Below are 288,358 nucleotides of genomic sequence, written 5' to 3'. Positions count from 1 at the left end.
TGTTTTGTGCAACAGAAAAGAGTGTTCTTATAACTCTATTGTGTCTGTGTGAACTGAAAATGGGCCTGTGGGAGATTTAACACTGACACTGGATTTACGATGGATTGGTGATAAAGACAGCATTCCATAGCATGATTAGTGTCTGTGTGCCGGACTGGAAGGTACCAGGGAGAGATGGCTCGGGACCAGACCCTGGTTTCTACACAATGAGAAGTCTTTACAGCAGATGCTGTTTGCTGTAAATTATTAGTATCTTTCAAACGAATCTTAACCTTGTGACCCATTCCATACATCTGTTGTTTGTCATGAACATCCAAGAGGATGGGCTTTGATATAAAATGCTGTGGCTCAAATCCGCTCGTTGGGCTCCTCAACGAATCACCTATGGGTGGGTCATCGACAAGCTTCATTATTGCAATAATTAATCAATGTTATTAATAAGATCTGAATAGAGTAATATCCTGATTGGTGATTGACCTTGTCTCTCCTCATTATTAATTTGAATTTCCACGACAATTTTGGCGACGAGGATGGAATTTGCAACTTCACCTGTTGAACGCTCCTGAAGATCTGGGTAAACTGTGCACAGAGGATAAGAAATTGGGATCTCAGGGTAAGCCACGCTTATTATTGAGCAGCTGGACCCACCTATGATCTGAGAGGTAGAGGGCACGGGTGGATACCGGATCTCGGACATAGTACTGAGAGAGGTAGGCTTGGACAATCTATCAATAAGTGATGAAATTATAAAGAAAAAATAAAGAAATAAAGAAAAGCCCCTGTTGAGGGTACGATCAGAGTGAGGTCTTCCTTAAGAGGGCCACAGCTGAGGTGACTACCAGGACTGAGTTGAGTTGATTAGAGTGTTCCTTGGGCATAATTGTTAATTAGCCAGTTACGGGCAACCAAAAGTCAAAATCCGTGGTACTGAGTTGATCACAGTAGGATTGGTGAAGTTAATGTAGAGTGAAGGATTAGAGTGTGGGTAATCTTGCGAGAAAACTTGGCTTGGTGTAGCTCATTGAATGAGGGACTATAGTGCAGGTGACGCCTTGCGAGGGCATCTGACTTGAAGTTAAAATTTTTACGTGTATGTAATTGATCAAATGTTTTGATAAATGAGGTGAACAGGTATGCCCTGGGTTACTATTGTTAGGTGTTATTGTGCGTGTTTTGATATTCCTGGTACTTAGAAAATATGAAGTAAGATTGGATTTTTGGGACCGTGTTACAAAGTTAGATAGGAGACATGGGTACCCTGTAGGTAGTTTTGCACATTTGGATAGATATAAGATAATCTATACCACAGTAATCGCAGTAGGCAATATCCCAGTGTGGATACAGCACCCAGTTTTGGGACCACTAATTGGGCAATGTTTTGATACTGGTATGGGTTTCCCTGTTCATATAGACAGACAAAATTGCGATAACCGGTTTTCCTCCTTTGTCTCATTCCCCTGTGTGTCTTTTGTTTATGTTTTCTGTGAATGTGATATGAGAGTTGTGTGAGTGTGTAAATAACATATAGACATTTGCATAATTATATTATTGAAATGTGGTTAATAAGTGTTGATATGATGTTATTTTGAGGTTCCGTCTATCACTGCCCATCATAGAATATCTCTGGATGGTATTGAGAGCGGGATGTTAGCAGCAAGTCTATAGTTTCTGGGATGCTAGACTTTTCCGTGGTTTCCGGGAGGTTAGAGAACCATTGAGGATCCCATGACTGGGCAGGGCAGTGTCCGGGAAACTCCAGTTTTTTTCCGTTGGGAGAATGTTTGATGAGCCAAAAATGTGAGTACCTAAGAATTTCTAACGTTCTACATGTATTCTGTGAATATATGAAAATGTGACATTGTATGTGTGTATAATCGATTACTAGAGATTTGATGATACTAACTTGCGCAGCAAGACCTAGATGTGCGTCAGGGTTGGACAAATAATAGATCGTTTTCTGTGTTGGTCCCTTTGATGGATAATTTGATAAAGATGAGATTTAAGCATTATTCAACTGTACAAAGTCTGGGCAATTGTCTCAGAAACTGATTGGAGTGTGTCCACTTTTGGTTAACTTACCCTAACGATGTAACTATAAAACACTTATTGAATTTTCTCCATCCGGGTACTACATTTGAAATAAAACTGCCGTTAACTTCTACTTCCTCTCAATCCCGGGTCCGGGAGCACCCCCATCAGTAAAAAAGCTGACTAGCATAGCCTAGCATAGCGTCACAAGTAAATAGTAGCATCTAAATATCATTAAATCACAAGTCCAAGACACCAGATGAAAGATACACATCTTGTGAATCCAGCCATCATTTCGGATTTTTTAAATGTTTTACAGGGAAGACACAATATGTAAATCTATTAGCTAACCACGATAGCAAAAGACACAACTTTTTTTTCCCACCATTTTTTTCCTGCATAGGTAGCTATCACAATTTCGACCAAATAAAGATATAAATAGCCACTAACCAAGAAACAACTTCATCAGATGACAGTCTGATAACATATTTATTGTATAGCATATGTTTTGTTAGAAAAATGTGCATATTTCAGGTATAAATCATAGTTTACCATTGCAGCCACCATCACAACTCTCACTAAAGCAACTAGAATAACTACAGAGACCATCGTGTATTACCTAATTACTCATCATAAAACATTTCTCAAAAATACACAGCGTACAGCAAATGAAAGACACAGATCTTGTGAATCCAGCCAATATTTCAGATTTTCTAAGTGTTTTACAGCGAAAACACAATATAGCGTTATATTAGCTTACCACAATAGCAAACATCACAACAGCATTGATTCAAGCCAAAAATAGCGATAACGTATAAACAACCAAAATATATAAAAAAATTTACTGACCTGCTCAGAATTCTTCAGATGACAGTCCTATAACATCATATTACACAATGCATATAGAGTTTGTTCGAAAATGTGCATATTTAGCGGCACAAATCGTGGTTATACAATGAGAAAAGTAGCCAAGCTGCCCAGAAAATGTCGGGAGACATCTTTGGAGAGGCACCTATTCTAATCAATAAATAATCATAAACTTGACTAAAAAATACAGGTTGGACAGCAAATGAAAGACAAATTAGTTCTTAATGCAATCTCTGTGTTACATTTTTAAAATTAACGTTACTACGCATACAGCGTGCGCTAAAGCGAGACCGCACGGAAATGAATGGCGGAATTATTATTTGACATTTGTCAACATAAATACGAATTAACAACATAAAGACTGCTTACTATTTGCTGAGCTTTCTCCAGAACAAGCTGCTTTCTCCAGAACAATCGTCTTTTGGTTGAAAGATGTCCTCTTCTCCTGTCGAAATAGCAGCTAATGCTAGCCATCCACCTGAGAGTTGTCCAACTCGTGATAGCGTGTGACAAAGAAACCCCAGAAAATCGCAATAAACTGCTATAAGTCGGTTTAAATTAACTACCTTATGAAGTTTTTAAGACAAAAATCCAATTAAATCAGAGCAGGAGATACAGAACTGCTAAAACGAAAGCTTTTCAGGACGCCATTGTGATGTCCCTCTTGCGCCAGGCGCCCCGTTGAAAAGAACGGTACTTCCGTTCCATGAGCCTTTATAGTATCCCAGATGGTGCAATCCAGTCCATTCAAATTCTCACCGCTTACTGACATCTAGAGGAAGGCGTATGCAGTGCAGGTAGCCCCATAGCTTGCATGGGGACTTATAAACTGACCCTAGAACAGGGACCTCGATTTCAGAAATCTCACTTCCTGACAGGAAATGTGCTGCAGAATGAGTTCTGTTTCACTCAGAGAAATAATTCAAACGGTTTTAGAAACTAGAGAGTGTTTTCTATCCAATAGTAATAATAATATACATATTGTACGAGCAAGAATTGAGTACGAGGCAGTTTAATTTGGGAACGAAATTATTACAAAGTGCCTTTTCTTCCCAGTATGAGAGAAGTTGCTATATTTATCGAATACATCTTTTTTCCATACAGTTAGAGCGAATTAAGGTGCAATCTCGACGTAACGTATAACGTCGTACAAAGCCTAGGGTTTCCATCAAACTAAGTATCATTGCGGAGCTAATGTGATGTAGTAAAATAATGTTTAATATGTCGCTTGAGAAAAGATCATCTGCTTTTATTACAAGGCGCAAGATCTGGTTTTAAGTCAATGAATGTCAATGTAACTTGTTAATCTTTGCTAATCTGCTAATCTTTCCTTTTGCGCATGTGAGAATCTCTGCGGAGAAACGCTTGGACCTTTAAGGCTATTTTCGGGGAATTGTGTCGTTATTATGTGGCAGATGTTAAGACTACAAACCACTGTAATTGGGTTATTTGCGGGATTTCTTTGTCATTGCAATAGCACTGGGTCTATGATATTGACTAAAATATGGGTTTCTGATTGTAATTCAACTATTGGTATGTTTTGCCTAGAAAGACACCTACAGTGTTTGTTTAAGATAGAAACTGAACATTTTAGCAGCTTGCTTAGTTCAAATTAAAAAGCTAATTTATTCAACATGAATGGCAGGGCGATTTCGAGGTAATTGCGTTAGAGCTGTGACCATGATCATAATTGATAACTAAACCTGGGTATTAATTATTGCATGATAAAATTAGGCTATAATCGAAGTTGCGGGTAGTAAATGGCCGTAGTGTTGTGCCCAATCTTATGGATTGACTGATGAATTTTATACATTTGCCACATTACATGTTACTTTTAAAGTCTTGGACATTTCATAAGTAGGAAGCCAAAAGAGAAGAGATAGTTGTCAAGTTTGTATTTAACCTTAAGATAGAGATAAGCGCAGAACGTTGTTTGAGAATGGGTTATATATTTTTCCTACTAATAAGAATAGAAGAGTTAGTCGTGCTTGCTGGGCAATATCGGGCTGTATGGGACGCAGTGGAACATTGGCAGTAGAGGTCTGAATAGTTGGGTCGGAAATGTTCTTTGATCATTTCTGATTACTATTGCTGGGTTTTATAGTTTAGGTAATACCAGTGAATTTGAGCAGGAAGTTAATGTATTCTAACATTATAATCTGTTTCCGTTACATGGAACAGTGTCCAGTCATTAAAATGGATTACAGGTCGGTTGACTATTACGCTGATGAGAAAGTACCAACTTTTTGAAGGTTCTAGATTTGTTAAACAACAGGTTTATATTTTTACTAAATTAATGCAACATGTTGAAATAATTAGATTACCGGAAAGGATCACTGATTCCTTACACTGAGACATTGACTATATTTGCGACAGAAAAAAGTATTACATTTAGAGAGGTAACAGGAAACATCTAAGGCGAAACAGCTATTACATATGTTGTTGGACATTGGTCTGGTAATGATACCAGGATAATTTTACATGGCTATGGAAAAGAGAGACCAGTCATATAATTATAATATGGGAGTGAATTGTTGGACTCTGTGGCGAGATACATGTTGCCGTGTCTAAGGGTAGCACATGCTAAATTAAGTGCACATAAACGTTGGGGTACATTAAAACAAACGATTAATTATTTGAGGGAGTATAGTGGACTTATTATCAAGTTTTGTTTGTAGTTAAAACTTTTTGGTTGCTCAATCGGTGTAGTATAGTGAATGCTAACGAAATGTTGTTTTTTTTCCCCCGGGAGAATGGGAGTTTCATTGTCTCTCTTTGGAATGTTTCCCGAGACTATGGTCTTGGGGAGAGCAGTGAGTGAGATTGAGGCCGTAAACTACCAAATTAAATAAGGCCTGGCCATTTTTGTTTGTTTTTACCTTAAGGTTTGCAAATACCCACAAACAGCACTCTTGTTATAACCATTTGTTGGTGTTTTTAAATTACTATGTTTGATTTAATCAATCAATGAAATGTATTTATAAATCCCTTTTTACATCAGCCGATGTAACAAAGTGCTGTTCAGAAACCAAGCCTAAAACCCCAAACAGCAAGCAATGCAATTGTAGAAGCACTGTGGCCCTGTCCGAAGATACCCCCAGACAGGGCCAAACAGGCAGGATATAACCGCACCCACTTTGCCAAGGCACAGCCCCCGCACCGCTAGAGGGATATCTTCATCCACCAACCTACTACTCTGAGACAAGGCCGAGTATAGCCCACAAAGACCTCCCCCACGGCACGAACCCGAGGGGGGCGCCAACCCGGACAGGAAGATCACGTCAGTGACTCAACCCACTCAAGTGACGGACCCCTCTTAGGGACAGCATGGAAGACAACCAGTAAGCCAGTGACTCAGCCCCCGTAAATAGGGTTAGAGGCAGAAAATCCCAGTGGAGAGAGGGGAGCCGGCCAGGCAGAGACAGCAAGGGCGGTTCGTCGCTCCAGTGCCTTTCCGTTCACCTTCACAGCCCTGGGCCAGACTACACTCAATCATAGGACCTACTTATTGCCAGTGTTCTATTTCCTTTGAGTTTAGTGAGTTTTCCATTTGTCTTAGTGCCAAGGTATCTTAAAGGGACGCACACACACATGGAATTTTCAGAAGTTTTTCTTTTCTGAGTTTTAATTGAACATGTCAATTATTTTGATAAAAATGTACAGTAGAAACTTACTGCAATCCTGGGATATGACATGTATGAAATGTTTGACAGTTTTTCATGAATTAGTCTAATATAGTAAGAAACACTTCTTTGAAGGGTTTGTATGACCTCTGATCTCTGTCTTGACTTTCCTGTGTGGTTTGATCACCCTCACTGGAAAGCCATTTGGATAATGAATTTAAGGTCATTTGCAATATTGATAATTATGATGAAGTGTAAAGTTATTAGCCATATTTTTGATTTGGACCAACAGGAAGAAGGAGAGGGCGTTGCCTTTGACTAAGGGTAGGATGTCTTTAGTCTATTTTCCTATGACCGTATGGGTACAATTATATTTTTTATGGAGTTATTAAGGGTAGGGATTCTAATTCAATTTTGTTATTTGAAATAATTTGTTTTATTTTTAACCAGTAGTAGTGTTTCTTTTACACATTACTCACATTCAGAGTCATGTGTCAAAATGGGGGAGGTACTAGTCCTCTGAGGTTTTGGATTGAAGTTTACACACCTTGAGTGATACAGTGCCTTGCAAAAGTATTCATCCCCCTTGGTGTTTTTCATATATTGTTGCATTACAACCTGTAATCTAAATATATATTTTTTGGGATTCATGTAACGGACATTCACAAAATAGTCAAAATTGGTGAAGTGAAATGACACAAATTACTTGTTAAAACCTGTTTGGGCTGCAAGGGGCAGTATTGAGTAGCCAGATAAAAGGTGTCCATTTCAAACGGCCTCGTACTCAATTCTTGCTCGTACAATATGCATATTATTATTACTATTGGATAGAAAACACTATCTAGTTTCTAAAACCGTTTGAATTATTTCTCTGAGTGAAACAGAACTCATTCTGCAGCACATTTCCTGACCAGGAAGTGAAAAGTCTGAAATCGATGCTCTGTTCTTCTTCCTGCCTATAAATGGGCACAAGACCTATTAGTATACATGCACGTCATACACCTTCCTCTGGGTGTCAAGAGGCTGTGAGAGAAGAAATGAGGTGATTATCTTGGTCTGAGATGGAACACATCATCTTGGAATGACGTGTCCCCCATTTTCGGTACTCTGAAGAGCGCGAGCTGGACAGTGGGGTTGCCTTTTGTTTAGCTGCCGTTATAGGCGACTACAATCTCCGGCTTTGATTTTATTTGATACATGTCACCATATCATCGTAAAGTATGTTTTTTCAATATAGTTTCATCAGATTATTGACATTTTTTCGGGAGTTTTGCCGTGTTCCGTTCTCTTCCGTTTGTTGACATGGAGAGTGTCGTGCCACCCGGCTAGCGCGCTTGCTAAATGAAGAGGGAAAGTTGCCGTTCTGAATCCAAACAACGACTGTTCTGGACAAAGGACACCTTGTCCAACATTCTGATGAAAGATCAGCAAAAGTAAGACCCATTTTATGATGTTATTTCATATATCTGTCGTAGTCGCCGGCGCCCAAGTGTTTCTGGCTATTGTGCTAAGCTAATATAACGCTACATTTTTTTTTCGCTGTAAAACACTTAATAAATCGGAAATATTGGCTGGAATCACAAGATGCCTGTCTTTCATTTGCTGTACACTATGTATTTTTCAGAAATGTTTTATGATGAGTAATTAGGTATTTGACGTTGGTGCCTGTAATTATTATGGCTGCTTTCGGTGCAATTTCTGACTGTAGCTGCAATGTAAACTATGATTTATACCTGAAATATGCACATTTTTCTAACAAAACATATGCTATACAATAAATATGTTATCAGACTGTCATCTGATGAAGTTGTTTCTTGGTTAGTGGCTATTTATATCTTTATTTGGTCGAATTTGTGATAGCTACTGATGGAGTAAAAAACTGATGGAGTAAAAAAAGTGGTGTCTTTTGCTAACGTGGTTAGCTAATAGATTTACATATTGTGTCTTCCCTGTAAAACATTTTAAAAATCGGACATGTTGGCTGGATTCACAAGATGTGTACCTTTCATATGCTGTATTGGACTTGTTAATGTGTGAAAGTTAAATATTTAAAAAAAATATCTTTTGAATTTCGCGCCCTGCACTTTGAGCTGGCTGTTGTCATAAGTGTACCGACGTCGGGCTGCAGCCATAAGAAGTTTAAAAAAAACGGAAAAGTGGTGCATGCATATGTTTTCACCCTCTTTGCTATGAAGCCCTTAAATAAGATCTGGTGCAACCAATTACATTCAGACGTCACATAATTAGTTAAATAAAGTCCACCTGTATGCAATCTAAGTGTCACATGATCTGTCACATAATCTCAGTATATATACACTTGTTCTGAAAAGCCCCAGAGTCTGCAACACCACTAAGCAAGGGGCACCACCAAGCAAGTGGCACCATGAAGACCAAGGAGCTCTCCAAACAGGTCAAGGACAAAGTTGTGGAGAAGTTGTCACGCCCTGATCTGTTTCACCTGTTCTTGTGATGGTCTACACCTCCTCCAGGTGTCGCTTATTTTCCCCAGTGTTTTTATCCGTGGTTCCTATCTCTCTGTGCAAGTTCGTCTTGTATGTTTTCAAGTCAACCAACGTGTTTTCCGTGCTCCTGTTTTCTATTCTCATTTTCTAGTCTTCCCAGTTTTGACCCTTGCCTGTATTTTTTCTGGACTCCGTACCTGCCTGACCCTTCTGCCTGCCCTGACAACGAGCCTGTCTGCCACTCTTACCTCTTGGACTCAGAGTCTGGTTTTTACCTTTTGCCTGTCCACGACCATTCTCTTGCCTACTCCTTTTGGATTATAAATAAACTACAAATACTCTAGCCATCTGCCTCCTGTGTCTGCATCTGGGTCTCGCCTTATGCACTTATAGAAGTACAGATCAGGGTTGGGTTAAAAAAAAATATCCTAAACTTTAACCTCTAACACCTCCCAAACCCGGATCCGGGAGCACCCCCATCAGTAGAAAAGCTACTAGCATAGCCTAGCATAGCGTCACAAGTAAATAGTAGCATCTAAATATCATTAAATCACAAGTCCAAGACACCAGATGAAAGATACACATCTTGGTAATCAAGCCATCATTTCTGATTTTTAAAATGTTTTACAGGGAAGACACAATATGTAAATCTATTAGCTAACCACGTTAGCAAAAGACACCACTTCTATACTCCACCATTTTTTTTACTCCATCAGCAGCTATCACAAATTCGACCAAATAAAGATATAAATAGCCACTAACCAAGAAACAACCTCATCAGATGACAGTCTGATAACATATTTATTGTATAGCATAGGTTTTGTTAGAAAAATGTGCATATTTCAGGTATAAATCAGAGTTTACCATTGCAGCCCCCATCACAACTCTCACCAAATCGACTAGAATAACTACAGAGACCATCGTGTATTAGCTAATTACTCATCATAAAACATTTCTTAAAAATACACAGCGTACAGCAGATGAAAGACACAGATCGTGTGAATCCAGACAATATTTCAGATTTTCTAAGTGTTTTACAGCGAAAACACAATATAGCGTTATATTTGCTTACCACAATAGCAAACATCACCCCAGCATTGATTCAAGGCAAAAAGAGCGATAACGTATAAACCACCAAAATATATTAATTTTTTCACTAACCTTCTCAGAATTCTTCAGATGACATTCCTGTAACATCATATTACACAATGCATATAGAGTTTGTTCGAAAATGTGCATATTTAGCGGCACAAATCGTGCTTATACATTGAGAATAGTGTCCAAATACTCAAGCAATCTGTCCGGCGCCATCTTGGAAAGGCCCCTATTCTTATCGAAAACTATTCATAAACTTGACTAAAAAAATACAGGTTGGACAGCAATTGAAAGACAAATTAGTTCTTAATGCAATCGCTGAATTACATTTTTAAAATTAACGTTACTGCGCAATACTGGGTGCGATAAAGCAAGGCTACACTGCACGTAATGGCGTCTTATGCATTTGATTTTTTTCAACAGAACAATGAATTATCAGCATAAATAGTTCTTACTTTTTGATGACCTCCCATCAGAATCTTGGGATAGGTGTCCTTTGTCCAAAAGAATCGTTGCTAGGTTGTAGAATGTCGTCTTCCACGTTGCAATTAGCAGTAAACATTAGCCATGTGGGCCAGAGATACCCAACTTCCTACAGCGCCAAGAAAATAAATACCCGAAAATCGCAATATACTGACATAAACTGATATAATTCGGTTCAAAATAACAAGATTATGATGTCTTTAAAGCCTATATCGAATAAAAACAGAGCCGGATATAACTAGAAGCTTAAACGGGAGCTTCTAAAACGACATGCCAAGGTCCTCAGTGCGTCAGCGCGAAGAAGCAAAAGAAGGGACACATCGATTCCAATCAATTTATAGACTTTCTGATCTGCCTAGAGACTCCATTTCAAGGCCCTCTATTCGCTGACACCCAGGGGAAGGCGTATGCAGTGCATCTCAACCAATAGAAGACAGGCAAAGTTATACACAGGTCTGAGAACAGGTTGGAAAAATCTGCATTCTCAACTCCACATAGGGAAATTGCTCTAAGTCCAGTTCTGTTTCACTTACAGACATAATTCAAACGGTTTTAGAAACTAGAGAGTGTTTTCTATCCAATAGTAATAATAATATGCATATTGTACGAGCAAGAATTGAGTACGAGGCAGTTTAATTTGGGAACATCAAGAAAAAAATAGTGCTAACAGCTCCCCCTATCGACAAGAAGTTAAACACCCCACGGAGCACCATTAAATCCATTATAAAAAATATTAATAATATGGCACCACAACAGACCTGCCAAGAGAGGGCCGCCCACCAAAACTCACGGACCAGGCAAGGAGGGAATTAATCAGAGAGGCAACAAAGAGACCAAAGATAACCCCGAAGGAGCTGCAAAGCTCCACAGCATAGATAGGGATATCTGTCCATAGGACCACTTTAAGCTGTACACTTCACAGAGCTGGCTTTACGGAAGAGTGGACAGAAAAAAGCCATTGCCTCGAGAAATAAATAAGCAAACACGTTTGGTGTTCGCCAAAAGGCATGTGGGAGACTCCCCAAACATATGGAAGAAGGTACTCTGGTCAGATGAGACTAAAATTGAGCTTTTTGGCCATCAAGGAAAACGCTATGTCTGGCGCAAACCCAACACCTCTTATCACCCCGAGAACACCATCCCCACAGTGAAGCATGGTGGTGGCAGCATCATGCTGTGGGGATGTTTTTCATCGGGAGGGACTGGGAAACTGGTCAGAATTGAAGGAATGATGGATGGCGCTAAATACAGGGAATTTCTTGAGAGGGATTTGCTTATAGAGACATACCCCAAGAGACTTGCAGCTGTAATTGCTGCAAAAGATGGCTCTACGAAGTATTGAATTTGGGTTGGTGAATACTTGCACGCTCAAGTTTTCCGTTTTTGCATCTTCAAAGTGGCAGGCATGTCGTGTAAATCAAATGATACAAACCCCCCAAAATGTATTTTAAATCCATGTTGTAAGGCGACAAAATAGAAAAAATGCCAAGGGGGTGAATACTTTCGCAAGCCACTGTATGTAAGAGTGCATTGTTGTGTTTGTGTTGTTTGTTCTGTTCTGTTTTGAAACAAATCTCACCATATTAGGTCTGCTAGATTGTTGGGATTTCCCCCGATAGGTTAAAGGTCTAACTTCCGGATTCTGTGGCTTTGCGATGAAGTTGACAGTGTGATGGGGAGTAAAAGCTAATTTGAAAAAATGACTTCAATAGAATGTTTTGTTATTCTCTAAGACATATGTTTTGACATTGGTATTAAGAATAATTGGTAAAAGTAATAATTTATTATATAGTCAATGCTTGTCTGGATTTCTTGAATCAGAAATAAACTGAACTAAACTGTTGTTCTGATCTGTCCTCTCTTGAGGTTATCATGAAAGGTGACGTCAGTCTGTGTCTTAATGCATGGAAGCGATAATTGGACCGAACAGTGTGTATACCTCAAAACCCCCTCTAACAGGCTGAAGAAAAGCGACAACGGCGTTCAATATGGCCCTGTCCACACCACTTCTACCGAGAGACCTGAGTCCAAGCCATCAACCGGTGTACAGCATCCAATCTAACCTATCAGCTGTTTTTTGTCTCCTGTCTTCTCTCTCAGGAGAGTGACAAGGGTCCACGTGGAATGAGCATGAGGAGATATCTGTTCAAAACTTCTCTTATGTTGCTGGTATACTGGTTGACGAATGAACAAGACACAATGGGTGGGAGCGGTGATGGCGGCACAGGTGAGACATTGAAATTGGGACATTATCATGGGCCATCCCCTTTGAACTGTAAAGCTATCTGAAGACAATGAAGAAGACGCCAGAAGTTTGAGTGCCCAAAATTGATTTAGACTTGACTAAAATTGTTTATTTTGGGGTATCAGGTTGATTGTTGAGGTCTACACACTACATAAAATTACACTAATTCAGAATAAGAATGCATTGGGATACTGATCTGTAATTATAATCATGATAAGAAAGATAATACTAGAATTATAGGATAATTATACTGTATGTTAATATAAATGTACATTCTGCCAATGTCGATGTGTGTTAAATTGAGAGTTTTAGGGGTTTTGAGTGATAGGACCAATGTGAATCACTGAGCAATGTCATTCTACATTTTGGTTGGATAATTAATTGGGTTTTGATTATAATTTGGAAACTGAATGATTTTTAAAACTGAAGGATTGATTTGAGTTTAGTATGTTAACTTCTTTGGGGTAGGGGGCAGTATTTTCACGTCCGGATGAAAAGCGTGCCCAGAGTAAACTGCCTGCTACTCAGGCCCAGATCCTAGGATATGCATATTATTAGTAGATTTGGATAGAAAACACTCAGACAGTTTCTAAACCTGTTTGAATGACGTCTGTGAGTATAACATAACTCATTTGGCAGACAAAAACCTGAGAAACAATCCAACCAGGAAGTGAGAAATCTGAGGTTTGTAGGTTTTCAACTCTTTGCTTATCCAAGATACAGTGGAAATGGGGTCATGTTGCACTTCCTAAGGCTTCCACCAGATGTAAATAGTCTTCAGAACCTTATTTGATGCTTCTACTGTGCAGTGGGGGCGAATGAGAGGAGATTGAGTAAGGTCTCTCCCAGAGTGCCACGAGCTGACCATGTGCTGACCATGCGCGTTCATGTGAGAGTTAGCTGCGTTCCATTGCATTTCTGAAAACAAAGCAATTCTCCGGTTGGAACATTATTGAAGATTTATGTTAAAAACATCCTGGGGCCTCCCGGGTGGCGCAGTGGTCTAGGGCACTGCACTGCAGCGCTAGCTGTGCCACCCAGGCTCTGTCGCAGCCGGCCGCGACCGGGAGGTCCGTGGGGCGACGCACAATTGGCCTAGCGTCGTCCGAGTTAGGGAGGGTTTGGCCGGTAGGGATATCCTTGTCTCATCGCGCACCAGTGACTCCTGTGCCGGGCAGGGCGCAGTGCACGCTAACCAAGGTCGCCAGGTGCACGGTGTTTCCTCCGACACATTGGTGTGGCTGGCTTCCGGGTTGGATGTATTAAGAAGCAGTGCGGCTAGGTTGGGTTGTGTTTCGGAGGACGCATGCTTTCGACCTTCGTCTCTCCCGAGCCCATACGGGAGTTGTAGCGATGAGACAAGATAGTAACTACTAACAATTGGATACCACGAAATTGGGGAGAAAAAGGGGGTAAAAAATACATTTAAAAAACATCCCAAAGATTGATTCTATACATCGTTTGACATGTTTCTACGGACTGTAACGGAACTTTTTGGACTTTTCGCCCATACTTCCGCTGGACTTGCACGCGCGTCGTGAGTTTGGATTGTGTACTGAATGCGCGAACAACAAGGAGGAATTTGGACATAAATTATGAACATTATCGAACAAAACAAACATTTATTGTGGAACTGGGATTCCTGGGAGTGCATTCTGATGAAGATCATCAAAGATAAGTGAATATTTATAATGCTATTTCTGACTTATGTTGACTCCAACATGGCGGATATGTCTTTGGGTTGATTTGCCGTCTGAGCGCCGTACTCAGATTATTGCACGGTTTGCTTTTTCCGAAAAAGTTATTTTGAAATCTGACACAGCGGTTGCATTAAGGAGAAGTGGATCTAAAATTCAATGTGTAACACTTGTATTTTCATCAACATTTATGATGACTATTTCAGTAAATTGATGTGGCTCTCTGCAAAATCACCGGATATTTTGGAACTACTGAACATAACGCGCCAATGTAAACTGAGATTTTTGGATATAAATATGAATTTTACCGAACAGAACATACATGTATTGTGTAACATGAAGTCTTATGAGTGTCATCTGATGAAGATCATCAAAGGTTAGTGATTAATTTTATCTATATTTCTGCTTTTTGTGAGAAAAGAAATTGTGAAAAATGGCTGTGTTTTTCTGTGAATAGTCACTCATCTAACATAATCGTTTGGTTTGCTTTCGTCGTAAAGCCTATTTGAAATCGGAGACTGTGGCTGGATTTACAACAAGTGTATCTTTAAAATGGTGTAAAATACATGTATGTTTCAGGAATTTCAATGATGGGATTTCTGTTCTTTTGAATTTGGCGCCCTGCAGTTTCACTGGCTGTTGACGAGGTGAGATGCTACCGTCGAACATACCCTAGAGAGGTTAATAACTATATGACTGAAGCAATTAATGTATTATGGATTGATTGTTTTGATTGTTGTTATGAACTATAGATGTTGACACTATTCTCAGCGTGTTCGACAGATATATGAAATAGCATCATAAAATGGGTCCTACTTTTGATGATCTTTCATCAGAATGTTGTACAAGGGGTCCTTTGTCGGGAACAATCGTTGTTTGGATTTAGAATGTCCTCTTCTCCAGTCAATTAGCACGAAAAGCTAGCAAAGTGGCGCTAAGCTCTCCTTCCTGAACAAAGGTACACAACGCAACACGCCTAACGTCCCGAATAAATTTCAATAATCTAATAAAACTATATTGAAAAAACATACTTTACGATGATATTGTCACATGTATCAAATAAAATCAAAGCCGGAGATATTAGTCGTCCATAACGACAGCTTATCAGAAGGCAAATCCAGGTCCCTTCACGCGCTCTCCAGAAAACAGGAAACTGGTGACACGTCATGCCGAGAGCTTTTATTCGACCCCAGATCAAGTTACACACTCCATTTCTTCTCTCACTGCCTGTCGACATCTAGTGGAAGACGTATGAAGTGCATGTATTCTAATAAATATCAAGGACATTAATAGGCAGGCCGTAGAACAGAGCATCAATTTCAGATTTTCCACTTCCTGTCAGGAAGTTTGCTGCAAAATGAGTTCTGTTTTACTCACAGATATAATTCAAACGGTTTTAGAAACTAGAGAGTGTTTTCGATCCAATAGTAATAATAATATGCATATTGTACGAGCAAGAATTGAGTACGAGGCCGTTTGAAATGGGCACCTTTTATCCGGCTACTCTATACTGCCCCTGCAGCCCAAACAGGTTAAGCAGGAGTCACTACCTGGAATTGTCCAACAAGATATGCTAATTTTAGTTTCATGCTGATCCATTGGGGTGTGCTAGATAACTAAAGCTTATTTTGTTAAACTCCATTGTAGCATGCACTGCATTATGCATTAAATATTTTATTTTCACTGTCTATGAAGATATAGCCTTGAATTATGTAAACTGTATGCATCTTTTGTTTTTCTTCATGGGTTCGTGCAGGTGACTGTGTATCATGACCTCCCCAGACAAATTGTTAGAATGCTTAGAATATGTGTTGGAGGTTGAAATGGGAGACCGTGCTAAGTTTCTTGTGAGGAGGCTGAGCCAGTGCTATAGCAGCCGGTCACATGCAGGAATCCATGCAATGAATTATTGCTTTCAAGCTTCTTGTTTTATGAAGAATGTATGCATTCTTTACATGTGAATTTTATTAATGTTCTTAAATCTTGTAATTTTCTTTTAATAAGTTGAGAGGACTCTCAAAATGGGGGAATGTCAGAACATTCCCCCAGAACAGAACAAGATTATGTTATTATTGCATTTTTATGCTATTAATTATTATGCTATTATTGCATCAAATGGTTGTTTTGTGCAACAGAATAGAGGGTTCTTATAACTCTATTGTGTCTGTGTGAACTGAAAGTGGGCTTCTGGGAGATTTAACACTGAGAGTGGATTTACGATGAATTGGTGATAAAGACAACATTCCATAGCATGATTAGTGTCTGTGTGCCGGACTGGAAGGTACCAGGGAGAGATGGCTCGGGGCCAGACCCTGGTTTCTACACCATGAGAAATCTTCACAAAGATGCTGTTTGCTGAGAATTATTAGTATCTTTCCTGCAAATCTTAATCTTGTGACCCATTCCATACATCTGTTGTTTGTCATGAACATCAAAGAGGATGGACTTTGCTATAAAATGCTGTGGCTCAAATCCGCTCATTGGGCTTCCCAACGAATCACCTATGGGTGGGTTGTCGACAAGCTTCAGCATTGCAATAATTAATCAATGTTATTAATAAGTTCTGAATAAAGTCATATCCTGATTGGTGATTGACTTTGTCTCCTCTCATTAATTACAATTTCCATGACACAGGGCTGTTTTTTTTTTACCATACATTACGTTGACTCAGTCTCCTCTATCATAGCTTGAAGGTCTCTATGAAAGAGATACACACAAGAAATTGAAACCCATTACCTGTTTTGTAGTCAAGGAAGATGGAGATGGGAAGATGTAGAAGATACATAGGTAGTGTATTTATGGCCACTTTGGTTGAGGACTAAGGGTGGCTTCATTGTGCTGTTGTGTGTGTTGATGTACATATTATCGTGTAGGGGCTTGAGTTCAATATATGATGCTTTGGTAGGTGTCTACCTTTTTTTCAGTGTCTTCTTCTCTGTCTCTGTCTTTCTCTCATTCCCTCCCACATCGTCCTCTATCGCTCTCTCTTTCTCTCTCTCTCTATTTCCCTCTCTTCTTCTTCCTCCAGAACTGTAGACACCTGAAAATCTGTGTGGGAGATTAGGGGACCTGGCTGTCTAATCCCTCACAATAGGCCCAACTGGTGATCACACACATTTCATCTAGTATGGCATCTGATAACAGGGCAGACAATGAGAGTGAAGACTGTATGAATACTCGGTAGATGGGTGAGACACGAGAGAAAAGCAATTGCCTCTTCAATAAGGAAGTGACTTAGAATAACTTCAGAGTGTTTGTCTCCTACATATTATGTTTGGAAAGTCACTGAAGTGACTCCAATTTAGCCACAATCATCTCTAACTCTTGAGGTGTTTGTTCATTACCATCATCATTTTCAAAATCAACATCACCATCACAATCATCCTCATCATCCCCATCATCATCATCATCATTTTCATCCTTATCAACATCATCATCACTTTATTTCAACATCAAAGCAGAAACAGTTATTTTCCATGTTCCTGTATTTGGTGTGTGTACTGTCCCTATATATTTGAGCTGTGTGTACTGTGTTTTGTGTTTTCCCTGTTGGTGTTGTTTTACAGGCTGTCAATCTCCTGAGCTTCAGACATTAGTGGGACCAGCGGAGGGAGACGCGGAGAACGCTCACTCTGGGGACTCTTTTACTCTCTCTGTCTCCATCTCACTACATCACAACCACCACCCACCCATGTCCTGGAGGACTCCTAGCCCAGCCAACACAATAAGTCTCATCCTCTGTTAGGGAAAAAGGTTATGGTGCATCTGTTAGTTTGGCAGCCACGGTTTGGAGGTGGTCAGCCAACCAAGCCTGCTGATACTGTACGCACAGCATGTGTAAAGGATAGTGTGAGTCTAATGAACACAACCAATGGAATGTGGAAAACTGTACTCTGTTAAGAAACGACCCATGCCTTTTTTGGTTTGATAAATGATCTTTATGAAAGAGTGCTGTGTTCAACGAGTTGTTGTGATACTGGAGAAAGAAATAGGGGATGTGGACAGAAATCTTTTGTATGAATCTGGAAATCAAAATGGCTCATTTCTTTCTCTGTTTTGGTCCGGCCGGAGAAGAGTTCCGGAAGAATCACATGAAAAATCTTGAGGTAGAAAAGTTGGAGTTGTTTTAACTTCTGTGAGTCCCTTGACCCAAGCAAAGCCAAGTTCTGCCGACTGAGGAGCAAAATTTTAAATAGTTGAATGAAACAAAAAATCCACACGAGTCATAATATATTTACATTTGTATTCTTAAATGTGACTCATCTGGTGAATCGTGATGTGGGGAGTGGGGGAATAAATACATGCAATGTAAAAGTAAGTGCTATAGACTTTTAAAGTCAGAGCTCTGTGAATAGGCTTCGTAATCTGTTGGATTTAATGAAACCTGTCCCAAAAGTGAGTGAAAGGCTGAAATAACATTAGGCGGTGGACAATGGCAGCCTTTACAGTATTAAAGCCTTAACAGCTAGACCTAATTGCCTTGTCGGTGAATGGGGCGGGAGGCGGCTGACTCCTAGGGCTGCAATGTCAAGCTGACTTATCCGATCGTCCTCCTTCCCTCTCTTTCTTGCACCCAAATGAGAAAACGTTCCAAGTCCCAGTTGATTAAACTTCCTTATCAAACTGCACATCTTCTCTCTCTGTGCCTTATTCCTTTTGTTTATCAGATACTTCTCCAAGGGAGCCTCATTTTTCTTAACGTATTACCTGTGGAAATAGCAGAATGGGGGAGAAGATAGGCTAAAGTGTACCTTCTTTGCTTTTCACTTTGACATGTCGACACCTAATGTTCTTTCTCGGTTCTCTAATGTCAAAGAATCCGGTTTGAACCTAGCTATGAAAGCCCCTGTAGCCCTATGCCAATTAAAAGTAATCTTCATTAAATGTCCTTTTTATTTAAAATGTTTGTACAGATCATATCAACATTAAATACACTTTTCCTAAATAACAAGGGGTAGCAATTGACATTGACACTGTCATACCACACTAGGTGTGCACAATCAGTGAGTGCTAGTCTATAAGGCCCTGTACAGTCTTCATGTACAGAAACAGACAGAGAATTGGGGAGGTGCAATCACACAGTGTAAAGACCACTACCATCCGAGTGTGCATATCAAGCCCAGTTTAGCTGATCAATACCCTTTGTGGAAATAAGCTGGACAACAGATTGGACCCCACGGTTCGGCTGGCAGCCCAGGATGAAGGGATGTATGGAGAATAAGGGGAGAGGAGGCAGATAAGAGATAGCGGGGAGGGAGGGCTGAAATTACCTGGGATGCGTTGGGTGATTTTCTCAGACACACTTGGAGACACGGTAGACCTGAAAGGGGAGACCACACACAGGGGAATTTTTGGGGAAAGGGGGAAGAACAGGGACACACCTGATATTGTTCTCTTTAAAGATTAGTTCCAAGATGAAACCACGCCGCAAGGGTCGGAGAGGGACAGTAGCTGGTTCTTTAGCTATAATCCAGTGTTTGAGATCCAGACTTTTGTTTTATGATTAGTGGAGGTTGGGATACATGTATACTGAACAAGATTCAAAACACAACATGTAAAGTGTTGGTCCCATGTTGCATGAGATGAAATAAAAGATCCAAGGAATGTTCCATTCTCAAAAAACGTTTGTGCACAAATTTCTTTACATCCCTGTTAGTGAGCATTTTTCCTTTGCAAAAGATAATACATCTACCTGACAGGTGTGGCATATCAAGAAACTGATTAAACTGCATGATCATTACACAGGTGCACCTTGTGCTTGGGACAATAAAAATCCACTCTAAAATGTGCAGTTTTGTTTGACAACACAATGCCACAGATGTCTCAAGTTTTGAGGGAGCATGCAATTGACTGCAGGAATGTCCACCAGAGCTGTTGCCAGAGAATTGAATGTTAAATTCCCTACCATAAGTCACATCCAAAGTCATTTTAGAGAAATCCGCAGTACCTTCAACCAGCCTCACAACCGCAAACCATGTGTAACCACGCTAGCCCAGGACCTCCACATCTGGCATCTTCACCTGCGGGGGGAGGGGGGCTATGCCCTCCCAAGCCCACCCATGGCTGCGCTCCTGCCCAGTCAAATCCATAGATTAGGGCCTAATTAATTTATTTCAATTGACTGATTTAATTCTGTAACTCAGTAAAATCTTTTAAATTGTTGCATTTTGCGTTTATATTTTTGTTCTTGCATTATCTGTGACAATCTAATAATGAATTCCATCTCATCAACATTATGTGGATCATATGTAAGTTACAGTTGTAACTATGCTGTATGTAACTATAAAAAAATGTGTAGTGCACATCTAATCCTTCTCTCTAAATTTCAAAAAACGAATTTCATACAAAGGAGCTCATGTATGACGCTCCGATCAGCAATGACTAAATCACAATAATCTCTTCTAAAAATGAAACTTTCATCCATGAAAATATGACCTGAAGTTCGCCATTATCAGAGACTAAAACTTTACCCACTGGGGAATAAACCTCTATCAGACGACAAACACGATGCAATGCGGATTAAAAGCAGCGGCAGCGGCAGTGGTGCTGTAATTGTGAGTAGGGGGATTAATAATAACATTTCAGGAATCAAATTATTGCTAATGACCCTGGAGGCATGTCGGAGAGTATGAAAATCAGTCATTTGGCGAAGCAGCTCACAAATGGAAGCATACTTCAGAGCTAATCCCTGGATCGATTAAGAAACGCTATTGTAGCTATGATACTTTGATACTGCTACACAAAGGGTTGCACCAGGAAACCGTGTAAGGCTATAAAATATATGCCTCCACAAAAGCTGAAAAGTCAATTTGTCTTTCAGTGTGGATTAAGAGACAATGCAATGTGAATCAGTGGAGTTTCCTCAAAGGAAGAGGAGGACCATCCTACTCAATGAATTTCAGAAAAATTTAAAAAGTGAAACAATAAAAAAGTTATATTTTTAAATAAAATTCTACTAAACATATTCATGTCACCAAAGAACTGATTAAATCACACTGTTTTGCAATGAAGGTCTACAGTAGCCTCAGCAGCACTCTCTGGGGTAGCACCATGGTGTAGCTGAACTACCATCTAGTTTCCGTCCCCCTCTCAATTTAATAGGGCTAGGGGTCCCGCTAGCGGGACAACTTCCAGTGAAACTGGAGGGAGCGCAATTCAAATAAAAATTCATAAATAATATGGATTTTAAACATTTATGTACATATAAGTGTCTTATATTGGCTGAAAGCTTAAATTCTTGTTAATCTAACTCCACTGTCCGATTTACAGTAGCTATTACAGCGAAAACATGCCATGCGATTGTTTGTGGACGGCACCCCACATCAAAATATTTTTACATCGGCACAGGTTTCATACATTCACAAAAAACTATTATTAAATATTCACTTACTTTTTGAAAATCTTCCTCTGATTTGTCATCCAAAGGGTCCCAGCTATAACATGTAGTGTTGTTTTGTTAGATTAGTTGGCGCCATCGATTTGTGTAATCCATTCAACTTGCAGAGAAAGGAATCCGAAAATCTACTCCTAAACTTTGTTTCAACAAGTCAAAATATGTTTCTATTTACTCCTCAGATACCCTAAAATGTAATCAAACTATAATATCTCTAACGGAAAGAAGTATGTTCAATAGGTAACCAATTTTAGCAGGTGTGCAATGTCTTCCTGGTGCACGCAAACACGAACTTCCAAGACTGTGTCCTTCTGCTAAAGCTGACATTTCTTACTCGTTTTTGAAGTTACAAGCTTGAAACCTTGAACATAGACTGATGACACCCTGTGGAAGCCATAGGAATTGCATCCAGGGAGCTAATTTTCAACATGACATTTCTCTTGAATTTTTAAGAGGATGGTCTCTCCAAAAAAAACATTCCAGTTGGTTTTCTTTGGATTTTCTCCTACCATATCTATTGTGTTATATTCTCCTACGTTATTTTAACATTTCTACAAACTTCAAAGTGTTTACTTTCCAATGGTACCAATTATATGCATATCCTGGCTTCAGGCCTGAGTTTCCTTTGGGCACGTCATTCAGACAGGAAGTGGAGACAAAAGGGGCCTAGAAGTTAAAACCTAGGAGGCTCATTTATTTTTAATTTTTTTATTTCACCTTTATTTAACCAGGTAGGCCAGTTGAGAACAAGTTCTCATTTACAACTGCGACCTGGCCAGGATAAAGTAAAGCAATGCGGGAAAAACAACAACACAGAGTTACACATGGGATAAACAAACATACAGTCAATAACACAATGGCTCATGGTTCTCACCCCCTTCCATAGACTTACACAGTAATTATGTTGACATCCAGAGGACGTCCTCCAACCTATCAGAGCTCTTGCAGCATGAATTGACATGTTGTCCACCCAATCAAATGATCAGAGAATGAATCTAGTACTGAAAGCATAATTTAGACAGCACTAAAGTGCATAAAATGTGACGAGTAGTTGACTCAAAGAGAGAGAAAGACAATAGTTGAACAGAAAAAGAAATCTGATAATATGGAGAAGCAGCGGAGAGAGAACTAGCTATTTCTATGTTTTTTTCTCACTTAGCTAGCTAATGCAGTTAATGCAGCCTACTCAAACACCTGGCTCAAACAGAGAGGAATGCTATTTGTGTTAGCTAGCTGGCTAAGGCTATCCAACACTGGAACTCTTCCAAGTCAAGGTAAGCTTTCAGTTATATTAATTTATTGCCACCGGGGTCAGCCAGTGTAACTGCTAAACTGCTTGCTGTACACTGTACTGCATGATTGTTGTGGGTTTACTAACACATTAGTTCTAGTAGCTATGTTGACTTTGACATTAGCTAATGTGGTGACAACAATGTAGACTGTGTGTAGCGGTTATGGAATGAAGGTTTGGCTTGGAGAGGTTTTTTCGCCTGGTCACAGCCAGCTGTTGTGTTGTGCACTGAAGTCCACAAGTAAAGGGAAAAGGTGAGAGGAGGAGAGCACGTAGATGCGAGAAATAATTATACAACGAGCAAAGTGAAATCATGCTGTTTGTATGTGGCTGCTATGAAAGTGACCTGTGTGTGTTGGTAATCAGGGGTGTATTCATTCTGCCGATTCTGTTGAAAAAAATCTTAAAGGGGAGCAAACGGAAGGAAACGGGGATAGATCTACCTGAATTTGTCCAACAGGAACTCTAGTTTTTGGTTACCATCTAATGATTACACCCTAGATCAGCTAGATGCAGCCAAGAGTGTGCAAGGCGTTATTGAATGTGTCTCTATCTGTCACCTTGATTCCTCCAATTTGTCTCTCGACATGTCTACCTACTTTATAAACTTTCATTCATAAGCTAGGTTGTAGCAACCTCATGATCTGTATTGGGAAAATTATAGTATCATAGTAGCTTAAACCTATCGATGATACATTGAGCTGGGTGAATGGAATATGAATGATAGTCATCCAATATGTTGTAATGGAAATAAGGCCATGCTCATAAAACAAGTCTTCCTCCTCAGTTGTAAATTGCACCGACCGCCACTGATGTGAATTAACAGGAAAATGTTTTCACAATGCTAGAAATAAACATAATTATTTCACAATGTTTACAGTTGATATTGGGAATATCCAACATTTCTAGGAATACCTATAATTCAAACACTAGTGAAACACAATTATGATTTTCATTTCAGTATCATCCAGGTGGGGATTACACAAAATAGTGGATGAGGGGTGTATGATAGTTAGTCGCTGGTAAAGGGGTGGAGATGCAAGCTACTGTATAAGCTCCATCACAGTTGTACATACTTACAAAGTTATGAAAACTTCCTCCCTGTATATAAGTGTTGAATATTCAACGAGGCCCCTCCTCTGTGGTTGTTCATCTGCCACTCAGCTTTTTCCATCTATTCATGAAGCATGCCTCTTTACAAATGGTAATGACACGGAATATGAATACTGCATCAAAATCAGACGTGTCATTATCTCCTGGTAATACCCAGTTTCCCCAGTGCTAGTAGAAAGTCTTATCTTATAATTAGCTGTGATAACAATAGCCACTCTGGAGCAGCCTGCCTGCCTCGCTCACATTGGTCTTGTTTTATCTTGTTTTTAAATGAATCCATGAAATGTGTTTGTTAGGAGCAGGGTAAATACTATTTTTACTTTGACATGCTCAGTCAGTGCTGTATACTTTTTTGGGGCTGTGTACTAATTCATTGAAAATCAATATTTTCCATTTCATGAGGATGCCTAATGAATTACTGAGATGAGCATCATGGAGAGATTGAACTCTAGTATGTCTGTGAACGTAGCTTATCTGAAATAATTTACCAAGGACATTGTAGCTTCACTCAGCTAATGCGACTATTCTTGCTAATTCAGATTCGAGATATTGTATTTTATTGTGGTTTAGCCTATATCATAGATCCCTTAGGAGTGTGTAAATGTAGATGAGTAGGCAGGCAATACATTACAATAAAGCACAAATAAAATCTAATTCAATCCCCCAGGAGTGCTCCACAAGTACCTATCATCTCTCCAGGTCTTTTAATGATAAACAGCATCCAGATAGAAGATCCACAGAAGTTTTCTATGGGGTGAGTTCAGGAGGGGCATTTAAAAGAATGCCAGCCGTGTATTTTGCTAAACGAAATCAGATCTTTTTAGAAAGGGATGAGCTCAGCACATAGAGCAGGCAAATTATCACCCCACTCACAACAGGAACTAACAATGTATGGGCCCGCTTCAAAATGTCAAGATAACCAATTACCAAATGAAAATGACCGTTTCTGGCTCAATGTTAGCCACTGGTGATGAAACCACCTGGGATAATGGGGGGGGGGGGGGGGGGGGGTGAATGTATTTTCCAGACTAGTCATGGCTGGTCATAGAACGTGTAACAGGTGAAACAATAGACGTGTTGTAGCTCATGCCTGGAGTGTCCAAGGATCTAATGCAAGGTTCCAGGTTCTAGTATCTGGCGTAAAATGAAAGATCCTAAGTCACTGTGCAAATGGACACCATAAACATGTAATACTATTTGAAAGATCTCCAGTCATTTTACAAGTGGACACCATACATGTGATAACATTTGGCAAAGAACATTGCCAAACAGATTCATCATGCCACCAGTGGTGGGAGTGGAGAGAGTCAGCAGTTTTAATTTCCTCGGCATGTACATCACTGAGGATTTGACATGGACCAACAACACACCCACTCTTGTCAAGAGGGCGGAACAGCGTCTCTACTTCCAAAGGCAGCTGAAGAAATTCGGCATGCCTTCCCGGGCCCTCTCCAAATACTACCGCTGCACCATCAAGAGCATCCTGATTGGTTGCATCACAGCCTGGAACTGGAATTACTCCTTCCATGACCACAAGGTCCTCCAGTGGGTGGTTCAATCAATCAATCAAGTTTATTTTATATAGCCCTTCGTACATCAGCTAATATCTCGAAGTGCTGTACAGAAACCCAGCCTAAAACCCCAAACAGCAAGCAATGCAGGTGTAGAAGCACGGTGGCTAGGAAAAACTCCCTAGAAAGGCCAAAACCTAGGAAGAAACCTAGAGAGGAACCAGGCTATGAGGGGTGGCCAGTCCTCTTCTGGCTGTGCCGGGTGGAGATTATAACAGAACTATGCCAAGATGTTCAAAATGTTCATAAGTGACAAACATGGTCAAATAATAATCATGAATAATTTTCAGTTGGCTTTTCATAGCCGATCATTAAGAGTTGAAAACAGCAGGTCTGGGACAGGTGGCGGTTCCATAACCGCAGGCAGAACAGTTGAAACTGGAATAGCAGCAAGGCCAGGTGGACTGGGGACAGCAAGGAGTCATCATGCCCGGTAGTCCTGACGTATGGTCCTAGGGCTCAGGTCCTCCGAGAGAGAGAAAGAAAGAGAGAAGGAGAAAATTAGAGAGAGCCAAGATTTTCAAAATGTTCATAAATGACAAGCATGTTCAAATAATAATCAGGAATAAATGTCAGTTGGCTTTTCATAGCCGATCATTAAGAGTTGAAAACAGCAGGTCTGGGACAGGTAGGGGTTCCGTAACCGCAGGCAGAACAGTTGAAACTGGAATAGCAGCAAGGCCAGGCGGACTGGGGACAGCAAGGTTACCACCCATCCACAACATCTACTCGAAACGGTGCTTGAGGAAGGCCCACAGCATCGAAGGACCCCACACACCCCAGCCACAAGCTGTTCACTCCCTTACTTCCGGGCAGGCGGTATCGGAGCATGAGGTCTGATACCAACAGGCTCAGAGACAGTTTCCATCTTCAAGCCAACAGACTGCGGAACACTTGAAGTGGACTGACCCAATGCTCTGACTAATTCAAGCACACAACCACACAGATATACACACACACACACACACACACACACACACACACACACACACACACACACATGTCCATGCTACACACACATCACAACTGCTGCTAGCAGGGTCTTAATATGATTGCAAAATGCTGCACAATGCTGCAAAAACACATGTAACTATTGGACTATAAATGTTGCCTTCCGGTATTAAACTTAAGCTAAAAAATGTATTGTATTCCACTTAGCAATTTACTTTATGTTCGTATTCTTATATTAATTCATATTGTTGTTGCATTGTCGAAAAGGAACCTGCAAGTAAGCATTTCTTTGGATGGTGTATACCATTACTATCCCTTACATACGACTAATAAAACTTGAAACTTGGGTTTGCCGTTGAAATCAGAATGCATTAGCAGAAAAGAACCCCATACCTACTGTAAAACATATTTAATGTTATGGGGCTATTTTTCATCCACTGATCCTAAGGTTCTTATTAGGTAAACAGCATCATGAACTTTACCAAGTACCAGGATATTTTATCTAAATAACTGGTTCCCACTGGGCACACACTGGTTGAATAAAGGTTGTTTCCACATAATTTCAATGAAATTACGTTAAACCGATGTGGAATAGATGTTGAATTGACGTCTGTGCCCAGTGGGTTGCCTTTGCCAGGAAGCTGAAACTTGGCCGCACCTGGATCTTCCAGCAAGACAATAACCCCAAGCACACATCATCATCCATAAAGAAATGGTTAATTGGCCAAAAAAATCTACATTTTACAATGGCCATCTCAGTCTCCAGACTTGAAACCCGTTGAAAACCTGTGGTTTGATCTGAAGAGGGTAGTCCATAAGCACAGATGAAGGATATCAAGGATCTGAAAGGATTCTGTATGGAATGGTCTAAGATCTCCAAGTCATGAAACATTTTAGAAAAAGGCTCTGTGACGTTATCCTGGCAAAGTGAGGTATTGAAAGGACTAATTGGGGAGGACAGGCTCATGGTAATGGCTGGAGCGGAATTAGTGGAAAAGTATCAAATACATCAAACAAGTGCTGTAGTTTGATTCTATTCGATTTGCCCCGTTCCAGCCATTATTATGAGACATATGTTTTTGAGAGAAAAAAATATATTACTTGTTTAAAAAAAATCTCTTTCTCTGATCATTTTAGTATAAAATAATATAATTTCATTTTTTTTTTTTGCACACGATATATATTCAAATTATTTATTTTATATATTCATTTTGATCATCTTTATCAAGGGTGTAAATATTTCAGACCCCACTGTATATACTGTGAACCATCAGATCCTCCTCTCCACCCTCTCCGAGTTGGGCATCTCCGGCGCGGCCCACGCTTGGATTGCGTCCTACCTGACAGGTCGCTCCTACCAGGTGGCGTGGCGAGAATCTGTCTCCGCACCACGTGCTCTCACCACTGGTGTCCCCCAGGGCTCTGTTCTAGGCCCTCTCCTATTCTCGCTATACACCAAGTCACTTGGCTCTGTCATATCCTCACATGTTCTCTCCTATCATTGCTATGCAGACGACACACAATTAATCTTCTCCTTTCCCCCTTCTGATAACCAGGTGGCGAATCGTGGCGAATCGCATCTCTGCATGTCTGGCAGACATATCAGTGTGGATGACGGATCACCACCTCAAGCTGAACCTCGGCAAGACGGAGCTGCTCTTCCTCCCGGGGAAGGACTGCCCGTTCCATGATCTCGCCATCACGGTTGACAACTCCATTGTGTCCTCCTCCCAGAGTGCTAAGAACCTTGGCGTGATCCTGGACAACACCCTGTCGTTCTCAACTAACATCAAGGCGGTGACCCGTTCCTGTAGGTTCATGCTCTACAACATTCGCAGAGTACGACCCTGCCTCACACAGGAAGCGGCGCAGGTCCTAATCCAGGCACTTGTCATCTCCCGTCTGGATTACTGCAACTCGCTGTTGGCTGGGCTCCCTGCCTGTGCCATTAAACCCCTACAACTCATCCAGAACGCCGCAGCCCGTCTGGTGTTCAACCTTCCCAAGTTCTCTCACGTCACCCCGCTCCTCCGCTCTCTCCACTGGCTTCCAGTTGAAGCTCGCATCCGCTACAAGACCATGGTGCTTGCCTACGGAGCTGTGAGGGGAACGGCACCTCCGTACCTTCAGGCTCTGATCAGGCCCTACACCCAAACAAGGGCACTGCGTTCATCCACCTCTGGCCTGCTCGCCTCCCTACCTCTGAGGAAGTACAGTTCCCGCTCAGCCCAGTCAAAACTGTTCGCTGCTCTGGCACCCCAATGGTGGAACAAACTCCCTCACGACGCCAGGTCAGCGGAGTCAATCACCACCTTCCGGAGACACCTGAAACCCCACCTCTTTAAGGAATACCTAGGATAGGATAAAGTAATCCTTCTTACCCCCCCCCCCCCTTAAAAGATTTAGATGCACTATTGTAAAGTGGTTGTTCCACTGGATATCATAAGGTGAATGCACCAATTTGTAAGTCGCTCTGGATAAGAGCGTCTGCTAAATGACTTAAATGTAAATGTAAATGTATATTGCAGTTGCCCAGGATATGGAGATAGACATCATGTTTTAGCGAAAAAATGGGCCTAAGAATGACTGCAGATACCTCAGCTAGGCAGAGTGCCCAATCGGGGGTGTGAGAGAGGGAGAAAAGTGAAGATTGTGAGAGAGGGAGGAGGACAGGGAGAACCAACTACGATGTGAATGGTGGGAGCCATTTTGAAGTTTCATACCTGCTTCAGGGAAGCGTTGAGGTGAGCTGGGAAATATAGATATATCTCGAGGCTGGCTGGGTGTTTTCTTTCCTCTTTCATTCTCATGCCCCATGTTTTTGACAGGGAGCTCAGAATCACTGAGCTGTTGTCTTCTTATTTTATACCAAACAGTGGGACTGTACACACCTTAAACACATCACACAACCACACACACCCACACACTGTCACACACACACACACACACACTGTCACACACTGTCACGTTGACACTATTTGCTGTAGATACACTAAATCCACAGAAACAATTGGGTGGCAAGCTTCTCTGACACAAAAATGGGAGCCCAACCAAACTGCTCCTGACTGACTGACTCCCGGGCATGTTTGCCACCCAGCTTTAACGCATACAAGTAACAGACAGCAGTTGACACAGGCAGATTTAGTATGCTTTGCACATTCTTAGATCACAGGAAGGGGAGGGTAATTCATCGGCATTATTCCTTCCTCCGGATTCTTAATCATGCCTCTAGTGTTACCCTCTCTGACTGGGTAATTTGGGAGGAATAAGCCGGAGCATTGTTTTTATCAGGGGCTTTTTCTGACTGAGACATTTCTTTTCTGACAAGCCCTGCTAACAGAGGGAGAGGAGAGATGCGGGGAGGGTGGGGCTGTGGCTGTTGCATGTGTTGACACTGGTATTATGAAATGACAAAAAATGCCTGTAGTTTAACCACATCTACTCTTATGTTATGTTATCCAGAGCGTTGGTGACTGCAACTGTGCTGTCAGATTATCCGTTCGGAAATTCCGAGTGTTTCCGTTCAGAGTTCACACCGGACAGTGTTGAGCATTCGTAAATTTATCAGTTATTCTGCGCTCTCTGGCACACTCAGATGAGAGTGCTCTGAAATTAGAGTAGATGGCCAGACTGAATTTACAAACGCACCCGAAATGGTTACTTGCATAGTGGAGTCTTTTGTTAAGACAGCTAGCTAGGTAAACAATGAACCATAATCACAACTCATGATGTTACTCCCTGCATGAATCTGCAGGTAGCTAACCAACCAGGTTCAATGTTAGCTAGCTAACATTAGGCTATAGCTAGCCAAGCAAATAGCTCTGAGATACGAATAATAAGGTCATACATGTAACATTAGCTAGCAAGCCAGCTAACGTTAGCTAGCTAGCTAGGTAAACAATGAACCATAATCACAACTCATGATGTTACTCCCTGCATGAATCTGCAGGTAGCTAACCAACCAGGTTCAATGCTAGCTAGCTAACATTAGGCTATAGCTAGCCAAGCAAATAGCTCTGAGATACAAATAATAAGGTCATACACGTAACATTAGCTAGCAAGCCAGCTAACGTTAGCTAGCTAGCTAGCTAGGTAAACAATGAACCATAATCACAACTCATGATGTTACTCCCTGCATGAATCTGCAGGTAGCTAACCAACCAGGTTCAATGCTAGCTAGCTAACATTAGGCTATAGCTAGCCAAGCAAATAGCTCTGAGATACAAATAATAAGGTCATACACATAACATTAGCTAGCAAACCAGCTAACGTTAGCTAGCTAGCTAGGTAAACAATGAACCATAATCACAACTCATGATGTTACTCCCTGCATGAATCTGAAGGGTAGCTAACCAACCAGGTTCAATGCTAGCTAGCTAACATTAGGCTATAGCTAGCCAAGCAAATGTCTCTTTCTGTCAAAATTAGAAACGTGTAATATCTGAAAATGGAGCTAGCTAGACTATCTTACCTGTATACATCATTCATGGTTGGACGTGTCTCCTGTCGGATGCCATGGTTGCCCTTAGTTTGAAGATGTAATCTGGAGACAGGTGTTTTCTCCATCTCCTTAGCTATCATATTTGAATTACATTGATTTCAAAACTCAGTCCTCCAAAAAGTGGAGAGCAACACTTATGCAGTTTTAATACACAATAAAACAAATTAAGTAGCATTAGACAGGATTACCTAGACACACTGACCAGCTCAAATAGACAGAAGCATACTATATGGCAGAACAGCATGTCCAGCCCACTCATTGTCTCAGCCAATCAGGTTGCTGTCTTTTTCTTTGGCTAAACCAACTAGGCTCGTAATTTGACAATTTTATTCGTATTTACATATGGCATATAACAAGTTTGTTATTAAGGCATTTCTGCCAAAAACAAGTTTACTTTCAAATCAGCTCTCCTGTGAATTAGTGACTTGCGACATATGCCTAGTTTCCTGAAACGGGTCACATATCAGCTGTTTTTGACTGGTCAACGATAATGTTGTCTGTGTGTTGTAAAAAAAAAGAGTTTTTTAATGTTGTCTTTGTTTTTTGTGTGGTTTGCAAACAAAGACGGGAGTATGAGAATTGTTGCCAGCTACTGTTATCTGTTATAATACAATATATTACATTATATTATTCATTACCTGTCACGACTTCCGCCGAAGTCGGTCCCTCGCCTTGTTCGGGTGGCGTTTGGCGGTCGACGTCAACGGCTTTCTAGCCATCGCCGATCCACTTTTCATTTTCCATTTGTTTTGTCTTTGTTTTCTACATACCTGGTTTCTATTCCCCAAAAACATGTTCATCATTTAACCCTCTGTTTCCCCCATGTTGGTGTGCGTGTTTGTTTATTATGTTCAGGTTGTATCTTTATGGCTGGTATTGTTTGCCGGGTTCATTTTCATGCCCGTTATTTACGAGTGACCGGTATTTTCAAGCACCTTTAATATTTGTATTATACTGGTGCAGTATGTGGAATAAACTACCTTGTACACTCATCTCTGCTCTCCTGCGCCTGATTCCATACACCAGTTACCCACAGCCTGACAGAAACACGCACCTCAAATGGAGTCAGCAGGAGCAGTTATACCGGTACTAGGGGTTGAGGAATGCGTCCAGCAGCATGAGGCGATGCTACAACATCTCGGCACCGCCATGGATCGCGTCCTACAGACGATGGAGCACTGGGAGAGAAGAGAAGTTCCTCCAGCGCCTCCACTAGCACCATCAAGGACACCACTGATCACCACTCCTTCACCCGGTTCCAGTGGGATTCAGCTCTCCCTTCCGAAGGAGTACGATGAGATGTCAGGGTTTCCTACTCCAACTGGAACTCTACCTGGCAACCGTGGACCCGGCTCCTTCGGGCCGCGAGAGCGTGTCCGCCCTCGTCTCCTGTCTCTCAGGGAAAGCCCTGGATTGGGCCAACGCCGTATGGGAGGAAGGGGGAGCGGTGCTGGACCAAAATCGAGGATTTCACCCGCCGCTTCAGGACAGTTTTCGACCACCCGCCTGAGGGTGAACGTCTCGTGCACCTGAGGCAGGAGACGAGGAGCGCACAGGAGTTCGCATTGGACTTCCGGACTCTGGCCGCCAGCGCGGGGTGGAACGACAGGGCCCTGATCGATCACTACCGTAGTAGTTTACGTGAGGACGTCCGTCGGAATTTGGCCTGTAGGGACACAACTCTGACCTTCGATCAGCTGGTGGACATGTCCATAAGTTTGGATAACCTGCTGGCTACCCGCGGACGTCCAGATCGGGGTCTGTCGATTCCATCCCCTAGCACCACCGCTCCAATTCCCATGGAGCTGGGAGGTGCTGCACTTAGGGCGACCGGAGGAGGGGCCGATCCATGCACCATCTGTGGCCGCAAAGGGCACACTGCCGGTCAGTGCTGGGGAGGTTCCTCTAGGAGTCGAGGCAGCAGGCACGGCACTCTCGTGTCACCCCAGGTGAGTTGGTACCAGGCTCACCCAGAGCCCCCTGTTGCTCACATGTTTGTGTTTTTTAATTTTCCTGAGTTTTCCCCGAATTACCAGCATAAGGCGCTCATAGATTCAGGCGCAGCTGGGAATTTTATTGACAGATCATTTGGCCATAATTTAGGGACCCCCATTGTTCCTGTGGATATGCCTTTCCCTGTGCACGCCCTAGATAGTCCACCATTAGGGTCAGGGCTAATTAGGGAGGCCACCGCTCCACTGGGCATAGTTACACAGCAGGATCAAAAGGAGAGAATCAGTCTCTTCCTTATTGATTCGCCTGCGTTTCCCGTGGTGCTGGGCCTACCCTGGTTGGCCTGTCATGACCCCACTATTTCGTGGCAACAGAGGGTTCTCACAAAAGTGCTCGGGGAGGTGTTTAGGTTTTTCCGTCAGTGCTACTACAGTGGAAAGTCGAGACCAGGTCTCCACCATGCGCATCCCCTCTGAATATGCCGATTTGGCTCTCGCCTTCTGTAAAAAGAAGGCGACTCAATTACCACCCCATCGACGGGGGGATTGTGCGATAGATCTCCTGGTAGACGCAGCACTTCCCAGGTGTCACGTGTATCCCCTGTCGCAAGATGAGACGGCGGCTATGGAAACATATGTCCCCGAATCTCTGGGGCAGGGGTACATTCGGCCCTCCACTTCGCCTGCCTCCTCAAGTTTCTTTTTTTTTTGAAGAAGGATGAAGGTCTGCGCCCCTGTATTGACTATCGAGGCATCAACCAAATCACTGTGAGGTACAGTTACCCGCTGCCTCTCATCGCCAGTGCGATCGAGTCAATGCACGGGGCGCGCTTCTTCACAAAATTGGACCAGGAGATCTATCGCACAATCCCCCCGTCGATGGGGTGGTAATTCAGTCGCCTTCTTTTTACGATCCATGGCGGTGCCGAGATCTCAGGAGCGCTTACAACCTGGTGCGTATCCGGGAGGGGGACGAGTGGAAGACGGCATTTAGTACAACCTTAGGGCACTATGACTACCTCGACATGCCGTACGGGTTGATGAATGCTCCATCAGTCTTCCAGGCCTTTGTAGACGAGAATTTCCAGGACCTGCACGGGCAGGGTGTAGTGGTGTATATCGATGACATTCTGATATACTCTGCTACACGCGCCGAGCATGTGTCCCTGGTGCGCAAGGTGCTTGGTCGACTGTTGGAGCATGACCTGTACGTCAAGGCTGAGAAATGCCTGTTTTTTCAACAGGCCGTCTCTTTCCTAGGGTATCACATTTCCACTTCAGGGTTGGAGATGGAGAGTGACCGCATTTCAGCCGTGCGTAATTGGCAGACTCCCACCACGGTAAAGGAAGTGTAGCGGTTTCTAGGGTTTGCCAACTACTACCGGAGGTTTATCTGGAGTTTTGGTCAGGTAGCGGCTCCCATTACCTCACTGCTGAAGCGGGGAGCGGTGCGTTTGCAGTGGTCGGCTGGGGCGGACAGGGCTTTTGGTCACCTGAAGGCTCTGTTTACCTTGGCTCCGGTGCTGGCTCATCCGGATCCCTCTTTGGTTTTCATAGGGGAGGTGGAAGCGTCCGAGGCTGGGATAGGAGCCGTGCTCTCTCAGCGCTCGGGTACGCCACCAAAGCTACGCCCCTGTGCCTTCTTCTCTAAAAAACTCAGCCCGGCGGAGCGAAACTATGATGTGGGAGACCGGGAGCTGTTGGCTGTCGTCAAGGCCTTGAAGGTGTGGAGACATTGGCATGAGGGGGCTAAACACCCTTTTCTCATCTGGACTGACCACCGCAATCTGGAGTACATCCGGACGGCGAGGAGACTGAACCCTCACCAGGCAAGGTGGGCCATGTTCTTTACCCGTTTTGTCTTCACCCTGTCCTACAGACCAGGTTCCCAGAACGCTAAGGCAGACGCACTGTCCCGGATATATAACACAGAGGAGCGGCCCATGGATCCCACTCCCATACTTCCGCCCTCTTGCCTGGTGGCACCGGTGGTGTGGGAGCTGGACGCGGACATCGAGCGGAAGTTACGTACAGTGCCCACTCCCCCTCAATGTCCAGCTGGGCGTCTGTCTGCTGTCCGCGACCGTTTTATCTATTGGGCCCGTACGTCACCCTCCTCTGGTCATCCGGGCATCGGTCGGACAGTGCGCTGTCTTAGTGGGAAGTACTGGTGGTCCACTTTAGCTAAGGACGTGAGGGTTTATGTCTCCTCCTGCTCGGTGTGCGCCCAGTGCAAGGCCCCTATGCATTTGCCCAGAGGGAAGTTACAACCCTTACCCGTTCCTCAACGGCCGTGGTCGCACCTGTCGGTGGAATTCCTAACGGATCTTCCTCCATCACAGGGTAACACCACGATCCTGGTCATTGTGGATCGGTTTTCTAAGTCCTGTCATCTCCTCCCTTTGCCCAGTCTCCCTACGGCCCTACAGACTGCGGAAGCCCTGTTTACACACGTCTTCCGGCACTACGGGGTGCCTGAGGACATAGTATCTGATCGAGGTCCCCAGTTCACGTCAAGGGTCTGAAGGGTGTTCATGGAACGTCTGGGGGTAGAGTAACGGGCAGGTGGAGAGAGTGAACCAGGATGTGGGTAGGTTTCTGCGGTCCTATTGCCAGGACCGGCCGGGGGAGTGGGCGGCGTTCGTGCCCCGGGCAGAGATGGCCCAGAACTCGCTCCGCCACTCCTCCACTAACCTCTCCCCCTTCCAGTGCGTACTGGGGTACCAGCCGGTCCTGGCGCCTTGGCATCAGAGCCAGATCGAGGCTCCTGTGGTGGACGACTGGTTTAGGCGCGCTGAGGAGACCTGGGACGACGCTCATATGCACCTTTCGCGGGCCGTGAGGCTCCACAAAGCTGGCGCAGATCGCCACCGCAGTGAGGCCCCGGTGTTCGCACCGGAGGACCGGGTCTGGCTCTCAACCCGAAACCTGCCCCTCCGCCTGCCCTGCCGGAAGCTGGGCCCGCCATTTGTGGGGCCATTCAAAGTCCTGAGGAGACTGAACGAGGTATGTTACAGGTTACAGCTTACCCCCGATTATCGTATTAACCCCTCGTTCCATGTGTCTCTCCTCAGGCCGGTGGTGGCTGGTCCACTCCAGGAGTCTGAGGTGCAGGAGGTTCCTCCGCCCCCTCTGGACATCGAGGGGGCCCCGGCGTATGTAGTTCGATCCATACTGAATTCGAGGGGTCGGGCGAGGGGCCTTCAGTACCTCGAGGAGTGGGAGGGGTACGCTCCGGAGGAGAGATGCTGGGTGCCGGTGGAGGACGTATTGGACACCTCGATGCTGCGGGAGTTCCACCGTCTCCGTCCTGATCGCCCTGCGCCTTGTCCTCCGGGTCGTCCCCGAGGTCGGTGTCGGCGCGCTGCTGGAGCTGCGCGTCAAGGGGAGGTACTGTCACGACTTCCGCCGAAGTCGGTCCCTTTCCTTGTTCGGGCAGCGTTCGGCTGTCGACGCCACCGGCTTTCTAGCCATTGCCGATCCACTTTTCATTTTCCATTTGTTTTTTCTTTGTTTTCTACACACCTGGTTTCTATTCCCCAATTACATGTTCATTATTTAACCCTCTGTTTCCCCCATGTTGGTGTGCGTGTTGGTTTATTATGTTCAGGTTGTATCTTTATGGCTGGTATTGTTTGCTGGGTTCGTTTTTTTATGTCTGTTATTTACGAGTGACCGGTATTTTCACGCACCTTTAGTATTTGTTTTATACTGGTGCAGTTCGTGGAATAAACTACATTGTACACTCATCTCTGCTCTCCTGCACCTGATTCCATGTACCAGTTACCCACAGCCTGACATTACCATCAGCTCCTATAATCTATGCACTGAGTGTACAAAACATTAACCTCTAACACCTCCCAAACCCGGATCCGGGAGCACCCCCATCAGTAGAAAAGCTACTAGCATAGCCTAGCATAGCGTCACAAGTAAATACTAGCATCTAAATATCATTAAATCACAAGTCCAAGACACCAGATGAAAGATACACATCTTGTGAATCCAGCCATCATTTCTGATTTTTAAAATGTTTTACAGGGAAGACACAATATGTAAATCTATTAGCTAACCACGTTAGCAAAAGACACCACTTTTTTTACTCCACCACTTTTTTACTCCATCAGTAGCTATCACAAATTCGACCAAATAAAGATATAAATAGCCACTAACCAAGAAAAAACTTCATCAGATGACAGTCTGATAACATATTTATTGTATAGCATATGTTTTGTTAGAAAAATGTGCATATTTCAGGTATAAATCATAGTTTACCATTGCAGCCACCATCACAACTCTCACCAAAGCGACTAGAATAACTACAGAGAGCAACGTGTATTAGCTAATTACTCATCATAAACATTTCTTAAAAATACACAGCGTACAGCAATTGAAAGACACAGATCTTGTGAATCCAGACAATATTTCAGATTTTCTAAGTGTTTTACAGCGAAAACACAATATGGCGTTATATTAGCTTACCACAATAGCATACATCACAACAGCATTGATTCAAGGCAAAAATAGCGATAACGTATAAACCACCAAAATATATTAATTTTTTCACTAACCTTCTCAGAATTCTTCAGATGACAGTCCTATAACATCATATTACACAATGCATATAGAGTTTGTTCGAAAATGTGCATATTTAGCGGCACAAATCGTGGTTATACAATGAGAAAAGTAGCAAAGCTGCCCAGAAAATGTCAGGAGAAATTTTGAAGAGGCACCTATTCTAATCAGTAACTATTCCAAAACTTGACAAAAAAATACAGGTTGGACAGCAATTGAAAGACAAATTAGTTCTTAATGCAATCGCTGGGTTACATTTTTAAAATTAACGTTACTTCAAGCATACAGCGTGCGCTAAAGCGAGACCGCACCATAATTCATGGCGGAATTATTATCTGACATTTGTCAACATAAGTACGAATTAACAGCATAAAGACTGCTTACTATTAGTTGAGCTTCCATCAGAATCTTGGGCAAGGTGTCCTTTCTCCAGAACAATCGTCTTTGGGTTGAAAGATGTCCTCTTGTCCGGTCGAAATAGCCGCTAATGTTAGCCACCAACTGGAGAGGTGTCCAACTCGTGAAAGCGTATGACAAAGAAATCCCAGAAAATCGCAATAAACTGCTATAAACTGCTAAGTCGGTTTAAATTAACTACCTTATGATGTCTTTAACCTGTTTGGGGTGCAGCCCGACACCGGTACACTTATGACAACATCCAGCTCAAGTGCAGGGCGCGAAATTCAAAAGATATTTTTTTTAAATATTTAACTTTCACACATTAACAAGTCCAATACAGCATATGAAAGGTACACATCTTGTGAATCAAGCCAACATGTCCGATTTTTAAAATGTTTTACAGGGAAGACACAATATGTAAATCTATTAGCTAACCACGTTAGCAAAAGACACCACTATTCTTACTCCATCAGTTTTTTACTCCATCAGTAGCTATCACAAATTCGACCAAATAAAGATATAAATAGCCACTAACCAAGAAACAACTTCATCAGATGACAGTCTGATAACATATTTATTGTATAGCATATGTTTTGTTCGAAAAATTTGCATATTTCAGGTATAAATCATAGTTTACATTTCAGCTACAATCAGAAATTGCACCGAAAGCAGCCATAATATTTACAGACACCAACGTCAAATACATAATTACTCATCATAAAACATTTCTGAAAAATACATAGTGTACAGCAATTGAAAGAGAGGCATCTTGTGATTCCAGACAATATTTCCGATTTATTAAATGTTTTACAGCGAAAACAAAATGTAGCGTTATATTAGCGTAGCCACAATAGCCAGAAACACTTGGGCGCCTACGACCAGTTCACATGCACGACAGATATTAGAAATAGCATCATAAAATGTTTCTTACTTTTGGTGATCTTCCGTCAGAATGTTGGACAAGGTGTCCTTTGTCCAGAACAGTCGTTGTTTGGATCTGGAACGGCAAATTTCCCTCATCATTTAGCATGGGCACTTGCCAAGTGGCACGGATCTCTCCAACGTCAACAAAGTCAGAGAACGGAACACGGCAAAACTCCCGAAAAAATTTCAATAATCTGATTAAACTATATTGAAAAAACATACTTTACGATGATATGGTCACATGTATCAAATAAAATCTAAACCGGAGATGTTAGTCGTCCATAACGACAGCTAAACAGAAGGCAAATCCATGTCCCCTTTCACGCGCTCCAGAAACAGGAAATGGACGGTCACGTCATACAAAGAGCTTTAATTCCACCTCAGACCAAGATAAACACGAAATTTCTTCTCTCACCGCCTCTTGACAACCAGGGGAAGGTGTATGAAGTGTACGTAGACTCTTACGTATCATGCCCATGTATAGGCAGGAAGTTGAACAGAGCATCGATTTCTGACATTCCACTTCCTGGTCAGGAAATGTGCTGCAGAATGAGTTCTGTTTCACTCAGAGAAATAATTCAAACGGTTTTAGAAACTAGAGAGTGTTTTCTATCCAATAGTAATACTAATATGCATATTGTACGAGCAAGAATTGAGTACGAGGCCGTTTGAAATGGGCACGATTTAACTGGCTACTCAATACTGCCCCTTGCAGCCATAACAGGTTATTAAGGTCACTTTCCATGACATAGACTGACCAGATGATTCCAGGTGAACTCTATCATACCTTATTGATGTCACTCGCTAAATCCACTTCAATCTGTATAGATAAACGGAAGGAGAGAGGTTAAAACTTCTTAAAACTTCTTATGGCTGCAAGGGGCAGTATTGAGAAGCCAGTTAAATCGTGCCCATTTCAAACGGCCTCGTACTCAATTCTTGCTCGTACAATATGCATATTATTATTAATTATTATTAAAATGAATCGGTTACCTTTGATAATCTTCGGATGTTTGCACTCACAAGACTCCCAGTTACACAATACATGTTCTTTTTGTTCGATAAATATTACTTTTATAACAAAAAAACGCCATTTGGGTTGCGCGTTATGTTCAGAAAACCAAATCCTCGTTCCGTTCGACGAAAATTCCAAAAAGTATCTGTAATGTTCGTAGAAACATGTCAAATATTTTTTATAATCAATCCAAAGGTTGTTTTTATATTTCAACCGGACCGTAACCTATACAATAAAAGAGAGAAAGAAAATGGAGAGCTACCCCTCTCGCGCGCAGGAACTAATCAGAGGACACCTGACTAGTTTTGAAAAATCTCGCTCATTTGTCAAAATAAAAGCCTGAAACTATGTCTAAAGCCTGGTCACAGCCTGAGGAAGCCATTGGAAAAGGAATCTGGTTGATACCCCTTTAAATGGAAGAAAGACGGGCCAGGAAACACATATTTTAAATTTAAAAAATCACTTCCGCTTTAGATTTCCTCAGGTTTTCGCCTGCAGAATCAGTTTTTTTATACTCACAGACAATATTGCGACAGTTTTGGAAACTGTGGAGTGTTTTCTATCCTAATCTGTAAATTATATGCATATTCTACGATCTGGACCTGAGAAATAGTCTGTTTACCTTGGGAACGTTTTTTTAAAAATCTGACCCCTAGCATCAAGAGGTTATTAATCTAGCCATCGTGTCAGATTTCAAAAAGGCTTTACAGTGACTGCACACCATACGATTATGTTAGGTCAGCGCCTAGTCACAAAAAACATACAGCCATTTTCCAGCCAAAGAGAGGAGTCACAAAAAGCAGAAAGAGAGATAAAATTCATCACTAACCTTTGATGATCTTCATCAGATGGCACTCATAGGACTTTATGTTACACAATACATGTATGTTTTGTTCGATAAAGTTCATATTTATATCCAAAAATCTCCGTTTACATTGGCGCGTTCAGTAAAGTTGTGCCTTGAAAACATCCGGCGAATTTTCAGAGAGCCACATCAATTTACAGAAATACTCACCATAAACTTTGATGAAAGATACAAGTGTTATGCATAGAATTAAATATATACTTCTACTTAATGCAACCGCTGTGTTAGATTTCAAAAAGCTTTACTGCAAAAGCACACCATGCAATAATCTGAGTACAGTGCTCAGCCACAAAAACAAGCCATACAGATACCCGACATGTTGTGGAGTCAGTAAAAGTCAGATATAGCGTTATAAATATTCACTTACCTTTGATGATCTTCATCAGAATGCACTCCCAGGAATCCCAGTTCCACAATAAATGTTAGTTTTTTTTCGATAAAGTTCATCTTTATGTCAGCACGTTTAGTTCACCAATCGAAATTCACAAGGTGCGGGCACTAAGTCCAGACGAAAATCAATAAAGTTCCATTACAGTTCGTAGAAACATGTCAAACGATGTACATAATCAATCTTTAAGATGTTTTTATCATAAATCTTCAATAATGTTTCAACCGGACGATTCCTTTGTCTTTAGAAATTAAAAGGAACGGAGCTTGCGCTCACGACCGCGTGCAAGACTTAGCTCAAGGCATTCTGCCAGACCCCTGAATCAAACGGCTGGATTGGGCTCTGAGCTCCGTACACAGATTATGCTTTTTCCGTAAAGTTTTTTTGAAATCTGACACAGCGGTTGCATTAAGGAGAAGTCTATCTTTAATTCTGTGAATAAAACTTGTATCTTTTATCGATGTTTATTATGAGTATTTCTGGGATTTCTGTGGCCATCTGCAAGATCACCGGATGTTTTGGAATCAAAACGTTACAGCACGTAACGTGCCAATGTAAACAGATTTTGGGATATAAATATGCACATTATCGAACAAAACATACATGTATTGTGTAACATGATGTCCTATGAGTGTCATCTGCTGAAGATCATCAAAGGTTAGTGATTAATTTGATCTATATTTCTGCTTTTTGTGACTTCTATCTTTGGCTGGGAAAATGGCTGTGTGTTTCTTGGACTTGGCGGTGATCTAACATAATGTAACGATCGTCGTCATATTCCTCCTCCTCGGATGAGGAGGAGCATGGATCAGACCAACACGCAGCGAGGTATGTAGACATAATGAATTTATTAGACACGACGAACACTGACACGAACTATACTTGAATATTACAAAATAACAAACAAACAACGTACACTGACCTGAACATGCAAACTACATATCACGAAGCACACATGAACAGGAAAGAACGAACGAACGAGACGAGACAGTACCGTGTGGTGCAAAAAACACAGACACAGCGACAATCACCCACAAACAAACAGTGAGTCCAACCTACCTTAATATGACTCTCAATCAGAGGAAACGTCAAACACCTGCCTCTAATTGAGAGCCATACCAGGCAACCCAAAACCAACATAGAAACAGAAAACATAGACTGCCCACCCAAAGCTCACGCCCTGACCAATAAACACATACCAAACAACAGAAAACAGGTCAGGAACGTGACAGAACCCCCCCCTCAAGGTGCGAACTCCGGGCGCACCCCTACAACTCAAGGGGAGGGTCTGGGTGGGCATCTGTCCGCGGTGGCGGCTCCGGCGGTGGACGAGGACACCACTCCACCACTGTCTTTGTCCCCCTCCTTAGCGTCCTTTGAGTGGCGACCCTCGCCCCCGACCATGGTCCAGGAACCTTCACTAAGGCCCCTCCTACATAGAGGAGACAGCTCAGGACAGAGAGGTAGCTCAGGACAGAGAGGTAGCTCAGGACAGAGAGGTAGCTCAGGACAGAGAGGTAGCTCCGGACAGAGAGGTAGCTTAGGACAGAGGGACAACTCTGTACTAATGGCAGCTCCGGACTGAGTGGCAGCTCCGGACTGGGTGGCAGCTCCGGACTGGGTGGCAGCTCCGGACTGGGTGGCAGCTCCGGACTGAGTGGCAGCTCATGACTGGAGGGCAGCTCATGACTGGAGGGCAGCTCATGACTGGAGGGCAGCTCATGACTGGAGGGCAGCTCATGACTGGAGGGCAGCTCATGACTGGAGGGCAGCTCATGACTGTAGGGCAGCTCATGACTGTAGGGCAGCTCATGACTGTCTGGCGGTTCTGGCAGCTCCTGACTGGCTGGCGGCTCTGGCAGCTCCTGACTGGCTGGCGGCTCTGGCAGCTCCTGACTGGCTGGCGGCTCTGGCAGCTCCTGACTGGCTGGCGGCTCTGGCAGCTCCTGACTGGCTGGCGGCTCTGGCAGCTCCTGACTGACGGACGGCTCTAGCGGCTCCTGACTGACGGACGGCTCTAATGGCTCGGGGCAGATGGATGGCTCAGAAGGCGCTGGGCAGACGGATGGCTCAGACGGCGTTGGGCAGACGGATGGCTCAGACGGCGTTGGGCAGACGGATGGCTCAGACGGCGCTGGGCAGACGGATGGCTCAGACGGCGCTGGGCAGACGGATGGCTCAGACGGTGCTGGGCAGACAGATGGCTCAGACGGTGCTGGGCAGACAGATGGCTCAGACGGTGCTGGGCAGACAGATGGCTCAGACGGTGCTGGGCAGACTAACAGTGCAGGCGGCGTTGGGCAGACAGCCGACTCTGACCTGCTGAGGCGCACAGTAGGCCTGGTGCGTGGTGCCGAAACTGGAGGCACTGAGCTTGAGACACGCACCACAGGGAGAGTGCGTGGAGGAGGACCAGGGCTCTGGAGACGCACTGGAAGCCTGGTGCGTGGTGTAGGCACTGGTGGTACTGAGCTGGGGCGGGAAGGTGGCGCCGGATATACCGGACCGTGCAGGCGTACTGGCTCCCTTGAGCACTGAGCCTGCCCAACCTTACCTGGTTGCATGCTCCCCGTAGCCCGTCCAGTGCGGGGAGGTGGAATAACCCGCACTGGGCTGTGTTGGCGAACCGGGGACACCATGCGTAAGGCTGGTGCCATGTACACCGGCCCGAGGAGACGTACTGGAGGCCAGATATGTTGAGCCGGCTTCATGGCACTTGGCTCAATGCTCACTCTAGCCCTACCAGTGCGGGGAGGTGGAATAACCCGCACCGGGCTATGCACACGTACAGGAGACACCGTGCGCTCTACTACGTAACACGGTGTCTGCCCGTACTCCCGCTCTCCACGGTTAGCCTGGGAAGTGGGCGCAGGTCTCCTACCTGCCCTACACCCACTACCTCTTAGCCCCCCCCCCCAAGAAATTTTTGGGTTGTACTTGCGGGCTTTTCGGGCTTCCGTGCTAGACGCGTCCCCTCATAACGCCGGTTCCTCTCTCCGGTTTCCTCCGCTCTCCGAGCTGCCTCCAGCTGTTCCCATGGGCGGCGATTCACTTCAACTTTAGCCCATGGTCCTTTTCCTTCCATGATTTCCTCCCAAGACCAGAAATCCTGCTTCGTGCGCTGTCCGTTAACCCGCTGCTTGATCTGGGTTTGGTGGGTGTTTCTGTAACGGCTTTCTTCCATAGGTGAAGGAGAGGACCAAAGTGCAGCGCGGCTAGTGTTCAACATGTTTAATAAAAGAACAAGTGAAACACTACAAACAACATACAAAATAACAAATGTGCAAAACCGATACAGACCTATCTGGTGCAGAACACAAACACAGAGACAGGTAACAAACACCCACAAAATCCCAACACAAAACAAGCCTCCTATATATGATTCTCAATCAGGGACAACGATTACCATCTGCCTCTGATTGAGAACCATATTAGGCTGGACATAGAAACAGACAAACTAGACACACAACATAGAATTCCCACCCAGCTCACGTCCTGACCAACTAAACACATACAAAACAACAGAAAACAGGTCAGGAACGTGACACATAATCATATGTTGTGTTTTCCCTGTAAAACATTTTTTAAATCGGACATGATGGGTAGATTAACAAGATGTTTATCTTTCATTTGCTGTATTGGACTTGTTAATGTGTGAAAGTTAGATATTTCAAAAAAATATTTTGGAATTTCCCGCGCTGCCTTTTCAGCGGAATGTTGTCAGGGTACTGGTCCATACTGTATATGTATCTATCATAGAATAATTATTTATGATTGCACTATTACAAAATACGCTAGCACAACGTGTGTCCTAGAAAGGTTATACAGGAACCACTTAAGCCTGGGCTCAGCGGGGGTTTCCTGCTCTGACTGAAGTTGCTCCCGAACAGCACACACATGCTCCTGGTTCTTTTGGTGGATGTTTTGTTGGTAATCTCTGCAGAGCATTGTTAGAAGTCCAATGGTTTTATTCCATTTCTTCCACTCATATTCTGCACTACATATCAATTGGAATTATGGTAGTATGAGAGAGAGAGAGATTGTAAATCAAAGAACCTGTCCACAGTCATGCAAAATGGACCTGATGTGGGTTGTCCGAATAGAATCCCCTTAAGTGCCCCCTTCTCCCAGTTTAATAAAAGTCAATATTTCCGCTTCAGTTTAATAACATTGAACCAAACAGAGATTTATTAAATATCAATTTAATTAAATTATTTTAGAATTGTGTAATATTTCAATATTGTGTTGAAACGTTTAGACAGTGGGGCAAACTCTGCAGGTTAGAAGAGCACAGGTTAGAAGTGCCCAGCTTCCCCAACTGATCCATTTCTGGGATGAAGGGGAAGCAAAATAAGGAACCACATTACATTTCATAATGGTCGGAGAAAGTTTGTCATGGACTTTGCAATGCCAGGGTTGTGGGTTCGATTCCCTTGAGGGACCAGTACGAAAATGTATGCACACACTACTGAAGTCGCTCTAGATAAGAGCATCTGCTAAATGGCCTAAATGTAAAATGTTTATATATAAATGTTTGTGTCAGTATTACTGCTCCCAAATTAATACTCCAATACAGGAGATATGATGCAAGATTAATTGAGATTATGTCACGTTCCTGACCTGTTTTCTCTTGTTTTGTATGTGTTTATTGGTCAGGGCGTGAGTTTTGGGTGGGCAGTCTATGTTTTCTATTTCTATGTTGGGATTTTGTGTTCGGCCTGGTATGATTCTCAATCAGAGACAGGTGTCTATCGTTGTCCCTGATTGAGAATCATACTAAGGCAGCCTGGGTTTCACTTGTGTTTTGGTGGGTGTTTGTTCCTGTGTCAGCGTTTGGGCCACACAGGACTGTGTCAGGTTAGTCACGTTTGTTGTTTTGTTAATTTGTAGTGTTTGTTGGTTTGCCATTAAATCATGAATACTTACCAATCCGCATCTTGGTCCGATCCATGCTCCTCCTCGTCTGAGGAGGAGAACGACATTGACAGCCGTTACAGAAACACCCACCAAACCAGGACCAAGCGGATTGGAGAAGGACGGCAAGAACAAAAGCAATGGAGAGAAGAGGAATGGACATGGGAGGAGATCCTGGACGGCAAAGGACCCTGGACTCAGCCAGGGGAATATCGCCGTCCCAAAGCGGAGCTGGAGGCAGCGAAAGCGGAGAGGAGGTTTTATGAGGCAAAAGCAAGGCAGAGCGGCTGGAAGCCCGAGAGGCTCACCCAAATATTTCTTGGGGGGGGGGCTAAAGGGGAGTGTGGCGAAGCCGGGTTGGATACCTGAGCCAACTCCCCGGGCTTACCGTGGAGTGAGAGGGCGTCGTACTGGTCAGACACCGTGTTATGCGGTAAAGCGCACGGTGTCCCCAGTACGCGTGCTTAGCCCAGTGCGGGCTATTCCACCTTGCCGCACTGGTAGGGCTAGGTTGGGCATCGAGCCGGATGCCATGAAGCCGGCCCAACGTATCTGGCCTCCAGTACGTCTCCTCGGGCCGGCGTACATGGCACCAGCCTTACAGGTGGTGTCCCCGGTTCGCCTGCATAGCCCAGTGCGGGCTATTCCACCTCGTCGCACTGGCAGGGCTACGGGGACCATTCAACCTGGTAGGGTTGGGGAGGCTCGGTGCTCAAGAGCGCGTGTCCTCCTTCACGGTCCGGTATATCCGGCGCCACCTTCCCACCCCAGCCCAGTACCATCAGTGCCGACACCACGCACCAGGCTTCCAGTGCGTTTCCAGAGCCCTGTTCCTCCTCCACGCACTCTCCCTGTGGTGCGTGTCTCCAGCCCAGTGCCTCCAGTTCCGGCACCACGCACCAGGCCTACTGTGCGCCTCAGCAGGTCAGAGTCGGCCGTCTGCCCAACGCCGCCTGCGCTGCTTGCCTGCTCAGCGCTGCCCGAACTGTCTGCCTTCCCAGCGCTGTCTGAACTGCCTGCCTGCCCAGCGTGGTCTGAACTGTCTGCCTGCCCAGCGCTGCCCGTCTGTCCCGAGCCTTCAGAGCCGTCCAGCCAGGACCAGCCAGAGCCGCCCAGCCAGGACCAGCCAGAGCCGTCCAGCCAGGACCAGCCAGAGCCGTCCAGCCAGGACCAGCCAGAGCCGTCCAGCCAGGACCAGCCAGAGCCGTCCAGCCAGGACCAGCCAGAGCCGTCCAGCCAGGAGCTGCCAGCCAGTCAGGAGCTGCCGGAGCCAGCCAGCCAGGATCCGCCAGAGCCTTCCGCCAGCCAGGATCCGCCAGAGCCTTCCGCCAGCCAGGATCCGCCAGAGCCTTCCGCCAGCCAGGATCCGCCAGAGCCTTCCGCCAGCCAGGATCCGCCAGAGCCAGCCGCCAGCCAGGATCCGCCAGAGCCAGCCGCCAGCCAGGATCCGCCAGAGCCAGCCGCCAGCCAGGATCCGCCAGAGCCAGCCGCCAGCCAGGATCCGCCAGAGCCAGCCGCCAGCCAGGATCCGCCAGAGCCAGCCGCCAGCCAGGATCCGCCAGAGCCAGCCGCCAGCCAGGATCCGCCAGAGCCAGCCGCCAGCCAGGATCCGCCAGAGCCAGCCGCCAGCCAGGATCCGCCAGAGCCAGCCGCCAGCCAGGATCCGCCAGAGCCAGCCGCCAGCCAGGATCCGCCAGAGCCAGCCGCCAGCCAGGATCCGCCAGAGCCGTCCAGCCAGGACCTGCCAGAGCCGTCCAGCCAGGACCTGCCAGAGCCGTCCAGCCAGGACCTGCCAGAGTCCCTCAGCCAGGACCTGCCAGAGTCCCTCAGCCAGGACCTGCCAGAGTCCCTCAGCCAGGACCTGCCAGAGTCCCTCAGCCAGGACCTGCCAGAGTCCCTCAGCCAGGACCTGCCAGAGTCCCTCAGCCAGGACCTGCCAGAGTCCCTCAGCCAGGACCTGCCAGAGTCCCTCAGCCCGGAGCTGCCGTCCCTTATCCCGGAGCTGCTGCCCCTTATCCCGGTGCTGCCCCTTATCCCGATGCTGCCCCTTCATTTAGGTGGGTTTAGTTGGAGGGTGGTCATTGGGAGGGGGATACGGAAGCGGGGAGTGACTATGGTGGGGTGGGGACCTCGCCCAGAGCCTGAGCCACCACCGTGGTCAGATGCCCACCCAGACCCTCCCCTAGACTTTGTGCTGGTGCGCCCGGAGTTCGCACCTTAAGGGGGGGGGTTATGTCACGTTCCTGACCTGTTTTCTCTTGTTTTGTATGTGTTTATTGGTCAGGGCGTGAGTTTTGGGTGGGCAGTCTATGTTTTCTATTTCTATGTTGGGATTTTGTGTTCGGCCTGGTATGATTCTCAATCAGAGACAGGTGTCTATCGTTGTCCCTGATTGAGAATCATACTAAGGCAGCCTGGGTTTCACTTGTGTTTTGGTGGGTGTTTGTTCCTGTGTCAGCGTTTGGGCCACACAGGACTGTGTCAGGTTAGTCACGTTTGTTGTTTTGTTAATTTGTAGTGTTTGTTGGTTTGCCATTAAATCATGAATACTTACCAATCCGCATCTTGGTCCGATCCATGCTCCTCCTCGTCTGAGGAGGAGAACGACATTGACAGCCGTTACAGATTATGTCAAATCAAATCAAACTTTATTAGCACATGCACCAAATACAAGTGTAGACTTTACTGTGAAATGCTTACTTACACGCGCTTAACCAACAGTGCAGTTCAAGAAGAGTTAAGAAAATATTTACGAAGTAGACTAAAATAAAAAGTAACACAATAAGAATAACAATAATGAGGCTCTATACAGGGGGCACCGGTACCGAGTCAGTGTGCAGGTTAGTTGAGGTAATTTGTACATGTACTGTAGGTGGGGGTGAAGTGACTAAGCATAGATAATAAACAGCGAGTAGCAGCAGTGTACAAAAGGGAGGTGGAGGGGTCAATATAAATTGTCAAATGGTGATTTTATTAATTTTTGTGGTGGTTAATTTCTGTCTTATCAAATGAGGAGAGACAAACTTAACACACGAGTCAGAGTTATACTTAAACTACATCTTTAATAAGAAGAGCTTTGCAATAGCAATGACTTTCAACGATGCACCATTTCTAATGAACCGTTGAGAGTGACAACACAATGGCTACTGAGATCTTTTATAGCAAAGATACACCCCCCTAGTCGACATAACAAACCACAGATATTAGGTTGGTCCATCTGCTCCGTTCCCGAAGTGTGGTCTCCCTGAGATCCCAAGTTTGAGGGATCCCTTGTGCACGATTTACCGAGGTCGTCAGGAGTAGTCACCGAAGATTCACATCCCATCCCCGTCGCCAAATGTGGTTTAAGAATAGGTAAAGACACATTCACATATGAAACAATGTTCTATCCTGTCCTCTTCCCTTTCTGATATTCTGCATAGCACCAGAGACATGTAAAACACAAGCCTGACCTCTCCCCTCTCTGGGCCCCAAATGACTGAGCCCCAGCTGAGGGAAGAAGTGCAGCTGCCAACACCAGAGTCCGAAGGGATACATTCTAATAACAAGTATATCACATAAGCATGTTATGCAGATAAGACATCTTAATTATCTATGTTACCCAACTAATTCTGATTCATCCACCACATTGTTCAGTAGTCTTATGTCTTGGGGGAAGAAGCTGTTGAGGAGCCTTTTGGTCCTAGACTTGGCGCTCCGTTACGACTTGCCGTTCGCACTACCCTCTGTAGCGCCTTACGGTCAGATGCCGAGCAGTTGCCATACCAGTCGGTGATGCAACCGGTCAGGATGCTCTCGATGGTGCAGCTGTCAAACCTTTTGAGGATCTTGGGACCCATGCCAAATCTTTTCAGTCTCCTGAGGGGGAAAAGGTTTTGTCGTGCCCTCTTCAAGACTGTCTTGGTATGTTTGGACCATGATAGTTCGTTGGTGATGTGGACACCAAGGAACTTGAAACTCTTGACCCACTCCACTACTCCATCGATGTTAATTTTTATTTTAGCTTACCTATATTTAACTAGGCAAGTCAGTTAAGAACAAATTCATATTTTCAATGACAGCCTAGGAACAGTGGGTTTAACTGCCTTGTTCAGGGGCAGAACAACAGATTTTTACCATGTCAGCTCGGGGATTCGATCTTGCAACCTTTCTTGCAATCTTTTGGTTACTAGTCCAATGCTCTAACCACTAGACTACCTGCCTAGGCGTTCAGCCCACCTTTTCCTGTAGTCCACGATCAGCTCCTTTGTCATGCTCACATTTAGAGAGAGGTTGTCCTGGCACCACACTGCCAGTTCTCTGACCTCCTCCCTACAGGCCGTCTAATCGTTGTCGGTGATCAGGCCTACTACTGTTGTGTCGTCAGCAAACTTAATGATGGTGTTGGAGTCGTGGTTGGCCGTGGGTCGTGGGTGAACAGGGAATACAGGAGGGGACTAAGTACACACCCCTGAGGGGCCCCTGTGTTAAGGATCAGCGTGGCAGACGTGTTGTTGCCTACTCTTACAACCTGGGGGCATCCCTTCAGGAAGTCCATGATCCAGTTGCAGAGAGAGGTGTTGAGTCCCAGAGTCGTTAGCTTAGTGATGAGCTTCATGGGCACTATGGTGTTGAACGCTGAGCTGTAGTCAATGAACAGCATTCTCACATAGGTATTCCTTTTGTCCAGGTGAGAAAGGGCAGTGTGGAGTGTGATTGAGATTGCGTCATCTGTGTGTACTGATGAATTGGAGTGGGCCAAGGGTGTCCGGGAGGATGCTGTTGATGTGAGCCATGACCAGCCTTTCAAAGCATTTCATCGCTACCGACGTGAGTGCCACAGGGCGTTAATCATTTATGCAGGTTAACTTCACTTCCTTGGGCACAGGGTCTATGGTGGTCTGCTTGAAACGTGTAGGTATTACAGACTCGGTCAGGGAGAGGTTGAAAATGTCAGTGAAGACACTTGACAGTTGGTCCATGCATGCTTTGAGTACACGTCCTGGTAATCCGTCTGGCCCAGCGGCTTTGTGAATGTTGACCTGTTTATTGGTTTTATTCACATCGGCTACCGAGACCGTTATCACACGGTCATCCTGAACATCTGGTGCTCTCGTGCATGTTTCAGTGTTGCTTGCCTCGAAGCGAGCATAAAAGGCATTTAGCTTGTCTGGTAGGCTCGCGTCACTGGGCAGCTCATGTCTGGGTTTCCCTTTGTAGTCCGTAATAGTTTTCAAGCCCTGCCACATCCGACGAGCGTCAAAGCATGAGTAGTAGGATTCAATCTTAATCCTGTATTGACACTTTGCTTGTTTGATGGTTCGTCTGAGGGCATAGCGGGATTTCTTATAAGCGTCCGGATTAGTCTCCCGCTCCTTGAAAGCGGCAGCTCTAGCCTTTAGCTCGATGCGGATGTTGCCTGTAATCCATGGCTTCTGGTTGGGATATGTATCCTCTCTCTCCCTATATTACAAGTACCTCTCCTTTCCCCTTCCTTACCTGGTGTTGAGGTAATGCAGGGTTCTGCATTCTCCTCCCAGGCTCCCTGTGAATAAAATTAGAATGAAAATGTGGGAAACATACAGTAGATGATTTTGCACATAGTAACTATAGTACATCTAGCTAGTTCATTGGGGCAGCTATATACAATCAATGTGTGGATCACACCCAAACAAACCTAAGTAGCTACTGTATTTAAATTCTCTTTCATTTTAATGTATTTTTACAACAGGTGATTTGAGGTTCAATTACAAATGCATACAACTGCTTTTGGGTGATGCACAAACAGCTTGTTTCGTTGGGCCTGTGTAACAAGTCTCAGGTGTGGGACACAATGGAAAAATAAATCTATTTCTGATAAACATATTTGCTGAACATTCATTTGAATTAAAAACATTCAGAAATGCATTAACGTCTTTCTCAATTACATATAGCTCTCAGCTATACTTTAGTGATAACACAAAAATATGGTCTGGTGGTGATGTACAAAACTACTAAAATACTACCCTTGTATTACATAGGCTACAACAGTACATACAATTCTCTCTTTAGACAGGTTACTAGTAAAACAAATTATAGAAGAGGCATATATTCATGTAACAAAAACCCATGACTAGCTAAAACAGGAGCTAAAAATAGTTAGGGCGAATTGGGCATGCTAGTGCTAAGCATTTGACAGTCAACTACAAACTTCATAAAATATAACTGGTTAAAATACATATAATTGGCTTGTCTCATATGTATACATGAAAATACAAATAATGTGAGCCTTAATTTGTTCGATTTAAACCATTAGGGGCAAAAAAACATGTATTATAAAAATGGATTCTGCTACAGAGGCAGTTGAAATATGAATTCTGAAATTTGTTTTTTTGTTGTTTTTTTGTTGTTGTTGCACCTGCCCCGTGAAAAGTCTGTGCATGGCCCTGCCTACTGGTGACACTAATAAACATCATCGTCAATATTTTTCCTAAAGAAATGGCGAAGTGCTTTAGGAAAGCAGCCAACATCTGACCAACAACATTGAGCATGGTTGGAAGTATAGCTTTGCAAAGACTATGATCATCATTGCAGTGTTCAATATCAAAAGTCACCAACACTTCTATACTTTGCCAATTAAGTTGTCTGTTACCCACAATGACCCATGGTTCCTTGAGATGTGGGCAGCATTCCGTATGAAAAAAAAAACACTGCATAACGTTCAATTAAACAGAAACAGCATTTTTCTGAACGACCAATTGGAAGACAGGGAGGGGTTGGGTTTTAGGGCTGTTTTGGTGACCGTATTACCGCCACACCGGTGGGCACAAGTCACAATGGCAGTCAAATTCCATGTGACCTTGTAGTCAGGGTAATTAGGCTTCTCCAAGCTCTGATGCTGCTGATGGTCATTAGTAGACTGCCAAACTTTCTAACTGCTTGGTACTCCGCACTCTATTGTCCTTCTAATCACTCTGACATCAATGTCAATGTAATCGAAAATCTAATCAAACACTTCATGAGAGCCCATGAGCTCATGTTGCGCAACATTTCTATAGGCATTTCTATTTTTTCCCGCTGCCCCTGTTTCGAGACAGGTGCATGGTAATGGTCCATTCGAAATCAAAACAAATTTCACACATATATTATTTAATATATGTAAAGACAAGATCAAATCAAGAATAGTGTGATGGGTGACAATATTAGCCTATCACTTGTGAATGATGCCCAGTTTAAGGCAAACAGTGCATGCTTTTTTTGCGACTTTTTCAAATCATAGTCGCACACCTCATGTAGCCTAGCACATAGGCCTATATGTTTTGAGAAGGTTTGTATCACAACTAAAGTGGCCAAATAACTACTTAAAATGAAGCACAATAATCCCCTTTATAGTGGGTGTAGAGCCTTACTGGCATTAATACATGAGTTTCAAGTTTGGAGAAGATCACTTTCACCATAAAAATGCACCTTTATAATAAAAGCATTACATGCATAATCGCATTTGTTGTCACTTTTGAGAATGTTATTTTCCTGCTAGTGGACATTCACGCTTATAGCCTACTTCCGTGTGCGCATTGCTGCGCTTATAATGTGGAAAAAATAGCCTAATAGTTCCATTTGTTCTGTCAGGCTCATTGCTTAAAACTTCTTTTTTTTAATGCTAGTGGTTGTATTAATTTGGGATCTATCGCATCCAACTGTCCCGGACTATGTTTGCAATATTTTTTTCTTGCACAGAATATATACTATGGGGGATAGTAGATTGACATAGGCTAGTGCTTTTGCTGTTCGTTAGGCCTGCTCATCTTGTTGGCTGACGAAAAGTAAATGTGGACAGTTCTTCCAATATCTTCAATATGCGCCTCGGAATTGGAAAAGTACGCGTGCAGACCTTTGGAACATCTACAGTACATTTTAAAAAGTCGAATAAATCCATGTAATATAGCCTACACCATCACAATAAATCCATGATTTATTTTAGACAGGTCTAAAGAAACACGATATGGAAAAAAATGTAATCTATTTCAGAAGATCAGAATAGCATGGTCTGCATACGTCCTGCGAACGTCTCGGATGTGTCTGTTATTTCGTTTATTGTGGCTGGAATAATTTCATTCAGTCTCAAAGTAAGAAAATCTACCTAATCTAACCACATCCACTGACCGTTATCACAATAAGACAGCATACGATCAGAAACTCAGTTGAATGCAAGGCATATTGTCAAGTGATATCTTCAACAGTTCTGTGAGAACACAGGGGCGGTGGGTGGAACAAGGCGTCAACAGTCCCAAAATAGCCCTAGCTTGAGGGAGAGTTGGAGTTGGAGAGAGAAGCCGTGGCTCTACAGAAGAGCTGGTTTGGAGCTCTGTGTTGAGTCCCTGCTAGTTGACTCTCCCCTCTCCTTCCAAAGACAGAAATGCCATGACAGTTTAGCTCTCAGGCTACACTACAAAGAGTTACCTGACAGTAGGCTACACCTTCATGCTGGCTTGTTGTGTTTTTCCCAGGGCCAACATGGTCATGCTTCAGCTATGCACTGACTAATAGACCAAAGTAGAGCAGACACATATATGCATGCACATACAGTACACACGTGGGGCCTACACACACACACACACATTAGAGCACCATTCCCTTCTCACACACAGCACACACATAGAGCAATGATTCTTTGTCCCTTTGTCCCTGCATACTTTCTTCAGCTTTAGACATCTCTGAGTGCATTGTTGTCGATAGCTGATGGTAAAAGCGGCCTTACACCGCTACACCACACTGATGCTATCATGGTCGACTGCTGCTCTGAGGTGTGTATGAACAGGATAGGGAGGATGGGATGTAGAGGTGAGAAGCATTTTGTCTTTTAAAGATGTATTTAGAGGTATGCGATAAAAAATGAAATGGACAACATGTCCTTCTGTATTACTGACAAAGAAAGTCAGCTTTGAAACACTTCTCTGCTAGTTTTACACACTTGTAGCACTTCCAACACATTTTACCTGCATCCATTTGGGAACAACATTCAACTGTGGGGTGTTGGGGAAAATACAGAGAGCGAAACTACACACTACACATCCCCTGGTTGACGAATCGGAGTTGAAACTGATTGATGAAGGTCTATGCTTGGTGCCACAGATATGTAAATGGGGGAAGATTTCTTCTCTTGCAGGCACTTAGCGAACTGCAATGTCGGCTCCATAATTAACTGAGTGAGTTAGCCTAGGTAAAGTCCCAACACCTGGTGCCACTGCCTTAGCTTAGTATCACTCAGCAACAGCAGCATGCATACAGATGCCGGTGGGATCAGAGGAACCAGTGCCTCACTTCAAAGCAACTTGGTACATTTATTATTTACCAAAAATGTTTATTTTGCAATAACACATAGCTCCTATAGAGGTAATGAGCAGAAGTTATGGGACATTTTTTTGAGAGGAGATGGATGTAAGTGTGTAGCTTTTCGTTGGTTTATCCCCCTATGGATTTATGGCATACTTTGAGTCATGGGCATTACGTTTGGGAGTAACTGTTGCTTCTGGTTAATTGAAATAAAATAACTTGTACATGTTTCCTGTTAAAAGGCTGATTTCGTGACAATTTCCTGTTCACTGATGGTTGACGATTATGTCATAATCTATGTAATCAATTACTCTGTGAGCATGTCCCTATAGAGAACCAGAGGAGAAAAGCTGATGTATTGAATCCCGAAATAGTATCGGCAATATATGAATCCCATTAATAAATAGTTTTGTTATACTAGTGTTCACCTCACCATTTCACCCACTTATTCACTCTACAAGATGGAAATTGTTGTTCTACACTATCTTATACAGTTTGAGAAAGGGCATATGGGCATATTTTTGCATTGTGAAATGATAGAATGCATTAATTTTTTTGCATTATTATGCAAAAAATGAATGCATTTGTAATCATCACCTGCATTCATTTTACAAAACATTGTCGGAATTGTACCTGGCCTTGGCTGAGAAAAATTACCACTAGGCCTACATACAGTACCAGTCAAAAGTTTGGACACTATCAGGAATCAAGGAAAGACCCAGATCCAAACACGTAGAATATACAATGGTTTAATAGTCCAAGGGGCAGGCAAGAGACAGGTCAAGGCAGGCATGGGTCAATAATCCAGAGAAGGGGCATGGGTACAGGTCGGCAGTCAGGCTCAGGGTCAGGCAGAGTGGTCAGGCAGGTGGGTACAGAGATGGGACAGGTAAGGGTCAAAACCAGGAGGCCGAGAAAAAGAGAGGCTGGGAAAAAACCAAGAGCTGACAGGACAAACGCTGGTAAGCTTGACAAACAAGACGAACTGGCAACAGACAAACAGAGAACACAAGTATATATACACAGGGGATAATGAGGAAGATGGGCGACACCTGGAGGGAGGTGGAGACAATCACAAAGACAGGTGAAACAGTGACAGACACCTACTCATTCAAGGGATTGTCTTTATTTTTACTGGTTTCTACATTGTAGAATAGTAGTGAAGACATCAAAACAATGAAATAACACATATGGAATCATGTAGTAACCAAAAAAGTGTTAAACAAATCAAAATATATGTTAGATTTTAGAATGTTCAAAGTAGCCACCCTTTGCCTTGATGACAGCTTTGCATACTCTTGGCATTCTCTCAACCAGCTTCATGAGGAATGCTTTTCCAACAGTCTTGAAGGAATTCCCACATATGCTTAGCACTTGTTGGCTGCTTTTCCTTCACTCTCCGGTCCAACTCATCCCAAACCATATCAATTGGGTTGAGGTCGGGTGATTGTGGGGGCCAGGTCATTGGTCGCAGGACTCCATCACTCTCCTTCTTGGTCAAAAAGCCCTTACACAGCCTGAAGGTGTGTTTTGGGTCATTGTCATGTTGAAAAACAAATGATAGTCCCAATAAGAGCAAACCCGATGGGATGGCGTATCGCTGCAGAATGCTGCAGTAGCCATGCTGGTTGAGTGTGCCTTGAATTCTAAATAAATCACTGACATTGTCACCAGCAAAACAACCCCATCATACCTCCTCCTCCCTGCTTCACGGTGGTAACCACACATGCGGAGATCATCCGTTCACCTACTCTGCGTCTCACAAAGACACGGCGGTTAGAACCAAAAATCTCAAATTTGGACTCATCAGACCACAGGACCGATTTCCACCGGTCTAATGTCCATTGCTCGTGTTTCTTGGCCCAATAAAGTATCTTCTTATTATTGGTGTCCTTTAGTAGTGGTTTCTTTGCAGCAATTCGACCATGAAGGCCTGATTCACGCAGTCTCCTCTGGACAGTTGATGTTGAGATGTGTCTGTTTCTTGAACTCTGTGAAGCATTTATTTGGGCTGCAATCTGAAGTGCAGTTAACTATAATTAACCTGTCTAGGAACGGGGTTCCGCTCTCCAACAGCCAATGAAATTGCAGGGAGCCAAATTCAATTAACAGAGATCTCATAATTCAAATTTCTGAAACATACACGTATTAGACACCATTTTAAAGATACAATTCTCGTTATAATATGGATATGGTCTTTTGCCAAATAGGGCTATCTTCTGTATACCACCCCTACCTTGTTACAACACAGCTGATTGGCTCAAATGCATTAAGAAGAAAATAAATTTGACAAAATAACTTTTAACAAGGCACACCTGCATTCCAGGTGGCTACCTCGTGAAGCTGGTTGAGAGAATGCCAAGAGTTTGCAAAGCTGTCATCAAGGCAAAGGGTGACTACTTTGAAGAATCTCAAATCTCAAATATATTTTGATTAGTTTAACACTTTTTTGGTTACTACATGATTCCATACGTGTGATTTCATAGTTTTGACGTCTTCACTATTATTATACAATGTAGAAAATAGTCAAAATAAAGAAAAACGCTTGAATGACTAGGTGTGTCCAAACTTTTGACTGGTACTGTATATCTAAATAAATATATATGTTGGTCAGTTCAAAAAGCATGTTAATATACACAACCGAGATGTCCATCAAAAAAGTATCCCAAAATACACCTCACTGTATTGTATGTACATTAGCTGAAGAGAATATTGTCATTATAAATATTAGTCAAAGACAGAGGGCGATGGAGAGCAAAGAACTGACCACTGCTGGAATTCAGAGGAGCCTCAAAATTACAGCCGCAGCCTTTCTCCTTTTCTTTTATTGCGATGCCATACCTTCACCGCGCGCACAGCACAGTTGGCTACAGTATACGGGTATCCCTGTGTTAAGTGAGAGAGAGGGGAACCCTTTACGCGAGGACGAATTCACATGCAGTGATGCGCACGCGTGCACTCACATATATTAGCGTTGATTAATGTAAATTATTCCGCTTTGGCATCAAATATATTTTTTGTCAGGGAAGGTGTTTAGATCTAGACTTGTTTTTACATTCCAATGTATGGAGTTGAATTGCCCACCATGGGCTATAGCCCACCCACTGTAACATCACACATCTCTGCCAGGGATAGTTCTGGGTGGGTTGAGCAGTGTCCAAGTGTCGCACGCTCTGACTAGCCCATCCACGGAGGTGTCTCGGCTGCATTCATGGAAATAATAAGGGACTAGGTAACACTGAGCTCGCTTCCCCGGAGAGAACAAAGCCACGGGCGACCGCACACATGTATATCAGTAACCACGGAGAGAAACCTCAGCGCTGCGCTCAGAATCCTACACGTAGGGGGCTATATCTCCTCGTTTGGTCATAATACTTAACTGAACCAACAAATAATTATGCAGAAGTAGGCTACATAATGACTGGACGATGGAGAGTCATAGGTTAAAGATATCACTTGGATATAGGACTGTAGGCTATCGTAGCCTACATGCGTAAAAGTTTGACAACAAATACAAACGAAAATGGAACCGGCGTGTTGGAATAGTCAAGCCATCACTCGAAAATGAGCGGCAACTATCTCAACTTTAGTGAGAAATATACATTACGGGCTGCATAGCACCGTCTTCATAGCACGGTCTACTGGCTACAGACATCGTATGACTGTGTAATGAACAAAACACCACCATGTAAAATGCGGCAGTCCAATATTTTCTATTGGCGCATTATAGGCTAAGCCATAACGCAATTTACACATTTAATTAATGAAGCGGCATCCTCGTAAAATGGTTCATGGTAGAGTGTATCTTTTCTAAGCCATCTCACTATACCCCCGCCCCGCACCCTGACTAAGACCATTCGAATGGGTAGTGTGTGATGCATTGCAATTGCATTTTCTTCATGTGGTACAGAGTCAGATTTGGTTAAATCATCCCTTTATTAACGAGAAAAAAAGGACTCTCGTCTCTCTCTTTCCCTCCCTCTCATTTTAACAAATAGGCTACTTCGTCGCCTACCCTCTAGAAACCTACCAAACAAGTTCAGCCCTAGTTGCGTGCGCTGGGGAACGAAACTGGAGAGGTGGAGAGAGCGCGCGAGACACAATTGTGAATCGCTCTCACAGTCCAGCAGATAGGTGCTGCAAACGCACGCTGCGTTCATGCATATGAAGAGTGGTCGCTTGGATTGAGAATGCGGAAAAGAACGAGGATTCTCACGTAATAATTCACCGACATTTTCCAATTATCTACATCGGGAATTACAATTGTCCTTGTTTGTTTCATTTTTTATTATTCCCTCACTATCCGTTTTTTTTTTATCTATCCGTATTGCTTGTGACTGTGAGAACTGTGAGAACTAACCTTAACTACTTACGGGCTGCTTCTTATAAGTGGGTGAACGTAGAGAAGAAATCAGAGTGCACGGATGCTGCTTGGATAGGCTACTGGACACATAATGTGTTTCTTGTACGCTGCTTCAAGGTAAGAAGACGAGTGGCTCTGTAAAGTAGCCTAACTGTATCATCACAATTTGGGAATCTGTGCGGGCATTTCATTGCCACTAATCTGTTGGAAATATCTTCGAAGGAATCTTGACCATTTACATCGCTTCTATATCAATCTGGGAGATTTTATTTTTTCGTCTAACAGAATAAACTCGGACTGATTCAACATTAAAATAAAATAAGATAACATTTTGGACATTTTCCCTTTACAGGCATGATAAGATATTCGGAATCCTTATGAATTCATGACATAGGATATAACCAGACTGAACGGACTGTTAAAGAAACATTTATTCGTTGCTGGAAAAAAGGGGTGAGGATAACCCCCCCCCCCCCCCCACAAAAAAATAAATAAATGAAGAAAAGTATAGGGGTGCATTTGCTCTTATTCACTGCAGTTGAAGCGGTGTTGGTGTGCGTCCGGAGTATGAAGTCTTACACATCCTGAAACGAAGGACTTCAAATTCACCGAGAAGGAAAATTATGTTTTCCAAAAACAATAGCAGCAAGTAACCGTCATCCTCATTCGATTCAAGGCTTTAAAATCCAGTTGAGACATTGCGGGGAACAATGAGGACTACTGGCGCAGTGGACTATATATGCTACAGTTTACTCATCCTGCAGCTGCTGAATCAGCCCGATGCCAAGCAAGTGTTGCGATATCGCTTGGCTGAGGAGGGACCCGCCGATGTCAGGGTAGGGAACGTAGCCAAAGACCTCGGAATCGTCGCCGGGTCTGGTGAGGTGACGTTTACCCTCGAGTCCGGCTCTGATTTTTTCAAAATAGATAATATAACAGGCGAGCTGACCACTAATGAACGGCGGATAGACCGTGAAAAATTACAGCAGTGCCAAATGATATTTGATGAAAACGAATGTTTCATAGATTTTGAAGTGTCAGTAATTGGACCGGCTCAGAGCTGGGTTGACCTGTTCGAGGGGAAAGTCATTATTTTAGACATAAATGACAACACCCCGTCTTTCCCCTCTCCTGTTCTGACACTGTCAGTGGAGGAGAACAGACCGATTGGCACTCTCTATCTCCTGCCCACTGCCACCGACAGAGATTTTGGCAGTAACGGAATTGAGAGATATGAGCTTATTCAGGACAGCGGGGAGAGCTCCAGGCGCCTGGGTTCGAACTCAGGGGGACGCGGAGTGGACAGCAGGAGATTTGATGAGGGGGCAGCCAGGAGCAGCGTCTTTGAACTGCAAGTTGCTGACACAACTGATGGGGAAAAACAGCCGCAGCTCATCATTAAAGGAGCGCTGGACAGGGAACAGAGGGACTCTTATGAGCTCACCCTGCGTGTTAGGGATGGGGGCGACCCCCCACGCTCCTCCCAGGCCATCCTGAGGGTGATGATCACTGATGTGAATGACAACAGCCCCCGCTTTGAGAAGGCTGTGTATGAGGCTGACCTGCCAGAGAACAGCTCCCCTGGTGCCCCCATCCTGCAGCTGAAAGCAGCTGACGCGGACGTCGGGGTGAACGGTCAGATTGAGTACGTATTCGGCGCGGCCACAGAGTCAGTGCGTAGGCTATTGAGGCTGGATGAGACCTCGGGGTGGCTTAGCGTGCTCCATCGTATTGACCGCGAGGAGGTGAGTCAACTACGCTTCACGGTAATGGCGAGGGACCGAGGCCAGCCGCCCAAAATGGAAAAGGCCACCGTGGTCCTCAACATCAAAGATGAGAACGACAACGTGCCTGCTATCGAGATTCGTAAGATCGGACGCATTTTCTTGAAAGATGGAGTGGCCAACGTGGCAGAGGATGTAGTGGTGGACACGCCTATAGCCTTAGTCCAGGTGTCAGACCGCGATCAGGGCGAGAACGGCATCGTGACCTGCACTGTGGTGGGTGACGTGCCCTTCCAGCTCAAACCGGCCAGTGAGATTGAGGGTGAGATGAATAAGAAGAAATACTTTCTCCATACATCAGCCCCACTGGACTATGAGGCCACACAGGAGTACAACGTGGTCATCGTGGCTGTGGACTCAGGAAGCCCTAGCCTGGCCAGTAATAACTCGCTTATCGTGAAGGTGGGAGACTTCAACGACAACCCACCCATCTTTAGCCAGAACGTGGTGGAGGTGTCCTTTCTGGAAAACAATGCCCCAGGCGAGAGGGTGACCACAGTGCGGGCAATCGATGCTGACAGCGGCAAGAATGCGGAAATCGCCTACTCCCTCGTCTCCTCAGTAAATGGGATATTCTCCATTGATGCAGACAGTGGTGACATCAGAGTAAACACCATTCTGGACAGGGAGCAAACAGAGAGGTATGAGTTCAAAGTGATAGCTAAAGATAAGGGCATGCCCATTCTCCAGGGGTCAGCCACTGTGGTGGTCCTGGTGGCAGATAAGAACGACAATGAGCCAAAGTTCATGCAGGACGTGTTCACCTTCTACGTCAAAGAGAACCTAACACCCAACAGCCCTGTTGGCATGGTGACCGTCATTGACGCTGACCAGGGCCAGAACGCTGAAATGAGCCTCTTCATCGAGGAAGAGGAGGATATCTTCTCCATTGAGAATGACACAGGAACCATTTTCTCCACCATGTCATTTGACCGTGAGCAGAAGACTTCATACACGTTTAGGGTCAAGGCCGTGGACGGTGGAGACCCACCCAGATCCGCCACAGCCACTGTGTCACTTTTTGTGATGGACGAGAACGACAACCCGCCAACCGTCACCTTCCCCATCAACAGCTCTTACACCCTCCTGCCCCCCTCCAGCAACATCAGGACTGTAGTACGTACCGTCATAGCCACTGATACGGACACAGGGATCAACGCTGACCTGAGCTACAGCATCATCGGCGGAAACCCCTTCAAACTGTTTGAGATTGACGGGGGCAGCGGGGTCATCTCACTGGTGGGGAAGCTGGAGCAGAAACACTATGGCCTTCATAGACTGGTGGTCCAGGTGAACGACAGCGGGCAGCCCTCCCAGAGCACCACTACCCTTGTGCATGTCTATGTCAATGAGACCCTCTCCAACTCCACCATCGTAGAGGCCCAGGTGGCCAAGAGCCTGGGTACGCCGCTCAATACCAACATCGCTGGTGACCCCAACTACGACCTGGGTAAGCAGCGGCTGAGCATCGTCATCGGGGTGGTGTCGGGCATCATGACGGTCATTCTCATCATCCTCATTGTCGTCATGGCCCGTTACTGCCGCCCCAAGAACAAGAATGGCTATGAGGCAGGCAAGAAGGACCACGAGGACTTCTTCACCCCTCAGCAGCATGACAAGGGCAAAAAGCCTAAGAAAGACAAGAAGAACAAGAAGTCCAAACAGCCACTGTACAGCAGCATCGTCACCATTGAGGCCTCCAAGCCCAACGGCCAGCGCTACGATGGTGTCAACGAGAAGCTGTCGGACAGCCCTGGGATGGGCCGGTACCGGTCTGTTAACGGAGGGCCCGGGAGCCCGGATCTGGCCCGGCACTACAAGTCCAGCTCGCCACTGCCCACGGTCCAGCTCCACCCCCAGTCGCCCACGGCCGGGAAAAAGCATCAGGCTGTTCAGGACCTGCCCCCTGCCAACACCTTCGTTGGCACCGGAGATAACATTTCCCTTGGATCTGACCACTGCTCTGAGTACAGCAGTCAAACCATCAACAAGTACAACAAACAGGTAAGAATACATTGACTCAATATATATATATATATATATATATATATATATATATATATATATATATATATGTCATTTTTTCCTTCTTTTTTTTCTTTCTGTTTTCAAATGTGTCATGTTTCTCCCTCTCTTAGTGTTATCTCCTGCGTAATGCCTCCTGACAGGCCTAGTCTCAGTAGTCATGTTGCTTTTATGGTGCTAATATGTGTCAAGTTAGCTGTATTGATCTGTTTGGGTTTGGAGTGCCACTCACCATGTGATATTGAAAAAGGAAATGAGGACATGCGTAGCCTATGCCAGGATATCATTTTCACTCGCCGGAGCGTATCCGGCTCTTTTGCTCTCTCTAGTATTGTGAGGCGGTTTAGTTTGACTGGGGTGTCACTTTGGCTGACGTATGTGTTTTGAGTGTTGTAGACCGCCTGCATACGGGTCTGGTTTGCAGTTATTCTATCACAGTGTGGCTAGGTAGCTAGGATACCCTTCTGCTAGGTCAATAACTCCCCGCCCTCTTTGTAACAAGGCAAAATGTTTCTTCCTTTTAGAGGGTGAAAAAAAAACAAGAGAAAGGGAAAAAAAAGGAAGACATTGTGATAATGAAATACAGGAGTGGCCTTCTAAAGGAATGCTAACCGAGGATGCCGTGTTGAATTTTCAGCTTGACTAGGAACATCTGGGCAGGAGGTCACAACATTCCTGTGCCCTGATGTGTCTGCATCAATTCACTGACCCAGCAGTCAAATCGGGCTTACATAAACCTCTCCCTCCTGCTCTTTCTCTCTCTTTCTCGCTCATGTTCTGTCTCAGACACGTTCTGTCTTTCGCTCTCTCCATCCCTTCTGTAGGCTACTCTCATTTATCTCTTCATCCATCTCTCTCTTCCCTCTTTCTCTCTCTCTCCTTCGTCTCACTATACCCTCTTTATTTCCTTATGACACCCATCTCTTACGCATTCTCCCTCCGGCCATCCCTTCCTCTGTTTCCTATCTTCCTCGCTCCTCTCATCGACTCTTTGTGCCATCGTTCATGGCTGCATGCATGACAGGGACATTCATATTCTAGGGAAGTGTGAATGAATCAATTCATATCATTATGGTTCTTCAAAAATATATATATATATGAAAAAGCCAGGTGGTGCGAAGCAAGGTTAATACATTATGAAGTCGGTTCCTTTTCATCTGCATTTACCAGGAAAATAACACTTACCCTATTGTTTCATATGTTTTCTATGGCAATCTAATGCATTATTGATTGTTCTCTTACGTGTTGTAAGCAGCAAACTCCTCTTGCATTCCTGTGTGCTGTTCTGTCAGCACAGTAGATTGGGCTGATTTCTCTCTCTCTTGTTCTCCCCCTCATCTTGTCTTCCCCCTTGTTCTTCTCTCTCTCTCTCTTGTTCTCCCCCTCATCTTGTCTTCCCCCTTGTTCTTCTCTCTCTCTCTCTTGTTCTCCCCCTCATCTTGTCTTCCCCCTTGTTCTTCTCTCTCTCTCTCTTGTTCTTCCCCCTTGTTCTTCTCTCTCTCTCTCTCTCTCTCTCTCTCTCTCTCTCTCTGGCAGTATCCGCCTCTGCATCTTTCCCTTTCTTCAAAGCCGCCTCCTCTCCCACCCTATCTTTCACTCTCCTCTATCTCTCACCACCACACCAATTTCTGCCCCTCTCCTCAAAATCATTGCTCTCAATTTCTTTTTGCCCTTTTCCTCGCTTGCCTTTTTTTCATGCAGTGTCTCTTTCTTTATTAATCTTCTCTCCCTTACTCTACTCTATATCCCTTTCCCTCCTGCTATTTCCTCTTTAATTCATCACTCTCCCTCTCCATCCATCCATCCATACCTCTCTTTTTCCTCTACTGTCTCTAACAGCTTCTAATGCGCCGTATTCAGTGTTTTGTGTGAGGACTGCTGTTGCTTACGGATGTCCCATCCATAATTAACAGGCCACTCTATTCGCTGCGGCAGAGCCATGTATTGTGTATGTCGCTAGCTGTGCTGCTGCACTTTTCTATAATTATTTATTTACTTTTTTATGTGAATTCTCGCTACAGTGTTTTTTTTTTTATAGACAAGTCAATTCATTCAAGGATTCAGACACAGACCCGAAACACACATGGATGTCGAGCATTGAGTGTTGAGGGTTTGCAAAGGCTGTCCCCGCAACCATAATGTGCAATTACCTCTATTTAAACATGCAGAGCTACTTTTTCTCGATTCTCCTCAACGGTTCCTGTAAATGTAACTCCCACTGGCTAATGTAGAAGTGTTGCCCTCTATGGTTTAATGAATATTGTCAGAAGCAGCGGCAACTGTAGCCCCATGTACCCATTAGGCACCAGAGAGACAGTATATAACATTCTATAACGTGTTATTACATTCCCATACATGCCGTGTCAAACATTCCCTGTTGATACTTCAATTGAACGGCTGCACTTACAGTCTCCTGAGGTTAATTTAATTGCTGGGAAATGCCCTTTACGTATAGATGTGCCCCAATTATGGCATCGAGTGACCATGTCTTTAATAGAGAGCAGAGTGGTAGTCATGCTCTTGCTTTTTAGGGCCACCACAGCTAAAACACGCTGGTAAGCACCCCCCTTTGGTTGAGGACATAATGTGTAATGAAACGCATAAGGATTCTGAGGTGCTGGGGATGGAATTATACATAGAAATAGAATGAATAGATTCTATTTCTATCGAATTAAACATGGCTTCTTGTCCGACTCCGTTGTTGCTATGGTTTTGCATGCAGAGCCGGTGGGAGGTTGGATTAGGGATAAGGTTTCATATCTGATTGTAGAGAATTGCACAGTAGATCACATTGTATTGTGACTGCTGGAGACAGGGTAATCCGCAATGTCAAATTGATCACATTAGATATGGAAATTGCTATTCAAAACATATCAGATTTAACCTTTGTTATTGAATTAACAGTGGCAGGAAATCCAAAATGCATTGCAATCTATGATATTTAAGGCTCAATGAGGTTGAAACCTTTTGATGGGATTAGCAAATCTCTCTCACTCACACACATACACCGACTGTCTCTCCCTCTCTCTCTCTCTCTCCACTTCTCACACTCTCCTTCGCTCACTCTCCTCCTAGAAATAGAGACTAAAGAGAGCCCTGTTTGCGGTACACAGAGTGGTCTCTACTTTTCCACATGAGAGTTGGGGGGGGGTGGCAGCTTCACTATCCTATTGACTATGAGTCTCTACTGCGGTATCAGGTTCCTTCTAGGTCTCCTTCCACCTCATCCTTCGCCTACCTAATATAACAATAACCACCGCACATGCAGCAGCCGGCTTGGGCTCCAAGCAGGTAACCAGGCAACCAGTGAAGTTTAGCAGGTTGTCGTCAGACATTTAAGCAGTCATTAAGCCAGGGGAGCACAGAGTGAGAAGCCAGCGTGTCACTGAGCAGCCATTGAGTTAGAACAGTAGGGTGATGTACCTGACATTTCAGTCATTCCTGGAACACCACACGGATTGGATTCAAGCCTGTGTTTTTTGTCTCTCTCTCTTTCTTCCATTGTATCCCTACTGCGACATTGTTCTCAGTTGTCATGTTTCCGTAGCTAAATCCCTGTGTTAAACAGTGTTTTAGTTGATAATCGTCATACTCTCAAATACCAAATGCCTAAAGCTAAATTATTGGTCACACTTTATTTGGAAATGTCCAGATTTTCCATTTGTAGATGCTCTACAGATGGTCATACTATCAACAACATATCTGTTGATGAGCATCTGCCTGCTAAGGTTAGGGTTAGGCTTAGAATAAGGGGTTAGGGTAAAGATTAAGGTAAGGGTTAGGGCTAGGGTCAGGTTAAGGGTTAAGTTAAGGATTACAATAAGGGTTAAGGTTAGGGTTAGGTCTAGGGTTAGGTTTAGTAGATAGTTAGCTGAAATGTTACTGATAGTCTGTAGAGCAGGGGTTTCCAACAGGTCGATCACGAGCTACCAGTAGCTCGCAGTCCACCTATGAGTAGCTTGCCAAACAATTCTGAAAGTATATGCAATTTTCACTTGTTCCACCACAAACTGTCATAAACAAATCTCTTTCAGACACCGCAAGCTCCCAGCTACTACCTTGTCAATGCAACATTGACATTATCACACCGCTGGTTAGCCACTATTGGCTTAAAAAGCCAAACCTAACACAATATCTGCCAATTATTTCCAGCATTTTTGCATCTGTCTGTCTGTGTGGTTTGTCTATCACTCCGAGTGTAGCCAGTTGATGTGATAACCGTCTTGTGGGTTGATTGAAATGCTTTCCCCAAAACCTTCTCAATTAAATGTTAACTGCAAAGTAGGCTTACCTGGCAGAAGTATATCATGAGTAAGTATTTCATTTGTATCTAAAATGTATTTGCAAACGTGTCTATGAAATGAGCAGTAGCAGCATTGCTAGACTGGCACATTAGTCTGCACATTCCTCACTCCCTAGATGCACATTTAAAGGTGCAATATGCAGAAATCGCTCTGCCATTTCATGGTTGCTAAAATTCAAATAGTTCAGTTTAGGTTTATGTGACAAAACAAGCAATGTATAGTTTAGAGAATCATTATACCATCTAAACTGCTATGAGATATCTTTCCATATACAAAAATATGTTTTGTTCAGCTGTTGCAAAACCAGAACAATTGTAATTTTTAGAGTTTTAAACCAGGAAAACAAAAATGAGAAAACATAATTTGGGAAAATATGAAAGATAATTAGATTTTATAGGGCCCCTCTTAGAGTGGTTTATTAACCATTATTTTACCAGAAATATTGACAGAAAACCTAGTGCACTACCTTTTCTTGTACACAAAGGACCCGGGAAAGAGTTGCAGGAGTGAGGAGAAGAGAAAAATATGCCTATTTGAAAGCTAGAATAAAATGAGTAGCTCGAGACATGTTACATTTTCTTAAAGTAGCTCTCATGTTACAAAAGGTTGGAGACCCCTGCTGTAGAGCATCTACAGATGGACTGTCCAAATAAAGTGTTACAAAATTATTGGCTAAGCTAAGATATTAAAGATAATTCCTTCGATAGCTCACCTTTTCTATCCAAAGACACAATGTTTACTCTTAAAGTAACTCATCATGCCTTTTTTAAGCGGGGCGTTTGAAATAATGTTATCCCCTGTCCGGGTGGATCCTTGTCTTATCTTTTCTAAACAATCGAGAACTGAGGCAGGTTGTAATCCTATCCTTCTGCCTCAGGGCATGTATAAATCTCCGTACAGTGGGTCAGCTGAGGCTGACTCGCCTCAGGCTAGGGTTGGTTCAGCGAGCATGACTGGACATTGCCCCATTGACCTCACTGCCCTCTCCTCCCTCACCTCATTCCACTTGCACAGTGTTGCTCCTATCCTCCCCCTTCCTTCCCTTCCCATCCCCTCCTCCAACTTGTCAAGCCCCAACTTACCTTATTTACAGGTTCCCTTCTCACCACAGCATCTCAAACAAATAATATCAGCATGCAAATAGGGGTCATTACGTATGTGTTCGCTAGCCAAACACACATGATGTAACAGGCCTTTTGCACTGTCGGTCTGCCCGAGATCACAAAACCAATATGGAAAAACCTCAATTTGCCTGGAGGCTAATTTGTTTAAAAACAGAAGCTACTGTGGTTACCTAAACACCTTTGAGATGCCACAATTGTCCTAATCTGTTTTTCTGCCCCCCTCTGTGAATCTTTATTATAGCCGTGTACTAACCTAGCGTGTTTGTAAATAGTCTGCAGCCTATATCTATATGAACCGTTGCAAATCGTCTACCTACTGTATTTTTACCCCGCTCTGTAAACTTCAGTACGTTTCTGTAACCTTCCATTTAGTTGGTTCTGATTCTATCTGTGTCAAACAGGTTAAGGGAGGCAGTCACCAGTTGCACTCAATAAGGTAATTACTTGATAAGAGGAACTGTTCAAGGTTTATCATGTTTGGTCAGGTTGACTCCCCCGTGGACGATGAAACGGGTCGGATGCTGAAACGGGTCGAATGACTGACTCGAGGCTGGACCGGAGAGAAAACATTGGCCACTGTTGTTATCATAGCCGTTGTATGATGCAAATTTCTCATTTTGTTTATCTTCTATATTTGAATCCCATGTGGATCATCCGCGTTACGGTACACTGTAACGAAATAAGGAAGTAGGCATAAAATGTTCTGTATTCGGTATGTGTTCACCCATATGGGAGTTTGTGAATTGTAGCCATTTAGCTTATGCGTATAACCTACATGTAAAACATTTGGCATGAATCGGTTGAACAACATATGAATGGATTACATTCTTTGTAGAGTATAGCCACTAAAACTAAATCATCATGCAACTAACATAACATGAACGAAGCGGCATCTGTTTGCCTGTGTATCATTAAGTATATGCACAGCACAGGGGAAAAAGAGCTGGTGGTGTGTGAGAAGATGAAGATGGTGCAGAATGAGATCAGCTGGTTGGTTCATCACTGCTTTGTGTTTAGTACAGGAGGTTGCCTGTGGTGCTGTCTGTTTACTGCCGTGTCGACTGATGCTAATTTGATCACATTTGTCTCGGATGGCTTAATTGACTTTGTTATGGAGGGCAACACCACACCAGGCATTTTGTGTATGTGCTTTACAGTGAGACTGAAAGGGGGGATATTGGGAGAGATGGAGAAAGAGAGAGAGTGAGAGATAAAATACTTGTGAAATTGCACTGGCCAGCAAATTCCTGAATAATTTGAGTGGGGTGATTTAAATACATTAGTTTTAGGCCAGTGACTAATCTGCAGATTAGGGTTACCTGACAGCTAGGCATGCATGGAGAACAGATGCTGAAGGAAGTAAGGAGGGAGAGAAAGTGAGAATGAGCAAGAGGGAGAACACTAGTCCCTACTCAATACTGATTACTCAATACTGTTGGATTCTGTCTGACTAATTGTTTGACTACTGGTTGGGTGACCCTGTACATAACACTAAATAAGATGTGACTTAAGTGGTATTATACCTCATGTATTTCATGTATTTCAATGGCTTTGAATGAGCTGCACTGGCTACCTGACCTGGAAACATATTGCGAAGGCGAGGCCTTTCGAAGGCAAGACTTTTTTCAAAAGAGTAGAAATCAATCGCCTTTAGGGTGTTTTCACATATAGTCTTCTTTAAAAGAACCGATCTCCGTCCTCTTTAAAGTGAACTCTGGGGTAAAAGCAAAAGAACTCAGTTCTCTTTATAGTCACACTGCCCTTGCCTTTGAATGAGGACTCAACTCTTTTGCCGATTCACTTCACCTGTTTTGTGGACCGAGTTCTCTTTGCTTTCACATGTTTAGAACGGAACCAAGATCGTTTTCCAACATGCACTCTGGGTTTTTACAAATTGCAGGACAAGCCATTCAATCAAAATGTGTTATCGGACGGCTAGATATACCTACTTACATTTTGGAAGCTAATAGATTGCATTTAGTTAAAATATGAGACATAATAATTGTAATCAAAATGTACTATAAGCAATAAATAGCAATACAATAACTGCAGAATAAATAATGCTCTAATTGAAAATTGTACACCCAAGGTAGGCTACTGCCCCTTTAAGAGCTAGACTAGATTTTGTACCCTATGTTGTGATTCTCACCAAATATATTATCTTTTCACGCTATTCAAACCCCACAATTAATAAACAGCTTATGAAGCTATTTTAGCATATAGATCACATAATGCAAACGCATAATCTGAACTAAAAACCACACATTTTGGAATTTCTGTGTGTCCTTGACACAAAACAGCACACATTTTTTTTCCGCAAACCTACACATCATCATCTTCTCTCTTTTGTGGTAGCAATGTAAGGGTTTATGGCAGGGGAAATGGTGTTGCAGTAGTTTAGTGTGTGGTACGGGAATTATGACAAGTGGACCTGGGGAGCTTTGCATTAACATTGTCCTAGGAAAGGGAACCGGACCACTTCAGTGGCTCTTTTGAGGGAACTGAGTGTTCACACTGCACAAAAAAATTGCGAACCGCACTGAGTTCACAGAAATTGTCTGAAAGGGACCAGGTGTGAAAACACCCCTAGAAAAGGAGGCCTTGATCAATCTCTCTCTCTTTGTCAATCTTCTGCTCTCTCTTCCCATTCTCTTTCTGTGCTCGTCTCTCTCCTTCTGTTCTGTTTTCTTTCTTCCTGCCTTTATTTCTATCCCTCTTCTCCTCGCTACATCTGCCATTGTGGCCATTGGCTGGGTATGAATGTAAATAGTCATGATTGAATCAGGAGCAGCCCAGATGCATTGGTAACATTTGTCATGATAACACGGTGAAAGAGAGAATGGGGAAGATTAGTCACAAAGTCAACCGTAATGCGGCTTAATTGCTCAATGGCGCGCCTGCTTATTTTTGTGGAAGTGTCAGCAATGTCCCCTTCTTTCTGAGCCCACATTTCAATTGTATTACATTGAATATGTAGAATATTTGCAGGTAATTCTTCCCTTTTACCAGTATCTATTCCTGCACTTCATGTCGCTGTGGTGGTGGAGGCGGCAGCAAGGGAAATCCTAGCTCTCCAGATGTTTTGTATTCAGTTTGTCTGAGGGCTAGTGTGAATTCCTGATAGGGGCCCACTCAATTTTGCTAAAAGGTACATTGCTATTGTTGGTATTTCCTATTGTGGCTGTCCCTCCTCATCTACTTGTTCTTCAAGCAGCAGCTCCAGTAACTCTGAACATCACTTAGCATCACTGCTAGTGAAACTCAGGGGAATAGTTTGCTGTCAACATGAAGGATCACAACAGGGATCATACTGTATGTGGGTATGTCTGTCTTTGATTTTAATGGACAACAACACAATGGTTTCTGAGCTTCATACAAATTGCACGGTCCACTGAGGCTTTCGGTGATGATACTATGTTGACTAGAAAAGGACAAAAAGAATGGATATTTATGTTTTTAGCTCTGCTAGTGCTCTAGGGAATACATTTGTGAATGCATATGTGTATTTTAACATGTTTATTACATGTGCGTGTGCCTGTATTTGTACACTGTGTGTGTGTGTGTGTGTGTGTGTGCATCTTTGTGTGTGTACCTTTTTATCTGCATATCTGAGCGTGTATCTGTGTGTGTATGTGAGTGATTAGGGCTGTCCCCGACAACAAAAAAATCTTGGTCGATCCAGTCATCTGTTCTTTTTTTAAACGTGTATTTTTCCATATATACTGTAGACACACCCTATGTTCGAATAAAATCAACCATATGTAGGCTACTGAGCGTATCATCTGATGCTTTAACACTGTGATTAAATATGAAGTCACACAAATTACTAAAGATGGAGCCAGAGATCAATATAGCCTAACCAGAAGAAAAAAAACCTCCCGACCCTCCTCCTCCCGCTGTTGCTGGCCTTCGCAGTTTCTGCCATTACGCTGCTGAAGTTGCCAGTAATAGGCCAACAGTCGGCAACCTTTTCCATTTGGAGTGCCAAGTTATTGTACCAGTTCTACTGATCTGCTTGCCAGTTATGATTTGCATATGCACATTTTTGTGGAACAGTTTCATTTCAGTTATAACAAAGTCTTCATATCTCAAAGTCATTGTCATGTGGTTAATACAAATGATATCTAAATTAAAATGATACAAATCTAAAAGTAACTTCTATTGCCAATATGTAAAACTAGCCTACATAAAGCCACCAAACAAAAATGTTGCAGCCCGCAGGTACAAAAAAATATCCTGATAAAAAATATCCTTTAAATCACATTGGCTATGCATGGTCTGTCTGCAAGGATCTTGAACCATTGTGTCAATTATTAACTTGGTACGGCCAAGCTCATGCTAGCAAACTTGCAACATTGTGTAAAATATTCTGGGCCCTCGGAGTTCCCCGTGCCAGTGAGCTCCGGACAGACAGACACAGCTGTATAAGAAGTAATCAGATCGGCCTTTTTTATGACGTTTCCACCGGATCAGAGCATGACATTTTTTCTCCCCTTTCATGTTGAATGGTTATCGAAATAGGCTATGTTGAGGAACTATTCTCATTCTCAATGCATATCGAATGCATTAACAGAATTTACCTCAACCAAACAAACACTGCAGATTAGAAATGATGGTAGTTAATGGTAAATGTACTACTGGTGACACTGGTGTGCCATCCCTGCGGCCTCCGTAATGGATTTGTTCACTCAGACAAGCGTGAATCAGACCGTTGTCTCGTGTGCCATAATTTTTTTATAATATATTTGCCACTGTTCATCTAAAAACAACATCTTGTCGACCAAATGCCCATCGACCAAATAATCGACTAAATGGGGTCAGCCCTATGGGGTCAGTTCTCACATATGCTGAGCAATTGTTGGCTGCTTTTCCATCACTCTGTGCCTTTGAACGGGGTATGCTATTAGGTGCCAGGTAAACCGGTTTGTGTCAAGAACTGCAATGCTGCTGGGTTTTTCATGCTCAACCATTTCCTGTGTGTATCAAGAATGGTCCACCACCCAAAGGACATCGGGCCAACTTTACACAACTGTGGGAAACCTTGGAGTCAACATGGGCCAGCATCCCTGTGGAATGCTTTCGACACTTTATAGAGTCCATGCCCCGATGAATTGAGGCTGTTCTGAGGGCAAAAGGGGGGACTCAATATTAGGAAGGTGTCCTTAATGGTTTGTACACTCAGTGTATGCTTGTGTAGTGCCACCAGTGTGGTGTCAGACGAGTGGACCGTTTTCTAATTTTTCAGAGGCTACTGATGTCAAAATAATCATACTGACACACAACAAATACTGCTAAGAGATATATCTGGGTCTAAATAGATGCACTATGTAGTGTTTGACGTGATTGTTTGGTTTAGGACTTGTACTGGATGCATTTCAGGATGTTTTTGCAACGTTTCACAGGTTTAAACAACCTCCAATGTGCAGTGCTCTCACACTCGTGGTCTAAATGGCTCACACTTTTTCCCATAATTCAGCCTCTAATGCAGGCCTAGGCAATTCCAGTCCTCGGGAGCCTGATTGGTGTCACACTTCTCCCCCATCCCTAGCAAACACACCTGATTTAAACTAATTGCACTTTTAACTGAAGATCATGATTAGTTGATTATTGGAGTCAGGTGTGTTAGCTGGGGCTGGGGCAAAAGTGTGACACCAATCAGGCCTCCGAGGACTGGAGTTGCCCAGTGCTGTTCTAATGTCACCCGTCACTGTCGGCAACCACTGGCGACCAATCCCATCGCTCGTTGTCACGGCTGTTGAAAGGAGAGGACCAAGGTGCAGCGTGGTGAGCGTACATTTTCTTTTATTGAGAAAATGACGCCAAACAAAACAATAAACACTACAAAAACAAACCGTGAAGCTCAAAGGCAAAGTGAGTCAACTTCCCACAAACACAGGTGGAAAAAAGAGCTACCTAAGTATGGTTCCCAATCAGAGACAACGATAGATTGAGAACCATACCCGGCCAAAACATAGAAATAGAAAATCATAGAAACACAAAACATAGAATGCCCACCCCAACTCACGCCCTGACCAAACCAAAATAGAAACATAAAAAGGATCTCTAAGGTCAGGGCTTGACACTCGTTTGTGAGATTTGAACTTGTTTATGAAGAGGGGATGGCTAATGTTATTTGGAAGACAGACAGAGGGAAATGCGACGGGCTGAATTGTTTGGTCTGCCTGGCTGATTACTGTGTCAGTGGTGCCTGGGTGCTGACAAGTAAAAAACTCTGATCTGCTCGGGTTTAACCACGTACCAACAAACGGGTGTGATCATTCTACAGTGGTCCCTGGAGCATACGATCAAACCGGTTGATTAGAATGCTTATTTTGAACATCCAGTATCGATTGACGCAACTGTCAGCATTTGAGCTGGCCACACTGTTTTTTCACAGAAACATTTTGCACAAACACAGTCCTTAAAAAGTTAGGTCCTGAATGTGCCCAGTTTATTTTTGGATGCAGTGTTCAGACATTCACAGAAGTAGCAACAGCATACACAATCATCCAAACCGGAAAATGTAAGCTACATTAGTCCTAGCGCTAACTGAGGAAATATTGACATAACGCAAGCGGTCATATTTAGATAACTCTCGGCTGACAGAAACCACAATATGAATGAGCTAATAGCAATTACTATTTATAATTCATCACATCACGGGTCAGCTCAACATTGATCGAAATAATTGAGTAAAACACTTTAGAGAAATCGAAAGCAATCTATGCGTGGGCTCTCCTCGAATAGAGAAGTTTGTGAAGAGAGAAGTTTGTTCGAAGTTTGTTCGGCTCAGTAAAGCCTCAAGCATAAATTGTCCCCAACACTGAAAGGGGTTAATTCTATGCGAATTAATGAGGAGGCGGAACACACCACAATTCATACTGTTGTTAGAAAATAATTTGAAATTGACAAATTGAAACATATCCTATAGATAATTAACAGGCAACGTGTGTGAACTGTTCTGTTGCGTAACAATCACATTTTGGAACGGTGAGTGCATTCTGACATCACGTGCTTACAACAACTCACGCTGGGGCGACCGTTAGAGATATTCAGTTAATAGATAAAACCTTCAGAATCTGATTGATTTCAGGGAGTCCTGACAAACACACAGGCTCACACAGAGAGAAGCATACACACACATTCACATGGATGCAACACAAACAGAAACACAGGCACAAACGCACACACCCATGCACACACACACACGCATACACACACACACACATTCACAGTCTGCTCATTTGGCACCGATTACTCGTTAATATTTTTCTCTGGAGCGGCTGTTGAAATATTAAGATATGTGAGGATCTCTTGACTGCATAACAAGGATTAAGAATCAGCCAAGATAAATAATGCAGTTAATCCCCAGCATATTTGTGCAAAAGGATAGCGTTTTATGCAACAAGATCTCATAGTCTTACATCGAAATTCGACGTCTATGTTTGACTCATTAATTCCTCGTGGTCACAGGTTTAATTCCACATGGTTACAGGGTTAAAACAGAAACATCATATCTCGTGTTATGTTTAAGTATTCAGTCCGAGTGGTTACGGTTAGGGCTATGGTTTGGGGAAGGCTTAAACATTTTTTATTTTAACAATTCACTGTTACCATCTGAGCAGCGCACTTTGCCTCCCGGCATCATGAGTTTGTGCAAGTATTTGACCATAGTTTTTTGTACTCAAGACCTTTTCTTTATTTGAAATGATTGTTTATTTGGGGAAAACACAATTCAGACACACTTGACATTTTCACATTATCATTGAGACTTCTTTCACACCAATCCAAAGTTCAGCAATTGTTCATAAGCACGTCTAGACATGCAATACAGCCCTCAGGGTCATGTCACGCCTCCAAGTTCATCCATAGAATGTACATAGTTGTCAGCATTAATTAACAATGTTCTCAGGACCTCTTCAAACGTCCGTAATCGAAGTCTATTTCTAGTGATCAGCCTGGTTCTATTACCAGGCATATCCATTCATATCCTCTAACCCGTTGTCTCAGGCTATAATGGATCAGACTTGACTTGGGAGAGGAGAAGAGGAACTTGAGAAGCAATATTATATTTTAAGTGTGTGTGTGCGTGCTACTGTGCCAGTGATTTTTTTTAGATGGTCACGTTAGTTTTTGGTTCACAATTTCTATTATTATCAAGATTTATTCAAACAGCCATGGGTATCCAACAATGGGTATGCAGACCAGGTATTCAAAAAGTTTGGTCCGAAGTCTTGGTTGAATCTTTGCGATGCGCAATTCAGTCATCATGCGATGTTTGAATGAATGTTTCTTAAGGTTTTAGGCCTTCCTGGCAGAATGATATCATGAAGATTTGTATCAATCCCTTGGCATTGATTTAGCAAAAAATTTAACCGGGAAAATTGAATTTCCCAAAAGATAAAACTGGTTTTAAGCGGCCCTACAACTGTAAAGTGACTGTTCAAAATCTCTAACAATCACACACTTTTTGAGATTGTGCAAAGGTTTTATTTTGTCCCTCCAAACAATCAACATAAATATGATATTGTCAAGTTAAAATGTAATTATTTGTGTATGGAGGGTAGGTCATTATAGGCTGTAGGCTACTTGCTCAGCCCGCAAATTAAAGATAAGATTTAAATGATGCACGCGTCATCTGCTTTCCCGGCCTAGTATTATTTTCATTCGGGCCAGTGCCAACTGAAAGATACTGGCCCGAATTAAAAGAACACTAGGCCAGGAAAGCAGATGATGCATGCGTCATTTAAATCTTATCTTGTGCCACTGGCAAATTTATCTGAATGTCAAGCCCTGCAAGGGCATGATCATTTAAAAGGTGGCTAGTCATTATTAACCTGGTTCTGTATGGAATGCAAGTACATTATGGGACACAGCTCTGGTCAAAAATTGGTGCGACCAAATCTGGTGCTGGTGCCATCAACTGAGAAAGTTGAGCCACCAGTGGAAAAAGGGCTACCAGCGGAAAAAGTTATTCTGGAGCCCTGGTGTGTGTGCGTGAATATGTGTGTGTGTGCATGTGTGTGGCTCCTATGCAGAATAGAGAGGAGAACAACAGGGTCCTTCACAGTTCAGTCTCTCCATCATCCAGCACACCAGGCACAAACACAGCGACATGCCTGAGAGGGTTTCAATATCCTGTGTGTGTGTGTAATTTTCTCATATCCTACACATGTGTGTAATCCACCCCTCCCACCGTCCAAACCCATAGAATGAAAAAAAAGAAAAACCCCACGTAACATGTGCAGCAGCAGCAGAAATATTCATTAGTGTCTGCAGGACAGGCCCTGCTATCGATGAGGCCTTACCTAGGAGAGAGAGTAGGCTATTAGCCCAGCTAGATAAATCTTGTCAAACACTGGACTAGTCTGGAAACTCCGACTGAAAAATGAGGGTCATGGACGGCCAGGAGTTTATGAGTGGCCCCGCTCGCATGTATCAAATCAGCTGAATTATGAAGTCCCACAGGCCTTTTCAGGAATGCTAATTTTCTTGTTTCCCTGCTTTCCCTCTCACTCCTCTCATTCTCTTGTTGAATCTCACCCTCTCTCTTTCATTCTGTTATTTTCTTTCTCTCCTACCCTCGTGACTCCTGTGTGCTGTTCTGTCAGCACAGTAGATTGGGCTGATTTCTCTCTCTCTTGTTCTCCCCCTCATCTTGTTCTTCTCTCTCTCTCTCTTGTTCTCCCCCTCATCTTGTCTTCCCCCTTGTTTCTCTCTCTCTCTCTCTCTCTCTCTCTCTCTCTCTCTCTCTCTCTCTCTCTCTCTCTCTCTCTCTCTCTCTCTCTCTCTCTCTCTCTCTCTCTCTCTCTCTCTCTCACCCTTTCTCTCTCTCTCTCTATCGCTCTCCAGTAGCTATAGATTCTTCTCATGACATTAGAGGAATTATACAGTGATTTAGAGCGGTTGCTTCAGGTCAACCCATTTAATTACATAATTTAACTGTGAGGGTGTATGTGTACGTTAGCATGCTAGTCAATCTAATATACCTAACTGTGTATGCCTTTAACATACCCCCAGGTTTGTATGGTCTAACCGGATTTTGTGGGCCTTGACTCTAATGCTTATTTTAGAGAGACAAATCTGCCCAGTGATGCAGATTTTAGCCATTTGATAACGTTAGTCTATTGATTTGTAGCCATTTCCCTCCAGCCTTTTTGTTAACGTCACCGTTTCTCCTTGTTCTCCTCTTTCTGTTTCCTCCATCTCCCAGATATTAGAAAATATGTGGGTTGGAGTCCTTTCTATCCCTCTATCCATCCGCCCTCTCTCTTTAGCAATGTTCCCCAGTAATAACTACACACAGTCAATTAGACTTGACCACAGGTTTCTGAAAGGTAGTCATGATGGAGAACTAGTCATAGAAGCACTTAGACGTATAGGGACTTGCAAATTGACAGTTTTGAGTGCAGTCTTTTGCATCGTTCTTTAGTTATGGAAGGAGGGAACAAAGAACGGAGGGAATAATCTAGGCCTATAGAATGGTGTTTGGTACAGTCCATTAACTTCGGGGCGGGTCCAATGCAACACTTGGGGGAAAGAATATCCAATTGTAAATTACTAGACTGGATTCAATGATGAGAACGCCTTCAGGGCATGGAGAAACAGAACTCGCTCACAGAGGCGGAGAAATTAGGGAATGTTCTTACATTTGTTGCTGTTAGGGTTTGGCTTGATGAGGTTTGGGATTCGAGGGAAACGGAAGAGCATCAATCAAATTGACACATTTGTGGGCGATACTGTGAGTAGAATAATGAGGAAGAAAATCAATTCATACTCATACAGGCTCTTATTTTCCCCCCTTATATTACAGTGCTTTTAGTCTTTCATCTGCTTTTCCCTAAAATGTTCCATTTTGAATGTGATTGCTAATGAAAACATTAAATCTCTCTTATGCAGTATTAATAACAGAAGTCTCTTTAAGTGAGTTGTCCTGCTGAGCACATAAGTATGTAAATAGGGTGTCATGCGAGGAAGGCTCTTATGAATTTACTCTGCGGAGGGAGCTCATGGTTTTGACAAGGCCCTAAGTGCCAGCGCGGGTGAAATTTAACAACTGTGTCACAGCTAGCGTTCCTCACTGGACTACTGTCTGCATGAGGAGATGGTTGGAGTCCATGTTTTATCATCATCGCCATTCTCGGCATGTTGATGGATTATTTAGTAGAGCTGAGATTACCTACTTCCTGTGAAGCCATTTAAACAATTCATGTGAAGTTTGCCATTGCATCTGTTTAACTTGTGTGGATTGTGTTGTTATGCCACTGCCCACCCCCTCCTTCTCGGCCCTCCGCACGCACTTGGACGTTGATTTACGTCGCTGTGTGACTGTGGCTGTGTGTGTGTGTCTACTCTTTATTCTTTAAGTCTCTTTGAATAGGCTTTCTTTCTCCCCCTTAGCCACCCGGCTCTCTCTGTGAATTGAGGACATGACATTACAATTGGCGACCTTAATTTATTTTTATAACGGCAAGCGTTATCTACGCCGACATGATTCTGTTTGAATGAGAATTCTTAGCCAGGGCCCTAGCTGCTCGCTGTTGTGTTTGTACAGGAATCCTTGGTGGGCTAGAATCAAGACCTCCATGTTACTATGGTAATGCTTCACCCCCCCAGTCTCCCTCCTTGTCTCCCATGAATATATGCCTAGAGTTCTTTAAGGCAATTCTGCGCTGTCTTCTCACCTCAATTTTACTCTGTTCATTTGCAGACGCTTTGGTCTGCAGGAAGCAAAGGCTTCGCATAATTCTCAGAACGTTGTTATGATGTTGTAGCGTTGGCTGTGACGTTTTGTGCAAGGATTGAGAAGAACTGTGTTTCGTGTAAATGGTTTAGTTAAAGGCCACCCGGGTAGGGCGTTTTCTTTCAAAGGAGAAGGTTCTGTGAACTGTAACTTTGGCGGGCGCCTCTCTCGTTCATCACCTCTCTCTACCCGGCGTGTCTCTTCCCTGTGTTGTGTCTCTGTTGGGACCCTGGTGATTTGTGTTCCTCCCCCTCTGAGTTCCTTTGAGTTCCCTTGATTCATGAGATCAAATTAGAGAACGTCAGTGACTTCACAATGCCTTGCTCCCATAACTCAGTAGGGCTCTTGTAGTGAGGGCCAAGCATTGTTGCTTCACTTCATGTCAGAATCAGTTGCGCCTTTTGACCGTTTTCATATCGGCCAAGAGCTTTTAGAGCTTTCGGGCGTTTGAAGAGCAATATGCTCACAAATGTCCCCAAGGCCATCCTTGGGGAAAATGATCTTGATGTGGTGAAACAAGTGGATTTGTCGAGGGTCAAAACACATCTAACCCCTTTTTATATGAGACTCTGAAAGGTCAAAAGTGTCAATGACTGACACGTGCAAATAGGAATGCGGTGTCATACCATGCAGATGGTTACAGACACATGGACATACGTTGTATCCTTCTACTGTATGACTCAAAGGTTGATGTTGAATAAAATGAGTTAGTTGAGGCAGATTAAAGAAGTGCTAGTGTCGGTGATATAACAGGAGCAGGATCTGTAAATATTTGCTCAGACATGAAGGGTGGACTATGCTATGCACTGTGCGTGTTTGTGTGTGTGTGCTTGTGTGTGTGGATGAATGCCTGTGTACGTGCGTGCTTTCAGGCATGTCTGCTGGCTAGTGTTGCACGGTATACTGAAACTTCAATACTTTTTTGATACTAGAACATGAAAAACGGTTCGATACTAGAATTTGTGTTACTTTCGGTACTATTGTCAAATGTGTCTCACGGATGAAGCCGGGCTATCTGCGCAGCCGACCCCTTATAGCGCACACCGTGCCTGCTCCACTTACTTATTACTAGCCTACACTGGGAGTCTGGGCTGCATCATGCTAGAAGTTAACACACTTGAATAATGCGACAGGACATGTAGAAATGTTTAAACTGTTAACCCTTGTGTGGTGTTCATGTTTTTGTCATTCGCCCAATGTTCGCGGGTCTGATGGACCCACAACAATATTGGGTTTTTAAAACAATACAGCCATAAAAATGTACGTAAAAATACTTAATACTTAGATGTTGACTTATATCAATTACAAGCAATATAGACAGAGTACATGGTAAATATTTGCCATTTTCAAGATCACATTCATCAATGTCGCTATTCGTTTTGTATCAATCAAGACATGGGTTGAAATAAATCATGTTTATCTTGAACAAATATAAATGAAACAAGGTTTTCATCGCTAATGATATTTATTGCTTTAAATTGAACAAATTGGAAGGTCAAATTTTACATACAGTAATTTATGGAAAAGATAAATGAGCCCCATTGAACACAAATTAAGGCTGGTCTACACACCACATGAAGGAAAGAGTTTTACTGCGTATGTGTGTTGCAAATGTATTTCTTGCACTTGTTGCATGTGTACTGTCCTTCTTGGGTCCACACACATCCCAGTGCTTCTTCTTGTTGCTATCGGCTGCAATATAGAATGATGAAAACAACATCTCATTCCACAACATCCCAACATCTCATTCACTCACTCACTCACATAAACTCAGCAAAAAAAAGCAACGTCCTCTCACTGTCAACTGCGTTTATTTTCAGCAAATATAAGTATTTGTATGAACATAACAAGATTCAACAACTGAGACATTAACTGAGCAAGTTCCACAGACATGTGACTAACAGAAATTGAATAATGTGACCCTGAATAAAGGGCGGGTCAAAATCAAAAGTAACAGTCAGTATCTGGTGTGGCCACCAGCTGCGTTAAGTACTGAAGTGCATCTCCTTCTCATGGACTGCACCAGATTTGCTAGTTCTTTCTGTGAGATTTTACCCCACTCTTCCACCAAGGCACCTGCAAGTTCCCGGTCATTTCTGGGGGGGAATGGCCCTAGCCTGCACCCTCCGATCCAACAGGTCCCCGACTTGCTCAATGGGATGGAGATCCGGGCTCTTCGCTGGCCATGGCAGAACACTGACATTCCTGTTTTGCAGGAAATCACACACAGAACGAGCAGTATGGCGGGTGGCATTGTCATGCTGGAGGGTCATGTCAGGATGAGCCTGCAGGAAGGGTACCACATGAGGGAGGAGGATGTCTTCCCTGTAACGCACAGCGTTGAGATTGCCTGCAATGACAACAAGCCCAGTCCGATGATGCTGTGACACACCGCCCCAGACCATGACAGACCATCCACCTCCAAATCAATCCCGCTCCAGAGTACAGGCCTCGGTGTAACACTCATTCCTTCGACGATAAACGCAAATCCGACCATCACCCATGTTGAGACAAAACCTCGACTCGTCAGTGAAGAGCACTTTTTGAAAGTCCTGTCTGGTCCAGCGACGGTGGGTTTGTGCCCATAGGCAACGTTGTTGCCGGTGATGTCTGGTGAGGACCTGCCTTACAACAGGCCTACAAGCCCTCAGTCCAGCCTCTTTCAGCCTATTGCGGACAGTCTGAGCACTGATGGAGGGACTGTGCGTTCCTGGTGTAACTCGGGCAGTTGTTGTTGCCATCCTGTACCTGTCTCGCAGGTGTGATGTTCGGATGTACAGATCCTGTGCAGGTGTTGTTACATGTGGTCTGTCACTGCGAGGACAATCAGCTGTCTGTCCTGTCTCCCTGTAGCACTGTCTTAGGCATCTCACAGTATGTTCAATGCAATTTCTTGCCCTGGCCACATCTGCAGTCCTCATGCCTCCTTGCAGCATGCCTAAGGCACATTCACGCAGATGAGCAGGGACCCTGGGCATCTTTCTTTTGGTGTGTTTCAGAGTCAGTAGAAAGGCCTCTTTAGTGTGCTAATTTTTCATAACTGTGACCTTAATTGCCTACCGTCTGTAAGCTGTTAGTGTCTTAACGACCGTTCCACAGGTGCATGTTCGTTAATTGTTTATGGTTAATTGAACAAGCATGGAAAACAGTGTTTAAAACCTTTACAGTGAAGATCTGTGAAATGATTTGGATTTTTACGAATTATCTTTGAAAGACAGGGTCCTGAAAAAGGGACGTTTCTTTTTTTGCTGAGTTTATGTAGTTACAGCAGGCCAAGGTTGAAGAGTCAGACTCACACACATGCAACAACATCACTCACACTTACTTCCAGTATTGGATTTGTTGGTTCTGTGGGTCGGGCGGATGGTGCACCAGTATCCTCCTCCTGAATCCTCCTCATGATGGCTGCAGAAGCTGGGGTCCTTGTGATATGTTTCCTCCTCTGGATTTGAGGTCTTACAAATGCCTTCCCTAGCTTCTCGAGAAAGAGCTGTCTCCTCTGGAACTTCCCTCTGTTCCAATCCAGGTTCAACTCCATCCAGATGACAAACGCTTTGTATGCTGAGAAGTCCAAAAAGTTGAAGGATATCACAAGTGGCCACAGTAGGGTTCTTCTTTTGCAGCTGTAGCTAGTCACCAGCTTGTCTAAATTGTCCACCCCTCTTTTTGTGGCATTGTAATCCATTCTGATGTCTGTTTTTTTATGTTCCTGGCCACAGATTCTCCCATCCCTATGCAACATACTCATGAGTAGCACATTTGCCTTTCTTTGGCAGGTAGGACATTAGGGACGTGTCGGCCGTGAATGCAAACTTGGAGGAATTGATAGACCTGTTCCGTGTATTCAACAGCTGAGGTGGGAGCTCTGGCTTGTTTTTTTGTACTGTTCCTACCATTGTCAGCTTCCTCTTGAGGAACTCCTGTCCCAGCTTGTGCGAAGTAAAAAAGTTATCGCATGTGATGTTGTGGCCACCGAGTCCCTGTGTCACGTCCAGGACAACCTGCATCCCTTGGTTCTTTTCAGGGGCTCCTCCACCTGGCTTCCCCGTATAAACTTGCAAGTTCCACGCATATGGTGAAACATCACAGGCAGGTATGTACTGCCTGAATGGGCTGCGACTCCTAAATGCATAAACTGCTCTTCAACCGTAACGTTGGGCCCAAGGTTGTAAAACAGGGGAAGGCGGTCCACCCACTTGTCCCACAGTGACCTGATTGCAGCTAGCTTGTCTCTGCCGCCAAGCTGCTCTGATGTCTCGGTTATCGAAGCGGATAATCCTGGAAATAATGCCGAAGTTTTCAGAGACATTGTTGCACGGAAAGATTCTCTGCCAGTTTCTCCATCACACGGGGATTCTGTGGATTCTTCATTGGATCTGGAAACACCGGCAAGGATAAGAACCCCAAAGTATGCATGTAAATGAGTTTGGTCCATCTCCTTTCATCTATCTGCAAAAACATGCCTTCCCTACAAATTAGTGCATTCCAGAATGATTTTCTGGATGGTGTCAGGGATAAACAGTTCAAAAGAAGACTTTATGTCCTGCACATGAGTAACCGCCATCCACGTCGGCAGTACAACTTGGCCAATGGCTAAATAACAAGTATCCTGCCCCCGACTCAATGTACAGACCAATGAAAACGTGGCACACGTAGCACACGTCACTCTGAGTTCAGGAGTGGCATTCCACAGATTCTGAACAGGTGTTGAACTGAAGCCCAAATTCTATTTGCAATTTGCTATTGACGATTAGTTCTCTAGTTTTTAGTCCTCTCATCCTCTGTGTTGTGTATTTATCGTCAACATATTCTTACAGGAGCCACACATGCAAAGCTATTTATTTGTTGTGTCCCTCCCCCAATTTGCACCTGGCCGGGGTAGAGTGTGGGAAAATACTGCATTTTTTAAAATGCATCTAAATAATGTATCTAAATTATGTTTTGTAATAACATTGTGCAGGTTCCCGCAATACATTGTGTAGTTTCACACACTACAAAGGGTAAAGAGTGCGAGAAAAGCGGGAGACAGGCAGACAGGCAGGGAGACAGACAGGTTCTTGGTGCTATGTTGAAACAGCAGGCCCAGGGAGGAGGAAGACAGAGTGAAGGCACACAGCAATCCATTTTGTTGAATTTTTACTTGTTTTCACCTACACACACACTTTTCCACACTTTTATTACCATCGGGTCCAGTGGACCCGAACAACACATACAGTTGCAGTCGGAAGTTTATATACACTTAGGTCGGAGATATTAAAACTCGATTTTCAACCACTCCACAAATGTCTTATTAACAACCTATAGTTTTGGCAAGTCGGTTAGGACATCTACTTTGTGCATGACACAAGTCATTTTTCCAACAATTATTTCCAGTCAGATTATTTCACTTATAATTCACTGTATCACAATTCCAGTGGGTCAGAAGTTTACATACACTAAGTTGACTGTGCCTTTAAAAAGCAAATTCCAGATAATGATGTCATGGCTTTAGAAGCTTCTGATAGGCTAATTTACATAATTTGAGTTAATTGGAGGTGTACCTGTGGATGTATTTCAAGGCCTACCTTCAAACTCAGTGCCTCTTTGCTTGACATCATGGGAAAATCAAAAGAAATCAGCCAAGACCTCAGAAGAAAATGTGACCTCCACAAGTCTGATTCATCCTTGGGAGCAATTTCCAAACGCCTGAAAGTACCACTGTCGTCTGTACAAACAATAGAATGCAAGTATAAACACCATGGGACCACGCAGCCGTCATACCGCTCAGGAAGGAGACGCACTCTGTCTCCTAGAGATGAACGTACTTTGGTGTGAAAATCAATCCCAGAACAAGAGCAAAGGACCTTGTGAAGACGCTGGAGGAAACAGGTACAAAGGTATCTATATCCACAGTAAAATGAGTCCTATATCGACATAACCTGAAAGGCCGCTCAGCAAGAAAGAAGCCACTGTTCCAAAACAGCCATAAAAAAGCCAGACTACGGTTTGCAACTGCTTGCCCCTGTTTGACCATAATGACCATCATTATGTTTGGAGGAAAAAGGGGGAGGCTTGCAAGCCGAAGAACACAATCCCAACCGTGAAGCATGGGGGTGGCAGCATCATGTTGTGTGGGTGCTTTGCTGCAGGAGGGACTGGTGCACTTCACAAAATAGATGTCATCATGAGGCAGGAGAATTATGTGGATATATAGAAGCAACATCTCAAGACATCAGTCAGGAAGTTAAAGCTTGGTCGCAAATGTGTCTTACAAATGGAAAATGACCCCAAGCATACTGTCACGTCCTGACCATAGAGAGCCCTTATTATCTATGGTAGAGTAGGTCAGGGCGTGACTGGGGGTAAGTCTAGTTTATTATTTCTATGTGGGGTTCTAGTTTTGTTTTTCTATGTTGGTGATTTTGTATGATTCCCAATTAGAGGCAGCTGGTAATCGTTGTCTCTAATTGGGGATCATATTTAAGTAGCATTTTTTCCACCTGTGTTTTATGGGATATCGTTTTGAGTTAGTGCACTTAGCACCTCTGTAGTCACGGTTCATTGTTTGTTTCGTTCTTGCTTTATTGTTTTGTGCGTTTCACTAAATAAAGATGTGGAACCCAGATCACGCTGCACGTTGGTCCGGGTATGCTTCAAACGATCGTGACACATACTTCCAAAGTTGTGATAAAATGGCTTAAGGACAACAAAGTCAAGGTATTGGAGTGGCCATCACAAAGCCCTGACCTCAATCCTATAGAAAATTTGTGGGCAGAACTGAATAAGCGTGTGCGAGCAAGGAGGCCTACTAACCTGACTCAGTTACACCAGCTCTGTCAGGAGGAATGGGCCAAAATTCACCCAACTTGTTGTGGGAAGCTTGTTGAAGACTTCCCGAAACGTTTGACCCAAGTTAAACAATTTAAAGGCAATGCTACCAAATACTAATTGAGTGTACATTTTGAAAATAGAGTGGTGATCCTAACTGACCTAAGACAGGGAATTTTTACTAGGATTAAATGTCAGGAATTGTGAAAACTGAGTTTAAATGTATTTGGCTAAGGTGTATGTAAACTTCCAAATTCAACTGTATGTAATATAAATGTGTAGGGGTGTGCACAGTGTGCACTCAATGAAAATGTGTTCTTTTACATGTTCTTCACAAAAGATTTGCCAAGGCCAATGAGTCTCAGTTTGAAAAAAATTATAGTTCTATAATTTATATTTTTGTAAACATTGAAAATGGGTCCCACAGACCTGAACACCACACAAGGGTTAATTATTGTTCGCAAAACAATGTCCATACAGGCTAGAACACTTGGCAGAAGATACTAATCGCTTCCAATAATTGTAGGCTAACATTCCTTGCTAGCTGACAGCTAAAGCTAACATTAATTCACTACCCTAGTGTGATAATGTGCAAACTATGCTGCAAAATATGCTGATTGCCAACAAAAACTTTATTCATTCACTCATTCGGTCCCTCCCAAAGATTATCTATCGCCTCAGAGAACATATTACCTCGTGAATGACGTCATTACTGGTTCCATTTTTTAAATAAGCTACTTCTATGCAAATGTTGATCAGTAGAATAAAATAAGACTCACATAACGGGAAACAGATTGTTTGTCATCTGTAGGCCCATGAAATCAGCCTAAACAAGCTCATTCATGCAATTCATGCACACACTCTTATTGAATATGCATTCACCTGCATTGTGGATGGGCCTAGGCTACATCTTGATTTACCTAGTTTATCTATGGAGGTTAACCAAATAAATGATTACCATTATGTAGTTAGATTTGTAAAAACAAAGCAATATTGATGACATGATTATATAATAGATTTATTAATGAATGCATGAAAAATGTTCATGTAAAAAAAAATTTTTTTAATGATATTGAGCTCCAAGAAATTATGACCAATAATTGAACAGAGCAGTAGCTGAATTTATCTGTCTAGATCAAATGTCATTCTGTAACTTTGGTTAATTTGCCATCTTTTTGCCGTGGTATCGTTTTGGTATTGAGTATCGTGATGGTATCGAGTATTGTGATACTAAACCTGGTATCAGTATCGAAGTCAAATTATTGTATCGTGACAACACTAGTGCTGGCAGCAGTTGGACGTTAAGCGCCCAATCAGGTTCGCAGGAGTACAGACACAGCCCATTAGTCTGGAGTGTATGAGCGGAACTGGAATGACAGGCGTGAACACAGAAAGATGAGCATTGTGTGTGTGCACGTGTGTGTGCACATGTGTGTGTACTCTTCTTTAATTGTGAGTGTTTCTCTTTCCATCACTGTATTCTTCTGTGGTATGCCTCTTTCAGGGCATGATTGCTTATCCTCTTCTTAGGCCTGTATAGTCTTCAGTTTTGGTATGAGTGTTTGTTTGTGACTGTGTGCACGATATGAACGATATGCATCTTCTAGTGATCTATTGATAGGATAGGCACCTGTCAGTCACAAAGTGAGCAATGACGGGGAACCGCTGCTGGTTTGTCCGTCAGCTGTCTGTCCCGCATCTCAGCACCGGTGTTATTTAGGTGCACTGTGGTTGGCTGCAGTCAAATTTATTTTCATGGAGCAAGGAGTGCATGATGCTTCTTCATCGGCTCATGTGAGTGAATTTACACGTTCCATGTAATGCAAGTGGTAACGATGAGTTGAAATCCACTTAATTATTGTTTTCTGGCACATTCATTTGTTTTCTTTAGCATGTTTCATATAGTCAGCCACGGTGTTGGGTGCATAGGTTATTTACTGTGCTTTGATTGACAAACAGCAAGTGTTGACTAGTTTATAAAAGGTATGTAACTGACTAAATAAAGTCAATAAATATCCCTTTGTTGGTGGCCCAGCCAGAGCTCTGACTTGAAAGTATTCAGACACCTTGACATTTTGTTACGTTACAGCCTTATTCTAAAATGGATTAAAGGAATGCAAATCCTCAGCAATCTACATAGAATACTCCATAATGATAAATTGATATTTAAAAATGTAATTTGCAAATGTATAAAAAATAAAAACAGAAAAACCTTATTTCCATAAGTATTCAGACCCTTTGATATGAGACTCGAAATTGAGCTCAGTTGCATCCTGTTTCCATTGATCATCCTTGAGATGTTTCTACAACTTGATACGAGTCCACCTATGGTATATTCAATTGATTGGATATGATTTGGAAAGGCACACACCTGTCAAAATAAGGTCCCACATTTGACAGTGTATGTCAGAGCAAATACCAAGCCATGAGGTCAAAGGAATTGTCCGTAGAGTTCATAGACAGGATTGTGTCGAGGCACAGATATGGGGAAGGGTACGAACAAATTTCTGCAGCATTGAAGGTCCCCAAAGAACACAGTGGCCTCCATCATTGTTAAATGGAAGAAGTTTGGAACCACCAAGACTCCTAGAACTGGCCGCCCGGGCAAACTGAGCAATCGGGGGAGAAGGGCCTTTGTCAGGGAGGTGACCAAACACCCAATGGTCACTCTGACAGAGCTCCAGAGTTCCTCTGTGGAGATGGGAGAATCTTCCAGAAGGACAACCTTCTGCAGCACGCCTTTATGGTAGAGTGGCCAGACAGAAGCCACTCCTCAGTAAAATGCACATGACAGCCTGCTTGGAGTTTGCCAAAATGCACCTAAAGACTCTCAGGCCATGAGAAATAAGATTCTCTGGTCTGATAAAACCAACATTGAACTCTTTGGCCTGAATGCCAAGCGTCACGTCTGGAGGAAACCTGGCACCATCCCTATGGTGAAGCATGGTGGTGGCAGCATCATGCTGTCTGGATGTTTTTCAGTGGCAGGGACTGGGAGACTAGTCAGGATAGAGACAAAGATTAACAGAGCAAAGTACAGAGAGATCCTTGATGAGAACCTGCTCCAGAGCACTCAGGACCTCAGACTGGGGCAAAGGTTCACCTTCAAACAGGACAACTACCCTAAGCACACAGCCAAGACATGGCAGGAGTGGTTCGGGACAAGTCTCCTAATGTCCTTTACTGGCCCAGCCAGAGCCTGGACTTGAACCCGTTCAAACATCTCTGGAGAGACCTGAAAATAGCTGTGCTGAAGTGCTTCTCATCCAACCTCACAGAGCTTGAGAGAATCTGCACAGAAGAATGGGAGAAAGTCCCCAAATACCGATGTGCCAAGCTTGTAGCGTCATACCCAAGAAGACTCAATGCTGTAATCGCTGCCAAAGGTGCTTCAACAAAGTACTGAGTAAAGGGTCTGAATACCTATGTAAGTGTGATATTATTTTTATTTCCTTTTTTTTTTTTTTTTTTTTTTTAAATACATTTTTAGAATAAGGCTGTAACGTAACACAATGTGGAAAAGGTCACAGGGTTTGAATACTTTCCGAAGGCACTGTATGTCAATGGTATCGGAAGTTAACCAAATATCTTGTTAGTATTTTCCTAGGATTCTAAGCCCAAGTCGAGACTTGCCAGTGACCACTGAAGTGAATTGTCAGTGTAGCCTGGTGATGGGTTGTTCGTGAACGAACAGCTCTTTTTGAACGGGTCTTTTAGGTGAACGTCGGGAACATACTGGTAGTCTACGACTGCTTTTTGGCAATTTATCTGCAGATAAATTATGAAAACAATCAATGAAGATGTTGAATCCTTGCTGCTGGAACAATAGGTAGTGGAGAGAGAGCCTCCTTCTGGTCCAAAATATGATGAAAGAAAACAGAATGAAGATTATAAAAACTAGTGATATATGGTATTTTCTAAGATATTGATGTCGGCTTACTGATTTCATTAAAGTGTCAACAATGGAGGAGTCAACTGCAACCTTCTGTGTTGCAAAGCCCATGTTTAACAACTGCTTCATTCTTCAATCATACCTGTAGGTCTTTTCATGGGTGCCTGAGGTCTGGGAGTCCTCACCCTGATAATTTGTGCATTTAAAAAGAAGAAATCCTGCAATTCTATATTGTCTGTCAACAGGGAATCCATGTAAATATGACAGAACACAACCTTTTCTCTTCAGTTTTTGCCACAATAAATTACATTTAAATAGTAAACTAGACTAGTTTTTCTGACTAGATTACTAATCTGCCGACTTCACTCAAATATACACTCACTGCGATTGATTGACACATCTGAAACCCTACCATCTTTGTGACTCATCCTGCCCCCTCCCCTTACAATCCCACCCACAATGATTGATTGACAGGCCAAACTGTTGAAGGGATAATTCACCTAAATTACAAAATGATACATTGGTAATTATAATTAAATACATAATATACATAATTTTATGAATTTTAATTTGATGAATGCACTAATTGTAAATCAATCTGGATAAGTGTGTCTGCTAAATGACTAAACTGTAAATGTACAGGTAATAATTTGAAGAACAAACATCATTGTGGCAATTCATATTGTGCAGGAAAACTATAAATATTACTTTAATCTCTTGAGAAGACAGGTTTAATGTTAAAAAACGTCATTTTTAGACAATCGAGTTGGGATGATAAACTGAAAATGATCGACACTGACCATACCAATCGGGTGATCGCAGGCATTTTAATTATATTGTTTATTACGATAAGTAGCCTTTACGAGAGAAATGTGAAGTTTGAAATTAAATACGTTTGCTAATATGGGTGATGTTAATGGAACAATTGATGGCTACAACCATCAACTAGCTAGTAGTAGTCGTTTAATGCATAATAAATACAAAACTGTGGTGCACGTTAATGTTATAAACTTATCGTTTTATTTATCGTTATTAAATAAATTCAGGCAATTTATCTCGATATAAATGTGTGTCCATATCACCCAGTTCTGTTAGACGATATCCAAAACAACTAACAACACACTGAATTCATACATGTTCAGTCATTTTAATTGTAAAGTCACGTCTTCCTACTCAATACCACAACTCATTTTACAATCTGGGAGGTAGTCGTTAAAATATTCAATCATTTAGCTGTGTATTTTACATGGAATTAAGGCATTAGAGTGTACCAGAATAGAGCCGGAACTCCCGGCTGGCTACTTTTCTACCTTCTCTATTTGGCTGGCGACACCAGGAAAACACTGTGTACAAGAGTTAATACTATAATAATAAGAATAATACATGCCTGAATTGGAGCGAACCATTCGTCTCGATGCCGGCGACGTGTATGTGCCAGCCTCAGCACACTGTAGATCATACCCTATGTCCCCTTAGCTTGTAAATGCTTAGTAGCACACACATGTTCCATCAAGCCTCTTTCTCTCAGACTTTCAAGGGGTAAGTTCGGGCCATTGTTTTACATCCAGCATCACTCCATCAAGGGCAATATAGTTTTCTTCCTAAATATGTGTCTCTGGAAATAATCAGAATTCATGTGAACATTACAGTTTTGAAAACATAAAAAAAGATGTCCCTTGGCACATCTTACCCCGGGTATAGGGTAAATTAAACTGCGGGAAAAGGGAAGTTAAGCCGCATACACGTTTTTTACTGAAATGCCACAATGGGTTCTAAAAGGGTGCTTCAGCTGTCCCCATAGGAGAACTCCTTTTGTTTCCAGGTAGAACCCTTTTGGGTTCCATTTAGAACCCTCTATGGAAAGGGAACCGACCTGGAACCGAAAAGGGTCTTTCAAAGGGTTCTCCTATGGGGACAGCAGAAGAACCCTTTTAGCTTCTAGATAGCACCTTTTTTTCTTAGAGTGTAGTGACCACTCTGCAGAGCTGCCTCCAGGGCAAGATTAATGACAATAAAATGCCAACCTGCAGTACAAATGGTCTAAGCATGTTTACAGCACATTCGTACAATGACAACAACCAGCCACCACAATAGCACTGGCGTTTTACGAAACATAGGAAGATTCACAAAAGGCAGTGACATGTTTGAGAAATTGGTGAGCACGGGGCTGCTTGGGGCTGATTTGGGCTCGTGGATACCTTTTTGAATAAGTGTGTGAATGCAGAGGAGTAAGAATGAAAAATAGCTGTGTGATAGTGCCATGTTGGTTCTGTCAAGAATGCTTTCTCTCACACTCCCCTACCTAGCCCCCCTTCAACACACCATTTTTTTCTTACTCTTCCTATCCCCCATTTCCCCCCTCCTTCATGAGGTCGGAGGTAAATATTTTGAGCTTAAAACCTTAAGACAGGTTTTAGGTGTATTTGAGTTTGTTACTTTTCCAAAATGGTGGCTTGACTGCCACTATTGTGGGCTGGTGATCCATGTGTGGACTGTTTGTTTGATGTGATCTTATGCGGATTAGCCTGAGGTGCAGTCTCTCTATCCCGCCGGCTAGCTAAGCAGCCTAGCTACTACTTAACAGGGCAGGAAGTCAACAGGCATTCCCGGAATACCTCTCACGGAATTCCCTCCCTCTATTCCAAAGAAAACACAAACCTATCCCAGGGCCTGGAGTGGCCTGGCTGTAATCCTCTTTAACCAGAACAAGACCACACTCGCACCTTTGCACGACAGGAAGGGTGTGTGTTTGTTTAGGTTTCCACCTTCAAGGTTGGGACTCACCCCAAAACTGCCTTAAATCACGTTAATCCCCCATATTATCTCCCCTAGATTATGGAAACTCCTCATATCAACACTACATACAACCATCAGTCAGAATCCATTGGACACGGAAGTCCCTTGGAACTACTTTTATAAAAGCGGTATCTTCTACTGTTTAGTTCTAAGCCTGCTGACAATGCAGCCGGACAGTAGAGACTAAACAGAAGTCTAACCTTTGAGCATTTCTCCTTTGCAGCCATGTCTTCTTCTGCAACTTCTTCTTTGCCCTGAGACATGGCTGTAGTCTCCTATGGCATCTAATGAGTCTATGGAACACAGTCCTATGGAACTATTTGGTCTTTCGACACAGACACACTCATTAATGACCTAGAAGAGCAAGGGCAGTTTAAACATTGTTTCTTTATATTAAACGAGGGGTTGAATTGTATATGCTAATTCTGCTTGTTTCTTAATTAAATCCATGCATCAGAAATAGTTATGAGTCATATCAGAGGTTGGGGAGGAGGGAAGAGGAGAAATGTATAGTACATGTTCTCCCAGGGACAGTCCTGAGGAGGGTGGGACGATGCAATGGGATTTTAATAGATATAAATGATTATGACTCTGAAATTTTAATGGAATTATTTAACTTCTCCCTGGTGTTTTAAGAGTTTGAGGAGGGTGTGTGTGTGTGTGTGTGTGTGTGTGTGTGTGTGTGTGTGTGTGTGTGTGTGTGTGTGTGTGTGTGTGTGTGTGTGTGTGTGTGTGTGTGTGTGTGTGTGGCGGGAGATCCCATGTGATGGTTTGTCCACTCAAAGAGAATGAGAGAGATCTGATCTGAGATTCTCATCTCACACACAAGCGAACACACACACACACACAAGCACAGCACACACACCGTCAAACTTGGGCAGTGGCACGATTCAATTAGTGGAAGGTGAGAAACCACGAGATGAGGGTCACTTTGCTGTTCTATCCCATAACGAGCTACTTCCCTCAAAGGCTCAGCATGGCTCTAAATCCAGCGTCTTCAGGTCATTGTTTCAGCACAGGGGTGAAATGACTTCTGTGCTCTCACATTTCTATCTATAGGCCCGGCATATGGGATATGTAATATGTGTACATTTCAATCTAAACGGGTCCTCTCAGTGACTCCCACAGTGCAGGGTTCAGACTGGGTTTGAAGGGGGGGAGAGAGTGGTTCTTTCCCTTTGAACATGCGTTCCTCTGTGCTGCAGTTGAAACGCTAGGACACCCACAGCCTCTGAGAATTACACTTTAACTCTCCTGCATCTGTAATAATGAATTTAGCTAGAACACATGGTACTGTACCATATGTACTGCTTGAAGACACTATATAGGCCTACATACAGTATGTGTGTGCATATTGAACAGGCGTATGTAGCCTGCCTGTACAATAAGAAGACACTGATCAAATAATCGTTTTTTCTCAAAGGAATAACATCTTCAGAATTTATAAAATACTAAAACCGAGACAAACTTTACATATATTTATGTTCCTATTTTACTCTTTCCTTCCAATGGAGTATAGGGAGTATAGCTGTCCCACAGTCAATCTCAGCCAGGATCAGAGAGGGACGGAGGTATGGAGGTCCTCGTAATGAGAAAGGTATTGCGTATGGATTACCTGTAATGATATTTACTGACAACGGTGCCAGCTAGAGCGTAATGGACGATATGGGATCAATGGAGGATAAACAGCAGGCCTTCCTATCGGACCATTATTCAAACATGCGTCAGTCAAACCTCGTCTCTAATGGGAATGTTTATGACGAGCGCCTGGCTCTCCTACGTCTCCTCACTCTCTCCCTGTTTCCATCTAGAGTGTAGACGTTTGTCTCTGTTGATGGCTGGTCTAAGGCCTCCGAGCCAAGGATTGAGATTGAGGAACTCCATTGAGAGTTTTGAATTTAATGCAATAAAATACGTATTGTTCTCCATTATTCCCTCCCTCCCTCCCTCTCTGATCCTGGCTGACTGTGGGCTATAATCCCCCCCGTTTGTCTTCTTTCACGGCCAGCGCTGTTGTTATTGTATTTCGTCTTTTTCTTTTCTAACACTCCCCGTGCATGGCGGTGGCCAGGCTAGATGTGTCAGATACAGGCGTGATGCAAATCTGCAATACACAGCCCAGCCACCTCGTCACGCATAGGCGCCTGTGTTCTGAGGTGTTTACGAGAACTCTGGTTTTCCTCTCTTTCCTTTTCCCTTTCTCATGAAATTCCAAGCCACTTACTGTACTGACACGTTGTCAGAGAATGGGAGGGAGTTTTTCGATTTCGTTTTTTCATGGAATTCTTGGCCAGTTACTGTACCACCAAGAGCTTGTCAGAGAGGAATAGTTTATATTTTTCTTATTTTTATGGTCTTTTTTTCACTAGAAGAAACCAGGTTAAACAAACAGTGTACCTTGCCAAAACATCTCCAGGATTCCTAGCTGTCTGAATCAGGTTGCCTTTGGCCAAAGCTTATCTACCGCTTTCTCATTAGGGAGGAGTGTGAGGGAGAGAGGGAACGAGGGAGGCAGAGGAAGAGAGGAGAGGGAGAGCGTTGGCAGGCAGTTACGGTACTGCTCAACGGTGATGATGACAAAGATAGGTTTCCCGGCCCACGCTGGAAAGGTAGAGAAATACACGTGTGAAGGCACACCTGGAGGCGCTATAGTTGATCGTTTTTCCATCCATGCTTCAATGCTTACGTAGTACAAAAGGCTACATCAGCAACAGCAAAAATACTTGACCACCCACTAGGGTCACCTGTACATTGTGAAAGGTGGGTCAAAGTGAGGAGACAAAGGTTTTCAGCAACCCACAGAGGACTGCACTGAGGATTCTCACTACAATGGGATGAAAAGAGTCCAGGTTCTGACATCAACAACTTTTGACAATCTCAACCCGCCTGTTTACACGCACCTTGCTACAAGCTACATTGATATATGACAACGTGTGTGTATGTTCAGGCAGGAGCGTGCTGGCATGTATACGACATACGCCTGCTTGTCGAACATCTCATTCCAAAATCATGGGCATTAATATGGAGTTGGTCCCCCCTTTGCTGCTATAACATCCTCAAAACTTCAGGGAAGGCTTTCCACTAGATGTTGGAACATTGCTGCGGGGACTTGCTTCCATTTAGCCACAAGAGCAATCGTCAGGTCGGGCATTGATGCTGGACGATTAGGCCAGGCTCGCAGTCAGCATTCCAATTCTCCCCACAGGTCTTCAATGGGGTTGAGGTCAGTGTTCTGTGCAGGCCAGTCAAGTTCTTGTACACAATCTCGACAAACCATTTCTGTATGGACCTCGCTTTGTGCACAGGGGCATTCTCATGCTGAAACAGGACAGGGCCTTACCCAAACTGTTGCCACATAGTTGGAAGCACAGAATCGTCTAGAATGTCATTGTATGCAGTATTGTTAACATTACCCTTCACTGGAACTAAGGGGCCTAGCCCGAACCATGAAAAATAGCCCCAGACCATTATTCCTCCTCCAAGGCAGGTAAAGGCAGGTAGCTTGTACTGGCATCTGCCAAATCCAGATTTTTCCGTCGGACTGCCAGATAGTGAAGCATGATTCATCACTCCAGAGAACGTGTTTCCACTTGCGTATGGTGATCTTAGGCTTGTGTGCGGCTGCTCGGCCATGGAAACCCATTTCATGAAGCTCCCGACGAATGGTTCTTGTGCTGACGTTGCTTCCAGAGGCCGTTTGAAGTCAGTAGTGAGTGATGCATTTTTACGCTCTTCAGCACTCTACGGTCCCGTTCTGTGAGCTTGTGTGGCTTACCAGTTCGCGGCTGAGACGTTGTTGCTCCTAGATGTTCCCACTTCACAATAACAACACTTACAGTTGACCAGGGTAGCTCTAGTAGGGCAGACATTTGACATACTGACTTGTTGGAAAGGTGGCATCCTATGAAGGTGCCACATTGAAAGTTACTGAGCTCTTCAGTAAGGCCATTCTACTGCCAATTTTTGTCTATGGAGATTGCATGGCTGTGTGTTTAATTGAATCACCTCTCAGCAATGGGTGTGGCCGAAATAGCAAAATCCACAATTGGTTTCTTTTTTTTTATTGAACATTTATTTAACTAGGCAAGTCAGTTAATAACAAATTCTTATTTACAAGGACGACCTACCAGTGAACAGTGGATTAACTGCCTTGTTCAGGGTTAGAACAACAGATTTTTACCTTGTCAGCTTGGTGATTCGATCCAGCAACCTTTTGGTTACTGGCCCAACGCTCTAACCACTAGGCTACCTGCCACCGCGATGGGGTGTCCACATACTTTTGTATATGTCGTTTATGTGTGCGTGTGTGTGTGTGAGAGAGAAACCTCCTCCCATCTGAAAAGGTCACAAGAGTACCCACACATGTGAGTCACGCAAAATAAAAAAAGAGAGTGAAAGAATAACATTTGATGTGGAGAGCTGGAGCGGGAGAGAATACATCTTCAGTGGTAAGTTGACACTCTCCACACATATAATCAGGTTATGCTGGAGACGTCTTACTCCCTAGGGAAAGAAGAGAAGAAAGAGAGAACGAATCAACAACAGAAAACAAGTATTTCAAGTCTCTTGATAGTTCTGATTTCTAATTACAGACTCAAACAAGGACCTTGTTAAAAAAAAGTACAAATACCAAATAATATAATTAAACACAAAATATAATTACTGTTATTGTGATAACATATAAATAAAAACACTTCTCAGTTACACTGGGGACGTGGAGGAGAGGCGGTAGGGAAATGAGTTCTTCTTCATTTGCAGTTTTTTCTCAATCGCATTCAAACATTGTTTAGAATCAAAGTTGTCGATTTTCAAAACGGTGTTCTCAAGACACAAAGCTCTGTGGTCTTTTGAAAAACAGTAAATGCAATTTTAAAATGTAGTTGCCTTCTCAAAACTTAAATACATTAATCAAAACTATATTATAGCATCAAAATAGCTAATTCCTCCAAAGAATGTGACTGTCTGCAAACATACATTTCTCTTGAGTCTAAGCTGATAAAACAGAAAGTTAGTCTGTCATTTAAAAAATCCCAGTGATCTTTGCAGTCACTAAATCATGATGATCAAAATTGGAAATACAGTTGAAGTTGGAAGTCTACATACACTTAGCTTGGAGTCATTAAAACTTGTTTCTCAACCACTCCACAAATTTCTTGTTAACAAACTATAGTTTTGGCAAGTTGGCTAGGACATTTACTTTGTGCATGACACAAGTCATTTTTTTCAACATTTGTTTACAGACAGGTTATTTCACTGTATCACAATTCCAGTGGGTCAGAAGTTTACATACACTAAGTTGACTGTGCCTTTAAACAGCTTTTTACCATGATTAAATGTCAGGAAATGTGAAAAACTGAGTTTAAATGTATTTGGCTTCCGACTTCAACTGGACAACTATCAAAAGTTGTAGAATTTGGTGAAATGACTCTCCTTGTATGCATATTTCACCCAACAATTGCATACACATCAAATGTAATGTTGTACCTGATCAAAACGAAAATGGAAAAGAAGCACATTCATTACAGTCGTCACAATCCAATTCCATGTGTTCAATACTGTACAGAGGGTTAGACTTTCAATCGGCAAGCAGAAACACAATCCCCAATAGAAATAAGGAAAGGTGAATACGGTGAAGGAACACAACCGATATGAATGTATCGGCCTCAATCCAAACCAAAGCAAACCTGTAAAAAAGGAAAGGTCATAATGTTGGAGATGATGACTTAGGAGTAACCCAAAGTTATTTAGAAATCACTTCACTTCATTTAGAACTTACCCTGTATTGTACCTGTTGTTCTACTGTTAAAGCCATTTACACTTTTGTGCAGTAGTATTTACTGATTGGCAGAAACAGTGAACACATTTGGAGCCTTTTCTCTTCTGATGAAAACAATGTGTTGATTTTCTGTGAACAAAACGTTTTACAGTGAATTTTGTGGTAATTGATACCTTTTGTGTGTGTGTCTCTCTCTCTGTGTGTGTGTGTATATGTTTGTCTGTGTGCATGCATGTTTCTGTGTGTATGTGTGTGTGTTCTTCTGCATGTGATATAGTGTTTGTATGTGTGTGTGTTAAAGTGTGCAACTTTGTGTATTTGTGAGACATTAATTATGTTTACATTTACATTTAAGTCATTTAGCAGACACTCTTATCCAGAGCGACTTACAAGTACATACATTCATACTTTTTTTGTACTGGCCCCCCGTGGGAATCGAACCCACAACCCTGGCATTGCAAGTGCCATGCTCTACCAACTGAGCCACACGGGGCCATGTTCAGCTGTGAGGAGAAATAGGGAGGGTAGAGGATGCTTTTATGTTAGCGACTAAAGGTGTGTTGGTAGACTGAGTACACTAACAAGGACTAAAGTAGGGCAACCTTGATGCAAGGTTGGTACAAGGCTGCTTCCACTCCTCGGCAGCCTCAACATCTAACCACACACCTTCACATAGCATTGCACATCTTTAATATATTTTAGGGTTTATGCTATGATATATAAATCAATCTATATTTAATGTTAGACTGGGCAGAAACAGATTCTAAAATGAGAGAAAAGTTCAGGTATGTTTGGGAAAACTTCTGCTGGTGTGTTTGTGTATGTGGGTGCATGTGCGTGTGTGTATAATTCATGTGTGTGCGTGTGTGTGTGTGTGTGTGTGTGTGTGTGTGTGTGTGTGTGTGTGTGTGTGTGTGTGTGTGTGTGTGTGTGTGTGTGTGTAATATGTTATCTATCTGTGTTCTCGCTGTCTGTTAACACTAGGACAGATGGTACAGTATGTGTGAGTGTTTTTGTATCTTGAAGGCATGAGATATAATTATTATTGTTCCTGTTTCTCTGCGTGTCTCCCAACTGTACTCTGGCATGTGATGCTAAGCAATACATTGAGTACATTCCATAGCAGCCAACGAGGTTAACTCAGTACATAGCAATTATTTTTCAGCTTCTAGCTACTGTATTTCAAATGACCATCAATTTGTCCTTCTCTCTGTAAGAAAGAGATCTATAGCACTGCAGAAAAGAACACACACACACAGATTGTTCAAGGCGCTTAGAGTCGTTGAGGTCTAACCTTTTCTTTTCGCCCGGCGATTCAATTGTTGTTGTGATAGTTATATTGGTATTTGGAAAGGTGATGTTAGGGCAACGTTGTGAAAGACTGTTTATGAAACCTAATCGAGTGATGTTTCTCAAAGCGTTTTGATGCCATTTCAACTCAAAGTACTGGAACAAATGAGAGATATCTTTGGAAAAGGTTAGATCTCTTTCCCTGTGGAAATGTTGGATGTAAACCTCCAGCTTTGAACTCGTTCTGAACTTGAATACTTAGAAATAGCGTCTGTTTTTTTGCGGCCAAGATTACTCATTTCTCTCTCTCCTTCAATCCCTCTTGCATGTGGGCAATTCCACGATAATGTAATCACGATTTGACTCTGTTTTTTTACTTTGAAATGTATGCCAAACAAAAAACATTGATTTCAAAGTTTTACAAACCATACAACTCTATGCACAAGGACTACTTTTAACTTCTCTAGGGTATGTGGGACGGTAGCGTCCCACCTCGTCAACAGCCAGTGAAACTGCAGGGCGCCAAATTCAGAACACCAGAAATCCCATAATTTGAATTCCTCAAACATACAAGTATTTTACACCATTGTAAAGATACACTTGTTGTAAATCCAGCCAAAGTGTCCGATTTCAAAAAGGTTTTACGACGAAAGCACACCAAACGATTATGTTAGGTATGAGCCAAGTCACAGAAAAAGACAGCCATTTTTTCAGCTAAAGAGAGCAGTAACAAAAAGCAGAAATAGAGAGAAAATTAATCACTAACCTTTGATGATCTTCATCAGATGACACTCATAGGACTTCATGTTACACAATACATGTATTTTTTGTTCGGTAAAGCTCATATTTATATAAAAAAATCTGAGTTTAGGCAAGACGCTACTGTCTCACTTGGCAAAAAGCCTGAGAAAATGCAGAGCGCCATATTGAAATGAAATACTATGAAAATTACTATAAAATCAAACATTCATTAAATCACACATGAAAGATACCAAATTTAAGCTACACTGGTTGTGAATCCAGCCAACATGTCAGAATTCAAATAGGCTTTTCGGCGAAAGCATACAATGCTATTATCTGAGTATAGCACAATAGTAAACAAAGATAGAAGCATATTTCAAGCCTGCAGGCGCGACACAAAATGCAAAAATAAAAATATAATTCATGCCTTATCTTTGACGAGCTTCTGTTGTTGGCACTCCAATATGTCCCATAAACATCACAAATGGTCCTTTTGTTCGATTAATTCCGTCGATATATATCCAAAATGTCCATTTATTTGGCGCGTTTGATCCAGAAAAACACAGGTTCCAACTTGCTCAAACGTGACGACAAAATATCTCAAAGGTTACCTGTAAACTTTGACAAAAAATGTCAAACTACTTTTGTAATACAACTTTAGGTATTTCTTAACGTTAATAATCGATAAAATTGAAGACGGGATGATCTGTGTTCAATACAGGATTAAAACGAAAAGTAGCATGCCTTTTGGACATGCGCTTCAATCAAACAGGACACCTGGAGTGACTCGACTTCAAGATGGCCGTATTTCTTCATTACACAAAGGAATAACCTCAACCTATTTCTCAGGACTGTTGACATCCAGTGGAAGACGTAGGAACTGCAAGCAATTCGCTTAGAAATCTGGTTTCACAATGAAAACTTATTGAATAGAGAGTGACCTCAAAAAAAAAGAAATCTGAATGGTTTGTCCTCGGGGTTTCGCCTGTTAAATAAGTTCTGTTATACTCACAGACATGATTCAAACAGTTTTAGAAACTTCAGAGTGTTTTCTATCAAAATCTACTAATAATATGCATATCTTATCTCCTGGGGATGAGTAGATGGCAGTTGAATTTGGGTATGCTTTTCATCCAAATGTGAAAATGCTGCCCCCTACCCTAGAGAAGTTAACATATTACAAAAACAAATTTAGTGGAAGAACTGTGCAGATGCAAACTTTGCTAATGGATTTTTTGCGAGCACGTTTTCCAAAAAAGTAAGATAAATATCTGCTCCGAATTAAGATTTAAATGTTTTTCAGAAAGAATGGGGTGTCATGGTATGGCACCTTGAGTTTGAAAACTTTTCTTGGTTATTGACCTACAGTAAGTGAAGTGGATTTATACCCGGTAATGGAATTACATCATGGGTCCCTGATATGTACTACACAAAGATACAGAATTATGGATATGAATGTCATTTTCCACGTTTCACAAGTTTGAACATCACAGCGCACAACAGCCGACCACAGTAGAATACAGTGCAGTACAATACAGCAGAGTAGAGTGCAGTGCAGTAGAGTAAGGTACAGTAAGGTACAGTACAATATACTGTAGTGTACTCTATTGTACTGTATTATACACTACTTTTCTTCACTGTATTGTATTCTACTGTACTGTGCTCTACTCACTGTACTGTACTGTGCTATCCAAACTTGTGTAACATATGTCTATGATAGGTTCAGATTCCGTCTGTAGACATTAACATCAAGGCCAGGGTGGACTGTCCGAATTTCAACTACTTTTCAACGTCCATGGACGTCCGGTGTCCGTCGGTGCTCAGTGTGTGAGGATGCCTGTTACAGTAAATAGAAAGAGAGAGGCTTATGAGTAGGTGTCAGTAAGAGCTGGGAGAGGTGACATTAACTGGAGAGTGAGAGAGAGAGGCAGAGAGAGAGAGGGAGGGAGTTAGGGAGGGGTTGTCCAGAGTCAGATTGTTTCAACACTCTTGGTTTGACCAGAAAGACAAAGAAAACAGTTGTGAGCTGACCATAACAGTATGCCAGTGGAAGGGAGGACAGTAGCAGGTGACCCAACTGTGGTGTGTGACTATTATGGTTTCCCATTGTAGCCAATTCAGTTGCAGTAATTCTGTTAGATTTAAAAAAAAATTCTGTTACCAATTTGGTAAAGGAGTTATGCGTTTTAATCACTTAATAATGCATGAAGAAAATGAATATCAGCAAACTCCCTATAACTAACTGGTAGGTCTACCAATACTTGTTACTTCTGTGAACTTTCATTATCCTCCCTCTGCATAAGGTAGATACATTTGAATTTTTGTTGTACGGTACTTCTGATACCTTAAGACTTTTTCTGGTAGATGTTTTCTTAGGCCCCTTTTCCATCTGTTCATCCAGAAATCAAAGCCTTTACTTACATTTTTAAGATGGAAAAAGGTTTAAAAATGTGTCAATGCCTTCATTTCCCAAAAATACAGACTCTTAGATTTCATTTGACACCAGGATATGCTCCTAAAGTATGAACTTCACATGTTGGTGCTCATGTATCCTTTACGTGGAAATGCCAAAGTACTGTACAAATAGGTGTGCTTTTGTAAATAACACAGACGAGGAGGAATCGTAAGCAACAAAACCAACTCTGGGAAGTTCATTAGTTATTGTTGTTTTCGGAAATTGAAATAATTTTTTTCTACTCACCGGATCCAGACACTAGCACCCTTGCATTGTTTTTAGCCTATTTCACTCACTACAGATCATGATATTGTTCATATTCATACTCATAAACGGATTATTTATTCAAAGGGATTATTGCTATTGCTGTAGTCTGCAGAGGCCTCCTATTTCAAAAGGTAGCTAGACTAGGGGCGAGTTAAGGTTAACAAACTCAATCAATGCCATCCACGGCACTGGACCAAAGGCCTTTTCCCTCAGAACATCCGCTAAAGAGCACAGAGACCTGTGTGGATAAATAGATTACATTAGTTTGTTTGTGGAGGACCAGAGGGGGAGAGGGAGCCGATCTCATGTCTCTGCCCAGAGAAGGGGTGTTAAACAGGGCTTAATGCGGGACAGGGCCCTGGCCTGGCTCTCTGTCATTAGGACGGCCCCAGTGGAGCAGAGCAGTTGTTACTGCCTCACATCTGCTCTAGGATCAGTCAGGACCGGAGCCAGCAGCCCAGGGCTCCATCCAGCCAGCCACATCTACCTGCTGTAAGCTCTAATCCAAGGTATTTCTGGATGCTGCTGTAGCATGATACAATTGCTCTTAGTGCTATGGCTGCTTGTATAGATATATTGTATAGATATATTCAATTAGCACATAGGAGAGATGGATGGAGCTATTATTTTGTATGTTTTTATTAACCTATTTAATCAAGCAAATTAGTTAGGAACAAATTCTTATTTACAATGACTTCCTGGTGACTGGTGTTATTAGGTGCCACAAGTTAGATTCATGAGAACCATCACCTAACCACATTCCGTGTGTTTTCTTTATGCACAAACACACTCCCTCTGGCTGTGGTACACCTGGCATACATATTCATACTGGCTCTTGTTGGCAACACATACTACCTCATGTACACCGACACACACTCACACACACCTAACTACCCTCCAAATCCCTCACGTAACACGCAGCCCTGCACGGCCGCCGATCCACGACCCAAATTGGACCCCATCGGTCAAGTCTAATTTTCAGTTCTGAGCTAACTGAATGCATTAAGTTGATTCAGCATGCAGAAAATGTGTTCGCCTCAGCATTTTCATCCATAGAAGAAACCTTTTAATGAAAGGGTTTTCTTATACTACATTGCATTATTCAATTAGGCAAAGGGAAAGGGAGAAAAGCTATAAAAGTCCTCCACAGCGGGACCCTCGCCAGGTGGCCGGCACAATCTCTCAGAGCTGGTTAGACTTCAGAGAGAAGCCACGGCAGACATACTGAATGCACAATAAGGCCTGTTTTAATAGGGCACCGTCAGCCCACCTACACACCACACAGTGGCGTCTAGCTTAGCTAGTTTGCAAAGCACGGGCTCATACTGAGATGCATGCTGTGCTTCGTTTTTATGTGGTGTTACAGAAGAGTTTATGACATGCTTTTTGAATTGCAAATCCTTTTCATAATGACACATTCTGGTCCAGTGTATCATATGTAGGCTACTTTGTGGTTTGTTTGTTGTTGTTTTCAGTTTTGTGAATAACCTACTAGTGAATGATGGCCTTACTATACGTAGAGTATGATGGTGGTGGCTATTGAGCATTAAAAAGTATTGATGTCGCTGTAGGGGTTTTGAGGGAGGCCTAGATTTACCAGGTTTCGAGTTGTGACTTCCCTTGCACACTCCTCAGGTTACCGCGTGTTGAGTTGTTACTCCCCTATCACCTTAACCCACACGCACACGCACACACGCTGGCCCATACACTTTTGCATTTGCGCAAACACGCACACGCGTACGCACACACATACAACCACACACTCTTAGGGGCTGACACACACACACACACACTTAGCTCCTTCACACTCCAGAGCTGGGCTGAGGCGGTCCGTTTCTCTGGGCCCCCTGAACAAATTAGCTCTAATTGAGTCCGTTCTCCTCAAGCAGCCTCAAAGCTCTCTCAGGGTATGCCTCCCTCTCCCTCTGCGGACATCTCTCCCCTTCTCTTTCTCGTTCTTTCTTTCAAATTTTTCCTCTCTTTCCTCTCTGAAACAGGCACGCTAACTGTTAAGCTAGCTGTTACTGAGGAAAGACTATAGGCCTTAGCATCAACCTTCAACAACAGTCGACATATAGAAAGAGGCTGAATATAAAGAAAATAAAGAGGGACATCCTTAAGAAGATTTTTCCTTGCCAAAGTCTTCCTTTCAAATCAATAGGCAAAAGGAGAGAGACAATCTTCTTCCATGGCCAAAACGACAGAGGAATAGGGGTGCTGTTTTTTTCCCCCAGTGAAAAACAGCCAGGATAGTGGAAAGAAAATCCTTAGAAATCCTCCAAGGCGTTAGGATCCGTCATGTGCTTAGTAGTAAATTGATCATGACAGCACCGTGGAGAAATCCCTCAGAACCTACATGCATGTCACAAAGACACAAAGCAGAGGCGCTGGATTCAGGGCCAGAAATAAACGAACACACACACACCATATCGCCTCTACATCTAGTCTGAAAAGTCACAGTCTCTCTGTGGATGGGTGCATCTATTATGATAAAGGCACATATTTGCGCATTAAAACACACACACACTTTTGTATCACCCCCCACTGCCAAAGCCAAACTGCAGGCTATATGCCACACACACACACACAAACACTCATGCACATAATTTCTATTCAGAGACCATAGTTACTCCACACTGTCTATAAAACAGCTGCATCTCATGAAGACGATTTGAGTCGCTTAGGCTATCTCAGGCTATGAAGGTGTACACAGGATCTTGTAATATTATACACATACAGTACCAGTCAAAATTTTTTTTTTTCTTTCTACTATTTTCTAAATTGTAGAATAATAGTAAAGACATCACAACTATGAAATAACACATATGGAATCATGTAGTAACCAAAAAAGTTTTAAACAAATACAAATATATTTTCCTTGGTCTTTTACCAAATAGGGTTATCTTCTGTATACCACCACTATCTTGTCACAACACATCTGATTGGCTCAAATGCATTAAGAAGGAAAGAAATTCCACATATTAACTTTTAACAAGGCACACCTGGTAATGGAAATGTATTCCGGTTGACTACCTCATGAAGCTGGTTGAGAGAATGCCAAGAGTGTGCAAAGCTGTCATCAAGGCAAAGGGTGGCTGTTTCAAGCATCTCAAATATAACATATATTTAGATTTGTTTGACTCTTTTTTGGTTACTACGGGACTCCATATGTGTTGTTTCACAGTTGTGATGTCGTCACTATTATTCTACAATGTAGAAAATAGTAAAAATAAAGAATAACCCTTGAATGAGTAGGTGTGTCCAAACGTTAGACTGGTTCTGTATATCTAAGACATTTTGGCAAGACATCTTTGGATTGTTATTGCATGGACTGCCATATTGGATAAAGGCCATGTGGATAAGTCTGAATTATTGTATATCGAAATGACCAAATATAGTAAATCTACTGTACTGTAGAGGTATGTAAAGCCTACAATATAGTAAGGTCAGACAGGTGAGTGTTTTAAACTCAAAACACAGCAGGTGGTTTATGACTAGAGACATTTTCAAGACTTGGCTTTCATCTCGCGTCCATTTCATAGTGAAATATGTATCCCTGACATTATCCGACGAGATTCTTTGTTTTGGCTGACGTTCCGAAGGCCCCACTTGGCAACAACTTTAATAGTTAATAAGGCATTCCATTCCATCATGCTCCGGGAATTCAATTGTTTGACGTAGAGTAAGTTGTCGGAGCGATGTTGCGGTGATCCAGGAACAACATGAATAAGGGGCGTTTCGGAGTGGCTAAAACCAGGTCTCTGTGGGAGAGCCAGTCTGGTTCACAGTCTTCGAACTCGATCGCTGTTCCACTGTCAGCTTTCAGAGGTTTTTCCTCATGCTCTTTTGAGGCTATCACTTCTTAATCTCCGTCTGTGTCTTACTACGATTTAACACCATTATTTCCTTGTCTTCTCTTTTCTCGTTGTGACTGATGTGGAAGACCTGGACAGGTGAAAGTGTTACGGCTAGAAACCCAAACCAAGTCCTGTTGTTGCCAACTACTCAGATCGTCCACATCAGTGATCACATAGGAGAGAAGATCAACAAAAGAAACATATTTTTTGAGTATTGGGACACAGCATCTGCTTTGTAGTTGTTGCACATACATTGTTGCATGTGCATTTTCCCCTTACTTATTCTCTGCACTCACTGTAGTCAAAAGTTAGGCAAGGTCTCTCTCCCCCGCCAGCCCAACTCTGTAGGCTTCCTCTTTGAAGGGATGCTCTCACTCAGCCCAGCCGTTTGATCCACCTGGGCTGCCTTGAATTAACACTCAGTGGAGTTGCCCCCTGTGCTACTGATAGCATGGACAATTACAAAAGGAGGCTTTAAATGAAAGCCAATGAAATACCTCAAAGTAGCATCTGTGGCAGTTTGGTTTTTATTTGTTATGGGTGGAGTTTGGGCTGAGACGCTAACTTTAGTGGGCATTTGGCATTATTGTGCAGGAGGACGATTATTAAGTTAGCCTCCTGTTGGGGTTTTCTAGAACTTTCTGTGGTTTGTCATTGGCATTTTTGTGCGAAATCGCAGTTTAGAGTCTAGCCGTTACAAACTGTCAATGTCACTTCTTGCCTTTCACTTCTTGTCTCAGGTTTTTCATTCGGCCGCCTGTTCAATTATGTGGGAATATTTATGGAGTGTGTCTGTCTCTATGTTCATGCTGGATGGATTTGAATCGCTCCCACTCACACACACACACACACACACACACACACACACACACACACACACACACACACACACACACACACACACACACACTGGCTAACCAAGAGCACTTTCCAATTGTTCTTTATGACTTATCTCGATGATTTCCCCCTGTCTCTTTTTACCCATCAAGGTGAAGAACAGTGTATATGCCCGTTGTCCTTCCCTTTGACATCAATACCTTTTTTATAACTAGGGCCTCTGTCTGTGAAGACAGGCCTTCTCTGTCTCTCTCTCCAACCGACATGCATGGCCCTGTGAGCCTGGGACAAAAGGCGACGCGTTAAGCATACCTAACCACCATTACGGGGCTAAGGAGTCACGCTGGCTCCTCACTCTACTCACCTCCAATTAACAATTCCCTTTAGAGGCTTTGGAGAGAGACAAGTTTTTGGTCATTATTAAGTTTCTTTTTGGTCTCTTTTTTTCCCCTCTATCTCTCTATGGCTCTGTCATTATATCTATTGTGGGAGGTCTTTTATCTGAGCTCAAAGACAGGTGGAGGCGGGCTTGGTAGAGGACATCTCTGAAGCTCTAAATTAAAGCTTCTAGAATACTGGGAGCCATGGTGACCTTAGGACCTCCTTCCAATAGTGTGAGCGATGGGGTGTATGCAGTGTTTTAGATCAAACGCTGTGTGAAGTGTGTGGGTACATGTAGCCTGACTGTATTGGAACAGCTATTCTGTCAAAAAGTGGAAAATCGACAGAAAATTGCGAATGAAAAAAACAATTACAATGTTTCATAAAAAAAAAAATAATAAAAAAAATATATATATATATATATATAAACAGAAGCTGTATTATGTCAAAAGACCTACACCTGTATTAATTTTAAACAATGCCGTGTGTTGTGTCTTTGCTCTCGGTAACCATCTGCAATTTACCATCTGAGGTCAAAACTGACATGAGGGAAACAGAAGCTTAGTTGATCCAATGAGGATAACTCTATTTGATAACACTCTGATTTGCGCGGGACTAGGACATCTTGGATTTACTGTGCAGCAGATCTAATATATGGGACATGCTGTGTTATTGGAAAAAAGATTGCATCAGCCATGGATGAAAACACTTAATGAGATGTAAAGTTTTTGAACTATTTATAATGTCCTTTCCCATGGCTGGCGGCCATATTTTGAAGCCAAAGCTGTTTCCTCTCCTTTCCTTTCTTCTCTCTCCTTCTCTCTCGTGTTTTTTTTTCACTCTTTAGTGGTGCATAGTACCGGTCAAGGACAGGACAATGATATTCCATTTTTGACCTGAATTAGGAGATCAACACACTCACATAACACACACACACACACACACACACATGCAATGATGGATGTGAGGTCCCGTACCAAGGGTGAAAACATGATTCATGTTGGTAGGAGTGATGCACACACACAGACAAGCTTACTTAACCACAGGTATGTGAACACACACACACACACACACACTCAAAATGTCTCTTTGATTTTGAGCCCCCTCCGATAGCTGCATTAGCTGTGTTTACCCGGGTCGTCGCGCACTTCAACAGAAGTGGTAAGGCAACTCTTTAATGATAAACACTTCTCCCTGTCTCTTAAATTGGCGTACATCAGTCTTCAGAGAATGACTCGGCTGTCGCAAGGCTGAGTGGGAGGAAGAGAGAGTGAGTGAGAGGTACTATCAGGGAGATGGAAAGAGAAGGAGAGAGAGAGAGAGAGAGAAATAGAAAAGGAGAGAGGTGTGCTAGGTAGAACAAAGCCTCAGTGTCTGGAGACACACAGTATGCTGATGCTGCATATTGATGGAGGGATGGAGGGAGGGAGGAAGGAAGGGGCGTGGAGCAAAAAGGAACATGTTTTGCCCTGGGGGTTTCCTTTCCTATTATTCTCCTGCTGGAGATGAAGCATCACGGGGTGCCTTTACCCACTGTCAAATGAACAGAGGGATAAAGGGTGTGTGTGCGTGTGTGTGTTTGTTTGAGTCTGTGTGTGTGTGTGTGCACGTATGTTCTTGGGTACAAACACATTTTGCTGAAGAGCAATTCCAAAACAAAATTTGTGTTCCGCATGAAAACAACAATTTTCCTTGAAGATTCTTTTGGTATCGATAAGTGTTGGTAGGAAGAGAAAGAGCATAAGAGAAAGTACGATTTCAGGTGTTAGGAATTTAAAATGACAGGGCAAGAAATAGGCAGAGTGTGTGTGAGAGAGAGAGAGAGTGGAGGGACAAAAAAAAGAGAGTAAGAAAATAGCTATGGTTCTGGATGAAGAAGGAAATCGGGAAGAAGGGCGAGTGCGAGACAGAGAGAGAGAGAGCGAGACAGAGAGAGCGAGACAGAGAGAGAGAGAGACGGAGGTAAAGAGCTGCCACGCTCCAGTGAGTTCTCTAGTTTGGTAGCAGTCCTAATCAATTGGAGGCAGTGTGTTGCGGTGCCATTGTTGTTGAGGGGTGCACCGGGCCCTGCCTCTTCACAACACACTCATGTATCACTCAGAGATGGGTTTGTGCTCCAACTCTCTCTCCCATTCCCCTCCATCTCTCTCTCTCTCTCTCTCTCTCTTATTTTCCTCTCTCTCTTTACCCTCTCTCTCCTCTTTCTCTGTTACTCTCTGTCTATTCACCTCTCCCTCCCTCTCTCTTTTACACCCCTCTCTCTCCCCCTCTCTTTTACACCCCTCTCTCTCCCCCTCACTTGCTTCTTTTTATTTTCACTTTTCAGAAGATGCCTCAGTTGTGTATAATTCAATACAATTCAAACTGAAAGTGGACTTCATTTACGATGTGACCACTTTGCCAAATGAATCGGATACTTGCCTGTGTTTAGGGGCATTCTACCAAAACATAATAAAAACATGTCCTATTGTGAATCTGCAACTAGATCTGCTTCATGGTGAATGGAAAAGCCTTGTGTTCATATTCACAGAGATGTTGACTATAGACTCTCTCTCTCTTCCCCTCTCTCTCCAACCATCTTCTCCCTGAGCTCCAATCCCCAGTGTGTGTGCGTCTCTGTCTCTGAGGATGAGCACTCACCCATTGGGTTCCATACAGAGGAGTTGATCCTCTACTATATTGTTTTGGCTTGGCCATCTGTGGCACTCCCTCCCTCCTTCCCTGGCTCCCTTCGTCAAACTGTAATGAGAGAAGCATGTCGTCCAGACTTGATCCCAATCCCTGAGAACCAGTACATCAGGATGAGAGAGAGGGGAAATTGGGATCTCAATCTGGGCCGTAGTGGAACAGATGCGCAGGCAGACAAACAGGAAGACAGGCAGTGAAGCAGGCAGGCAGGCACACACACATACTGCATAAAAAGGTACACACACACACACACACCGATGTCCTTTAATCTTGGCTTTCGCAACCTCATTCATACAGAAAATCACAAAAAAATACATCAAAAAGAAAATAAGCCATGAAGACAAAAGCGTCTAGTGTTTGTTATTATTTTCTCTCTCCCTTCCTCCTGGTGGTTTGGCTGAACAGACATCAGAAATATTCAGCTTATCCTCCCCTTAATCCTTTAGACAGAGGTCCAATCCTCCATCGAAGGTCCCATAGCATCGCCTGGTAAATTTCCCGAGATGATTGTTTGCTGTATTCATCTTCATTATTTGTTTAGCATATGTTTATGTTGTTGAATGTTTGATTGCCAACATTGAGGCAGCCTAATTTATCACACTCATCATAGATGGGGGAGGGGACGGGGATTGTTTGGTTGTTGGTGTTGGTTGGTACATTGACTTTTAACTCTTGACCTTTTGTCATAGTTCCACCTGTCACCAGAGGGCAGCAGAGACCGCCCTAGAGACTATTATGACACTCAGGTGTTTTCAGTTACTAACTATGATTTCCTTTTTTAGCAAGGTTTGTTTTCTGTTACCATTTGCAGAAGCTTGATTTGTTTGCCGTGTGCGTTGTGTCCTGAGTTCGAGTTCGAGTCTTATTGTTTGTTGTAATTCCCAGTTTTTCTTTGTACCATCTGTTGAACTTTTTCCAGTAAAGTATTTACGTTTTTTCCTAAACCACTCGTCTGGTTTTCCTCATGGATTCTACCTCACCATGTCACAGCAAGTTTCTGCCTCCAACATGAACCCGACTAGCGATCGACCAGATCAAGAACGTCATAACCCAGCTAGGAGCCCTGATTGGGTGGCAGCAAGAACAACTCTTCCAAATATCTGAGACTCTCCGGGTACTTACCGACTCCCTCTGTCCAATGCGCAACCCCAACCCAGGAGGAGACACTTTCCAAGCCTCAGTGCCCAGTGCTCCAGTCGTCACCATAGATCCCCCAGGGAACCTGCACCAGGAACCCAAGATTCCAGCCCCCGAGAGGAATGACGGCCAACCGGGAAGATGCAAAGGGTTTCTCACTCAGGGCTCGCTGCTGTTTGAGCTACAGCCCTACTCGTTTCTCGCCGATCGGGCCAAGATTGCCTACATCATCTCCCTACTCTCAGGCAAAGCCCTGGCGTGGGCAACGGCAGCGTAGGAACAGCAGCCACCATCTGGCAGCTTCCGAGTTCGCTTCCGAGTTGCGACGAGCATAACTGGCCGCCCGGGAACTGGGAGAGGACCTCAAATCCCTGATAATGCTGGCAATCAAGATTGACCACTGCATCCGAGAACGAGTGAGACAGCGCCCCCTTGACACAACCCCAGTATCCCGGGTTCTCGAGTACCCAAGGCCCCCGAGCAAAGCACTGAGGAGCCCATGTTCCCTAACCCACAGGAACGCGACAGGCGCATGAAGGAGGAGGTCTCGGGGGAGGTCTCGGCCATCTCCATTTTCCGTGCCCAGAACCGATGGGAAATGCTGGGGCTCGCATGGACAGGGGGAGACCCTGATGAGCTGTGCAGTGACCCCCCCAGGCTACCCAGTCACTGCCTGTCACTGCCTGTGATACCTCACTGAGAAACTCTTAGATTTTTTCTGATCAATGCTCCCGAGAACCCCTTTGTCCTAAGGTACACCTGGTTAGTGCAAAATAACCCAATATTCTCCTGGTCCACGGGACACCTACTAGACTGGGGAAAGGACTTTCAGACTAAAGACCTAAGACCCTCACCACATCCCCCTGCACCCAATGAAGCCGAAGACCTCTCTGCTCTCCCTCCCGAATACTTCAACATCCGGGAAGCCTTTAGTAAGAAGCAAGCCGTCACCCTCCCTCCTCATTGACCATACAACTGTGCCTTAGAGCACCTACCAGGCTCCAGCCCTCCCAGGGGCCGTCTTTACTCCCTCTCGGCCCCTGAAGTAGCAGCCATGGACGACTACATCTGGGAGTCGCTGGAGGCAGGCTTCATTCATTCCTCTATCTCCCCAGCCGCCGCAGGCTTCTTCTTCATGGGAAAGAAGGATGGGGGGCATGTGTCCCTGCATCGACTACAGAGGGCTGAACACGATTACTGTCAAGAACCGTTACCCCCTACCTCTGATGTCCTCTGCCTTGGAGTTGGCCCAAGGGGCCTGACTCTTCACCAAACTGAACCTCCACAATGCTTAAAATCTGGTGAGAATCAGGGAGGGCGATGAATGGTAAACTGCCTTTAACACCCTTAGTGGCCACTATGACTATCTAGTCATGCCCTTTGAAATATCAAACTCACCGGCAGTCTTCTAGGCATTGGTCAATTGCACTCTTAGGGACATGTTGAATTGTTTCGTCTTTCTTTACCTTGACGATATCTTCTCCAAGATGCTTCCAGAACACATCCTGCCCAAGTCCTGAAACGCCTCCTGCAGAGTCAGCTATACGTCAAAATAGATAAGTGTAAGTTTCACGTATCCTAAGTCTCCTTCCTGGGCCACATTATCTCTACTGTCGGCATCCAAATGGACCCCGTCAAAGGTTAAGGTGGTCACCGGCTGGCTCCGTCCCACCTCTATCAAACAGGTCCAGCGGTTCATTGTGTTTACCAATTTTTTACAGACGTTTTATACGCTACTTTGGTGCGGTGGCAGCACCTCTCACGGCCCTAATACGTCAATCCCAGACCTGCTTTTGCTGGACCCCAAGGCTGACAGGACATCATTCATCATCATTCATCCTGACACTGCTCGTCCCTTTCACAGTGAAACGACGGGGTAAAGAAAATGTACCCATGTGCCTTTCTTTCTAAGCGGTTCTCGCCAGTGGAACGCAACTGCGATTTAGGCAACTGGGAGCTTTTGGCAGTTAAGTCGGCCCTTGAGGAGTGGAGACACTGGTTGGAGGGGGCACCTCATTCCTTCGTGGTATGGAGTATTGAGACCGCGGTCTGACAAGCCCAGACCCGAGAACCTGACGCTCAGCCCGTTCTCAAGTACTACAATGGAGACACTCCACTAAACTAACTGGGCATCCAGAGGTTAATCGGACACTGGCATTCCTGAGGTGGAGATTCTGGTGGCCCAACATGATTGAGGATGTGAGCTCCTTTGTTTCGGCCTGTTCCACCTGTGCCCAAAGCAAGTCCTCACGACAGCGACCGGCTGGGTAACCCCAACCTCTGCCCATCCACAACCGGCCCTGGTTGCGGATGTCCCTAGACTTTATCATGGGGTTACCTCAATCCCAAATCCCAATCGTCGATCGCTTCTCCAAGACAGCCAAGGCAACCTCGCTACGCAGACTTCCCCAGAACATTGTCACTGACCGTGGCCCCCAGTTTGTCGCGCGGTAGATCCTCCGCTGTTTGGTCTCCATTCAGACCACCAACTGGAGTAAGTTCCTCGTCTGGGCCGAATATACACACAACACACTGCTGAACTTGTCCACTGGACTGTCCCCATTTGAGTGTCAGTTCGGATTCCCCCCTCTGTTTCCTGAACAAGAGGCCGATGTGGGGATACCTTCAGCAGAATCATTCATTCAACGATGTCGCCGCACCTGAATCCTCCTTGGTCCGCTCCTCTGTCCGACAACAGCACCATGCAAACCAGCACTGAAGGCCCCTTCAGTGGGTCAACGGGTGTGGCTGTCCACCCGTGTTCTCCCCTGGAATCTCAGATGCTTTCCCCGTGCTACATAGGACAATTGAAGATCCTGAGTCGCGTCAACCCTGTCACCTATCGTCTTCAGCTACCCAGCTCAATAAGAGTCTGTCCATCCTTCCATGTCTCCAATCCCTTCTCTGCCCCCACACCGGCCCCTCCGCCCGGCCTACACCATCTGGAAAATGCTGGGGGTTCGTTGGGTCCGGGGCAGAACCTGGTGGACTGGGAGGGCTATGGCCCCGAGGAGCGGGCATGGGTGCCTGAACGGGACATCCTGGACATGGGCCTCTTTCGGGACTTCAACCGACTACGTGATGGTCATCCTGGTTCCGTGGCTGAAGCCGCTCCTAAAAGGGGGTGTACTGTCATGGTTCCACCTGTCGCTATCTGCGTTTGAGTCTCAGTGTTTACTGTTTTCCCAGTTTTACTTTGTACCTTCTGTTGAACTTTTTCCAGTAAAGTATTTATGTTTTTTCCTAAACCACTGGTTCCTCGTCTGGTTCTCTTCTCTGCTCCTGGGTTCTACCTCACCACATCACACATTTGGATGGGGATTATGGTGTGTTGACAGACTGGTACTGTACATCATAGACATTAAGAAGGCTAATCTCCTTTAGCAGAGTAACAGTTGATCAGTATGGTTAAGGAAGCGGTGGACATGTAATGTTTGAGTGAAATACATCAACTTTATGATGAAGTTGATCCACCAGTGAGTTTGTGTCTGTGTGCTGACTCCCTTTTCTATTTGATTTGTTATACCTCATAACACCTCATTCTGTAGCTTGCAACTCACTACAATAACGAAGATATTAAATAGAAAGCTTGAGCTGAGCTTGGTCTTCTCTATCCCTCTCATACTCCCCCTTGCTTGCTCTCTCCCTTTCTCTCTTTCTCTCTCTTTCCCTTTCTCCAGCTCCTCCCCTCTCTCTCCTTCTGTTGCGTCACTCTCCTTACCCCCTCGCTCCTCCCTCCCTCTCTCCTTCACCCCCTTCTTCCGCAGTTCCCTTTATTAGTGTGTCGCCCTCCTCCCTCCCTCCTCCCTGCAGAAGCCATTAACTGAGATTAGTAGCGTGGAGCAGCAGTGGTGGTGCCAGGGCTTTCCTCTGTGCTAGCTAGCCGCTGTATAGCCGCTGTAGCATCTCCACGCTAGCTGAATGGTTACCATTCATTATACTTGCCTTCTGTGCTGACAGAAGCAACTTCAGCTAGTTACAGCCCCGGCCAGAGCGCCATAAAGGAAATAACCTCATAATCTTAAACACACTCTGCGCCGTGTGTGTGTGAGGGGTTGTGTGGGAGGATGTGACTGCAGAGTGAGGTGGCGAAGGAGAGAGGGAGGGATGGAAGGGGGAAGAGAGAATGGAACTTGGAGCATGAGTAAGGAGTGTGAGTGTGAATGTAAAGCGAAGAGACAATTTCTGACACTCATTAGTAATGTTTTGTGTAGTGTAGGCTATTTTGATGCAATTTGAATGTGTTTGTTGATCTGAGGATGTCAGACAAAGTTGCATGCTCACACTCAAACACACACACACACACACACACACATACGCATCACACACGCTTATCCCAGTGGTGTACCATAGGGGGTGATTTTAACCTTCTCAACCTGATACAGGGCTTTGTTTCCCTGCTAGGACAGCCCAGTATGGGGCCGCCATACCCAGGCATGTCGACACCACAAGTGTCCCTACTGCCTCCAGGGGTCACAGTCACTTCCATGCTCTCTGTCTGTCTTTCTGCTGTCAATGAGTGTGTGTAACCTTTGTTTGACATCCTCAGGTCAACAAACACATGAACATCGCATCGCAATAGCCTACCCTACACAAAACATTGCACTGTGTGTGTGTGTGTGTATCTCAGTCACTCTACGAAAGCACAATTGTTTACAACTCTTCACTATCAAGTCACAAATCATGTGTAATTTTTATTCCCCAAAAAATTTCAGGCAAACAAAGCGAAGGTTCGTTCCCTGGTGTCCGCTGCTTCGTCCTGCTTGAGCGAGAGGAATTCTGTAACAGAATTGGGACCAGATGAGGATAGAATATCAATCATCCCTCCTTTTCCCCCCGTCCTTTTTCCCCCCACTGTGTATGAATTCTGTTGACGTACGTTTCCCCTCCGGACTAGCCTACTGCAGAAGGCCCCCCAACTGAGCGCTGAATAAACCCTGTAACCATCGTTTAGCTTGAAGTGTTTTGCCGTGAAAACTAGGGATTTTCATTCTCTCTTTAGTTCTAGGACACGTTTGAGTGTCTGCAGTGAAAGCAGACTCTCACTTTCACTCTGCTGATGTTCTGAATTTAAATGAGATTGACTGCACAGTCTTCTTAAGATTGGAAATCCACGATATGTGATAAGAGGAATAGATAGTTATATGTGGCTATTGGTGATCTGGTGTAAACACCAGTGTGTGTGTGTGTGTGTGTGTGTGTGTGTGTGTGTGTGTGTGTGTGTGTGTGTGTGTGTGTGTGTGTGTGTGTGTGTGTGTGTGTGTGTGTGTGTGTGTGTGTGTGTGTGTGTGCTTCTGTCAGTGTGTGTGTGTTTGTCAGTGTGTGTTTTGTCATTGTGTGTGTGTGTGTGTGTGTGTGTGTGTGTGTGTGTGTGTGTGTGTGTGTGTGTGTGTGTTTGATTGGTGTTCCCCCTGTGGTCGGATAAAGGGTCTCAGCCTGTCATCCATCACCTCATGGTCATGTCCATGTCTGCTCTGCTGATACAGCCCACCTGACTCCTCTCCACCAATCACAGCCCTCCCTACAATGTCTGCTTCGTCATGGGTGCCTAAAGTACCTCGACCCCTCACAGTTTAGTGACACTCAAAGTGACATTGGAAATATCAATGCACTTGTGTTGGAATTGTGATCCTCCCACAATGTATTATCCTACTCGCACTTTCATTTGAATAGCATGCAGTAACTGTAGGGCTAGGAATGCAGAGGTGTGTGTTAGCAGATCCTGCGTGTAACTCACTCATACTCACTGAAACACACGCGTGAGTAATTGTCCCTGTGTTTGTGTGCAAATGCAGTGTACCCCATGCGTGTGTGATGGGTGGCGTGGCTCTCTCCATTCGTCTCCTGTCCATTGGTAAACATGGAGAACTAGACAGCTGCTCCTACTTTCATAATACTGTACATTACCTAGACGGATATATACCTACATTCATACGTTACCCTCGATCATGATTGATTCTCCACCTTAGATATCAAAATGCTCATCCCCTTCTCTCGCTCCCTCTCTCACCCCTCCCTCTCTCTCAAGCCACATCATTCTCACTCGCGCTCCCCCACTTCCCCGCCTCTCTATCTCCTTTCTCATTCTATCATTTGTCCCCCTCTATCCTTCAAGCTTCCTCGTGCATCCTCTAACCCCCCCCACTTTATTTCCTATTAGCTTTCGCTCTCTCTCTCTGTTTCTCATCCTCTTCTCCATTCTCCATTCTCCTCTCTCCTCTCTCCTCTCTCCTCTCATTTTCTCTCTCTCTCTCTCTATCTCTCTCTCTGTCCTTTCCTTGTGTCTCACCAGTCAATAATGAAAATTGCTTGGAACCTTGAATGGATTATCTGTGTGCGAGGGGGCCCAGGGTTGTTTGTTTGAAGGTGCAGTGGTGTCAAATGAAAAGGCAAGGGCCATTTTCTACCTGCCACTGCCCTCAGCCTCCATCACACACACACACACGCACAGACACACACACTCACTCACTCACACACACACGCACACACATGCACACACACAGTGCACACCTCCGTAGAATTGCGGTTGCATCCTCACTTTGAAGTCTCTCCTTTTTCACTCTCTTTCCTTCCCTCATTCCTTGTCTTCATGTTTTATTAATACTGCCTAATTACGTGCCCTAGTATTCTTCATGCTAGTTGTCTCATTTAATTGTTTGCTTTCGTCTCTCCCTTTGTCCGTCTTTTGTATGAAAAACCATCCTCTGATTTATTCATTGGCTGCAACATGCTGAGATCAAAGAAAAACTAGATTGAACACAGCACACGCATATTTACAATTGACAATCAATTGTGTGATCATTCTACACCATATAAACTAACCTTATTAGTCTTGGACCTCTGCATTTATTTTCTACCTTATTTAGTCACGTGTGGAGCATTCTGCTCATTAGAGACCTATGTCTTAAATATTCAGGCAAATGTGAAGCGTTGCATTAGAACATTAGCATTTACCCCACTAATGATGTGGGATCAAATGATAACAGTCATATATCATTCTATGACCATCTTCTAACTTGTGTGAACAAGGGTCTGTTTACGGTCAGGCGCTGTCTGTCAGTGGCGATAAACAGTGTGACAAACAGACACTAACCAGTGAATGGCAATCCAAATATAACTGGTTATTCTGGATTCCTCCAGGGGAGCATCAAGTAGCTAGCTCTGTCTGACAAATATGCAAATACGTTGTTTTAACATTGATGTGGTGTGTTGGGAGTTTGCATGGCCTCACCGACAGCACAACTGCATTCCAAAAGACTTTGTTCTGTGCCTGCGAGTGTGTGTGTTTTCGTGTGTGTCTATGCAGGTTTTCTTGGCTGCAGTTTGTATAAGGAAGCCTGTTTCTGAGCTCTTAACAGTTTTATGATAATGAGGGATTGAATCGATGCTGAATAAGAGAGAGCTAGAGAGAGCTAGAGAGAGCTAGAGAGAGAAAGAGAGAGGGAGATATACAGATAGAGTGAGAGTGTGTTTGAAAGAGAAAGAGAGAGAGAGAGAGAGAGAGAGAGAGAGAGAGAGAAGGACAGACATTGAGCACAAAAATGAGAACAAGAGTGAGCAAGTAAGAAGAAAGCCAGAGAGAGGCATGGGAGTGAATGAATGATGAAACGGAGAATAAAAAGATACAGAGTCGGAGCGAGGGAACATGACTAGGCCATGCCAAGGCAGCGGGCAGCCTGTCAGGAGATGAGAGGGATGAATTCCTCCATACTTGCATATGAAAGGAGGGAATTTCACAGGCTCTAATAGGCATTCAGCCTCATCCTCTGCTGCTTTGTTGACACTGCTGCTAATGCCTGACTGACAAGCATGGCTTTACTGTCTGATTGGACAAGTTCTGCAGGTTTGGTGAACATGCCAGATAGACAGATCTGGGTTTGTGTGGGAAGGAGGTGTGTCCCTCGGTGTGTGAATGAGTTGGTGTCTGTTTTTAGAAAGTGAGCCTGAACGATTTTGTGTGTGTGTGTGCTTGTTTTTGTTCATCCTTGTCCTGTCTTTCAGGTACCACGTATTACATCTCCGTATTATTTAAATGTATGTTTGTTCTCTCTCTATAATTTTACATTTGGGTTTTCTCTCGCTCTCTCTGTGTGGATGCTTGGTTAATTTATATCAGTAGTAGTATGGGCTGTTTTGATTTTGCTAAACAGGCATATGGCTGCCCCTCCTTACTTGCCTGACTAAATTGGTTTTGCAATGAGAGAAGCACAACTTGTAGTGCAGTGGTATCTTGTAACTCCCCTCTCCCTTTGCTTTTAAAAGGCTTGCTCTACATACCTCCTCCCTCTGTATGGGTCAATACTACTGTACCAGGCCTGGTATGGACACAGACACTAGGTCACAGGGTCAGCCATTAGCAGAAGTCTCTGGGTAGATAGATATTAGCCACAGATCGAGGATCCGCCTACCCCATCCCCAATCCTAGCATTTCCCATTATGAGTCAAAACAAAAATTGACCTTAGATCAGGGTTGTAATACTCTGTGGATCAGTCCATGTCAGCATGGTCATAGTGGTTATATGAGACCATATGGATTGGGACCTGCTGCACATGTGTACACTGCATTAATGATCGGTACACCACTTAAATTGCATAATCTGATAAATGCATGGTGATCTGTCAAAATCCTTGCCTGATACACTGTGACAACTGCACTCCCTGGATGTGTTGCAGCAAATGGGTCATTGATCCAGCTAGAGCCTCGCATCACGGCCCACGTTGATGATGAAACAATGGTGGTGGCGCGCATGCACTCTTAACCGATGATGTCACGCTGACATAGTGCAGGAGGCATAGAGGCATAGATATATATATATAAATCCTACTTTAATGCTGTGAGGTACAGACGGGTTAATCGAAGGTCTTACAGTGCCTTGCAAAAGTATTCATCCCCCTTGGCATTTTTCCTATTTTGTTGCATTACAACCTGTAATGTAAATAGATTTTTATTTGGATTTCATGTAATGGAAATACATAAAATAGTTTTTAATAATAATTAACGGAAAAGTGGTGCGTTCATATGTATTCACCCCCTTTGCTATGAAGCCCCTAAATAAGATCTGGTACAACAAATTACCTTCAGAAGTCACATAATTAGTTAAATAATGTCCACCTGGGTCCAATCTAAGTGTCACATGATCTGTCACATCGCAGTATATATACACCTGTTCTGAAAAGCCGCAGAGTCTGTAACACCACTAAGCAAGCGGCACAAACAAGCAAGCGGCACCATGAAGACCAAGGAGCTCTCCAAACAGATCAGGGACAAAGTATTGGAGAAGTACAGATCAGGGTTGGGTTATAAAAAAACAAAAAACAATTTGAACATCCAACGGACCACCATTAAATCCATTATTAAAAAATGGAAAGAATATGGCACCACAACAAACCAGCCAAGAGCTGGCCGCCCACCAAAACTCACAGACCAGGCAAGGAGGGCATTAATCAGAGAGGCAACAAAGAGACCAAAGATAACCCTGAAGGAGCTGCAAAGCTCCACAGCAGAGATTAGACTATCTGTCCATAGGACCATTTTAAGCTGTACACTCCACAGAGCTGGGCTTTACAGAAGAGTGGCCAGAAAAAAAGCCATTGCTTTTAAAGAAAAAAATAAGCAAACACGTTTGGTGTTTGCCAAAAGGCGTGTGGGAGACTCCCCAAACATATGGAAGAAGGTACTCTGGTCAGATGAGACTAAAACTACTAAAGACTAAAACGCTATGTCTGTCACAAACCCAACACCTCTTATCACCCCGAGAACACCATCCTCACAGTAAAGCATGGTGGTGGCAGCATCAGGCTGTGGGGATGTTTTTCATCGGCAGGGACTGGGAAACTGGTCAGAATTGAAGGAGTGATGGATGGCGCTAAATACAGGGTAATTCTTGAGAGAAACCTGTTTCAGTCTTCCAGACCTTCCAGCAGGGCAATGACACTAAGCATACTGCTGAAGCAAGACTCGAGTGGTTTAAGGGAAAACATTTAAATGTCTTGGAATGGCCTAGTCAAAGGCCAGACTTCAATCAAATTGAGAATCTGTGGTATGACTTAAAGATTGCTGTACACAAGTGGAACCCATCCTACTTGAAGGAGCTGGAGCAGTTTTGCCTTGAAGAATGGGCAAAAATCCCAGTGGCTAGATGTGCTAAGCTTACAGAGACATACACCAAGAGACTTGCAGCTGTATTTGCTCCAAAAGGTGTCTCTACAAAGCATTGACTTTGGGAATAGTTATGCACACTGAAGTTTTCAGTTTTTTTGTCTTGTTTCTTGTTTGTTTCACAATTAAAAATATTTTGCATATTCAGAGTGGTAGGCATGTTGTGTAAATCAAATGATACAGACCCAACAAAAATCTATTTTAAGAAAAAAAAAATGGAAAAATGCCAAGGGGGTGAATACTTTCGCAAGGCACTGTCTTCCTTATATCAGGGGGTAAAACAATGTTATACAAGACAAACTTCAACTTATTTTATTCATGTGGATTCGGCTGGTTTCCCCTCTTTCACTCTTCCCATCTTCTCCCATTCCACTTCTCTCTCTCTCTCTCTCTCTCTCTCTCTCTCTCTCTCTCAAATCAAATGTTATTGGTCACATACACATGGTTAGCAGATGTTAATGCGATTGTAACAAGATGCCTGTGCTTCTAGTTCCGACAGTGCAGTCATATCTAACAAGTAATCTAACAATTCCACAACAACCACCTAATACACACACATCTAAGTAAAGGGATGGAATAAGAATATGTACATATAAATATATGGATGAGCGATGACTGAGCGGCATAGGCAAGATGCAATAGTTGGCATAGAATTCATTATATACATATGAGATGAGTAATGCAAGATGTGTAAACGTTATTAAAGTGGCATTATTAAAGTGACTAGAGATCCATTTTTTTAAGTGGCCAATGGTTTCAAGTCTGTATGTAGGCAGCAGCCTCTCTGTGTGAGTGATGGCTGTTTAACAGTCTGATAGCCTTGAGATAGAAGCAATTTTTCAGTCTCTCGGTCCCTGCTTTGATACAACTGTACTGACCTCGACTTCTGGATGATAGCGGGGTGAACAGGCAGAGGCTCGGGTGGTTGATTTCCTTAATGATCTTTTTGGCCTTCCTGTGACATCGGGTGCTGTAGGTGTCCTGGAGGGCAGGTAGTTTGCCCCCAGTGATGCGTTGTGCAGACCGCACCACCCTCTGGACAGCCTTGCGGTTGTGGGCGGTGCAGTTGCCCTACCAGGTGGTGATACAGCAGTTTGTGAGGGTTTTAGGTGACAAGCCAAATTTCGTCAGCCTCCTGAGGTTGAAGAGGTGCTTTTGCGCCTTCTTCACCACACTGTTTGTCTATGATGTGTATGTTGAGGAACTTAAAACGTTCCACCTTCTCAAATCAAATCAAATTGTATTGGTCACATACACATGGTTACCAGATGTTAATGTAAGTGTAGCGAAATGCATGTGCTTCTAGTTCCCGACCACTGTTGTCCCACCGATGTGGATAGGGGGGTGCTTCCTCTGCTGTTTCCTGAAGTCCATGATCATCACCTTTGTTTTGTTGACGTTGAGTGAGAGGTTGTTTTCCTGACACCACAGTCTTATTGCCCTCACCTCATCCCTGTAGGATGTCTCGTAGTTGTTGGTAATCAAGCCCCCTACTGTTGTGTCGTCTGCAAACTTGATGATTGAGTTGGAGGCGTGCATGGCCACGCAGTCATGGGTGAACAGGGAGTACAGAAGGGGGCTGAGCATGCACCCTTGTGGGGCCCCATTGTTGAGGATTAGCAAAGTGGAGATGTTGTTTCCTACCTTCACCACCTGGGGGTGGCCCGTCAGAAAGTCCAAGACCCAATTGCACAGGGCAGGGTTGAGACCCAGGGCCTCAAGCTTAATGATGAGCTTGGAAGGTACTATGATGTTGAATACTGAGCTGTAGTCGATGAACAGTTTTCTTACATAGGTATTCCTCTTGTCCAGATGGGATAGGGCAGTGTGCAGTGTGATGGCTATTGCATCGTCTGTGGACCTATTGGGGTGGTATGCAAATTGAAGTGGGTCTAGGGTGGCAGGTAAGTTGGAGGTGATATGATTCTTGACTGGTCTCTCAAAGCACTTCATGATTTAGTTCAGTTATCTTTGCCTTCTTGGTTACAGGAACAATGGTGGCCATCTTGGAGCATGTGGGGAGAGCAGACTGGGATAGGGAGAGATTGAATATGTCCGTAAACACACCAGCCAGCTGGTCTGCACATGTTCTGAGGACGCGGCTAGGGAGCCTTGCGAGGGTTAACGCGTTTAAATGTCTTACTCAATTCGGCCATGGAGAAGGAGAGTGGGGGCCCACAGTCCTTGGTAGCGGTGGCACTGTGTTATCCTAAAAGCGGGCAAAGAAGCTGTTCTGAGATTTGTGTTATAAGGGTAGTAGCAAAGCTCAAATTCATTTCAGCTTGTTAATTCCTTTTGAAAAAGAGTGTTCATTAAAAAAAAAGAACAAGTGAATGAGAGAGAGAGAGAGAGTCAGGTCACTGTTCGAGTTTCTAATTGCTGTTGCCAATACTGTGACCTACAGATCTGCTATTCCCTGCCTGATGAAATATTAATGAGAGAGCGAGAGAGCTAGAGAAAGAGAGAGAAGGAGAGAGAGAAAAGAGAGAGAGGTTGTTGTACTTTAGAAATAAGGAGACCAAGGCCAAACAGCGTTACCACTGTACATGATTGGGTCACAGGAAGGAATGGTAAAGATTGAACGTGTTAAGGAAGGGATAGGACTTGTGCATGTGTCAACAGAGAGTTCCTCTAAGACTGCTGTCAGATATCCAATCATAAGTGTGTGTGCGTGTGCGTGTGCGTGTGCGTGTGCATGTGTGTGTGTGTGTGTGTGTGTGTAGGGTGTGTATGTTCATGCGCAGGTGTGTGTTTGAGCGTGCATGCGAGTGTGCGTTTGTCACGGCCGTCAAAAGGAGGAGACCAAGGCGCAGCGTGGTAAGCGTACATTCTTCTTTATTCTAAGAATGAACACTGAACAAAACTAACAAAATAACAAAACGAACCGTGAAGCTATACAAATGAGTGCTGAACAGGCAACTACACATAGACAAGAACCCGCAAATACCCAAGGGAAAATGGCTACCTAAATATGGTCCCCAATCATAGACAACGATAAACAGCTGCCTCTGATTGGGAACCATATCAGACCACCATAGACATATATATATACCTAGACCTACAAAACCCCTAGATATACAAAAGCCTTAGACAAGACAAAACTAGCAGACCCATCCTAGTCACACCCTGACCTAACCAAAATAATAAAGAAAACATAGGTAACTAAGGTCAGGGCGTGACAGCGTTACTCCCTTTAAAACAATAATCAGGTCCCCCGAAACACCATTGTGCTTAGGACACCATTGTGCTCACCATTCAGATTAGGATAGAAAACACTCTGAAGTTTCCAAAACTGTAAGAATTCTGTCTGTGAGTTAAACAGAACTTTTATTGCAGGTGAAAACCTCAGAAAATTTCAAGCAGGAAGTGGCACTAATTTTGAGAGCTCTGTGTTCGAAAGCCTTCCTATTGCATATGTGAAGTCTCATCAATAAGACCTCTTTTTCTATGTCTTCCCTAAGGTGTCAACAGCTTTTAGACGTAGTTTCAGGCCTTTATTTTGAAGGATGAGCTTGTAAGAGCAAATTGAGCAAGTGGACAGGTGGGGGCTCTCCGGGTGAATCATGCGTAAATCTGAAAAGGTAGCCATTGTTTCTCTCGCCTTAGTGAGAAGCCAACTGTGCCGGTTGATTTATTATGAATAGATTTGTGAAAAACACAATGAAGTTGGATCAGAAACAACGGTTGACATGTTTATGTGGACATTATGGATATCATTTGGAATTTTTTTCGCTGTTGTCGCGAACGCTTTTTCCTGTGAATTCCTGGGTCATGACGCAACAAAGTTATTTGGATGTGAAACATATCTTTATGGAACAAAAGGAACATTTGCTGTCTAACTGGGAGTCTCGTGAGTGAAACCAACCGAAAATCAACTAAGGTAAACGATCCATTTGATTGCTTTGCTGGATGTTGTTACCGAGTTACCTGACGCTAGCTGTTCTTATTGTTTTGTCGAGCGATCGATACATTTACACAAATGCATGTATTGCTTTCGCTGTAAAGCATCATTTCAAAATCTGAGACGACAGATGGATTAAGGAAAGGCTAAGCTGTGTTTTGCAATACTCCACTTGTGATTTCATGAAATTATATTTTATGATTACCCTCTGGCGCTAGGCTAGGCTATGCTAGTCAGGGTTTTTAATGACAGAAAACCCGGATCCGGGATGGGTAGCAATGAAGGTTAACAGAGTATTAGGCTACTTATTATAGATACCATCTATATTTCAGGGTTAATGAAATACTGAATATATTTACTTATTTCCCTCTCCTTCTCTATGAAACATTTGGTCTTTTGGTCACACGTATGATGTATGATAACCCCATACATTACAGTTAACACAGCTAATGGATTATTAGAGCTTCTCAACTGGCTGTATTCTACTGTGTGCAAACACTATATTATCTTACTATTGACTTGATTTTTGTGTGAGGTTTTCTCTCGTGGGGGTGTGCCTGAAGTGTAGGAGGCGTGAGGTGTTAAGGTGACTGTCCCCTACCCATGATGCATCTGGAGCATAGGTGGTGGCTCGCTGATAGGGATGTGTTGCAACACCTGTAGAAACATGTTTTCAAGGTAGCTGACACACAGACACACATGCAAGCGTGGAGACACACGCGCACACACACACACACACACACACACACTGAGATGTGTGCTTTGCGTGCTTTGGGTCTCGCCGTGATCACACGTTTCCAGTGAAGACAGACATAGACACAGTGCTGTTGCTGTAGTTGTCAAACTGTTATCATAGTGGGTTAGCAGCAGCAGAGTCTTTGTAGCTTTTCTGTTCCAGCCAGGTATGCCAGATGTCTCCTCAACATCTATCTCCACAACTCTCTCACACCCGTCTGTCATGAATAATACAACACATGACCCAAAGTCAACCATCTCTACATCTTCCAGTTTCTAATCCAACATATTACACATTTTATGACTATATTTGGGGATAAAACACGATGTTAACAGCCCAGAGAGAGATGGATGAGTTATGGAACCTAGTGATAAGAGGTGAACATGCTGGGGGAGTGTTCAGGCTTTACGCCTGGCGCCTTACCAGCAGCCTTGGAGGAGCTCTCTATTTTCTACCCACACACACACACACACACACACGCACACACTTAACTTCTTGTATTTGATGAATAGCAACCCCTGCCTCGAGCCCCTACCTCCCGATACACCGCGGGTTAAATTAGCAAGCCCAATGAAGGCTATCATTACCGGGGCGTTACGCTACGGTTAGCATCCACACTTGGTTCACATTAGAGTGAATGGGAAAAAAACTGTTTTCAAGCGAAGCAGACAAAACACAGGTCGTTTATTCAGACAGAGTCAAATGCAAGGAGCTGGACATTATTATTAGATTAAAGGACTGAAATGCCATGTAATAGGGTGCCATGTCGTAGGATTTCTGCTTTGGATGTTATGTTCTTATGGCCTTGGGCTTTTGATGGGAATTAATTAAGGCAGTTTTATATTGTGTATGTGTGTGTGAGCGCTGGTGTGTATGTAGTTTGAGGTCACTTGGAAATGTCCTTGTTTCTGAAAGAAAAGCCATTTTTGGTCCATTAAAATAAGATTAAATTGATCAGTTAAATTGAACAGTGTAGACATTGTTAACATTGTAGCTGACTACAACATTGTAATGACTATTGTAGCTGGAAATGACGTGGAGAGGCCCATTATCAGCAACCATCACTTCTGTGTTCCAATGGCACGTTGTGTTAGCTAATCCAAGTTTATCACTTTAAAAGGCTAATTGATCATTAGAAAACCTTTTTGCAATTATGTTAGCACAGCTGAAAACTGTTGTTCTGATTAAAGATGTAATAAAATTGTCCGTCTTTCGACTAGTTGAGTATCTGGAGCATCAGCATTTGTGGGTTGAGGCTGGTGTTTATTCTATCCTACGTATTGTACAGATATACTAAATATTCTTTCCAGACACTGTTCATAATGTTTTATACATCCCATCACATATTTGTATTCATTAAAAATAAAATGTATAAAAAAAACAAACAGAAATACCTTATTTACATAAGTATTCAGACCCTTTGCAATGAGACTCGAAATTGAGCTCAGCTACATCCTGTTTCCATTGATCATGTTTCCACAACTTAATTGAAGTCCACCTGTGGTAAATTCAATTGATTGGACATGATTTGGAAAGGCACACACCTGTCTATATAAGGTCCTACAGTTGACAGTACATGTCAGAGCAAAAACCAAGCCATGGGATCAAAGGAATTGTCCGTAGAGCTCCAAGACCGGATTGTGTTGATGCACAGATCTGGGCATGGGTACCAACAAATTATCTGCAACATTGAAGGTCTCCAAGAACACAGTGGCATCCATCATTCTAAAATGGAAGAAGTTTGGAACCTCTAAGACTCCAACTAGAGCTGGCCGCTCTGCCAAACTGAGCAATTGGGGGGAGACCAAGAACCCGATGGTCACTCTGACAGAGCTCCAGAGTTCCTCTGTGGAGTTGGGAGAACCTTCCAGAAAGACAACCATCTCTGCAGCACTCCACCAATCAGGCCTTTATGGTAGAATGGCCAGACAGAAGCCATTCCTCAGTAAAAAGGTACCTAAAGGACTCTCGGACCATGAGAAACAAGATTTTCTGATCTGATGAAACCAAGATTGAACTCTTTGGCCTGAATGCCAAGTGTCAAGTTTGTAGGAAACCTGGCACCATCCCTACTGTGAAGTATGGTGGGGGCAGCATCATGCTGTGGGGATGTTTTTCAGTGGCATGGACTGGGAGGCTAGTCAGGATCGAGGAAAAGATGAACGATGCAAAGTCCAGAGAGAGCCTTGATGAAAATCTGCTCCAGAGCGGTCAGGACCTCAGACTGGGGCGAAGGTTCTCCTTCCAACAGGACAACAACACTAAGCACACAGCCAAGAAAACACAGGAGAGGCTTCAGGACAAGTCTCTCAATGTCCTTGAGTGGCCCAGCCAGAGCCTGGACTTGAACCCGATCGAACATCTCTGGAGAGACCTGAAAATAGCTGTGCAGCAACTCTCCTCATCCAACCTGACAGAGCTTGAGATAATCTGCAAAGAAGAATGGGAGAAGCTCCCCATTCCTGGTATGCCAAGCTTGTAGCTTCAAACAAAGAAGACTTGATGCTGCAATCACTGCCAAAGGTGCTTCAACAAAGTACTGAGTAAAGGGTCTGCTAATGTAAATGTGATATTTCTATTTGTTCTATTCTTTTTTATAAATTAGCAAAACATTTTTTAAACTGTTTTTGCTTTGTCATTATGGGGTATTGTGTGTAGATTGTTGAGGGGAAAAAAACTATTTAATCGATTTTAAAATAAGGCTGTAACGTAACAAAATGTGGAAAAAGTCAAGTGGTCTGAATATTTTCCGAAGGCACTGTATATACATATACATGCTCCGGACTCCGACATTGCTCGTCCTAATATTTATATATTTCTTATTTCCATAATTTTACTTTTGATTTGTGTGTATTGTTGTGAATTGTTATATATTACTGCACCGTTGGAGCTGGGAACACAAGCCAGGACCGAGTTCGGGAATCCCTCATCTAATGTTACATCAATACACCCTGTTGTTCTCTCTCTCCGCCTCCTTCTCTCACACCCTCCATCCATCCCTCCCTCCCTTGGTTTGTCATTGTGATTACCTGTGTGGGAACAACAAGGCACCCTCAGATGCTTTCACCTTCTCTGTGTGTGAAGGGCGAGAAGGTTGGAGGGAGGGAGGGAGGGAGGGAGGGAGGAAGGAGGGGGATGGGGGCTTATTTCAACGCGACACCTGATCCGTTCTGTCCGCTGACCGGGCCCCCGTCTCACTCATGATTATTTTATTCCTTGTATCCCAGCTGCCGGTAAAATGATAGGACACACACACACACACTGACACGGAGTGAGTGACGGAGCAGGGTCTAGTCACCGTTAATCGTAGAGCAGATACAGGTGTCCGGTGATAATGCCTGTTTGACCTTTGATCGACCCCTGATTCAGGAAAGATGAAATGCTTTGTGGGTGTTTCAGAGTGCTTTCCTACAGCCTGACAAAGACTGCCTTTGTTAGCCGTTTCTATTTAACATAGCAATTTATTTTTTTCTTCAGCCTCCATTTTTTTTTGTTGCTCAGTCCACATATTTAACTCCAGGGCTAGTTCTTACTATGGTTATGAGAGAACAAATCAGGGCAAATTTAATATACAAGGCTGTTTTTTAATCTCTTATTTAAAAAAACATATTTAAAAATAAATAACTAAAATTGTTGGAGGGACCCAGCAGTGATAATTGTGTTTTTCACCAACCTTTAAGAAGTGCCAATGTACCGCATCTAAGTTGTGCAACAGACATTAACCAACACCATCCTTACATTATCTCCCCAAAATGGACACCCTTTCTCCTACTCAGTAATTAGATGTAATAGGACTGGGGCTGAAACTGAGACAATGCGATAAACACTGAGATATGTTAGGTCGTGTTTTTCCTGGATTCTTCATTGGAACGGAGAAGAAGGAGGACGTGGTGGCTAAGTGCACTTGAAGAAGTCCCTTGAAGGATTGGTCTATTTTATATGGAGGATTAGTGTGGGTGTCTCATTCATCCGACAGCGATGTTGGGCCCTGATAGCGCCTCAGCCCTTTGATGCCTTATCCGTCCGCCCATCTTTGGAGACACTCATCTCACCAGGCACACACAGATACAACAAATCAGTGGTTTAAGCAGAGATAGCTCTGATTATCAGGTGTGTGTGGCTTTTGTTAGAAAATAAGCGGTTTGTACATAGACAAACGCACACACATATATGCTCATGCACACACACACACAAACAAACACACACGCGCACAAATAGTCCTGACAACAGAACAAAAAAAAGTGTATTGTAACTCTCCTAATTAAATCTTATCTAAATGCCTACCTTGTGCTAAACGTCCATCTTTAATTCGGGGAAACGGGGGAGGAAACGCTCCCTGTCAGTTAAAAGAAGCCAACTTCTGCTTCACTCCCAAATGATAATTAAATAAAAATAAAAATTGACTTTGCCTGGGGGCCCCAAAAAACACTTGGGGATTGTCTCGGCAGAAGCCAAACATACATCTATTTCAATATTAATTTGGTTAGCACCTCAGCAATCGCAACCTCGGCGCCATTTTAATCTTTCGCTGCATATCTTCATTATCTGAAGTGTGCTTTCATCTAAATTCCATTTTCATCAATCAAACTTCACTGGCTCTGACCTTGTTTGATCTTAAATAGAGATAGCTGCAAAGGTAAGCACGGAGGGAGGGAGGGAGGTAGAGAGAGAGAGGATGTCATACTGTAGAGAGAGAGAGGGAGAGGGAGTCTAAAGGTAATCGTGATACAGAGTGATACAGGTGTTTAGTGATGATGGATGAGGAAGGAGGACATAGAGCATGACAGAGAGAACACACTATACTCTGCTTGCGTTGCACACACCCCGTTGCCCAGTTGAGCCATCTTGTGTGTGTGTGTGTTTTATCAAGTCAGTGCGCTCGTCACTCTCATCGCCCCCTCAGTGTAATGACCAACACAGTGTGGTGCGCAGGCTGTACCAATCTTCCCTCCCTCCCTTCCTCCTCCCTCCATCGCCCTGGGCCTACTGCTCTCCCTCTGACTGTCTGTGTTTATTTGCTCAAACATGAGTGGTTAATTACTCATTTGCAATAATTGTTTTCTTAAACGCTTGTATCATAATCGTCTCTGTCAGAAGCGGGAGGATGGGATATTAGGTCGTTGAGGAGGAGGAAAAGGAGTGTGTTTTGTAAGGACGTATGGTGGTGGTGGTTTGTGAGGTTCCTCTGGTGATATAGCCCCTAGCTAGTCTCACAGCATTGCGGCAGTGTGAGTGTGGATGGCGCATCACACTAAATCATACTGGGGCTCGGGTATTGACGTCGATTTTAATGAAGATAAAGACACACTCCCCCTAGTGGTTTGATCCTCTGTGAAATGGGCAGTAAGAATCAAAACTGTATGGAATGAGAAATTATGCCTATAGGATCCACAAACACCCACGCAGACACACACGCAAGTAGAAACACACACGCACACACACACATGTTATGTTATTCTATCCTCCTGGGGACCTACAACTAATTTCCAAATAAAAAATCCTATTTTTCCTAACCCCAAACCCTAAACCTAACCCTAACCCTTACCATAATCCTAACCCGTAACCCTAACCCAAACTCTAAACCTAAACCTAACTCCTAAACCTAACCCCTAATCTTAAAATAGCCTTTGTTCTCATGGGGATGTGGGAAATGTCCCCAGGAGGGAGAATTTTCCTTGTTTTACTATCCTTGTGGGGACACTTGGGGATAGTAGGTCCACACAAGGATAGAAGAACCAACCAACCCACACACCTTCTTACATTTATGATCCACGCCTGCATCAATACTCAATAAGAAGTGAATCCGGATTTCTCTCTCTCTCTCTCTCTCACTCTCACTCTCTCACACACACATAGACTTTTTGGATCCCACCCCTGTTCCCTTAAATACAGGTTATCTGTCATCATTGACACTGGATGGTAAGTAGAGAGCCATTTATCAGTCTTATTAAAGCTAGTGGGTAAACACTTTACGCTAGCCTTTTCTCTTTCTCTATCTCTCTCTCTCTCTCTTTCTATCAATTTCAATAACATGTAAATGTAAGGGGCTTTATTAGCATGGGAAATATGTGTTTACATTGCTGAGGCAAAAAATGTATTTGTAATTGTATGTATGTATTCGTATTCTTTGTGGTTCTGTGTAATCTGAGGGAAATGTGTGTCTCTAATATGGTCATACATTTGGCAGGTTAGGAAGTGCAGCTCAGTTTGTCTTCTCTTGAGAGCCAGGTCTGCCTTCGTTAGCCTTTCTCAATATCAAGGCTTTGCACACTGAGTCTGTACATAGTCAAGCTTTCCTTAAATATGGGTCAGTCACAGTGTTCAGGTATTCTGTCACTCTTTTGTATTCTGTGTACTCTTTTTTTTCGTTTTTTTCTCATTATTTGGTTGGGTCTAGTTGTATTGCTGTCCTGGGGCTCTGTTGGGTCTGTTTGTGAACTGAGCCCCAGGATCAGCTTGCTTAGGGGGCTCTTCTCCAGGTTAATTTAGCTGTAGGTGATGGCTTTGCTATTGTTTGGGAATTGCTTCGTTTTAGGTGGTTGTAGAATTTAACAGCTTTTTTCTGGATTTTGATCATTAGCGGGTATCAGCCTAATTCTGCTCTGCATGCATTATTTGATGTTTGACGTTATACACAGAGGATATTTTTGCAGAATTCTGCCTGCGGAGTCTCAATTTAGTGTTTGTCCCATTTTGTGAATCATTTTTTGGTGAGCGGACCCCAGACCTCACAACCATAAAGGGCAATGGGTTCTATAACTGATTTAAGTATTTTCAGCCGGACCCTAATTGGTATGTCAAATGTTATGTTCCTTTTGATGGCATAGAAGGCCCTTCTTGCCTTGTCTCTCAGATCGTTCATAGCTTCGTGGAAGTTACCTGTGGCGCTGATGTTTAGCCTGAGGTATGTATAGTTTTGTGTGTGCTCTAGGGCAATGGTGTCTAGATGGAAATTGTATTTGTGGTCCTGGCAACTGGACCTTTTTTGGAACACCATTATTTTTGTCTTACTGAGATTTACTGTCAGGGCCCAGGTCTGACATAATCTGTGCAGAAGATCTAGGTGCTGCTGTAGGCCCTCATTGGTTGAGGACAGAAGCACCAGATCATCAGCAAACTGTAGACATTTGACTTCAGATTCTAGTAGGGTGAGGCCGGGTGTTGCAGACTGTTTGACTGTTTTAGTGCCCTCACCAATTCGTTGATATATATGTTAAAGAGGGTGGGGCTTAAGCTGCGTCCCTGTCTCACCCCCCTGCCCTGTGGAAAGAAATGTGTGTGTTTTTTGCCAATTCTAACCACACGCTTGTTGTTTGTGTACATGGATTTTATAATGTCGTATGTTTTTCCCCCAACACCAAGTTCCATCAATTTGTATAGCAGGCCCTCAGCCAAACTGCATCAAAAGCTTTTTTTTAAATCAACAAAGCATGAGAAGATGTTGCCTTTGTTTTGGTTTGTTTAGTTGTCAATTAGGGTGTGCAGGGTAAATATGTGGTCTGTCGTACGGTACTTTTGTAAAAAGCCAATTTGACATTTTCTCAGTACATTGTTTTCGCTGAGGAAATGTACGAGTCTGCTGTTAATGATAATGCAGAGGATTTTCCAAAGGTTGCCGTTGAGGCATATCCCACGGTAGTTATTGGGGTCAAATTTGTCTCCACTTTTGTGGATTGGGGTGATCAGTCCTTGGTTCCAAATATTAGGGAATATGCCAGAGGATGATGTTAAAGAGATTAAGTATAGCCAATTGGAATTTGTGGTCTGTATATTTTATCATTTCATTGAGGATACCATCAACACCACAGACGTTTTTGATTTGGAGGATTTGTCATGTAGTTCATTCAATGTAATTGGAGAATCCAGTGGGTTCTGGTAGTCTTTAATAGTTGATTCTAAGATTTGTATTTGAACATGTATATGTTTTTGATGTTTGTTCATTGTTATTGGGCCAAAAAGATTGGAGAAGTGGTTTACCCATACATCTCCATTTGGATAGATAACTCGTTGTGTTGTTGTTTGTTTAGTGTTTTCCAATTTTCCCAGAAGTGATTAGAGTCTGTGGATTCTTCAATTATATTGAGCTGATTTTTGATGTGCTGTTCCTTCTTTTTCCGTAGCGTATTTCTGTTTTGTTTTAGTGAATCACCATAGTGAAGATGTAGGCTCAGGTTTTCTGGTTTTTGGTTGGATAGGTTTCTCAATTTCTTTCTTAGGTTGTTGCATTCTTCATCAAACCATTTGTCATTGTTGTTCATTTTCTTTTGTTTTCTGTTTGACATTTTTTAGATTTGATAGGGAAGCTGAGAGGTCAAATATACTGTTTACATTTTCTACTGGCAAGTTTACACCTTCACTATTACAGTGAAACGTTTTGTCCAGGAATTTGAATTTGTTTTTGCCTAATTGTTTTTTGGTAGGTTTCCACATTACTTCCATCTATAGCATTTCTTAATATTATTCAGTTTCTTTGGATTTGATGCCTCATGATTGAGTATTGCTCTGTCCAAGTAGACTGTGATTTTGCTGTGATCTAAAAGGGGTGTCAGTGGGCTGACTGTGAACACTCTGAGAGACTCTGGGTTGAGGTCAGTAATAAAGTAGTCTACAGTACTACTGCCAAGAGATGAGCTGTAGGTGTACGTACAGTAGGAGTCCTCTCAAAGCCTACCACTGACCATGTACATACCCAGCGTGCGACAGAGCTGCAGGAGTTGTGACCCGTTTTTGTTGGTTATGTTGTCGTCGTTGTGCCTAAGGGGGCATATGGGGGAGGGAATGCTGTCACTTTCAAGTAGGTGTTTGTCCCCCTGTGTGCTGAGGGTGTCAGGTTCTTGTCCAGTTCTGGCATTTAGGTCGCCACAGACTAGCACATGTCCCTGGGCCTGTAAATGATTGATTTCCCCCTCCAGGATGGAGAAACTGTCTTCAATAAAGTATGGGGATTCTAGTTGGGGGGTATAGGTAGCACACAGGAGTACATTTTTCTCTGTTGAGATTATTTCCTTTTGAATTTCTAGCCAAATGTAAAATGTTCCTGTTTTGAATAATTTAACGGAGTAAGTTAGGTCTACTCTATACAAAATTAGCATACCCCCTGAGTCCCTTCCCTGTTTCACACCTGGTAGTTTGGTGGATGGGACTACCAGCTCTCTATAACCTAGAGAGCAACCAGTTGGTCCATCTCCTCTATACCATGTTTCTTGTCTGTTTCTTGACAATGTCTATATTTCTGATTTCTTTGATGAAGTCCAGGTTCCTGCTTTTTAGGCCAAAGGCAGATGACCTCAGGCTTTAGATATTCCAGGATGAGATAGTGAAGGCTTTGTGTTCCAAAAAGTGTCCAATGTTGTTAGTTGTGTGGTTTGGCCTCAGACCAGTAGGTGTGAGCAGAGCCTGCTGAGAATTTGGTACATGCCATTGGCTTGGGCTAGTGTAAGAGTGGGGGTTGGGCCTATTTGCCTGCTCACGGCCTGGGCATATGTGTGACTTTCATGTTGAGGCCCTCTTTGCGGGAGTGGGGGGCATGGGGTGGGCAGGATGGGCATAGATCTGATCTGAGGGTGCCTAAATGGAGTGTGGGCATGGTTGGCTTCAGGGGGTGTTGATTGGTTGGGGTGGGGGTGTGGATGTGGCTGGTGGTGCTTTGATCTGGATGTAGGTCCTCTTGGCGTGGGTCCTCTATGTGTGGGGAGGGGGGGTCTCGCTCGTCTGGGTGGGGTGTCTGTTGATCTGTTGATTCTGTGTGAGGTGTTGGGGCTGCGGTTGTTGGCACTGTCCTTTAGGTTCCGGGCGAAAGTGGGCACTGCTGCCTTGCATAGCTGGACCTGGTTGTAAAGACTGTTCAAGTCCAGGGTGGAGTGGCGGGCCAGGTAGACATTTGGTTTTGAGGCACAGTCACGGGAAATACTTGCATTTACCTGCTGTATGGTAGCAGGGTGGAAGTCTTTTCGTGATAGCAGAGTGGAGATAACCTCTGAAGTGTGTTCACCTGCTGTTCAAGCTCCACCTGCCTTACCTCTATCTGGGTGAATGTATCCTTCATTTCAATGAGCGAGTAGTGCTCTGTGCTGGGAGGTTGACTTTCCTCTTGGGGTTGCTCGTCTGTGGTGTTGTATAATGAAGAGGTCTAGTCTGACATGCTCAGGGTGGGGGTATCTTTCTCAAGAGAGAGCTTATCCTGCTGAGCTAGCTCTTTGATTATGTGAAAGTCCAGCTGAAACTGTTTGGGGTTGCCCTGTACCATTACTGTTCCAGAATTGTACAGGTTGACGTTGGCTGACTCAGAGTCCTTGTTGTCTAGTATCCTGAGTTTCCACCCATCACCCCCCCCCCCCCTCTTAACAGAGGGGTTGTGTGTTAATATTGCACTGCTCCATGCCAGGGGATGGTCTGTGTGGAAGATGAAGTTGCTTATGTTCCCATTTTTATAATAGTGAGCAAAAAGTGTCTCTTGATTTTCCACAAGGAGCTTATTCTTTTACTCTTTTCGTGACTTCTCATTTTTTACATCCATAGGGTACTGTATTGTAAAGACCTCTGAACAGAGGGAGGGGGCTTCAAGGCCTCTGCGTTTGGGCGGGGTAGACTGTGAAACTCTCCTGCCATTGTTGGGCTCAAGGGCTTTGACACCTCTCACTTCATACCTCAGTGCTAACTGAATTTGCAGTCAGATCTGTTCTGTCCCAGCAAGTTTGTTAGCCTTAACTTAGCATTCAGTCCTTATGAATTTAAATATATCATTGTAATGTATTTTTCTTCTTGGCTTTAACAGTAGCTTCAGACTAAACATTACTCACTCAGTTCCAGGTTGGATGGTGTTTTCAGGTTTCTGTTGGTTGTTTACCAGAGCATTTGCTGTATGACTTGGAAATAAGAATCTTTGGTAGTAGGAATCCTTTAGGGTAATTTTGTCCAAAATCAGGTTGTAGGTTTGGAGTTTTGATTTGGAGTGAAGGTTACGTTGTGGAGGGTAGTATCTTGTGTATATCATTGCCAAAAGATCCAAGTTATTCTAACTCTAAATCTCTCTCTCTCGCTCTCTTTCTTTCTCTCTCTCTCAATCCCTCTCTCTCTGCCTTCTCTTAACTAGATTAGAATACACACAGCTGTTCTGGGATCAGTGAAAGGGGAACACAGAGGACTCTGTGTACTGGTCTCAGAGAAGTTTAACATAGACAGCAAAGTCAGAAGGGGGCAATATTTTGTCTACCTGTCTTGTGACTCAGAATCCAATAGTCCATGTGTTTGGTTGTTTGGCGTTTACAATTGAGCAGCCATATTTACTGCTATGAATGGTCATCTTGACTCTTATTTTTGTCTTTGCCATACTTTCTGTTGACGCTCAGTCCCGTATCACAACGCACTAATGTTACCACGAGGATGAGGCCTGTCACACACTAGTAGTGTGTCAATTGTCAGCTGCAGTGTTTGGTAACCGTGATGGTGTTCCTACTGTACACACACACACACATACACACACACACACACACACACACACATTGGTTTTCCCTAACCTTAAACCTCACCCTTAACCCTAACCTTAACCCCAAACCCCTAAACCTAACCGTAACTCCTAAACCCAACCACTAACCCTAACCATTATGGTAACCCTAAACCTTGTGGGGACCTGTAAAATGTCCCCACTTGTTGGAATGTTCCTTGTTTTACTATCTTTCTGAGAACTTCTGGTCCCCACAAGGAGAGTAAAACCAAACACGTTCTCATTTGCAGCAACGACCTGGGGAATAGTTACAGGGGAGAGGAGGGGGATGAATGAGCCAATTGTAAACTGGGGATTATTAGGTGACCGTGATGGTTTGAGGGCCAGATTGGGAATTTAGCCAGGACACCGGGGTTAACACCCCTACTCTTACGATAAGTGCCATGGGATCTTTAATGACCTCAGAGAGTCAGGACACCCGTTTAACGTCCCATCCAAAAGACGGCACCCTACACAGGGCAGTGTCCGCAATCACTGTTTTTTTAGACCAGAGGAAAGAGTGCCTCCTACTGGCCCTCCGACACCACTTCCAGCAGAATCTGGTCTCCCATCCAGGGACTGACCAGGACCAACCCTGCTTAGCTTCAGAAGCAAGCCAGCAGTGGTATGCAGGGTGGTATGCTGCTGGCGATGGTATGCAGGGTGGTATGCTGCTAATGTGTCCTTGTACCTCCCTATATCACCCATATATCATCAATCATCTCACTCAATGTTTCATTTTCAATGTATGACTAATACGTACAGAGCGATATAGAAGAATCCCCATACATACTGTATGTATTTGTTAGCGATACTATCTATCTTAATCCATTGCCACTCAAAAGTGAAACGCCCCTCCTCCCTCTGAAGACAGTTCTACTTTCCCATTCAGCTCAGGTCAGAGGTTGGATCATCTTTTGAAGGCGGAAAAGGTGTCCCCTCAGAATAGTATCTCTGTTACAGCAGTGGCCTAATCCCCCAATTGAAGAGCAATTATAAATTTAGCAACAGACTTTGAGAAAGTAACCATGTGTGAGCTTTCCTTTTTTTCTCTCTTTAATTCTGTGACTCCCTGGTGAATGTCTGTCTGTCTGTCTGTCTGTCTGTCTGTCTGTCTGTCTGTCTGTCTGTCTGTCTGTCTGTCTGTCTGTCTGTCTGTCTGTCTGTCTGTCTGTCTGTCTGTCTGTCTGTCTGTCTGTCTGTCTGTGTCTGTCTGTCTGTCTTTCTGTCAGGAGGCCTTAAACACACTGCAACCAAACAACAAGAGAACAGGGGGAATAAAAAAAGGAATAAATAGAGTTTGGAGATGGGACCAGCTCTCTTTCTCTCTCTCTCTTGCTAACTCTTTTGCTTTATCTTTGGCTGTCTGTGCCTCCCTCTCTCTCCCTCCTTTTCTCCCTCCCTAACGTGTCTCCCAGAGCACAAGGCTGATTGACTGAGGATTTTTCAGCAAAGCAAACACCCATGGTGGAACACTGTTGGTTGGCGACAACTTTGTGACATAGACCCCCTGTCCCCCCTCTCCCCTCTCCTACCGGATTACCCAGACCTTCATGTTGGGGCTATGCCACTGTCTGTTTGAATTCTCTAAGCCTCCATTGCTAACCCAGGGATGTGATATTTAATTATATATTTACCCAGCTAAACAAGGTGATAAATGGTCCATAAAGACCCCAAGGGAACCACACTAGTAGAAATAATAAAATAGTTCAAGGGCATGCGATCGATCACATGCTATTAGATCATGAAACAACCACATGATAAAAACGGAATGGGTTAGTCGAAGAGAAAAAATAACTAGCATCATTAAGTTGAGTCTTTTGATTTAGATACAGACTGTCCTATGAAAGTCATAACCTCTGCGAGTATCGCAAAGTTCATTCTAAAGTTTGGTTTTGTAAATGTTGGAACACCTGTGGCCTTTCAAAGAGCAAAGCAGAGCCACCTGCCAAGTCTGGGAGTGAAAGGCTAGCTTTCAACTGCGTTACCTAACATGAGTCACAATGCGAGATCACAGAGACACTGGACACTGGACAGGTGAGAGAATCTATGACTGAAAATACTTATGCATCACTGTTTCTGAAAGCCTCTCTGTCTCTGAACACTTTTTCGATCCACTGAAGTGAAACAGAAAACATTTTTATGTATTTCTTTTGACTCGGATGCCAAAGTCTGTAACATGATACCGGTCTGGTTTTTTAACATATATAGGCGCCTCTTTTGTCTTGTCTTGCCTTTTCTCTTTCTCTTTTTTTGCGTGTTGTTTGAAAATGTTTTCATGGCTTTTCCTGTTGGTGTTTGCTTGGAACGGAGCAGACCTGGGGTGGATGGAATGTGTGTGGAAGAGGGTTGGAAAAAGAGAAGAAAAAAGGGGGGGAGATGTAGAAGAGTGGAGGTAAAGAGGAGAAACGAAGTTTGACGGGGTCAACACTATCATTCGTTGGCAACAAGATACTCGAGACTCCCTAGGCGGCTAGGATAACGAGACAGCACCTCATACCCTCCTAACCACACCCCAACCTGCCCTAACCTCAGAGTTCCTTTACTCCCTTGCTTCCATCCCAACGAGCCAACGCTGGCCTCTACCCTTCTACCCTCCTCTCCTCAGGGCTCCTTCAAAGCAGGTGAAGAGTAAACCGTGTTGAGGTATCTGTATCCATCCCTCTAGGATCGCTGAGGCTTGAGATGAGTTAAACTCAGACTGTTTCCCGGGTTAGCCAGGAGGCTAGTAATTAAGTTATGTTACAGAATAGCACCCAAACAGAACCGGACCCCTGCTCATCAAGTCACAAGTTATCTACACTCAGGCATGCACACGTAGTGCATCGGATTCATGTAACAAAAGTAGAAAATGTGATGATTGTGACTTTGTATTTCTTTACTTTGTCTAGATATGATTTTTAACTCAAACAAGCTCATTCACCAACATTAGCCGTTTTGCTACTACAATGTTGCCGCACTTCCTGTGTAAGTCTCAGGTGGCTGGGTATGGGGGGTCACTTGCAGGTTACCCATGACAAATTAAACATGGCGACTTAATTACCGACTGTCACTTCTGGTAATCATGACCACACTAACGTGTCACTCACTCCTCTTCTCTCTATCCCTCTTTTTCTCTCACTCACCCTCCATGTCTCTCTTTTTTCTCTCTAAACAAATCCCCGCATCACTTTTTCTCTATACTTCTTCCTCCATATCCTTCTCTCTCTTCTTCAACCACCCCCTCTGTAATGCATCTGTGTGTAGCTGGTGAGATGAGTCAGGCGCAGGACAGCAGATATGAGTAATGAAAGCAATTTTACTCAATAATATAACAATACACGTCGTAAAAATACAAGGCCACAAATATGGACCGCAATACAAATAAACAATTACTCACAAAACAAACATGGGGGAACAGAGGGTTAAATAATGAACATGTAATTGGGGAATTGAAACCAGGTGTGTAAGACAAAGACAAAACAAATGGAAAATGAAAAGTGGATCGGCGATGGCTAGAAGGCCCGTGACGTCGACCGCCGAACGCCGCCCGAACAAGGAGAGGGGCCGACTTCGGTGGAAGTCGTGACACCCTCTCTCTTTCTCTCTCTCCCTCCATCCATCTCTTTCTTTCTCTCCATCCATCTCCCTCTCTTCCCTTCCTCGCCGCTTGGCTGCAATAACACTATGGGGCCCCATAGTTTATCTTTACTCCCCACAAAGTCAGGCCTAGGCTCTATTACCAGCCACGGTTCACGGCTAGCGGGTCACCGCCATTTGCCATTGGCGTATTATGATGAAGTTACATACAGCATGTTTTCAACCCTTCCTCTATCCATCTGTCCCCCCTCTTTCCCCCCACTCCCCCCTTTGTTTGTCCACGAGCCCCAGATAAGCCTAATTGGGAATTCAGTCATGTGGAGCTAGAAGTTGGTTCATGACAAAGTCTTATTAAGGGATGACAGCAGGTATATAAGACATAGAATTGTAATGTAGTGTTAACATGGAAGGAGGGAGAAGGAAACATTGTGTATTTCATACGTGTATCACATGTGCCTTATTGACTTGAACAAGCATGGCGTGTGGGAGTCAGAAAGATTTGGAGGTTTATCATAGCAGTATAACAACAGATGTTCAAGGTAACACTCCGATAAACAGACAGACAGACAGACACACACACACACACACATACGGGTTAAGTAACATTCCTAAAATAACGATTCCTTCCTATTGATTGGTGTTGGTGGTACCACTAAGAATACAGAACAGGAACATATTCACGTCTAGACAATCTGCTATTCATTCATTCCGTGTTTGACTGAGATAAAAACATAGATCAAAATCAGGGACAAATCAACCATTCCCGACAACCATTCAGCTCTTTCAGTTAGGGACTTAAAATCTGTGAAGGTCACACATTATTGACGTGAACCGCACAACAAAACATCTTTCTTATTGGCTCCAGTAAAGCATGTACCAGTTGGCTGCTATGTGTTTTGACTTTAGTGTTAGGAACTAGTTTGGGAGCCTGAGCCGGGCCACCACAGCCCCCACAGTCTAACCACAGTATCTCCCTGTGGCTCAATCGTTTTGTTTAGTGTGTTCATTCGGCTTGAATGACTGAGGCATTCAATCACCCGTGGCTGTCATGACCGGCTTTCAATCACTCGTACAGGCAGAGAGGCGGTCAGAGACCCCGTAGTGATAGCCAGGACCTGCGTCTGGAAGAGATAAAAAGGCTAACGCTAACTAGAAATGAAAGCCATGCATTCGAAGCTCAACCCCCCTCAAGCAAGCCTTACACAGCATGGGGTGCAGTATGCATGTGTCCATTCATCCATCCATATCAGTGTGTGTGTGTGTGTGTGTGTGTGTGTGTGTGTGTGTGTGTGTGTGTGTGTGTGTGTGTGTGTGTGTGTGTGTGTGTGTGTGTGTGTGTGTGTGTGTTTGTGGGAATACGATGTGTGGCCCAGTCATCACTAAGCTAGGGGGGACGTGAACGTGGGGGAGTTGGCGTGGTGATAGAGGGGTCAGGGTAGAGTGAGAGGGAATAGGGTGTCATTCCACCGCTCTAGGTCAGGGTTAATGACAGCCAGCGTTCATTCAAATTGGCCAACCGGCAGCGAGAGGTCTTGACCTCATGCCACATGACCCGAGGAGGGAAGCCGTTTCCTCCGTCTCACCCACTGTCTGTTTCTCTAACGCCGCGGCGGTGTGATATATCTCTCGCCATCACACAAACAGGACCCTGAAGTCAGAACGGCGGGAAGAAAGAAGGGATGAAGGGAAGGAGGGTGGAGAGCCCCAGGGGAATTCTGCTTTATTTTCCCCTGGCTCTCTGCACTTATGACACTGCTAGACAGATCCCTTTACGCCCTGGACCCTGGGAGGGAGCGAGGAAGCGAGGAAGATTGGTTCTGGCACTCAGAAACCAAACATGATTTCACATGGCGTGCCGGGACAAGTCGTTTTTCTTTTTCTTCATCTCAGGCGCTGCTGCCGCACAGTAGGAAGAAAAGTGGTTTGGAAATTCTATTTATTCGTTTAGAGGAGATAGAATGAATGGAAATGTTGGGTTCTTTTAAAATCTCATCAAACCCTCTGGCTGTTGCAGTGTGTGTGTGTGTGTGTGTGTGTGTGTTTATGTGTGTGTTTGTTTGTTTGTTTGTTTGTTTGTGTGTGTGTGTGTGTGTGTGTGCGCACACCCTATTTTGTTCCGAAAATGTTTTTACATTTTTGTTTTCGGGAAAGATGGTGTCACGATGGTGTCACCAGGACTCAATTTTCCTCTGCTTTCTTTGCCCAAATGTTTCTCTCCCCCCATCTCACAATCACCTCTTATTTAGCAACAATCAACTTCATTTAATTCCTCAGAAAAATACATTTCCATAGAGTATAGCACTCCGGTCATCTAATCCATCGATAAAGTTTCCTTCGTTCGTTTGCAGTTTAAACCACCACATTCAAGCATTGGGACTTTAGATTGCTGTCATGCACGACCCAACATTGTTCCTTTGGGAACGAAGCGAGGAGAGCCGGACTAGGTTTTGATATCTAAATATAATTTAGAGCATTATTGCTGTGAAAGAAATAGGACCCCATTCTGGGCCTTTAATTATGTAACAAATGTTTGACTATTCAAGTGAAATTCCTATGAATATTAATTTCAATTCATTTGTTGAGTGTTGATTGTAATTACATGGAAACATGATTTACTGCCAAGATTGCTGCTGCATTAGCCAGGGAGAGAAAAAACTGGGTAAATAAATAAATGAACATTTTAACATGCAGAGAGAGGGAGCACAAAATCCCATAATGGATTACGGGATTTTTTCAGTATATATAAAAAAAATGTCTCAAGTCTCTCCTTGGCTGAGATTCAGAGGCGCTTGAAACAATAATTGTCTATCGATTACATAATAACAAAGGGGATGTCATTTATGTGGTGACCACCACTTGTACATAACGAGGAGTGTGTGCGCGTTTAACACATTTCGATGGAGTTGCCAGAATGATCTTTGTCCGCAACGGTGACCAATTCCAGGGTTAGGTACCACAGTGTACATTAATGTTGCAGTTGATAATAATGATCTGTGAAAACTGATGTCAGTCTGTCAAGACAGAGGAAAAATTTAAAAGAGCAGTGATAGATAAATTGAGGCCTGCCCTGTTTAATATTCTTATTAGAAACGAGGGAGGACGGGGGGAGAGGAGGGAGGAGAGGAGGGGAAGAGGACCAAGGGGTGATAGGGGAGATGCCAAGCTAGAGTGGAGCTGTGACTGTGTATCGTATTAATGAATCACATTAGCCATTTGTTATGCCATTCATTTTTGATAATGACCAAACTAGCTGTTCATTTGTTGCCTCCCTCTGTTGTTCTCTCTCTCATGACACACATACACACACTCGCACACACACACATACACACGCGCACACAACCGAGACGAAAGCGATGTGCACCTACTGTGCTGGACAGTGATTTCTAGTACACCCTCTCCTGCTGCCTCATCAGTTGTTCCCGCAGAGCTTTTCTGTGTGGAGAGAAAGGCCTCAGCATTAATGACCTGTCCACTCACTGCTTAGTTCACAGACAGCACTCGATAATGTGTCTGCCGCAACCACCACTGTCTTACTCAGCCTTGTTCTATGTGTTAAATACACATTTGTGTGTATGTCCTTCCTTACATGCCTTTTGCGCTAGTGTTAGCTCACACCTCCCGTAGGGAGGCTGTTCACTCACCTTGTCCTCTTTCAGTATGGGAAGTAGAAGTGAAAGAGGCTACAGCGTCCTTCACTCCTCCTTAGCCATATTTATCACAGAATCAGCTAGCTAGCTGGCCATACTCACTCCCTGTGGGTTTTCAGATGCTCTCAGAGTGAAAGCGTCCCTATGTACTCCATACACAGGTCTTTCATAAGGCGTTTGTGCCTGGTCTTTCTTTATGAAAGGATGTTATTGAATAGGCATACTATGCGTTCCTCTGTGTTAGCCAAACTGACATGTTGTTTGTGTGTGGACAGGCTTTAGGCTTATGACTTTGAGAGTGTCATAGCATTTGGCTACCAGACCCTTTGCAAGCAAACTACTGGAGTTTGCAGCAGTTTGCTTTATACCAAACTGCTCTAGTCAGAGAAATTGACACCGCCACTTGGACTTTGCACCAACGTCTGTCAACTCCCTAAGTTATAGCCTCTTAAGATTCCCCCCTACCCTCTCTCCCCTGTTGTATAGTATACAGTGCCTTCAGAAGGTATTCACACCTCTTGACTTTTTCCACATTTTGTTGTGGTACAGCCTGATTTTAAAGTTGATTAAATTGAGATTTTGCGTCACTGGCCCCATACGCCATAATGTCAAACGTGGACATTTTTACAAATGAATAAAAAATGAAAAGCTGAAATGTCTTGAGTCAATAAGAATTCTAACCGCTTTGTTATGGCAAGCCTAAATAAGTTCAGGAGTGTTAGCAGTTGATGTTATTCTTTAATAACACAGACCCCAAAGCAAACCAGGGGGAGGAAAACAGGTTTATTCGAAGACGATAAATCATAGATGTTATGCTGAGAGGTAGATGGTAGATGGTCGTTCCTTCCCTGTCCTCAGTGATTCTCTCTCAGTTCTCTCTCCACAGAACAAAGGGACAGCATGTCGTTTTATAACCCAGCCCTATCCTGTGGTTGACCAATTAGAATTCCTTGCAATAAAACTGGGCCAAAGGCCAAAGGCCAAATAACAAGTATCCTATTTCATACTCAATACATAGACAGATTCCTCCCATGTCTCTGCATTAATCCCCTATTACAGAAAAAACACTATTTCCATTAATCGTTAGTACTCTATTGACTTTTAGTCCTCTGTCGCTGCGTCGTGTATTTATCTTCGAAACATTCTTATAGGAGTAAACGCTTGCTTAACAAGTCACAAAAGTTGTGTGGACTAATAGTATTAAACATGACATCCCTGTACCCCACACGTGCAATGATATGTAAGGTTCCTCAGCCGAGCAGTGAATTTCAAACACAGATTCAACCAAAAAGGCCAGGGAGATTTTTCAATGCCTCACAAAGAAGCACCTATTAGTAGATGGGTAAAAAAACAGACATAGAATATCCCTTTGAGCATGGTGAGGTTATTAATTACACTTTGGCTGTTGGATCAATACACCCAGTCACTACAAAGATACAGGCATCCTTCCTTACTCAGTTGCCAGAGAGGAAGGAAACTGCTCAGGGATTTCACCATGAGAACAATGGTGATTTTAAAACAGTTATAGAGTTGAATGGCTGTGATAGCAGAAAATTGAGGATGTAGTTACTTAAGTGATAACGCCAGAGAAGCCGGTGTTTGGAGGATATATTAGCACGGGTGCTGTTATGACCGAGAAAGAGTTGCGGGCCGGCAAACCGTGCCAATATATCCTCCAAACATCGGCTTCGAGGGCATTATCACTTTTATAACGGGTTACCAACATATTCAAATAATGATTGACACATTTTCATTAACAATGTTATTTTGATGAATTTATTCATACCATTTCATCCTTCCACAAGATATAGTCCCGATACAAATCTAGGGTTGCGACCCAAGCCAGCTGGTCGTACATTCAATATCGGTTCGGTTGCCAGAGACTCGATCCAGTCGTTCAGTCTTTTTGTTCTGTATCTATGGACGCGACCCAGTCTTTCGTTCTAAATGTTCCAAAGCCATACTGGCTGGCAACATTCTTATCCCATTCTTAACATTCTTATTGTTTCCATTGAACTTGACATACAAATAAAGGCATTTTAATTAAGTATATGAAGCGTGGTGCTCTTTTCCTTTTGATGACCAATTTACCCCTTTTACCAAAGCGCACCTTCTGTCTACCAAAATCTAACAGCACCTTCCCTTCCTTTTTTACTCTCCATATTTTCAAGCATAGTGGTGACTGCATCATGTTATGAGTATGCTTGTAATTGTTAAGGACTGGGGAGTTTTCAGGATTAAAAAGAAACAGAATGGAGGATAGAGGATAACCTGGTTCCGTCTGCTTTCCACCAGACACTGGGAGAAAAATTAACCTTTCAGCAGGACAATAACCTAAGACACAAGGCCAAATATGCACTGGAGTTACTTATCAAGACGACATTTAATGTTCCTGAGTGGCCTAGTTACCGTTAAATCGGCTTAAAAATCTATGGCAATACTTGAAAATGGCTGTCAAGCAATGAGCAACAACCAACTTAGAAAATATTGTACCATCCAGGTGTGCAAAGCTTTTAGGGACTTACCCAGAAAGACTCACAGCTGTAATCACTGCCAAAGGTGACTCAGGGGTGTGAATTCTTATATATATATATTATATAGATATTTCTGTATTTCACTTTAAATTTGCAAAAATGGCAAAAAATACGTTTTTACATGATGGGGTAGTACATTTTATCCATTTGAATTCAGGCTGTAACACAAGAAAATGTGGATTAAGTCAAGGGGTATGAATATTTTCTGAAGGCACATATCCCCTGGGATTACCTCATTTATACTCAAACTGTAACCCCTAAACTCTTTAAACTTAACCCCTGTCCCCTGTCCCACAAATCCCCCTTCCACCGGGCGTTCCTCCCACCTATAGTCCAGCTAGTGACCCCCACGCCGTCTCGTTCTCTCTTGTAGCCGTTCCGCCGAGTGACCTTCTCGGTGGTGAGCCAGCCCCAAGACCCCCACCAGCAGGGATCGCTGCAGAGCTGCTACGACAGCGGGCTGGAGGAGTCGGAGACGCCCAGCAGCAAGGGCTCTTCGGGGGGCCCAAGGCTGGGTGCGCTGCCCCTGCCCGAGGACAGCTACGAGAGGACCACGCCGGATGGCAGTGTCGGTGAGGCAGAGCATATGGAAAATGGTAGGGGCAAACACTAAAGAGCAGATATAAAGTGCAAAACACATTGACACGCATATTCCACATAGAGTATATAGGTGAACACCAAGGTAGATACATGCAGATGTTTTATTTTGTAGGTGTTGCTTGTGTGTAGAGCAAGCAGATGGCTGTGTGCTTTATGGGTGTGTGGTTGATTTTGAAGGTTGATTTTGAAGCAGGAAGGTGAGGTGTGGATCGTTAGGGGGGCGTTGGATGTGTCCTCTGGATATGAATACTGCATATAGTGCAGGCTGAATTTAATCAGAATTTAATTTGAGACCATGCATGCATTCATCAGGTGAATATAATCTGAAGCATCTCACAGGCAAGTTATTGAATGCGTTTTGCTTTAGCCTTTGATGTGCTCTCCTCGTCTCGTTCTGAAAGACCTCTGCTAATTTGATCAGAGCAGTTTTAGTAGATGTATTAGCCTTATTCATTTTCCCTATTAGATCAAGGCCTTGGAAGTTCCTCTTCCTTTGAGCTACGGTATGTAATTTGGACCGCATCCCTTTTCAATTGCCTGTTGAATTTAATTTGGATTTAAAATATCTACCCGACATGATTGATTTTCTACATGATCTTTATTTGGTTTTTGCTCCGATTAACTTAACTTTGTGAAGGCCAAACTGAAAACACTCACTTCCCATTGTATACATCTGAGGCATTGAGTTTGATTCTAGAACAAGCTAACTGCAATACAGATATTCAAGGATACATATTGGTTCACTGCCCGACGGTGGTTTATTTGTCTATAATCAGTGGTTTGCAGGTGGAGCTGATTCGCTTGTAACACACTGAAGATTGTAACAGGATGGAGGATACCCTAATTAAGATGGAGAAATGAAAGAAGTTATTGCATTGTACGAACTCGTGCTAGCCTAAGTTCCTCCTCAGACTCTGGTGCTATGGTCATTGAGTAGACACTTTTTTCCAAAGAGACTTACAGTTTACACATGTACTCAGTGTTATGTAACCTGTGCTGGAATCAAAACCACAACTCTGGTTTTGCAAGACAAGCAGCGGTTATTTTTTATATAGCCGTTGCTGTATCAGTGGTGCTAGCTGATGTATTCTGTGGTATTGGTATAACCAGCAAGGTTTTAGGGGTTAGGGTAATGGACCCACTAATAGTCTGGTTTAGATCTATCAAGCTGTGACCGTCTTAAGACTGTAAGCCTGAGCACGGCGGTTTTACGAGTGGCTGAGGATGAGAATATTCAAATTGTATAAGTCTGCTGTGATTTTCTTGTGCAACGTTTCAAAGCATTGTGCCCCACAGTTTATCTGAAGGCAAGTCAAACCTTGTGATTTATGATTGCAAGGGCATATATGCAGTCCAAATGAAGTCCACCTGGACTTAATTTTGTGAATCACACGTTGACTTGGTTTTCATAATTCATTATCTAACATTTCTATAACGACAATACGAAACAATCATTTGACTAACAGGTTGTGAATCTCTCTGGCTGTGAAATGAACCTGCAGACTGAGATACCAACAGAAAGACAGATCCAGACAGGCAGACATACAGATCAAATGTTGAACTCAAGAGTGTCTAAATGATCTTTTTAACTTTGCGATTTGCTGAGAACATTAAAGCTACTTAATGCAGATTAAAAGCGCTTTGGATGTCAGATTGCTCAGGCCTACTCAGTGTGGGCTGGGGTCTGCCCTCGGGGTATTTAAGACCTCGCATTGAGAACAATGGCTGCCCATTACGGACCAAATTATCCTCAATTAAAGGCTGGTTTCAATTTGGTCTGCGCTTAAAGTAATTGCAATGAAGGAATCAATATGAGACAAGCAGATTAGATTCAAACGGGGGATCTGCCTACCAATCAAACCACGGAGGTAAAATACAGAAAGAAAAAAAAACACAGTAAAAAATATTGACATGAAAGTGGAGGCTGCTGCCTTTCTATTGCCCTACCGCTCTTTCTGGGAAATAAAGGTAAAACACGGCAAGGTTGAAGAATAACTTTGTATGGAATAAGAACATTTGCCATGCTGGTTCACACAATCTTAAGGAGGATCAGTTGATTTGTGCTGTGTTTATGTGGTGTGTGTGTGTCCTTATTGCCTTTGTCTTCTTGAGTGTGTGTGTGCCTGTTTCTCAACTACCCTTTTCACCTCTCCACACCACCAACTTTATCTATACCTCTCATGTAAACCTTTTCTCAATCGCTAGAATGAATTGTTTACTAGTGCGACACATGCCATTTGACAGAAAGCTTACACTTTGGCGCAGCATCTTTGCTGCTTCCACTTAAAATCCTGCAATCTGATTAGTTGAGTTCTGACCTCCCATTCCTACTGACAGAGAAAGCTTTCTGCTTTGGAAGAAGTTGAATGAAGGAAAGAGACTGATCAAATCAAATCAAAATGTATTTGTCACATGCGCCGAAAACAACATGTGTAGACCTTACAGTGAAATGCTTACTTACAAGCCCTTAAGAAACAATGCAGTTTTAAGAAAATACATAAAAAAGTAAGAGATAAGAATAACAAATAATTAAAGAGCAGCAGTAAATTACAATTGCGGGGCAATACCTAAATCTAAATCTATGCTATTCAACCGATCACTGCCCGCACCTGCTCGCCCGTCCAGCATCACTACTCTGGACGGCTCTGACTTAGAATACGTGGACAACTACAAATACCTAGGTGTCTGGTTAGACTGTAAACTCTCCTTCCAGACTCATATTAAACATCTCCAATCCAAAATCAAATCTAGAATCGGCTTTCTATTTCGCAACAAAGCCTCCTTCACTCACGCCGCCAAACTTACCCTAGTAAAACTGACTATCCTACCGATCTTCGACTTCGGCGATGTCATCTACAAAATAGCTTCCAATACTCTATTCAGCAAACTGGATGCAGTCTATCACAGTGCCATCCGTTTTGTTACCAAAGCCCCATACACTACCCACCATTGCGACCTGTATGCTCTCGTTGGTTGGCCCTCGCTTCATACTCGTCGCCAAACCCACTGGCTACAGGTTATCTACAAGTCTCTGCTAGGTAAAGCCCCGCCTTATCTCAGCTCACTGGTCACCATAGCAGCACCCACTCGTAGCACGCGCTCCAGCAGGTAAATCTCACTGGTCACCCACAAAGCCAATTCCTCCTTTGGTCGTCTTTCCTTCCAGTTCTCTGCTGCCAATGACTGGAACGAACTGCAAAAATCTCTGAAGCTGTAAACACTTATCTCCCTCACTAGCTTTAAGCACCAGCTGTCAGAGCAACTCACAGATTACTGCACCTGTACATAGCCCATCTATAATTTAGCCCAAACAACTACCCCTTCTCCTACTTTATTTATTTATTTAGCTCCTTTGCACCCCATTATTTCTATTTCTATTTTGCACATTCTTCCACTGCAAATCTACCATTCCAGTGTTTTACTTGCTATATTGTATTTACCTCGCCACCATGGCCTTTTTTTGCCTTTTTCCTCCCTTATCTCATCTCATTTGCTCACATTGTATATAGACTTATTCTTCTACTGTATTATTGACTGTATGTTTTGTTTATTCCATGTGTAACTCTGTGTTGTTGTATGTGTCGAATTGCTATGCTTTATCTTGGCCAGGTCGCAGTTGCAAATGAGAACTTGTTCTCAACTAGCCTACCTTGTTAAATAAAGGGAAAATAAAAAAAATGTATTGTCAGTGATCAGGCCTACCACTGTTGTGTCATCGGCAAACGTAATGATGGTGTTGGAGTCGTGCTTGGCCGTGCAGTGAACAGGGAGTACAGGAGGGGTCTGAGCACGCACCCCTGAGGGGCCCCCGTGTTGAGGATCAGTGAGGTGGATGTGTTGTTACCTACCCTTACCAACTGGGGGCGGCCCGTCAGGAAGGGCAGGATCCAGTTGAAGAGGGCTGAATCACTAAATCCCTTCCAAAGGGAGGCTATGCCATTATACTACTACCTTCATGCAGCAGTTGAAGCACACACGGACACGGACACCCCAGTGCTACGTTAACCTGATGCTGTCCATTAAAACGGGGGGTTTCTATGATATAAAAGGGGGAACAAAAGTTAACAGATGGGCGCAGTGCCGTGTAGCCTCGGCACTTGGGCATCGTTAGGCTGTTGAAATAATTGTGGTCGTTAGGGTTGCATGAGAGATGTGTCGTGACATTGGGAGATGCACGGGGTCTTTTGTGTTGCCCTGCTGTGTGTGTCCTCACACCCCCGCTGTCTGACCAGAGTGTCGGGATTAAGGTCAGGGAGGAGGGAAGGAGAAAGGCTACACAATGAATCATGACTACCTCAGTCTGGTTACTCTATCTTTGTGGAGAAAGGGGGTTGAAATGTATCCAGATTCACAAAGAAAGGATATAGCTGTCAAGAGCTGAGAGAGTGTAGATCAGAAAGCGAAGGAAAGTGGAAAAAAAATGTTGCACAGGTTTACCCTTCACATTGAATTATGCTATCCATAAAACGCTCTACTCCCCAACTCCCTCCGAGCCTGCATGGACTTAGTCATTTTGAAATGTCACACGGTTAAGTCTTCGAGGTCATCGTCACACCTCTCTCTGCTATAGTCTGTTTTTCCCATGTCTATTCCGCCCACTTCGAGGTTGAGTGGCATCCTTGGGAGCCGGACTGTTGGAGTTCTGTTTGGAGAAGCGGTAGAGCTTGTTCCAAGGCTCCAGGAGCCATGTGGGAAATCCTGACACTTCAAATTGGTCGTTGTCAATCAGAGGAGGCTGGTGGGAGGAGCTATAGGAGGACAGGCTCATTGTAATGGCTGGAATGGAATAAATGTAACGGAGTCAATCGTGGTTTCCTTATGTTTAATGTGTTTGAGACCGTTCCGTCTATTCCATTCCACCCATTACAATCCGCCCGTCCTCCTATAGCTCCTCCCACCAGCCTCCTCTGTTGTCAATGAATGATCCAGCAATGAATGTGGAGGCACAAGGCGCAGTCCACCACCACTGCGGTCCCCTGTCTCTTTCTCCCTCATTCTTTCTCTCTCTCCCTCTCTCTCCCATTCTCTCTACTTCTCACCCCATTTCCATCTCCCCACTTAGAAACTACACTACAGAGTTCCATGTTCAGCACATTCCAACACTGTACAGCGACGCATCCTAATAACTTGATGCTACGGCTGTGTGTTTAGCTATTCATCAGTTTACCCGTCGCTCATTAGATATTCATAAAAGCGGAGTGTCGGAAGTCAAACACTCCATTAGACAGTTATGGATGGCTAGGGTACGTCTCAGAAGTAGTGTGGGTGGGGTAGGGTTTTGGCAGGTCAGGATAGGCAGAAAATGTATATTGCTCTTATTGATCGCAAGCACCGTGAGACCTGTGAATGTTTAATTTCTCAATATAAACCGGCAGCCAGCCAGCACATCGAGGAAATACACCTTTCCGCATTGTCCTTTCATCTGTAATGTGCAAAGTGTTACATAAGAGGGAGAACAGTTTGTAGGATATGTTTTATGACATTGATTAGACATTGATTAGATATCCTCCTGTCACAGGGGAGTGACCATATAAGCCATTTCCTGTGAAACATTGTGTAATGTTAGCCTTTTATAACCTAGAGAGAGAGAGACAGAGCGAGTGAGAGAGAGTGTGAGAGAGAGGGGGAGGGGGGTGGGTATGAGCGAAATATTGTTTGTTATTTAGAGGTAAGAAAAGCATATGTGATTCCAGAGAGAGGTAAAGAGAGAGGGATGAACATGGAGAAGTGGTGGAAAGACTGACCAGGGTGCTGCTAGCGTTATCATACGTGGTGTCTCTTGTTTTGCCCGCATCAGTCAGACATCCTCTCTTCACTCCTCCTCTCTCTCCTTTTCATTCTCTTTTACTTGCTTTCCTGCTTGATGTTGAGAGGGAACTCTGGGTGCTGCCGCTGATTCATAAACACCATCATTAAGTGCCTGGAACCCTGCTCAATGCCACGGGAGATACAAGTGCTACATCGTACCATAGCACTTATAAGTCAGGTACACTCTCTAGGGCAGCATTTCCCAAACTCGGAACTCGGGACCCCAAGGAGTGCACGTTTTGGTTTTTGCCCTAACACCACACAGCTGATTAAAATGATGAAAGCGTGATGATTATTTGAATCAGCTGTGTAGTGCTTGGGAAAAAAACGAAATGTTGGGGTCCCGAGGACCAATTTTATGAAACCCTGCTTTTGGCCTTTCTCTGTCTGTCTGTCTGTCTGTCTGTCTGTCTGTCTGTCTGTCTGTCTGTCTGTCTGTCTGTCTGTCTGTCTGTCTGTCTGTCTGTCTGTCTGTCTGTCTGTCTGTCTGTCTGTCTGTCTGTCTGTCTGTCTGTCTGTCTGTCTGTGTTTGTTTCTCTCTCTCTGTCTGTCTGTTTCTCTCTGTCTGTCTGTCTGTTTCTCTCTGTCTGTCTGTCTGTTTCTCTCTGTCTGTCTGTCTGTTTCTCTCTCTCTGTCTGTCTGTCTGTTTCTCTCTCTCTGTCTGTCTGTCTGTTTCTCTGTCTTTCCTCCAGAGTATCACAGTAGATTATGATATTGTTGGTGTTTCTTCTTCTGCTCTCTCCGTTGTGCCCGTCCGACTGCTGCTTAGGCTGGTTATTAGCGAGTGTGTGGCGCATTGTAGAAAGAACTCAGTCACAATCCGACGGCCAGATGGCAAAGAGAGCCCATTTAATTAAAGCCATTCATATTTCAAGAGCTCAGCAGCACTGGTGCAGTCGCCTGTCTTATTTCCCCGACTTGGGTGGAAATGAGGACGGAACGTGTGTTTTGGTAGAGGCGGAGGACACACACACACACACATTGGAAACACACACCTATCTTGTGTTGGATACGGGAGGGGCTATTGGCTGATTATGGATTAATCGTGTGAATGGATTCATTGGATGTGTATGCAAGTCAGTGTATGCAATCTTGTGTGATGCACACACGTGTGTGTGTGTGTTTTGACTCTCCTCCTCCCTTTCAGAGCAGTGTAGTGGAAAATCACACCATCAATCTGTGTTTTACACACATTTTTTCCCCCCATCGACCTCTACAAGGTCATACCTTCCATGTGTACACACACTGTAGGAGGCATGGGAATAGTTCAAATCAATGCTGCTGTATTTATCAGAAGTGTAAAATCAGCCCCAGGAACAGTGGAATGTCTGCCAACAGGTATATCTTAATCAGTTATGCCTTCTTAACCCTGAGAATGTGTGTGTGCGTGCGCATGTGTATCAGGGAGCCAGTATGTGTGCATTGCTCTAATGAATGGTAGGAGTTTCTAGTAGGGATTCATATTTTCCCCAAAATCTACCAAGTTTCAATAACGGGACTATTCATATTTATCGCGGGAAATAGTACAAAAAATTGGAATTGCCCATTTAAAGCATTTTAAACCAAGATCACTATGCCATAGTTTTCCCCAAATAAGAGGGGTGCTGGGCCACTTTGGCTGCGCCACTATGTAAAGAACTCAGTGCAAATGAAACCAATATTTAGAAAAGAGTAACTTTCTTTGATCGCCAATAGTGTTGTTGTGAATTGCGAAACAGGCCCTTCATAAAGTCAGAGCGTTAACATGTTCCTCAATTAATTCAGCGCATTTCAGCAGACACAGAACACATTCAGGATGCACAGAGAGCACCCCAAAATATGGCCTTGTCGAATCACACATACTTTGTAACCATAATCAAATCAAATCAAATGACCAAGCTTGCAAGATAACCTCCTTCAACGAATGACAGAATATCTTCTATATTTGGCTAAATATATTTGATGATTATACAGAAAAACTGGGAGATGAAGAATGGAAATAATTTAAATATTTGTATCCTTTATTTAAATTCACAAGCCAGTTAAGAACACATTCTTATTTAGAATGACTGCTTACTGGGGAACAGTGCCTTGTTCAGGGGAAGAAGGACAGATTTTGAACTTGTCAGCTCGGGGATTCAATCCAACAACCTTCATGTTACTGGCCCAACGCTCTAACCACTAGGCTACCTACCACCTCCAATATCAAGGTATCTTAACGAGGACCAAGTTTTTTTTATTTCTTTAAAATATCCATATCTACTCTCATACCGTTTGTTGATCACACATTCTCGACTGAAGCTCTCATATGGGCAGCAAGTACAAGAAAGCGCAGAGAAGCGGGGGGAAATGTATAGTGGTATTTTGACATGCATAGGCGAGAGACGTGCTTTGATAATGCATCCTATGGCTAACAGAATAAAGTTAGGAATGTTCATGCGAAACAAGAGTCAGGATTTTGGGTTTAAGTGGGATTGGGACTGGGACTGGATAGGACAATAGCCTATGCTTAAGGACAGGAGAATATAGAATGTTCCCTCATGACCCGGAATTGCTAACAGATTCCATGCCTGTGACATAGATGCCTATGTAGTGAATTGTGCATAGGCCTATCAAATGTGTGACTGTCTGAAGAGTCACAATGACAGCTCAAAAAGGCACACAATATTTTATAGGCTATACTGTAGGGGTACCCTGCAGCATAAAAAGAAACGTCCCTATTTCAGGACCCTGTCTTTCAAAGATAATTCATAAAAATCCAAATAACTTCATTGTAGAGGGTTTCAACATTGTTTCCAATGCCTGTTCAATTAACCATAAACAATTAATGAACATGCACCTGTGGAACAGTCGTTAAGGCACTAACAGACGGTAGGCAATAAAGGTCACAGTTATGAAAACTTAGGACACTAAAGAGGCCTTTCTACTGACTCTGAAAAACACCAAAAGGAAGATGCCAAGGGTCCCTGCTCATCTGCGTGAACATGCCTTAGGCATGCTGCAAGGAGGCATGAAGACTGCAGATGTGGCCAGGGCAATAAATTGCAATGTCCGCACTGTGAGATGCCTAAGACAGCGCTACAGGGAGACAGGACGGACAGCTGATCGTCCTCTGGGTGGCAGACCACATGTAACAACACCTGCACAGGATTGGTACATCCGAACATCACACCTGCGGGACAGGCACAGGATGGCAACAACAACTGCCCGAGTTACACCAGGAACGCACAATCCCACCATCAGTGCTCAGACTGTCTGCAATAGGCTGAGAGAGGCTGGACTGAGGGCTTGTAGGCCTGTTGTAAGGCAGGTCCTCACCAGAAATCACCGGCAACAACGTCGCCTATGGGCACAAACCCACCGTCGCTGGACCAGACAGGACTGGCAAAAAGTGCTCTTCACTGACGAGTCGCGGTTTTGTCTCACCAGGGGTGAATGTCGGATTCGCATTTATAGTTGAAGGAATGAGCGTTACACCGAAGCCTGTACCCTGGAGCGGGATCAATTTGGAGGTGGAGAGTCCGTCATGGTCTGGGGCGGTGTGTCACAGCATCATCGGACTGAGCTTGTTGTAATTACAGGCATCTCAACGCTGTGTGTTACAGGGAAGACATCCTCTTCCCTCATGTGATACCCTTCCTGCAGGCTCATCCTGACATGACCCTCCAGCATGACAATGCCACCAGCCATACTGCTCGTTCTGTGCGTGATTTCCTTAAAGACAGGAATGTCAGCGTTCTGCATTTGCCAGCGAAGAGCCCAGATTTAAATTCCATTGAGCATGTCTGGGACCTGTTGGATCAAAGGGTGAGGGCTAGGGAACTTGCAGGTGCCTTGGTGGAAGAGTGGGGTAACGTCTCACAGCAAGAACTGGCAAATCTGGTGCAGTCCATGAGGAGGAGATGCACTGCAGTACTTAATGCAGCTGGTGGCCACACCAGATACTGACTGTTACTTTTGATTTTGACACATTACTCCATTTCTGTTAGTCACATGTCTGTGGAACTTGTTCAGTTTATGTCTCAGTTGTTGAATCTTGTTATGTTCATACAAATATTTACACATGTTAAGTTTGCTGAAAATAAACGCAGTTGACAGTGAGAGGACGTTTATTTTATGCTGAGTTTATATAACTTGACTATCTTCATTGACCCTTTTTGCACTATCTTTTTAACTCACCACATGCTGCTTTTGTTAATAATCTATCCTTTTTATCTATTATTTTTGTCTATTATTTTCCCTAGTCACTTTATTCCTACTTATGCAGTATCTACATATCTACCTCAATTACCTCGTACCCCTGCACATCGACTTGCTACTGGTACCCCGTGTATATAGCCAAATTATCGTTACTCATTGTGTACTTAGTATTACTTTTATTATTATGTGTTATTACTTTTCTATTATTTCTCTATTTTCTTTCTCTCTGCATTGTTGGGAAAGGCCCTTAAATAAGTGTTTTGCTGTTAGTCTACACCTGTTGTTTACAAAGACATTTTATTGGATAATATGTTTTTTTTTTTTTTTTTTTTTTTTTTGGGGGGGGGGGGTAATCTGATGCTGCACATGTTCTGTGGGGCCTGCATTTCTACCGACATTGGGGAAAATGGTCATTTCCCAGGTCTTTATTTTTTACAGGAAATGTGAAGAGTGTTCCTGGGACAGTCCTGGGATCCCGGTTACCCATGTTAATCCTTAGTCTCTAGCTAGCTCGATGCACTGTATGCCTAATGCCCCTCTCCCCTTCTCTCCTCTCTCCCTCCCTCCCTCCCTTGGTTCTCCACTCCTCTGTTGCTCACGTCATCATGAGGCAAGAGCGAGGGAGTGAAAAGGATCGAGGGAAAGTCAAAGAGCGAAGGGCGTGTGAGGTGAAGCTGCTGTTTGTGGCGGGGGAGCAAACCAGGCAGGTATTCAAATCAGTTGCTGGTGTCATATACAGTATACATACTACCATACAACAAATGGCCAGTCAGACCAGCTAGTCTATAAGCTACCAGTACAGCGTAGAGTCTCCTTCCTAAACCTCAGTCAGTAACAGAAAATAGTACAAGAAAAGAAGAAACACTAAAAAGATTAAAAACCCATGCTCCAGAGGTTGGCTTTCTGCTCTGAGCTGTGGAAGAGAAACTCACACACACACACACCGAGCATTGTGGTGTTTGTGTGTACTGAAGCACAGACTGACTCCCACTCCGACCGAGGTGGATTTATCTAGGTCTGGGGAAGATTAGAGTAGGGATGCTGCAGCCATTCTAAGACTAGTACAAAGAGAAGCACCACAGAGAAGAAGGTGGCCATTTTGTTGGAGGGACATATTTTTCACTTCACATTTTCATTGTTATAAGTCTGAGTTCACTATCTGTGTATAGTAAGAAACAGGTAAGCTAGAGCTGTAGTCATTCCAGGAATAGTAAATATAGAAGAACCACAGGAAAAGACACCGATGTTTTTTTGGGAGGGAAATATGTTTTCACCTCAAATATTGCCACTCCTAGTCGAGTATTACAATGTATTCTTTCATATCGTTTCCACTATGTCTATGGATTGACAGAAATAGACAGGCACGGGCTTGTGGGCAACACAGAGGGACTAGCATGGTCTTTCAAGCCACATTGGAAGGAAACATGACTGTTTTGTGAATGAGGGACAGTACAGTCCTACCAAACCTTTGTATACGGCTGGACCTTTTGGGTGCAACCAAGCGTCAACTAGCAATTTGGCCCGCTTCCGAATCACACTGGCACATGCTATTTGGGAGAAAAATCACCCTCCGCGACAGATGTTGATTTGAAATGTTCCTGCTTTTTTTTTATTTATTTTTTTATTTATTGTTGCTTTGCTCCCTCAATCTCTCTTCGTTTCAGCGGGAGAAGGGGGGGAAAGGTGGGCCAGTTTTCAATGAAGACAAACGCTTTGGAGGCGCTCAGCCAAGTCCTCCCCCTCCTCTCTGTTTCTGTCAGTCTGTCTCTCCCCTTCACTCTGTCTCTCTCTTGTTCTCCCTCCCTTTGTTCTATTTTCTTCTCTCCTCCCATCCTCTTTTCTATCTCTCTGCGTCTCTCCTCACTTTCTCGCTCTTTCTCTCTCTGCATTAGCACAATTAGATTTGCTTGAGTGTGTGTGTGTGTGTGTGTGTGTGTGTGCGAGCGAGTGTGTGTGTGTGTGTGTGTGTGCATGCATGTTTACGTGCGGTAAACATGTTCAATGGGGTGGAGGCCGCAGGGCGGGGGAGGTGTCTGTCGGTGCGCGTCGACGCGTCGGGGGGCTGTGTTGGCAGAGATGGGGCACAGTCGGTGCCATGTCAACTTCAGTGTGAGACACATTTCACAGGGGGTACCCAGCTCACCAATCAAGAGGGTAGTTGCCAGCTGCATATCATCCTCTGTCTGTCTATGTGTGTTGTCCATCTGTCTCTTCTCTCTGTCTCTTATCTGTTTGTACAAGGCAGTATAGACTGAGTGTACAAAACTTTAGGAACACCTTCCTAATATTGAGTTGCATCCCCTTTTGCCCTTAGAACAGCCTAAATTTGTCAGTTATTGAACTCTACAATGTGTCAAAAGTGTTCCACAGGGATGCTGGCCCATGTTGACTCCAATGCTTCCCACCGTTGTGTCAAGTTGGCTGGATGTCCATTGTATGTTGGACCATTCTTGATACACAATGGAAACTCTTGAGCATGAAAAACCCAGCAGCGTTGTAGTTCTTGACACACTCAAACTGGTGCGCCCGGCACCTACTACCATAACCCGTTCAAAGGCACTTACATATTTTGTCTTGCATATTCACCCTCTGAATGGCGCACATACACAATCCATGTCTCAATTGTCTCAAGTCTTATAAATCCTTTTATAACCTGTCTCCTCCCTTTTGAAGTGGATTTAACAGGTGACATCAATAGGAGATCATAGCTTTCACCTGGTCAGTCTATGTCATGGAAAGAGCAGTTGTTCCTAATGGTTTATACACTCCAGGTATATAGCTCTCTGTAATTTTACTCTTCAGTATTTGGCGTTGTATTATGCATATGTGTGCGTGTCTGACTTTGTGTATACGTGTGTATTTCTGGACACGTGTACGCCTGTGTGTGTGTTGTCCCCAGTGTGTTGCCCCCTCAGCATTAGTTTGGCAGAGCTGTGTGGTGGGGGAATAGGCATGAGGTCTCTGTGCTTTAAGAAAGGCCTGCTCTAGCTGAGTGTCTCTCTCAGGAGGGTATGGAAGTGCGAAGGAGGGCCTCACAACACAGGCTGCATGGGGCTGCATGCCAAAGAACTACACCAGGGGCGGATAGATAGCCACAGAGAGAGGGAAGGAGAGAAAATCAAATAATAGAGAATGATTTTCCAGGTTGAGGAACATGGTGAGAGCGCGTTGAAATATTGAGTTATACACAAGGCACAATGCTTTGTATATATAGTATAGTACTATATAGTATAGTACTATATATACATGTACTGTATAGATGCACATACTGTTTTGCTTTTTGTGTATTGATGTGTATAGTTTTTTCTACAGGGCTCTCCTGGTCTCAGCATGACTCCCTGTCAAAAATACCAAATATACACATGCACATGCATGTGCACACGCAGAGGTACCTACAGAGGTATAGCGATCATCTGTATGTAATAACCTGAGCAATGTGTTTCCCTTTAGCTCTGGCTTAGCTCTGGTGTTTGTTCCCTGGAATTTCTCAAAGGCTTCCAGTTGCCGGCAATTTAATTTGGCGGTGAAGGTATGTAGCCGTGATTATAGCAAACAATCAAATGTACGATACAGCAGAAAATTCAAACGAGGGCAGAATAGGTGAACAATGTTTTTCCCAAGCCCATACAACAAACCAAAACCAGATCGGACCTGCTTAAAACCAATATACAAGAACTGACTTCATTCACTGTGTGATTACCAAAATTGGTCAATAGTAGACAATGTTTTAGGTTTGTGTATGTGCGAGTGTACGTGTGTTTGGGGAAGAACAGTTAGTTCAAATGCTGACAGGGTCTACAGGAATTTGCCTGAAGGAGAAAGAGAGGGAGGATATCTGCCTCATTTCTCTGCCATAGCTGAAGTCTGGTCTACTTTTGACAAATGAGAGTGGATGTTTGTCAATGGGTTCAGTGTGTTCGGATAAACATGTGTGTTGTTTGCAACTGTAAGCTTGTATGTGAACATACCACCTCTCTACTTGACCTTTTGTGGCATGTTTAGGGCATGTGTCTTGCTTTGTTGTAATTGCATCTGAGTGCTTTTGACATGTGTGAGTGTTGCGTGTATTCACGTGTGTTTTATATCTTTGTCTCTCTATGTGTGAGTGTGGGTGTGTGCTTCCCTGGGTTTCTTTGTCTCTGCGTGTGAGTGCAGAACAGCTTGACTGTGGCTTAACCTTTGCCATTTCAGTCTCTTCCCAGCGTCTTCTCATGTCATCATAACCTTCCACTCCTAAAGCTCCCTTCACAGAATGTCTCTTACAAGAGAATAAGCCAGTAGGAAGCTGGAAACCACCAGTGACCGACCCTGAACCCATGGCATTTAACCCCACTCACTTCAACTCTTAACGCACATTCACAGAAAGAACATTGAGGCCCGTAGCATTTGAAGTGGTTTATTGTGTTGCATTGATTCAGACATTGTCACAATGAGAGGTTTTAATGTATTGTCATATCATACAGTAGGTGATCTTGTTTGTATATCCATTCATAGACAGGACATGGCTTGCATGACCTCAAGGATTGAATACTGCGGAGGAACCGTGATTCTGTTGCTGGCTAAGGCTTCAACCACTAATAGAAACAACCTGAATTCAAGCACTACTTAAATCACGGTGCGTAGGCCTATGTATGTACTGTAGACATACGCACACCAAAGCCCCTTTGACACACACTTGGAATGACAAAGTGACTGATCAATTACCTGCACAGAACGTTGTAGCCCTGTGGCAGCGTTAGTCCTGGTGATGCACGTGTGTGTGTTTTGTGTGTGTGTGTGTTTGATTAGTATTAAAGACGGGGCTTGGCCCCTGGCTCAGAGACCTTTTAGGTAAGTGACAAAGTGCTCTGAGCTGATCTGGGGTCTGTGGCCAGACTTCGAAGTACCTGCTATCACATCAGCCATCAGATCACTTTAATTACCTCAGAGAAATTAACACACACACACACACACACACACGCACACACATTTTAAGCAGGTTGATTGATTGGAGAATTGTATGAATAAAGAAATGCTAACCTGATTGGCTGGCTGTTGCCCAAAATCACAGTGACTTGATGTTCTATATCTATAACCATTCCTAGGGTCTATGTTTGTGTGTGTGTGTCTGCCCATATTTACATGTATTGATCTCTGTGTCTGACCGAGGACAGAGAATTGAATTGATAGAGGTAATGCAGAATAAATGGGTAGGATGAATGTTGCATTTCATCTCACCACCTCCCGTTTCTTCACTGCCACGACTGAACCTTCCACATCCCCTCCGAATAAGAGGAAAGAATCGTGACACTTTCTTTCCGTTTCCTTTCTCACAGTTTCCGTTTGACAGCATTTTTTTTCTATTCAGTTCTCCAGTTGGCAGGCTTGCCAAATAAATCTGTCCCTGTATCAAGATATATTACTGACCACGGGCGCTTCGGTGGAGAGCAGGATGGAGTCTGTGTGCGTGCGTCCGTCCGTCCGTGTGTGCGTGAAATGTGCATATTATGTGTGTTTGTGTGTGTGTTTGTCAAAAGAGATGCATCAAATTCTCAGAGCAACAATACCACTATGGCACAGATCATTTCTCCTTCCCTATTTTTCATCCTTCTCCCCCCTACTCTCCTCCTCTCCCCTTATGAAAATAGATGAAAGCATCTAACAATGGGAGAAGAGGATTATCTCTCTCTCTCTCTCTCTCTCTGTCTTTCTCTCTCTGTCTCCTCCCTCACTCTTTCTCTCTCTGAGGACACTAGTATTTTGAGATGGAAGGAGGTGTGACTGGTGAAATGATTAAGATAACATAGTTAACCGTAGGTGTCTCTCTGCCCCAGGGCAATTCCATGTGGGTGGTTCCGGGGAGTAGTGTGTATAGACCGGTAGTCTCACGCTATATAGGGTGACCTTCTTGAACACAGGGGGACACCCCCAGGGGTTAATATAGTACACACACAACAACTTGTCCAGACACACATACCGACAACCATTTGTCCAGGAGGCACAATAACCCAGCGATTTGTTCCTGTGGAATTTCATTACTCCCTTTCCCTACTGACAAGGTTTCTTATTTCCTTTTTTTTGGTGGGTTTTCCTTCAGTTACGGAACTCAATTGCTCAGGGTCACATAGGCCTTGAAGAAAACCTGATGCCAGCAGGTAGTATTATACCACTTTTTATATGCTGCTTTTACAATTTTCTTTCCCTCCTACATTCATAGTATTGGAATATAATTTCATTTTCTAAGCTTTCACAAAATATCCAACAGAGTCACAGTAGATACAGAGGGCAATGTTGCACAGAGTGTATTGTTCAAAATGGCTATAGAGTACTCCATATGGTTTTGCGTATTTTCTGAAAGTTTTTTTTCTTTATCAAGGCTCTTTCCATTTCCCATTCTACTCTAGCTGGCCTCCTTAGTGTACAGGAGGCATGAAGTGCACATAAAGACTAGCATTAGTACATGCATGTTTTATGAAGCCCCAAAGCCAATTCACGCTACTTCAGCCAACTTTAGATGACCCGTTTGTGTCTGTGTTTCTTTGTGGTTGTGAGTGGGAGTAGCAGTGTGTGGAGAAAGGATGGCATACGTGCTTGTTCTTCGGTGTATTGCAGTATTTCTTGTTTACGAATAGGAAAACGTATGTATGTATGTGTGAATGGTGACATTTGTGAGTGAGTGTGTGCATGTGTCCCTCCCAGACGAACTTAACACATTCTATGCTCGCTTCAAGGCAAATAATACCGAGCCATCCAGGAAGGCTGTCACTGCTCCGGACAACCAGGTGCTTTCGCCCTCTGAGGCTGACTTGAGGAAAACTCAAAAGAGTGAATACTTATAAAGCCGGGCGACCCAGATGGCATCCCTGGCCGCGTCCTCAGAGTGTGCACTGAGCAGCCGGCTGGCGTCTTCTCAGACATCTTCAAATTGTCCCTGTCCCAGGCTGTAGTCCCCACTTGCTTCACACAGACTACCATTGTCCAAGTGCACGACACCAACTCCATAATCAAGTTTGCTGACCACACCAGAGTTGTAGGCATGATAACCAATAATGACAAGGCAGCCTATAAGAAGGAGATAAGGGAAGGAGCTGATTGTTGAATTCAGGAAGTAGAGGAAAGAACACGCCCCGATCCACATCAACAGGACTGCAGTAGAGAGTCTACAGTTTTAAGTTCCTCGGCATGCACATCACCAAGGACTTGGACCAACAACACCACCACTGTTGCCAAGAGGGCGCAACAGCGCCACTACTTCAAATGGCATGCCATCCCCCGGGTCCTTTCCAAATACTACCACTGCACCATCGAGAGTGTCCTGACCGGTTGCGTCATGGCATGGCACGGAAACAGGAATGTCCTGCAGCATCATCAAGGACCCCACACACCACAGCCACGAGCTCTTCACTCCCTGACCATTGGGCAGATGGTATTGGAGCATGAGGTCTGATACCAACAGGCTCAGAGGCAGTTTATATCTACAAGCCATCAGATGGCTGAACACGAACTTGACTGACCACCTGCACTGACTATCCGCACCTTAGCACACCCACACACACACACACACACACACACACACACACACACACACACACTTATATACACTCATGCTACACATTCATCACAATTGCTGCCCCCTTTCTCTGATATTGTACTATAAATTGTGCCTTCCTGTGTTATACTTATGCATAAATGTTTTTCAATTCCACTGAGCCATTTCCTTCATGTTGATAGTCTTACCTTTTATTATTTCTTATTGTTGTTGCATTGTCGAGAAGGAATCCGCAAGTTAGCATTTAGTTGGAAGGTGCATACCATGTGCATGCTGTGCGACTAATGAAACTTGAAACTTGGAAAATACTTCAATTGAATGTCAATAAACGGAGAAGAAGAAAAAAATACATTATATTCTTTATTCCAGGCGAATAGGCTATCTCGGTCTCTATCTCTCTTTCAAATGGGGGGATTTGAAGTTGCATTGTGATTTGAAATGACATGTCACCAACAGAGTGCTAGGTCAGGGAATAAATTGGCACAGGTTTATAGTAAAATAAAACATAATGTATGACAATTGGAAAATGATTTTTGTGTGCTGGAACATTTCACTGTTGTGTTGAGATGAATTTGCATTGACATAGTAATGGATGTGTTTGATGTTCCTTTGCCTCTGTGACTTGATACCTTTTATTTGAGTCCTTTTCCATAATTCAACGTTTCTCTGTGTATTTCTTCTTATTCTGGAGTACCTGTTCTGTTCTCGCTATATAGTTTCTCACAGACAGCGAAGACATACACACACTTCGTTACCACCGTTTTGGGAGGGGTTGTTTTCACCTAGAGGTGACAAGCCAGAAGTCAACAACTTATTTTTTTTACCTTCATTGTTTACCTTGGCTCAGCCTTTCAAGTCCACTAAGGGGGAAATCCCCTCACAAAAGACCGACAGAAATATGCAGTTGGACAATGAAAGCACTGTGAAGGGTGGATGAGTGTACCATACCTTAAGAAGGGGCCACAGACCTCCATTCATCCCGCAAAAAAAAAAGCTCAAAAAAGAAAAACAGACAATCACCACAAGGTCACGTGACACCGAGAGAAAGAAAAAGAGAGAAAAAAAAGAGAGGAAAAGGGAGGAGGCATTTTGTTTCTTTCTCCCGGACTGGAAAAAAGGATTAGCTTGATCGTTAAACCCAAATAGACACACCTGGTTTAGGGGCCCTAGCTTTGAGACAATAGGTGTGCCCTTTTCCTCTCTCTCCCTCTTTGTTTGCCATCTCACAGACAGTAATGGCTCGGGCCGGAACAATACCACAATACCTTTCTGACTTCTCTCCTCGCTGGCTTAAGCTGGCCCTCCGGCAGGTCAGTTTAGCCGTTTAACAGTTTAGCAGTAGAAAATGGACACAGGATGGACTGGAGGGTGAGACAGATAGGAATGTTTTTCAAATTGAGGATTTATAATAAACAACGGTCAAAAGATAATTAGTAGATTAAGTTATGTTTGGATGTTTTGAAGGCCACATTATTTTAGCTCCATGTGACGTACTCAATCATTGTCTTTAGTACTGATTTGATTTTTCTTTTCTTGGTTCACTTTTTTGTACTTCTCCTTTTTAAAATTGTCTCGATCTAGCCCTCTCCCTCTCTCTTTTTCTCACCATCTCTCTCTCTCTCAATTGTCACTCTTTCCACATTTGTTTCATCTGCCGGCATGCGTTTCAAGGCAAATCCGATCACGACACCATCTTGCTTCTACCGTCTTATAGGCAGAAACTCAAGCAGGATGTACCAGTGACTAGAACCATTCAACGCTGGTCTGACCAATTGGAATCAATACTTCAAGATTGTTTTGATCACTTGGTCTGGGATATGTTGCGGTCAGCCTCAGAGAATTACATCGACCTATATGCTGACTCGGTGAGGGACTTTCTAAGGAAGTGCATTGGAGATGTTGTACCCATTGTGACTATTAAAACCTACCCTAACCAGAAACCGTGGATGGATGGCGGCATTCGCGCAAAAATGAAAGCACGAACCACTGCATTTAAACATGGAAAGAAGTCTGGGAATGTGGCTGAATATAAAGAGTGTAGTTATTCCCTCAGCAAGGCAATCAAACAAGTGAAATGTCGGTATAAGGGACAAAGTGGAGTCGCAATTCATTGGCTCAGACACGAGACGTATGTGGGAGTGTCTGCAGGAAATCACGGACTACAAAAAGAAAACCAGCCATGTCACGGACACTGACGTCACGCTTCCAGACAAAGTAAACACCTTCTTTGCCCGCTTTGAGGATAATACAGTGCCACCGTCGCGGCCCGCTAACAAGAACTGTGCTCCCCCCTCCTTCTCCATGGCCGACGTGAGTAAAACATTTAAACGTGTTAACCCTCGCAAGGCTGCTGGCCCAGACGGCATCCCAAGCCGTGTCCTCAGAGCATGCGCAGGCCTGTTGGCTGGTGTGTTTACAGACATATTCAATCGCTCATTATCCGAGTCTGCTGTCCCCACATGCTTCAAGATGACCAACATTGTTCCTGTACCCAAGAAGGCAAAGGAAACTGAACTAAATGACTACTGCCCCATAGCACTCACTTCTGTCATCATGAAGTGCTTTGAGAGACTAGTCAAGGATCATATCACCTCCACCTTACCGGCCACCCTAGACCCACTTCAGTTTGCATACCGCCCTAACAGGTTCACAGACAATGTAATTGCCATCACACTGCACACTGCCCAATCCCACCTGGAAAAGAGGAATACCTATGTAAGAATGCTGTTTATTGACTACAGCTCAGCATTCAACACCATAGTACCCTCCAAGCTCATCATCAAGCTGGAGGCCCTGGGCCTCAACCCCGCCCTGTGCAATTGGGTCCTGGATTTTCTGACGGGCCACCCCCAGGTGGTGAAGGTAGGAAACAACATCTCCACCTTGCTGACCCGCAACACTGGGGCCCCAGAAGGGTGCATGCTAAGCCCCCTTCTGTAATCCCTGTTCGGTGAACGATTGCGTGGCCATGCACGCCTCCAACTCAATCATCAAGTTTGCAGACGACACAGCAGTAGTGGGCTTGATTACCAACAACGACGAGACAGCCTACAGGGAGGAGGTGAGGACACTCAGAGTGTGGTGTCAGGAAAACACCTTCTCACTCAACGTCAACAAAACAAAGGAGATGATCGTGGACTTCAGAGGGAGCAGAGGGAGCACCCCTCTATCCACATCGATGGGACAGCAGTGGAGAAAGTGGGAAGTTAAGTTCCTCGGCGTACACATCAACGACAAACTGAAATGGTTCACCCACACAGACAGTGTGGTGAAGAAGGCACAACAGCGCCTCTTCAACCTCAGGAGGCTGAAGAAATTTGGCTTGCCAACCAAAACTCTAACTTTTACAGAGCCACAGTTGAGAGCATCCTGTCGGGCTGTATCACAGCCTGGTACTGCAACTGCTCCGCCCTCAACTGCAAGGCACTCCAGAGGGTGGTGCGGTCTGCTCAACGCATCACCGGGGGCAAACTACCTGCCCTCCATGACACCTATAGCACCCGATCTCACAGGAATGCAAAAAAGATCATCAAAGACAACAACCACCTGAGCCACTGCCTGTTCACACCGCTACCATCCAGAAGGCGAGGTCAGTACAGGTGCATCAAAGCTGGCACCGAAAGACTGAAGAACAGCTTCTATCTCAACGCCATCAGACTGCTAAACAGCAATCACTAACTCAGAGAGGCTGCTGCCTACATGGAGATACAATCACTGGCCGCTTTTAAAAAAATGGATCACTAGTCACTTTAATAATGCCACTTTAATAATGTTTACATATCTTGCATTACTCATATCATATGTATATACCGTATATTATATAATCTATTGCACCTTGCCTATGTCGCTCGGCCATCACTCATCCATATAGTTATATGTACATATTCTCATTCACCCCTTTTAAATATGTGTGTATTAGGTAGTAGTTGGGGAATTGTTAGATTACTTGTTAGATATTACTGCAATGTCGGAACCAGAAGCACAAGCATTTTGCTACACTCGCAGTAACATCTGCTAAACATGTGTATGTGACAAATAATATTTGATTTGATTTGAAGAGAAGATAGAATTGCAGAGGGACTGACATATTGACAGAAGACACCCCTCCGCACGCCTCTGCACCTCCAATGAGCTGACAGAACAGAGCATCCTAATACGGATGATGTGCCTGCAAATCCACTCACAATACCAGCAAACATCCACCTGCCAAACACCCCCCCCCCCCACACACACACACACCCCAACAGCCCCCCAAGCCAAATAAACAGAGACACAAATTTGAAAATCAACATCCCTACGATCCTGCATACAAGGAATACAAGCTCGACCATCTGTGTTTAATCTGAACAATAGTCACAGAGACTAACATATTGTAGTGTACACACACACACACACACACAAACAAACGTCACGCACACATTCATTATATCTCACATCCCCGCAATGCTTAAAGTCTTAACGCCAGATTGACACAACTCTAGGTCATTTTAGGTCATTTATCTTACAGTAATCAACAGCCAACACTGTTCAGATAGACATTGAATGTTAATAGCTCCGTTTCCCCACACTTTCTTGGGGCTCTGTTGTTTTCCACACAATGATAGAGAAGAGTGAGAGGAGAGGTTGCGTAATCGTTGAAGGGCTGTTGAATATGCATGGTCCCACCGGTACCTGCCTTCCGTACACTACCTGAGCTGTTCATACATAATCAAGTGTGTTCTTATAGCGCCCTTTACGTAAGCCCAGGAGCATGAGTGTGTGTGTGTGTGTGTGTGTGTGTGTGTGTGTGTGTGTGTGTGTGTGTGTGTGTGTGTGTGTGTGTGTGTGTGCATGTGCGTGTGTGTGTACATGTGCGTTTGCATGTGGTATTCTCTATACACCGAACAGGTGGAACAGGGCATTCACATTACTGTACAGAGATACTGTGCTAAGAGGCTTAACTCAATGCTAATAGTGTAGGGTATATACTGTACTGTATAGTTTCCCGCCCACACAGAGTAGGAATTTCATATGAGGCACCTATGGTCAGAATGAATTCACGATTGGAGAAATACGTTAAAGGCTTCATACTTTTTAAATGTACTTCACTTTTTCCTCTGGTGTTTTCATTATCTTACAAACACCCGCACATACACGCACACATGCACATATAGGAAGCACAAGTATATTATCTTAGCCATGACCTAAGCTCACCCAGAACACCAGATGACGTTCTAATGGTGTCCACTGGTATTGTCAGAGACAGAGTGGCGTGGACCAAAGTTATCCATTAAACCAAGCTAGATGTCAGAGCTCCTTAATGGCCAGTGAGTGGGGGGTTTAGAACCTTTCAGCCAGTTAAATTTAATTTAATGGCCTCAAAGTTTTAATGTTATTAGAGAGAGCGAGAGAGGGAGAGAGACATGAATGATTGGACCTTCATCCCCACACGTTGTGAATCTGAAGTCATGCCAGCGACGCATAAATCATCTTAATCCCTGAGCTGCTAAACACATGGCGAGGGCAAACACACGCTTGAGCGCTCACACAAACACACACACATGCACACAGACCCAGACGTGCGCACACATATATACATGCAGGTCACACAGGCACACGCAATCGTATGCACACATACACACACTCACACTTCACTTGTTCCCTGCGTCCACACACAGCTCTCCAAAATCACCTTTAAACGACTTCTCTTCATTTTAAAAATAGTATTTTAGGAATTGATGGGCTCGGGTAGCTTTAATATTAATCAAAACTGTCACCAGATTATCTCCTTTTAGACCAGATGGTCCGGGGTGAGAAATCACATTTTCCTGATGTTTTTTGATTTGTACATTTATTTTCTCCCTCACTCTCTTCTTCCCTCTTGTTGATTTCGTTTTGTTCTTATGCGCATTACCTCGGATTAAACTCGCTGATCCCCGTACAAGGCTGCATAACCAGCCAAAACCTTTCTCCGTTGTCATTTCTCATAATCTATCTCCGTCCATACATATATGAAATAATCTTCTCATTCATTTAAAAGAGAGACTTGATAGAAGCGATTGTGAGGCGTTTGAACTCAATGCCTGAACAAAATAAATTGTTTTATTGCAGGCAGGCTCAGGGAGGGGGCTTGGGTGGCATGCAACAATATGAGTAAGCTTTGGGAGGGGATTTTGAAGAGAAACTGAATGAATAAAGAACCATGATCCTTTGTGATGCCAGAGTTTGATGCAAAGCCCAGAGGCAAAATAGTTTATCTGAGCAAGATGAGGAGAGGGAGGAAAAGAGAAGAAAGTGAGAGAGAGAGAGAGAGGCAAGAGAGGGAGGAGGAGAGAGTGGAATTCAAGTGTTTTCACTGTGCGTCGTGTTGCTGTGTTGTTTTTGGTGGTGGTGGAGGGAGAGTGGGGAGGATTAATTTAGAGAGCTAGCGTATGACGATCTGAGCAGGGACCATAATGAGAAACATAGAACGCTGGGCTAAGACTTGGGGGCACTCTGCCTAATGGAACACATACTTGTGTGTGTACATACACAAAAACATGCATGCAGGAAGGAGCACAAATGAGGACAATTAGAGTGGTTCTATTCAAAACTGACGCAGACCAGTGTTTAGGAGCAAGTGTTTCCCATTTATATCGTTGGTGTCATGAAGACGAGAGGCTTAGCTAGCTTTTCATTCGTCCTTAAATCTCTTGCTAATACCATTGGGCATGCGGAAGAGAAGGCAGCTGTTTCAATCAGGTCAGAGTGTTGATTCAGGTGTGTGCGTCACTGGTGTAGCACAACCCCCCTCAGGGAAAGGGGGCCACAACCCCCAGATAATATATGAACAAATCATAACCATTACATTTTGGGGGGGAATTACGTTAGCTTGAAAACTGCAAAATTGTATCTTAAACTCATGGCAAAATGTGTAGAATAACAGGACATTTTCTCTAAAACGGCAACATATTCTCTCTGACCCATGGCAGCTTGCTTGGACCTTGCGCTATGCCCCTGGTGTTTGTGTGTGTGTGTGTGTGTGTGTGTGTGCGAGTGTGAGAGAGAGAGATACAGACAGACAGAGATACAGAAAGAGAGAGAGATGGGAGAGGCAGAGATAAATATTGTATGTGTAGCAAGCTAGCCTGCAGCGGGTGCATGTGTTCCACCAGGACTGAGGCTTCAATACAACTGACAGGCGGAGAGCTGTAAAAAATCCCAACACATTTCCTCTCAAATCATCTCCAATGGTGTGAGCCTTTGTTTTCACAGCTGCTTTTCTTTCTATCCTTTCCAATTGTATGTATTTATGTGCGTGAAAGTGTGTGTGTGCGCAAGTGTGTCTATTCCTTGTTTGTGTGTGCATAAACCCTTTCTCTCTGTATGAGAATAGAAAAGAAAAACAAAAGATAAATGCCAAGTCATTGCAGGCACAGAGAGACACAGTGGTTTTGTTCCGCCTCTGAACAAACCCCCAACTTATTTCCGTTCCCTTGTCTTCACTCAGACGCCCAATCTGTTTATATGCAAGCGTTATATCATTGCGCCATAATCGGCTTGCCATGCCACCTCCCGGAGAAATTAATGTTATTTCTGGCATTTGGGGGAATTATTTCATTGAAAATCTCGGGGCTTGCTTGCCAGTCTGTCGGGCCGTGAACGTCACGACAGCGCCGGCGAGGACTTGCGGTGTCAGAAGCAGGAAGCGGCATCCTCCGTATCCAATTAATGGCTAGTCATTTATCATGATGGGTTTGGGGCCACCCCGCCGCTAATAATATCACTGCCGTGTCGCCGTCCCCCATTCTCCCTCCTACCCCACGATCCTTTACATCAGAGGAGACGGGGGGGGGGGGGGGGGGGGGGGGGTGTCAATGTCTATAGGGCATTCGAATGTGGGAGGGGCAACAGTAAAGAGAGACAGTGGGAGAGAGGGGGGGCAACAGTAAATGGAGACAGTAGGAGAGCCCTCTCTCCCACTGTCTCTCTTTACTGTTTACCCCCCCCATTTGAAGGTGGGAGTAATGGGTGAGACTGTCCAGGCCTGTTTGTGTCAAAGCCTGTTAGGCTTGGAAAGATAGAGGGGACATTGTAAGGTCACTAGGCCACTCCATTGTGGTAGCTGTTCGCTGGGTGTGCTGTCTTTGGCTGTGGTTGGTCTCCTTTGGCTGCTGTCCAATGTACTGCAGAGCTCACTCCGGTCACCAGAATATGTCTTCAGCTACAGACTAGTCTAGGCTCTGATTGGGTGTCTAGCTCCCAACTGGAAATTAATTGGTTCTTGTCTAGGTTTTTTTTTCCAATGTCCACTCTGTATCAGTGAGAGACGCTTCTACTTTATTACTCGATACAATAAAAAAACAGCATGTGGCGTTGTCAACACTAGCTAGTAGTCTACCCGAGACGTGTGCACATCCCAATGCCTTGTATTTTCATCGACGGCTTTGACAAAACCAGAATGGAACCCACACAGAGGAGGTGAAACAGGTAAATAGATGAGCCCCACTGTACAAGTGTCAGAGGCTGTCAGGCCCATGATTGCATTGTTCCTGTGTGTGTGGATGTAGCCACCAGGCACCCAGGAAGAGGCCTGTGTATTAGTGGCCTGTGTATTGCTTATGGAGCTCATTCTCTAGGACATCCTGTGCTACGGCGTTCACCGGACGCCAGGGGAAATATAGCAGGCCAGGGTCAGACGTCCTTGGGATCTACGCTAGCAGATTTACTATCCCTTCCTCTCCTGCTACCATCCTCAAGGTCCTGCTGACAACACACAGGGCAGAGAGTTGTGAAGGATGGTTTTTCCACTGACAGAAACAAGCTAAAAAAACATTTTTAACTTGGTTAATGAATGGTTTGAGGGAGAGCGATGTGGATTTGGAGGCAAGGCTATTGACCATGAATATTTACCTGTTTACAGTGAAACTTGAAGTGAAGAGTGCGGGTGGCTCTGCTCCAATAAGGTAGGTGAGTGTGTGAGTCTGAGGTGTGAGAACTGGGCAATGGGAGATGTGGGTGGGATGAGATATGTGGGTGGGTTGGATAGGTGCGTGAGAGAAGATTGGCGTGCATGTGTGTTTTTGTGATTAACAAGTGTACTTGGGCCGAGGTGGGTGTGCAAACACACAGTGTTCAGCATTTTTTTTTAACTGCCGCGAGTCAATTAAGAACAAATTCTTATTTGCAATGACTGGCTGTCATCCATATACCGTGAAGCAAGGTGCCACGTACACACGGACATGGCGTAAATGCCCATGGGACAAAGGGCTTAGGAGCCTGCTGTTTAAATGTCAGCCTTTCACAGCACATCTCTGACCTGACTATTACTGTACTGCCACTTCGCATGAGGCCAGCGAATAAGTACACAGTTTCAGAATCACAATACATTGTAAAAGTGACTAGTCATTCGCTAGCAACTTGCATAGAGAAACCTTTTCCAGTAATGCAGGGATGTAAACAAATGTAGGCCTGTCCGCATTCATTGTATCGGCCGATGGGGGTGTTATGACTGTAAATGCATCCTCACATGTTCATAACTGTATTATGCTCAGTGGTTGTAGTTGCTCCACATTACACATGTCCATTCTCTCACACACACACACACGCACGCACTCACAAACACACACGCACGCAAACACACGCACACACACACACACACAGGCCAGAGAGATGCATCAAACAGGCTGGCTACTTCTTAAGTGAATTATAGGTGTGTCTCTGGTCCAAGGCTACCGCCACGCTAATCACGTTAGCATCGACCATGAGAGAGAGGTGCTGTTGTCTAGTGTACACAGACACTGGCTAAAGTGGTTATGTCTATCTTACAGTACCTGATATTGTATGCTTTACAATGAGGATTTAGTTAGGATGGAGCTATGCTAGCCTCACACTATCTCACATTGGCACCTGAGTACAAACACGCATATCAACATGCACAAACGGACTAAAACATACACATATAGACTTAATTTGGCATTGTGTGTTTATAAGAATGTCTGTTTGTGTGTGTGTGGATGGGGGGTATGGATTTACACCACTAATACACTAATATGCATTAGAATTAAGCTTATACAGGCTTGTGAACTGCAACGGTTAAAATGAATCTGAGAGCTGAAGAGGAGGGTAAAAAAGGAAGAGAAAAAAGGGGCCGGCAAAATTATGAATTGAATGTTTATTTCCCTAAAGTCACGGATAAGGTCGGCACAAATGATTCCGTCCGACGTAAGCTGTGAAATGTAGCTGGGGTTTTCAATGGGAATAATTAGCTAAGTTGACAGCTGATCCCCTTCAGAACAGCACAGCGCAATTTTCCCTCCACCGCTCGCTCCCTACCGCGCGCCACTTCTCTCTCTTGGTTTCTGAATACAATCACTCCTTTGAGCATGTTTGTGTGTGTGTGTGTGATAGGGGAACGTTGAAGAGTCTTGTAATTAAAATGGCCACAATAATATGAATCTTCTGCAACTAATTAGAAGTGATGAGATGACATGAGGTGGACTTAATGCTTATTTGACCCTGGCAGGGGGGCCAGTGTGTGTGTGTGTATGTGTGTGTATGTTACTGGGGGGTGTATCAGTCTGTAAAGTCAGGGGGGAAGGAGTGAAGAGATGAGTAAGCAATGTGCTTCTCTCTACAGAGCACAGAACGTTCCCATCCATCGCCCCCCTAATCTCCATTCCTGGTTCAGCATGGACACATACACACACCCATGCACTCAGGTGTAGGCTTTAAGGGTATTATATAACTTAAGCGAAGCCTACTCTCCTATGAAAGGGATTTGTATCTGTTTTTCAGACTTCCAAATGTTTATGTTTTGTTTTCTCTGTCAGTGACAAGTGATAGTTATCATACCTGATATGAAAGGCCTGACCCTGTCTTTGAATTGTGGGACTGTATTATCATCTTTCAAAATGACAGACAGAGGGAAAGCGAGAGAAAGGAGAGAGCGCGAGACAGAAAGACAGAGAAGGAGAGAGAGAGAGCGTCAGAAAGAGAGGGAGAGAGAGAGAGGGATGTAAAGAAGGAGGACACAGGGTGGACTTGGTTGAGCGCCTCCAATGCGTTTAATTGTCTTCATTGAAGACCGGTCTGTTCTCCTCTCCAGCTGACACAGATATCAGCTGCAATACATTTTCATGAATATACAAATAAGTCAACTGCAAACAGGGCTCATCCATATAGTACAGGTGAAAGTTCAAGTCCAGAATTTAACATCATTCCATGGGTCTAGGTTAATCTGTCCATATGTTTCTGAGGTCAGGGGAGTTGACTACATAGTAGTGCACATATTTATTTTGTGGATAGAGTACAGGAAGATGCACTGATTGTAGATATTAAGCCATTTAATCTTTCGTTTGCTCCATGCTAGCCACCAACTCAGTCATTCTAAATGGTCAAACTGGCCACATGCTGTGCTCTCCTACTCAATCAATAACAACACATCACTATGAATGATCTGTGACTCATGAGAGCAGAATAAATATGCTTTAGAACATGTGGCCGCTGAGGTTCACTCCTAAATAAATGCTCTTCATGTTGTCCGTCCCTCCCTCCGTCCCTCCATCCCTCCCTCCCTCTGATTCTCTGAATTACCGACCGTTGTCTCAGAGTGAGGTAGCGAACTAACTAATTAAGGTTCAAATGTGAATAATGCAATATGAGGAGAAATATGACTGCTGGACACATGACCTTGGGCCTCTTTCGCTCAATATCAAGAGTACAAGGTTACCACACTTCACAAGGGTTAGGCAGCAGCGCAAGTCATTGAACTGAATTGTACAGTAAAGGCAGACACTTGTGGGGCGGTAGTCCAAAATGCCTCACACACGTCACACACGTCACACACACACACACACACACACACACACACACACACACACACACACACACACACACACACACACACACACACACACACACACACACACACACAGGCCCAGTTTCTGACGTAAACAAATATCTCGTTGTGGAAATTAGATAAAGCATCACAAACAGAAGCTTTGATTTATTTTTTATTCTTTAACGCAGACTGTTAATCTCAACTCAAAAGGGATTGTTTGCCAGCAGAATCTAGGTGAGGTCAGTGCTGTCTACTTTGTGTGCAGGAGATTGTCTGAAGGCCCACTTAAGATCCTCTTTAGTCTTAAATGTGCTGAGTTGGGCACCAGGGTCCGTCCGGTCTAGGCTCTGGACAGAACACTTTAAACTCCCTTTCACTCTCTCTCGTTCTCTCGTTCTCTCTGATCTATTTTATCTCCGAAGCTTCAGCAAGAAGTAGACTTAGTCAGTGGTGGAAATAGTACCTAATTGTGATACTTGAGTAAAAGTATAGATACCTTCATAGAAAGTTGCTCAAGTAAAAGTTAGTCTCCCAGTAAAATACTACTTGAGTAAAAGTCTAAAAGTATTTGGTTTTAAATATGCCTAAGTATCAAAAGTAAATGTAATTGCTAAAATATACTTGTTTTAAAATTTTACGGATAGCCAGGGGCACACTCCAACACTCAGACATCATTTACAAATTATGCATTTGTGTTAAGTGAGTCGGCCATCAGTCAATCTTTACATCAATCCACACATCTAATTCTGGTTGTCAGTATACTTAAGTGATAATTCCCTCGAAGCCGGTGGTTGTAGGATATATTGGCACGGGTGTTGTTAGGCCTGAGATTAAGTCTAGGGCTGGCAAACCGTGCCAATATATCCTCTGGCTTCGAAAGCATTATCAATTTTATGCAATGGGTTACCAACATATTCAACAAATGATTGACATATTTTAAATAAAAAGTTATTTTGATTAAACCTTACACGAGATATAGTCCCGGCATAAATGTAGGGTTGCTACCCAAGCCGGCTGGTCGTTCGTTCTATTGGTGGGCTTGCCAGAGACGTGACCCAGTCATTAAGTATTTTTGTTCTACAGTAAATGTTCCTTTGCCATGATGGCTGGCAACGTTCTTATCCCTTGCTTGCTAGCTAGCCAACTTTGACTAACACAGTCACGTCAATCAGTGCAGCCAGAATAACAGTAAAGTAGCTGCATTTGCATTTGTTTATGCTGTTTTCTATAGATTTTTTGGGGGGGATACATCCATAACAATGAGCTAATGTTGTGCGATTTCGCCTGGCATAGAAAATGTGCTCTCTCACGGGGACACCGCTCAGTGTCAAACTGAAGCTGAAATGACAGCAAACTAGCTGCATTTCGTGTTTTTCTATTGACGTTTCTTTGTATATATCCATAAAAATGATGCTGATTTCATGATTTCGACTGGCTAAGAAAAGCTGCCAGACTGTGTGTCTCGTCCCTACTCCCGACACGTTCATTGCTATGGGACAGCTGGAGATCAAATTTCAGTGTTGAAACAATGTACAAATGTCGGCGGACAGACAGCAAGTACGAATTAAGTACGAATTAACAGCATAAAGACTGCTTACTTTTAGCTGAGCTTCCATCAGAATCTTGGGCAAGGTGTCCTTTCTCCAGAACAATCGTCTTTGGGTTGAAAGATGTCCTCTTCTCCTGTCGAAATAGCAGCTAACGATAGCCACCCACTGGAGAGGTGTCCAACTCGTGAAAGCGCATGACAAAGAAATCCCAGAAAATCGCAATAAACTGCTATAAACTGCTATAAGTCGGTTTAAATTAACTACCTTATGATGTCTTTAACACCTATAACGAATAAAAACATGACCGGAGATATAGAACTACTAAAACGAAAGCGTTTGCAGGACGCCATTGTGATGTCTTCTTGCGCCAGGCGCACCGTTGAAAAGGACGGTACTTCCGTTCCACGGTCTATATATAGGGTCCCAGATTGCGCAATCCACTCCATTCAAATTCTCCCCGCTTACTGACATCTAGAGGAAGACGTATGCAGTGCATGTAGCCCGATGGCTTACATGGGGACTTATAAACTGACCTCAGAACAGGGACCTCGATTTCTGAAATCTCACTCCCTGACAGGAAATGTGCTGCAGAATGAGTTCTGTTTCACTCAGAGAAATAATTCAAACGGGTTTAGAAACTAGAGAGTGTTTTCTATCCAATAGTAATAATATGCATATTGTACGAGCAAGAATTGAGTACGAGGCCGTTTGAAATGGGCACCTTAACTTCTTGCGACTACAGGGGGTGCTGTTCCGAATTAGCATTTTGTCGTCTCCAAATTAAACTGCCTAGTACTCAATTCTTGCTCGTACAATATGCATATTATTAATTCTATTGGAAAGAAAACACTTTCTAGTTTCATACAAAGTTGGAATGATGTCTGTGGGTGACCCAGAACTCTTTCTACAGCGAAATCCATGACAGACAGTGAAAGGTCTGAGAGCGAAGCTCTGGTTTCAGATCAGTTTTTAAGGTCTCTGTCTATCCTATGGAACGACACGAACTGCACCCGCCTTCCCCTGGATGTCAGTAACCAATGAGAAGTGGAATGGGCCTTCTCCGTAGCTCTCAGAGGTTATAAAAGACCAAGGAGTGAGAGTAGCCCCCCTTTCGACGCTCGCCCTTACGCAGGAAGGGACCTCCGGACGCCATTTTCACAGGCTCGGTTATCAACTTGAAATGTATCCGTCTGTAATTTAATTCGATATAGGACTTAGAAACATCATAAGGTAGTTAATTTAAACCGTTTTATAGGAAATTATATCCGTTTAGTGCGATTTTGAGGAATTTCTTTGTTGTGCACTCTGAAACTTTGGACACGTTTTTGGGTCCCGTTCGATCGTTAGTGGATATTTCGAAGGACAGAGGACATCTATCGACCAAAAGACGTTTATAACATAGAAAGGATACATTGCCCAAGAATATGATGGAAGAACAGCTCATAGTAAGCAATATTTAATATGATAAATTGTTGTTCTGTCGAAATATTTTAAACGCATATTTCGCCATTTTGTTTGGTGTAGCTTCACTTGGCGAACCCTGTATTGAAAAGTAAGGATAATTTTACAAATGTAAATCAGCGGTTGCATTAAGAACTAATTTGTCTTTCGATTCCTGTCAACCCTGTATTTTTTAGTCAAGTATATGATTAGCTTTCAATTAAACTAGATCACTCTGATAGATGACGTCAGACATATTGAGGCTTGATTTCCTAGTATTTTTATTGTGTAACCACGGTTTTGTATGGCTAAATATGCACCTTTTCGAACAAACTGTATATGTATGTTGTAAAATGATGTTACAGGAGTGTCATCGGAAGAATTCTGAGAAGGTTAGTGAAAAAATTAATATCTTTTGGCGATGTTGACGTTATAGCGCTCTTTGGCTGGAATCGATGCTCTGGTAACGTTTGCACATGTAGTATGCTAACTTATCGATTTATTGTGTTTTCGCTGAAAAACGCTTAGAAAATCTGAAATATGGTCTGAAATCACAAGAACTGGGTCTTTCCATTGCTATGCTTTGTCTATTTTTATGAAATGTTTTATGATGAGTAAATTGGTCATACACGTTGCTCTATCTAGTAATTCTAGTCGATTTGTGATGGTCGGTGCAATTGTAAACTGTGATTTCTACCTGAAATATGCACTTTTTTCTAACAAAAACTATCCTATACCATGAATATGTTATCAGACTGTCATCTGATGGTTTTTTTTATAGGTTATTGGCTATCAATATCTTAGTTGAGCCGAATTGGTGATAGCACCTGAAGGAGTAAGAAACTGATGGAGTTAGAATAGTGGTGTATTTTGCTAACGTGTTTAGCTAATAGATTTACATATTTTGTCTTCCCTGTAAAACATTTTAAAAATCTGAAATGGTGGCTTTATTCACAAGATCTGTATCTTTCATCTGGTGTCTTGGACTTGTGATTTAATGATATTTAGATGCTACTATCTACTTGTGAAGCTATGCTAGCTATGCTAATCAGTGTGTGGGGGGTGGGGGGTGATCCCGGATACGGGGTTGAGGTTCGGTAAAGGTTAATTTGAGAACGATATTTTACAAAGTTGAAACAGCACCCCCTATATTGACAAGAGGTTACAAATCCCCGCTATTGAAAACCACACGCTAGTCTAAAATAAATGTGTTATAATGTCTAGATGGCTTTTACAGTGGAGATCAAGTTCATACATTGCCTGGTTGGGCTGACGAGACAGTGGATTGCGCAGTCAGATGGAATAGTGCATAGGCATTTCAACGTCATAGCCTTAGCCGGTGGTAACTTACGGAATAGACACCGGCTGGAACACAGTTTTAACCAATCGGCATCCAAGATTAGAACCACCCGTTATATAAAGACGGATAAATCTGCAGTAGCTTTTCCTTTGCCGTATGTTGACTCAGTGATTGTAGTCATGTGTGTCCCTGTAGATGACACATTTGCTGACAGTAGGGCCTATCCATTGCATGAATCTAGCGTTGTTGCTAGTCACTGTGGTAGAAGAGTGTGTGCATGTGCATCTATTACTTGGTGTGTGTGTGTGTGTGTGTGTGTGTGTGTGTGTGTGTGTGTGTGTGTGTGTGTGTGTGTGTGTGTGTGTGTGTGTGTGTGTGTGTGTGTGTGTGTGTGTGTGTGTTTGTCCTGATCCCTGTGGATGAGAGTAAAAGATGCTGACAGGACTCCTGACTCTCACCTGCAGTATGGAGCTGTGTGGAGGGGTCATTACCCCAAAGCTCTGTGGACCCAGGCTGGTAAACAATACTGTGTGATGGTTGAAAACACTGTCTGGTGGTCTTGTGGTCTGCTGGGCTAGACACTGGAGGCTCTGGGATGACACTGAGAACGAAGGATGAAAAATAGAGGGTGATGGGGAAAATACTCGAATGGCGGCATGAATACAATGACAGATTTCCATCGATAATATTAAACCACAAAACCAAACATCTACTTTTTGTGTGGATGAAATAATATATGTACAGTACCCTTTGTTGAGCTGACATACAGTACAGACTTAAACAGGATAGCACTTGTTATTGTGGGTGTAAGAAGTGTTTTGTGTGTGTGTGATGTAGGGCAGCCAAACCAAACCCACTCTCCAACCTCATGCTGTGAAGTTCAACATGACCAGGTATGACGCAGATAAGATAAGACCAGAATGGGGGAGGGATGGGGAGATGAAAGGAGGGGTGAAAAGAGGTAGTGCTAGCCTCGGGGGATGCCGTGAGGCGGTGTGTGTCGTTTGTATGGCTCACCGCCACGATGAAGACCTGTCTCACCATATCAACCATAGAAACATGCTAGGGAATGGCACTCACACCACTGCCATTTTACCTACTTAGAATGGATAGAGGGATGGGGGGATGGAGGAAGGTGACAAAGCGAAAATGAAAGGTAGTAAAGGTTGTTTCAACTCTGCAAAAGAGTGTGTTGAACACACTAGCAGACACAACCTCCCTCTGTCTCTTTCTCGGTCTCTCTCTCTCTCTCTCTCTCTCTCTCTCTCTCTCTCTCTCTCTCTCTCTCTCTCTCTCTCTCTCTCTCTCTCTGTCTCTCTCTCTCTCTCTCTCTGTCTCTCTCTATGTCTCTCTCTCTCTCTCTCTCTCTGTCTCTGTCTCTGTCTCTGTCTGTCTCTCTCTCTCTCTCTCTCTGTCTTTCTCTCTGTCTAACTCTTACTCTCACTCACACTCTCACACTCACACTCACACTCACACGCACACTCACACAGTGTCTTCAGAAAGTATTCACACCCCTTGACTTTTTTCCACATTTTGTTGTTACAGCCAGAATTTAAAATGGATCAAATGTAGATGTTGGCCTACACACTATACCCCATATTGTGGAATTATGCTTTTAGAAATGTAGAAATGTATTCAAAATGAAAAGCTGAAATGTCTTGAGTCAATAAGTATTCAACCCCTTTGTTATGGCAAGCCTAATTATGTTCAAGAGTTCAAATGTGCTGAACAAGTCACATAATAATTTGCGTAGTGTTTAACATGTTTTTTGAATGGGCAAATATTCTACAATCCAGGTGTGCAAAGCTCTTAGAAACTTAGCCATAAAGGCTCACAGCTGTAATCGCTGCCAAAGGTGTCTCTATTGACTCAGGAGTGTGAATAATTATGTAAATTAGATATGCATGTGTTTAATTTTCAATACATTTGTCAATATGGGGTATTGTGTGTAGATGGGTGAGAATGTTAGTTATTTAATCCATTTTTGAATTCAGGCTGTAACACGACAACATGTGGAATAAGTCGTGGGGTATGAATACTTTCTGAAGGCACTGTACCAACCCTCTCACGCACACACAGACTTTCTCACACACACACATTTCACTCCCCCACTTTTAATTTCATGTAGAATGAATGTGTTTAATCTCTTGCTCCGCTGGTATGCAGACCCTGCCGTCTTGGCCGGCTATTCAACAGATTTCAATTTCAATTTGGTGCACTCTCACTGCCACCAACAGCTCATCTTTACCCAATCAGCTAACTCACTTAAGAGGAATAAGCTGAGTATGCAGGAAAGAATATCTGGTGTTTCATATTGTGCTGAAATGAATGACTTGCCGTAGCTGTCTAAGTGGCTGAGGCTAATCTGGGCGATAGGATGGTGGCTAGGTTAGCTAGGCTGGTAGCATGCCAGAGACATGTGTCTGGGTCAGCTGGTTGGTCTTACAACACACACACACACACTCTCTCTAATCTGTGTCCTGATCGAGGAAACACCATGGCCATGGAGGAGGCTGCTGTTCTGTCATACTGTAACTCTCTGTAATCTCGGCCTCCCAGTGTGCAGCATCACGCTTCATTTCCACTGCACTACCACCTGAGCGTCACAGGAGCGCTACCATGATCCACATGCAAGTGGAGATGACAACGAACACACACAAAATAGGGCCTTGTTTAAAGGCCTCTGTCCCTGTAGCTCTCCTACTTACGCTAAGGGCCATGCAGGGGGTCCCTCAGGAGCACAGTATGGGGGGCCACATGCTGGGCAGAAAATCAGCCTGCAGGTTAGGTAAGAGTCCCCCTTGGGCCACAGATAAACCCTAGAGGAGCCAAGGGCCTCAGAACTAGAGTGCTATGATGTTTCTGCTGTATAATTGAATGGTACAGGCCAGGGAACATTTACATTTAGCAGACGCTCTTTTTATGTCTCACTGGAGGTTAAGAGACATCCAGACTCACCCAGGTCCTGCTGGTCTTTATGTCGCCTAGCCCTTCTCTCTCTCCCCTGTGTCCCAAACCACACATGCAAAATCAACAGTACAGGCCATCGCTCCTTCTCTCTTTCTTTCACTTGCTTATATATTTGTTTATCCATCTATCTATCCCTTCGCCAGTCCAGCCATCTGTCTTTCTGTCCTCAAGCCTATTAGTTCATCCATCCATTCAACGTTCAGTTACCCCATACACACGTACACCCACCCGCTCTCGCCAAACCTGTCTTCTTATTCAACTCTCATTTATTAATTCACTCGTTCTTTCACTTTTTCACTTTTCTCCACCGTTGTCCAATTAAAGCACATCCAATTGGTCTGGAAAATGAGTGGGTAAAAAGGAGAGAAGGAGCGATTGATAGGAATCTTATCTTCCTGCAGTTTTAATTATTTCATCTTTAGGTGTATTCATTTTGGGGCCAGGTTATTAAATGGTGTCCATTTTAATCAAATGCGCCACAGCCTTAAATTGTGTAGATGATTAGAGACGGAATAATTTAATTGAGAAAGTCTCTCAGCTATCATGACTGAGTTGGCACATTGTGTGATAGGCTACAGCACACCCTGGATGGACCCAGGCTATGTGGCATGGATATCTTGCTATGGGGTATTTTTTCTCTTTCTCACCTGTATCGGTCTAATATGCTACACCTCGTCCTTCTCTTCCTGCCCTCCTCCCTTCCTCCCTCTTTCAGGTTTTAGCTAAATGTCCTGTAATGATACCCCTTCATCACCACCCCTCCTATATTTTCCCTCTTTCCTCCCTTCATTCTGCTCCAACCTTTTCCCACCATACTCCCCTGCTCCCTCTCTTTGTAATGGAATAATTGTCTGGGTTTCATGGGCAGACAATGCTAATTACTACCCGAGTGAAGTTGCCTAGGGCATCTCCTGTAGGAATCACACTTCTGAGAGGTGTCCTTAAGCCCCCTTTAAGGGATTAGCCTGCGTGATGTGTTTGTGTGTGTGTGTGTGTGTGTGTGTGACACTGAGAAGAGTGTGTGTGTGTGTGTGTGTGTGTGTGTGTGTGTGTGTGTGTGTGTGTGTGTGTGTGTGTGTGTGTGTGTGTGTGTGTGTGTGTGTGTGTGTGTGTGTGTGTGTGTGTGTGTGTGTGTGTGCGGGTGTGTACATGCGTGTGCGTATGTTTGTGTGTGTGACAGCTCCTTCTGTTATTGGGGGGGGGTTCTTTCATGTTTACCACACATTTATTAGCAAAACATTTATTTCCCTCATCACGTCTGTTTATGTGTTTGGATTTTTCCTGGTCAACCTGAGCACGTACTTCGCAAACGACAAACATACATTTTTTTCACATTCTTCTCGCCTCTCTGTCTCTCTCTGCATGTATCCCCACTGTACTATTTGCTATTCTACTCCTAGCTGACTTCATCTCTCCCAGTTTTCTTCCTCCTCCCTCCCCCCCTCCCTCCTCCTCTCCCTCTATACCTCTCTCCTGGCATTGTGTCCACAGTGGACCACCTACGTACATTCTGCCTCCAGGTGCCCAAGCGAGAGGCAGGCAGGCATCCTATCAGCCCCTCTTCAAACAAACAACCTCCTCTCCTCACTCTGTCTCCCAGGGAAATGCTGAGGGGAAAGAGACACATACAGAGGGAGGAAAGGTGAGAGAGAGAGATAGAGAGAGAGAGAGAGAGAGAGAGAGAGAGAGAGAGAGAGAGAGAGGGGGGGGGGGCGAGCGAGATGGACAGGGGAGTTAGCTGTGGAAATAGTGAGCTCATTAGCCCGTGGTGTAATGTGTTTCTCTCCCAGGTTAGTACGCTGAACTCAAAGGCACCTTACACCTCCAGTGACGATGAGTAATGGTGTGTGTGTGTGTGTGTGTGTGTGTGTGTGTGTGTGTGTGTGTGTGTGTGTGTGTGTGTGTGTGTGTGTGTGTGTGTGTGTGTGTGTGTGTGTGTGTGTGTGTGTGTGTGTGTGTGTGTGTGCGAATGTCTGTGTGTGCTTCAGTGTTTTCATGCAATTGTGTGCCCGTGTATCTTTTTGCATACACATTCATGCATATGTAGTAGCAGCAGTTGTCAGTGTCGTGTGTGTTTGTGAGTGTGTACATGCTACGAATTCAGGTGTGTTTGTCCGATGGAAACAGAAAGAGATGGAGATTGGAGCAGACTGGGAAAGGGAAAGGGGATACCTAGTCAGTCAACTGAACGTATTCAACTGAAATGTGTCTTCTGCATTTAACCCAACCCCTCTGAATCAGAGTCTGTTTGTGTGTGTGTGTGTGTGTGTGTGTGTGTGTGAGAGAGACGGAGAGAGAGAGAGAGAAAATAGAGGTGTCTGGCCGGCTGGACTGGTAAAACATATTTCACAGGCCCACAGAACACAGTTGACATGAGGAACATTAGGCCTTCAGCCTCTCTCCCTCTCTCCCTCTCCTCCTCCCTCATCACCACTTTCTCTCTCTTTAAAGGCTAGTGAGCGACAGGTAGACTGCAGACCGTTTGATGTGGTAATTCATGGAAGTGAGCACCGCTCTTTTTGGGCGGAGCATGGTGTGTATGTGTGTGTGTCCGGGTGTGTGTGTGTGCACGCGTGCATGTCTGGGCGTGTGTTTGTGTGTGGTGAAAGGTGTCAGGGCATTGTAGCTTGTGGCAAGTATGGGTAACTGCATACATGGAGTTTGTCTGAAAGTGGGAGTGGCGAAAGAAGGTGGATCAACAGAAGTGGGTGTGTGGAAAGCGAATCAGCTAATTGGGCAGATTTGTTACCACTCATGACAGTTTTGCCTGGCTGATTGGGCTGATTGGGCTGCCTATGCGAATTACTAATGCACCGGTGTTGTATGGAGGTGCTTGCCGACCTAAGGTGCTTCTCGGCAGCTGTATCACGGTGTCGCCGGCGGTATTGTTAGCTCCCACTAGCATGGAGACTAGTGCACCAGTGTTGTATCGAGGTGAAGACATGACATGAGTTTGATATCTTGTTAGCTTGCCGACCTGCGCTGTGGCGCTTCGAACTGGGTAGCTGTGTCGCCTGCGGTAGCTAACACGGCAAACAGTGTACCGCCGTTGTACCAAAGTGCCTGCCAATCTGAGTTGCTTCCCACTGGGCGGCTTTATCACAGTGTCGCCGACGATAGCAAACATGGGAAAAAACATTCCCCTCCCATGATTTCATTTGAATTAGGATAGGAGCATACACAAGAAATAACTAATATTGATAACCGCCTTGATGTCACCTTGATACAATCTAATCAATGTAATCACAGTAAAAACACCGGGACACAGAGTCCATCGCTCCCGCTTGTCAAGCTATGATGTCCCGCAACAGAGTGGGAACCTAGTGTAGCCAATATCAAAGTGAAAGTCACAGTAAGCACACGCATACAAGCAACGGTACACCCAATAATCAGTACTTTTAATCAAAAATAATGCCAGTTTTATTAACTGAAAATGTACAATTATTTGTGTCAAGCTAAGAGTGAAATATGACTCAGATTCATCCTCGGTACGGTAGTTGCATGGTAAGAAACCAAAAAACAACACCACTCAATCAAAACCGTCTTACCAGTAACAGAGCGCTGTTGATCCACCCACTATGCTCCCTTTCAGACACTGTCCAAGTATGCAGTTACCCATGACTCCCTTGTGGAGGAGAACTATTGCAGTTAAAGTGAGGCTAGCTAGTGTTTCAAGGGGCAAACAAAATGGCTGCCATAAGGAATAAGTTTTGTTTAGAGTGTCCCTCAGTGTGTCTTTATTTGTTACTCATGCTTATTTACATTATAATTATGCTGTGATTATTTATGACTCATTTCACTAATGCATCATTCAGCTCTAATGGAGTGTGTGTGAGTGTGCATGTGTGTGTGTGCATGTGTGCGTGTGTGTGTGTGTGTGTGTGTGTGTGTGTGTGTGTGTGTGTGTGTGTGTGTGTGTGTGTGTGTGTGTGTGTGTGTGTGCGCGTGTGCGCGTGCGTGCGTGCGTGCGTGCGTGCGTGCGTGCGTACGTGTGAGAGAGATAGAGGTTTATTGACATCCAAACAAAAGTCCTGACCCCCGTCATGTATCATCATGGTGTTGAACAAGGACACGTGATGATGGAATGGAAACACAAATTAGGACCCATCGAGCCGCATCAGTGAATGGACATAGCCGAGTCAATTAGGCTTAATGATGCGGCTGTGCGCGACCTGTTTCGACTCGCGTGGTCAGCTCCCCACCTCAGCATTGGCATCATTAGGCGGCCTGTGTCTAGGCTCAAAGGTCGTGATGACAGCACACCAGCACCATATTAGGACCATTACTACCATCCCTCACTGCAATAATGGGAGAGTAGCAGATGGACCTATTTTTTAATGACCAGAGGGGGGTTTCAGCTCCAGCTTTTAGTTGGACCCTGCCTTTTCTCTCTCTTAAAGAGCAACTGCCAGATACTGGAGACAAGATGGCTGAACACAGTTTATACCATTATACTGTTGAGGGGGTTTTGCCAAATTCTAGTATGGTGATTGAAGTGTGTCTGGTGATTATGTTCCCCTTCTCTCTCTCTCTCTCTCTCTCTCTCTCTCTCTCTCTCACACAGAGAGAAAGGAAAGGAGATGAAAGAGAGCGGGAGAGAGGAAGCACATTATCCCGTCTTTCTTCTTTTATGTGGAGGCACAATGTGGGCAGCTTTGGCCCCAATGCAAGGATTTATCCAGCCTGGACGTTGGGGAGAGACTTGTGTTCTCCGCAACCTAGCCATGTTGCTTCGTGAATGGGCTGCTTCTGTCTGTGATCGGCAATCAATGCAGTACTGGCGGATTAGGCGGAAGACTTAGCACTACAAAGGTGGTCTCAGCGAATTGTAATCCCCCCCCTCTTTTTGGAAAACAGGGAATGGAAATATCTAACTAGATGCAATACCAGCATCCAACATTTGTAGCTGTCTCTCGAGCACACATCTACATCTCTTAGTCAACCCTCTCTTACTCTCTTTTTTCTTTTCAAATTGTTTATCTTCTCTGGCATAGAGCTCGTTGATGGAGCCAATCTGGGGATTAATACTTTATACAGTTTGAATTGCTGACACAAGTGTTGCCGGAGAGAAATTAGATCCTTCTTTACCTCTCTCTCTCTCTCTCTCTCTCTCTCTCTCTCTCTCTCTCTCTCTCTCTCTCTCTCTCTCTCTCTCTCTCTCTCTCTCTCTCTCTCTCTCCTTGTTTTCCTCCACTCCTGTTACCTAATGTTACCTTTGGGGAGGGAGGGAAACGGTGGGAGTTAGTAGGTAGGGAGGCGGATAGCAACATATGTCTTGGGAGAGATGCAACATCTTCCGGTGTTACCTGGTTGTCCTCCAGTCCCCTTAGGGGAAAGGTGGGATGCAGGGAAAGAGGTGGGGTGAGGGAGGTGAAGTGGACTGGGAGTGTTATGGTGGCTTGGTGGCCCCTAGGGGGCCCTCTCTCTGGCTGACTCGTGTCCCCTGTTTGTAATTACATGCCGGGTGTTGGTGTTACGGCGGTCTGTATGTATGTGTGTGTGTGTGGGTGTGTATGAGTTCATGTGTATGTTTGTGTGTGTGTTTATGGGGCTTTGGAACCACCAGGGGACATTACAGTCATCAGAAAGTTGTGAGGAAAACAGATTATGCAAACAGCCTCACAGGTGGTCCCTCATTAGCGTCATCGTCGCTATTATCATCGTTAGTATCAGTGTTATGATTGGTGTCATTATCATTAGCTGATGCATCTAGATGCTGGAGGTGGTGGAGTTGAGATGATTTGACACTTATAAATCCCATTCGCTAGTCCAGGAATCAACAAACTAGATGTTAGCCAAACAGGCAAAAAACTCTAAACACAAATGTGGGTTTCTGTTTAGTGCTAAATAACAAAACAAAAAAAACAACAACAAAAAATGTCACAGGTGTACACTTTACCATGAAATGCTTACTTACGAGCCATTTCCTAACAATGCAGAGTTAAAAAGTATGATTTTTTTCATGTAAAAGGAAATAGTAGCATAATACAATAACAATAACGAGGCTATATACAAGGAGTACCGGTACTGTGTCAATGTGCAGGGGTAAAGGTAGTTGAGGTAATATGTACATGAAGGTAGGGGTAAAAGTGACTAAGCAATCAGGTTAGATAATAAACAGTGTGTGTGTGTGTGTGTGTGTGCGTGTGTGCGTGTGGTGTCAATATGCATTTGTGTGTGTGAGCGTATGTAGTGAATGTGTGTGTGTATGTGTGTGTTGTAGTGTCAGTGTAGTATGTGTGAGTGTGTGCATAGACCCGGTGCAAGCGAGTCAATGCAAATATAAAGGGGGTCAATGCAAATAGTCAGGGTAGCCATTTGATGAACTGTTCAGCAGTCTTATGGCTTGGAGGTAGAAGCTGTAGAGAAGCCCAAGGAGGTGAAGAAAAAAAGTTTGTGAATGGAGCGAGAAGATGGGAACTAGCTGTTCTATTGGTGTCTGTGAATATGTGTGTATCTGTGTGTGTGTGTGTGGGGATACATTACGTGTAAACTCACAGCAGTGTGTAAAGGACTCGAACTGCTCTCCCGGCATCCATGTTGGCTTGATTCACGAGCCCATCAAGCCTCGCCGCACCAAATAGTTTTTTCTTCCACAATACCCTACTGGTAACTGCACAACATTATGGTCAACGGGGGCTTACAGCATCTCTCTCCAAAGATGTCTAATGAATTGCCTCTCTCTTTCTCACCTCTTTCTCTCTGTCTTTCTTGCTCTCTGTCTTGCTCCCTCTCTCTCATGTCCTCTTCTTCTCTCCCCTTTGTTTTGTCCTGGCATTGTTATTTGAAGCCTGCACAAAATAAAGACGATAAGTGTCATCAAAACAGTGTGGTCGGCTGTGGGCTGGTGTCCATGTGAGTACAGAGAGAGCGCATCAGTTTCACGCTCTCACTGAAGGCAAGATAACAGGAGGCTCAGAGAGAAGGACGAGTAGGCAGAAAATAAGGAGGCTGTAGAGAGAGGCAGCGGAAAAAGGGATGCAGGAAGGGATAGAGGGAGGGAAGGGGGAGGTAAAAAAGAAAGACTCCTATTATTTCCACTAGGGGTGTAATGGTTCAACAAACACACAGTTCGGTAAATATTGCGGATTTGGGGTCAATGTTTGTTTCCGTTTCAGTATATCGGGGAAATGAGATGTCAACACTCATTTTTGTTTATTTAAGATATTTTTATAAAATGTTATTATATATATATTTTTACATTTTTACCAACTTTGTATGACTTGTTTAAGAACGGGCGATACTTTAAACGTAATTTAATTTTCAATTTGTCGGAAATGAGAAGTTGTAATCTGTATGAAGGCAAAAATGCAATTTTTGAACAAAGGATGGGCTTTTCTTAATAATCTACTGGAGAACCATTTTGGGTTTAAGTATAACTTATGTAAGAGTGAAGCTTTTAGTGAGAGGTTTAAAGCTTTAATATTTAATAATTGTAGCCCCCCAAACTCATATTAATTTTATAAATAGGCATGTTTATTTTTGTCTGCCTTAGCATTCCAAATTAAATTAAATATTTTTTGCTCAATTGATTTTAAAAACAAATCATCTGAAGTAGGCAATGCCATTAGTAAGTAAATAGACAAGTATTTACCTCTCCATGGTTGCAAAATCTGATTTATTTTTGCTAACTTTCTATTGAAATGAAATGTGGTAAGTTCATTTATATTTTTTTGAGATGTGAATACCAAGTATGTCTACTTCACCATCCGCCCATTTTATTGGTAAACTACACGGTAGTGTAAACAATGTATTTTCTAACAATCCAATACATAATATGGTATACTTGTCATAATTAGGTTTTAAACCAGAGAGGCTAGAAAAGTGATCAAGATCTTCAATGAGACTGTGCAAGGATCCAGATTGCGGCCTTAAGAAAAAAACTAGTCATCAGCATACATTGACACTTTTGTTTTTATCCCCTGGATTTCTAACCATTTGATGTTCTTGTTGGATCTAGTAATTTTAATAGCTAGCATTTCAATGGCCATAATAAATAGATATGGAGACAACGGACAGCCTTGTTTTACTCCTTTTAAAAGCTCAAAACTTTCTGAAAAGTAACCATTGTTTTACAGATGGGGTTGCTGTACATACAGTTGAAGTCGGAAGTTTACATACACCTTAGCCAAATACATTTAAACTCGGTTTTTAACAATTCCTGACGTTTAATCCTAGTAAAAATTCCCTGTCTTAGGTCAGTTAGGATCACCACTTTATATTAAGAATGTGAAGAATGTCAGAATAATAGTAGAGAGAAGAGAATGATTTATATGAGAGAATGATTTATTTCAGGTTTTATTTCTTTCATCACATTCCCAGTGGGACAGAATTTTACATACACTCAATTAGTATTTGGTAGCATTTCCTTTAACTTGTTTAACTTGGGTCAAACGTTTTGGGTAGCCTTCCACAAGCTTCCCACAATAAGTTGGGTGAATTTTGGCCCATTCCTCCGGACAGAGCTGGTGTAACTGAGTCAGGTTTGTAGGCCTCCTTGCTCACACACACTTTTTCAGTTCTGCCCACACATTTTCTATAGGATTGAGGTCAGGGCTTGGTGATGGCAACTCCAATACCTTGACTTTGTTGCCCTTAAGCCAACTTTGGAAGTATGCTTGGGGTCATTGTCCCTTTGGAAGACCCATTTGCGACCAAGCTTTAACTTCCTGACTGATGTCTTTAGATGCTTGCTTTATATCCACATAATTTTCCTCCTCATGATGCCATCTTTTTTTGTGAAATGCACCAGTCCCTCCTGCATCAAAGCATCCCACAACATGATTATGCCACCCCCGTGCTTCATGGTTGGGATGGTGTTCTTCGGCTTGCAAGCCTCCCCCTTTTTCCTCCAAACATAATGATGGTCATTATGGCCAAACAGTTCTATTTTGGTTTTGTCAGACCAGAGGACATTTCTCCAAAAAGTACGATCTTTGTCCCCATATGCAGTTGCAAACCGTAGTCTGGCTTTTTTATGGCGGTTTTGGAGCAGTGGCTTCTTCCTTGCTGAGCAGCCTTTCAGGTTATGTCGATATAGGACCCATTTTACTGTTGATATACATACTTTTGTACCTGTTTCCTCCAGCATCTTCACAAGGTCGTTTGCTGTTGTTCTGTGATTGATTTGCACTTTTCGCACCAAAGTACGTTCATCTCTAGGAGACAGAACGCATCTCCTTCCTGAGCGGTATGACGGCTGTGTGGTTCCATGGTATTTATACTTGCGTACTCAATGACTCAAATGATGTCAATTAGCCAATCAGAAGCTTCTAAAGCCATGTAATCATTTTCTGGAATTTTACAAGCTGTTTAAAAGGCACAGTCAACTTAGTGTATGTGAACTTCTGACCCACTTGAATTGTGATACGGTGAATTATAAGTGAAATAATTGTTGGAAAAATGACTTGTGTCATGCACAAAATAGATGTCCTAACCGACTTGCCAAAACTATAGTTTGTTAACAGGAAATTTGTGGAGTGGTTGAAAAACAAGTGTTAATGACTCCAACCTAAGCGTATGTAAACTTCCGACTTCAACTGTAACGCATTGTATGAGAGGTTCACCAAAATTAACTTTTACTGCCTCAGAAACCTGGATCCGGGAGCACCCCCCACCACCCCCCCACTGACTAGCATAGCTAGCATAGCGTCACAAGTAAATTGTAGCTTCTAAATATCATTAAATCACAAGTCCAAGACACCAGATGAAAGATACACTTCTTGTGAATCTAGCCACCATTTCTGATTTTTAAAATGTTTTACAGGGAAGACACAATATGTAAATCTATTAGCTAACCACGTTAGCAAAAGACACCATTTTTTTTACTCCACTATTTTTCCACTCCATCACCAGCTATCACCAATTCGACCAAATAAAGAAATAAATAGCCACTAACCAAGAAAAAACCTCATCAGATGACAGTCTGATAACATATTTATTGTATAGCATAGGTTTTGTTAGAAAAATGTGCATATTTCAGGTATAAATCATAGTTTGCAATTGCAGCCACCATCACAAATCTCCCCAAAGCGACTAGAATTACTACATAGAGCAACGTGTATTACCAATTTACTCATCATAAAACATTTCTTAAAAATACACAGCTCACAGCAATGGAAAGACACAGATCTTGTGAATTCAGACAATATTTCAGATTTTCTAAGTGTCTTACAGCGAAAACACAATAAATCGTTATATTAGCATACCACATTTGCAAACGTTACCCGAGCATTGATTCAAGGCAAAATGAGCTATAGCGTTATCATCACCAAAATACATTAATTTTTTCACTAACCTTCTCAGAATTCTTCCGATGACACTCCTGTAACATCATATTACACAATCCATATAGAGTTTGATCGAAAATGTGCATATTTAGCGGCACAAATCGTGCTTACACAATGGAAATAGTGTCCAACTACTCAAGCAATCTGCCCGGCGCCATCTTGAAAATACAACTATTTTTATCGAAAACTATTCATAAACTTGACTAAAAAAATACAGGTTGGACATGAAATGAAAGATGCATTAGTTATTAATGCAACCGCTGAGTTAGATTTTTAAAATTAACGTTACTAGACATACAGTGTGCGTTACAGCCAGACTAGTGCCGCAATAATGGCGTCACTAGTCGCCATTATTGAGTTTACATTTTTCCACATAAAAACGGAATAACATCATAAATAGCTCTTACTTTTCGACGAGCTTCCATCAGAATCTTGGCCAAGTGGTCCTTTGTCCAAAAGAATCGTTGCTTGGTTGTAAAACGTTGCATTCAACTTCTGATATAGCAGCTAACAATAGCTAACAATAGCTATTTTGCCCCAACGTGTCCAAATCCTCAAGACGCAATACTGAGGAAATTCCGAAAAATAGCAATATACTCGCATAATCTGATATAACTCGGTTTAAAATAGCTTCGTTATGATGTTTCTAACACCTATATCGAATTAAATTACAGACGGATACATCTAAGGTTGATAACTGAGCGTTTGAAAATGGCATCCTGAGGTCCTTCTCTGCGCAATGGTCAGCGTCGAAAAGAAGGCGCACCTCACTCCTTGGCCTTTTATAACCTCTGAGAGCTACGTAGAAAGCCCATTCCACTTCTCATTGGTTACTGACATCCAGGGGAAGGCGGGTGCAGTTCATGTCGTTCCATAGGATACACACAGACCTTTAAAACTGATCTGAGACCAGAGCTTCGCTCTCAGACCTTCGCAGTACCTGTCATGGATTTCGCTGTAGAAAGAGTTCTGGGTCACCCACAGACATAATTCCAACGGTTTATGAAACTAGAGAGTGTTTTCTATCCAATAGAATTAATAATATGCATATTGTACGAGCAAGAATTGAGTACGAGGCAGTTTAATTTGGCAACACCCAGAAAAAAAAAATGCTAACTGCTCCCCCTATTGACAAAAGGTTAAAGTATTCCAGGCATTTATATATAAATTCTAATCATACTTTATCAAACGCCTTTGCAAAATCTGCTATGACGAATGGACCTTAAATCTTCAATGTATCATAATGTTCAATTGTTTCAGGTTATTGTCGTATATTATCTCCAATATATCGTCCAGGTAAAAAAACCTGTCTGATCAGGATGAACAATATCTGGTATAACCTTTTTTGTTCCATATGCTATGCATTTCGCCAGGATTTTCCCATCATAACATTGAAGTGTTCGAGGCCTCTGGTTTTTTAAATGGACTGGATCTTTATACTTACCACCTGGGTCCTGTTTTCGTAGTAATGAAATCAGACCTTCTTGTTGAGTACCTGAAAATCTAGTATTGTATAAGAGTAATTTGATAATTTGATAATTGATAATTTGATAATTAAAACATGCTAATAATGAGTACATCATAAATTATAAAAAGGTCTGATAAACCTCTACTGGTAAACCGTCACACCCTGGTGTTTTTCCAGAATTAAAATATTTTATTGCCTCAAAAAGTTCCTCTTCTGTAAGTTGGCTTTCACACTGGTCTTTCTGTAAAGTTGTTCATTTAAAAAGCTAAAAATATTTTGCTTCCTCTTTCAAAATATAATTTGGTGAATCATGAATAACTCCATCATTTGTAACGAGTTTCTGTAAATATTTTTTTCCCCATTTTCCATCCAATTCGCTTTATTTTTGTAATGCAGTACACTTGATCGTTCTTGAATAAGTACTTCCATTTCTTTTTGTTTTTCCTCTAACCTATTTTGTGCCTCTATAGTACAGTTTCCATTACCATCTACCTGCACTGTTACTTCCTCTATTTCCTTTATTAGTCTAATCTCTTTTGACCTAAACTGCTTTTGTTTAATGATGAGTATTGTATTGAATGTCCTCTAAAAGTACATTTGAAAGTGTCGCATACAATAAGGGGATCTACTGTACCTATGTTGTACAAAAAAAAGTAAATTATTAATTATTTTGTCTTAGTTAAGAACAAATTGTCATCCAATAGGCTTTGATTCAATTTCCAATATCCCCGTCCACGTGGAAATTCTGTAAGAGTTATATGGAGGCCAATTAGATGGTGGTCCGATCGCATTCGGTCTCCTAGTTTGTAGAATGATTTCCTTTACGATCCATTGAGGTACTTCAAACCGTATTGTAATCTCCTACCATAATAATAGATCATTTCATTGCTTGTGAGCTCAATATATTATTATATGTATTTTCGAAAAAGTGTGGATCATCAATATTTGGCCCATATAGATTAATTAGCCAGATCTGTTTTTGGTCCAATAGAATATTTAAAATAATCCATCTTCCTTCCTGTTTGCACAGTTTGCACAATCGGATCAAAATTTGTATTAATATAGTCACCCCCTTTGAGTTACTTTGACCATGGCAAAAATATATTTCTCCCTCCCAGTCCTTTTTCCACCCAACCTCATCTATATGTGTAGAATGAGTTTCCAATATACAGTAGATATTATATTATTTCTCTTTTAGCCATGTAAAAATGTATCTTCTTTTTTATGATCTGCTAAGCCATTACAATTATAACATGCTCTACTTATCATAATGATACCGACGTTTCAATTATACTTACCACAGCCAATGTTTGTAAGCTTACCATTAAAAAGCACCATGAAGATTAAGTGTCCATATACCTGTACCATAATAATGTGCACTGTTAAGCATACTGTAGCTGCAACTTTGTAAATCTCCAATTGTCCTAATATTCCACCTACTCAAACCTCCCCCATATCTAGGTATGTTGTCACTAAGACCATCAGCTCATCTCCCTGACTCATGATGCACCTTTGCATCCTAAGGCAAACACTTGGCCGCCAATTGGTGTTGGCCAGAGGGAAATATGGGCAGTCCCATGAGAACATAATTATCTATGAGGATGCCTAAGATAACTAACCAAATAACATGGAAAACAGTTAGAAAATTTTTGTAATAATAATAGATAATATTAATATAAATAATAACAGCTCAATCTTATACATGCATGCTCATATTTGAAAGTCAAAGCAATGCTGTAAGCATGTCAGCCCAGCCTGCTCAGTTCATTGGATTCAGTTGTTCGTAAAAAACATAAATAAAGAAATAAATATTAAAAAAGAGAAAACAACCTAAATATATCGCAATATATCCATGTATCCATATCCATGTTCATTACATGCAAGACATATGTCATGTAGTCCTCATTATATCCTGTTATATTCTGACAAAAAAAAAGGAAAAAAAGTCATAGTCAAAAAAAAAAAAAGTCAAAAAAAGGAACATGGATTCTAACGGCCGCTAATGACTGCCAGTAAAAATATGTCTTATGCATCATATTATATCCTTTTGTATCGTGGCATGGCTGTGCCAGAGCTGACCGCAAGCCAACCCCGGGCACTCCCTTATGGGAAGGCATACTCAAGTTCAAACTCACAATTGATTCCGACACAGCCACGGCACGACAACCAAGAACACATGCAGTACTGACAATCCGGAGCGAATAAACCTGTAAAACCAACCTTCTCTCCACCCTACACATTATGTTTTTTTATTGCAGGGTCGTTTCTCTCTCACCTCGGCTGTTTTACACCTAGGCCTATATCATTAGGATCAAGAATATGAAAGGTAGCATAAAAAGCTGATATAGAAATATATAATATACCATTCTCTCGCTTAGAGAAGTGCTTCCATAAGCCAATTATTGTATTAGTTCTACCGTTAACTTTAATCACTTTACCCCAGTGTTTACCAGCCCACACACACACTAGAGACAAATCAAATCTAAGTTTATTTGTCACGTGCGCCAAATACAACAGGTGTTGACCTTACAGTGAAATGCTTACTTACAGGCTCTAACCAATAGTGCAAAACATTTATTAGGTGAACAATAGGTAGGTAAAGAAATAAAACCACAGTAAAAAGACAGGCTATATACATTAGCGAGGCAATAAAAGTAGCGAGGCTACATATAGACAACGGTTAGTCAGGCTGATTGAGGTAGTATGTACATGTTGATATGGTTAAAGTGACTATGCATATATGATGAACAGAGAGTAGCAGTAGTGTAAAAGAGGGGGTTGGTGGGTGGGACACAATGCAGATAGCCCAGTTAGACAATGTGGTTGGCACTGGTTGGTCGGCCCAATTGAGGTAGTATTTACATGAATGTATAGTTAAAGTGACTATGCATATATGATAAACAGTGGGTGGTAGAAGCCTAAAAAGAGAGGTTGGGGGCGGCACACAATGCAAATAGTCCGGGTAGCCATTTGACTACCTGTTCTGGCGTCTTATGGCTTGGGGGTAAAAACTGTTGAGAAGCCTTTTTGTCCTAGACTTGGCACTCCGGTACCGCTTGCCATGCGGTAGTAGACAGAACAGACTATGACTAGGGTGGCTGGGGTCTTTGACAATTTTTAGGGCCTTCCTCTGACAGCGCCTGGCGTAGAGGTCCTGGATGGCAGGCAGCTTAGCCCCAGTGATGTACTGGGCCGTACGCACTACCCTCTGTAGTGCCTTGCGGTCAGAGGCTGAGCAATTGCCGTACCAGGCAGGGATGCAACCAGTCAGGATGCTCTCGATGTTGCAGCTGTAGAATCATTTGAGGATCTCAGGACCCATGCCAAATCTTTTTAGTTTCCTGAGGGGGAATAGGCTTTGTCGTGCCCACTTCACGATTGTCTTGGTGTGTTTGGACCATTCTAGTTTGCTGTTGATGTGGACACCAAGGAACTTGAAGCTCTCAACCTGCTCCACTCCAGTCCCGTCGATGAGAATGGGGTCGTGCTCAGTCCTCCTTTTCCTGTAGTCCACAATCATCTCCTTCGTCTTGGTTACGTTGAGGGATAGGTTGTTATTCTGGCACCACCCGTCCAGGTCTCATACCTCCTCCCTATAGGCTGTCTCGTCGTTGTCGGTGATCAGGCCTTCCACTGTTGTGTCGTCTGCAATCTTAATGATGGTGTTGGAGTCATGCCTGGCCATGCAGTCGTGGGTGAACAGGGAGTACAGGAGGGGACTGAGCACGCACCCCTGAGGAGCTCCAGTGTTGAGGCTCAGTGTGGCAGATGTGTTGCTACCTACCCTCACCACCTGGGGGCGGCCCATCAGGATGTCCAGGATCCAGTTGCAGAGGGAGGTGTTTAGTCCCAGGATCCTTAGCTTAGTGATGAGCTTTGAGGGTACTATGGTGTTGAACGCTGAGCTGTAGTCAATGAATAGCATTCTTACATAAGTTTTGTCCAGGTGGGAAAGGGCAGTGTGGAATGCAATAGAGATTGCATCATCTGTGGATCTGTTTGAGCGGTATGCAAATTGGAGTGGGTCTAGGGTTTCTGGTATAATGGTGTTGATGTGAGCCATTACCAACCTTTCAAAGCACTTCATGGCTACGGACGTGAGTGCTACGGGTCAGTAGTCATTTAGGCAGGTTGCCTTTGTGTTCTTGGGCACAGGGACTATGGTGGTCTGCTTGAAACATGTTGGTATTACAGACTCAATCAGGGACATGTTGAAAATGTCAGTGAAGACACCTGCCAGTTGGTCACCACATGCCCAGAGCACACGTCCTGGTAATCTGTCTGGCCCCGCAGCCTTGTGTATGTTGACCTGTTTAAAGGTCTTACTCACGTCGGCTACGGAGAGCGTGATCACACAGTCGTCCGGAACAGCTGATGCTCTCATGCATGCCTCAGTGTTGCTTGCCTCGAAGCGAGCATAGAAGTGATTTAGCTCGTCTGGTAGGCTCGTGTCTCTGTGCTTCCCTTTGTAATCTGTAATAGTTTGCAAGGCCTGCCACATAAAACGAGCATCGGAGCCGGTGTAGTATGATTCAATCTTAGTCTTGTATTGACGCACCTTGAAAGCGGCAGCTCTACCCTTTAGCTCAGTGCTAATGTTGCCTGTAATACATGGCTTCTGTTTGGGGTATGTACGTACAGTCACGGTGGGGACGACATCCTCGATGCACTTATTGATAAAGCCAGTGACTGATGTGGTGCACTCCTTAATGCCATCGGAAGCATCCCGGAACATATTCCAGTCTGTGATAGCAAAACAGTCCTGTAGTTTAGCATCTGCTTCATCTGACTACGTTTTTATAGACCGAGTCACTGCTGCTTTCTGCTTTAATTTAAGACAACAACCCTGTTTGTATTCAAAGTGTTGGTATTCCTGACTCCATATACGTGACCGACCAGCTCAAATTCGGTCTTATGTAGCAACATTTGAAATTGTGTTTTTTACATTGGTAAACGTAGAGACTCAGAGCTACAAAATGGTATATCATACACTACAGGTGAGGAACAATGGGAAAGTAATTCTGCTTTGAAAGTTGATACATTTTTAAACTCACTTTTGAGAAAATGGCCTTTGAATGTTTTGGTACTACTGCTGAAGATCCCTTCTTTGTCTACACCCATTCAGCATAAAAAAAAGAAGAAAAAAAATGTTTACGTTCAAATGGCTGTCCTATGAAGTAGTGACCTGCGACATACGCTTAGTTTCCTGAAACAGGTCACATATGATCATGAGTCATATAATGCTTGATGAGAGCACAATCAGGAATAACAACACACGATTACTCCCGGTCAGAATCAGCTGCGGAAGGTTGCTTGAATGCAGAGTGGAGACAAATGTGTTTTTTTGCGTTGGTAGGAGTACTGGGGTGATATCGGCGTAAATGTGTCATTGTTTGAGGTGTTGGCAGCTACATATGCTATTTTCGTTGAGCAATGGCAACATACTCTCTCTGTCCATTGGTGTTGTAATCTACTGGAAAGCCAACATTTTCCCAAACTGAAGATTTAAACGATGAAGGAGAATCGTCCTGGTTTATCGACCCCACCACTCGCCATCGTAAAGAACTAGTTCACGGCTGCCCCTCACAAAGGACAGTTTGAAATGCGAGAATTAAGATTCTAATTTTGATTACAACATGCGTATAGGCTCTAGTTGTTTTAACGGAATAGCCTGAATCTTTTTTTGCTAAGATTTACTCAAGAGGCCTACAACACAGCGTAGGCATAGCCTATAGGCCTAGTGTTTTTATTTTAAATATATATTTTTTTATGTATTAATTCAAGTTCACAGTGCGAACCGAACTAAGGTCCCAAGGTCCCCGTACCGAATGGTACACCCCTAATATCCACAACGTTGTATAGCCGCATTTTCCCCTGACCTGTGTGATTGACAGCTTTCGAATCAGCTGTGTATGTGCTCCAATGATATCGTTGTCTGTTTCTTACCTTGACCCTTCTGTGCACGCTTGGCCAGAGACTGCCATCAGAAAAGAGAGGGCTGTTTCATGTTCCACCCTTCCTCCAATGCACATGGAGGGATACAGAGTAGAGGGAGAGAGAGAAGGAGAGCAAGAGGAGGGGATATAAAAGTAAGTCAGAGAGGTAACCAAGTGCAGAGATGCTGTGTTCCTGCAGTTGCAGGAGCAGCTCACACAAAGAGTCTTTGGGAATAGCCGAGCGGCGCAAATGTTCAGAGAAAGAGGGAGGGAGTGAGGGGGGGGAGAAAGAAAGGGACTCCAATGCTAGACCTCACTCCACACTCACACTTAACATACAAAAACGACCTCACAAAACAAATGCACCAGATGCTGTAGTACAACACCCAGAGTCAAGACCTGGGTGTTACGACACATTTTTTTTTACCACGAAACATCCTGCTACCTGCTGAATATGCTAATATGCTAAGCTAGGCACTAGACTAATGCTAGTGCTGGGAGCCTATGGGCGACGGCTATCGTGACAGGAGTCATCAGAGTGACAGCGTTAGCTAGCGGTGGCAGCCAGCGCTTTCCTTTACAAATGGGCCTCTTGTGTTGGGTGGCATCTTCCTACTCGGAGCATCTGATCAGGCTGCGCTGCTTACAAGCCTTCAACGGGGAGGGTAAAACAGCCAGCTGCCACATGGCACACCCATTGCATTTAATTAGATCTACTAACACATGACATTGAGCAACCCAACCCAATGTCTACTAGCAGAGCGAGAGAGTGAGAGGAGAAATCGAGCGCTTCAACTTCTTTTCTTCCAGAATTCCGTCAAGCTTCTGAAGGAAGGAGGACCAAAACAATCGTTTTTTAGATCTTTGACCAAGATCGTCTAGAGAGTGAGCGGTAAAAATGACTGAATCTGTGAATTCTTGACCTGGAACAGTCCGGTTTTATAGCCATTTTATAGATTGTGATGATAAAGGGAGAAAGCTCTGGAATTTTATGGTCAATGGCTGTTTCCTCCGTTGCCTAGCTTTTGAGAGGAACCACGTCCCCATAAGAAACATTATTCAGGGGTATTGGCGGATCCTTGTGCTCACTTACAGTAATTGGGCAACTTGTCTCTAACTGCCAATTCCTGGACTGACCAAGAAAAGAGCCTCAACCAATCAGCTTCTTTGATCTCTGCAAATGTATTAGTCATCGCCCTGTACTGCAGAGTGTAAATCTAGGTTGGGTTTAGGTTATTTCATGTGTGTGTGTGTGTGTGTGTGTGTGCGTAACAGAAACCAGATTCAAAAGCACTGAGAAAGGAAAATCGAAATGATTGTAATCTAGAGCACAGCAATGGACAGATTTATTAAGAGGCACAGTACCTTGCAAACGTATTCACCCCCCTTGGCATTTTTCCTATGTTGTTGACTTACAACCTGGAATTCAAATATTTATTTCATTTTATTTACACAACATGCCTACCACTTTGAAGATGCAAAATCGTTTTTAATTGTGAAACAAACAAGAAACAAGACAAAAAAACTGAAACTTGAGCGTGCATAACTATTCACCCCCTCAGTCAATACTTTGTAGAGACACCTTCTGCAGCAATTACAGCTGCAAGACTCTTGGGATATGTCTCTATAAGCTTGGCACATCTAGCCACTGGGATGTTACCCATTCTTCAGGGCAAACTGCACCAGCTCCTTCAAGTTGGATGGGTTCCTAATGGTGTACAGCAATCTTTAAGTCATTCCACACAATTAGATTGAGGTCTGGGCTTTGACTAGGCCATTCCAAGACATTTAAATGTTTCCCCTGAAACCACTCGTGTGTTGCTTTAGCAGTATGCTTAGGTTCATTGTCCTGCTGGAAAGTGAACCTCTGTCCCAGTATCAAATCTCTGGAAGACTGAAACAGGTTTCCCGCACAAATTTCCCTGTATTTAGCGCCATCCATCACTCCTTCAATTCTGACGGTTTTCTAGTCCCTGCCGATTAAAAACATCCCCACAGCATGATGCTGCATGATGGTGTTCTCCGGGTGATGAGAGGTATTGGGTTTGTGCCAGACATAGCGTTTTCCTTGATGGCCAAAAAGCTTAATTTTAGTCTCATCTGACCAGAATACCTTCTCCATATGTTTGGGGTGTCTCCCACATGCCTTTTGGCGAACACCAAACATATTTGCTTATTATTTTCTTTAAGCAATGGCTTTTTTCTGGCCACTCTTCCGTAAAGCCCAGCTCTGTAGAGTGTACAGCTTAAAGTGGTCCTGTGGACAGATACTCCAATCTCCGCTGTGGAGCTTTGCAGCTCCTTCAGGGTTATCTTTAATCTCTTTGTTGCCTCTCTGATTAATGCCTTCTTTGCCTGGTCTGTGAGTTTTGGTGTGCGGACCTCTCTTGGCAGGTTTGTTGTGGTGCCATATTCTTTCCATTTTTTAATAAGGGATTTAATGGTTCTCCTTGGGATGTTAAAAGTTTCAGATATTTTTTATAACCCAACCCTGATCTGTACTTCTCCACAACTTTGTCCCTGACCTGTTTGGAGAGCTCCTTGGTCTTCATGGTGCCGCTTGCTTGGTGGTGCCCCTTGCTTAGTGGTGTTACAGACTCTGGGGCCTTTCAGAACAGGTGTATATATACTGAGATCATGTGACAGATAATGTGACACTTAGATTTCACCCAGGTGGACTTTATTTAACTAATTATGTGACTGCTGGGTGTAATTGGTTGCACCAGGTCTTATTTAGGGGCTTCATAGCAAAGGGGGTGAATGCATATGCACATACCACTTTTCAGTTGTAATGTTTGTATTTTTTTTGAAAACAAGTAATGTTTTTCATTTCACTTCACCAATTTGGACTATTTTGTGTATTTTCATTACATGACATCCAAATAAAAATTCATTTATATTACAGGTTGTAATGCAACAAAATAAGAAAAATGCCAAGGGGGGTGAATACTTTTGCAAGGCACTGTAGTAACACAAATCTGAAATGTGGTTTCTAGGCCAACCAAGGAGAGATTTCTCGTCCTACACCTTGCACAGAACAAAAGACTATGGTCTCCCCTCGGGCCAAATTATTTAGCATGCTCTGTGTCAGCAAACATCATTCCATGTCATTGCATTCCAAAGCTAATGCGCCCTGATTGTCTTGAGAACAACTGAGTCAGACTTATTGCCAAAGACATACCTGTTACTTCCACCTCCTTTAATTTCCATGACGGAAAAGGTGAAAGTCAGGGAGCTGAAGTGAGTCCTTCGCCCACGAGTCAAATTTAGGCTTTCAAGCCTTCCGTGTCTTTTGTGAAGCGCTCGCAGTTAGGGCCAATACACTATTCATGTGCCCATAAAAAGGACGTCTGCCCTGAATAAAAAATAAATAAAACACGGGTGGGGTGGAAAGGAATCGAATGTATTAGACTAGAGTAGTAAGATTGAGCTTGTTTGTTCTGTGTGGCGCAAGCAAAATGCTGCGCAATACGGTACTGTATTATCCAATGGGCAGGGGTTTGAGGTATGAGGCTGCTACAAATGGATTCGATCAACTGAACCTGAGTCTTAATGGTGTGTCTACTGCGTACATCAGCAAGAGGCAGAGAGAGAGAGGAGGGGGGTTGAGGGACTCACGTAGCATTTTAAACACTTCCTCTGTCTAGTGGAGGCACTTACTGAAGCAAGGACCCATTACTACCAGCAGAGCAGAAATTACTCTCACCTTCAGCTTGCATGCAGATTAATACTGTCAATTTTAGCTGTTGAGCTTTCTAGTCATACAATCAGATCATCTCACATTTTATGTGGTGAATTTTCTGATTTACTTTTATTTTGGAGGGAAAATATGGGTTGCTTTGATTTCAAGATATTTTTGATCTGGCAACCCCAGAATGCAACGAGAAAGGAAGGAAAACAAATAAATAAAATGTGGAGTCGAGATTGTTCGTGATCACCTGCTGTTGGGTCCTTCTGTCAGTGTGAAATATTGCTGATCCTGTCACACATCCAGGGGGAGAAGGCTGTAATGATTTAATCCTTGTGGGGGTTCAACAGTCATCTGTCTCACCTATCTTGGAGTGTTCTCAGCTTGTTCCTTAAATACAGGGGAGTGATAGAACATACGGATAGACCATCATGACGGGATCACGTTTTAGATGCATTGTGCATATATCTATGGAAGTTGAAGCTAAACCAATGCAAACTCTTGGCAGTTATTGCTTGTAGTTACATTCAATGTATTTGGTCTTGATGAAGGCGAGCTACAAAGGACACCAGAACGTAAGCCTACCATTATAGAGTTCTTACCACTCTCTACAATCTTTACAAATACACTGTAGTCCTATACTAACAAAGGAGTTAATTCCAGCTACATTTGTATTTACTAGAGGCAGGCTTGATGCTCGATTCAGACATTCTTGTTACAGTGCACACTCAACTGCAAACTTGGTCGTGTCTTGAGGGTGTGAGCTGCATTTCATGTGCTAATTGCCAGTCAGAGTTCATGGTTGTTTTTGTGTTCGCAGTGGGCCTGATTCCAACAAACTCTGTCATCTGCTTGACCCCCCTGTGCCCCTCCTTGGCCATTCTCCTAGCTGACCAATCAATAACTTGCCACAATGAATGTAGATTGTCCATCATGAGCTCCTCAACCAATGGAAATCAATAAAAACAATATCCATCTATATTCAGGATCTCAGCCGGTCATACTGCACATGTGTTTCTTATTTTTATCGTGGCGGGGAGCTTTTCTATCAAAACACTATTACGTAGAGGTGAAGAAGAAGAACAGAGAAAGAGAGTGAAAGAGAAGGAAAGGGTACAGAAGAAAGAAAGGGAGGGGGAAAAAATGCAATTTCACCCTGAGACTGTGAAGCCACAGAAGGAAGCAGTTTACAGATTAAAGTAATATCCACTGATATATTCCTCGGGACAAGGGATGCGAGGGCACACCTCACGGCCATGAACAGATTCCCCAAAGATGTCACTGAGCTGGAAGGGCTCAGCCTAGCTCTCTCTTACTAACACCAGATAAACAATCTCTATAAACAATCTCTGGGCGTTTATCAATCTGCTCACTTGTAAACAGGCTTAGGCTGATGACATTTAGAACGGAGCCTTATAAAGGTACCTTATACAGGTATTAACCTCCACCTCCAAAAATATTGACCTTGTGTATCACCCCGGTAGTCTTGTCAGATTTTTCTTGACTCTCTGAAACTTATTTTATTGAAGCACCTGATCTCTGATATCTTACCAGTGTTTTGACTGATACAGTATAGCAATTATCCTTTACCGAACCTCAACCCCGTATCCGGGATCACCCCCCACCCCCCACACACTGATTAGCATAGCTAGCATAGCTTCACAAGTAGATAGTAGCATCTAAATATCATTAAATCACAAGTCCAAGACACCAGATGAAAGATACAGATCTTGTGAATAAAGCCACCATTTCAGATTTTTAAAATGTTTTACAGGGAAGACAAAATATGTAAATCTATTAGCTAAACACGTTAGCAAAATACACCACTATTCTAACTCCATCAGTTTCTTACTCCTTCAGGTGCTATCACCAATTCGGCTCAACTAAGATATTGATAGCCAATAACCTATAAAAAAAACCATCAGATGACAGTCTGATAACATATTCATGGTATAGGATAGTTTTTGTTAGAAAAAAGTGCATATTTCAGGTAGAAATCACAGTTTACAATTGCACCGACCATCACAAATCGACTAGAATTACTAGATAGAGCAACGTGTATGACCAATTTACTCATCATAAAACATTTCATAAAAATAGACAAAGCATAGCAATGGAAAGACCCAGTTCTTGTGATTTCAGACCATATTTCAGATTTTCTAAGCGTTTTTCAGCGAAAACACAATAAATCGATAAGTTAGCATACTACATGTGCAAACGTTACCAGAGCATCGATTCCAGCCAAAGAGCGCTATAACGTAATCACCGCCAAAAGATATTAATTTTTTCACTAACCTTCTCAGAATTCTTCCGATGACACTCCTGTAACATCATTTTACAACATACATATACAGTTTGTTCGAAAAGGTGCATATTTAGCCATACAAAACCGTGGTTACACAATAAAAATACTAGGAAATCAAGCCTCAATATGTCTGACGTCATCTATCAGAGTGATCTAGTTTAATTGAAAGCTAATCATATACTTGACTAAAAAATACAGGGTTGACAGGAATCGAAAGACAAATTAGTTCTTAATGCAACCGCTGATTTACATTTGTAAAATTATCCTTACTTTTCAATACAGGGTTCGCCAAGTGAAGCTATACCAAACAAAATGGCGAAATATGCGTTTAAAATATTTCGACAGAACAACAATTTATCATATTAAATATTGCTTACTTTGAGCTGTTCTTCCATCATATTCTTGGGCAATGTATCCTTTCTATGTTATAAACGTCTTTTGGTCGATAGATGTCCTCTGTCCTTCGAAATATCCACTAACGATCGAACGGGACCCCAAAACGTGTCCAAAGTTTCAGAGTGCACAACAAAGAAATTCCTCAAAATCGCACTAAACGGATATAAATTGCTATAAAACGGTTTAAATTAACTACCTTATGATGTTTCTAAGTCCTATATCGAATTAAATTACAGACGGATACATTTCAAGTTGATAACCGAGCCTGTGAAAATGGCGTCCGGAGGTCCCTTCCTGCGTAAGGGCGAGCGTCGAAAGGGGGGCTACTCTCACTCCTTGGTCTTTTATAACCTCTGAGAGCTACGGAGAAGGCCCATTCCACTTCTCATTGGTTACTGACATCCAGGGGAAGGCGGGTGCAGTTCGTGTCGTTCCATAGGATAGACAGAGACCTTAAAAACTGATCTGAAACCAGAGCTTCGCTCTCAGACCTTTCACTGTCTGTCATGGATTTCGCTGTAGAAAGAGTTCTGGGTCACCCACAGACATCATTTCAACGTTGTATGAAACTAGAAGGTGTTTTCTATCCAATATAATTAATAATATGCATATTGTACGAGCAAGAATTGAGTACTAGGCAGTTTAATTTGGAGACGACAAAATGCTAATTCGGAACAGCACCCCCTGTAGTCGCAAGAAGTTATATAATAACCCAACCCTTTAACCTTCAGAATACAGTCAGCCAATATTGCATCAATGTAAAAGGGCAAGTACTGGTATTCAAAATATATGCTTCTGCCTCTGTCATTAGTATTTTTTTACCTTTATTTAACTAGGCAAGTCAGTTAAGAACAAATTCTTATTTTCAATGACGGCCTAGGAACAGTGGGTTAACTGCCTTGCTCAGGGGCAGAACAACAAATTTTTACCTTGTCAGCTCGGGGATTTGATCTTGCAACCTTTTGGTTACTAGTCAAATATTCTAACCACTAGGCTACCTGCCGCCCCATCATTTGGTTTAATGCTGACTTGAAGAGACATATCTTGTTATACATGTAGTTGCTGTAACATTCTAGGCTACATTTAGGCATGTTGGATGGCGCTAATACACATTGTATAGGATGCCTGTTCAGTTTCAATTTAAGGTCTGGTCAGGATATCCACAGCTAGCTCATTCATTTTGGTGAGGTTACTCTCTAAAAGGGTTGGGTAGGTTACTCTCTAAATGGAATCCGTTACAGTTACTAGTTACCTGTCCAAAATTGTAATCAGTAACTTAACTTTTGGAATACCCAAACTCAGTAACGTAATCTAATTCCATTCGGTTACTTTTAGATTACTTTCCCCTTAAGAGGCATTAGAAGATGTCACGCATACTCCCTCTCCGTCCTCTAGGTCATCAGGCTGCTGATTATCCCGCACACCGGTCACCATCGTCAAGCACACCAGCGCCTAGCACACCAGCGCCTCATGACACTCACCTGGACTCCATCACCTCCTTGATTATCTTCCCACTCCCCTTGGTTCTTTCCTCAGGTGTTATTGACTCTGTTTCATGTCGGTGCATTGTTTGTGTTTCGTGTTTATTTTTTTTAAACACTCACTCCCTGTACTTGCTTCCCGACTCTCAGCGCACATCGTTACAGAAGAAGACAAAAATGTATGCTACCAATTGAATGACATCTATTGCAGGATAAATGAAGTTTACATAGCTGGCCATATATGGATGTTAAATTTTACTTTATGGGTTGGTTATGTAGGCTTCTTCTAACCCATCGCTTTCCACTACAAATAATAATACGATTAAATTATTTCTTTACATTAAAAACCAAAGTCTCAGAACTCCAGTCATTCCATCAAATGTTATACCCCTTGATCTTCAAGAATAGGACTTGGAAATATGGAAGTATAGACCAGCCAAATTGTTTTACCTGAGCATAACCCCAAAACTAAGGACTTATTTTGTTGTCATGGAGGACTAATTGGGCTCATTGATTCGAGTTGAAAAATAAATGATGCGCTCATGGAATGGCATGCTTTGAGCACTACTGAAAAGTGCTATTTACATGTGAAAAATGAATGCCATATGCTGCATTTACTATAGGCCTATTGTTTACTTTTTTGTTGGTCACACTTTGATATCTTGAAAATATATAGCTGTTTAAAGGGCAAATCCACAGATGAAACAACATCAAAATAGTCGCCCCGCCTCTGTTTTTGGTAAATAAACTAAGGGATGGGCCTGGAGAAAAGCTTTACGTTGGGAACTACACATGCGGAGATCATCCGTTCACCTACTCTGCGTCTCACAAAGACACGGAGGTTGGAACCAAAAATCTCCAATTTGGACTCATCAGACCAAAGGACAGATTTCCACCGGTCTAATGTCAATTGCTCGTGTTTCCTGGACCAAGCAAGTCTCTTATTATTATTGCTGTGCTTTAGTAGTGTTTTTTTGCAGCAATTCGACCATGAAGGCCTGATTCACACAGTCTCCTCTGAACAGTTGATGTTGAGATGTGTCTGTTACTTGAAGCATTTATTTGGGCTGCAATTTCTGAGGCTGGAAACTCTAATGAACTTATCCTCTGCAGCAAGGGAAACTCTGTGTTTTCCCTTCCTTTGGTGATTTTGGAGCCAGTTTGATCATAGCACTTGATGGTTTTTGCGACTGCACTTGAAGAAACTTTCAAAGTTCTTGACATTTTCAAGATTGACTGACCTTCATGTCTTAAATTAATGATGGACTGTCATTTGTCTTTGCTTATTTGAGCGGTTCTTGCCATAATAGACTTGGTCTTTTACCAAATCCGGCTATCATCTGTACAGTGGCTTGCGAAAGTATTCACCGCCCTTGGCATTTTTCCTATTTTGTTACCTTATAACCTGGAATTAAAATGGATTTTTGGGGGGTTTGTATAATTTGTTTTACATTGATTTACAACATGCCTACCACTTTGAAGATGCAAAATATTTTTTTGTGAAACAAGCAAGAAATAAAACAAAAAAACAGAACTATTCACCGCCTCAAAGTCAATTAATTTGTAGAGCCACCTTTTGCAGCAATTACAGCTGCAAGTCTCTTGGGGTGTCTCTATAAGCTTGGCACATCTAGCCACTTGGATTTTTGCCCATTCTTCAAGGCAAAACTGCTCCAGCTCCTTCAAGTTGGATGGGTTCCGCTGGTGAACAGCAATATTTAAGTCATACCACAGATTCTCAATTGGATTGAGGTCTGAGCTTTGACTAGGCCATTTCCAAGACATATAAATGTTTCCCCTTAAACCACTCGTGTGTTGCTTTAGCTGTATGCTTAGGGTCATTGTCCTGCTGGAAGGTGAACCTCCGTCCAGTCTCAAATCTCTGGAAGACTGAAACAGGTTTCCCTCAAGAATTTCCCTGTATTTAGCGCCATCCATCATTCCTTTAACCAGTTACCCAGTCCCTGCCGATTAAAAACATCCCCACGGTGGTGGCAGCATCATGCTGTTTTTCTCGGGGTGATGAGAAGTGTTGGGTTTGTGCCAAACATAGAGTTTTCCTTGATGGTCAAAAAGCTCAATTTTAGTTTCATCTGACCAGAGCACCTTCTTCCATATGTTTGTGGAGTCTCCCACATGCCTTTTGGCGAACACCAAAAGTGTTTGCTTATTTTCTTTAAGCAATGGCTTTTTTTCTGTCCACTCTTCTGTAAAGCCCAGCTCTGTGGAGTGTATGGCTTTAAAGTGGTCCTATGGACAGATACTCCAATCTTCGCTGTGGAGCTTTGCAGCTCCTTCAGGGTTATCTTTGGTCTCTTTGTTGCCTCTCTGATTAATGCCCTCCTTGCCTGGTCTGTGGGTTTTGGTAGGCGGCCCTCTCTTGGCAGGTTTGTTGTGGTGCCATATTCTTTCCATTTTTTAATAATGGATTTAATGGTGCTTTAATGGATTTTCAAAGTTTCCGATATTTTTTTTAGAACCCAAACCTGATCTGTACTTCTGCACAACTTTGTCCCTGAGCTGTTTGGAGAGCTCCTTGGTCTTCATGGTGCCACTTGCTTGGTGGTACCCCTTGCTTTGTGGTGTTGCAGACTCTGGGACCTTTCAGAACAGGTGTATATATACTGAGATCATGTGACAGATCATGTGAAACTTAGATTGCACCAAGGTGGACTTTATTTAACTAATTATGTGTCTTCTGAAGGTAATTGGTTGCACCATATCTTATTTAGGGGCTTCATAGCAAAGGGGGTGAAAACATATGCATGCACCACTCTTCCATTTTTTCAAAAAATGTATTCATTGAAACAAGTTATTTTTTTAATTTCACTTCACCAATTTGGACTATTTTGTGTATGGTCATTACTTGAAATAAAAATAAAAATATTTTTAAATTACAGGTTGTAATGCAACTAAATAGGAAAAACTCCAAGGGGGATGAATATTTTTGCAAGGCACTGTATACCATCCCTACCTTGTCACAGCACAACTGATTGGCTCAAACGCATTAAGAAGGAACGAAATTCCACAAATTAACTTTTAACAAGGCACACCTGTTTATTGAAGTGCATTCCAGGTGACTACCTCATGAAGTTGGTTGAGAGAATGCCAGGCGTGTGCAAAGCTGTCATCAAGGCAAAACGTGGCTACTTTGAAGAATCTGAAATATAAAACGTATTTTGATTTGTTTAACACTTTTTTGGTTGCTACATGATTCCATATGTGTGGAATGACTAGGTGTATCCAATATTTTGGCTGGTACTGTAGTTACTGATCCAGTTGCCATTTGGCTGTAAAGGTTATCACAGATAAGTAAACTCTATCTAGTCTGCACAGTCCAATAGCTGTTCCAATATAACCATTCAACTGTACCAAGAAATACCCGATGTGTCCAAACTTTTGACTGGTACTGTATATAAAGTACAGTATATATAAACTCAGCAAAAAAAGAAATGTCCTCTCACTGTCAACTGCGTTCATTTTCAGTTTTCAGAGTCAGTAGAAAGGTCTCTTTACAGTCCTAAATTTTCATAACTGTGACCTTAATTACCTACCGTCTGTAAGCTGTTAGTGTCTTAACGACCGTTCCACAAGTGCATGTTCATTAATTGTTTATGGTTCATTGAACAAGCATGGGAAACAGTGTTTAAACCCTTTACAATGAAGATCTGTGAAGTTATTTGTATTTTTACGAATTATCTTTGAAAGAAAGGGTCCTGAAAAAGGGACGTTTCTTTTTTTGCTGAGTTTATCATTTATAATTTCAAAAACAGATGTGGCAACTACAGATTGCACCTTTAAGTCTATCAAAATTGTGTGAGTTTGAGCATCTGTCCATTAGGCATGTGGATTTTTTTTTTTTTATCAGCATGAATTAGATTGAGCAATAAACCCCCCCCCCCCCCCCCCCCCCATTTATATTCCATAGGCTGGGATCCGCACAGGCAGCTGTTGCAAGAGCACATTTTTCATTGGCTGTCCACTGGTTTCAAAAACAATGATTGATAGGCAGCTTAAACTTCTTGAATTCAAATAGCTAAATGAGAGAGCAGCAGTGTGATTTACAGCAATGCGCTATGTAGATAAATAACAAGTGTTACCCATATCGCCGAAGACTACACCACTGCTGTCATCCTTACCTCCAAGCGTTTATTCAAGTTGGATAATCTTTGGATGCTGACAGCAGTCGCACCATTGGAAGACATAGCTTGGACTGTAACCTACAAAAGCCTATTCCTGCTCTTTTCCCGCGATCCATCAAACACATTTGGTGTGTCATCATAGTGGTCTCTGACTTGTGGTAAATCTTGCTCAGGTGGAACAAAGTTACATTTTCCCAATTTTTTCCATGCTGATTTGAATGTCATTGATATTTTTGCGGGGCAAAAATCCTTTCTGAATGTAAAAGTAATCCTCGAAGTAATCATATAGTTTTTCAAAAGTATCTGTAATCTCATTTTTTGCTGGTAGCGTTTATTTGTAATGTAATACCCAATGTAATACCCAGTGTGTCTATCTGTTTAAATCAGGACATGAGTCTGTGTTGTGTTAAGCTTCATTGGCACACACCGAGCTGTGTTTGAGTTTCAGGAGGAGATTTCAAGGACAATGCTATATGTTGTTCCCTATAATTTTCCAAAATGAAAGAGAGAATAGAAATGATCTCTCTCTGTTGTGCAGTCATAGGAGAAATGCATCCTTATATGATTATGATTAATGTATAAAATGTGTCTATGTGACTTGGAGGATATACTGTACTCTATGAAATTTGACTCGAGAACCATGTCCTGGATTTTTAAGAGTTTATATTTTGTGACCTCTTTTTGTTTGTGAGCTGTTGAGCTTCTCTCTTGAGAGGTTGTCATTTTAATATAACAATAGCACACTTTTTTATGCTATGTGGCAAAACTGCAACAAGTCTCAGAGATGTAGGACAAACAACAGCCCATAATAGATTCTGTTCCAAAGTCTCAGTTTGTGACTGAAATTCATCCAATCTAAGAAAAAAAGTGTGAATTCTTATCCTTATCCTTCCCCTTTCCAATTTATTTTACCAGCTTCACAGTAGACAACTCCATCTGAGAACCCAACCCGCCTCTCTTCCCACTAGGGAAAGGAACAAAATCAATTTGCTAGAAACCATATCCACCATTTCCACATATTTAGAGAAGGAATAAATAGTTTAAACACATCAATGATTTATTCTCTCTCCTCCAAACTGTGAGAAACCAACCCAAAGAAAGGAACCTGACTGTCATTATCTTGAGGGATCAGAGCCGGCTTTTCACTTCGGCCCTGTGTTAGGATCCACATCAATTTAATATGCCATGGCCGTGCTCAGATCACTATTCTCGGGCCAGATTTAAGCGCTAATCTCGTACTTAGGCCCTAATACAATGAAAATGCATGGAGCAGAGATTGAGAGCCGATATGCCGCTCTCTTAGATCAATTTCCGTTGGAGAAAGGAATGAGAGGAAGGCTGTGGTTATGCTCGGAGCCTTGGGAGAACGCGTGAGCTAGGGTGAGAGGTGGTGGAGTGGCTGGCTAGGGTGGGCTGAGCATTGGGATTTTAAGTGCTCCTAGCCTAGTAGTAGGACTACTTCAAGAGCTATATGTAAGCATTACATACTATACATAAGCATAGAGAATATACAGGATACCACATAGATAATGTATATGCATTATCATTTGAACAAACTTACTGTTCCAAACTAGTAGCCCATAAAATCTAATAATTCAGCAGAAAACCATTGTGGACAGCCTCCCATAGTTTTTTGGTGTGAAAAAATATGGCTGTGGATTGTTTTAACCCTCACTATGGTTCCAGACTGACTGATGAATGTAGGATTGGGTAGGCATGTGTTGTGTGCTTGCTCGGCCCTGGTGGGGTGACAAGGATTTATCTGTGTTTTGTCTAGCGTGTTTCGGGATCGTAGGGGAATAACGCGGCATGTTTATGGGGCCACCTCTTTCAATGAATCTCAGCTGGGCTGGAGCTAAATGGGCCCACGTCAAGCAGAAGACAGACGAGAGGGAGGAAGGGGAAGAGGGAGAGGAGGCAGAGGAGCTTATCATGGCAGCCATGTTGGTTTTTGTTGCGTTCGATTTTTGTTGTGTCCTAGCTTTTATGTTGAATTTTATTTATTACCGATTAGATTCCCATTGACAGGTTAGATGAATAAATGCGTCTTCCTTATGTAGCCAATAGACATTGGGGGTCAAATAGATAAACAATAGCATTATTAATGTTTTCATGCTAACTGACTGAATATGCGAACTCCATTGAGAGGGATTAGTTTGCCCATATAAACTGTGATTTCCATCCGTCTCCATTCGATGTTAACGTGGACATAAGAACGCCTCTCCCTTCATCCCGTGCTAGATGTCAGAGTCTCTGAGGCGACTGCTTACTGCTCCCCTGATAAGACAGAAGAAGTTACCCAGAACGTTCACGCAATGATTGAATAACCTTGACAGAACGTTGTGTTCTCCCACCTTATCTGTCAAGGCGTAGGGTGGTGGGGTCGGGCTTTCCATAAGTACCTGAGAGCACCTGCCACATCGCAGGCGCAAAGCCATCAATAAATCTCTTCACTAATGCACCGTGGAATCTTTTCCCCTTCTCTAAAATTAATGCATGATAGGTGAGTGCTGCTTGGCAAGAAAGGCCAGGGATAGGAACATGTTCTTCCCACTACGGTAAAGCTAGCAGGATAAGCCTCACTTCCTCCCTCTTTCAGACTTAAAGTGCAGCAAATGTTTTAGTGCTAGGCTAGCACAAGAGTTAGCTTTAGTGACTGCATGGTGTGACACAGCAGATATCGCCTTACGGTCTGAACAGGATGTCTTTGTGATGCAGAGGGATTGGCAGAAACTCAGAGCTACTTAGTGTAGATATTCAGTAAGTTCCAGCTTAGTTAACTATGTCCCCTAAATTGTTCAAAGCAAAGGCATACCATTGGCTCTAGTTATCTTGCAAGCTAGCACAATTGTTTGTGCTGTATGTAAGTTAAAATATCATGAGTGTAGAATATTAAACATAAATGTGGGTTTATAATTGTTGCTGCCTTTAAATCATTTTTAGTATTTTTTTCCCAAGGCAGCAGTAGTAGCATTTATAGTTTTCTAAATTTTCCCTGAAGAAAAAATTGTTATAATGAGCCTTTGCTGGAAACCATATGCCCATTCATATTTGAGGGTTCTCAAGAAATAGCACACACATACATGCAAGAGAATCGTAAAGTTGACAGAAATCATGTGTGTTTGTGTGGTATGTCTGTGTGTGTTGGTGTGTTCCTTAAATCCTGTTGACCATTAACCCTCGCCAACTTCACGCTTCCTCATCCCTTCTTAAAGAACATGCCAAATCATCCTCAGAGCACGTCGTCAGATATTTGTCAGCCGAGCTGGCCTCCATCCCTCTTTCTCTGCCTCTCTTCACCTCATCATGGTCATTTGTCCTCTTCTCTACGAGACAGAGAGATGATTCATCAAAGGGGTAGACAGAAGCCATTTATTACTGCCCCTTTAATAATGCTCATAGAAACCCACTATGGTCTTCTTTCTCTCTCACTAGCGAATGGATAGCCTAAAACCTCTAAGGAATATGCATATCTTTATTGGAAAATCGTATAACTCTATACCAATTCGCTGTTCCACCCACCCACAACACTCGCGGACCCACACACACACAAACTGCAAGAATAGAAAATGAAGACACTAAAGCATTGAATCAAATTAAGTGGTAATTTCGAAGTACTGTAATGCGACCATGGTTTTTTTTCTTTCTCTTGAGTGCATGAGATGCTTAGTATTCAATGCAGTGCTCTTTCCTCTTCTCCTCTTTCCCCCTCTCCTCATCCTCTTCTATAGTTCTACTCTTGCATCCTGGGAGTTAAGCACATTGCATGTTAAGTGATACCATTTCTGCGTGTTACTTGCATGGTGTGGTAGCGCTGATGTGTTCGGAGCAGGAAACCGACAATGACTGAACGTGTTCGGACTGAGAGTTGGATGGCTTCATGTCTCCAAAAGGACTTAATGAGGACTTTCCCATTAGCCATTTCCTGTGAACGCCATCTGATTCATTTATTATTATGACAACGACTGTTGAGTATTGGAACATATGTTTTGTCTACCTGATACAACTGGGTATATCGTGATATGGGGTGATAGAGAGTGATCGAGGAAAGATAGAGGGAGATACTGGGTGATTGGAGAGAGAAGGAGGGAGAGAGGATGATGAGAAAAGGAGAAAGGGAAAGGAAAGGGCACACTTAGTCAGCTGCACGACTGAATGCATTCAACCGAAATGTATAAGAGGGGGGAGATGGATGAAGAGAGCGAGAGAATTAGCAAAGAAAAAGGAACAGGGGGATGACACAGTAGATGAACAGAGTGAGTTAGAGAGGGGGAGAAAGAATGAGAGCATCAACGAAGGTAGATGGAGGTAGTGAATATTAAATGAGAGCAAAATGGGGGCATGTTCTGATTCGCCACGGTTTGTTGATAACTCAGTGGCCTTTTTCGCTCGGTATAGTGTGGTTCATGCTTGGATGCGTTGTCTAGCGTGAGTAGGCCCCAGCAAGGTAGTGACAGGGGTGCCTGAGAAGTGCCTGTCCTAAATTCTAACCCTGGTATGGCCAGAGGGGGTTTATATGCCACCAGCTAGTGTGGTATGTAAATGTCACTGGAGTCAACAAAGCAAGAGATGTATGTCTGTCTGTGAGTGAACATGACATGTCAGGTGCTTTTTCTCCCTGCCGTGTTAATGTGAACACCCACATGGATTTGAGGCACACGTGCAATACACACTCACAGCATACACACATGCAGGCAAACACACACTCACACATACATATGCACACACACACACACACACACACTCTCATACCATTCCCGTTGTATAAACCTAACCAAAGAATGTGCATACATATCACATCCAATGCATTGTCCTTGCCGTTAACCATCCAGCCATGGAAAGTTAATCTTATACAGTGGAGTCTTCATCCCTAACAGAATATACAGTGTGACCTTAAAGTGAATAAGGTTTTGAAGAACTGCAGTATACGGGGAAGTGTAGCCGCTGGCACATTAGCATGTGCGTTAGCTGAGGCGGGTGGCTTTTATATAGAGCTTTTAGCACAAGCCGTTTGTCAGGGGGATGCATCATCCTTTATCTGCGCATTACATGTCTCCCGGTGGACTCTGTAGAGCGGCCGATATTATTGAGGAGCGTTGAGCCTTATTAAATTCCCAAGCATATTACCAGTCTATCTTTGCGCTCTCTCTCTCGTTGCAGTTTAAGCATGGTCGGTCGCTCTCTCTCTCTCTCTCTCTCACTCTCTCTTTTCCCGTAAGCTCTTTCTATCTCATCTTCTACCTCTCTCTTTCTCTCTCTATCCACACTCTCTTTCTCTCTTTCTTTTTCGGTACGCACTCTCACTCTCTCTCTCTCTCTCTTTCTCTCTCCATCCAAGACATATGTGTGGTAAATATACACCTTCATTGATTTTCAAAAGACACTTCTCAGATATTGAAATCTGTTACTTGTTATAATACCGTACTCTGGAGTATGTGTCACTCATTTTACGGCTAGACTATCGCCACAACTTCTCTGTTCTGTCTTTATTCTCCTGCATCAGTTGAGGCAAACATTGTTAACGGTAGGAGTCAACGAATTGTAAATAATGGTTGAGATTAAATTGTAGAATTCTGAAGAGATTTTTACTTTCTTTCTTCCTTTTTACCTCTGCAAAGTGATACATATAATTATCATATCATGTTGCGGTCTTTTTGCTTGGTTGTGAAAAAGCATAGTCGAATTTCCTTACCCTTGTCTGCTCCACCATAGCCGTCTCACCAAAGGGGGTGCTGTTGGCAGTACAGTTTGCCTCACACATTCCAGCGAAGCACATTACCAAATCACTTTTTCAGTGAACTGTATTAGTATGACAGGGAGGCTAAGTTGGAGTGTTTATAATGATGGATGTGTGTGTGCTGAGGGGTGTTGTGTCTCTTTACGCTCTCCCAGTTGAATAGAGTCTCCCTTTGTGCCGCTGCATTTCCTGGAACGCCATTGGCTCAGCCCCAGGAAGTGCCTGGCGCTCTGCATTCAGCAACTGCCTTTTGCCATTATTTATTATGTTGACATGTCTGACGACGCACGCCCCTGTAGCTGAGGGATCACATTTACATATGACCTTGCACAGAGCAATTGGGAGAATGAGGGACTTGTGGAGAGTTTTATTCCATAGAAATTATGCACTTTGTTCTGCCGCTGCTGTTGGAATATGAATATGAAAGTAGCAGAGAAACTGTCAAATCACTCAGGGTAAATGTAACTGTGTGGATTAAGGGATGTGTGAATGTGGTGTTGTGGTTTAGTGGTTTGTGTGTGTGTGTGTGTGTGTGTGTGTGTGTATGAATCAGTGGAGGCTGGTGACTTGGGAAATTTAGGAGGATGGGAGACCCACGATATAGGCACAGAATGCACGGAGACAAAGCCTGTTTCAAAAACATTCCAGACCTAAAGCATTTAATAAAATACATTTATTGCACAGTATTTTGCATAATGGGAATGAGAGGGCTACTTACACGCTTTGTTGGGAAGGGATCACAGTAGTGATTGAATAAGGGTATGAGGCTTGAGTTGAGGTGTTCAGAGGCTTGACTTCAGTGCAGGACAGGAGTTGAGGTGTCCATAGGCTTTCTGTGCAGGACATGCTCATCGTGGATGGATGGTGTTGGAGAAGAGCTCATCTCTTCCACTGAGGGCAGGACAGGATTTGACTGTGAAGACAATAAGACAATACACACTACACAGTTAGACAAAAGAGCCAAGAATGAGTTAGTCCAAGCAAGGAGTAAAATCATTGATGTGTAATAATATGATTGTGTTTGTGTGTGTGATTGACTCTACATACAGTAAATGAGAGAAAATTAGGGTACTCACAGTGCTTGGAGAGGAAACATTTAATATGCCAGTGGATGAGTGAGCACATGAGACACTGCTTCAGTTCATGTCAAGAGAGAGTTGACAATGGTAGTGGAGTGAAGTGGTCATCACCTCTTAATCAGGGTACAGGAGGGGACTTAGCAGTAAATACAAATAGCAGATACATTCCATTACAGGTGTGCCATCTTAGCAATGAATTCCTCCATGAAGTTAAACTCACACATCTCATGATTCACAATGTCAAACAGAGACTGCGCATCCTGCCCACTTGACACATCAAAGTATCCCAAAGAAACGTTCCTAAATAAAGCCCTGATCATCCACATACCTGATCATAACTGGCAACTGCAAGCAGACTGGTGGTACCATAGGTCCCAGAGTGGTGGGGCATTGTTTTTCCCCTGGGGCCCGTATAAGGTATGACATTGATTAATCAGTTGTGAAAAGGTTTCATATGGGCTATGATGGGACCGGTTCTTCCTAATCAGGTCACATGGTTTTAAAAAAACTCCTGGGAAAAACTCCTGGCCCTGGGGGAGATGAAAACCCTGGCAAACTGCAGCGACCTTATAGTATATTTAGATTCTACCCAGACAAAGAGACAACAACTGATAGACAATAAAGCTCACAGGGCTGCGCTTGCTTTATGCATGTTTGCATCATGCAGGCCTGTGCAATTGTAGGACTAATAAAACATTTTCTCACACCGGTCATCACTCATGTCGATTGATTAATTCCCGGTCAACAATTTGGGATTGAAAACATATAGGCAGCCTGGCCAGCCCAAGTTTGAATATATACCAAATTTGATCACATTCACATTTTCGCCTGACACACAAATGACTATACATAAACTCAGCAAAAAAAGAAATGTCCCTTTTTCAGGACCCTGTCTTTCAAAGATAATTTGTAAAAATCCAAATAACTTCACAGATCATCATTGTAGAGGGTTTAAACACTGTTTCCTAAGCTTGTTCAATGGACCATAAACAATTAATGAACATGCACCTGTGGAACGGTTGTTAAGACACTAACAGCTTACAGACAGTAGGCAATTAAGGTCACAGTTATGAAAACTTAGGACACTAAAGAGGCCTTTCTGCTGACTCTGAAAAACACCAAAAGAAAGATGCCCATGGTCCCTGCTCATCTGTGTGAACGTGTCTTAGGCATGCTGCAAGGAGGCATGAGGACTGCAGATGTGGCCAGGGCAATAAATTGCAATGTCCGTACTGTGAGATGCCTAAGACAGCGCTACAGAGAGACAGGACGGACAGCTGATCGTCCTCAACGTGGCAGACCACGTGTAACAACACTTGCACAGGATCGGTACATCCGAACATCACACCTGCGAGACAGGTACAGGATGGCAACAACAACTGGAACGCACAATCCCTCCATCAGTGCTCAGACTGTCCGCAATAGGCTGAGAGAGGCTGGACTGAGGGCTTGTAGAACTGTTGTAAGGCAGCTCCTCACCAGACATCACCGGCAACAACGTCGCCTATGGGCACAAACCCACCGACGCTGGACCAGACAGGACTGGCAAAAAGTGCTCTTCACTGACGAGTCGCGGTTTTGTCTCACCAGGAGTGATGGTCAGATTTGCATTTATCATCGAAGGAATGAGCGTTACACCGAGGCCTGTACTCTGGAGCAGGATCGTTTTGGAGGTGGAGGGTCCGTCATGGTCTGGGGCGGTGTGTCACAGCATCATTGGACTAGGCTTGTTGTCATTGCAGGCAATCTCAACGCTGTGCGTTACAGGGAAGACATCCTCCTCCCTCATGTGGTACCCTTCCTGCAGGCTCATTCTGACATGACCCTCCAGCATGACAATGCCACCAGCCATACTGCTCGTTTTGTGCGTGATTTCCTGCAAGACAGGAATGTCAGTATTCTGCCATGGCCAGCGAAGAGCCTGGATCTCCATCCCATTGAGCACATCTGGGACCTGTTGGATCGGAGGGTGAGGGCTAGGGCCATTCCCCCCAGAAATGTTCGGGAACTTGCAGGTGCCTTGGTGGAAGAGTGGGGTAACATCTCACAGCAAGAACTGGCAAATCACAGTCCATGAGGAGGACATGCACTGCAGTACTTAATGCAGCTGGTGACCACACCAGATACTGACTGTTACTTTTGATTTTGACCCCCCTTTGTTCAGGGACACATTATTCAATTTCTGTTAGTCACATGTCTGTGGAACTTGTTCAGTTTATGTCTCAGTTGTTGAATCTTGATATGTTCCTACAAATATTTACACATGTTAAGTTTGTTGAAAATAAACGCAGTTGACAGTGAGAGGACGTTTCTTCTTTTGCTGAGTTTACATAACGTTACCAATTTGTTTGCCCTGACCAAAAAGGCTGTATGCAGCTGCTATTATTAGTAGCCTACAGTTGGTCATACTGAAAAATCTTCTCGTTTTCATCCCATACAGCATGTCAGGTCTCTAATGTTTAAGTGTAGCCTAGGTTGCTGCAACATTTATGGCATGAGTATTTGCTTGTGTTTGTCCAGAATGATTGTGCTATCACCTTTGCGGCGTCTTGCTCTCTCTTCAATCTCATTTTTAATGGATGATGCGATTGAAGCGATCAAATCATTCGAAATTGATTTCGACATCCCAGAAAAGAAAAAGTCGAAAGTTCCATATGTTCAGCAAGTAAAGCATCGTAACGTGCAATTACCTCTACAAACTCCTTGTAGTTGCCCTTGTTAGCTGAACTTTCCCTCTCGTCATGTCCTCTAAAGTCCAATTATTGCGTGCCCAGAAATGCAGTGGTGTCGATACACCGCTTGAGAACATCACTGTTTCGTCTTACTTTCTCACTGTGTTGCGCAATTTGAGTATGCAGACAGTCGTCCATTACATGATTGAGTCTGATGCGGGCATTTATATGCTCCCTGCTTTTGTTGAGCCTTTATCTGAGCAGTTGTCTTCAGGTCACTGTACCCCCCCTTTCGACCCAAGGCTCAGACATTCCAAAAGCAGGCAAGGTCAGCAATACGGGAGGTTTGATGAAAGTCTCCCTGTTAACCAGCTATTCTTTTGATACCAGTTGGTATAGAACACCCTCACCTTTTCATCCTTCTTCATGAAACTGATCTCAGGCAGAGGACGACCCTCGGTTTTAATTCACACCTTTTCCGTGTACCCCAGAGAATGAAAGGGTTTTTTCAACAAAAAGTCCACAACATTTTCCGTAGCGTTGGCCATTCTGGCAGCTAAAAATGGCACACTCACGCTTGGTAGCTAGCTAGCTACTGGTACTTGCTACTGAAGTTAGCAAGGCAAATTGAAATAAATTACCCTAACTGGACACAAAATTAAAGTTCTAAAATCCAGAAAACTATTTATAATCTACCTACTTTGTCTCCTGTAATTTGAAGAAACTCATTTGAATTAAATAATATCCTAAAAATGCTCAACTATCACTGTTCACACTCAATCTCTATACGATAATGTCACCAAGCTTCTCAACACATCGAACCCCCATATAATGCTCTGCAACATAACCCCAATACAACACACTAGGTTAATTCTATGAATCTAATCCTATGATTGGATGGAGGTCGTCCTCCGGGAGTGGTCAAAATTACCATGTAGGTCTATGGAAAGGGCTGAGGCCTATGAGCATCCTAGGGTTTGTATTGAAGTCAATGTAGCCAGAGGAAAATGGAAGCTAGCTGTCATCCGGCTGCACCGTGGTGCTACCCCAGAGAGTGCTGTTAAAGTTACTATAGACCTTAATTGTGAACAGTATGTTTTATCAATTATTTGGTGACATATGAATATATTGAGTATAGTTGTATCTAAAAAGGCCAACTTTTTAAATGTTTCACTGTTTACATTTCTATGACATTTTACTGAGGAGGATGGTCCTCCCCTTCCTCCTCTGAGGAGCCTCCACTGGTGTGCATGCATCCATGTGTGTTTCTTGGGGATATCAACCAGAGGACAGGCCCCTGTGGAGTACCACAAGCATCCCCACATGCTTTGTCTCTGAATCAAAGCACACTACCTGAGCCTCAGTCCTCCTACAACTCCACATATCCCTCCTTCACCTCCCCTTTGAGTTTACTGTATAATCAGAGCCGACTGGCTGCTGTGCTGTGCGAGACATCCCTTTACAAACTTCATTATCATTATGGTGTGCCAGAGCCGAGTGTTGCCTGTCGAGACAGCCTGAACCATGAAAGTTTAATGCGGAAAATATCCTGTAGGTGTTGCATTTTTTATGGAATGACGGTGGCAGGAATTATCATTGGGTTGGTGGGTTGGTGGCGCCCCCCAATACTGTACACGTGCCATGCACGTTCACAGCCAGTATCCCCTCCTCCTATGGCTGGCACGCTCTCTCTCGCTCCCTCTCTCTCTCTCTCTCTCTCGCGCTCTCTCTGTCTGTCTCTTTCTCGTTCGCTCTCTGTCTCTCTCTCTCTATAGTAAAGGACCCAGCAAAGGTAGAAATACAGACACAATGAAATAACTGAATACGAACACTATCACAGATTAAGGCCATAGCCACCATATGCCTATTTTGTTTTCTTTTTCCCCTTCTTTGGAAAATGAGTTTGGCCTTGGGCTCTGCGAGGTAATCTGCAGGCATGCTAACTTTCGACCCTCTGGTGATTGATTCTTAGAGACGTCCGTGGGACAAAAACAGTTTGAATTCTGCCGTTCATGAGAGACTCATCAGTGAATCGGATCAATGCCGTATAAATATTTCCCACAACCCACCAGCATTAGAATCAAGGAAGCACAGACGGAAAGGAAAGGGAGAGGGAGGAAAATCAATCAGTCCAGAGCTCTGCTAAAATGAAAAGGAGGAAGAAAGAAAACGATATGGAAAAAAACATCCGTGAAGCACATTGAATAACAAAGCATGTTTCCCTGAAAACATCAAAGGCGAAGGGAGAAAAGTCATAGCTGTGTATGTCGCCTATAGCATCTGAGGAACACGTTGGCTTAGCACTTCATATGAACTGTAAAAATGGAATACTGAAAAACATAGAACATAGAATGCATTAATAGTTCAGGAACCAACCTGCAGCATGCTTCCAAAGATATATTGTAAAAAACATACATTTACGAGCCTAGATTATGTCACTTCTAGGTCCCCAAGCTTTTCCTGGTTATGTGACCTTATCTAGAACAACTCCATGTGTTACAGTAGTTGTAGCCTATAACTATTAGGGCCTTGTCGCGTAGAGTAGATCAGAAGGCTAAACTGAAAAACCCAACCTCTATCAAATAAAAAGATGGCGGAGCCGCAAAAGTACAGTTGAAGACAGGAGTTTACATACATCTTAGCCAAATACATTTAAACTCAGTTTTTCACAATTCCTGATTTTTAATCCAAGTAAAAAGACCCTGTCTTAGGCCAGTTAGGATCACCACTTTATTTAAAGAATGTGAAATGTCAGAGTAATAGTAGAGATAATTATTTATTTCAGCTTTTATTTCTTTCATCACATTCCCAGTGGGTCAGAAGTTTACATACACTCAATTAGTATTTGGTAGCATTGCCTTTAAATTGTTTAACTTGGGTCAAACGTTTCAGGTAGCCTTCCACAAGCTTCCCAGAATAAGTTGGGTGAATTTTGGCCCATTCCTCCGGACAGAGCTGGTGTAACTGAGTCAGGTTTGTAGGCCTCCTTGCTCGCACATGCTTTCTCAGTTCTGCCCACATATTTTCTACAGGATTGAGGTCAGGGCTTTGTGATGGCCACTCCAATACCTTGACTTCGTTGTCCTTAAGCCATTTTGCCACAAATTTGGAAGTATGCTTGGGGTCAATGTCCATTTGGAAGACCCATTTGCGACCAAGCTTTAACTTCCTGACTGATGTCTTGAGATGTTGCTTCAATATATCCACTTAAATTTCCTCCCCATGATGCCATCTATTTTGTGAAGTGCACCAGTCCCTCCTGCAGCAAAGCACCCCCACAACATGATGCTGCCACCCCCGTGCTTCACGGATGGTATGGTGGTCTTCGGCTTGCAAGCCTCCCCCTTTTTCCTCCAAACATAACGATGGTCATTATTGCCAAACATTTCTATTTTTGCCTCATCAGACCAGAGGACATTTCTCCAAAAAGTACGATCTTTTGTCCCCATGTGCAGTTGCAGACCGTAGTCTGTCTTTTTTATGGCGGTTTTGGAGCAGTGGATTCTTCCTTGCCGAGTGGCCTTTCAGGTTATGTCGATATAGGACCCATTTTACTGTTGATATAGATACTTTTGTACCTGTTTCCTCCAGCATCTTCACAAGGTCCTTTGCTGTCATTCTGGGACTGATTTGCACTTTTCACAGCAAAGTACGTTCATCTCTAGGATACAGTACGAGTCTCCTACCCTAGTACCCAAGGTGTTTATACTTGGGTACTATTGTTTGTACAGATGAACGTGGTACCTTCAGGCATTTGGAAATTGCTTCCAAGGATGAACCAGACTTGTGGAGGTCTACAATTTTTTTTATGATGTCTTGGCTGATTTCTTTTGATTTTCCCATGATGTCAAGCAAAGAGGTACTGAGTTTGAAGGTAGGCCTTGAAATACATCCACAGGTACACCTCTAATTGACTAAAAGCCTATCAGAAGCTTCTAAAGCCATGACCACATTTTCTGGAATTACAAAAAGAAAACCAGCCCCATCTCCGACACCGACGTCTTGCTCCCAGGCAATTTAAACATCTTCTTTGCTCGCTTTGAGGACAGTACAGTGCCACTGACACGGCCCGCAACCAAAACCTGCGGGCTCTCCTTTACCGCAAGCAACGTGAGTAAAACATTTAAACGTGTTAACCCTAGCAAAGCTGCCGGCCCAGACGGCATGCCTAGCCACGACTTCAGAGCATGTGCAGACCAGCTGGCTGGTGTGTTTACAGACATATTCAATCAATCCCTATCCCAGTCTGCTGTTCCCACATGCTTCAAGAGGGCCAACATTGTTCCTGTTCCCAAGAAAGCTAAGGTAACTGAGCTAAATGACTATCGCCCCGTAGCACTCACTTCCGCAATCATGAAGTGCTTTGAGAGACTAGTCAAGGGTCATATCACCTCCACCCTACCTGACACCCTAGACCCACTCCAATTTGCTTACCGCCCCAATAGGTCCACAGACGACGCAATCGGAATCACACTGCACACTGCCCTAACCCATCTGGACAAGAGGAATACATATGTAAGAATGCTGTTCATCGATTACAGCTCAGCATTTAACACCATAGTACCCTCCAAACTCGTCATTAACTTCTTGCCGCATGGATCCCTTTAGAGGGATCATTTTCGTAAACAACCGCTGAATTGCAGAGCGCCAAATTCAAAAATAATACTAAAAATATTTATAAATATGGAATCACAAGTGAAATATACCAAAACACAGCTTAGCTTGTTGTTAATCCACCTATCGTGTCAGATTTTGAAAATATGCTTTACAGCAAAAGCAATACAAGCGTTTGTGAGTGTATCAATCACTGCTAGAACATCTAGCCTTAAATTAGCTTGGTCACGAAAGTCAGAAAAGCAATAAAATTAATCGCTTACCTTTGATAATCTTCGGATGTTTGCACTCACGAGACTCCCAGTTACACAATAAATGTTATTTTTGTTCGATAAAGATTAGTTTTATAACCAAAAACCGCCATTTGGTTTGCGCGTTATGTTCAGAAAACCACAAGCTCGTTCCGGTCCTGAACGGCAGACGAAAATTCCAAAAAGTACGTTAATGTTTGTAGAAACATGTCAAAGGTTTTTTATAATTAATCCTCAGGTTGTTTTTAACATACATAATCGATCATATTTCAACCGGACGGTAAACTGTTCAATACTACAGAGAAAGAAAATGTCGAGCCACATCTCCTGCGCAGGAACTAATCAAAGGACACCTGACGCGTTTTGATAAATCTCGCTCATTTTTCAAAATACAAGCTTGAAACTATGTCTAAAGCCTGGTCACAGCCTGAGGAAGCCATTGGAAAAGGAATATGGTTGATACCCCTTTAAATGGAGGAAGGGCAAGCAATGGAACAGGGATTTTAAAAAAATATGCACTTCCGGGTTGGAGTTCCTCAGGTTTTCGCCTGCAAAATCAGTTCTCTTATACTCACAGACAATATTTTGACAGTTTTGGAAACTTTAGAGTGTTTTCTATCCTAATCTGTCAATTATATGCATATTCTACTATCTGAGCCTGAGAAATAGTCCGTTTACCTTGGGAACGTTATTTTTCCAAACATAAAAATCCTGCCCCCTAGCTGAAAGAAGTTAAGCTCGTGACACTGGGTCTCGACCCCGCCCTGTGCAACTGGGTCCTGGACTTTCTTACGGGCCGCCCCCAGGTGGTGAGGGTAGGAAACAAAATCCGTACAAGCCTCCAACTCAATCATCAAGTTTGCAGACGACACTACAGTGGTAGTGTCGAGACAGCCTACAAGGAGGAGGTGAGGGCCCTCGGAGTGTGGTGTCAGGAAAATAACCTCACACTCAACTTGTGAGGAAACAAAGGAGAAACAAAGGAGAGGATCGTGGACTTCAGGAAACAGCAGAGGGAGCACCCCCCTATCCACATCGACGGGACAGTAGTAGAAAAGGTGGAAAGTTCCTCGGCATACACATCACGGACAAACTGAAATGGTCCACCTACATAGACAGCATGGTGATGAAGGCGCACCAGTGCCTCTTCAATCTCAGGAGGCTGAAAAAATGTGGCACCAAAAACACTCACAAACTTTCACAGGTGCACAATTGAGAGCATCCTGTCGGGCTGTGTCACCGCCTGGTACGGCAACTGCTCCGCCCACAACCGCAAGGCTCTCCAGAGGGTAGTAAGGTCTGCACAACGCATCACCGGGGGCAAATTACCTGCCCTCCAGGACACCTACACCACCCGATGTCACAGGAAGGCCAAAAAGATCATCAAGGACAACAACCACCCGAGCCATTGCTTGCTCACCTCGCTATCATCCAGAAGGCGAGGTCAGTTCAGGTGCATCAAAGCTGGAACCGAGAGACTGCTTCTATCTCAAGGCCATCAGACTGTTAAACAGCCATCACTAACATTGAGTGGCAGCTGCCAACAAACTGACTCAAATCTCTAGCCACTTTAATAATACAAAATTGGATGTAATAAATGTATCACTAGTCACTTTAAACAATGCCACTTTATATAATGTTTACATACCCTACATTACTCATCTCATAAGTATATACTGTACTCTATAACATCTACTGCATCTTGCCTATGCCATTCGGCCATCACTCATCCATATATATATATATGTATATATTCGTATTCATTCCTTTACACTTGTGTGTATAAGGTAGTTGTTGTAAAATTGTTAGATTACTTGTTAGATATTACTGCACGGTCGGAACTAGAATCACAAGCATTTCGCTACACATTAATATCTACTAACCATGTGTATGTGACCAATACACTTTGATTTGATTTGATTCTGAATTTTCCAAGCTGTTTAAAGGCACAGTCAACTTAGTGTATGTAAACTTCTTACCCACTGGAATTGTGATACAGTGAATTATAAGTGAAATAATCTGTCTGTAAACAATTGTTGGACAAATTTCTTAGTAGATGTCCTAACCGACTTGCCAAAACGATAGTTTGTTAACAAGAAATTTGTGGAGTGGTTGAAAAAATAGTTTTAATGACTACAACCTAAGTGTATGTAAGCTTCCGACTACAACTGTACTTCTGTGCAAGGGTGTTTATTTACATAGTGAATCTGGAATAAAAACAACAGTACTGCCACCAAAAGTATACATTATGGTACAGATAAAAACAATAATCTGAAAGAGATGCTCCTTTTGTAGGGTCAAGTAAAACAACTCCTGACCCATCAAATGGCCAAATACCTCTAACTCCTCTCAGAAATCACCTTCAACCAAAGACAGGCTTATCCTATCATCTAAATCCACTAACTTTTACCTCAGAGCACTCTCTGTGTCCAGACCTACTCCCAAATAACCCAACACCTCTCCAGTTAAGAACTATCACTAGCTCTCTGTCTTCTTTTTATTTTTGGTAGGGGAGCCATTTGATTTAATTGACTCATTTTGTCAGTAGGAATCAGAGGGGAAGCGGGCTGTCTCTTTGATCCCACAGACAGGCGGCGTAAACCCCAGTGAAAGGTGCATTTAATAACGAATGTTCTCCTCTGATGAGCCTGCGAGAAAGACAAATTGAGCCCCTGGTGCTTTAAATAATGCACTTACTGTGCTTTAGCTTGGGCGTTAGCGCAGTTGCTGTTTCTAAACCGCCCTGTTTAGAACAGAGATTGTCTGGTGTGTGTCTAGTGTGTCCTCAGCTCCTCTCCTTCAACTGCACTGATCTGAGAAGAAGATATGAAAGCAAGATGGCAGATACTGTATGGCTAGTTGTTTTTTAACTTTATTTAACTAGGCAAATCAGTTAAGAACAAATTCTTATTTACAATTATGGCCTAGGAACTGCCTTGTTCAGGTGCAGAACGATTTTTTACCTTGTCAGCTCGGGGATTCGCTCTTTCAACCTTTCAGTTGCTTTCCCAACACTCGAACCACTAGGCTACCTGTCCATTTCTTTCACATCAGTGTTTATTAAGAAAAGGATACAAAGAGAGGAAGCCACTTTTGACTATTGAGATATAGCCGCAGTGTTTCTGGCTGTCTCTTCTCCCTTGTGGCGGTCACACAATTTTGTCAGCCGGTGATTGTCGGTAATTGACCGTGAATTAACATAAACACATTTAGCATCTCTTGGCTTCGACACATAGCCTACAAGACATTTTAAAAAGTCTAAGAAATCCATGTAATATAGCCTACACCTAAACAATAAATCCATTATTTATTTTAGACAGGTCTAAAGAAGCATGATATGAAGAAAATGTATAGCATACTCTGAGTTGTCCTTATGTAAGGTTCTGATGTGGCTTCGTCAAATGTCTGTGGGCTACACTAGTTCATTTAGCAGACAAGATTTGCTTATAATGCCGTGGCATTATTTTATATTATTTTATAGTATGAAGAATGCAAAGCTGAATATATTATAAATATTGTCTCCAAACAATTTGAGGGAGTGCGCACATGCGGCTATTCGGAAAGAAAAAGGAACTCTTATATGCTTAATTTAGAGTTAATGTAAGTTTAGTTGTTCTATAAACATTGGGCTGTGTGTTGATTTTTAATACATTGTAAGACTGCATGATTAGATCCAAATGATGATTTGATAAAAGTTGCTTGAAAGGCATGAGCCTTTTTTTAGCTGCCTTTACACACTCCAATAGTTTCTCATTCACAATTTGACAAGCTCTTGATAATGTCTCGAATTTCACGGCGGCATCCCCTTTGTGGCCGTTTGGCACCCTAAAAAAAGCCATGCCTTTTGCGGCCCAGAGTGCTGCGTTGTGCCCTTCTCCCTGAGTGTGCTGCGCAATCGGAAACACTCTCACTCACATGGCTCTTCGTCACGTAATCGTGTCTTTCTTAGAGGCTACAAGTGAAGACAGACACATCGGAGACGCAACTGCGGGCGTCCTTATCTATTTCCGAGGTGCGTATTTGCAGAACTGTCCACATTTACTTTTCGTCAGCCAACAAGATGAGTATGCCTAACGAACAGCAAAAGCACTTGGCTATGTCAATCTACTATCCCCCATAGTACAAAAGTTTACCCATTTTATTCTGTGCGAGAAATAAATATTCCAAACATAGTCTAGGACAGTTGTGGGATGCGATAGATTCCAAATTAATACAACCACTATTATCAAAACACCTTTTTTATGCAATGTGGCTGACACAACATATAAACATTTTTACTTAAAATGTTGATAAAATATTGTAAAATACTATTTCTTCACATTATAAGCACAGCAATGCACACATGGTAGTAGGCTATAAGGGCAAATGTTCCATTCACGGAAAACACCATTATCAAAAGTCACCGCAAATGCAATTATGCATGTCATGCTTTTATTATAAAGGTGCAATTTTATGGTGAAAAGTCGCAAAAAAGGCGAAAAAAGCAAATTTTGTCACCCATCGGACTTTTCTTGATTTAATCTTGTCTTTATATATAATAAATATTATATGGTTGACGTTTGTTTTAATTTAGAATGGACCATTATTATGCACCTTTATCGAAAAGGGCATTGGGAAAAAATACATGTCATCTATGCACTTAAATAGCGAATGGAGAACGCTTTTCCTCGTGTCAGCCAGGTAGGCTATACTCCTGTTGTAAATATAAGCAAAGTGCTTAATATTAGGAAAGTTGAGAAATAAATATAGTAGGCTTAGCCTATAGAAAGCTGGTGGAATCCTCGTCTTTTTATTAGCAGCCATCACTATGTATTTTCCCGCAATTGCATAGCCAATAGAAATATTGCGCAACATGAGCTCATGGGCTCTCATAAAGTGTTTGATTAGATTTTTAAATACATTTGCATTGATGTCAGAGTGATTAGAGTGACAATAGAGTGATGAGTACCAGGCAGTTAGCATGTTTGGTAAGCTACTAATGACCAGCAGCAGCATCAGAATTTGGAGAAGCCTAATTACCTTGACTCAACGGTCATGTGGAATTTGACTGCCTTCATGACTCGGGACTGCCGGTGTGGTGGTAATGGAGAGGTGAAGTGGGGATGAGGAATGTGTTCTAGGGATCTTTCTCCCCATGAAAAATAAGTGTTCTAATTTGTCCATCCAAAATCTTTCAAAGGGATGGAGGGAATCAGAGTCAAATCCAAATCAAATCAAATTGTATTTGTCACGTGCACAGAATACAACGGGTGAAATGTACCTTACATTGAAGTGCTTACTTACAAGCCCTTAAGCAACAAAGCAGTTTTAAGAAAAACAATAAATAAAAGTAACAAATAATTAAAGAGCAGCAGTAAAATAACAATAGCGAGGCTATGTACAGGGGGTACCAGTACAGAGTCAATGTGCGCGGGCACCGGTCAATCGAGGTAGTATGTACATGTAACATGCGGACATGCACTAACATACACACTAACTTGTGCACACGCACGCATCACACACACACACACACACACACACGACCAGTGTTTGTTGTGGCTGCCTCTCTCTCTCCTGCAAGGAATAAGGGGTATATGGATTGGTTGGTGCCACCCCAGTGTCACAGTGTCACTGTGTCACAATAATGGGCTGTAACCACGATTTGTCTCCCCCATGGTACCCAGTCCCCACCCGACTCATACACTGTTAGATATGGCTTAAACTTGGAGCTGTTCTTAACTCAATATCAAACCATTTCTGGGCATCAATTAAGTAAGTACCTTGCTGTGATTGTTAGCTAATTTTTTTTTACAAAAATAGCTTCTTATCAACGAGCAATTTCTCAAGCAAGATTTTTGCTAGGACTTTCTAGGAGTGGTCTGAGTGGGGAGGGGAAACTGACAACTAGCTGTTATTGACAGAGAGGTTTGGAACTCTCTTTCTTTTTGGTCTAATAACTATTTTACCACCTTGTGATGTCACCATGCAGGCCAAAACTCCATCCCACCAAAACAGCTCTCACACTAAAAGGTCATTATTATAATTTTCACAATTTCACAGTATTATTCCAACCTTATAGTGTGGAAATATATACTGAACAAAACTATAAATGCAACATGCCACAATTTCTAAGAGTTACAGTTCATAGAAGGAAATCAGTCAATTGAAATAATCTAATTCGAGCCTAATCTATGGTTTTCACATGACTGGGCAGGGGCACAGCCTTTGATGGGTCTGGGAGGGCAGGCCCAGCCAATCAGAATGAGTTTTTCCCCACAAAAGGGCGTTATTACAGACATGAATAATCCTCAGCAGTTTTGTGAAATTGGCAATTTTTGTATTTTTAAAATGTTATTTTAACCTTTATTTATCAAGGCAAGTCAGTTAAGAACAAAGTAATATTTACAATGACAGCCAACCCCAGCCAAACGACGCTGGGCCAATTGCACACCACCCTATGGGACTCCCAATCACAGCCAGCTGTGATTCAGCCTGGATACGAACCAGAGACTGTAGTGACACCTCTTGCACTGAGATGCAGTGTCTTAGACCGCTGTGCCACTCGGGACCCCAAAGTAATGAGGATGACTATGAGGAGACCTTCTATATCAGACCTCTATTCCACCTTGATAGTTACCAGAGCTCAGATGCTGCCAGTTGGATATCATCCATAGGCATCATGGGGACAATCCCCATAAACGAATAAAATTGTGTAATCAGAGAAACGCCCTTACAGTTACATTGAATTAAACTACTTGTTACCATTTCGGACACAGCTATGTCGGTAAATGCATTTGTTATTTCTGGTGTTTCAGAGAAAAAATGGTCTTGGGACACAAGGTGGAAACAGACACAAAGGTGTTGTTGCCGTTTGAATGAAGTTAGTTAGGGCTATCGGGTTGTCATGGTGAATTGTATGGTTAATCAATGGTACAGTACTCATTGTTGCTGAACAACAAGGACATTTTACTGTCTATTTTCAACTAGGGAAGCAGAAAGAGACTGATTTAGCCTCCAATTGCTTGAATTACTCTTATCTTTGGTATCTTAGTAAACTCTTGCAACAATACCAGACAGAAATCATACTGCTTTTGTTATACATTTTGTACTTTGCAGTAGCTGACAAAAACATAGCTATTTCCTGATGTACATCAAGGTCTTATGAATCTCCCAGAGTTCAGGTAGACTTTGATGAGGCTGTAGGTGCGAGCAATGTCTGCTTGCACTCTGCCCTCTCGGCATAATCCCCCTGAAAATATGAACCTGAATAATTTGTCTTTAGCTCTATTTGAGCTTTTAGTTATATTATGGCCCAGAGTGGGGCCATACGGCTCAGTGGTGTTAGTGTGTATGATGTCTATCCTTTTATCCCCCCTAAAAGCTTTTCCCTCAGGGTCAACTTAATTACCCCTCGCCACCTCACGTTTGGCCCCGCCATGACTCATACTGCCTCGCTCACAACTAGCTAGCACCATGCTATAGAGGCTACAGATGGCTAGGGGCTAAAGGCTAGTTGGCTCTCTCACAACTACCATGAGGAAGGTGGTGGGTGATAGTAAGCTCACTTATGACTAGTGTTAGGTGCTAGTTGCCTTTATTTAGCCTTCTGGCGTAGCAGTTTTTCAAAGTGACTCTAGCAACTAGCTGCTGTAGGTGCTACATGCTACTTGGCTAGTTTGTATAGCTTTGTAGGGTAGTCGTTACTGACTAGAAGCAGGTAAGCAAACTAGTAGCAGTGTTAGCAAAACTGGTACTGTATGTTTGTTACCAGAAATATCCTAAATTGCTTTTGGTGTATGTCTGTTGTGCTGTATAAATACAATGTAAATATAAATCCATACATGAATAACAATATGACTTGCACTATGTAGGTCACACATATTTGTATAGTAAGCAGAATATATTAATGAAATTCTGATGCAATTCCAAGGCTATTGTTAGGGGTGCCTTTGCCAACTAGTATGCCATTACTTAGTAATGACAGGGTTTTTGTAACCCTCTCTGAGAAGTACATGTGCTTTAAATGGAGCAGCGTTTGTACCCACCACATTTAAACTATTCTGGGACGGGATCTATGCGATTCCCAAGATAATCTGACATCTTTTGAATCCCCATAATCTGTGTGACACAAACAATGTTAGAGATACTTATTTTTACACACATACAGCCTATGTCTTTTTATACAAGCACAGTGATTTAGGGATGGTTGTTATAATTCCAGTTAGTAAAGAGAGAGGCACAGCACAAACCGAGGCAGGTTTGGGGGGGGATTTAATTGAAATTGTATTTTGACAAATAAGCATTTAATGGTGTAAAATAAGTAATTGTGTTGGAGCGCCTGGCAGTGTGTGATAAGGAATGACAGTGGAGAGAGGCAATGAGACTTCCTTCTAAAAGACTGGAGGAAGAGAATTTAATGCAATAACAAACAACAAACAAAAAAACACACATTTTCAGATTTAACCCCTCGCTGACGACACAGTAAAAGCTCAAGCCCTACCATTTTCTGCACAGCTGACGTCCCTCATTTCCCATTAAAATGTATATACTGTACATGTCTGTGTATCTAATGCTATACTGTGCCCGACTCTTTTCTGTCTGTGTTTGCCTAGCATTGTGTCATGATGAAACACTGAATGCACTGGTAAATGTATGATTGCTTTGGAGTGTGAAGGCAAGAATGTTTGTTTGTATGAAAATGAGCTTTTGTGTTATCAGTTCCGACCAGTGTAACGTGTGTTCCATACCAAAACACCTCATCTCTAGGCTAGCGCTTTTTAAAATGGATTTGATGTGCCACAACAAGGAGAATGTGATAAATTGTAAACCAAATACTGTATGTAAGCAATATGATACTCAGTTCAATCATACTTTAAAATAGCATATGCTATGTTATTGTGCTAATGTAAAGATGTATAGTTTGTTGAAATATGCTGTGTAACGTTTAAAGTAGTAGTGTTGCAGGAACATATAGCGGGCTTCGTATAGCATATATAATCCTACAGTGGTAGTATAGGACCATCTAGTATTTTGTTGAGGTAGTTATTGTGTTGTGGTTTCCCCGTGAGGCGGTTAGGCAAGCTACATAATTTTACCCAGCAGACTATATGAGTCACTGTTTTCTGCTGTCTGCATCATCCTGCTGTCGCTGCTGTAATGGATCGGGTCACACTGTCACCCTGGGCCTCTTAAGGACAGGCTTGAGAACAGTCTCCCCTGCTACCTGTCACTGTGGCAGGCATAGGGCTGTGGCGGTCACAACATTTCATCAACCAGAGATTGTCAAGCAAATAACTGTTGGTCTCACGGTAATTGACCGTTAATTAACATAAACATATTTAGCATCTCCTGGCTTCCTACAAGCCATTTTAAAAACTCTAATAAATCCATGTAATATAGCCTACACCTAAACAATAAATCGGTTATTTATTTTAGGCAGGTCTAAAGAAGCATGATATGAAGAAAATGTAGTCTATTTCAGAAGAAAATAATAGAATACTCTGAGTTGTCCTTATGTTAGGTCCTGATGTGGCTATGCCAAATGGCTGTGGGCTGCACTAGTTCATTTAGCAGACAGGATTTGCTTATAATTCGGTGGCATAATTTTATATTATTTTAAAGTATGAAGAATACATTTGAACAATGCTGAATAAAATACATTGTAAGGCTGCTTGAAAGGCATGGGCTCTGCTTAGTGTTTTGCGCAGGCTGTACACAATCCAATAGTCTCTCATTCACAATTTTACAAGCACTTGATAATGCCTCACGGCGGCATCCCCTTTGTGGCCGTAATGTACCTCCAAAAAACCCATGCCTTTTGCGGCCCGGAGTGCTGCGTTGTGCCCCTTTCCCTGAGTGTCCTGCGAAATCCGAAGGGTCTCTCACTCACGTCACATGCTCGGGTCTTTCTCATAGGCTACATAAAAGTGAAGACAGACACATCCGGGACGAAACTGCGCGTGTCCTTATCCAATTCCGAGGTGCATATTGAAGATATTGCAAATGTCCACATTTACTTTTCGCCAGCCAACAAGATGAGTAGGCCTAATGAACAGCAAAAGCACTAGCCTATGTCAATCTACTACCCCCAAAGTACAAAAGTCGACCTATTCTATTCTGTGCGAGAAATAAATATTCTATAACATAGTCTGGGACAGTTGTGGGATGTGATAAATCCCAAATGAATACAACCACTATTATCAAAACACCTTTTTTATGCAATGTGGCTGATGCCACAGATCAGAACGTTTAGCTTAAAATGTTGATACACTATTAAGGCTATTTCTTGACATTATAAGTGTAGCAATGCACACATGGTAGTAGGCTATAAGCGCAAATGTTCCATTCGCGGAAAACACTATTATCAAATTATGCATGTAATGCTTTTATTATAAAGGTTCATTTTTATGGTGAAAATGATCTTCCCCAAACGTGTTGTTTATATATGCCAGTTAGGCTCTGCACCCTTGTGAAGTGGATTAATGTGCATCATTTTAAGAAGTTATTTGGCCACTTCAGTTGTGATACAAACCTTTTTAAAACATATAGGTCTATGGGCTAGGCAACTTGAGGCGTGCGACTATGATTCAAAAAAGTCACAAATAAAGGCAAGTGATAGGCTAATATTGTCACCCATTCAACTGTTCTTGATTAAATCTTGTCTTTACATATACTAAATAATATGTGTGACATTTGTTTCAATGTAGAATGGACCATTATCATGCACCTGTCTGGAAACAGGGGCAGCAGAAAAAATACATGTCATCAATGCACTTAAATAGCGAATGGAGAACGCTTTTCCCCGTGCCAGTCATAAGCAATGTGCTTAATATTAGGAAAGTTAACAAATAAATATAGTCGGCCTAGCCTATAGAAAGCTGATGGGATCCTCGTCTTTTTATTAGCGGCCATCACTCTGTTTTCTCCCGCAATTGCATAGCCTATAGAAATGTTGCGCAACATGAGCTCATTGGCTCTCATGAAGTGTTTGATTAGATTTTTGAATGCATTTGCATTGATGTCAGATTGATTCGATGGATGCTGAGCACCAGGCAGTTAGCAAGTTTGGTAAGCTGCTAATGACCGGCAGCAGCATCAGAGCCTAATTACTGTGACTAAACGTGACTGCCTTCATGACTCGTGACCGCCGGTGTGGCGGTTATACGGTCTCCACAACAGCCCTAGGCAGTTATACAGTATATGCCTTTACACCATATCCACCTGCAGTGTAGGAGATTAGCTGCTAATGCTAATGATGTGCTTAGTTAGCGTATGGCATTTGTGTGTGTGTACGTGCGCAATGAATGCATGATTTTTGGCAAGTATATATGTATAAATATATATATGAATGGAGGAGCATGAGGAGGAGGAGGGTCACCTCTGAATTTATGGGGCTTCGTTTTCCAACCTGACTAGCTAACTGATTGGGTAGAGAAAAGAGGAGACAGAGAGAGAGAGTAGCGTAAGAAATAGAGAGAGAGTCCGATTTGGTAATTGGCTGTGAGATCGTCACTAGACTGAAATTATGCTAGTTAATCTCTCTTCAATAAATCACCTCTGGAGTAGTCCCGCAGTACACTCATTATGCCAGATACTCATTATTGCCAACGTGTTGAAAGAGAAGAGCGAAAAACAGCCATGAAGGCATAAATGAAGCACTGCCGGAGCTGGTCTATTGCTTCTGTACATTAGCCTAAGACATGATCCAATACCCAATGGAAATGACAAATACATGAGCTATAAGTATTTAGTACAGACCCATCATTGGGTTGCAGAATAATGCCTTCATCATTCTTTCAGACTTTTCAGAAATCACAATTTATTTTCCATTTAGATATTCATCAGTGTATTCTAGGAAGAGTGCCACAAAGTGCCACGGCAGTTGGATATTTTATGCTAAACCAATAAAGGTCAAGGAGCTGACCACCATGTTGGAATCCAACCAGTTGCCAGTAGCTTTGTAGAATCCAGACTGAAGTGGCTGCAGAGTGTCAGTGTTTGAGCTAGGGATTTAAAGGTGATTTGTAGGACTGTACTATCCTCCGTGTCACGCAGTGGCACTCAAACACCTCTGACAGCGAGCGCGGTGTGTGTTAATACCAACAATTACTGCTGTTGCGAACGTAACCCACTGCGTCTCATCTTCAAAAGGTCAGGACTATCCAGGCCTCCCTTTCATTTTCTTCCCACAGATCTCTCTCATGTTTCATCCCTCCTTAATTGTCTGGCAAACAGCTAAGCAGAGAAAGACAAATATCCCCTTTTTCCGTGTGGATGTTGTTACGTCTGTATTCCCCGTCAAGTGTTTAATAGTTCAACACCTCCCTTTGCCTCTCTCTCTCTCAATGTACCTCTACCAATTTTCTCTCCATTTCTCTTTATTCCCTTTACCTTTCCTTCCCCCTTCCTCCCTCCTCTCTCTCTACCATGCCCATGTTTTGCACCACCTTTAATCATAGCACTATTAGAGTTGTTTGATGGCGAGGCTATCTCTCAGGCGTAGGGTTATGCTGCAGGGGCCGCCCAAGTGGCAGATTGCTCCCAGTAAAACTCAGCCTGAGAGGCAGTAGATCCCTGGCCAGTAATTAGTTCTCATACCCAGGCTGGGTTTCACCTAATTAGATGAAACCTATTAGTGGAGAGAATGGGAGAAGACGACAGAATGACTGTATAGTGAATGATAGCTCTCTTTCTATTACTTTCTACTCCCACTATTCCTTCCAGCTTAATCTCTGTCTGTCTGTCTCTCTCTCTCTCTCTCTCTCTCTGTCCCTCTTCTTTTCCCTCCCTATCCGTTCCTCTTTTTATCATAAAGGCCTGAGAATTTTTGACAGCTGGTTTGAAGTAATCCTTATGACACCTGGCACTGTACGCTGTCACCTCCCTCTGATTGGTCTTTGGAGTAAATAGATATATCCTATCAGAGGGCTTTGATGAAGTTATGAAGGGATCACATACTCATTTAAAAGCCAATCTCGGCTGTACTCAGAGCCACTGTCTCGTGATCCAGCCAAGATGTTTTAAATATTGTATTATTGCTTTGTCGGCAGTGAGAATACATACAGACGGATAAACAATTATTCGTCTTCTCAGCAATAACAGTTTTATTTCGGTAAATCTAAAGCATGCGAAAGGCCTCAAGACTTTTGACTGTTAATTACATTTTAGGAGTGAGTGTTTTTAGACGCTTAACTAGGGAAATGTGACACGGGTTTCAGATTGAATTTTGTCGAAGAAAGATGTGTCCATTGTAGGGAGAGACATACCACTAGCCTAAGATGAATAACACCATGGTCTTTAGGGCAAAGAACACGTGTGTGTGTGTGAGTGTGTGCTTGAATGTGTGCATATGTACAGTATGTATATTTCTTTATCTATCTACATCTCCCCTGCCATCTAGCAATCCTTATTAGCCCACTGCGTTGAGGCAGGTATCCCTCAGATCAACCCTCTCCCTCCACTACTCCCTCTGTGTAACAGTGTGTGTCCTTGAGGCAGAATAGGTCCATGGTCAGCCTACTATCTAGCCTATATCTGCTGTGTCATGACTCACCACCAACCCCCAGCTCACTCTCTCTCTCTCTTTCTCGTGCTCTCTCCCTCCCTCCCTTTCCCAGCCACACTGACCCCTATCTACTGTGATTAGAATTTTGATAGGGGAGAGGGAGGGAGGGAGGGAGGCGAGGGGAAGAGAGAGAGATGGTGTAAAAACAGACATGCTGTGTTGATGTAAACACACACACACATACTGGCGTAGACACACAACCACACACCATATATCCGTCAACTTCATACTCTGCAACATCTCAGTGAGTAGTCCACAGTAAGACCCCATATCTAGTAGCTATTGTGCCTCTGCAGGAAAGGCCTTTTTGAATAAGCCCACAGTACTTTAGCCTGTCAGCTGATACAGGCATTGAGGAAAGCCAGCAAAGTAAAGCCTGGCTCAGTGCAACTACTGGCCCACTTTCAGCAGTCCAGCTTTAAGACACACACGTGCATGCATGCACGCATGCACACTCACACACACACACACACACACACACACAGAAAAGAAGCAGAAATATCTTCCCACCAGCATTGTAACAGCGGGTAGCCTTCACGGTGGCAGCATTGACTTTTGTCCATGTGTAATTAACTCAAAGAAAGGAGGAGAGACATCTTTTCCCTTCTCAGCTGCCCTCTCAGCCACCTGTCCACCAGTCTATACCTACGAAGTGGAAGCCTCTTTTGAGTCCATTGAAAGGGGCTGCGGGCTGGAGACAGTAGGCATTATGTACAGACCCAATTGGCTGAAAGCCCCTTGGGTTAGAGTGACAGTGGTTAGCTAGCTGGGCGCATGGCAGGCACAGCCACTGTTTCCGGGCTCACCCTGGTCTGGTATGTTCTCTATATCACAGTGGTAGTCTTCTGCCCTGTGGAAGAAGCCTTGGATCGGCCTTGGTATGGGGCTCTGGAGCTCTAAGGATGTGGCAAATGCTTTGACAGTTGAGAATGACCCACTTGTTTTGTTATTATTATTGGGAGTGGGCTTGAGGAGTGCTGGTGAAAGGACAAAGATCCGGCCCACTCTTAGGTATTTGTATTGTATACTTAATGAATGTAGGTTATTAACAATTTTGTACTTCCTTCTTATAGCCATTTTTTTCCTGAATTGGGTGTTTTCCTGAATTCATATTTGTGAGTACACATTAATTAGCATTTTTGAGTCATACATTACCATAATTTTGTCCCTGTGCCCAACAATATGGCCTTCCTCCTGAGTAAGCTGTTACGATTCATCTCTATAATTCCGAGTCATAAGTGTCAGGACCCGGTGTGAGAAACAGTCACTAATAGTCGGCAGAACCCAGAAGATGAGGCAGACTCAGCAGTACTAGAGATGGTGGTTTAATAAAAGAACAAGATCTTCAGGCAAAGAATATAAATCCACAACGTCCAAAATAAAGCCAAGAGGCAAAAAATGGATATCCTCCAAAATACAAAGAAACTCCACAAAGTGGTAAAAACAGCAGGGAAAAAACAAACCTCAAAAGACTAATCAAAAATACACAAGAACTAAACCAGAGAACCTCTGGAAAATCCAATAAGAGAAATATATGTTCACAACAAGGCTTGGGCTGGGGCTGGGTGCTAACATACAAACACTGAGCAAAGAACTGAGGAACACACAGGGTTTAAATACCAACAAGGAAACGACACACAGGTGCAAACAATAATTAGAGCAAGGAAAAAACAAAAGGTTCAAAAAAGGTGCAATGGGGACATCTAGTGACCAAAACCTGAACAATCCTGGCCAAATCCTGACAATAAGTCTGACTCATTTACTCAGACTAACCCAGTAGGAACCTTACCCTTCCAATGACCTTTTTCAAAAAAATAAAATGCTCACTAGTACAATGTGATCATTAACAAGATGTAACACAAACCGGTAAATATTTTCTTAAATAAAAAATATAAACTTTAAATGAAAAATCCAATTATACTTTTTTTTGTGTGTGTGTGTGTGACTGGGAGGGGTACACCAAATATAACACGCTCACATCCTCTGGAATTTTGTTGCTAATAAGACAAAAGACAGTGAAATAAAAAATCCTTATTATGACTCTTTATACCTTTTGGTCACAGAGCCTTGTTTTAAGTGCTTATTTGACGGTATTGGTTCCGACGACTAGTATGATTTATGTGGTTATTAATACAGGCATGTCAATGGACAGCCCTAGGGAAGTAGGGGCTTTCAACATGGTGGAGCAAGGAGAGAGAGGAAAAAGTGTCCTGCACAACATAGAGAAGCTTTCTCTGTCTGCCTTTGATCTTCTGGCCTAATTCATTATCACACTGTGAAACCTCTTCCTATTTAGCTGGGCTCTGGAGCCAATAGAACGTGCTGCTATGGAATAATCAGCTTCTCTCTACTCTTACCAAGAGCACTTCACCATAAACTATATTAACTCTCTTTCTTCATGAAATATCCATATTTGCACATTATTATATTACAGTATACAGAATTATTATTATTATGTTGATTTGAACAGGGACAATGAACAACAAAACATCAGTCTCATCAAATAAAATACCATTTTATTTATCACATGCACAGGTGTAGGTAGACCTTACAGTGAAATGCTTACTTATAAGCACTTAACCAACAATGCATTTTTAAGAAAAATAAGTGTTAAGTAAAACATAGATAAAACAAAAGTAACAATTAATTTAACAGCAGCAGTAAAATAACCATAGCGAGTCTATATATACAGGGGGTACCGATACAGAGTCAATGTGCGGGGGCACCGGTTAGTCGAGGTAATTTAGGTAATAGTGTAGGTAGTGTGAAAGTCACTATGCATAGATAATAAACAGAGAGTAGCAGCAGCGTAAAAGAGGGGTCTGGGTAGGTCTTTGATTAGCTGTTCAGGAGTCTTATGGCTTGGGGGTAGAAGCTGTTAAGAATCCTTTTGGAACTAGACTTGGTGCTCTGGTACCTCTTGTCGTGTGTTAGCAGAGAGAACAGTCTATGCCTAGGGTGGATGGAGTCTTTGACAATTTGTAGGGCCTTCCTCTGACACCGCCTGGTATAGAGATGGCAGGAAGCTTGGCCCTAGTGATGTACTGGGCCGTACGTACTACTCTCTGTAGTGCCTTGCGGTCGGAGTCCGAGCTGTTGCCATACCAGGCAGTGATGCAACCAGTCAGGATGCTCTTGATGGTGCAGCTGTATAACCTTTTGAGGATCTGAGAACCCATGCCAAATCTTTTCAGTCTGCTGAGGGGAAAAAGGCTTTGTCGTGCCCTCATCACGACTGTTTTAGTGTGTTTGGACCATGACAGTTTGTTGGTGAGGTGGACACCAAGGAACTAGAAGTCTCAACCTGCTCCACTACCCTCATCGATGAGAATGGGGGCATGCTCGGTCCTCCTTTTCCTGTAGTCCACAATCATCTCCTTTGTCTTGATCATGCTGAGGGAGAGGTTGTTGTCCTGGTACCAAACGGCCATTCTCTGACCTCCTCCCTCTAGGCTCTCATCGTTGTCTGTGATCAGGCCTACCACTGTTGTGTCATCGGCAAACTTGATGATGTGTTGGAGTCATGCCTGGCCATGCAGTCATAAGTGAACAGGGAGTACAGGAGGGGACTGAGCACGCACCCCTGAGGGGCCCCTGTATTAAGGATCAGCGTGGCGGATGTGTTGTTACCTACCTTTACCACCTGGGGGCGGCCCGTCATCAAGTCCAGTATCCAATTGCAGAGGGATGTGTTTAGTCCCAGGATCCTTAGCTTAGTGATGAGCTTTGAGGGCGCTATGGTGTTGAATGCTGAGCTGTAGTCAATGAATAGCATTCTGACATAGGTGTTCCTTTTGTCAAGGTGGGAAAGGGCAGTGTTGAGTGCAATAGAGATTGCATAATCTGTGGATCTGTTGGGGCGGTATGCAATTTGGAGTGAGTCTAGAGTTTCTGGGATAATAGTGTTGATGTGAGCCATGACCAGCGTTTCAAAGCACTTCATGGCTACAGACATGAGTGTCATGGGTCTGTAGTCATTTCGGCAGGTTACCTTAATATTCTTGGGCAAAGGGACTATGGTGGTCAGCTTGAAACATGTTTGTTTTACAGACTCAGTCAGGGACAGGTTGAACATGTCTGTGAAGACACATGCCAGTTGGTCAGCGCATGCTCGGAGCACACGTCCTGGTAATCCGTCTGGCCCTGCGGCTCTGTGAATGTTGACCTGTTTAAAGGTCTTACTCACATCGGCTACGGAGAGCGTAATCACATAGTCGTCCGGAACAGCTGATGCTCTCATGCATGTTTCATTGTTACTTGCCTTGACGCAAGCATTGAAGTAATTTAGCTCGTCTGGTAGGCTTGTGTCACTGGGCAGCTTGCGGTTGTGCTTCCCTTTGTAGTCTAATAGTTTGCAAGCCCTGCTATATCCGACGAGCATGGGAGCCGGGTTAGTACGATTCAATCTTAGTCCTGTATTGACACTTTGATTGAATCGAACTACACCGGCTCCGACGCTCGTCGAAGAAATTATGCATTGTACCAGAATTAGCCAACAGCTAATTTCCGTCTGCAGTCCCCAGGCAGGCGCGAAATATGGCCCGGAAAACATACCTCAATCCAGGGTTGAGAAATGCGTTGTACTCCGAATTGATAATGGGACAATTCTGAGCATTTATCATCCCTGGATTGAGGTATGCTTTCTGAGCCATATTTCGCGTAGGCTCCGTGTTGTCTTAATATACACTGGGATGCTGTCTGACCCTAGTGCAGCTGTAAACAAGCGGGTCTGTTCTGCTGGTTAGTGAACATATAATCAAGAAAAACATTATATATGAACAGACAACATACAAACATCATACAGTTATAAAATAAAATGACAAAGTAATAAGGTCAAGACATACAGATAAGATTTCACACAGAAGTCATGACATTGCACATAATAATCATCGGACACATTGCTATTGGACCTATGGGTTGTAAAAACAAATAGTAAAAAAATAAAAAGCTACAAAAACGGTTCATAAGGGTCTACAAACCTACCGTTCTTTTAACCACTTTTTCACCTTTTGTGTAAAAGCAATGACACTAGCCACACATGTTAAGTTTCCTGGAGGCTGGTTCCAGTGGTGCATTGTCTTTTACAGTGCACCACTGGAACCAATTCGCATTGTCTTTTACAGACAATGCGAATTGGGCGAAAGCTGTTCTACACACTTGAATTCTACAGTTTCCATTCACCGCTCCCCTGGGATGTGACCCTATAGATAGTAAAGTGGTCACTTGAGCAAGTCCTTGTAAACATTTAAAAAGCAGCTTGGTCATGTGAAGTCCTATTTTTTCCTAACTGCTATGACTGATTTTATCACAATGCGTGCCAGTGGACTTCTGCTAAGTACTGTATGCTTTAGTGAGAAAGTGTTGGGATCAGATACGACTACTCTTACCCACCCCAAAATGAAAAATCCCCCCCGCCCATCACTTCTCACCTGCATGCATTTATTTTGTGTAAAGGGATTGGGCAAAGGCAACATTTGGGGTTGAGAGTTACCCTTTAACTTGAATATACATTTTCAACCAAAGCTTGAGACCCTAGGCCTATATGTATTGTCTGTTTTTAGTTGAACTCTGGGTTGAATTTAAAACAATAGCTGTTGATGACTTCTCAAATGCTATATAGGCCTAAATAGTGTAATTGATGATATGACTTATTCAATATGGTTACTTTTCATTTGCTCAATTAAACCTACCCTTTGAAATCGCTTCAATAGCAACACTGAACAGTGCTTTCAGAAAGTATTCACACCCCTTGACTTTTTCCAGATTTAGTTGTATTACAGCCTGCATTTATAATAGTTTAAATTGAGATGTTGTGTCACTGGACTACACAGAATAACCCATAATGTCAAAGTGGAATTATGTTTTAAAATTTTCTTACAAATTAATAAAAAATTAAAGCTGAAATGTCTTGAGCCAATATGTATTTAAACCTTTGGTTATGGCAAACCTAAATAAGTTCACGAGTAAAAATGTGCAAGTCACATAATAAGTTGCATGGAATCACTGTACCCCACACATACAATTATCTGTAAGGTCCCTCAGTCTAGCAGTGAATTTCAAACACAGATTCAACCACAAAGACCAGGGAGGTTTTACATTGCCTCGCAAAGAAGGGCACCTATTGGTAGATGGATAAAAAAAGACAATGAATATCCCTTTGAGCATGGTGAATTTATTAAATACACTTTGGATGGTGCATCTATACAGCCAATCACTACAACGATACAGGCATCCTTCCTAACTCAGTTGCCAGAGAGGAAGGAAACTGCTCAGGGATTTCACCATGAGGCTAATGGTGACTTTAAAACAGTTACTGAGATTAATGTCTGCGATAGGAGAAAACTGAGGATGGATCAACAACATTACAGTTACTCCACAATACCAACCTAATTGACAGAGTGAAAAAAGGAAGCCTGTACAGAATGAAAATATTCCAAAACATGCATCCTGTTGGCAACAAGGCACTAAAGAAATACTGAAAAACATGTGGCAAAGCAATTCACTTTTTGTCCTGAATACAAAGTGTTATGTTTGGGGTAAATCCAATACAACACATTACTTTGTTCTGTGGAGAGAATCACGGAAGAGAATCACTGAGGACAGGGGGGAATGAACATCTACCATCTACCTCCATCCAGGATTTGTTCTCTTTGAATAAACCTATTTTCCTCCCCCTGATTTGCTTTGGGGTCTGTGTTATTGAAGAGTATCATCAACTGATAACACTTGGTGCTGTGACCCGGATGAATTGGTCTTGAACAACAACAAGGAAAAACTCATCAACTGTGTGTTGATCCAGGGAAAAGAAAGAGAGAGGGCTGAGTGCAACTCACCATGGGATTCATCTCTTAATCTCCTGATTGACTGCTAACATATTGCTGGGTGAGTCTAAACCGATCTAATTTAATAGAACCAAATCAGGTTTAAAGTAGTGCATGCAATGAGTGATATGTATCTGTGATGTATAAGGTTCAAGTCCTTTGTTCTGTTTGTTAAATCTTTATTATAGGGGTTCAAGTCCTCTATTAAAAGGTTAGAGTCCTTTTTGTGAAACCTTCTTGTTGCAAAGAAGTGAGTTGCTAGTTGAGTAGTAATTTTTATACGTGTGGGTAATGTATGCCTTCAACAAGCTTTTGAAGTGAACACAGGTTTTATGGGTAACCAGGCCCTACAGAAACAATTTGTGTTCTATAATATAAGAGGTTTGATATATATATATATATATTTATAGGGGTTAAATAAATATATAAACATAGAGATATATATTATACAACTTTAGAAGTTAATGTAATGCCATTAAGTGAGAAAACCACTCTGGAAAAGGGCGAGACAGCTCCTCTGGAAGTGAGCATGACAAATATTTTACATTTCAAATTAGAGAATTGTAGGCACGAGATAATTAAGAAATATTATCATTGTTGACAAAGATGGAATATGGAATCTGTCTGATAGACATTCTCTGTATTTTTCCCCAAGCTGTTTGTATAACTCCTTGACAAAGACGCGATGGTCTTTAACTGTTTTAGCCGAAGTAAGAAAACAGGATGAGAAATTTATTCTGGAGAATCATGACAGGACATTGCAGAGAGATATACTGTAGATAGTTTGAGAGCTCTTGGTGAACAGATAAAAACCTTGAAAGGAGAAATTCAACAATTACAGGCAAGGGTTGTAAAAAAAAGACTTGGCTCCAACATGTGGACACTTTGTTCCCTCAATCTACCCTCAGGCTGAGTTGTGCAAGGATGATCGGGTTTCAAGCATCTGGTCAGCACTGCCTGGCTTTGAGTCAATAGATTCTGACAGCGATGATGAACGATGTCTTAGGCCAACCAGAACACAGGTTGTAAAAGGTAATAAATACAAACCTCCAGTGACAGTAATCACACATAAATCAGCATCTCCAAAACAGTTGGATGAATGAAATATCCACGAGAAGTGGGTATGAAAACATAGGACCATTTGAAGTGTCATAAGAAACTCTACAATCTACATCCTTATGATGGGTTACGGTTATTAGCCTTTGTTTTGAACAACTGTGAACATAGTGTACTTGACGAAGAGGTTTATAGAGTTGTGGGTGGTGAAGAGCAAGATGTGGCCGATGGATGGCGAGCCATACATGTTTTTCTTCAGGGTCTGACCAATGCAAGCACCGAAAGTGTTAAAAAACCGAAAGAACCGTTTGTTGAATTTGAAGAAAGGTTTAGAGCAGAAGTGGTTAAACACAGTGGGTTACCCGACATGTAAGATGAAGATGCACTCAATTCCTCCAAAAATGGGGCAATCACACATCAGCTGATGCAATCCATACATGATGATTTGCAAAAAACTTTTGTTTCCACAACTACGGACTGGGAGAGACAAAACTATGGCGACATCATCGACAGGTTGTCATGACTGGACAGAGACATCAATCAACATAACAAACCGGCTGTCATCAGAGTTGTGCAGGTTCCGAGTGAAACCAACAACATTATTCGTTCCGCAGAAGAGAAACCTAATACATGTCATTATTGCAGGATTTCTGGTCACTGGCAATGAGAATGTCGGAAAAGAAAACTTATTCTTATGAGGAACGGCCAGGAGAAGCAGGGTCCGTCTAAGGGAACATGGAATCAAGACAAAAGCCCCAACAACACAATGCTGATGCAGAAATGTAAGAAGCTCTCTCCGGCTCAGCATCAGAGTTTGCTGGATACCGTGGAGGGAAACTTAATAGACCCCCTCGTACGTTCCATCTCAGCTGGTGTACATCTGAAATCGGATGGAATATATGTGAACATGATGGTTAACCTTTACCGAACCTCAACCCCGTATCCGGGATCACCCCCCACCCCCCACACACTGATTAGCATAGCTAGCATAGCTTCACAAGTAGATAGTAGCATCTAAATATCATTAAATCACAAGTCCAAGACACCAGATGAAAGATACAGATCTTGTGAATAAAGCCACCATTTCAGATTTTTAAAATGTTTTACAGGGAAGACAAAATATGTAAATCTATTAGCTAAACACGTTAGCAAAATACACCACTATTCTAACTCCATCAGTTTCTTACTCCTTCAGGTGCTATCACCAATTCGGCTCAACTAAGATATTGATAGCCAATAACCTATAAAAAAAACCATCAGATGACAGTCTGATAACATATTCATGGTATAGGATAGTTTTTGTTAGAAAAAAGTGCATATTTCAGGTAGAAATCACAGTTTACAATTGCACCGACCATCACAAATCGACTAGAATTACTAGATAGAGCAACGTGTATGACCAATTTACTCATCATAAAACATTTCATAAAAATAGACAAAGCATAGCAATGGAAAGACCCAGTTCTTGTGATTTCAGACCATATTTCAGATTTTCTAAGCGTTTTTCAGCGAAAACACAATAAATCGATAAGTTAGCATACTACATGTGCAAACGTTACCAGAGCATCGATTCCAGCCAAAGAGCGCTATAACGTAATCACCGCCAAAAGATATTAATTTTTTCACTAACCTTCTCAGAATTCTTCCGATGACACTCCTGTAACATCATTTTACAACATACATATACAGTTTGTTCGAAAAGGTGCATATTTAGCCATACAAAACCGTGGTTACACAATAAAAATACTAGGAAATCAAGCCTCAATATGTCTGACGTCATCTATCAGAGTGATCTAGTTTAATTGAAAGCTAATCATATACTTGACTAAAAAATACAGGGTTGACAGGAATCGAAAGACAAATTAGTTCTTAATGCAACCGCTGATTTACATTTGTAAAATTATCCTTACTTTTCAATACAGGGTTCGCCAAGTGAAGCTATACCAAACAAAATGGCGAAATATGCGTTTAAAATATTTCGACAGAACAACAATTTATCATATTAAATATTGCTTACTTTGAGCTGTTCTTCCATCATATTCTTGGGCAATGTATCCTTTCTATGTTATAAACGTCTTTTGGTCGATAGATGTCCTCTGTCCTTCGAAATATCCACTAACGATCGAACGGGACCCCAAAACGTGTCCAAAGTTTCAGAGTGCACAACAAAGAAATTCCTCAAAATCGCACTAAACGGATATAAATTGCTATAAAACGGTTTAAATTAACTACCTTATGATGTTTCTAAGTCCTATATCGAATTAAATTACAGACGGATACATTTCAAGTTGATAACCGAGCCTGTGAAAATGGCGTCCGGAGGTCCCTTCCTGCGTAAGGGCGAGCGTCGAAAGGGGGGCTACTCTCACTCCTTGGTCTTTTATAACCTCTGAGAGCTACGGAGAAGGCCCATTCCACTTCTCATTGGTTACTGACATCCAGGGGAAGGCGGGTGCAGTTCGTGTCGTTCCATAGGATAGACAGAGACCTTAAAAACTGATCTGAAACCAGAGCTTCGCTCTCAGACCTTTCACTGTCTGTCATGGATTTCGCTGTAGAAAGAGTTCTGGGTCACCCACAGACATAATTTCAACGTTGTATGAAACTAGAAGGTGTTTTCTATCCAATATAATTAATAATATGCATATTGTACGAGCAAGAATTGAGTACTAGGCAGTTTAATTTGGAGACGACAAAATGCTAATTCGGAACAGCACCCCCTGTAGTCGCAAGAAGTTAACAACTTTGCAGTAGATTTTTTTGTAGACACAGGTGCTGAAGGCACTGTATTGGCCATATCTTATGCAAAACATATATGTCCTCAGTACACGGGCAAGAAGATGAGAGCAACAGGAGTGGGGGGAGGGGGGGGGGGCAGATATGAAACAGACCAAACCCTTATCAATTTCTATTGGTCCAATGAAGATTGGTGCAGGAGTGTGGATAGGTTCATTTGAACAACCTATTTTAGGCCTTGATGTTATTATGCAACTGGACTCTACACTGAACATCTCTGAAGGAAAGGTGACGTGGCAAATCAGACAACTGCAGGGATCTACAGTTCAGAACCATCCTATTTGGACTACGAAGAAAAATGAGTGTGGAACTTTGGATATGGAACCAGTGTGCTTGACAGGTGTTGCCCCACCTTGCACAAAACAATATCCCGTTAGCAAAAGTAGTGATTAAAGATCTATGGGACGTGAGCATAGTTGAAAAGACACATTCTGCCGACATGCTGTTCATACTCTTTTGACAATGAATCGAGCTGCACAGGTCACAGCTGCTCGTTGAAACAAATGGTCGACGGTGTTGGAGGCTCCTAACATCATCATACAACGTGACACACCATGTAATCCAGCTACTCTGATGCGTCCTCCAGATACCACATTACTTGAACACGACTGTTGTGAGTTGGTTTTGGATCAGCTCTCTGATGGGTTTACTAAGAGTCATCCGTTGGAAAACGCTGACTTTATGTTATACACAGACGGTTCAAGCATTGTGGAGGAGGGTGTGAGGAAGGCAGGCTGGGCAGTTACTACAATGGACAATGTGATCGTGACAGGGACGTTACTGGCACGAACATCCGCACAGGTGTCAGAATTGGTGGCTTTGACTGAAGCATGCAAACCGACTGAAGGAAAACAGCTGACATCTACACAGACTCAAGGTATGTTCTTGGTGTTAGCCATGATTTTGGAAAAATATGGAAAAATAGAGGATTCATGACATCACCGGGTGCTCTTGTGAAGAATGGACCAGAGGTGATGGCTCTACTGAATGCTTTCCAGTTACCTGGTCAAGTTACAATTTTGAAAATGAAAGCACATGGAGAAATCATAAACAGAGAAGTAAAATAGGCGTGGGGAATAACTCCCAAGGGGGGACATGACGTAGTACCAGGACAGTGGGTGATATGTAACAGAGACATTAGGGCCAAAATGGGAAGGTCCTTATCAAGTTTTGCTCATAACGAGGTCAGCTGTAAAAGTCCATGGAAAATCACGATGGATACATGTCACTTATTGCAAGGTTGTCCATTTTGATGACAAAGCGGAGCCTGGAGAATAAAGAACTTATTAATATATAAAGAACTTACTTACCAATTGGGGGCCAGTCTCGGGTGAAGAAGCATAGTACGATGATCAGAACCTAATAAGCTTCTATGTTGTACACCGCAGTCATCATATTAGGGAAATCAATTTCTCTTGAAACCAGGACATGTTACTTTCACTTTTTTGTATCCTTCGTTACAGGTTATGAGAATCTACCGTCTGAAGCTGAAGCAATATTCCTTGATCCAAGGACTGTACCTGAAACGATACAAGATCACTGGTGAAGTGTTCATTACAGAAGTCCTTATCAACCAGTGGAACGGAAGAAGAGTTCCTCACTACCGGCAGACTGTCAGAAAATAATTTCTAGTAGTTATCTATATGGGACTGATACCAGTGTGGAAGAGCTGGTCACTTTTAAAGGACTTGGTGAATGATTACCTTGCCAATAGGACGATTGAATATTATTGTCTTGTGGACAATCATTTTTTGTGTGTTAGTTTCCTTCTAATACAGGATGTGGTAGGAATCTTAAGGGACATCATCATTACACCTGTTAATACTTATTTTCTATAACTTTGTTTGAAATCTATTTCTTATTTTTTTTTTTTTTTCTAAAAATACATTTTAAGAATATTTATTTTTAAAATGGTCTAGAGGGAAGTGTAAGAATATTCCCAAGATAAATACACAAAGCAGAGGACGAGAGGTCAATAGAGTACTAAAGGTCGTGAGGACTAAAAGTCAATAGAGTACTAACGATCAATGGAAATAGTGTTTTTTCTGTAATAGGATATTAATGATCAATGGGTCAGAGACATGGGAGGAATTTCAGTCCGGGACTCATAGCTACATGGCAAGTTCTCATCGGTCCAAATTGTTTATACATTGAGCCTGAAATAGTATACTTGTTATTTGGCCATTGGCCCAGTTTTATTGCAAGGAATTCTAATTGGTCAACCACAGGCTAGGGCTGGGTATAAAGTACATCCTGTCCCTTTGTTCTGTGGAGAGAATCACAAGAGAGAATCACTGAAAAGAGTCACTGAGGACAGGGGAGAATGAACATCTACCATCTACCTCCCCGCATGATTTGTTCTCTTTGAATAAACCTTTTTTCCTCCCCCTGATTTGCTTTGGGGTCTGTGTTATTGAATAGTAACATGAACTGCTAACACCATGATGACATAATCCCGTGGGTGAAAAGTCACCCTCAAAACAACAGTTAACATTGATAGCTTTTTAGAAACCCAATGTATTTTCCACATCACTATACGTTGACAAATTACATTGAAAGAATGTTGATTCAACCAGTTTGTGCCCAGGGGATGGTTTCTGATCAAAAACGTTCAATGCACGCTTGTACAGAGATTGCAATGGTTTGTTTTTTATTGTTCCTGCTTGTGACCAACTTGTAATACAATAGGAGAAATATGTGAGAAAGTAACATAGCATGCATAGCTTAGAGTCATCACATCTTGTATTTTTATAATAGTTTCTGTATGTCAGTCAAAAACAAAAAGTGTGTTGGAAAGGTTTGTGACCATAATAGCATCAGCATTAGCAGCTCAGCTGTTAAAACGAGTGGTTTACCTAGATGTTTTCCCTGTGAGAAACATCACTATAGGTGGCATGATATGATATATGCTGTTGCAGTTCTCAGTAGAAAGCGGAGGCCTATCTCTCACTGAGGGCAGTGGAGGTGATAGCTGTAGGCTGGACAGTATACCCGCGAGACCTTAGCGAAGTGAGAGGGCCTCCTCTTCCCTCCTCTCCTTTCTCTCCGAGGTGCTGGGAGTATGATTGGGGCGAGAGGGTGAGTAGGGCGATCAGACGAGCTCCGACACTCGGGAGCGAGAGGGCCGGGGCGTGGGTAGCAGCTCAGGACTAAAACGTTGATGGCTCAATTGTAGGCCCGACTGGGTAGAAGAGCCAATCAGGGCAATTCTTCCCAAGCAAAGGCATCTCTTTGCTCAGACAGATATGTGATCTCTGGTTTTATCTACCTGAATGCTCAAACATCAAGCGCCACTCTGGGGAGAAAGGAGATATATAACTTTCTTTCTTATTTTTTGCCATTTTCCATCCATCCTACAGCTGTAGTTACCGTTTCACCATTAATGTCTGGCATGTTAGCAATCAACAGTGGTTGCCATGACTCCATTCTCTTTGTTTAGTGTATTTTTTGCTGAAATTAATATTTTTCTATGGTTCACAAATAACATGGAAAATCCACCAAATGTCTTGTCTAGGTCTGCAGGTACTGTAGCTACTACCTTAGCACTGACTGCATATGGATTTGTTACGATCCATGGCTACAAGCGATTTTTTGTATTGACATGCATTTCAGTGGTGAAAAGGCAAGGGACTCACATAAACAGAGGAATGATGTATTTGATACAAGATGCAGATTTGATAAGATTCCTTTAAACCAGACAAGCAATTCATTATGGGGATCAAACATTCCAATCAACAGAACTATATTGCTTTCATTCTTTCTCCCTCTCTTCTCTCGATCATTTTGTTTATATCTCTATCTATATAAGTCTCGATTCACACTATACATGTTTCTGCACATATCTTTGATTAGTTTCATTGATGCCTTGTTTTATATTGAATTGTAGTCTCATTCAATGTAGTGGGGAATTTCTCATACGGTCTATTTTGAAAGTGCCTACAATGCCAAGCACAACCAGTGATTTATATTCTATTCTTCCTTTACAGGAGAAAAAGAGCATTAAAAGTAAGCCATGGTTAAAATAACATTTTAAGGGCGGGGCAGCATGCTTTCGAGGTCTGCACTTCACCCCCTCTTGCTTGTTTTTTTTTCATACCTCACATCTTTCTGGTCATTGGCAGACCACATCTAACATGGCATCTATTTACTGTAACACTGGCACTGGCAGCTTTGAACATCTAGCTTTTAACTTAGAACTGAGCTTGTGAGGTAGATTGTTCTGTCGCATAAGATATATCGTTTCTGTCACTCGTCTGTTAATTTATTGATCTGTTTTCATGCAAAAAAATCAGTAAGTAACAATACTAAAAATTCATAGTACCGGTAGCAGTTGTGGCATAATAGTAGCTCTATTGGTGATATTCATTATACACTAGTTGCAGTGATGGTTTTAGTGCTGCGTTCAATGAATACAATGTATCTTTCAGAACAAATAACATGTACTGTAGTTAATCTTATTTTCCTTCATCTGTCTGGTAAATGATTAAGGCCCGTAGTATTAGATGTGATTGACTAGCAGGCTACCTAGATCAGACTGTTCCTCTGTCTATCTCTAAATAAGAAATTGGCTTATATAGAGGATGTTATCACACTCTCTTTAACATACTCACACACGTCTACATACAGTACAGCAGCATACGCCGACATACAGCGTAGATAGCATTGCACATCATTAGACAATGGTTTAGGAGAAACACAATTTGCACCCGCCCCACATTTTGAAGCATGACATTATTTCAGCTATGACTCACTGTTTTCAGTTTGAGATGTTGTCGTCCTGCGGTGCAGTGTTCTTTTTTAACTTCGATTTGGTTTGTTTTGTTCATGTGGTGTGTGTATTGCATGAAAGCACAAGCAATTGTATCAATGAAATCTAAATACATTTGCCAATGATACAATTGAAAGCATAGTCACCAGTAACCATGGCAACCGAACCTAATTAGATGTATTTTTCTTGTCATCCAATTTTCAACGTGGAGATGTACAGACTAACGCATCTAATGGCAGAAACATAAACTTCCTGTTAACAAATGTAATGTGTCCCATACCATAACCTAACAACAACTTTTAAGATTTAGCATCTCTATTAATAATATCTAGCTATGTCCCACTTCGGCGAAACGGAACACTTTCACTAATGACCCTTCTCTCTTCTCCTTCCCTTCAGACACCCGGACCTTGCCCGACGTAGCCATGACAGGCAAGTGCACCCGGGAATGCGATGAGTACGGCCACTCTGACTCCTGCTGGATGCCTGTGCGCACATCGCCTGAGCGCCGGCCCAAGACAACCACAACCCAACAACCAAAGCTTTCCACCTTCATGACTGGCGGTGGCAGCGGCAGCAGCCCTCCCGAGCAGCAGCAGCAGCATCCTGGCAGCCAGGAAGCCCTGGCCGCCATGTCCAATGGAGACCCCTCCTCCCACGTGATGCTGGGCAATGACCGCAACCGCAACCTGCTCAACAAGAAGACAGCCTCCTCCTCGTCCTCCTACGAGGGCTTCGGCTCGCCCAGTTTTAGCCCGCCGGGGGTTGAAGAGGGGGTGGTAGGTCACCCCATTGAGGAGATCCCTCTGGCCCCCACCGGGGAGTACAAGCCCTCACCCTGCGGCACGCTCACTCGCCGGGAGGTCTATCTGTGAGGGTGGCGGGGGAAGTAGCGCCATGGTACATAAACATCAACAATATAGTAGGTTACCACAACGACAACAACTAAAGACACTTTTTACTGTACCAAATGGACCTTGGCTGAGCAGGAAAGGTCCAAGGATAACCCTTCTCCAAGACAACAACATGAAACAATGCTAAAAGCTACGTGGATACAAACATAATCCCTTTTAGAATTCAGATTCTGACCATACCCTGCAAGAAGAAGAAGAGGGTGGGGCTATTGGTGGGACTCAAAGCGAGACATTGGGTAACTGCTGCTGGCCGGCCAATGGGAACATTACTGCTGCCTGACCAACTCATTTCCATAAAACGTGCATGCATTATCTCTCCCTGACCCCACCTCTTAAAGACTGTACTGTACAAAAGAGGATCTTTCTTTATTTTCCGCTCTTTTTCTATAACTGTACTTGTGAACTAGTTTGAGTGTGACAATGAGACATGTGACAAAGGACCGATGTCATGCCTTTTGGGGACCCACCCTCATGCAAGCGTCATATAGCCTACATACAGTAATGTGTCATATATCACATCACGTGTCATGACCCCCTTGTGTTACTCACTCTGGATTCTGCATTTCAACAGTTTATGATTCAATGTTGCTTTCTCATTCAAAAAGAGACCAAGACACAACCAAACAACAACAGACTGCGGAGGCTACTAGCATGGCATCATCGTTAACATTTGGGAAAGACTAAGCTTTAACTTTCTGTCCTGTGGATGAGACTGTGTGTATCGCCTCATTCATAGGAGAATATAATTGGCAAAATGGACTAAATGGAGTCAATGTGGTTGGCAATATCCAAGCCACAGTAGTCCCTGACCCACAGGGTGAATGATGAAATGATGTCGAAGTATGCTTATTTACCAGTGTGCATATAATACTCTCTTTGCCTCTTTCATAGACACCTATAGAAGTGAACATTGGACATATACATCGATTCAGACCAATGCTTTAAAGCTCACTTTCCCCTTCTCTATCTCTCTTTCTCTATCTTTGGATGGCCTGAAAGTTGAAGACAAAAAATACATTGGAGATGCAAGTTTCTATCTAGAACCATGACCAATCTGAACTGGTTGCCGGTCTTTGCTTGAGGTCCGTAATATGTTTGTACGTGGTTGTGCATATATTGCTTCCTATTCAGATGAAAGTTTCCCACACAGACAAGCAGACACAAATTCACACACAGCTAACATGTCATGGTAGATTTGAGGTGAGTTCGTTGAGAAAAATGCTGGGTATGTAAAAGTATGCATGATAGGGTAGGTTGAGCTGGTCGAGGAAAGCTATGTGGTGAAGTTTTTCCGTTAACATTATTTTGTGTTCAGGTGTGTGCTAGAATGAGCAATAAATACCATTTTGTACACAACGCTGACATGACCACACTCTCTATCACATAATGATAAGCATAGTACTCTAACAAGGTCCAACTACCCATAAATGGAGATGTCACTAATGGTGGAAGTACATTTCCATATGGCACAGACATCTTTAAGCAAGAATCATCTCAATGAATTACAATCGAAAATACCTATTGATGTACAGTCACAAACTGGGGAAAAAGACACCAGTTTAGCATCTTACAAGTTAGTATGCGAGAGAAACCAAAGCATAGGAAACAAGAAACTGGCATGAAGGTACATGGGAGAAACTACAATACTACTACAAGTTGCTTTAAATACATGCATATGTGTAAGTGTATAGTGAGAGCATATGTTGAATTGAGCAAGGGTGCGACATGTAGGCAAACGGGTAGGCATGTAGGCAAACTATTTTGGACAACCACATATACACAGAACCACACACAATATGAAGACATTGTTCCTCCTTACCCATCGCAAGTGGTCTTTTTCACTGGTGAGTAGGCACAAGGTCTTGCCACCATAACCGAGCAAAAGAATATCAGATAAATATCAGATGCAATGGAAACCCTTTTGTATGTTAGCTAACCCCTTGGTTCAAAACAGACTGCTTTTTGGCAGTCCACCAATCTGTAAGTACTACTTGTCGTTCGAAGAAGTGTTCCTATGCTTATAAACTGTATACATGCATATGTACTTTTTATTGCATGTTTAAAGGGAATTTACTTACTAAGAAGGAGAAAAAAAATGAAAGGAAAATACAAAAAAATCCTTACCCTGTGAACATGGATGTCCATCTTGTTGCTTGCTTTTGTTATACCTAAACTGACATTAGCCATGTAGTATGACTTAGTATATCAGTTTGAGGAGGACGAAATGTATGTTTATTTAGCATATTTCTTTAACTTTCCATCATATTTCTTTGATTGTTTTTTTTTCATTCCTGTCAGACAAATTTCCAGAACTTTCCCCATTCCAGTGAACAAACCCTACAGTTTTAACATACATTCAGTTCAAGGTTGCTCACCTGTAATGTCTGACTTACATAGTACAGTAAGACGATTTGCAACTTTGTACTGGCATTGCATTTCCACCCCCCCCCTTTTTCTCTCTCTCTTTTTTGTTCTATGTGATATACAATAACAGTCAGAACCTTGGAAATAATCATATTTGTGTATTTTCTTTTTTTGTCATATTTTCTGTTGACAATTTGTATATTTAGAGTGCTTCTGTAAAAAAGAAAAATGTAAAAAAAAACTAAACTATAGAGTGAATTCAAAATTATGCAATTGTGCCTTTTTATACCAATTGGTATGATTCAATGTTGGTTTGGAATGGTACAAAATCAATTATGCTGAGTTGCTTTCTAAAAGTAGTGAGGATGGTATTTATGTCAAATTTTAAATAACTCCTGAAGATTCTTATACGATAGAGGAAAAATCCAATGACCTTCTGGCTTCTCGGGATGTGACCAGTCAAATGTCGGTAAGCCTGATACAGTAGATACAGTGTGGTACATTGACACAGAGTGGTCTTGATGTGGTCTTTATGTGGAATGTTCAAGGTATGAATATCCATTCCTAGCATAGTGTGGTTTCATTAACCAAATTACAACTTTTTGTACTGCTTAATATTAGTAATAATGACAATATATTCTAACAATTATTATCCTATGGTGTTCTGCTGATGTACATGTTCAGTGCGAGAACCTTATGTGCATGAAACACTCTTCCGGATTGAACACATTGGGGCTGGCAGAAGAAAAACTTGGAGACATTTGACTGTTCAGGATGCGAGGAAGCCTAGAAGTCCTAATATGGAGGTTGAGAAAAGTCGCGAGGGTGAGATGCTGACCGAATACACACCTCAGGATGTACAGCAAGCCCTAATACACACTCACAAACACATTTACAACACGTACATTACAACATTTCAACACAGTATTGGAAACAATAGAGAAGTTGTGTAGTAGGTACTCGTTGTGTTATAACATAAAGGAAATTGCATGTCTGTTTCTAGAAAGACTGAGAAAGTGATATAGAGGGAGTTATATATGAGCTTTTTTGATTAACTCTTTACTCAAACATTCAATATGCTACTTGTGCTTACTTCTGAATGTACAATATTATCTGATAGAAAAGAAACAGGGAGAAAATCAATTGGTCTTTCCTTGACCTGGTAATCCACAGATGACTGTCAAGTTTGGTTTAAAAAAAAATATATTATTATTTTTGCTACCTGAGGTGTATGTTTAGTCAGCTCTCTCTTCTATTGGTTGTTCAGCATTCACAGTCTGTGTTGAGATTTGTGATATTAACCATAAACTATTTGTCCTGCGACTTGGATGTTGATATGGAAATTGAGGAAACCGTTTATCATCGTTTATTATGATTCACTATGCACGCAGCTTAGCTGAACATGGCAAAATGTATTGAACGCAAGCCCACTTCTATTTATGAAATCTTTTACATAATGTAATTTGCTTTTGTACAGGTTTCTGTAAATAAATTGCTTGTCATTTTCGTCTGTGCAGAAATTAAAATATAACATGGTAAAACTATATGGTATAAACTTTTTTATTGGTTTGAATTAGTGTGGTTTCATACAAGCCATTATTAAGCCATTATTATTATTAGTAGTATATTTTTTGTTATATACTGTATACATATGTACTAGTGCACTGCTAGCCCATCAAAAATGCATACATAACCTCAAGGGAAAAGTTTATTGTTATAATAGAGTGAAACACTGACCTTTGTATTTGTGTGTCTGAGCGTGTTTTTGTGTGTGTGGGTCTGTTGGTCTGTGTCTGCCAGTGTGTGCCCATCTGTGTGTGTGTGTGTGTGTGTGTGTGTGTGTGTGTGTGTGTGTGTGTGTGTGTGTGTGTGTGTGTGTGTGTGTGTGTGTGTGTGTGTGTGTGTGTGTGTGTGTGTGTGTGTGTGTGTGCTATCTGGCCCATATGTCTGGGTGATGTATGAGGCGACCACAGGCCAGGTAATTAAGGATCCATTCCGCTCAGTTCCCTACGCTCTGATTAGCACCCACCCCAGCACCAATGGTGTCTTAATAGAAAACTATAATGCACCGTAAAGTTACATCTCCAAAGTTCAATCATTTGGAAAACTTTTTCTCGCTCAACTCCCACAATGGTGCTTTCCAACATAAGAGAGTGGTGTGATAAAAAGTGTTTGCATTATAGCTGTGTTATATGTTCTGTGGGGTTTATGCTCAGTGTGATTACTCATAGGACTCACATAGAGTTGCTCTCTACATTGTTGTGTCTGATTTCCCCTTTCTGAAAAAATGTATCTGTCTCTCTGTATTTTTTTATTCTGATCCCTTTTCAAATAATATATTTCCCAAAAATGTTGTTTCTGTGGTCAAATGAATACAGGACAAATTTGGTTTAAAATATGTTGAAATTCTAATTGCATTTATATTACTATAAAGCGTGGAATAATCAGCAGGAAAATAGACACTTCCTATCCAGGGAAAGGGAAATGAAGACAAATTAGAATGAATGTGAATGTAATTAATGTTTAAGCAATGCATTTCAAGGAATTGTTGTGGAAGACCATTTCTATGAATTAAGCAGGGCTTTGAAAATGAACAATTCCATGCATAATGTATGGAGTTATAGTTTGCGAAACCACAGTTACAGAGAAAAGCTCATCGTGAAGCTGTTCATAACTGACATGCTGTGCAGTACACATACAAACTATTCCATGTTTTTCGCTCTACTGTTTGAATAACAACATTTCAAGATGCCACATCCTTAGAATTGGTTATTTCCATGGTGATCAATTAGGTAAATCCATTGGTAATCAGGCATTCTATATATTTTTTACCCCAATAGCATCTAAACAGAGCTTATCTAGTTCTTCCACATCCATGTATCTAACACACTGATTTCCTGTGTACTTGCGTGAGATGCGGTCTGGGACTCGACTCAGGTCTAGGATAAAGAGATTGCCCTAGAGTATGCAACCTCCAGTCAGGTTCTTTTGTGAGATGCATGGTGTGAGGGGGGGGGGGGGGGGGGGGGGCAATGTGATAAGCAGGAAGGAGGTCCTTCCTGGGTTCCTGTCATGTTCCTGGACCAACCAGGGCAGAGATAACGTGGGACATGGAGGAAGATCAAGACAAGAAAAGGTACAGTAGTATCAGAACCCTGAAAGGCATGGAGGCGGTGGCCATGGAAGGCGTGTTGGTCTTAAAAAAAGAGGAGACCGTTAGAGAGACAGCTAGGGGTTGAGAGAGAGAGAGATCAAAGCAAGGAGAACCAGTACCCAAAGCCAGAGTATGTAAGCTAATTAATGACATCATTGATCACCTCTCACAGTGCAAAGAGAGGACGACATTTAGAAATGAATTTCACTCCCATTAAAACCCAATGGAGCAAACTAACGACCCAGAATATTATCAGTGAGCTGAATTCTTCCATAAACTATATAAGAATTACACTATAATATCCCCTGAAATGTTTTGTCTTAAAATGTTTATTTTTCTGGTACATCCAAGGAGGAAATGGTATCCAAGGAAAAGGAGTTAGTTTTGTTAAATTGATTTTATTTCATATTTATTTTTCCGATGCACTGAGAGATTGAAAGCCAACTTTTATGTGTTCTGGAATGAACAAATAAAGAACTTCAGAAGAAAACTCCTGCAATAACTTTGATTTAATTGTGACGATATAAATTCTATCACAGTTTATTTCACTGGCTATCACACCCCCGAGGATGATGTCATTATGGCTTCATTTTATTGCATTCACAGCGAGGACAGACACACAAACTGTAACACACTCAGGGGAAAAGTCAAACACATACACACACAGTAATAGACTTCACTCACTGAAGGAAGTTATCTTTGAATCCGAGAAATGTTGCTACACTTACTTTCTCAATGGATTTGTGTGTATGTGCATGTGTGCGTAAGCGCATGAATGCCTGTGTGTGGGTATTGTGCATTGCTGACACAAGCCTTTCATCCAATGAAAACACCAATCCCACCCATCAATCATTTTGCAATTGATCCTATCCGACAATGGACAGCTCTCTCTGTGTCAAATGGTGCGGCTGAAAGGGTGGGGTCAGGTATGACAGGTGTGAGGCAGGGTGGGAAGGTTACCAGTTATTACCCAGGAGGCTCCCAGGGTGCTTTAACGCCACATTATATATTACCCACAATGACCGGTGACTAGCGCACAGCCTATCACGTGACCTTTCAACACAGATGAGATGGGAAACGCAACATGTGAGCTCGAACGTATATAATAGATATCAATCGAAATGATCAACAATAGGGTAATTACACTACATGACCAAAAGTATGTGGCATTAATATGGAATTCGTCCCCCCTTTGCTGCTATAACAGCCTCTGCTCTTTTGCGAAGGCTTTCCACTAGATGTTGGAACATTGCTGCGGGGACTTGCTTCCATTCAGCCACAAGAGAATTAGTGAGGTCGAGCACTGCTGTTGGGAGATTAGGCCTGGCTCGCAGTCGGTGTTCCAATTCATCCCAAAAGTGTTCAATGGGGTTGAGGTCAGGGATCTGTGCAGGTCAGTCAAGTTCTTCTAAACCGATATCAACAAACCATTTCTGTATTGACCTTGCTTTATGCACGGGGCATTGTCATGGTGAAACAGGAAAGGGCCTTCCCTAAACTGTTGCCACAAAGTTGGAAGCATGGAATCGTCTAGAATGTCATTGTATGCTGTAGCATTAAGATTTCCCTTCACTGGAACTAAGGGGCCTTTCCCGAACCATGAAAAACAGCCCCAGACTATTATTCCTTGTCCAACAAACTTTAAAGTTGGCACTATGTATTGGGGCAGGTAGAGTTCTCCTGGCATCAAACCCAGATTCGCCCGTCGGACTGCCAAATTCATCACTCCAGAGAACGCGTTTCCACTGCTCCAGAGTTCAATGGCGTCGAGCTCCTGGCAACGCTTGGCATTGCGCATGGTGATCTTAGGCTTGTGTGTGGCTGCTCGGCCATGGAAACACATTTCATGAAGCTCCTGACGAACAGTTCTTCTGCTGACGTTGCATACAGAGTCAGTTTGGAACTCAGTAGTGAGTGTTTCAACCTAGGACAGACGCTACGTGCTTCAGCACTCAGCGGTCCCGTTCTGTGAGCGTGTGTGGTCTACCACTTCGCGGCTGAGCCGTTGTTGCTCCTCGACGTTTCCACTTCACAATAACAGCACTTACAGTTGACCCGGGGGCAGCTCTAGCAGGGCAGAAATTTGATGAACTGACTGTTGAAAAGGTGGCACCCTATGACAGTGCCACATTGAAAGTCACTGAGCTCTTCAGTGAAGCCATTCTACTGCCAATGTTTGTCCATGGAGATTGAATGGCTGTGTGCTCGATTTTATACACCTGTCAGCAGTGGTGTAAAGCACTTCAGTAAAAATACTTTAAAGTACTCTAAGTCATTTTGGGGGGTATCTGTACTTTACTATTTCTATTTTTCACAACTTTTACTTATACTTCACTACATTCCAAAGGAAAATAATGTACTTTTTGCTCCATACATTTTCCCTGACACCCAAAAGTACTCGTTACATTTCGAATGCTTAGGAGGACAAAAAATGGTCCAATTCACACGCATCAAGAGAACATCCCTGGTCATCCCTGCTGCCTCTTATCGGGAAGACTCACTAAACACACATTCTTGTTGGAGTGTGCCCCTGGCTACAAGGAAAGTATGCCTTCTGGTTGGCTTAATATAATGAATGTGAAATTATCTATACTTTTACTTTTACTTTTGATACTTAACTATATTTTAGCAATTACCTGTACTTTTGGTACTTAAGTATATTTTCAAACAAAATACTTTTAGACTTTTACCGAAGTAGTATTTTTTTGGGATGACTTAACTTTACTTGAGTAATTTTCCATTATGGTGTTAACTTTCACAGCAGAGTTACTGTCCCGTTGTTCCTCAAATGCAGTGTATGATATACCATTTTGTAGCTCTGTGTCTCTGCTTTTATCCAATGTAAAAAACACCATTTCAAATTTTTCTACATAAGACTGAATCAAGGCGGTCAGTCACATCTTTACTTTTACACAAGTATGACAATTGGATACTTTTTCAAGCAATGCCTGTCAGCAATGGGTGTGGCTGAAATAGCCAAACCCTCTAATTTGAAGGGATGTCCACATACTTTTGTATATATAGTGTATATAAAAAACATACTGTGCTTGATCTGTAGCAATTTGCCAACAATCCATAATCATTGGATGCAGGTTTAGATTAATGAGAGATGTATACATACCATAACAGAGAGGAATGTTCTGAGCTGTCCATTGCCTACACCATCCTCTCCTAACCACCTCCATCTCTCTGTCCTGGGTTGATAAAGATGACCCGTTTGTGGAGACTGCATTCATGGTAAACACTGCATATGTCAGCTCAATCAAAAATTACCTTTAACTTTTAATGCCGATCTTCCGCGATACTATTGCAGATCTGATTGAATCGGGCCCTAGATCACACAGATGACATTAGTCACATGATCACAGATGATCTCTCTTCCACTGGCCATCCATTATCTCAATTAGCCACCGTGATGGTTGCAACGTTGAACAGGTCATTTGATTGACTTTTGATTTTACCTTGAAGTTTTATAAACATTTATATTAGAAAATATCCATTAATTGATATCAAATAATTGTACATTTTACACTTGGCCAAGAAAACAGAGTTAACAAGAGCTTCTTCATACTATAATTCACTTGAGGGGTATTCTACAAATTACATAATATTATGCAAAACTGGCCCAGCGAGCGGCATTGCTTTGATGTGTGCTTTCACGGTGTGACACCCTGGTATCAGCCTCGTTCCGTCCGACACACACACACACACACACACACACACACACACACACACACACACACACACACACACACACACACACACACACACACACACACACACACACACACACACACACACACACACACACACACACACACACACAGACGTTCTGACCGGGCCGGTGTTACATTTATGTATGGGATTAAAACCCCAGCTTGCCTCATGTGTAACAAGGCTCCAGCGTTTACAGTAGCATCTCCTCCACTATGGAATTGTTTTACTTGCAGCTTGGGGAACAGGGGATCACATGAGATTGGCTACATTTAGCCTTTCCGAGGTCTGAAAATGATTTGAATGCCTCGGACTACATAAGTGATATACACTGCTTGACCTTACTAGGCGACTCGGCTCGACAAGGAGATGAGATTCACATCACCTGACTTTTTTCTCTCTTCCTCTTTCCCTCCTTCCTCTGCTCCTCCCTGTATGTGGGGACCTCATTAATTCTACACAGCATGCGTTCTGTATTAAGCAGTGCCAAGGAGAGCAAGAGCAAGGAAAGCCCGCATGGATGCTCACCTTTCTGCCTCAAGCTTTGCATCTGTCAGCACCATGAAAATGCGAAGTGTTTTTTTTTTTTTTGCAGTAGTGATCTTAGGATTTTCCACGTCGGTAAATGCATAACGTCATGGGAACATGGGAGCATGTACAGGAGCACACATGTTCATGAGGCACACAGACAATGTACATAAATACATTGGCATTCCCTCATATGTACTCACGTGTATAGCCGACAGCACATACATGCAGTCACACTAAAATGCTAAATAGGCACACACACGCACACACACACACACACACACACACACACACACACACACACACACACACACACACACACACACACACACACACACACACACACACACACACACACACACACACACACACACACACACACAGATGTCTCATCACCTACTGTATGCTGGGTGGCTCAGCAGCAGTTTAGGCTGTGATGACCTTATATTGTAGGTGTAGAGGAGTATTGTGAATCCCTGAATAACTGTTTGCCAAATGGCCCCCAATTCTCCTCTGGTCAAAATTAACACACTGTATAAGGAATAGGGTGCCATTTGGGACACATCCACTGCGTGGCTGAGGGCCAAAGATACAGATCTGGGCTATATTACAATCCAGACATTTTCATCTATATTTCCCGTCTGCTCTCTCTTGGTCTACCTATGTTTAAATCACAATGTCAATCAAAATGTGCAAACATGTAAATAATGATGTGAAATCAGATTTCCTAAGGGGAAATGTGATTGCTGCCGTATATGAAAGTAGATAACACGTGTCATACACACACAATACCTTTCAGATTCTTAGTACAGCCACACTGTAACGGCTTTCTTCCTGGGATGAAGGAGAGGACCAAAATGCAGCGCAGTTAGTGTTCAACATGTTTAATTAAACAATAAACAATGAACATTAACAAATAACAAAATAACAAACGTGAAAGCCGAGACAGTCCTATCTGGTGCAGAACACAAACACAGAGACAGGAAACAACCACCCACAATCCCCAACACAAAACAAGCCACCTATATATGATTCTCAATCAGGGACAACGATTGACAGCTGTCTCTGATTGAGAACCATATCAGGCTGAACATAGAAACAGACGAACTAGACACACAACATAGAATACCCACCCCAACTCACGCCCTGACCAACTAAACACATATAAAACAACAGAAAACAGGTCAGGAACGTGACACACACAATATAACTTGATAACTTGAACTCCAACTGTACCAACACTTGTTTTGACAGCGAGGACATCTAATGATCATATTGCATTACAAAATGGAAGGAAACAGAACAAGATACAACACACCCTGACTGTCATTTGAATTGAGCAGGCCTTGCTAATTTAGATTCCCATCATGTATATCTGGAACCACAGACCCAACTGTTCGTTAATTAGCTAATAGGATTCCATTTTTGTTGGGATCAATTAATTCAAGTGGCCATGTGTGCAGTGCATCCACTAAATAAGGAATGGAGAAAAATAGATAAGCTCGTATTCCCTTGGGTTTTGTGGTTATCAATCATTCTGTGTATTCTAGTGTAAGACAATGAGCAAAAAATAGTATGCATGCATGATGTTAACACATATGTGCGTTGGTGTTTTAGGTTCAATGCGTTTACATGTATGTGTTGTTTTTGCATAATTATTGTACATACACTATGTGATCTAGGGTTGATGCTCTGAAGTCTTAAAACGCATCATGTTCTGTTCTTATGTAGATGTTCACAAATCGAGTCACTTTGTGTCGTACCTTCATTTTGCATGTTGCAGTGTTCAATTTTTTAAGCTGTAGGGTTTTATGAGCAGAATGTTGAATCCTTGTTCAGCTTCTGTGTAAACAGTTAATCAAGTGAGTATCTACTGTATGTCACAACAATATTCTTGCCCATCTGACACCCTCTCCCTTCTCCATTTTCAAAGATCTGTCATTGCGGTTATGTTGTGGGTTTGATTATGTGTTAGCTATAAATCACATAATAGTATAATCTAGAACATTACTAGGACTACATACAGTATCTGATACGCACATACACTCGCACACGCGTACACACACATTCTAACAGTGCCTTGAGTCAGTGTTATTACCTGCATCACAGCTGGTCTGATGCAGAGCCCTACAGCGCTCGGAGACTGATTCAATGCCTTGTTTATATACTGTAGTCACTCCTGCTGCATCACTTAGAAATGACTTGTTTACCTGGGGAGTGATCTGGGTCCATGTAAAGCTACTGGTGGCAAATGAGAGTTCTAGTCTAATCTTGCTGATAGGGTGTCAATCAGTGCAGCAAATACACACACATACACACCCACACACACCCACACGAACAAACATACACACCTTGGGAAGCAGCAAAATGATGATGATCCCGGGCTGGAGCACTAGTGACAGTTTTCTCAGTGTGTCAACATGTGTTGGCATAATGGAAGAATACAATAGGCTGTGTTTAGCCTGAGGGGATATGGATGAGCGCGATGGAAAGAGAGAGAGCGAGAGAGAGGGAAAGAGAGAGAGCGAGAGAGATGGATTGAGAGAGGGAGAGAAAGAGAGCAATACTATAGGAGTGTGAAGGAAGGACGGGGGGTGAGAGTTAGAGGGCCACACAGTGAGTGTGAGAGAGAGAGAGAGAGAGTTGTTACTAAGACAGTGACCTATTACTTAAATGGATGATCAGTTTGCTTGATCATACAATGCTGTGGCATAGAAGCAGAAGCTCTTACAACCACACACACCAACTCAGTGTGAAAACTGTGAAGCACTAAGATTTGCTGATAAACAGTAATAGCATTGAATCCCATCATTTACCTATTTTTCTTATTTGGAAAACCCGTCAATGGACATCTGAGTGAATGAGGAATGAGATCTTTGGAGTTGTGTGTCTTTGTACACCATTGGTTCTGAGTAAAGATGTAAATAGGTTTTGAAAAATATCCTCGCTACCTGCTTACTGGTGCATTAAACAAAACACTCAGCCAATTGACATTATCCAGCGAATCAAAATCAAATCAAATTGTATTTGTCACATTCGCCGAATACAACAGGATGGTTACCTTACAGTGAATTGTTTACTTACAAGCCCTTAACCAACAATGCAGTTTTAAATAACATACCTAAAAAAATAAGAAATAAAGTAACAAATAATTAAAAAGCAGCAGTAAAATAACAATGGCGAGGCTATATACAAGATATACCGGTACAGAGTTAATGTGTGGGGGCACCGGTTAATCGAGGTAATTGAGGCAATATGTACATGTGAGAAAAGTTATTAAAGTGACTTATGCATAGATAATAACAGAGAGTAGCAGCATCGTCAAAGAGAGAGGGGTAGCAATGCAAGTAGTCTGGGTAGCCAATTGATTAGATGTTCAGTAGTCTTATGGTTTGTGGTTAGAAGCTGTTTAGAAGCCTCTTGGACCTAGACTTGGCGCTCCAGTACCGCTTGCCATGCGGTAGCAGAGAGAACAGTCTATGACTAGGGTGGCTGGAGTCTTTGACAATTTTTGACACCGCATATGTGTCAAAAATGGATGGCAGGAAGCTTGGCCCCAGTGATGTATTGGGCCTTACGCACTACCCTCTGTAGTGCCTTGTAGTCGGAGGCTGAGCAGTTGCCATACCAGGCAGTGACGCAACCAGTCAGGATGCTCTCGATGGTGCAGCTCTAGAACCTTTTGAGGATCTGGGGACCCATGCCGAATCTTTTCAGTCTCCTGACGGTGAATACGTTTTGTCATGCCCCCTTCACGACTGTCTTAGTGTGCTTGAACCATGTTAATTTGTTGGTGATGTGGACTACAGCAGGATGGTGTCAAAATCAGCACAAAGGTCTAGGAGCACGAGGACAGATGCAGAGCCTTGTTCTGACGCCATTAAAAGGTCATTTACCACCTTCACGAGTGCAGTCTCAGTGCTATGATGGGGTCTAAAACCAGACTGAAGCATTTCATATACATTGTTTTTTCTTCACGAAGGCAGTGAATTGCTGCAAATCAACTTTTTCTAAAAGTTTTGAGAGGAATGGTAGATTTGATATAGGCCGATAGTTTTTATATTTTCTGGATCAAGGTTTGGCTTTTTCAAGAGAGACTTTATTACTGCCACTTTTAGTTATTTTCGTACACATCCGGTGGTTAGGGAGCCATTTATTATGTTCAACATATGAGGGCCAAGCACAGGAAGCAGCTCTTTCAGTAGTTTAGTTGGAATAGGGTCCAGTATGCAGCTTGAAGGTTTAGAGACCATTACTATTTTCATGAATGTGTCAAGAGATATAAGATTAAAAAGCTTGAGTGTCGCCCTTGATCCTAGGTCCTGGCATTGTTGTGCAGACTCAGGACAACTGAGCTTTGGAGGAATACGCAGATTTAAAGAGGAGTCCGAAATTTGCTTTCTAATGATTCATGAATTTGTTAAAGCCATCCTCTCTTGGTGAATGCTTTTTAGTTAGCTTTGCAACAGTATCAAAAACACATTTGGGTTGTTCTTATTTTCCTGAAATAAGTTGGGAAAATAGGAAGATCAAGCAACACCGAGGGCTCTTCGATATTGTACTGTACTGTCTTTCCAAATAGTCAAAAGACTTCCAGTTTGGTGGAGCTCCATTTCTGTTCCAATTGTCTGGACGCTTGCTTCAGGGCTCGGGTATTTTCTGTATACCAGAGAGCTAGTTTCTTATGACAAATGTTTTTTAGTTTTTTTTGTGGTGTGACTGCATCTAGGGTATTACGCAAGGTTAAATTTAATTCTTCAGTTAGGTGGTTAACCGATTTTTGTACTCCGACATCCTTGGGTAGGTGGAGGGAGTCTGGAAGAGCATCTAGGAATCTTTGGGTTGTCCGAGAATTTATAGCACAGCTTTTTATGATAATTGGTTGGGGTCTAAGCAGATTATTTGTTGTGATTGCAAACATAATAAATGTGTGGTCCGATAGTCCAGGATTATGTGGATTAAGATCCATAATATTTATTCCACGGAACAAAACTAGGTCCAGAGTATTACTGTGGCAATGAGTAGGTCTGGAGACATGTTGGGCAAAACCCACTGAGTCTATGATAGCTCCGAAAGCCTTTTGGAGTGGATCTGTGGACTTTTCCATGTGAATAGTAAAGTCTCAAAAAATTTGAATATTATCTGCCATACTACAAGGTCCGATAGCAATTCAGGGAACTCCGTGAGGAACGCTGTATACGGCTCTGGAGGCCTGTAAACAGTAGCTATAAAAAGTGATTGAGTATGCTGCATAGATTTCTAGACTAGAAGCTCAAAAGTCCTTTTTTTGTAAATTGAAATTAGCTATCGTAAATGTTAGCAACACCTCCGCCTTTGCGGGATGCGCGGGGGATATGATCACTAGTGTAAACTGGAGGAGAAACCTCATTTAACACAGTAAATTCATCAAGCTTATGCCATGTTTCAGTCACATCAAGATTATGATCAGTGATTAGTTAACCTCTAATTCCTCCCAAACCCGGATCCGGGAGCACCCCCATCAGTAAAAAAGCTGACTAGCATAGCCTAGCATAGCGTCACAAGTAAATACTAGCATCTAAATATCATTAAATCACAAGTCCAAGACACCAGATGAAAGATACACATCTTGTGAATCCAGCCATCATTTCTGATTTTTAAAATGTTTTACAGGGAAGACACAATATGTAAATCTATTAGTTAACCACGTTAGCAAAAGACACCACTTTTTTTACTCCACCAGTTTTTTACTCCATCAGTAGCTATCACAAATTCGACCAAATAAAGATATAAATAGCCACTAACCAAGAAAAAACTTCATCAGATGACAGTCTGATAACATATTTATTGTATAGCATATGTTTTGTTCGAAAAATGTGCATATTTCAGGTATAAATCATAGTTTACCATTGCAGCCACCATCACAACTCTCACCAAAGCGACTAGAATAACTACAGAGAGCAACGTGTATTACCTAATTACTCATCATAAAACATTTCTTAAAAATACACAGCGTACAGCAATTGAAAGACACAGATCTTGTGAATCCAGACAATATTTCAGATTTTCTAAGTGTTTTACAGCGAAAACACAATATAGCGTTATATTAGCATACCACAATAGCAAACATCACAACAGCATTGATTCAAGCCAAACATAGCGATTACGTATAAACCACCAAAAGATATAAATTTTTTCACTAACCTTCTCAGAATTCTTCAGATGACAGTCCTATAACATCATATTACACAATGCATATAGAGTTTGTTCGAAAATGTGCATATTTAGCGGCACAAATCGTGGTTATACAATGAGAAAAGTAGCCAAGCTGCAAAGAAAATGTCAGGAGAAATCTTGGGAAAGGCACCTATTCTAATTGAAAACTATTCATAAACTTGACTAAAAAATACAAGTTGGACAGCAAATGAAAGATAAATTAGTTCTTAATGCAATCGCTGGGTTAGATTTTTAAAATTAACGTTACTGTGCAATACAGCGTGCGCTAAAGCGAGACCGCCCCATAATTCATGGCGGAATTATTATTTAACATTTGTCAACATAAGTACGAATTAACAGCATAAAGACTGCTTACCATTAGCTGAGCTTCCATCAGAATCTTGGGCAAGGTGTCCTTTCTCCAGAACAATCGTCTTTGGGTTGAAAGATGTCCTCTTGTCCGGTCGAAATAGCCGCTAATGTTAGCCACCAACTGGAGAGGTGTCCAACTCGTGAAAGCGCATGACAAAGAAATCCCAGAAAATCGCAATAAACTGCTATAAACTGCTATAAGTCGGTTTAAATTAACTACCTTATGATGTCTTTAACACCTATAACGAATAAAAACATGACCGGAGATATAGAACTACTAAAACGAAAGCGTTTGCAGGACGCCATTGTGATGTCTTCTTGCGCCAGGCGCACCGTTGAAAAGGACGGTGCTTCCGATTGCGCAATCCACTCCATTCAAATTCTCCCCGCTTACTGACATCTAGAGGAAGACGTATGCAGTGCATGTAGCCCGATGGCTTACATGGGGACTTATAAACTGACCTCAGAACAGGGACCTCGATTTCTGAAATCTCACTCCCTGACAGGAAAAGTGCTGCAGAATGAGTTCTGTTTCACTCAGAGAAATAATTCAAACGGTTTTAGAAACTAGAGAGTGTTTTCTATCCAATAGTAATAATAATATGCATATTGTACGAGCAAGAATTGAGTACGAGGCAGTTTAATTTGAGAACGATATTTTACAAAGTTGAAACAGCAGCCCCTATATTGACAAGATTAACCGCTCCAGAATTGCAATTATTCTAATAAAATAAGTTGTTTCTTTTATTATACTACCTCCTCGACAGTAGTACTTCAAAGTATTTTTACTTAGTTACTTTACACAACTGAGTACATGGTATTGTCCTGGCAAACTGAAAGCTTTACTTGGGCTGAAGATATAGACAAAGATGGTCTCCTATGGATTTTGTTTGAACAAACACAATTGGCCACCCACACAAAGTCATAAACACAAAGGGTCCGATTCCAAACCGAGTTAAGAGATCTAAGAAGTGAAGGTGTGGCGGAGGTTTGTCTACAAATATGCTGTATTCTGACCGTGACTTAATTATTCCGATTTTCACCACCTTTACGTGCTAGGAAACCATGACAAGGTTTGAGTGAACCTGACGGTTCCAGGTGGGAAAACCATCTTCTTCATTTTTGATAGAAATAAAAGCATTCTCCATATACTGTAATTTACAACTTGATAAGAGCTAGCTAAATGAGTAATCAGTTTGGATAAGGATCTTGTAAACATATATTAGTCTTTTTTTAGATCATTTTAGCTTACAATCGCTGGAGGAAAATGTGAAACCAGTCATATGGTAGCAAACTGAAGCATTTCAACATATCAACTTTACGAAAGTAAAGTTTATGAAATACTGTGCCACTATGCAGTAGGCCTTATAACCATATTCATCTGCATATTTACTGTTAGTTCCCTTCAGCTGGTATAGCCTACATTATCATTCCATTTAATTACATTGTTTCGTTTACCTTAATCTTCTTATTTTGTAAACGCCGTCACGGCCGTGTGGTTGTTGCTGAGGATCATTTGTAACAGTTAATAAAATAAAAAAAGACATGTAGGCTAAGTAAATCATTATGGAGCGTAACGCAGATCATGCCGTAACAGGTGAACCAGGTGCATGGCGCAAATCATGCTTAGTGCAGGAGGTATAGCCTAATATTGAACACTATTTTCCCTATTATAATTATATGTACACTAATCTTCCAACGTTCCCATGGGTTGAAGAACTAAATGTGGCAATTTTCAGAATGAATCAAACAAACTTTTTCCTTTCCTTCATGAGTAAAGGGTCAAAGAAAAAAAATATGATTCAGAAATAGTAAATAATCTACAAGATCAGAGTATTTTTAAATCTACCAATTGGTGCTAAAACGTAGACGAATATTCATATATATAGATGGCTTTCTTTCATTGATCCCTAATTTTCAGAACTTGTTCTCTCGAGTTTGTTGACAAAATTCTAACTAAAAGGTACACCATATTTAAAGGAATGCCTTAAGATAAATGTACTGAAAACCCTATTGAATAAAAATCAGTTGGCCAGCAAGTGTGAGGGTTTTCAGCAGTTGAATAAAAATGTATTCAGCGCACGCAAGGGAACCACTCCTGCAAAGCCCATAATACAGTGCCTTGCAAAAGTATTCATCCCCCTGGTGTTTTTCCTATTTTGTTGCATTACAACCTGCAATTTAAATTGATTTTTATTTGGACATACACAAAACGGACATACACAAAATAGTCCTAATTGGTAATGTGAAATGAAAAAAATTACTTGTTTCAAAAAATGAAGGAGTGATGGATGGCGTTAAATACAGGGAAATTCTTGAGGGAAACCTGTTTCAGTCTTCCAGAGATTTGAGACTGGGACGAAGGTTCACCTACCAGCAGACCAATGACCCTAAGCATACTGCTAAAGCAACACTCGAGTGGTCTAAGGGGAAACATTTAAATGTCTTGGAATGGCCTAGTCAAAGCCCAGATGTCACGACTTCCACCGAAGGTGGCTCCTCTCCCTGTTCGGGCGGTGCTCGGCGGTCGTCGTCGCCGGCCTACTAGCTACCACCGATCCATTTTTCCTTTTCGTTTGTCTCTATCTGTATTGTTTACACCTGTGTACTATTAGTTGAATTGGTGTGTTTATTTACCTCCGCTGCCTGTTAGTCTTTGTGAGGGATTGTTTTGCTGTGGTTACTTTGTTAGGGGTGCGTGTCTGCACCACAGGGTTTTCTTTCACACAGCAGTTGTACCGGTTTGGTATGTGTTTAGGAGAAGAGATTTCTCCCCCATGTGTATCGCTTATTTTCCCTGTGTGTGGCGACTTCGTTTGGGCGTATTCCCCCCCATGTTGTTGTTGAGTTGGGACTTCGGAATAAACTATTGTGCCACTGGAACTTCCTTGCTCTCCTGCTCCTGATTCCTGCACCTCCCTCCTTCAAGGAGGCACTTAACACCAGACCTCAATCAAATTGAGAATCTGTGGAATGACTTAAAGATTGGGTTCGCTGGTGTACAGCATCCAACTTGAAGGAGCTAGAGCAGTTTTGCATTGAAGAATGGGCAAAAATCCAGTGGCTAGATGTGCCAAGCTTATAGAGACATACCCCGAGAGACTTCCAGCTGTAATTGCTGCAAAAGGTGGCTCTACAAAGTGTTGACTTTGGGGTGGTGAATAGTTATGCATGGTCAAGTTCTGTTTTTTTTGTCTTATTTCTTGTTTGTTTCACAACCATTTTTTTTTTGCATCTTCAAAGTGGTAGGCATGTTGTGTAAATCAATAGATACAAACCCCCAAGGGGTTGAATACTTTTGCAAGCCACTGTACACCTAAATAAGGTAAGTTTGAATAGAAATTACTGGGAAGTGAGTAAGAAAGGTGAAATATCCTAAGTTGGAATCGGGCCCATATAGTACAGGAGAGCACTATGACCTGACATAAACCTATGTATTCATCTCACTTTTTTAATTGTCTCATTGTTTCAAAATGTCCCTTTGTTGCTTTTACTCTCTTTACTGTTGCTCAGCTTCTCAGCTCTCTCTTTCTCATATTCTCTATTTCTTGTTTTTCCATCTCTTTCTGTACCTTCCTATTTTCACATTTTTCTATTTTCCTCTCCGTCTCTTTCTCCATCCATTCTGGCCCCGCATTAATTATCGTTCCTGGCCCAACCAGTTAAACACAGTGATGATAATGAGCGTTCATTGGTATTCCCTGGGCACCTCCCTCCCTCTCCATGCCTCCCCTACCGTTCTGTCTCGCTTCCTCTCTGACATTTATGTTTTCAATTAGTCACTGGGCTGAGTCGTCCCCTCCTCCTCCTCCTCTTCCGCCTCCTCCTCCACCCCCTTCATCTCCTTCCCCTAAACACAGACTTATCTTGCGTGAATTTCAAAAGCCTTAAGCATTTCATCAAAAAGCCCTGGCATTACCCCTCACAAGACCTCAGGGAATTAGCCAAGTGTGCTTTTCAATATATTGTGGGGGGGCTTTGAGAAAAGGAAGTGGTTGGTATATCAGGGGTTTTGCATGTGATGTGATGGTCTTTAAACATCTGAAATGCAGACTTAATAGCAAACATTGGCCAAATACTTTTAATATATTGCAAACATTGGACACATGACAAATGTTTTGTCTATTTTGAGAAATTTCCAATGACAGTGATATAATTGTACTGTGAAATACAGAAGAATTCCATCACATTCAATAATCATGTATTTAGTGAGACATGTGGTGTGTGTTTGCTGTAGCTAAATCCTCTTCCCCCTGCCTGTCTCCAGACCAGAGAGAGATGCTTCCTCTGGAGTTCTGTAATCTCCTCTGTGTCCTGTGGTGTGTGAGTGTGACAGACACCCTGCGCTCCCACTACCTTACCCAGCAGAAGCTGACCAGATAATGTGTGTGTATGAATAGGAGAGTGTGAGTGTGTGTATGTGTGTATTTTTGTGAGAGAAAGTGTGTATGCGAGAGAGAGAGTATGTGATTGTGTGTGCGCTGCCGTGTGTTTGCACCCCTACTGTATGCGTATGCTCTGTCTGTTTCCACAACTAAACTGGGGGGTACGACGACGACAAGCCTGCAATTAAGATTCTGCTCAGCCAGGCTGTACCAACGGCTCAATAGGGCGTGAAAAAGGGAAGGCCCAGTGGTGATAAATGTACTTCCCATACAACCTAGGCATTAATTACACCAATTGGTATGGCACAGTCATCAATATCCATCCACCATGGTAGGGAAGGGAAGAGAGGGTTAGGGGGTGCATCTGTGTTGTGCTGCTATGCTTATGCTTGTTTAATGCAGCACTCTGTGACCATGCAGTAAACTAGGATGTGGTGTAAAGACAGGGTGATTGATGGTACTGTAGGAAAAATACCATTGTGAATGAACGGACCAGAGTTGGGAAATTACAGACTGCAAAGTTATGGAATGGCTCATCAAAGTAAGGTAAAAATGAAATGTTTAACTGAAGAACCTGTATTTAAGACGTTTAAGACATTTCTTAGGTAGATTTAAGTGATGTATATGTTTTATACATTCCTTGGGTAATATTAACTTGTTTCGACATCGGGGCGACCTTCTCAGGCAACTGAGAATTCCATCTGTGTTCAAGAGTGTCTTTGGCCCATATTTCAGCCCCATCTGCCTCTCTACTTGACCTAAAACCCTCAGAACACCCTTTTAATAAAAACAAGGCATCACTTCTTTTTTAATACATACGTTATAACTTCTGTCATAAACATCATTATCTTTATGGTCACCGAATCTAATCACAAGTTGTTGTTTGAAATGTATTTTTTTCTGCTGTAAACACTGTGCTTTGCCTTTTCTGAGAGTAGTCGGAAAGGCAAGTTTTAACTAGCAAACATATGTTTACTTTTGACTTCTCCATCACCTTAGAAATACACTGCTCAAAAAAAGAAAGGGAACACTTAAACAACACAATGTAACTCCAAGTCAATCACACTTCTGTGAAATCAAACTGTCCACTTAGGAAGCAACACTGATTGACAATACATTTCACATGCTGTTGTGCAAATGGAATAGACAAAAGGTGGAAATTATAGGCAATTAGCAAGACACCCCCAATAAAGGAATGGTTCTGCAGGTGGTGACCACAGACCACTTCTCAGTTCCTATGCTTCCTGGCTGATGTTTTGGTCACTTTTGAATGCTGGCGGTGCTTTCACTCTAGTGGTAGCATGAGACGGAGTCTACAACCCACACAAGTGGCTCAGGTAGTGCAGTTCATCCAGGATGGCACATCAATGCGAGCTGTGGCAAAAAGGTTTGCTGTGTCTGTCAGCGTAGTGTCCAGAGCATGGAGGCGCTACCAGGAGACAGGCCAGTACATCAGGAGACGTGGAGGAGGCCGTAGGAGGGCAACAACCCAGCAGCAGGACCGCTACCTCCGCCTTTGTGCTAGGAGGTGCACTGCCAGAGCCCTGCAAAATGACCTCCAGCAGGCCACAAATGTGCATGTGTCAGCATATGGTCTCACAAGGGGTCTGAGGATCTCATCTCGGTACCTAATGGCAGTCAGGCTACCTCTGGCGAGCACATGGAGGGCTGTGCGGCCCCACAAAGAAATGCCACCCCACACCATGACTGACCCACCGCCAAACCGGTCATGCTGGAGGATGTTGCAGGCAGCAGAACGTTCTCCAAGGCGTCTCCAGACTCTGTCACGTCTGTCACATGTGCTCATGTGCTCAGTGTGAACCTGCTTTCATCTGTGAAGAGCACAGGGCGCCAGTGGCAAATTTGCCAATCTTGGTGTTCTCTGGCAAATGCCAAACGTCCTGCACGGTGTTGGGCTGTAAGCACGACCCCCACCTGTGGACGTCGGGCCCTCATACCACCCTCATGGAGTCTGTTTCTGACCGTTTGAGCAGACACATGCACATTTGTGGCCTGCTGGAGGTCATTTTGCAGGGCTCTGGCAGTGCACCTCCTTGCACAAAGGCGGAGGTAGCGGTCCTGCTGCTGGGTTGTTGCCCTCCTACGGCCTCCTCCACGTCTCCTGATGTACTGGCCTGTCTCCTGGTAGCGCCTCCATGCTCTGGACACTACGCTGACAGACACAGCAAACCTTCTTGCCACAGCTCGCATTGATGTGCCATCCTGGATGAGCTGCACTACCTGAGCCACTTGTGTGGGTTGTAGACTCCGTCTCATGCTACAACTAGAGTGAAAGCACGGCCAGCATTCAAAAGTGACCAAAACATCAGCCAGGAAGCATAGGAACTGAGAAGTGGTCTGTGGTCACCACCTGCAGAGTCACTCTTTTATTGGGGGTGTCTTGCTAATTGCCTATAATTTCCACCTTTTGTCTATTCCATTTGCACAACAGCATGTGAAATTTATTGTCAATCAGTGTTGCTTCCTAAGTGGACAGTTTGATTTCACAGAAGTGTGATTGACTTGGAGTGTGTACGTGGTTTCATGAATTTTCATTGTTACCGGCTTCAACTATACAGTGACTTCGGAAAGAATTCAGACCCATTGACCTTTTCCAAATGTTGTTACTTTACAGCCTTATACTAAAATGGTTTACATAGTTTTTTCAATCTACACAGAATTCCGCATAATGACAAAGATATATCACATTTACATACGTTTTCAGACCCTTTAATCAGTACTTTGTTGTAGCACTTTTGGCAAAGATTAAAGCCTAAAGTCTTCTTGGGTATGACGCTAAAAACTTTTATTTTGGTAGTTTCTCCCATTTTTCTCTGCAGATCCTGTCAAGCTCTGTCCGGTTGGATGGGGAGCATAGACAGGTGTGTGCCTTTCCTAAATATTGTCAAATCAATTGAATTTACCACAGGTGGACTCCAATCGAGGTGTAGAAACAACTCAAGGATGATCAATGGAAACAGGATGCACCAGTGCTCAATTTTGAGTCTCATAGCAAAGGGTCTGTTTTTTATTTTTTATATATTTGCAAAAGTGTCTAAAAAACTGTCTTGGCTTTGTCCTTATGGGGTATTGTGTGTAGATTACTGAGGGTTTTTCACTATTTTAATCTGTTTTAGAATAAGTCTAACGTAACAAAATTTGGAAAAAGTCAAGGGGTCTGAATATTTTCCGAAGGCACCTTACATCAATCACACACACACAACACAAACATACAGAGAGGAAAACATGCATTTGCAATGTACTGACAGACATCAGTCATACAAGCAGAAACCCACCCACACAACATCCAATACAATGCAATCAAACAAACAATTTGCACTTCCTCTTTTGCTCCAGCCCAGTGTGCTTCTTCAGGATGGAGCTCACTGCAGCAGGGCTCTCTCTCTCTCTCATTCTCTCTCTCTGTGTATGCTGGGAGTGTTTGGTGCATGCTGGGAATTGTGTGAGCGAGTGCGAGTGTTGTCTGGAGTTAGATCGCCTGTTTTTTCCTTCTTGTTTTACTTTTCTTGGTGGTTTCCCTTTTTATATGCATGATTAAGATTCATCACTGGAGGCTTCGTGCCATGGATCATCACTGGAGGCTTCTTGCCATGGATCATCACTGGAGGCTTCGTGCCATGGATCATCACTGGAGGCTTCTTGCCATGGATCATCACTGGAGGCTTCGTGCCATGGATCATCACTGGAGTGAGGAGACGTATGGGCAGTCTGGTACGTGGAGCTGCCACAGGGCTCACCAGGCTGGGGAGACATACAGGAGGCCTGTTTCTGGCAGGAGGCACAGGACTCACCAGGCTGGGGAGACATACTGGAGGCTTGGTTCTTGGCGCTGGCACCTGATACACTGGGCCTTGGAGGCGCACTGGAGATCTCGAGCGCAGAGCTGGCACAACCCGTTCTGGCTGGATGCCCACTACCACCCGGCAAATGCGGGATGCTGGCACAGAGCACACTGGCCTGTGAATGCTCACTCGAGACACTGTGCGCATCATCCCATAACACGGTGCCTGACCAGTCACATGCTCCCCACGGTAAGCACGGGGAGTTGGCTCAGGTCTAAACTCTGACTCCGCCAATTCCCCGTGTGCCCCCCAAAAAATGTTTGGGGGAGCTGCCTCTCGGGCTTCCGTGACCGGGTCTTGTCCCCTGCCATTCTCTCCTCCCCAGTCCAGCTCGTCCTTCAAGTTGGCGCACGCTGCTTGGTCCCTTGGTGGTGAGTAGTTCTGTCACGGCCGTCGAATGAAGAGGACCAAGGTGCAGTGTTGTGAGCGTACATTAACAATACAACAACAAAAACAAAAACAATACAACAACTACCGTGACGCTTAAGGGCTATGGTGCCACAAACAAAGACAACTACCCACAACGAAAGGAGGGAAAAAGGGCTACCTAAGTATGGTTCCCAATCAGAGACAACGATAGACAGCTGTCCCTGATTGAGAACCATACCCGGCCAAAATATAGAAACACAAAATCATAGGAAAGAAAACATAGAATGCCCACCCCAAATCACATCCTGACCAAATCAAATAGAGACATAAGGCTCTCTAAGGTCAGGGCGTGACACTACTGTCACTGGGGAGAAGTTTCTGATTACCGTAGGAGAGAAGGTAGGATGTGAGAATGTTGCTTATGAATAAAGCGGTGGTGGTTTTTCTTAAAGAAGAGCGTTTTGTTGATCGAGTAGTTGAGCATTCAAGTTCCGCCGCTTGTCTCTCCGTCAACAAGGGAAACGATTTCGAACGTACCGCCGTTTATTCCCAGTGAACTATTGGAGCGCGAGTTATTGCAGTTTTGGAAGTTTGCAAGTTCAATTAAGATTGTCCCGTTGGGTTGCAAACACCCGGCTTTGAAACAGGTTATGTTGTTTCGGCAATAGGTTTTTATGTTTTTGGAGTCACCGGAGCAGACTTGAGGTATCATTTAAAGTTTTGAGTCCCTGAATCCAATTTGAGTCCTTGAGATAATGGTGGGAGGTTGGGAAGGCCCAAATATGATTGTTTTGTTAGCAGTATACTGCTGTGTCTCGTATTGAAGTTAAAGAGACTATCAGGGCCCTTGAACAGGACAAAACATCTATTGAATTGATGTCGCTCGCTCAGAATGACCCCGGACTAGTCATGAACTTACAGGACAGAGACATGAACTGAGGTCGTTTCTACATGCTACCCTCAAGGATATGGATGCTCCTAGCGCTTTTTTTTAAAACCTTGGGCAGTCGACAGATGGTCTGCCTTCGTCTCCCTGATGGAAATGTAACCAAGTATGACAGTGAAATGCGCCAACATGCCGTGGATTTCTACTCTGGCCTCTATAAGGCGGAGGATTGTGATTCTCTGTGTACTGAACAGTTGTTACATGGACTTTCTCAATTGGGACCTGAGCAGAGAGTTGCTTTGGACTCTGACATTACTCGGCAGGAGCTGTCCACAGCAGTTATGCAGCTCTCATCAGGCCGAGCCCCTGGCATCGAAGGTTTACCATCTGAGTTCTATATGCACTTTTGGGGGTCTATTGGGGGGGGATTTTTATGAAGTGGTGTGTGAATCTTTTCATGAGGGTTCTCTTCCTGTATCCTGTCAGCGTGCTGTGCTTCCGTTGTTGCCAAAAAAGGAGGATTTGGCTCTTCAAAAAAATTGGCGACCTGTTGCATTGCTGTATGTAGAAATAAAATTATATCTAAATGTCTCTCAAACAGGTTGAAAGAGTAATTGGTGCTGTTGGTCCACAAGGACCAGTCTTATTGTGTACCCGACCGCTGTATTGTTGATAACTTGTTTCTAATAATAAGAGATGTTGTAGACATTTGTAAACTGTCTGATGTGGGCTTGCTTTCTTTGGATCAGGAGAAGGCCTTTAACCGTGTGGACCACCAGTACTTGTTCAAAACAATGAAAGCCTTTGTGTTTGGGAATGTTTTTTTTGTCTTGGATGAGTTTACTGGATGAGTTTACTGTATGCTGGGGCCTCATGTATGGTGGAGGTGGGGGGTGGTTTGAGTTGCCCCATCCCCGTCCAAAGGGGTATCAGGCAGGGATTCCCAATTTCAGGGCAGTTATATTGTCCGGCAATTGAACCAATAATTTGTTGTTTAAGGGTAATGAAGGGTCCCACGATATCACTGTCTGCATATGCAGATGACCTGACCTGAAAGGTGTATGCGGGAGCCTCCTCAGCTAGAGTCAATTGGGAAAAGAGCGAATCGCTGTGGGCAAGTCAGCTTCAGACGGGGTCCGCTCCATGGTTACCAGGGGGGATTCAGAGATGGGATGAAGACTTTGGGGGGTTTTCTAGGCTCCAATGTCTTTCAGAAAAAGAACTAGGAGGGTGTAGTGGAGAAAGTGTGTGCCAGATTGTCGAGGTGGAAATGGGTGCTACTCCAGCTGTAATGTAGGGAAAGGGTGGTAGCCAGTAATCTAGCTGCCTCTACCCTGTGGCACAAACTAATGATTTTACAGGGGTCTGATCCAAGAGCTTCAGAGGACCCTTGTCAATTTCTTTTGTTCTGGGCAACATTGGATTAAAGCTGCGGCCCTGTACCTGCCACTG

General features: G+C 42.9%; 1 protein-coding gene and 1 non-coding gene across 2 annotated transcripts; one reads left to right on the top strand and one right to left on the bottom strand.

Moving 5' to 3' along the window:
- The first annotated feature begins 60,713 nt into the window (after window positions 1–60,713).
- Window positions 60,714–261,037, top strand: LOC120030679 (protocadherin-7-like). The gene is made up of 3 exons (XM_038976122.1): window positions 60,714–63,791; window positions 150,319–150,541; window positions 260,562–261,037. Exons 1-3 carry the CDS (start codon window positions 60,714–60,716, stop codon window positions 261,035–261,037), a joined length of 3,777 nt encoding a protein of 1,258 aa, XP_038832050.1.
- Window positions 100,674–100,749, bottom strand: trnaa-ugc. The gene has a single exon. It is a non-coding gene; the product is annotated as a tRNA-Ala (tRNA).
- Window positions 261,038–288,358: the final 27,321 nt, after the last annotated feature.

Source organism: Salvelinus namaycush, chromosome 36 (assembly GCF_016432855.1).
Source record: "Salvelinus namaycush isolate Seneca chromosome 36, SaNama_1.0, whole genome shotgun sequence".
NCBI lineage: Eukaryota > Metazoa > Chordata > Actinopteri > Salmoniformes > Salmonidae > Salvelinus > Salvelinus namaycush.
The sequence above is the reverse complement of the archived record's forward strand: the minus strand, read 5'-3'. Positions and strand labels throughout refer to the sequence as shown.

Excerpts from the sequence above, each read along its gene's own strand:
- LOC120030679 (XM_038976122.1), top strand. The coding sequence starts at position 60,714 with ATGAGGACTACTGGCGCAGTGGACTATATATGCTACAGTTTACTCATC. Across the intron at positions 63,792-150,318 it reads TCAACAAGTACAACAAACAG|CCGTTCCGCCGAGTGACCTT; the intron begins GTAAGAATACAT and ends TCTCTCTTGTAG. Across the intron at positions 150,542-260,561 it reads GGCAGAGCATATGGAAAATG|ACACCCGGACCTTGCCCGAC; the intron begins GTAGGGGCAAAC and ends CCTTCCCTTCAG.